This window comes from Oculina patagonica, chromosome 2, assembly GCF_052425735.1.
Source record: "Oculina patagonica isolate OP01 chromosome 2, crgOcupat, whole genome shotgun sequence".
Classification (NCBI taxonomy): Eukaryota; Metazoa; Cnidaria; class Anthozoa; order Scleractinia; family Oculinidae; genus Oculina; species Oculina patagonica.
The window spans coordinates 29,713,508-29,996,735 of record NC_135759.1 but is presented as its reverse complement, the minus strand read 5'-3'; the positions used below and the strand labels follow the sequence as shown (position 1 = coordinate 29,996,735).

Below are 283,228 nucleotides of genomic sequence, written 5' to 3'. Positions count from 1 at the left end.
ATAAGTTATTTTCTTTTGGTAAAAATTTTTCTTAAAACAAGGTCATTCATAACCAAAAACAATTATCCTGAAGCATAACTTGTAAACGTATGGCGCCCAGTGTCAAGATTTGGTCGGCGTGCACTACGTATACACGTCCACTGGCAGTTTCTGATATCAACCTGAGCTCTTCGCTGTTTCTGATCGAGAGTGTTTTAATTTTACTGATAAAAATATTACCCTTTTTCAGAATTTTAACGTGCAATTTCAGTTTATGCTTATGCGAAAACGAGAATCTTGAAAGTGAAATAAATTTTATGCAGGCCTAGATATCACAGACCGTGTTGTTGATAGTTTTTTTTTCATAAATAAACAATAGTAGCTGCCATCGATCCAATCATTTCAAAAAATATGTTCGTTAGTTTACCGCAAAATACAAAACATAAATTCTTGATGTATTTTAAACATTAAATTTTAATTTTCGCGCAGATAGTGAAAATATAATGAACAACATAACGGAAATCGCTGAAGTGATAATAATTGTGCTCGTATGGAGCCATCTTTTTGAGCGAAACCATTTCAAACGGTGAGTACTAGGAGGCTTTATTCATAAGAGGTTAATTCAACTAATGAGTGTTTGAAAAAGTTATTTTTTAAAAAAATGTAATTGGGTCAAGCATTTCGAACCCTACTGAAAACAGTATTTGAAAATTTTTTTTCAGAAAAATAATTATTGCGAATGCATCAAAGTTAATCAACAGTTGGAAAACCTTTGTAAAAATTGTAATTATAACTATGGTCAATTATTTGATTTTGTATTTGATTTTCTTTTTTCGTACCCACGAAATAGGTAAAAGCATCAATATCTTCAATTCAAACTTTTGAGTAAAACTTAAAAATTACGCTTTTCTTTTAATTGATTACACTGTATATAACAACAATGCCTTCTATGTACATAGCTGCAAACAATAATTTAGTGGAACATTGTTAAATTCAATTTAAATGCGAATGAGACGCTAATTCAGTAAAGCATAAAGGGTCTTATCAATTTAAACTGGATTATAACAAACGGTTTGCATAAAACTACCCAAATACCGGGAATAGGCTGTAAATATGTTTATTTACTAAATCCTGTGTAAGGTAATTTCTCAGTATTGCATTGCGCATCCTTACTGCGCAGAATTTTCGCGTTATAAGCGCGCTCATTGACAAAATAGTGGCTTTTTGCAATACGGCATGGCTCGTTAGATTGAGAAATCGTCGTGGTCTCGTAAACGAGTACGGTGACCTATCGGCTGTTTCTTTTTGTCTTAGATAATTGTGTCCTCCAGAACACTAGGAATGTCATTGAAAAAAAAAAAACAACAACAACAAGCTGTCCAATTTAAGAAAAATTGGACAGATTTGTCTCAGCCAATCAAATTCAAGAAAACACAGCAAGTGACAGATATTAGCCAAGTAGCACAAAGCATTGCGTCAGCTCTGAACACAGTCGACAATGGCAGAGTTTTATTGGGCAGGTTTGCCACGATTTTTCATTTCTCTTGATCATTTCAGCAATAGTAGACATAGTAACGAAAATGAGACATTTTCTACGTTGTCAGAAGAGGAGCCAGCTATACTAAGAAGCAAAAACCAAGACCAAAACATCTCCAAGAGTACAAAACGTGACTGAACGTAAGTGCAGCGAAGGGATGGAAGAAGGTTGAAAGATATCCCCTGTCATGTGCTAGATGCAATTCTTTGTCGTTTTTTTATTATTTTTTTTTTTTGCTGAAATTTGAAAAAAAAACGGCGACGAATACGAAAGAGATAATGGAAAGGATAATGTTAGATTCAAGAAGTTATAAAGCTCGTTCGGACACTTTGTTTACGACTTTTAGAAATCGATCACCCAGTAGCACGTTTTGCAAACTCAGGTGAAACTCTGCACTGTGTTGTTCAGTCTAATACTGTGGACAATACTTTTTTGCACATGCTTACCTTTACTTTAAGATTTTCCCGTTCTGGACGTAAATTAACTCTTTGCGCTAGATTGACTGACTATTAGCTATACAATTGAGTAGTAACAGGACTACATGCTTGTCCAATTTGGAAATAATATTAGATACAAAAATTGCTCTGAGAGTCAAATTGGACCAAACCTACGGTCACGTCCAATTTGGGCTGTACTCGGAATCTTTTCATCCAATAACTTTCAAATTTAACAGCATGTAGTCCATTTGATAAACATATACAAGTTCCTTCTGTTCCTTGAAACAAACAACCAATATAGGCATCGATTTAATAAAAACGGTGAGCATTTTTTTTTTATTTCAATGGAATAACCTTAATTTTTTGAATTGGTCACGTTTTTCCGTTCATAATTTCTAAAATGTGCGGGGATAAATAAAGGCTGAGATTTATTCTCTAATTAACTGTAAAATTTAATTTACCTTAATCTAAAAAGCTATAGAATCCAAATCGCTTGTAATATTTATCTAAACAAAGTATTTATATCAATTCTTCTTAAAACTAGCAATGGTATACCGGTATTGCAATTCCTGCGTTTTGATTGGTTAACAGGCAATGGTATATGAGCTCATACACCATTGACCACAAATATGGTAGCCGAAACCCGTCAACGACGACCGCTGGGGAGCTCAAATATTGCAATTCTTTGGGCGTTTTTAATAAATCAATTATTCCACTCGCACTTGTTGGATATGAAATCGTTGTAGCCAAATCGGCACTACGCGCTTCGTTGGCTATCTACTATCCCATATCCAACGCGCGCTCGTGAAATATTTGTTAAATACTTCTTTTTACGAGTGCCTCGTTTGTCTAACACTATACCAACTTGTGTATTTCTGCCGATCTCTCGCGTCTGTTCTTAGTGTGCAGGCTTTTCCCCCGAAATTAACAGCCTGCTGTGTTTACAACAAAATTTAATATATTTATTTCTTTTCTTTTCAGTTTTCAAAGAAAGAGAGAGGTTGATTACACCGTGAAATAGCTGACTCCGTTGATAATGAAGTTGCCTGTAGTGATGTTAGTTGCCATTTGCTTGGTGTCAAAGGCCTACTCTGGAAGCATTAAGAGGTAGGAATGATTTATATCAAAATGAAGGACTTCCGCACCCCAAAGTGTTAGTTTTAAGATTGAAAATATGTCCTTTGCTTAGGCACAAAAAGGACGAAAATAAAATTTAAAATTATATGGAAATAAACTTTAAAAGAACGAGTCACTCATTGAAGTTCGTTGTGTGTATAAGTAGTGTGATTTTTATTGGTGGAACTCGTCTTATGGTCCTATCGCAAACAAAGATAAGAAGATTCCACTACTGCAAATATGTGGTTTGGAAAATTGTTCAATGGTATCCCTTAATCTTCCTTAAAAAATGCTACTGTTATTGCTTTGCTGTTTTCTCCAAAAATCGGAAGTCAGTCAGTCAGTCAGTCAGTCAGTCAAACTTTATGTTATGCAGTAATTCATGTTATTTTTTTAATTCGAGTTTTTCAACTCTCAAGTGATTAATTTACAAGGTCACAAATACCCTGTGTTACGGTAAGAGTTGACAGTATTTAAACTAATTAATTCGTGGCCCTCAAAAGAAAATTTAAAATACAATAAAAATATCAGAGATAACAATGTTAAAAATTTAAAAGATAAAATAAAATTATGTACAGCGATGAAAATTAAATACATCATTTAAAGGGATAATTTAAAATGATAAACCGTGAAAATATCGCTATCGACGGAGGAAAAAGTATACTGCTTATAGGTGTAAGTCGATAGTTTCTCTTCACAATTGTAAGGCTGACCTACAGCAATAAACACACTTAAAGCAAAGTTGTTGAGGAACATGCAACAGAAAAAAACGTTTGTAGATACGGCGTGCTCTCTTCGTTTTCTGCAAACACTAATTTAATTAACTTAATATTTGTGTTTCTTTTAAAGACATTATCAGAACACAACCAAAGTACTCAATTCACTTACGGAGGAATATGACAAGCGAATAAGGCCTTATCATGAAGGTAGGTTTTCCTTTTACAGATGGTTTTCAATCATTTGCTCGGTCTGTCAATCGGACGGTCGGTCGGTCGGTCGATCGATCGATCGATCGATCGATCGGTCAGGAAATCAATTAGTCAGTCATTCTGTCTGTCTGTCTGTCGACTAGATTTTATTATTTGTACACATTTGTAGTGTATTAGTATAAACTTCTTTTTCAATACGGCTCTCATATATAGAGGTGTTGTGAACTTTTGAAATTGATATTCAGATGAAAGTGAATAAATGAATGAATAAATAAATGAATGAATGAAGGAACCAATCAATCAATCAATCAATCAATCAATCAATCAATCAATCAATCAATCAATCAATCAATCAATCAATCAATCAATCAATCAATTAATCAAACTAACTGTCGGTCTGTCTGTGTATCTGTCTCTCTGTTAGTCAGCCTTTCACTTTCTCAGTTCATTTACTATGCTTGTCTTCTTTATTACAGGTCCACCATTAAACATCTCAGTTTATATGACGGTTGTTTCCTTTGGTGCGATAAAGGAAATTAACATGGTACGTTTGCATTTAAACTCGTCTTTTGCAAATGTGACGCGCAACGAGTTAAAACGTAAAACGAGAGTTCACGAGGGACTGGACTTGAAATCATTATTTTATAGTGTGACTTCTTCTAAACAGCAGTATTGCTTTATATAGCTGTACTGACCATTTTCCTACACAGCCTTTTTGGTGTGGCGTTCAAATAAATTGATCTGTTTTTCAAATTCGAATTTCAAAATTTTTAAACGTCTGTACGTCTTAAATGTACCATATGCCAGCAACCTTATATATATATTCTACGCCTAATTTTATATGTTTCATCCTAAGGAATACACTTTGGATATATTTTTTAAGCAAGCCTGGAACGATCCAAGATTGAAACATGAACTTAACAAGCCAATCCTACTATCCGGCAGCGAAAAGGGCAATTTCTGGCTTCCTGACACGTTCTTTTTAAATGTGAAGACGGCAAAATTCCATCATGTTCCCGCAGCCAATAGCAGAGTTTTGATTGCCCCGAATGGGGATATAGAACTCAGTGAAAGGTAAATACAGTTTTTGCTCAACAGTTCCTGTCTTTACATGTCACAAACCAGAAGTGACATGTTTTGCACAGCTTGATGGAAAATGAGAATAACGTCTGTTTCCAAGGCTAAGGGTTACTCGCGTTTTTTCGAGTTCTCCAAACTTACTTAAGTGTGAGCATCAGGATATGTTAACGGCATATAGCCACAATTTTAAATTTACTTTACAGTATAAAATGAAGGCGAGAAGTAAAAACATGACGTCAAAAGGGTGTTTAAAAGCCTCGTGTGACACACCTAGTTGTTCGATCGATTTTGAAAATCATTCCTTTAATGCCATTATCCTCAAGATGATTTACTGAAATCGAGTTTCAGTCTACGTAATTTTTATCAGTTACTGTTTTACCTTTGTCTTTTCCTTTCTAAAGGTTGACAGTTTCTGCGTCCTGCAGGATGAATTTAAGAGACTATCCACTAGATACGCAAACATGTGTTCTCGAAATTTTGAGTTGTGAGTATAACACTAAACAAATTAACAAAAACAAACAAACAAACACACAAACAACGTTATTTCCTGAGGGTGACATATTACAGCAGAGCTGACGAGTGCTCCTTCTTAAAGCTGCTTATATGTTTATTGCAAAAAAGTGATTACTAAAAGTCTAAAAATACTAAGAAATACAGTGAATGAAGAGGCGACCTGATGCCGAGCTACCTCGCCTGACTGTTAAATAAGGAGAAACTTCTCCTCTGCATCATTAGCTAGCTACCTACCTACCTACCTACCTACCTACCTACCTACCTACCTACCTACCTACCTACCTACCTACCTACCTACCTACTCCCTACCTACCTACCTACCTACCTATTTGCCTGCTTGACTTCCAAAATAGGCACATTATCTTTTTATGACGGTTTTTCTCCTCACTAAAATAAATGTGAAAGCTACTAACTTTTGTATTTCATTGCTAGACTCGTATGACATTAATGACATGGATTACCACTGGGACGACGAAAAGGCGGTCATCATTTTAGATGACGAAATGTCAGAGTTCGAGCTAGCTGATGCCCAAAGTGAGAGGAAGCTAGTAAAATACGTCATAGGTATGACTTGATTGCTAAAAAAAAAGATGAAGCGCTGTCACAACATAAAATAGATAATTTTGATTGAGCATGGATAGATTGAGTTTCCTAACCCGTTTTTTGAAAAAATGAATGCAGCAATTGAAAATTAATGTATTTAACTGAACGGTTCATAACAGGCCGTAAACCCAGTTCTACAGTCTGAGAATTTTTGTTACTTCATATTTTCTCAATGCCCTGTTAATTGTACTTTTCTATGTCAATAATTAGCGCTTTCTTGAATTTTTATGACCTAAATACATTAACAACTAATAAATAGCTCGAAATATTAACTGACAGAGTATCTCAACTTCAACAACCTTCCAGACAACAAAATGAAAAATAAAATGCATTGTTATGCACTGGCTAAACGGTAACGCAAGTGGACGCAAGTAGTCGCAAGTTCAACTTGCGAACAAACTTGCGTTGGGTGGCCAAACGGACACGAAAGTTTAGTTGCAAGTGCACGCAAGTTTGCAACAAGTCATTTAAAATGCTACGAAGTGCAATTCAGTATTTGAAGTAAACTGCAAAAAATGCGTTGATTGCGATAGGGGGCCAAACGATGACAAAATTGCGTTAAGTGCAAATTTGATCTTGACCAAGGTGAACGCAAGTCAACGCAAGTGTAGGCAAGTTAACGCAAGTCCTGGCGAAACGGAGACGTAAGTGGACCCAATTTTTTTTACTTGCGTCTACTTGCGTTTCCGTTTGGTCAGGGCTTAAAGGAGAAGTTCACTCCAGAATGGCCATTTATTTTCTTTACGCCAATAAAATGTTTACACAAAAATATGTTATTCACCAAAATTTCAGCTTCCAACGGTTGCTATAACCATACGAAATCTTTCCGAAAACTCGACAACTGAACGCCGCCATCTTGGAGCTGGTAATGTATGCGTGACGTCAAAGAGCTCAGCTTGAAGTTTGGCGTGAAAAATTGTATAGTTGAAACTCCTTGTTTTTTGTATTTCTTTGAGCTCTGTTTGAGCAAAAAGGAGATGCACAAACAGGCATTTCGACAAACAAAAGCCACTACGAAGAAACAAGGAGTTTCGAGTATTTAAATTTTCCAACCAAACTTCAGGCTGAGCTCTTTGACGTCACGCATACATTACCAGCTCCAAGATGGCGGCGTTGAGTTGTCGAGTTCTGGGAAAGATTTCGTAAAGTTATAGTGCACGTTGGAGGCTAAAATTTTGGTGAATAACATATCTTTGCATAAACTTTTTATTGGTGTAAAGAAAACTAATGGCCATTCTGGAGTGAACTTCTCCTTTAACCTATATCTCTATATATAATGTTAAAGCCTCTTAGAGAGTTCTCTTGACTGTTATTAATATACATTAAAATTATTAGTATCATGTTTGAATTTTATGTTCATGGAAGACATCTCAAGTACCTTTCGCACACAACATGAAATGTGAAATTTTTGACAATTACTAATTATTATTCTTTTTTTACAGGTACTTACACCCATTTGGTCGCAAAGTTTGTTTTCCGAAGGAGACTTGCGTACTCTTTTATTCAAATCTACTCTCCAACCTTTCTTATTGTTGTTCTTTCTTGGTTGTCATTCTGGATTTCCAAGGACGCGGTTCCGGCTAGAGTTGCTCTTGGCATAACCACAGTACTGACTATCGTCACACTTATGGGTTCGCTCAGAAACTCAGTCCCTAAGGTGCAGTACTGTCGATGTTCTCAAGCTGATATTAAGTTAATTACATTGTATTGAGATTTATTGTCCTGATCTAGAGGTTTGTAGTTAAAACACGAAGTTGAAAGAACAAATAGAAATGAGAATAAGTCAATATTACGTTAAGGAAACGACAATAGCAAAAGTTGAGGTTGGATTTGAACCCGGGGGGGGGGGGGCACTAAAAAAAGTTTTATACGGGGAGGCTCCGCCCCAAGCTCTTACCCCTTACCCTTTTATATACCACTTTCACAGAAATTGTACCCCTTTCGTATACCTTTTACTGAAAAAAGGTACCCCTTTCATATACCTAAAAGACTTGGCATAGACTTAGAACAGGACGTTTTCTTGTCATTTTCATGTTGCGCTTTATAAATTAAAATAATACAGCCATAAAGTGCGTCTGTTCGAAATATTTTAATTCAAGGCCCTTAAAAAACCTAAATGACGGATTTACATACCCTTTCATATACCTAAACTTGTGAAATCCCTACCCTTTTATATACCTGAAGCCTGAAAAAGGTACCCCTTTCGGGCGGAGCCTCCCCGTATAGGCCACTATATGGAGTACCCCCCCGGGGATTTGAACGACCTCGGCACTCCCCCCTTCCTACCACCACCGAACACACAACAACGATAAGAAACTCAGAATTGGTAACATTATGCAGAAAATTCTTTAGCACGTCGAGAATATTGTCGAAAAAAAACTTTAACCTAATCTGGGTGTTTGGTACAAGTGTTGAAAACTGGTAGTTTTTTTTCAACCATTTATGACGTAACAGCTGTTTCAGAACATCGGGCTGTAATAAAATTGTCAATGAATTTTAGAAAGTAGTGCAAGTTTACCACTTTTTTTACTTTGGCGGGAACCAGCGATAAAAGTTTTCGTAATATTTCTCTATCTCTAGGTCTCTTACATAAAAGCTATCGACTCCTATCTCATTGTGTCGTTCATCTTTGTATTTGGTGTTCTCCTGGAATACGTAGCAGTTCTCATGCACAGCGAAAACAAAAGAAAGAAGGCTATAAAGCAAAGTTCACCACCAAAAGATTATTCTTTAGCAGAAATGGAGATAGAAACATTTAATGCTACAAAAACTCCAGTCGTACCCCGCTCAACATCAACGCATAGTCTACCACCGCGGCCATATTCAGCTCATACTTTACCACCGCGACCACCATCATCATACAGTTTACCGCCGAAATCTGTTCTCCGAAATTCTTATCCGAGGCAGGTAAGAAGTGAGCAGTAAAGAAAGGTTTTTTGAGTTTTTTTTTTGTCTTCATTAGTGTATTAGTTGACTAATTTTCAAACTTACTTATTAATTGTGTCATTTTATATTCCTTCAGTTGTTGCAGAAACCCATAAGGGTTGAAACGTGTAGCTCCCTATGATTCGCATTGTACAAAGCGTTTGCACATTCGTTTACACTAATTAAGTACCATATTTGAGAAAATCACGAGAAACATTTAAGGTGGCTGAGTACAGTTTTGAGAGGGAAAATCAGTCCATCTTTTATCTCTCTTTTACAATCGCCAGAAATGTTTTATCCTTTTCGTATTACTGTTTGTTACATCCTATAACCATCATATGCGACATTTGGGAAGTAAAAATGCTAATAAACAGCTAAAACGAACGGCCGAGTGCTTCAGAGGAGACTGGCACTAGTAGGTGAAATGGCGTTTTTCTCGAAATCTACCCGTATGACCCTACCTCAAAATTTCAGAAATTAGAAATTGGCTTTGATAAAACATTCATGCAAAATAATATAAAAATCTGTAAGACAGTTTTTTCGCAAAATAGGAAAATGTGATATTTTCCCGATTTTAAAAATAGCTCAAAATCTGTCTTACAGATTTTTTCAAAATTTTGGCTGTGGACGTGGTTCACCCCTTTCATTTAAATGTGAAAGTTTCATAATAGGTTGTACGGTAGGTTTTCGAGAAAATTTGGATCAAAATCTGGCTTTTACGACCTCCAAAGCGAATAAAATTGCGCGTGCGAGCGCGCGCTAATATGACGTCATGCGTCGCGAGCGATAATGAAAGACAGAATTAGAACTTCTCTGTCGGTTGTTTATCCACCTTTTTTGTCGTATTGTTTTGCGCCCCAGGTTTCAAGACCTATCTGAAAGTATTTTGAAGTTTTCTTTTGTAGACAAATTTGGTAAAGCGCGGTAAAACAAATGGAACTCTTTTTCATTTCTCATATTAGAGTTGCTAGCGCCATTTTAGCCCGCGCGAGCAATAATGACGTCAAGCAGAAAATCGTAGCGCGCGCTTGTAAGCTACGTAAAAACTGTATTCGGCCACCTTAACCAATCAAAATTACTATATTTGGATTAAATTCACAGCGCGCGCTCGATGGCGTAATCTTGTTTTTGACAAGCTTGGTTGAATTAAGTTAAACTTGGCTAAATTCTCCTGTTTCATCTTCTTGAAGTAGTCTGGATAACTTCGCTTCGATAAGCTTAATGTATTTATTTAGTTTCTGTAAGAATTTACTGCCTTTACGTCGAAATTCAAGCAAACAACTTACCGCAAAACCAAAAATTATGTTGCGTGTGTCATTACGTGTATAAAGCATTCGCGTACAAATTCTTTGTGTTTCCAAATATGGTACTTGGCAAAATGAATATTCACACGCTGTGCGCGCGCGTTACACGTTTCAGCCCTTATGGGTTTGTGATTGCTGGTCATTAATTCAGTAGACATTTTTTTACTAATGTTTACGAACGCTTGCCGCACCTCCAAAACCATCTAAACTGCAGTCATAGTAATTACCAATTACAGTACCCCCTGCCTAAAGTCCGAAACTTCAAAACGAAATTTTACGTTTTATTGTGGCTTACCTTACACTTAAATCCTTCACAACATTAATTTATTTTATTTTATTGCAGAGCGTACCTGGTCCAGCTATTCAACACAGTCCTTACACGACCAATCCCCCGAGAACAACGATCATACAGTGCATTCCCAGCTTCTGTCTTGCACTTGGGTCGAATGGTGAAGTTGATATATTTGACAGAATTGCCCGAATTCTTTTCCCGTTAAGTTTCTTCATGTTCAACATCGGGTATTACTTCCGATATAAAGACTATTAGTCCTCATGTGGCATCAGACGAATTTTTAGCAACGTACATATAAATTGTGTGTATAATAGTCGGCTGTACCAAAGAATTGAAAGGCCTTACTTTGGGACCCAAAGTCACCGTAACGGCTCTGGGCGACTTAAGGCGACTTTAGGTGATTTTAGCTTATTTTGCGCAAAATTAAAGGCGATTTTGGGCGATTTTTAAGAGTCGGCTGAACGGAAGAATTAAAAGCTATTGAACGCAGAAAATTATTATAACAGATGTCTTATTAAAGAATACTTTAGAAGCAAGTTTGGACGAAAACAATGAAACAACAACAACAATGACAAAAAAACAAGCGACATGCAACAACAACTATAAAATTGCGGCGACTTTATAAAGAGAAAATAATATAATTAACGATTTATCGCATATCGCATAAGAGTTGATGTCAAAAAGGAAGACATTTCAATGCCATAACTTTAGTCAGCTCTTCAGGATTTTATTATTATTTTAGTCCTGTTATACGTATTTTATTATAGCTGAAATATAAGAACAGCAGTGAATTTTGTTGCTGTTTTCTCAATTGTTTTTATTATAAGTTTCCATGGTGATTGATCGATGAGTGGTGTGGATGTTAATGCAAGAATTTTTATCTTTTTGTTAGGACAGATTAAATAAAGATGAAGTTAAATGACGTTACCTTCTAGGAATAAAAAACGTTATATAGTTGGAGTGACATAGCCCTTTTTCAGAAATAAAAGACGAGAGTTCGTAAAAACAATTTCAAAAATAAGATCATCATCATCATCATCAGATGATATAATTCGTTGCTGCCATTTGGCTGGGATCTTTATGTCTAGATTGTGTTGTCACTGGTCGGCACGAGTTGTTTTAGTTTTCCTTGCAGTTCATTTCTGAGCCCTTTCCCTCTTTTTTTGACAGGTCTAGAAACAAGGAATCTCAATTCATCTTCCTTGGACCCATGCACACTCTCCTGCGCAAGTTACTGTATGCCACTTGCATATCCGTGTTAGTAACCTCGGTCTTGGTCACTAATTCGGGACAACTGGGAGTGGACTCGATTTTCGCTACTCTCGGAGAGGGGGGGGGGGGGGGGGACGTTCGGAGAGTTCGCTACTTTCAACAAATGGGTTTCGAATTCAAAAACAATAGGTATTGTTTACTCACTCACTTAATCCTCTTCGTGCCCTTGGGCACATAAGGCCGAATAGGTACGTATTGTTTACCGGTTTTAATATAGCCATATATTAAAGGCCATTTCATGAGCGGCGAAAACAATGACATGCATATGCTTATACAGGAGGGAGATTTAAAGTTTCCGATTACTGCACTCGCGGGAAGTTTAAATCTTCGGCGAAAGCGAATTATATCTAATTTCCCCCGGGAACTGAGGTTAAGAGTAACATTTGACACGACGCAAACATTACGAGTCCCGCTGGAGTGGGTGGTCAGGGCATTGGCTTGGATTATTACGCAGGGATCGAAGTTCATGTTCTCAAAAAGCACGGAACAAAACTCGTAGGATATATATATTTCCCTTCGCTGAACTTTTTTTTCCCTGCAAACGGTTACAAGCATTCAAAACTCGCGCAGCATAAATAGCTTTCTAAACGGTGACCATGGAAACTGGCCGCTTGAAATATCAGTCAGTGGAACTCCGTCAGCGGAACAACACATACGAAATGAACACGCAAAGGCGAAGTTAATATAGAGCAATCGCAATCCATCCAGTTATAATAAGGAGTGCACATTGATTCAGGTCTAAATTTGATTTCAGTAATCACATTAAAGAGCTGGAGTGCTTGCCAAACTAGTTGCCAAGCTAGTTTTACTAAATGTCCAGCTAGTCTATGTCACATCAAACATAAGTACAAAGAACATTTTAGATGGGTAGACTGTAAAAACGGTTTAGTTTTTAGCAAGCTCTCCTATTGTTCCTCTCTCTAGGTAAATACTTCAAATATAATCATCTCCAAACTCTAGAGTGTACAGAACTTTGCTGCCCGCAATTGTACTGACACGAAGAAATTTATGACCACGTAAACACCAGCATTGCAGCACCTCCACTGGCTGCCACTTTGTCACATTTTGCGATCTAGGGAAGCTGTGATGACTTTTAAATGTCTAAAAGGCTAATTAAGCCCCTTACATTCGTAACACAAGACATAATAACATGTTTCCACACTTAGATCCGCCCCTGGTCAACGTTCGTTTTTACCTCATGGTATCATGAGGTATAGTGGGGGTTTGGATGTCACTCCATTCCCGTTAAACAATTAATGTTATGCATTAAATCCGCATTAAAAGTGAATTAAACATGTTTACCCCTGTCTCCCCTGCTAGGTTTTGATTTGTCCACAAAGTCGGGCCATTGTCTCTTGTTGATATATGTGGGGGAGAGGGTTGGAACAAAGGCGGCAGTACATGTTTACAACAGGAGCTGAAATGGCGTCTGTCGTGTGGAGTCCGACGCTAAAATTTTGTTCCTTTCGCTACACCTTTGTTCAAAATACACTTTTGAAGACCTCACAAACGATCAGAAAATGTGCTCAAGAATGCTCAAGTGAACAAATGGGTTTTAAAGTCTTAAAAGTGGCGATGTATTTATCACGGCCATCAAGATGTGTTTGGACGACGAGGTATCGATCAGGCGGAGCAAGAATGCACTACAGTCTGCACTACACGAACTATTCGGAATGAACGCTTCATGGTCTGGGCCAAAAAAGTAAGCCACCCACCTTCTACTATATTGGATTTTGAAGTTTGTAAAAAACTCACAGGACGTATGATTTTTAAATTAAATGCGCTTTTGATATTTCGTAATTCGCTCGGAAGCTGTTCGAAAAATGTCACAAACAGATTTGGTGTCGTGGATTTCATCGATCAGAAGAGGGCTATTTGGAGGTTTTTTAGTTTCTCAAATTTGTGAAATTAATGTCCTACACTTCAATTTTTTCCTGGATTGTCCGGCGGTTTTTTCTCGGGCAGCTATAAATAAACAAATAATTCCCAGACAGATGCGTAAATCTCTTCACTTAAAAAAGTCAATATTCCCGAACTTAAGATTGAAATATGAAAGAAACTTGAATTAAACTTTGCTTAGAATTTAATTTCATTTAAGAAGAAGCAAGAAATGCATTCCAAAGCTTCCAGATATCGAAAATTTCGAAGGCATTCAAATTTGCATGCGTAATTAAGTTAGGTCTGGGTTATAAGACAACACGAAAATGGATTTAGTGTCGTGGATTTCAATTCATCGATCAGAAGAGGGCTATTTGGAGGTTTTTTTCGTTTCTCAAATTTATAAAATTAATTTCTTACACTTCAATTTTCTCCTGGATTGTCCGGCAGTTTTTTCTCGGGCAACCGGGCCTTTAATTTTCCTAAAAACTTGTTGCCCGAATGCAACTTGCTGCGTCTCAGACGACCAAACAATTCAACATGACATTTGACACGTCACGCATTGCGCGTGATAAATTATATTCTCGGAACGGGATAAAAGCGAAAGTGATAACAAAGCATTTCTGTGTTCGTTATAATAAAAAAAAGTTCCATATTTGGCCACAAACTTGCCGGAACAGGCTTTTACCTTTAAAAACCTCAAATGTTTTGGGTGTTATGTGTCGAGAGTGGATTTAACTGCAGTGTGGCAAATCTTTGTAAAAGTTTCCTCTTTGTCTCCTTATTTATTTTCCGAGTGCTCTCATTAACAATTTTTGAAAACCTCAAATGTTTTGGGTGTTATGTGTCGAGAGTGGATTTAACTGCAGTGTGGCAAATCTTTGTAAAAGTTTCCTCTTTGTCTCCTTATTTATTTTCCGAGTGCTCTCATCAACAATTTTTAAAAACCTCAAATGTTTTGGGTGTTATGTGTCGAGAGTGGATTTAACTGCAGTGTGGCAAATCTTTGTAAAAGTTTCATCTTTGTTTCCTAATTTATTTTCCGAGTTTAGTGGCTCGTAGCCACTTTGATTTACTGTGCGATGCCGTGCCTCTCTAGCCAAAAAACTAAAAGAGGTGGTCAAACATTAACCGCACGGTTACACAACTGATTAAGTTTCTTGTTCTTACTTGGAAAAGAGGCAAAGGTTCATAGAATAATAAACAGATACCATGAGGTGGCTCGAAGGAAACTTCGACATGCAGTTATTTTATTCAGAGAAGTAAGAATATGTTCAATATGTTGCATATGTGTTACACGAGGAATTTTTAAGTAACATGTTCCTAGATCGAGATAATGTTTATAGATTAAAATTTTTTATACATATTTATACAAATATGTTTCAATTTAATTTTGTAATTAATTACCGAAACGCTCTTTTATTTATCTTGATATTATTATTTTTGTGTAGTAAATAATAAAAATGGTAAATTTCAAACTCGGTGATAAATAGTGAAGAAAAAATGTTTTTTTTTGTCCCACGCTCGTGTCATGTTGAATAATTTCTTCACTATTATTATTTTTATTATTAATATTATTGCAAAGACATTTTATTGACATTTTTACAGCTGATTTTCAATTTTATTTTTTTTATCGATGTGTGTACATTTTTTAATGATTATGTGAAATAAAGTTATTGTTGATTATTTAAAAAATTGATAAAGAATTATTATTATTATTATTATTGTTATTACTTTTATTATTATTATTATTATTATTATTATTATTATTATTATTATTACTATTTTATTATCTCGCGCTATTGGTGTCGAAACACCGTGTTGTTTAGATGATGATGATGATGATGATGATTATTATTATTATTACAACCATTCACGGCTGCTATTCTACCTCACGTGACCTATTGTAACATCACATGGTACGGACGAAATCTAGAGAGACTGCAAAAAAAAAAAAAATAAGCTCTGCGAATAAGGAAACAGGAGCTGGCGGATTTGACTGAAGGAGGCCAATGTAAAATCTGTTACCTTTGTTCTAGTCAGTGTGTCTGGTTTAGTAGTACCTATGATTTCTGCACGTGTGATAGGATTTTTTTTAATTACCCTTGTATAGCATAACTTCAGTATTTTTAAATTATTATAATAAAGATATCTTTTAATATTTTTACATTTTTTAACTTGAAATATTGTTTAGGTCATTTTCAAAAATACCATAAGCATTGTTTTCAATTTCTCTTGGGACAGCAAGAGAAATTGAAAATAATACTTATGCAAAATTTTGGAGGGACAACAAAGAGTATTATGGTATTTTTGAAAATGGCCTATTGTTTTTTGTATTTTTAAACCGTTACTACTGTATTTAGTTAATTTTATTGTTTAGTGTCACCAATTAATACTCCCTCAGCTTTCTCCCTTCCTTCCTTTTTCCTTCCTTATTAGCGGTCACAATGGTTTGACGTTGCTTTCGGAGTTTGTACAGTTCTGCATTTGCTGTCCTCTTGATTGTCTAATTGTTTGGTGTGACCAGTTCATTACACCGCAGGAGGCGGATGATTTCCGAAGGACGCCAATTCGTAGTATGTCCAGTAAATCAAATTGAATATGGCGTAACAACATGGAAAAAGGTAACGACACACTCTATCTATAGAGCTGGCTTCGTTTCTGACAAAAGCGTAGTGCATGTATTCCTTGGCGGCCTTCACTGAACGCATACGGCTTATCTTTCCTTCTTTTCTAGAAACTGGATTTTCCACTTTGACCTCTTGTAATTCTAAGTCTCCATTATTCCCATTTGCCTGTCATTGGTAAGGAAGAGAAAAGCAAACTAGTTTAAGAGCTTTACAGGTTGATCGAGACGAAATAGTTTGTACGCCACATACTGTTCACAGGAGATCAACACCAACTTGATTATAGTGCATTTGCAATTGCTCGTTGTCTTTATTGATTTTTAAAGAAGTAAAAGCTGCCACTTCTGCGTTTTGATGTCTTCGTCGTGAGTTGACTTAACTTTACTCTTTAGGTTCCGAGTGGAACAAAGGGAAATTTCACTATGCCATTTAAATATTCACAACAGAAGATCGGAATATTATCTTAAGTCGAAGTAACAAGTGCCAAAACTGGAAGAAATGACGAATATTGCCCGCTAAAGCAGTGTTTTTCAGTATAAAATAATTTAATTATGTCAATGTACATTTACCTGCTGTCCGTTGCCTACGTCATCTTTATTGCTTGACTGATGTGTATTTTTAAGTCTATGACGATTTAGTCCAGTGTTCAGCAGAACTAAAACATACTCCACGACTGCCGCAAAGATGAATGTAAACGAGACAATGAAGTAAATATCCACTGCCTTTATGTATGATACCTGAAAGATAAACAAACAACGCATAGCGTGATTACATCCGGCTTATTGTCCGATGTATTATCTGTGAAGGTTTCTTGAAGGAACGTAAGTTTGTTGCATGAAGAAGTCATAGGTTTTTATGAAACCGGGATACACAGTTACACATCAACAATACTGAGACGAAGGTCCTGTTGTCGACTTTTAATTTCTTTTTTTTTTTCTGGTTGGTTGTGCCATCTCGCGACTTCGACGCTGCGCGATCTCGTTAAAGCTCGCTTCGCTCGCTTTAGAGACTTAAGAGAGGTCTACTTGGAGCACGTTTAGTCCTGTTGATGTAGTTTGACTACACTTGTACACAGATATTAGACCTTAGATGTACAGAATGAAGAAAAAGAAAATCAATCGTACCCATGTCATTATTAAACCTGATAACAGTTAGCAGCAGGCAAATTACAATTTTAGGAAAAACGACATTTCCTTAAAATAAATCTGTATGTAATAGCTTCAATCCTGGACAAAACAGTTGAGACACATGTTTTTTTCCCTTTTTGTTCTCCTATTCCCTCTTCTCAATTGATGCTGTTTTCAAACAAGAATTACGACTGGGGTATAGACGTAACATTCTGAAAAGAAAACAAGACAACATTTGAATGTTTTAGCAGTTGCCGATTCCAGAAAGAGTATTCGAGAGTATTTTTTGCACTAAACTAGCATTTGTCTCCACTAGTTTTGTCCAGAATTGTAGCTTAAGCAAAAATACCCAATATCGCTTAAAAGGAAAATTATGCTCATTTCCAGAAAGAGTATTCGAGAGTATTTTTTGCACTAAACTAGCATTTGTCTCCACTAATTTTGTCCAGAATTGTAGCTTAAGCAAAAATACCCAATATCGCTTAAAAGGAAAATTATGCTCATTTCAGATTGCTTTTGGTCCAAAAATCAGATTTATGTAGAAATAAGTATATGTGGAAGGAAATTGACCTTTTCAATTAATTTGTAACAAACCTTTGGCATGGAGCTCCTAAAGGAGCCAGTAAATGTTACAATTGATAGCACAGTGGTGCTTCCAAGTGCCACTCGGGCTGGAACAGAGCCTTGAGGAATCCAGAATGACAGCCAAGAAAGGACGACCAGCATTATAGTGGGAATGTAGATTTGAAGGAAGGCATATCCTAGACGCCGCTTGAACCAGAAACGAGCAACAAGTTTTGCGTGAGTACCTAGAAATGTTGCAGAAACAAACGCATGACAGTACAAGACATTATCACGGCTTTGAAAGCCATCTTTTCAGGTAGGCATGGGAAATGCTTACCCGTTGACATGGTTTTATGGGAAACTAAGCACCAATGAATGTATGAAAAAATAAAACGTAACTGAACGTTTTTTAGCCCAGCTATATCCTTCGAATTTGATAAATTCAATCTTTTGCTAACTATATCTTAACTTTGCGATTTATTTAGAATTCAATTAAAAAACATTATTTGCCATCGTATTCCCATAAAAACACTGTAATTTCTGACGGTGTTACCTACCAGTCAAGATGGTTTCCAAAACCGTAATAAGGTGTATTAAAGAAACAAAGATGTCTTTAAATTATACACATAAAGAAATTAAGACATGACACCACGCGCATCTAAGCTCATCTTGGAGTCGAGATTTAGTGTTTTGTTGTTCAATTACAGGAGGCGCTCTTAGGAGGCATGATATAGAGGTAATAGAATTATGCTAGACCAATGCATTACTGTCAAAATATAAACAATTCAGTAAGCTTAAGGTTGGATTTCAATAAAGCTAAGTACTGAATATGTTTACAACCATTAGTATTGGGTGAAAAATTTAAGTCCACGCACTTTAGCCATGTCCGCTAAAGGAAAGAACGTTCGCTCTAATTAATTTAGACCTTTTCGAATGATTGAATTAATGTTTTTCTTACTTAAATCTTCGTTTTGAAGAATTTTGGTCATTACCCACCGTCGGGATAAACCTCAAAGCCTTTGATGGCATCCGTATGAGTGAGAGCGAGTTCTGCCAAATGTCTGTCCCTGACGACTATATGATCCTCTCCGCTGCTCTCCAGCCAATGGTAGTCGAGCTGGTCTTTCGCATACGCGTCTAATATTGAATGTACAAAACGTGAATGAGAAATAAAGGCACCATTCTATAATTATTTATATATTAAAAGTATTCTATAAACAGATTAAAGAGAGAACGTGGACTAATGCCGGTGGTAACCTACGAAATACACTGAAACACGGATTAAGTCGATGATTCAGGGATAAGTTAAAAGATAGTTACAATTTTGTCAATTTGTTGTCAATTGGTTTCAGGACATTAATATTCTGGGAAGCTAAAGGATAACCAAAAGTTTTCATCTACCACAAGACAGATATTCAACTCGATACATCGTGCCGAGACATTCAAAGAAGGAAATGGAAAGAAACGGTAAGCATCAGTTGGGCCCCATTGTTCTTTATACCAAAACTGGAAAAGAATATGCGGAAAGACGTCAGCAGTTAGCTGATTTGTTCCCCACCAGAATGTTTACCATGCAGTACAAAATTAGTGTACCCAGAGATTCAAATCAGCCTTTTCTATCGATGTCTAGGCTTTAAATTATGGCATTTGTAAAACATGTCCAGGAAGTTTATCTCTAAACCAATTCAAAAGCTCTCAGATTAGCATAGGAATGTATACACAACGATTAATGTCGCAGATAATTGCAAGGTACAAAAGGACAGCTTTGATCAATTAAATGGTTCGATTTAACCCTATTCAGACCGTGGGGGGCTTTTGAGGCCCGCGCTTAATCTGAACGCTTATAACTTTTTCAAGTTTCAACCAAACAATGCCAAACTTGGCGACTTTTTCTAAAATTTATCTGGTAATAATTTGGTAGGATAGGTAGTTATGTTAGGAACTTGACATCACCATGGCAACGGCATGTTGACAGGCATGTTTTCCCAAATTTGTAGTTTTCGTGTTTCTATTAATAAGAATTAACTTTAATGCAATTATTTTCACCTTTTTGCGGTTTTTAAGCACAGTTTTATTCATTTTGAGTACTTTGCAGTAATTGTGGGTGGTTTTCTGGCGTTTTGGAAAAATTTTGAAATCCAAGATGGCGGATCCAAGATGGCGGCTGTTTTGACATCATGATGTAATTATCACGTGTGTGACGTCATCATGCCACGTGACGTATACCAAAAGAAAGATGTTTGGACATACTATAAGATTCATTGTGATTGCTTAAATATTTTGGAAGTTACATAGGGGGCGGGGGGTGGAGGGGGGGGGGGGGGCGGCTTCCGAAGCCCTCCCCGAGAGAAGATCCAAAAAAGCCCGGTCTGAATAGGGTTAAGCAGTTTTTCACGTCACGTCGCAATATTCAATACTTAACAGGTTGATAACTCCAAGTCACATGTTTGTTCATCTATTGGGTAATCAGATAAGTCCATTGGACATCCAGCAGTGATGGTTATCCTAGAAATGTGAATTTCTTTTCAGAATTTGCCTTTTGCAGGAGTTACGTCACGATATATTGAGTCATTTCTTACAATTATTTGTTAAAGACTTTGTGCAAAGTCATATTTAAAGTTCTTAATTAAGGGAGAGTTGTTCGACTGCAATTAAATGTTTTGATGTTCAAGCTTTTTACTTCAAACCCTTATGTAACAGACTCATAAACAGGACAATTCCATAGTATATATTTAGCTGAAGTTTAGTCCGTTGTATTCCATCTTAAGAGTGTAACTTCAATGAGACGCGTGTAAGCAGAAAAGAGGACAAATAGAGCTGCGCTTCAACAGAGTCGCATCATAGCTGTAAGAGTAAAAAACAATCATTAGCAGCTTGATAAACACGTACCTGGCACTGTACGAAACAAGTCCGTCAGGGTCTATGGAAACTTTACCGTTTTCTGAAATTACATCGTGGATAGTAGCACTTCTGACGTTAAGAAAAAACGTATCAGGAAGCCATATGAGTTTCTTGGAGTCAGCAGGCAACGTGATTGTATAATTCAAGGAATGGTTCAACCGTGGATCCTTCCATTGCTGCCAGATGACGAGGTCCAATGAAAATTCCTATTGAGTAAACAAATCACTGACAGATTATTTTTGCGATTCATTTTTTTGTGGTATCCCGCATAAAACTTGCTACGTCGTGCTGAGGAAATGAAAGGTAGTTGCCAATTAAACGGCTTATGTTCAATATTATTGTCAATTTTTATTACTTATCTGTGATGACAAATTAGTAGCTATTCCAGCCAAGGACTGTACCTCGGCTACTAGATGATTTAAGCTCATAATCGGCTATTTCTGTTATCTGTGTTAATTATCTGGCCTCACTATTGGCTTATCAGGTCGAGCCTTAAAGGATTTAACCTGTTTCTGTAGTATTTAACGACTATATTATTTCTTGTACACCCTAGATGGGATGCTAGCCCATTGCAGAGTTATCCCTCAGCAGTAAATTCGCCGGTACCCACGGTACCCATAGGGCCTTGCCCAGGATCGCAACATAGTGAACCTGGCCAAAGCTCATCATGTTATTAATTACTTCTCACGTTTTCTTCTTTTTAGTTTTCTATCTGTTGCGTTTTTATGGTGTAGGCTGAAAGTCTTTTGAACTGCAAGACTATTAATATATTAAAAGAATCAAATAAGTGACATACCTCGTTCATCTCTCTTACTGCTACCAAGTGCACCACTGTCATCCTTACGGTCACATTAACTGACTCACCTGTAAACACAAAGTAAGTCAATGTTTACATACAAACACCCGACAACATGCCAGGAGACACTCGCTGCAAAGTTGTACCTCTGTGGTAAGGCCGCAGATACTTTTGGTACTTTTGAGGGTTTGTTATATCCTTGAGTTCGTCTGTTGTTTCTCTGTATCTGAAAAAGAGGAGGGTGTTTCTGCATGCTTATTAGACAAAAAATACAATGAAGGCTGAGACAGATACTTGAATCTTTTAAAACTTGAAACCTCTGGCTGCAAAATCACCTTTTTTCTGACCTTGCCTAAAATTCCTCCACAAGCCTCTTCAATATTGCCCACTTCAACTTTCCTCCAGTGGCTTTACATTTATATCGTTTTAGTATTTTTTTATTCAGATACTGAAACACTAGGCTATTCTAGCGATTTTATGATCTCGGAGAAGACATAAGTTAAACATTTTAGAGAAGGTTGTGGGAAAATGTTTCAAGATTCGCAAACGGTGACACAGCAAACATAGACCAAATTCGCTCAGTAAAATTACCAATATTTTGGCAGACTTCCAACCAAACAACACTTAAAAAACCGACAGGACGCATTTTTTACGTAAAGGATGTAAATTTACATTTAATTGCGTGGTAGATTCATTATGAAAGGAAATCTATCGCTAAAAGTTCAGAATAAACATTTGTAATCCGCAATTGTAAAGCTTTTAGAAAATATCATTTTGCTTGCTAGATTTTAGTTAACCAAATATTGATCGCAAAGCAGCGCCTATCCATGATGGCTCTTATAAGGTATACTGACAAACGCCTATCACTTGCCCAACGTACACTTGAAGTCAGCCACAAAATGTTTAACACGTAATCAAGCGGCAAAGCGTAGATTATATCATTTTCGCACAAGTAAGAAATTTTGCTAACTAAGCGGCAGGTGGCATTGATACGACGGTAAACAAAAACCTAGCACGCCAAATTAAAATAGAGAAATAGTTCCTGAGCGTTTAAATAAGGTTCTTTACTTGTTTTTTTTTTAATTGAGCTGTTTTCTGGCACTTTTTTAATCGTGTTACTTAGTTTTGCTCACAGCACGGGCTTGTTTCGTTTGCTATGTCTTCCATGAGAATTTTTCATTTTCATATTCAAATTCAGAGAAGTTGCAGGTGATTGTAAGAAAGGGAGTTAGTGTGCGTCAACTGTTAACAGCTTTTCAATATAAGATTAAACCATGCAAACCCAACGAGAGGGCACAGCTTCTTTTCACGACTCCAAATATAAAATAAGAAACATGTATTTGAATTGTATGCTCTTCTAAACAACTAGAAACATTTTGTAAAGTTAAATATAGAGGAAAAATTTTGAGAAATGATGTGAAATTAATAAAATAATCTTAAACACTCGCAAAATTTGGCCTCAACTGAAGCGAAGCAGAATATGACATACTGAGCGAGTATTATAGGCGGTTTCTCAATAATTAAATCTAATAAAAGCTAAGCCTACTTTATTTATTCTTGTGAAAAACTAATTGCCGGTGGGGAACATACTGCCAAAAACGACACCTACGTCGATCATGAAAAATGGTTTATTAAAAGCTATATGTTAAATTGACTGAAAAGAACTTAGGTTCAATAGCTAAAATTCACATCAAGATGCAAGCTTCTCGTACACGTTACCACCAGTCCTACGTAAATACGTTATATTTCCATTTTTGGCTTAAAAAACATTTGGAGACAGGTATGTCTTAATAAAAGGGGTTTTACTGATAGAAATTCGCAAGGAACTCATAAATTTACGGATGCAATGTAAACATCTCAGGAATCCCTACTCGTAATGCAAAAAAATGAATAATGTTGAACTCTGCTGTCCATTCACATTTGTAGCTGTAAATGAACTTACCCAGCTTCAGTTGTTTTGGGCAGGAGCGCCAAAATGATCCAAGCACAACAAAATCCAACTAGAAACATTCTGTCCAAATCCATCAAAGCACTAGTTCAAACGCAGCAATACCGACAAACAGCATTCGTATATGCAAATTAAAACATCATTTGCTCTGCGTGCAATAGAGTGTTTTGACGATTTCTATTGGTTTATTTACCACCAATGGATTGGTAACTCATTTCTGCTGGTTAATAAAACCACAATAACCGTCCGCAGATACTTATTTTTGCATATATGTGAGTTTGTGCGTTTCATTATCTGAAAAAGTAATTTGTCGACGGTTTAAATGTGACTGAAATAAAAAATCGATTATATCGTTTTTAATATAAAGTAAATGACATATATTAATACACTTTTGGAAAATTACAGTGTGCTTATGTGGTCGTGTCCATGAGCAAATAATTTATAAATTTGCGTGTTTGTCTTCGAGAAATATGCAAAATTGGAAAGCAAGTATTTTCGTTGTCGAGCACGTGCTGTAACCAGGCTGCATTGTTACAAGGGCGCCAGCAAACAGATTGAAAACGGAGAATATGCAACGGCTTTCTAGGCTTCTGATTGGCTGTGTTTTTTGAGGCATGGGATAAATATAAGTATAACGATTAAAAAACTATTAAGCAAGACTTAGTTTTATTTCGGTGTTTTTTAACCTTTTTTTAGTTCTTTTCTTCATTATAATCAGAAAATAAACACGTGCTCGTGGAGCGATGTCATCTTGCTAAATTGTAGACGAAGTTACCAAAACTACCAGCATTTCCTTCGTTGAACGCAAATAAGTATTTTTATTTTTACTCAGTTCACGGACAAAGTTTTTCATTCTGTCTTGCCCTTGTCCTTGTTAAATGTCCATTTACACATATAGACCAAGTGGTTGATAAACCAAGTATTAAGTCGTATATATAGAATACCATAGTTTTGCCTCTATCGATAAATTCAGTCTGGATCAACAGTAACGAGTTTGTTCCCTTTCTGAAGAAGTTTACACGTGTTTTTATTCGTCAGGAGGATGTCTTCCGAATGACGCCAACTCGTAATAGGTCCAGTAAATTACATTGAATATGATGTAACAACATGGAAAAAGGAAACGGCAAACTTTATCTGTAAAACTGGCTTCATTCTTGATTAAGGCGGTTCGCATCGAACTGGTTCCGCTTTTCGTTGGCTTGTTCAGGATCTCCACTGCAATCTCTTTCACATCTTCGCCTCCATTGCTCTCTTTTGCCTGACATTTAAATAATTAAAATAGTAAGCGAGAAACTGTGAAGGGGTACTTTTGTTAACCAAAGTATTTGCCTTGCATTTCATATTTGCTTTGGAATGGCCAGGCTCTTTTAAAGTCGATTAGCACCAAACAAGGATAAAACCTTGCTAATGACATCGAAGAATCAAGGAAAGAACGTCCGCGTATAGGAGGCTGTGCAATGTAACACAATTCAATGGAAATCAATACAGTGAACAAACAACCGAATAACGATTTTAAATTTAACAGCCGAGTCCAGTTAACTTTATGTTGTTTAGATCTGAAAGAACGCCATTATACTTAATGAACTTAACTTTGTCCAAAGTATCAAGTAGGTTTCTACTTTAAAGTCACTCTAGGAAAGGTAAAAATGCTAGTGGAACAAAATAAGCAGTCAGGGATACCTTTTCGTTTCTTGTATCTTCGCTGCCTCTTGTGTTCAGCAAAACCAGAACATACTCCAAGGGTGCAGCAAAGATGAAAGCAAAAGACACTATGAAATAGATATCCACCGCTTTGATATAGGAAACCTGTTAGATGAAAAGTACAAACAGAATAAGCTCTTCCTTGAACATCATCCTGAGTTTTGCTCATGACATTCGATGTGGGTGTCGAATGTACTCTAATCAAGCCTCTTCTTCTTGTGTTTGGGAGAATTCTGTATTCAGTTACAAAATAAAGTTCCTCGCATGCTTTGGTGGGGAAGAAGCTAGCTGTTACAATGGAAAAGGTCAATGCTAAATTTCTATCACATTCTGGATGCAACTAACGAGTTAGGAGAATGCTCACTCACTCACTGCCCATTGTGCCCACTGGCACGTAGGGCAGCAAAGGAGAAGGAGAATGCAGTTACTGTCAAAAGTGTTTTTCTTGACTTTCTTTCCAAGGATAGCTTTTCGCATGCAACATTTATACCTGTAAAACAGGTAAGAGAACGCTCTACTCTCAACTGAAAATCACAAATTATTGAAAACTAAAGCATGAGATAATTCATTTTCAGAGTTTTGATTGGCTTAGTGGCCATTAGATTCATACCCAACAAACATGGTGGACGCAAATCGTTCCTAGGTATTTTTTATGAAATAAAATTGGCAAGATTTGGAGATATTTAGTGGTTATTTTTATAAATATTTTTTCGCTCTCGCTTTTTAGGTTGTTATAGCTACGGGCCTTCTTAGCTATCTACCACTTCATATGCAGGCTCGTAGAATAATTGTTAAATATCTTTCACATTGCAGGATCTGGGCTTCATCAACTTCCAGATCATTTTGTTGAGAGTGACATAAATGTATGAAGAAAAGCAGTTGATAAATTACATAATTTAAGTGCACGGGTGTTAATAAAATTCTTTTATTTGCAACAAACCTTTGGCAGAGAGCCCCTGAAGGAGCCAGTAAATGTTACAATTGATAGCACAGTTGTGCTTCCAAGTGCCACTCGGGCTGGAACAGAGCCTTGAGGAATCCAGAATGACAGCCAAGAAAGGACCACCAGCATTATAGTGGGGATGTACATTTGAAGGAAGGCATATCCTAGACGACGCTTGAACCAAAAACGAGCAACAAGCTTTGCGTGTGTATCTAACATTAGACAAACACCGATAAAAGAGCTTGACGATTACAACATTTTGTTCTTGTCTATACTTATATTAGACAGAGGCGTCCTATAGTTGTATAGTCGTTTTATCGAAAGTGTGATACTTATACCTAATCGTACCTTTTTGGTACGCTTCGGCGGCATATCAGGCGAGTTTGGTCGAGCCATGGTTCGTATTTTGGCGAGACGCAGTCGAGTCAAAATACCCATGGCGAGACCAAACGAGCCTGATATGCCGCCAAAGCGTACCAAAAAGGTACGATTAGGTATTTACCGTACCCAAATTCAGCCAAACATCCGGTGATATTATTCGCTCTGTTGAAGCCATGCTTGCCAGGTACGTAGTTTTAAATGTATTGACCTGCTTTTATTGATACTTTTTTTGGTCTTCAACACTTCAAGTTCTCTTCTCACATTGTTTCACTCGTTTGTTTGGAGTTTCAGTCTCTACATTTTCAAAATCCAGATTCAGCGAAAAATTTGGGAACTCCGACTCCATTGTTTTAGTCTAAATGTTTCAGTACTCGTCGGCAAACATCGCGCAATTGGCGAGCGCGCTCAATTTTAGTTTTGGCGGGAAAGTTTTTCTCTTTTTACGACAGCTAAACACCGCTAAATTTAATTTTACGAAGTTCTGTTCTATTGGTAAAACCTCTTTTCAAATTATCGTACAGTAACACTACTTTACTTCAAAGTGACCATGATATGGTGGCATATCAGGTCAGTGACTTGATATCGTAGGATATCAGGACAGTAGATCGCGCTTCTGATTGGCCACTTGCGAATTTGGGTACGGTAAGATTTAAAACAAGTATGACTTGTATTTTTTTTTGATTGGGGGGTATAGTAGTAAATCTGGAAATCATTCATTTATTGATTGGTAGGGACCAAACTTAAGACATATCTTTTTACGGTGGTTTAAATGTAATGAGACTTTAGAACCTTCAAGCAGTTTCAACTTCCAAACCCTTCATTAATTTTATACTTTTACCCACCGTCTGCATAACTTTCAACATCTTTGAGGGTTTCCGTATGCGTGAGAGTAACTTCTGCCAAATTTTCATCCTTGATGTGTATATGCCGATGGTCTTCGAACCATTTGTAGTCAAGCTTGTCTCTTGTGTATGCATCTGAAGTTAAATATATGTTCGAGTCAGAAAACTTTAAGACAGAAAGAGATGTATGAAAAAAACCTTTTGTTTAATGCAGTACTTAACAGGTCGATAGCTCCAAGTCACATTGTTGTTCATCTAGTGGATAATCAGCCAAATCCATTGCACATCCGGCAGTAATGGTTAGTCTGCAGAAGTAAATGTCATTTATTATTATAAATTATCAAGAAGTGAATTATATATATAATTAGGTTTGGGAGAAGAGGAAAACCAAATTTTCATGTGCTTTCCATAGATACTTAATTTAAAAGCGTAACAATTATAAGCAAAATATGAGATTATGAAACAAAACTGCCTGTAAATAAGGGAATGAATTTTACTTCCCGTTAGCCCCGTTCTTGCTCAGATGACCTTCATACCAATTTGCAAGGATCAAATGAAGTTACCTCCAAACAGAAAAAAAATGGGTATATGGTAAAATGCAAGAAAAAAACAAAGATCGATTTTCAAAAAAGAGAATTCCAAGTTCTACTTTCATCAAATAGATAAATGAATGAACGAATAAACGAACACCGGAACAAATGAACGAACGAACGAACCAACCAACCAACTAACCAACCGACCGAGCGACCGACCAACCGACCGAGCGACCGACCAACCGACCGACCGAGCGACCGAACGACCGACCGACCGACCGACCTAACCCGATTGATTAATCAGTTAGTTTTTTTTCTATTAACAAGTTTACAAAAGATAAAAGTTAAAACGGTTGAACACCAAACGTTTTCGTCTTGATATAATGATGCTAACTGAATTGGAAGTGGAAAACGTTTGGTTTTGAGCTTTAATTTTTTTTATCATTTTCAACACCTCACTATAAATACAAAAACACACCTTGTGCTGTAAATGACATCTCCATTTGGATTTATGATAACTTTACTGTTTTCCGAAATGACATCATGGATAGTAGCACTTCTGACGTTAAGGAAAAACGTATCAGGAAGCCATATGAGTTTCTTCGCGTCCCCAGGCAATGTGATTGGATAACTCAAAGAATGATTCAGACGTGGATCCCTCCACAGCTGCCGGACGACAAGATCCATTGAAAACTCCTAGATGTAATAGCAAAAATAATATTTTTTTTGAAATGAAACGGCATGTAACAAGAAATGTTACAGCAAACCTTCAAACCCAAAACCAAATCAAAGATCTCTTCGAGATATAGACTTTTTTGCATGAAGTTAGTATGAGTAGAAGGTTTATCCTGGGCATTGTTGTTCGAACATATCATGGAAGAATTCAAACGTCTTTCAGTTAAATCATTTTTTTTTTATTTTCGCGGAGCAAATGCTGTATTTGTCAGTCGCGAAGGCTGGGCGCTTTGCGACTCATATACTTTGGCTTGGTTAAAAATGGTAAACTTTGACGTTTGCCTTTTATCGAAATAGTTGTTTCCTTTCGAGTTAGAAAGATTTCTACTCGGCTTAATGCAGGGTTCCCCATAAAAGTTACGCACGACAGAGTTACCTTTTGTCTCGTCACGCAATCTTAACCCCACATTTGGAAGTAAATTTTCGTTTGGATATTACCAAAAGCCGCTTCTCCTCGCGTTATTCTTTACCTTACGGCTACACATGCCATTTCTAACGACTACATTTCCAGTAAAACAGTTGCTGTTTTTTTTTCTAATGGCGATGCATTAACTTCTGAGCAGAAGCAAAAACTTTTAGACGGTTTACTGCTCCCACCAGAAGTAATTTCACAACAGGCTACAAAAACACTTGTAAATATCACTTCACACCTGTATTGAATGACGTTGCAATTCTAAATTGTGCAACTCAGCAGAAATAATCAATTGTCACGAAATGAGTTCCCTTTCGTTAACTATTAGCAAAGTTTTAGTGTGTGGAAGACTTGTACCAGTACAAATTGCGTTCTTAATAGTTTTAAACTTCGTTGCCTTGGAGCGCTGAATCCCTCACATTCTTAATTGGTTATGTCACGTAAGATTTGGGCTACTCACGTTTTTAATTGTTATATATCGTTTGTAAATTTGAAAAGTCACGTTTTTTTCTACAAGAACGGAATTGTTGAAGCCCAACCATAGAGTGACACTTTACAAGTCACGCGCTTTGATCACCCACAGCGGAAAGTATTTCCTTGAGAAATTAGAGCAGTCCCTTGAGAGTGAACAAATATGCGGTAAGAGAGGGAATTAGTTATCCACGTATCTCCTTTTTTTGCTTGATAACAAGCAAAAGAAAAAACCCACCGGCATTGCCACTAGCGGTTTCATAATCAGTGAAAGTATGATATTTGCCGTTCCGTATTACAGGCCGTGGATTCTTGGATATTTGTAAGGGGTTGTACGGTTTTCCGTTTTATCTGGGTGGCATACAGCTTTTTCGAGAAAGGTTGTCGGAAAAAAAAAAAAAACATCAAAGTGCACGCGACAAGATCGAAAGGTGGTCTGGGTATTCACCGGAATTTTGCAAATTTACAAGTTTGTATTTTTGCACGTGGAGAATTTGTAGCTTTACATTTACTGTCGCATGTCTTTGAGTGAGGAAAAATTCTTCTGAACTTCAGAGGGTCTAAACGTACCTTGTTTCTACATGTCTAAAAAAAAAGAAAACCTGAAAATTGCGCTTATTTTGTTGTTATATCTCATTAGTATTCAACACGTGCAGTAGCTCAATACGTCTACCCATACTACCTTTAGGGATTGGCTTGTGTAGTTTTGTGCTTTTTTTCCGACAACGTTTCTCGAAATAGCTGTATTCTCGTAGCCGGGTTACTTTTCAAGCTGTTTAATTAATGTGTGTGTGGCTCAGTCTCTGTTTTAACCAAATGTTAACCGCACTTGTTCCTTTACATAATTTATAAACGTTGGCTTCATCAAATACCTTCGAATGCCGGGCTAATAATTTGGGTTTTTAAACTGAATCGAAATTGCCAGGTAAGCTCAAAATGCTTTTTGTTACCCCGTTTCTTGTCCCAGCTGAAGGTGTACATTGTTTTGTAATTTGTATAGGTAATCACATGATTTCGAATGCAATTTGGGATAAATCAGCACGAGTAAATTTTTCAAAGGCTAACCAAATTGCACAAGCCCGTAGGGCGAGTGCAATTTGTAGTCTTTGAATTTTTTTTTATCCACTTGAAGTGGATGACAAACAAAACGTGTTCAGTGGCTTACCTTTCCGATTCGTTCTCAAACATAACGGAGTTGCGGGGCTTTGTAAAATCCAGATACCGCTAGGGAATTTTAAATCTCTCTGTCATGCATTATCAGGTACTTTTTTTCAGTTGTATTGGTTTGGGCTAAAATGTCCAACTTCAATTCACGCTTGTAATCTTTCTTCTTAACGCGCCGTCGCGTAAGAAAATCCACGATTGGTAGCTTTCAGTAGTTTCGTAAAGTCTCTTTTGTGCCAATTCCTAGTACTTTGGTTTATATACTTATAACTTTCGTTAAATCGGTCAAACTTTTCATGAATCGTTATGTTTTTGCTCAATTTTTGCTCTCTCAAACACTCGACATCGGCCGCCATTTTGTTTTGGCGCGCTTTCCGACTTTCCTGTCAATCAGTTTAATTTCAACTGTCTGCACTCAATTTCAACTTTTTGCACTCAATTTCAACTTTCTGCACTGTTTGGGATTAATTGACGTGCTCTCAGCCATTGAGCATGCAGAAATTTTTGTATGTACAATCAACTCTCGTTATAGCAGACGCGCTCGAGGCCTCGTTTGGTGTCCGTTAAAGCGAGAGTCCGTAATAGCGGGAATCATTTCCAGTCAAACCTCTTTCGCCGGGGATCTGTATTTTCACCGTAATAGCGAGTGTCCGCAATAGCGGGGTGTCCGCAAGGCGAGAGTTGACTGTATATTATTATCGCATTTATAGTGAAGACATATTATGGATCTGCTAATGTTTTGATTTGTTATGGTAAAAAGAGTACAAAACAAAAACAAAAAAGTTTCTTACTTCGCTCATCTCTCTTACTGCTACAAAATGAATGACTCTCATACCAACGGTAACATTAACAGGGTCACCTGTTGACATAAACAAACGCGGTGTTTAATACATCAAATTACCCAACAACGTATCCGCTGCATGCATGTACAGACCACCACCTTACCTCTGTGATATGGTCTCAGATACTTCTCGTACTTCTCAGGATTTGCTATCGCGTGGAGTGTTCTTGCAGTTTTACTGTACCTGTTGTAGACAAGAATTATATTAAATAAGAAGGTAATGTGACCTAATAGACATTAAACAAAGCCAGAAATATTAAGACGGAGCGAAAAATACCCCGAGGCATTAAAACAAAAAAGAGACATGTTATCAGTCTTTCTTTACTTGAATTTCTTAGCTGTTAAGTTTTTAAGCGCAAACGCACACTTAGTCCATAGCTCATGGAAAAAAGTAAACACTTATCTTAAAAATTTTAACTGCTGTCTTTTGTTGTTGTTTGGCCTAACATTTGGCGGTCAAAGTAATGGGGTCTAACAGTACCTACTATGCAATCAGTTTTAAAGCTTGCTTTATATTTATTATTTTCTCCAGCTTAAGCTTCATATAAGCTCTAGGTTATTCATAAGTAATTTATTTTCGTCTGTCAAATTCAGTTTTTAACGTATCAAGATTTTAGAATTCAGATGAACGTCACCGTGACATCTGATGTTTGTAACAGATAAAAAAACACACAACAGCATTTAAATGGTTATATAGATATAACTGAGAACTAAGAAACTCAAGTGGTAAATGGAATAAATATTAAAATCATTTTTCCCTACAGGTAATAATTTTTTTTGGTTTGTTTACGTCAAATATTTTAAAAATACGTCTCGACCGGTTTAATTACAAAGCCACACGAAACAACTGCATCATATTTGCATGCATCTGCGCCACTTCAAATTTATGTTCAGTAATCATTCCTCCCTAATATGTCAAGCATCAAAAAAGTTATTTGTTTAAAACTCACATCATTGATGGACAGGTTATCAGGGAATTCGGATTACGATGTGAAGAATAGAATATGTTATTTCTCAACTCTGCACTTCATAAGTTTATGTGCACTTTGTTATCGCTTATGGTTAAACAAAAAACACCGCGGGAATCCTTGTTGCTTGTTTCATAATTTATGTCGTCTTTTGGAAAGTTTTGCCAAAAAAATAAATGAAAATTTCAATGCTTACTCAATTTTAATAGACATGTCTTTATATGGGGCTCATCATTTGACTTTGACATTGACTAGCGGCCTTGTTTACAAAGAGGCAGACACGTTGCTCTGTCTTTGATAACTTTTAGTCAACACAACACATATTATAATTATACTGATTCAAATTATTCTTTAGCTATTTAAAATCTTCTTGTGGTATATCATCAAGTTCATGCTTTCCTATTATACTTTTAGTCTTCTTAGAATCATACAATACGTAGCTCAAAATAACCGAATATCGATTTGAATTCAGTAGGCTGGATGAAATATATTAAGCATTTTTATACTTCTTCAATTCTACATAAGGAATGTATTATTCGCTCAATGGTCTGCACGGAAAATAAGTAAAGTTTAAATATCTAAGAGTTATGGGTTTGTGGTTAAAAACTAAAATGAGACCTGATATGAAAGTTCCATAAATACGTAAATAATTGCTACAAATTGACTGGTTTCTTTACCAAAAAATGACTGAAAAACGCTTCATTTGACTGCATCCAATTTATGTTCCTCTATAAACAGTGTAATTTTCAAAAATAACTTAACTGTGGGGTTTTATGCCTTCGCTTCCCAGGCAAACTTAACTCATCATCATAAGTCCAGTACTGTTGTAAATTTGTAGTTATAAATGCACTTACTCATCTGCCAGTATTTCAGGCAAAAGCTCCATAAATATCCAAGCAAGAGAAAATAATATGGACATCCTGAAATGACAGATGCATCTACCAACAGTAATCATCTACGAATTGTAACTTAAACGGCGTTAAAAATGGTAAATACGTTGTGCACAATACGGGAACTCAAAAGTTTTGAAGATTTCTATTGGCTCGTTTATTTTCAATATTTGAAAAACCTCTTTGAAATGGTTCATTTATATAACAGCACGAAATATGCGGAACCAATTACTGTTAAATAAAGCTGACCTTGCGTGTTTCGCATCTTCTTAAAATTCAACAGTGGTTCTAAAGTAACAGGAGAAATTTCGAGCTCTATATTCTTTCTTTTCGCGAACACTTTTTTCTTCATAAGTATTTTTCTTTGTCGAAGTCGTGTTTTTGAAAATAAATGTTTTCAAAATTAAGATATTTGGCGAGGATAAACAACGTGTGTTAGCCATTCAGCAGCAGAAAAAAAGCAACTTAAAGCCCTTTTTTGATCCGAAGTTATTTGATATTTTGATTGATGCGTGAGTTATTAGATACCTATTAATTTATCCAAAGGTGTCATACTTTAAACTCAACCAGACCCGCTGGTAATTAAATACAGGAGAATGTCGTCCTTCCGAGGCTCGACGACATCGTCCTGTAGCGAGTCACCGTAACCCAAAATTTTGTAAGCGTTTGTTGAGCGTGCCGACGCAGGTTTCAGTGTTGTATTTGGGCAACTTTTAATGTTTTGCACAAGCCATGCTGCGAAGAAAACTGCAAATTGATCTGCGAGCTGCAAGAGCTCTTAATAGAAATACATAATCTTTTTTTTTTAGAATATGTGAAAAGAATAATTTTGTAGGATTAACAGTGTAGATTATAGAATTTTGATGACGTCAGGTTGTTTGTAGACCAAACTAAAACATTGCTATGACTTTCGTTACTACTAATTACTATAAGCCATCACAAAAAGGAAGATTACTTACGAAATTGTCAGTGATTTCTTATGAAGTACTGCGACCCACGACCGAGTCCATGCTCTTTTAAGCACGAATTCTAAAATTTATTTTAGAAAAAAACAAATATATAACAAGAAGTGGAAGAATACAATTGTAACTGAATCAAGACTTTCTTGAAATACATCAGTTACTTTTTGCTTTCTTAAGATAGTTTGAAAAAAAAGGGCCGAAGCGCTTCGTAGAATTGTTTTAAACATTGACATTTCCGCTTATATCGTCGTTCATCGCTAGAAATCGCGGACATTGGAGTCGGCGAGTTTTGATGCATCCTACATTACCCGTACGTTAAAATTGGTAATTGCCGCTGATTCGAAAGCCTGACTTTGTGCTCATATCCATCGACGATGATACACAAGAATGAAGCCTACATAGAGGAATATTTTGTGTAGTGAGAAAACCACTGGTCCAAAATATTGCACGATAATAAAACTGGAGCAAACAAGCTTTCAAATGATGGCTCTTGCAGCAAATTTGGAGCACCGACGGCTGAAATATCGTAGTTCAAAGACAGCGGAGTTTTCGATTTCAACGGGGTCGCTGCCTGGTGTTTACATTATGCGATTTTTTATGGTTTTCCAACGGCAAAAATAAAAATCAAATCTAATCGGAAGGATATGTAAATCGTTTGGTGAGTTAGATTCATGTATAGCCTGGTTATATCAAATATGCTTGCACATTTTTCCGATCACATTTAGTTTGCCGATAATCTCTGTTTATAAACTTTAAGATTTCGGTTTTCGCCATTCATTCCTCCTCTACGCCTTATAATTTTGATCTCAAAAACTGTTCGCAGAAAAAGGTACATGAATACAAATGGAATTCGAAGTCTGCACTTCAATTCCATTACAGTGTGGTTCTTAATACACAAGTCTATTGTGTTCCGCTTGCACATTTTAACATTTGTTAATTTGTCAAGAAATATTTGATTAAACATTTCCTTCTCCATACATTTTCTTTGTAATCCTTGAGTTCGCTTCTACGGTCAATGTACCGCAGGACATACTAAACGAGGACTCGGAGATCCGCGATTTCTGGAGATGATAACTCGCACATGTGCTGATACAAACGGTCATAACTTTTGAAATACTGAAAACGTACATGGGATTTTGCATATTTTAGCCGATATTAGACTACACTTTTCGGCTGTGTAGAGTAAAGGTATCAGCTAGGTCCCGAAATTGAAATATTCGCCTCTAGATCAAGGTAATTTTTCAACCTTCGTTCGATGAGATCAGTAGTGGTCATAATATCCTTTATATCGCATTTCCAGATAAATCGAGGGCAATTAAAACTTGCTACTTTCTTAGAAAACTAGAAATGTTTATGAACAAATTGATATAAAAATTGTCGGTGTTTGATGCGAATGAAATATTTGAAAGCGGCTCGAAAAATGCCTATTTTTCTAATTTTCCAGATGTTGCGGCGGGCTGGAGTGGGCAAAATATTTAATGGCTCCTAACGCGGCCAGAAAATCATCTTCAATCAAACCAAATCTGTTTTAGTTCTAGCCTTGATAAAGTCTTTTAGTTACAACAGTTTCAGGCAAAATTATTTTTTGACGCGAATTTGATGTGGGTGTTTTTCAGAAAGACAGCCTCTTAAACACAGAAACACCAACGCGCGCGCTATGATTGCAGGCCTAAAGTGCTAGCTGGACGAGAGATTGAAATAGAAAGATGTCGATGTACATGTGTCCTTAATCATATGGATGATTAAGGAAAAAAATATACCATTGCACATTGAAAATGATAACATGCGACATAAAGCAGTTACATTGTATAACTCCATTTTAGGTACATTGTAAGACCTTTAGCGACCTTTTTAATTTTTACTTTTTACTAGGGCCTCTAAGGATAACAGTTTTTATTGTAAAGCTGACGGAGTAACCCTATTTAAATAAAGGCTTCTCTCTCGAGCTCTCTTTCATAAATGAAAGAAAATAGCGTTTCGCTCACGTGTACAGGTGTATAGGATAATGGGCGACCTTCATTATTAACAATAGCTCATTATTTCTGACAGGACCTATTTACATTAAGTTAAAGAAGGTGTTTTGAGTTAAATGCAGCTGGCCATCTGCTTTTTTGGTTGAATTGCTTTTAACGGCACTGGAACGACAGTTTTTGACGAAACTTGAACTGACGTCTTAACGTTTCGAAACAAGTTTTCAGAGATGAACTTATGAGGGATCTTGAATTAAATACGATGGCTTTCATGTAGAAGTCTCATGTTTCTTCCTCGCACCTGGAAAGTAAGGTAATCCCACAGTTCTATGTGATCCCTACGATTCGTGACAAATTTTCATTAGCCGTACTCTATGAAAAATGTCGTTTCCACAATTTATTCTCCTTTACAAGAGCTTATAAAGGACTCTGCATGCTATATAATTAGATCAGTGGTGTTTGCAGTTGAAAGCGCTGTGTAGTCTTGTGCAGTCTTAGAGTGCAATTTCTACGAAGCTATTGAATTTGTTGCAATGAAATATTGCGAGCCTTACTTAGACAATTTCATCAACTTGATAGTGCACTCTGTTTTAAGGGAAAACCTCACGCAAACCAGCTCACGACAACAGATGGCGGACATAAATTATGATTTTTTTATATATTCGATCCTTAAGGAAGAAGAATTAACGACGCCATATCGCAGACCTCGCCTTATATAGGTAGCCTCGAGATACTAATGTTTTCTAGCAGTTCGTGATATAATTTGACAAGCAAGCCAATTTAAAATAAGGTGAGGAGCTTTATTGCAAAAACAATATATTAAACAATATATTACGCTGTAAAAAATGCTGAATTTGACCTATCGTCTTATATTAGAAGACGTTTTTTAGTTGAAGAAAGCCGTGCTGGGATAGTTTTACAAAATATTTTGTCTATTGGCACGGATGCCATGTTCACTTTTTTAAAAGTGAACACCTAGAAACTATTGAAGATGCCATAGTGAGCCAAAGTATCGAGGAGCCGGATCGCGTGCAAGGCATTGTATTATAAAGCTAATTCGACAAAATAAAGGTTGTCGGAAAAAAGTACAAAAGTGTACGCAGCAAGATGGAAAGGAAGTATGGGTAGAAGTGGAGAGCTACTGTACGTGCTGAATACTAATAAGATGGCGACATGAAAAACGCGAATTTGCACGTTTTCTTTCTTTACAGACATGCGGAAACAAAGTACTTTTAGTCACGCTGAATTTAAGAAGAATTTTGAACACTGAAAGACATGCGACAGAAAAAGTAAATTAAAGTTACAGAAAAAGGCCTCCTGAGGGGAAAGACAAAGTCTTCACGTGCAAAAATAAAAACTTGTAAATTTCATCTAGGCTAATATGCAAAATTCAAGTGAATACCCAGACCTCCTTTCGGTCTTGTTGCGTGCACCTCTTGAACTTTTTTTCCGACAGCCTTTTTCGAATTAGCTGTCTGTTGATTAACGTACATTGCTGTTGAGAAACGTGGTGCTCAGGTGACGTCTGGTGGCGAAGCTGAATTAAATCATTACATTATTGTATTGTTTCAGATTTTTGATTGTGGATAAACTTTATATTTTTACAACTGTTGAAGGCCAGCCAAAAAAAAAATGAAGTATTCACATGAGTACTCAAAGATACTTATGTTAACGTTTGCAGTCTTGTCACTCGCTCAGGTTCTCACCAAATATAGAGGCAGGCCGTTTGTTCCCGCGCGCCCCTCGTCGTCTCCGGGTCCGTGGGTGGTGTGGTTCGTGGGGTCCCCTTTGGGTGTGGGTCGAGGCGCCGCGTGGCGTCCGTGCGCGTCCCTCTCTGATAATTACCACGAGACCTATAATATATTACCTATAAGCCACATATTGAAATGAAGGAGATGGCCAAATAAAAGTGCATGTTTTCAGTATTTCTTGCCTTCGGGAAAAATTAGTAATCAATAGGAAAATATTTTTACTTTGCTAAGTATTTCTCTAACTACGCATACGTTAAATAAATCTGAATATTGGCAGTACTGTTAACAGCCCTTGTATTTTTTTCTCTCTATTTCCTGGAAGAATTTGAATGCGAGACTTGTTCAAAACTTCTTTGATCGCTTTACATATTGAATCGTCAGTACCTAAACTTTCTTTATTTCAATAGCGATGTACTGTAAAGAAGGCAGTTGTCAAATCAAATCCTGAACTAATGCTGACTTCATGCAGCACAAAATTCAAACATGTTCAATCAATAGCAATGATTCAGATTGCTAAGCAACTGTTTTCGCTTATCTTCAAACAAATTAATTCTTACTGTAATATCTCATGCTCATAAGACGTGCCGTATTTTATTTTAATTTTGTGTCCGTGACAAGCTTAATAACTGATTTAAGAGATGCCCAAAAGTTAAAAAAAAGTTTAATTAATACCGAACATGGTTTATTAACAGTCGACACGGCTTTAAACCGGCAAAGACATTAGTGAGTCATCAGTCGAATCCACTAAAGTATTCCTATAAAATAAAATGTATCATATTTTGAACTTGTTTAAATTTAGTCGTATTATGATTTTCCCCACAAAATCCAAACATATCCTTAGGACGGGTATGATCAATTATTAATTGAAAACAATAGGATCTACCTTGGAGGTAAAAATGCTGCGTCTCTCGATGAAATAAAAGAAGCTAACTCTGTTAATAACAGAGCTGAGAATCGGCTGCTGACTTGAGTATAGCTACTGATAAATTTATACCACAAGAACTGTTGAGCGCTTTAGTCCTCTAGTACACTCCTTGCTATCAGCTATCGGCAACTTATCAATTTGGTTTCATCTTGACTGAGAGAACTAGAGCAGGTAAGTGGTCGTATATGGTTACATTTCAAACCACCAACGAAATGTTATCAACGGATACGATGCCCACACTTTACTTTACAGTAGATTGTTCCTTGAATTACAAAAGAGACAATATGCAAATTGTTTGCATCCTTTCACTTATAGCAAAAGAATAAATTGCACTAATTTGCATGCGCGTTTGAATATATGGAAGGTGTTAATTGCGATAAAGTCAAATCTTGCAGCTGTTAGTTTTCTCGTGATGTGATATCTACAATTTCACAATTCCAACTCGTAAGTACGAAAAGGAAACTCGTTTTATTTGAACCAAATGTAAGCATTCAATTCTACAACGAAAATCTGCGAGTTCTGAGCAAGAATGTAAACTCACTGTGCTTAAAATAAATTGTCGTTAAGGGAACTTCATGTTTGTCGGGGCTTTTCAATTGAAAAATTCCCATCGCTTTGTTATTGTATTATTATTTTATTCTTGTTTTCTACTTTCAGCTTAGTGCAGCCGCGATGTACCAACCACTGTTCCTGATGATATATTTCATGACATGTTCACACAATCTCATATTCAGTAGCTTCGTCTTCAGAAAATAGGTATGAATGAACTTTTGAAGGGCATTTTACATAATTCAAAAATTGCCAATTTGTGGAGATAGAAAAGGTATCATCTCGTATTTTAAAGAAATTCGATGCTAAATTGAACAATGTATTAATTTATGTCGGATACAGCATTCTTGATGCTAAATACCAAATAGTAGAATGAATTAGATTCAATATGAACTATTTCGTTATTAAACGTTGGATGCCTTTTCTGTTTGATTCAGCAGCAAGATTATTTACATTTGTTGTCAAACTTAAACTCAAAAGGAAGAGAGCTGTAAAGCGCTGAAACAATTAAAATACTTTAGCGCTTTGTCCAGCTTTATATTTAATAATTAATACGGCGCGGTTCTATGAGCGAATAGTCAATGAGGCGAGCGAGTTGACTATGCTCATGGAAAAGAGTGCATGCTAATTGTTTAGTAGAAACTCTAAAGGATCAAAACTTAAAATCTTTTAAGTACGTTTTGTAATAAATCAAGAATAATTGTCCCATATATTTAATAGAAACTGAGGGGATTCTGAGTGATTCAGCGAAGAGTAAATCTTAACGGTTTCCTTGAACCGACTGAGTTTACTGACATTATCTCCGTGCACGAGGATACATTACATGTTCTACAAGTCCGATAGCGATTATTTATAATTCCTACTAGTCTCAGAGGTATTCTAGTAATTGAGTTTTTAACGCAGATTTAAGGGTGAACAATCTCACACTCGTAATCTTCCTTCTACTGGAAGTGATAAACATCTGGTAATCTTTTTTCGAATAAATTTACGGAGTTAATTTTTCGTCTTGGAAAAATTAATTATCTACAAATCACAGGTGACCATAATTAACAGATATAACGATTTGCTTAGGAGGAAAAACACGAAAGACGGATCCAAAATAAAACCTGGATAAGTACGACTTGGACGGATTAGAAAGTGATATAGGGGCTGCTGTGAGACTACAAACGACTAACGACTAATACCAGAAAAAAGACTAAACGTTTCGGGTCGCTGTATTCGGGATGAAATGCAATTCAATACTACGTTATGATAGCTCGTCGCTTTGAAAGCGGTTATAAAAGAAGTACCCGTCTCTCCATAGATTAAACACGTTAATTATCAAACAGGTTATGAAACACGTTAATCTACGTTTTATACAAATTGCAGAACGTGAGTAGTACGTTATGGGTCAATTCCTGACATTTAAATAGTCATGGAATTGAAGTTACCAATTATTTTCTCCCAAACAGGGAAAAATATTCATGTGGAAATCAGAATGTGATTAAAAAGTCGACCCTCTGGATTCCAGACTCATTGCCGAATGGGCCACTTTACCTACATGAAGTTTTACCTACTTACTACATCAATGTATACTCAACTTCAAAAAAAAAAATTGTAATCACATCACTTTCTTTCAAAGCTACAAGGGTGCCACAGATACAATGAAGAAATTGTTTCACGAAGATAACTACGATAAACGACTAAGGCCCTATTACAAAGGTAACGTATATCTTGCGCTACATTTATCATGATTTAGAAAATGAGCGTTGCCAAAATTTTGTCTCACAAATCGTACACTGATCAAAGATATCTTCAAGAAATTTATAAAGAACCAATCCAAGTTTCTCCAGATCTAAGAAGAGGAAATGATGTTATACTTCCTTAACCTTTTTTCCTCCATGAGCAAACTTTATTCCTCCAGAAGCTTTTAAAAGCTTCTAAAATTTCAATCAGCTTAACTTTTTTTTCAGGTCCTCCACTTAACATTACCGTGGACATGTCCGTAGTACATTTAGGAAAAGTGAGAGAGATTGACATGGTATGTTTCTAAGAAGTCATTACATCACTATCGACCAACCAGTAACAGCTGGGGTCGATTCTAATCTAACATACGCTCTCTTTTTGCTTAAAGGGGCTATATAAGCATGATTTCGAACAGTCAAAAGCTAAAAAAACATACCTAAATCAATAAAAACCTAAAATAATGACAAGTTTTTTTAAAAAAAGTATACTGTGGCACTAAAGCCATGGGCGTTATCATAAGTCTAATACGCATGCCCGAGGTTTTGACCTAAAATCATTCTCGTTCCCAGGCCTTCCGTTTCTTTTGTCACGTGGTCGCGCGGGGCTCTGGTCCTGCTCCGGATGTCGTCCACGACATCCGGTGCCCCCCTCTTGTTCGTCTCCCTGCTCGTGGGGGGGCTGGGGCTGCGGACGGGGCGTGGGATCGTCGACATTTGAGTTGGCGTTCGGGCTGCTCCCTCTCGGGGACATCCAGGAGGACAGGAGACGCGGGTCAGGGAGGGTCAGTGTCCGGGTCGGGTCTCGGCGCTTCCGACGGTGGTCGGGATTTTTGGCCTCGGGTGTGTCGGCTGCGGCTGAGCGATGAGGTATCATTCTTTGGCGGCGGTAGAATCACATTGATTTCGTCTCCTCCATGTGGTGCAAGTTGCATTTGCAGTCCCGGCCACGAGTACTGTCATTTTCGGTCTCTTCGCCACACTCCCGTGTTCGTCTCCGTCACTCCCGCTCATCTTCTGACAGTCGAATTGCGTGGCGCATCCCGCATCATTCTCCCAATCACATCGCGCACACGTCATTCATTCGCGTGGCCCTGGGAAGAGGAGCTAAAATCGAAAATGTCGGGAACTAAGACATTTTCAATTTCTGCTCTTGTGTCTGGGTACAAATTGCTAAAATCTAATTACGGTTGATTTCCCGTACACGATTTAATTAGCTTCATCTCGATGTTCTAGGTACATTGTGGGTGGGCGAAGGAACGTAGTCCGCAGCACCGTTTTGACCAAAAACAAAGTAAAATCCCCTTAATAGTGCCCCTGTTTAAGTAAGAGGTAATTCGTACCTTACCTGGGAATGTACTCCGTGGGACGTAAAGCTTAAATGTACCTTGACTGTTCACTTTGTAGGATTTTTCTGTCGATGTGTTCTTTCGGCAATACTGGCACGACCCACGCCTGAACCACACTCTAGATGAGCCAATTTTCTTGACTGGATCTTATCGAGATTTGATTTGGCTCCCAGATACGTTTTTCCTCAACATAAAGACTGCCGTGTTTCACAATGTGCCAGCCGACAACAGCAGGGTAAAAATCAAGCAAAATGGTCAGATCACTTGGAGTTCAAGGTAAAGTAAAGGGGTTTCTCACAAAATCTAAATAAATTTAGTGAAAAAAAGATTTTTATTACATAATTATTTCACACAAAAGTGAAATTTAATAAAATGATAATTAAAATAAATGGGAATTTACATAGCATCTTCCACATAGTGGCTCTTCCGATCCCACTGATACCAGATCGAATTGTAATTTAGTAGTGTTGGTTTTTGTGGAGGGAGGAAAACCGGACAACCCAGAGAAAAACTCTCGGAGCAAGGACAAGAACCAACAAACTCAACAACACATATGACGCCGGGTCCGGGAATCGATCCTGGATCACATTGGTGGAAGGCGAGCGCTCTCACCACTGCGCCACCCCTGCTACCCCCAAATGTTACGTTTGGAGTGGCAGTTTCGTCTTAAATTCAAACTCACCAGGCAAAGCAAAAGCAAAAACAAGGTCATAGTAACGAAATCAAACCTGATGGATAAATGTGTTTATTTTATAACATGTGTCTGCTTGCAGGATAACCATGACAGCAAACTGCCAGTTGGATCTGAGGGACTACCCACTTGACGAACAGTCCTGCAACCTAACTCTTCTGAGCTGTTGAGTTGACTATATATTTAAATTTGTGTTGATTATTTCAATTGAAAGTCACAATCCCTTGAAATTGATAATGTTCTTCTTTATGTACAACACTCCATTCATGTTTCCTACCCAAAATTTTTATGCTGTACGATTTTCTCTAAACTGTTGTTCGTGCTTTCCAGATGCCTATCCACTTCAGCATGTCGACTACTTTTGGAAAGCCAGAGATAAACAAGGGATCGTCATTCTTGCTGATGAAATGAACGAGTTTACCCTGACGGATATCAAGACCAGAAAAGGAAATGGTTCAGTATGGAACCCGTGGCTCGAGTGAGTAAAATTAACTTTGTAATACAGGTTGTAATTTTTACTTCGCAGACTATTGGTAAAGAAAAGTCAGTCACTCAGTCAGTCAGTTCGTTCGCCCGTTCTTCCGTCAGTCAGTCAGTCAGTCAGTCAGTCAGTCAGTCATCAGTCAGTCAGTCAGTCAGTCAGTCAGTCAGTCAGTCAGTCAGACAGACAGACAGACAGACAGACCGATAGACCGCCAGTCGTTCGGTCGGTCGGTCGGTCGGTCGGTCGAATTGCAAGCGTTTTGACAGTGAGGTTAAAATAACACGACTTTCCTTTATTTTAACAAGCTTCAGACTACACACACCTGTGGGCAGTATTCATTTTCGAGCGTCGCCTTGGATACTCGTTTATCCAAATCTACGCACCGACGGTTCTGATCGTCGTCCTTTCGTGGATGAGCTTTTGGATTTCAAAAGAGGCAGTTCCCGCTCGCGTGGCCTTGGGGGTGACAACAGTATTAACTATAGTAACGCTAATGGGTTCATTTCGGTCATCTGTGCCTAAGGTAAGACCAGTGTTGCAAAAAATATATATTGATATAGACCGGTTGATTTTATCGTAAGCATGCCCTGACTCGAAAACATCTTGGGCAGTGGATGTAGTGCTAATCTAAAAGATCAGTTAACTCATGCATCAACGAAGGTAACCGAATCAAGAGGAATATTTTATTTTTTGTGTGTTTGTTCTCTACTAGACGTATGCATAAAAGTTTTTTCGTAAGGCGTTTCAACACGCTACAATATTTTGCGCAACATTGAAGATGCGCCAAGTGAGTACCAGTGTTCACGATCACGTTACAGAAATTCAGGGTGACGAAATCGGGATAAAAAAGCCAAAAAAAATTGAACCACACCTCTTTAGTAATTTCGAAAAAATAAGCTGATCGTCGTGTTTGGGTTGGATATTTGATGAACAGAGGGCAGGAAATGGCAGATACTAGTGCCTCACCTTTGGGCGCAGTGTTGCAGATATAGTGAAGACAAGTTGACATTGTTCTGGCGCGCAATGCGACTGAAGTATTCCACTTCTGCTCCAGTGAGCACAATGTTGCACGCAACAATTCATATCAACTGGTGGACACATGATGCCATTTAGCCATTGCGCGTAGTGTTTCACCGAATAACAGATGTTTACTACTATAGTACTTAATTATTTTTTTTAGCAAATTCAAAACTGCTCCCATGCGTAAAACTTGCTCAAGGAACTGCTACCCCTTCAAATAAAATGACACCGATGTTTCTTACCGCTTACAGTTAAACTGATGTTGTTGTTGATGTTTTTCTTAGGTGTCATATATCAAGGCTCTTGATGTTTTCTTCATTATTTCGTTCTTTTTTGTGTTTGGTGCTGTCGTGGAGTACGTCATCGTCATTCTTCATGACGAGAAAAAACTCAAAGAGCAACAGAAAGAAAAAGACAAAGTTGACTTTGAAATGGTGCCTCTGAAAAGCGTGAGTTAATTTTAAATAAGCCCTGAGGCCTACAGGGTGTATGATATCCCTTTCGAATAGTTTAAAGTGGTTTTATTCTTGGGTTCTGAAGCTTTCAGTACCTTTAACTTATCCCTCCATGACATTGGTATGGTAACTGTTTGCCCAGAAAAACGTAATGTTGCCATGACAACTGTGTTCTTACCTAAAAGTTTGAATAGTGTCCCAGTTTAATTCAGTTTCATCCTTTCAAGTTGCATTCGATAGCGTTGCACAGTTTTAGTTCAATACAGTACTTGTATATTTTCTATTTGTTTTGTTTTTTCCATGAATTACGACATAGAAATCTGCCTTCAGTTGTCATTAGCCGGAGAGGAGTTTTTCCCATAACTACGACATTATGTACATCCCCGTGGTACTGTCGACAAAAGAGTTGTAAAGTTCATTATAAACACTCTAGCCAGTTTGACTTCATTTGCTTTTCATTAATATCTGGTGTGTTGATGCATTTTTGCAGGGTAACGAGACTGAAACGTTAAGAATGGACATTGAAAACCATCACGATGATTATGATAACAAAACATCTCCCAGGAGACATCTTGAACGGCCTCAAAGCAGCAGCCTTGGTGGTCTTCAAAAAACAAAGGAACTTGTGAAGTTTGCTTTCTTAGAAAATAACGCGAGTATCATCGATCGAGTCTCGCGTATACTTTTTCCCGTTGCTTATAGTGCCTTTAACATTTTCTACTGGTGTTATTACTCCGTTTTCAAGTTTAACGGAGTGTAAAGGAGCCGTACAGCACAGACATTTACTCCCCATCATTAACTAGAAGGCAACGGTTATTTGAAGAAGCAAGACGTGGTCTATGTGAATCCGTGAATTTAGCTCGTTCTACCATCGTTGGCTGTTCAGAACCGACCTAACTAGTGTACTAAACTTGTAGCAACAATCAGACCAGCTCAAGTACAAAGTTGTGTTAAACTTTTCCTCTGTAGGAAAGTCGTCGCAGATTAGCTCCAAAAAAAGTTTCATAAAGATCCATACGGTGTTTCGGCTTCGGCTTCATTTAGTTGCGTGCGAAAATTCAAAACAGAGCAACAATAAATCAGAGATACAACACGGATCGTCATAAAGATGCAAGCTGTTTACGTCATCGATATCGTATTTTATTGGGTCAAATCGTTAAGTTATCTACCAAGCGAGAAAAAACAGAGCGCGAATGTTTGCTCGGGATTGTCCAGAGTCTGTATTTATTCGTTTAAAATAATCAACATCAAGACCAGGAACTGTTGCTAGTTCTGATGTCTCTCTTTTTTTAGTTTGCTCAGAGTACTTGTTTTCTTGTCTTTTCCATTCACTTTATTTACTAAGACATTTACATTTGAGAAAATCAGGTCTGGCGAGAGCTCGCCATCTAGGTACTGATCAAAAGAATTTACGGACTCTGGGGACGAGGTTGGGGCAAGCATTATCTAAATTATTTACTATGGTAAGGCGCGTCAAAGGTTTAGCAGTATTAAATAATTTAATTCGCAAACGAATCTCATAGCCCTTAAATTATAACTTTTAAATTGAATTGAATTAAATTAAAGAAATGAATTGAATTACAAAATGATATGAGAAAATCTCATTTGCGTTTACTTTCAACACACATTAATTAACATACGCGACTACAAAAACTAGTTTCGTCAGAAGACCTCGTCAGCTGGTAGCCATTACAGCATATGATGAACAGAACTTCACAAAGTTGAATTGAATTTAATGCTATTAAACAGCTTCTTTGGATTGTGATTTTAACATTACTTTACACATTTAATCATATTTCAGAAATGAATGATTAAGTTATTTAGATGAATGACACCGAATATATGGAATGGAGGGTAATCACCCATATGGCAGGTAAAGTCTGCGTCGAGGCTAGTGGCCCATCAGGCCAGAGCTTATCCCGGTTTACGTAGCATTAAGCGACTACTCCCCCTGGCCCCAGTTGTTCAAAGAACGGATAATGTAATCGACCGGATAAATTACTATCCAGTGGATAGCGTAGTATGTATTAGTATGTATTGCCAGCACTTATCCACTGGATAGTGATTTTATCCAGTGGATAGCGTTATCCACCTTGGAACAACCAGGCCCTGGGTGGGATGCTAGTCTATCGCAGGGTTACCTACCAGCATTGAGCTCGCCGGTACCCATTTACACACCTGGGTAAAGAGAGACAACTACGAGAGTAAAGTGTCTTACCAAAGAACACAACAAAATGTTCCCCCGACAGGCTCGAACCCGGACCGCTCGGTCTGAAGTGAGGATATCGATGACATCATTGCATGGCTGCCAAACGTTACCAAACGCTGGTTGAAATTGAAGATGGCGAGTGATAGAGAAGTTTAAGACGGAATCCACAGGTAGTCGAGTAATATTAGGACAGCAGCCTGCGCCCCGGTGGTGTCACAGTCACAGCGGGACGCAGGCGGTCGGGGGGGCAGCGCAGGTGGACTGTCACTCAGTCGAGCGCACACGGCACTCACGCGCGGTGGTGGGGAGACCGGGCGCACACTCATCAGGTGGTAGTGGCACCTCGAGTCCCGGATTTCTCTAATATAATGTTCACTGGCGACATAAAATCGCGTTCACTAAGGAGAAGGATCAAAGTGGCTACCACTAAACTCGGAAAAGTAATTTCGAAACAAGAATCGAAAACAACAAAGTGGAAAATAAAGATTTGCCAAAACAAATGATGTTAAACTTTTCAGCACTTCAGCGGTTCACTTCACCTAGCTTGATTGTCGTCTAGCTGCTCATCAAGAGCAGGCCGAAAGGCCAACAGATGGAGTTCCCATCTTGTTGTTAATTGTTTTCTTTCTTTTTATTTTTACTTTTCTTGTTTTTGTTTTTTGAAGATTAGGCAAAATAATAAAATCAATAGAAGAATTAAGTTAAGGTCTATTTCAAGAAAACTGACAATAACACAATATTTCGGCTGGTAATTAGGCATGTTAATATTATGTAATTTAACTAGAAATGTAGGTACTCAGAGAACAGGTCTAATTCTCTGGAGGCCTTAAAACACTTGCGCGCATTGCGTGTCTATGTTATCAGGAATCGAGTAAAATTCACTTCGCTCACTACACCTCTTTTCTGAGTTATTAAAAAAGGAAGGAAACTTTGTATGGCATGATAGCATAAAACGAAACAAGAAGTCCCTTGCGAAGTAGACCAGAGGAGAGATATACTTAAGAAATTCCAGTCGGCGAGCTGCAAGAGTTTACATATTTAAGGTTATAAATTGTGCTTCTTGTCTATTTGATAAAAACAAAAATACACTTTGGTTCAAAAGATATAATTTTATTTTCTCACAGCAAAACAATATACACAATATTAATATTTTTTTAAAATATAAGGTGGCTCTGAACCGCTCTGACAGAATTATTTTAAACCTTGCCAAATTAAGGGGGTAAAAAAAAAAAAAAAAAAAAAAAAGGGGGGCAAAACAAAACACCAAGCTTATTTTTTCAGTTATTGGCACTGAAAGATAACATAAAGGGTGTTTTAACAGGTTATACTTTTGCTATTGTTACCACTTATGTCAAGAAAATAGTCACAACTTGTCAACCAACGATAGGGCCTTTCTTTCAGACCACTTCTCTATTAGCAATTGATAAAATGTTCCAAGAAAAAGAAAATTTATTTTAGATATACCCCCCCCCGGCGGGTATTCAATAAGATATTTATTTAAAAAAAAAAAAAAAAAAATAAAAAACCCTCATTCTTTTTTTCTCTTCTTTTCACCCCCCCCAAACCTTTTTAAAGAAAAAAAAAAGACCGGGGATATATACCACTCGAAAGCGTTGCATATTAACTAGTAATCGCTATGTAGTACTAACCCATCATAGTATATATAAGGCCTGGAAATAACTGAAAACAGTTATCATCCCCTTAGTCGGTGTTTCATGGTAGACTGCCAGCATGCCAATTTGCACCACTGATTTCCTTTTTTAACGTGTCATTCCGAGGTGAGCAAAAAAGGAGCCGATGGTATTCTGTTCAATTGGAATATTTATAAATATAGTAGAAACAAAAAATAAACAATGTGTTGCCGAAGGCAAATTTCATTATCTTTCCATTTTTGCGAGCTGTGTGTTATTGTTTAATTGTGAACTCCAGAACAAAAAGCTAATTGATGTAAAGTCAGCTCACTACATACTAAGCGTTTGTATAAACTTGTAAATTACGTTAAAAAGGGAAGGATATAATTAAAAACATCATAAATGGAATTTTAATTAATTTTGTGCCAAGATCTCTTTGTCCGTCGGTTAATAGCTGTCAAACCGCATTTGTCAAAATATCCAAAACAAGGAAAATTAATTTAATCTCAAATACGAACTAGAAGTTATCAGTTTCTGTGATCTGTTATTTAGCTGTTTGTATGAGTGGAACGTGTAGCATTTATGTAAAGGTATATATTATCAGAGAGTCCTTGCTGGTTCACTTCGACTGCGCAAAGGTGAGAATGTAACTCTAAAAGCATGCATGTAAGTGAAAGTACCTAAAAGTGAACCTACTAGAACGCGTGTTGATTGCCAATCGATTTCTTTTTGGTGATGCGGCACAAACCTTTGATACATTGTTTACCTCAGTGATGTTCTGGCAAACTCTTGGATACTTCTTTCGAAAGCTCTGTCAATGAGCAAATCGGAAAACTTCAGCTCTATCTACTACTTTCAAATGTTGCAAATTGATCGGAAGCGTTAATGCCTTTTCTGCATATTTGCTTTTATTACCATCATTAAAGTAATAGTTAAAACATTCTTAATGGAACTATACTAACGACTCACTAAAAACCACGAATACGAGGAAACTTCCTTGAACTTAAACTGTTTAGAACCAAACTTAAACTCTTCTTTTTTTTGCTCATAAGGGCATAAACAAAATCCAGATTACGTCGATGAAATGTTGAATATTGTAAATTAATTTACTTGACGCCACAATGATAACACTTCTTGTCGATTCTTCTCTTCTGTCCTTTTCAAAGGCTCTTTGCAGTTGCCTGTTTCCATAATCGAAATTTATACCTTCTTCCTAGTTGTCTTGGAATTCGATTATGGTCTTAAGAGGTATTCAAACAGTTCGTATTTGATTAACAGACACCTAAATTTGAATTACGCTTTATCTTAGTAGTGCCATGCATACAAGCATAATATGTGGCAATGTTTACTGAGTATTGTCACGTTCTGGTCTCCTCTTTGTCGATGAAAATTTCTAAAAGCACGTGCTCAGCAGTTATACTACAATGATAAGCGTGGTGGAAACTATTCAGAATAGAAGAAAGTATTTTAAGCTAACTTATGTGTATTCTTAATACAAGAACCCAATTTGTCCACTCGAGCGTGAACATATAAATTCAGCAAAACGGCGAACATGGCTATTTTGCTTGGCAAAAGCAAAGTGTGGGAAGCACAATTTGGAGACTGGAAGCTTGTTTTTATTCTTTTGCTTCCCAAACCCACATTTACTTACTTTTCCATCCGAGAACGTTTGCTCTTGTAGCTGGTATAAAGATAGTTTTAGTTGTGTGCATCTTATAGCTCCCTGGCTAAAAAATAATAAAAAAAGTAAAAAATAATCAGTGCAGCTGCATTCCATTGATTTAGTTTTCAAAGACAAAGTACTTCTCCTACACATAGTTAAAATTTGTAATTTCTGTCTTTAGAAACTAAAATACATTTGTAGACCTGTACAAACTTTTCCTGCAAACGGATTAAAAAAGGTCCAATAGACAATATATCCTGCGCTCACATTTTTTTTAGGATTTATCTTAGAAAAAATTCTTATATTATGTTTTAACTACTTCTGAGATCGCATGACCCTTGCTTTGTCTTAGAACCGTTTGAATATAATTCCAGAAAAAGAAAAAAAATTATTGGCTGCTCGCCGTTACCGTATTTCTGCGTCTCTAGCCAAGTATAATAAGATAAAGCGATATTTACATTGCTAAGTAACGACGTCTGACACTACTTAAAATAATAAGGGCTCCATAGACTAGAGGGTTAGTTGCAGTGTGGCAAACAAGGGTCATCAAGCTAACGAGTAACAAACTGTACAAAATAGTGGTCGAAAACTAAATTGGTTTCCATTAAAGAAGGAACACTTCTATAGCTATAGATAACTAATAGTTGTCGACAACTAGTTAGTCCTAGTCTGTGAGACAGTTGTCGACAACTAAGCCATCATCAGTGTTCGCTGTACTCTGAAGACGTGTGCAGAGAAAACAAGTTACCCACATAATGGTAAAAAGGTAACTCAAAAGGAATTTGTCCCCTGGGAAAAGAAATATGAGGTTGAAACTATGATAAGGGTGGATGGGAATGTGGATGAATGAAGGAGAGAATTATGTGGAGGGTTGTGACATCCCCAGTTAATTACAAGTAAATTGCCTCCTATTGTTTTATCAAATTTAAAGCTCAACGCAATTAACTTGGATCTTGCTGTTAGCATGAACGCGGTAGAACACCTCAGTTTGTGATAATTTGCACAACTCATAACGGTTTGTCAATACTCAACACCCGCTTATACGCGGTATGCCTATCCCTTGATTACGTCCAATGTTCAGTGTAAGTAGAATTATTTTTATTGTTGTGATAATAGTGTTCCTCTGTATTAATTCTGGTTGGTTTATCAAAAGTGAAGAAAATGCTCAATTTTATGGGTTATATTTGAACATTGAGTCTGAAGTGGTTAGACAAAAAAATATCCTGAACCGTTGCCAATTTCACAAATTAATTTTTTCCATAACGGTTTGTATTTATGTCAAGAAATTTAATGAAATTAAATTGTGGGAAATGCTTAAAATTACCTCGTCAAAGCCATTCTTCGCTTTCATAAATTTGGAAAATGTCTGTTATACTTTGCCTACATGTAGTTAATATATGTACTATAAAGTCTAAAAACTGCTTTTAAAAATTATGTCTAGATCATAAGAAAAACTAAGCTTTACAAAACTAATTGTTTGTAAATTAGATAAAGGTAAACATGTACGCTTTTTCAATTAGCCGTTTGCACAAAACGTTTTCATTTGCACTGGGTTAATAGTCTAGCTGTGTTACATTCTACCCTTTAATATAATTACATATTAAAGACCTTTGGCTCCTTCTCATCGACGAGCTCTTTTCACGACACTTGGTTACCGTCCACTTTAACAAGCAAATGGCGGAAACTCAAGTGGTAACAAGTGGATAACTCTAAAAAAAATCACCTAACGCGCTATTGTGCAATAATCATAAATTATCTCTTACGATTTCATGGCAACATGTCATTGGTAATGGTTGGTTTTGAGGATCGATCACAAGGGAACTAATTTATTAACCTCTGATCTTTGGTATTCTTCTCCTCTAAAACCCCCTTTATCTGTCATGTTTCTGCAGAAGTAATAAATAACAAACTTTACTTTACGCTCTGTATATTTCAATTTAATTTCTTTTAACTGTGGGATTCCAATGAGATAAGTAAATTTTTAATATGTAATGGTCGTATCAGCGTGAAATGTATTTTTATTACCCACATATTAGCCGACTACTTGCAGTGAAGGACAATTTATCTTGATTGCTGCAGTTATCCCCTGTTGTTCTTTATCGCTCAATCTCACCAAGTGAGCTTATACTGAATTTAATTTCATAGTTTAAGCTCCATCAATTGCGAACTTTAAATATGAGCAGAAAATATAAAATAAATGAATTTATTGCTTCTCATCAGATACCACCATTGTTTCAATGTAAACAAACACTCCTGACTGGGGTTGTGATATGTTGGAACGTTTATGATCTTGATCCATTTGGAAAAGAATATATTCATGGAATTTTAAAATGAACTCCTACTAAACTATTCTTTCCTTAATGCATGATTTATAAGCCAAGTGCAAACATTTGTGTAAAATGAAATTTGAATACGCAAAAGAGAGAATACAAAATGCCATTTTGTACACAAATTGTAAATTATTATAAACATAGATTGAGCAAGCGTGGGATCGAGTAAGCTTCTAAGTTCTCTTTAAGGAAATATATATAAATGTCTTGATCGCGGCTCTCAGTGGTCGCGATCATAGTTGTATTAAATGCAGCTTATTGCTTTTACCCGCAATATTTTTTTGCAGTACCCACGGATTATAAAAGGATAATAAATTTATCTTACCAACCAGAGTCTATATTTTGCAGACTATAGTGTTAAATAAAATCCGAGATAAGATCATGTATCATACAATTGGCTGAAAAATTAACTTATTTTTTCCCCAGTTTTCATATTTCGAAAAAAAATAAGGTTTGTTTCTGTACTTAATGTTAAGAGAACATTCCATGTTATGACCTCTCGCACAAATAATTTCTGGTAACAATATAATCGCATATTCATTACATTTCTTATCAAATGTATGTGGTTTTTTGACACATGTAAGTAATAAATAAAAGTACTTTTTATAAGATTTTGTTTTAGAAAGATGCATAGTCAATTTGCTTCCGTAAACGAAGTTGTATCGACGGAATTTGCATTAAATGGAGGTGTTATTTCTGAGGAATTCAAAAGTACTCCTTTCAGTTCATCAGGCTTTGTTCAACGGCTCACCTTCAGGTAAAATATTTCTTAAATGTTAATTTCGTTTAATTGCACACATTACTGTATTTTTAAGAAAACAGTTTAGCCTGTTTCCTATACAACTTTGTTGTATAAAATTTCTACATTGGCTGGATGTTTTAACTGGATTTATTTCTTTCTTTTTTTCACTTCTATCTGGATAAAATTTCCCAAGTGGCAGAATTCCTAAATTCTATATGCAAGGAAAAGAAAAATAGCAAGAAGTATCTGATGTGAACAAACTCGTCGTTTCTCAAAAGAAAATCATTAATATATGAAAATACACCGGAAAAATCAACTAAATCAAGATTCTGACTAATATGCCAAAGAAAGCATCGAAACCCGCAAATTATTAAGACAATGTAAGTTTTACTTCCCGGTAGCTTCGATTACGGCTCTCGGTTTCACGGCCATAAAATGTTGGCAATGCTTTATCCCAAACTCATTTTACAGTTTGCACATTCAACCTGAAAATGTATTTGAACGAAGATTATTAAAGGAGTCGTTATCATGTTTTTAAAATGTCCCTTTCTTAATTAATACGTCGCGTCTTCTCAATTGATCGGCCGTTCATTGTAGTGAAGGTTTCCCGTTCAGTTTTTATGGCCAATCTGTTATCGCTAAAAGTAGCGCACTGAAGCCGAGGAAACGCGAGGATTGTCTTTGTCTTTAGACAAGCTCGATTTGTTTGAATAATAAGTGTTTTATCAGAAGGTTATAGCTGTCGTGAAAAATTTCAAAAATTATCTCATGTCCATTCAAAGTGTACAGATTTATTAATGAAGGAGAGAAAAGAGAACGAATTCTAAATGGTATACACAATTGGAAAGACTTTTTTCACATATATAAAATATAGAGCGAGGCCGGGGTACTGATCTTATATGTCGTAATTCCTCATTGATGGCTGTGGTCTTCTGGTATTAAAAGCTCTAGACATGGTATTGATTCATGGTAGCTAGGAGTGGATGTTTGATTGTTAGTGAAGTTTCATGCCAGATACCGTGTGTAAATTTCGGCTTACTTGATGATTCTAAAATGTATATAATGTCTCACGCGTTCTCTTTTAAAATTTAATTAGAAATAAGAGAGTCATGACCAGGCTGTAAAGGAAAATAAACTTAGCAAGGCCGAAAAAGATAGGAAACGCTGAAATGCAAATGACGTGTTTTTATTTGTGGTGAGAATTTTTCCCATGCCTTGTTTAAGCCACATTATTTTTGCTGGAAAAAGCAGATTTTAAATGCTTCATTTTTTAAATCTTTCATTACACGTGTCATCATTCCATATAATCTTGTTTACTTCTTGATCACGTTTACCTTCCGACAAGGAAATATCTGTGGAACGATTGAGGTATTTCGGAACCTCAAAGGGTTTCAAAATTTGTGTTGCACCCAATAAAGTAAAATTATTTTTTCCCGTTAAAATAATATAAATAGCCTACAAGATTAAGCTTGTTACGTAGGCTGCTATCATACACAAACCAATAATCCCTTGTACTTTCAGTCCGTCATCGAATAAGGTTTTTTAGTCTAAACCTTGCTAACCTCTAATGGTCCTTTACATCGTGATGTTTTCTTTATTGCTATTTTTTGGCATTTTAATGCCAATACTAATCCTTGCAGTAGGGTTGTTATAGATATCCATCGAAAATTGCCGTTTTGACTATTGAAATTTGGAATTGTTACTCCTTGATTACTTTAACTACCACGCGTTATAGCTAGAAATTTTAACACAATTACACACAATTTCATATCCAATTATAAAGAAGATAGAATGTTTTTATGTCAAAAATTATTAATGGCAAAAACCAACGCGTTTTCAAAATTAATAAAACTACTAGCAAGCCTGCTATTTTTAGGTTTGAATTCTGCATAATGCAGTCTGCTATTTTTACAGCGCCAATAATAAACCTTTCCACAGGTTTACTAATTTGTAAATAGCAACCATCGCCCACACTGATTTTATTGTTTTCAAATGAAGTCTAACCACTTCTGTGAATTACGAAGCACTCGGGATGTTGATGTCAACTTTGCCGATCTCAGGGTGAAAAGTGTTTGAAAATAATTTCAACCGTTAAACTCATTGAAGAGCTTTACTAAGATAATGTTTTGCATACGTGGTGACCAATGTTTTGGTGACTTCAACACGGCTGTGATTTAAGTTACTTAAGTCATTCCCCCGAAATAGAACTAAACATTAATTTTCAGCCCAACTTTTCCTACTGGTTGATTACTTTAAGGTTTCTTTTTTGCCCCAGAGGCGCGCGGGCGCGAAAAAAAATTTTTGAAAAAAAAATTAAATTTTTTTTTTGGTGTGAAAAAAAAAAAAAAAATAAAAAAAAAAAAAAAAAGAAAAAAAAAAAAAATTCCCCCAAAAACCCCCCCTTTTTTTTTTAAAAATTTAATTTCCCTTAAAAAAAAAACAAAAAGAAATTTGGTTAAAAAATTGTGTTCAGTTCCATTTCAGGGCAATGACCTTAAGGGAACTTGAGCGGAGCTCCATATCTAAGAACATTTGGTAACTCATCGAGCTAAAACAATTTCGTTGTCACGTGATAATCCGCCCTTCTGTCCGTCCGTACGCCACTCTAGTACACGGCGCATACACGAGCTCGTGCCCATGGAACTGATCGAAAATAACAAAATGGCGCCCAAAAGGTTGATGTTAAAATTTTCAAGACAATTTTTTTTTCGTTTTAAGATCAAAAGAAACCTTTTGGAGCTCAAAATGGAAAGAAATTTTACTTAATAGATACTCGACTGTGGACGAACCAAACTTTTAAATTTAAGGCCTTTCGATCTTCGAGACAGACGCTAAAAGTGAGGCTTCCAAATTTCAACAGAGCTCTGGACTTCAAAGGGTGTTTTCTGGAATTACGAAAATGCTTAAACCCGGTAAAAAGGTATTTTTAAATGTTGCTTTAATTTATAATTTAATGTTTAACAGATCATTTGAGCCGAATTCACATAGCTTTTTCAATTTGTCATGCAGACTGTTCTGTATGAACTGTTCGCTCGATGAAGTTAAATTGAACGGAGAGTTAGAAACAAATAATTGCGTGGATTTTACGCACGAAAGGAAATTGAAAGTTTTTGCTTTTTTAAAAACAAAATCTTAAAATTTAAAGTTTATTGTTTACAAGAATAAAAGTTAAAAATTTAAAATAATAAAAGTTTTTCCTTTAAATATTTATATTTGCTTATTTTTGTATTGCTTTAGGCTTGAGTAAGTCTTTCCATTTTTATACACGACCATTTTTAATTATCTCAAAATATGATAGATGTCTTTACTTTAGTCACTCAACGATTAGTATTTCAGTGTATAAAAAGTGAGGGACCTGTTTTGACTTATGGACTTAGGAGCTGTAATAACGTGAACGTGTGTGTTTTCCAAATTCCAATTCGACCTGCATATACTCGGGACCCTTTATTTGAAGTCCAAAGTTCTATTCATGAAAACCAGCTAGAGCTGATGCGGCTTCCTCTCTAAATATAGCAATTTATTTATTTTTTGTGCTTTAACAAATACTATAGCCAAACATCAATTAGCTCCTGATCTGCTAATCGTCATTCCTTAACATAATTAAGCTATCTGCCATTATCTCATCTCTTATATTTGGACTCGCAGTCCCATACTGTTAAATGAGGGACTTTTTTAAGATATGTTCATCAAGTTGTTTGTTTACGAACACTTTTGTTGCGTTTATTAGAAAAGCACCCAATATCACCTCTAAGAATTAGTACTTTAAATGACTTGGCTTAAAGGTTTTGAAGTGATTGTATACCGCTGGGGATGTTAAATATTACAAGCAATTTGCGATAATGTCCTGTTTTTGAGTTCGCCGAGTATCTAAACACGACTATAATAAATAATTAAAACACATTGACGACGAGAAAGTTTGTGTTTAGGATTATGAAGAGGATTATAAGAAATAATTTCGCAACGAATTATTTGGTACCTATTTGTTTCTATCAGCAGAAGAGGATTATGAAAAGAGTTACTGGTATGTCTTGTTTTCTCATTTTTGAACAAAACCATTTAAAAACTAGATTTGGTACATCTGGTATCAAGGATTTAAAACTAACAGCTACAACATTTTTGTTGGAGGTTTGGATCAGGTTTACCATCACTTAGGGGCTCTCAATAATGAACAACATCAAAGTATTAAAAAACAGAGTAATCGTTTCCCCTCTGGGTCTGTTAAATGCCTATATCGCACATTAGAATCAGAATTTTCAGTATGATATATATTAAAATCTAATAAATGAGGCCACAACTCTTTTCTTCGAAGTCTGTTTGCAAAAACCGTTAACGATTTTGAAATGGAAGACCTAACGGTGCAATTTCCTGATCCAATTAATAATGTTTTGGGGTTTGCTTTTAGCCAACCAAAGATGTAAATTGCTTGCTCTCGCCTTTCCTTTTCCAATCAATTTTCTTCAGCAAAAGATGCGCTTAATTATTCATATGATTATGTTCTTGTTAGAAACACGGTGCGCAAATTTTCGTAGATTTCACTTCTTTGATAAATGTACAAATCTGATTTAATAGCCCTAACACAATAAATATTTCATAGCATGTCTAAGTTCAAAAGCACCGAAGACGTATTGTACGTAAATGCATGGATTCAAAAGCTTAAATATCACTGTTTGATCTCCCCTTTAAGTCATAACAAGGCGAGTACGAGTGATCCAGTTTATCCTGAACGCCCTGCAGCCTGACTGACTCAGCGAGAGTGAAGTTGGGATTTATAAAGAAACTTCTACCCTCAACCCTTTAAACGCTTATTGGACTCTTGTCACCAATTATCCATATTTTTCGTCGGAACGAGTCTATGTTGAACATTATTTCGTAAGCTATTTTCTGCTACAAGCGTTAATGTAAGTATTTTTGTCTATTCTGTATGTATGTTTTCTGTTTTCTTACTTGAAAAACCATAACTAACACGATTTGCCTATTGTGAGTAGAATAGAATTTTATAGTCTCGCAACATTCTCGATGACCGTTAATTCTTTATGAGATTAAGTTTTAGATGTTTTATGTAACCCCTATACACGAAGCATTGCAAAGAGCGTAGAAGAAAGAGCATCTGGTCGCGAGCAAGCGTTATCCTTTCGGTCCACAAATATATGGACGACCCTTTTCTCATGACGCAAAACATACAATAAAGTAAAATATTGCCTTATCGCCCTATATCAACACCGTCTAATAATGCAATTTGGAGTATTTTACACTTTAAACCGCAACGAAGATAATATAAAAGAGGTTGATTCCTTTTTTTCCTTCGGTAACTTAAAAAGAAAAATTATAAAAAACGAACGCACGGCGAGAAAAAGATAAATGGCAAACAATTGCTGCAGGATATAAAGTGGTATTTTATAATTAAAACACCGGCATATTTTTCTCCAGTCAATAAACAGTGTGATGCTTCCATTTGAAACCGTTTCAATTTCTTACGCAGTTTGAAGCCTTCACTTGTAATATTTACCAATAAATGTATTTGTTTTGACCCACCCAAGTAATTGGATATCGCGATGTTTGCTTAATAAAGATTAGCAGACAACGCCGGAGGAAATACTCTGCATGCTGTAATATCATGATGCCAGACTAATAAGCAATCGGTATGATGTATATTTGTATGTTGGATAGTGTAATATCTCAAATTAAGGATGATTTCATGAAGGAATTCAATCAGTTCATTTTAATCATTAGTCCATTTCACCTAGTCCGCGCCTATAAAAAGGGAAAAAAGGAATACTATAAAAAGCTGTGGAGTTAAATTTGTCAAGACGAGGGTCGTTTGCATAACAAAAAAATATTTTTTTTTACAAATGCAGACTTTTTCCGTAAGACATATGTAGTACCTTTTTAACATTCACTTGTATACAGAATGGGACAGGATATAAGCAGAACGTATTTTGCGTCCTGGTGCTATATTACAATTCTTCATTTTAATGTTTTGCACTTGCACTTGGCGAACAAAATAAACGCACAATTGTAACGATCCCCTGCTTAGATATTTATGAATATTTACCTCTTCTCCCTGGAAATTTTGCTTAATATTTTGTCAGCTGAGAATCTTCGAATTTGAGCATAATAGAGAATTAAGTATAAACATGAATTATAAAACAACGGCGTAGTTTAACAAGGACTAACTTGACATCTTAACAAGGTTTCCGTAATATTTAAAATCAGTCACTAACTCAAATCAAATTCCCATGCAGACCCAATCAGAGAGCTCGAGCTTAACGAGATGGAAAGTTTGTTTGTTAAGGATGCTTGTCTTTTAATTTAGCATAAACGAGAAAGGGTGAGACGAGTTCTAAACAGGAAATGAAGAAAATTGAATGCTCAGTAAGCAAGTGTTATGATTGATTTCTTGTTCTTGAAGAGAGTGTCTTATGCCAACCCCATAATTCTCACCTATTTCTGTATGAAGTAAATGACTTAAATTTCTGATTAACTTTAATGACTTTATTTTTTCTAGTATTACTTGGGAAATATTTAAAAAATAGAATTAAGATTAAATATCAGTAGCTTATTGGGTAGTCCAAAGTATACATGACAATGATGTGTAAACTATCAAACGTTCTTCTTTTTGTTTTTGTTATTATTTTTCCATCCTCAACTTGTTTGAAAGTGGATCATGTCTGTAATAAGTCAAAAGATATCTTAAAGAGTCTTGTTGGAAGAAAAAATATGAAGTAACACTCACTGTTAAATGCTTGCAGCAACACTGTAGTTTTTAAAAATTTCGATTGCAAAGTATGTGAGCGTGGTTTATTGTTTAAAAGTCACATATCAACATTTTTGGCAATATATTATAACCTGTAAAGAAAGTTCTTCCATTTGGTGCATTTTTAATAAAAAAAACTACTGTATTCGGTAAATAAAAGGCTGTGGGAGATCTAATATTATTACAGACTACTCTAAAAACTTAATAGTCATAATAATGTGTTGCGTATGGGTGTAAAATGGACCAAATTTGCTCTTTAATTACTAATCAAATTTTTCGTTTGCTCATGATTTTGGGCCCTTTGTTATAAGCTATCATTAAAATTTGAACAGAGAATTTTCTTTACTAATGAAACACCGAACGTTTTTGTGAGAAACTACTGAATGTACGTGGGTTTCACTGTCCAGTTTAGTTAACACCTGCCGTCAAACTTTACTCATCGCTTAATGACTGAAATTTTTATGTTTTGATTTTTGTATGTCCAACTGTTTTCAATTATTCCATAGCTTTGTCGTCAGATGACTCGTGAAGAGCGTTCCTTAATAATAAGTTTAAAGTTCAAACTTAATTGCTGAATTGTTATATTCCCCACAAGACGTAAAAAACCTTGAAACAATGTCCGTAATAAAAGCGACTACCTTAGAATCTTCGATCGTTAGTATTTAATTATTAGGTAAAACGTTGTTTACAAACCCTTTAGAGAGAACCAAATATTAATATAATCACTCTTTGAGGGTTGTGTCTTGGAACACCACATCTCGATATACATAAAAGTTACTCTCGCTGATTCCCATTACCCTGTGAATGTTTGTGAATTTGATCGATGTTAATGATGAATTCACATATCAGTCACAGACAGGATGGCACGTTATTAAAAGTGACACGCTACTAATAATTAAACATCCAATGACGAAACCCAAGTATTCAAAATAATAACTCTGTTTTACATCTATTTTAGGACTGTAATTAATAACGGAAAGCAATTTGGCTTGTTGTGCGATTCAATAACTAAAAATCCATCGGATGTGACCGAGTTAGTTAAGGCATAGGCCGTTAAACGAAGCTTTAAGCAAGCAGATAATCGTCAAAAATCCGACAAATACAAATATGCGAGTGGTATTCCCCATTGAGTCAAGAACAAGGATTAGCGGTTAGTTGTATCGAGTATATCTTCATCTCGTTTGAGGTTTTATTTTAAACCGCGTTGCAACCTTTATATTGACATGTTATGATTTTCGTCCTTAATTTTCTTAACTAATTTCAAGTGACATTTTATTCTACTTTGAACTAGTCATAGTATTGCAAACAGTTTTTACAGCAGTAGAGTACGGCTCCCACATGTTAATCTGTATATATATCTATACATTACTGGTCGAAACCAGCGCTCCGTCATCGACAAATTAGTTAGCATAGCTTTACTAACGTATTGACAGATCGAATTTACTTATTGCTTACAAATCAATTCTCGGCAATCATTTTTTAGTCCATGATATCCAAAAAACATAGCTAGGTCAAAGTCTCTCGAGATAATCATAATAGAGCTCTAAGAAAAAAGAAATGCATCAAATTATCGACAACGATTCGCAAGCAGGTGCTTCCGAATTTTGGCGCCAATAGAGGCTCGTTAAGCAGTCTGTTTGTCGCTGACTTTGGCGTTTATTTTTAAGCTGGTAAACCCCAAACAGGATTATCAGCGAACGATTTAGAATAAACAGTGACTTGGGCCGTCTACTTTGCGTTGGCTGTGACGGACGTTTTGAAATAAAAAGTCGCCAACACAGCAGTAAAGCTAAAAACTGAAACAGATTTACATAAATGTGTTTCGCTCTTGTAATTACCTTCAAGATTTCATTATGTTGATGTTACATTTTTTTGTTTATACAGGAACATCGACAGCTATAAGTCTTCACTTTAGCAGATAAATAGTAAAAAATTCACTTTTCTTAATGAATATTTTATTTTTTGTCTAAATAAAGAAGTATATATCGAGAAAAAGCTTCTAACATCAAACTTCAATCGCTCGCTTCTAGACACCTCCTGCTGGAATTACAAAATCATAGAAACAATTCTTAGTTACAAGGCGTTTTCACGCTATTACAAGAATTAGAACTACTAAATTATGGAAGGTATTGAAAAGAAGTTTCGTTAAAAATGCATATGGAAATTTAAAAGTCATATAATTCCTCGGGGCTTGGCTGGGAAATCAACGATGTTTCGTCTATCTCGAGAGGACTTGCAATTTTAAAGGCCAGAGCTGGAATGTTGAGTGTAAGAAATATTGAGTCTGATGCGTTTCATAGAGTTTTCGTAACAAGCAAACCTTGAAATAATGAATTTAATTATATCGAGCCTTCCGATAAAAAGAAGGATTGTCACATATACAACGGACATTGAATACTGTTAAAAAATTCAGATCGTGTGATTTTATACAACCGTAAAGCGCAAAGCCTGACATGACTTGGAATTGTTAGGAAATTGTATACATTGCGCAAGTTTTTAAACAGTAGTTAAAACTACTGATTTTCTAGATAGTTCTCCCTTTGAAACCTGGAAAATCGACCACGACCAAAGGAAAAAAGTGTTTACAGTGGGAAAACAACATATGTTCTATGGACACTGAACAACTTCTGCGGAAAGTTTGTAGACTGAATTGTCAGGGAAAAATTTTAAAATCAAGAATCATTGTTTGAGAATAAATGAGCCAAAAATAAAAATAATTAAACTGCTTCTTTTAATGCAAACCTTGAAAATTTACCAGGATGCGGCTGCTAGAAAAGCTCTTCAAAAGGATTACCGGTAGGCAAGTAAGATTTAATTCCGGAGTACGTTTGTAAATTGGATTGAAGTTTACCAACGCAACGTTATTCTTTTGTCACAAGAAGTAGATTATGACTATTATCAAATACTCCACCATGAAAGAAAGATTTTTTAATCTTAATACCCAAACAATTGGATACTCTCTAGGGAAGAATTAAACAAGCTTCATTTGATGCAGTCAGTTCACATTCATTGGCGTTCATGAGTCGAGTGTCCGACAAGGAATCCTTGGAACTAAATGTTACTGAATGTTATATTTAGACATGCCGATTTTTCTGCTAACGAAAAGATTTTAAAGCACATTTCTATGACGATATGAGCAGTGCGTTTTGTAGCCCAAGACAGCAAGGGTAGCTGGGCGTTCGGTTGGCAGTCAAGCTGGCCACTAGCGGCGGAAAACAAATGGATGATACTGAAATCAGTGTGGCATCATTAATATTCCAAAGTGGGTTTATTCATATTGCACTTATCTGACGGTTAACGAGCGTTTTGTTGCCATTGCATTGATTCGTAAGGTACTAATCCATTCTTTAAAGCGATCTGTAGCATCCCATGTAAAATCATAATCACCGTATACGAAACTAAATTTACGTTTTAGTTTATGGCAAACCGACTAGGTACCTTTAGGTCATGTAACGGTTGGTGTACGTTGGTAATACGTATTTCTACCGAAAACAGTTTTTAGTCATGTTATGTGAAATCCATAAACAATTTAGATCTCAGTTGTTAGTCCAACATTTATTCGAAGTGTCATTAGAATAGCGAGGATCGTTTTCACGTCATTAAACTATTATTATGGCTAGAACGTCATTAGCGCTATACAAGTAATAACTTGTTAGGGTCATGGTTGCTTTATATGGTGTACCACATTTGATAAACAGCATGTATACAACTTGTTTTTCTATTTCTTGCAGTGGCCTGAGAAGCACTGGCAGTCATGCCGCCATTGTTCTATCTGGGACTTCTTTTATTTCTTCAATTAACTCCTCTCTTAAGGTAATTAATTATAGCATTACTACAGAGATTTCAAACTGTTTTTATTCAATTCCTTTCACTCTAGATACTACCCGGCCCAGAGTTGCGCCTCTCTCATTTTTTGAAATTCGATTCTATCTTATGAACACCTTAAGAACAACTTCACATCATTGTTCATCAACTTTAGAAAGTGAAGTACTGAAATTGCTTTTTGCTTTCGAGGTGAACAGACGACGTGTCTTGTCGCTATGAGTGGAAGGATCAAGATAATAAGAAATGTCCCACTAATTGTACTGTAGGTCGATAGCATGAGCGTGTTAACTATAGGCACACCATCGTTTAATTATTTTGCTATCATAACGTTGGTCTTCTTTGAAAATGACTCTGACAACCCTTATTAAAGTCACAGCTCGGACAAGCCAAAGAGCCCAAGCGTGGTAGTATAATGACATTACTACTCTTTGAAAAACCACAGCTGAAGGATAAAAATATTTATGTGCATTAGTAATAACAGTTGAAGTTCTTTTCTTTAAAAACAACTTTACATATACATCCCATGATTTGCATACTGCTGCAAAGACATGCTTTAGGCTATTCAAAATCGATCCTTTTGTCTTTTCCTTTGAATAAACAATACCAAGAGCGTTTGGTCGATTTTTGTGAGTTATTATTATCACGACTTTAATAATGTTTTGCCTTCACGCCTTGAATTTTCTTTTAGTACACTTTACGCATAACATTTAAAGCAAACGTGGTTGCTATGGAAAGCAAACATAACATAAAAGCATGACTTTAAAACATTTACTTCAAAATTTACTTGTTTAAACCAGCAGTGTACGTACAATAATAGCGGTAGCAAATTATTTACGGTGTTGTTTCTGCAAATAACAATGGTAAATATTTTATATCCAAAGAGGAAGGGAAATTGAAACCACAACAGTTATAAAATCTTGTCATTACTCTTATTTCACTTAAGATGTAGAATCTCTTTTTCAAAAACAAATTAACCCTTCACGTGCGGTAATTTTTTTTTTTGACATTGCCGAAAAAGGCCAACTGATAGTTAACAATGCAATTAGACTACGAACCTGAGTTTTCTGTGAGCGAATAGTCAGCGAACCGTAGTGGTCTAATTGCTTTTGCCGTCCAAAACCTACAATTTTATGTATTTTTAAATTAAAAATCAAAAGTTATTTTCCCTTTTAGGGAGCAATGCGCGCGGCATCGTGTTTCTGTCGATAAAGATAACGTTACCCCACGGAAATTTAGTGTTCATTAAACAAATATTATTATTGTATTTTTTGGTGCTAAGTCATGAAGAGAGATGTAAAATATAAGTTCATCCTTTCACATCTTTACCTCGAGTTCAATTTTTGCTTCAACTGTTGTTTACTCCTGAGGAGAAGGTCTGAAGCCCAAAGAAAAAAACAAACCACCAACAATCAAAAAGAACATCATGGCATTGTACGTTAATCATGCTATTTTTTTAATTTCAGTTACGGGTTTGTCGTAAGGAATAACACTAGATTGGTAAACAACTCCACTACAACAGTCACACCACCAAAGACCGAAACAGCCAACACTCTGAAGTCTTTTCTTAGCACCACGTAAGTTTCAAGTAAACAGAAAGAGGATGGTTCCCTCATTTCGTTGCGTTTATTCTATTTTATTTTTCCCCAAAAAAAAAAACAATACTATACAAATCATTCACTTCCGAGATTTGATTTAAAAATGTAGTTTATGTAATCTAGTTGTAGTAATTCCTCTCCTTCTTTTACAACTAATTTATCAGTAAACTAAGTTCGATGCGAAAGTGCTGCTGCCTTTGTTCATTGGCAGTTGTACGGCGCCTTTATGAAGCTGTATAGTATATAGCTCCACTTTCCGTCTATATTTAAAAGCCAGCTCAGGGATATTGACTTTGTATGTGTGGCGCAGCCAGCCTTGTAATAAAAATAGGTTCTCTTGTCCTGCAGGAAACCTACAAAGGACTCGACAGCACGGGAACATAATCACAGTGAAATAGTCAAACCAGAAAATACACCGCCATGGTATGTCTAATACTTTTCATTGTCATAATTTAAGCTTTGGAAAACATAACTTAAATTTGGTTTAATGTACGACATGCAAATGCGTATCAGGTTTTATCTTAGGAATGGGATGATACCGTAATGATTCGATTTAGCGCCCTCCTTCCAATAAGCGCTTCCTTCCGAATAAGCGCCCCCTTCGAATCTGTTTTTGTCAATAAGCGCCCCCTATTCCAATAAGCGCCCCCATTCTAATAAGCGCCCCTATTCCAATAAGCGCCCCCATTCTAATAAGCGCCCCTATTCTTATAAGTTACCTATTGTGGAAAATTGCCCCTACTGAAGTCATCAACGTCGACTGGATAAACTGATCAACATTCACCATACCGTACATGTATATTTACTTCTAAAATGAACACTCCTTTTAAAAGAAACTGAACTTTCAACAATTTGTTACTGTTGCATTTTCTGTTATTGTCAGTTTTTTTAATATTTATTAAAGTTTTGTTTTAAACATTAGCTTGTTACTCCAAAAAATTAAATAAGCGCCCTGTCCCGAATAAGAGCCCTGTCTCGAATAAGCGCCCACCCTTGAGGTGCCAAAAGTAAATAAGCGCCCCGCCCCGGGCGCTAAATCGAATCGTTACGGTACGTCATAAATGACAATTTAATTATTTGGGATCTCATGGATAACATTAATTTGGAATGCCTTGAATCGTGATTGTCAAATGACTAGGATGGAATCAATATAGCAGTGGCTGATGAAATTCAGTTCTATTTATTCATTCCACGAAAGTAAACGTTTACTCAGAGTCATAGTAACTGATTGCTCTCGCAAAGAAACTTAGCACTGGTAACAAAACAGTTTTTCTTTCAACTAGACACATTTTAGTGATCTTTATGTTGTTTGCTCTTTTGGTGTAAAAGATAAACCGGTCTCTTGTAGCATAGATTTTATTAAATCTAGCGCTTGCAATCACTACTGGAGATGTTAAGCCTAGCAATATTAATATTTTAAGCCCAAAATTCAAATAAAACATGAGCACACAGATAAGTGAGAGCGCAGAAAGATAGTTGGGTGAATGAAGTAACCAACGAGCGAACGAATGAACGAGCGAGCATAGCGAACGAACGAACGAACGAACAACCGAATGAACGAACGGACAAATGAATGCAACTGACATATATTTATATATTTGATATTTGTTTCTTCAGGGAATACTATCTAAAATACGAGGAGCTAGTGATACCTGGAAGAAACGTTTCTGAAATTCTTGAAATTGTCTTTAAGAACTATGACAAAAGGATTCGACCATTTTACGGAGGTAAATGTTCTTACTAGTAAAACTAAACTTATTTAGGTACGTCTTCAACAGTATTATCATTTAAAATATCGGAATATGTGTTTTTGGATGCAACCTTATTTTAACCATGTAATCAATTTTGCACCTATTAAAGTATACCTAGTTCAGTTTCTCTCATCTAAGTTTGCATAGCAAGAGGCTCCCCCTTTTTTTGCTGCGTAACAACATCTTACATTCCAAGTCCAAGTGGAACGTCTTGTGTTGTTTTATTTCTTTTTTTCAGCGCTAAACCCTTCTTGTCGGCTTGGACATGTTAATTTTGTCATTTGGAGAAATCATCAATTTAGATCATTTTACTGATTGTTATGTTGTTTGCTCTTTTTGTGTTAAGAGATAAACCGGTCTCTTTTAGCATAGTTTATAATAAGAATCGCGCTTGCTATCATCAGAAACTGATTATGTTGTTTTATTTCTTTTTTTCAGTGCAAACCCTTCATGTCGGCTTAGACATGTTAATTTTGTCCTTTGGAGAAATCAGTGAAACAAGTATGGTAAGTGATGCCCAACTTTTGGTTCGATGTTTAAGTCATCGTGCCTGAGTTTTGAGCCAAATAGAGCACATTTGACGTTTTTACAATCCATCATTCTGTTTTGTTTTAGCAGAATAAATAAATAAACAAATAATAAATGGGAATTTGTAGTTGCACTTCCACAGGGTGGCTCTTCGTCTACTGTTTCCGATCAAATTGGAATCTAGCAGAGTTGATTTTGCGGAGGGAGGAAAACCGGAGAACCGGAAGAAAAACCCTCGGGGCGAGGACGAGAACTGAAAACAAACTTAACCCACAAATGACGCCGAGAATACTGCATTCATTGCACTTGTCACCCGCCATCTTCTTTTCGTATAGTCCTATCATATTTATATTAAGCAGTGAAAAGATTATAATTGGTTCGCCTTTATTTGCAGGATTTTGAAGTGGATTTGTATCTTGGACAGTTTTGGCAAGACCCTCGATTAGCCTTTGGCATTAACAGAACAATTATCCTTGGAGGGATGGCATGCGAAAAGTTTTGGCTACCCGATACATTTTTTGTCAATTCTATTGATACAAGAATACACAGGATGGTTTTCGCAAACAAGAAAATTTGGATCAATTTGATCAACGGTACCATGATGTTGAGTGCAAGGTGATTTTAAAGTGCAACGTTACATTTTTTTTATACTTTGGTAAAATGTGACAAAACAGGGGCGGATCTAGGTTTTTTCTTAGGAGGGGGTGCACCGCAGGTTATCTCAGGGTGTGGGTGGGGATGCACACCCTCTGCATCCTCCCCGAATACCCGCCCCTGCAAAATTCTTCATTTTTAAAGAAAGCACTTTTTACTGTTAATGCCACCATGAAAGAACTGACATACAAGCAAATGCTACAAGCACGCCAGGCAAATTGAAGTATGCTTTTTCAGATCTCCTTTCGAATTAGTATACCCAGCTTAAGAAAACGAATTATTATTCTGATGTCATTTTATAACAGGCTTGTAACAAAAAATTCATGCAAGTTGGACCTGAGAAACTTTCCTCTGGATCAGCAAACTTGTCATCTTGCTTTTGAAAGTTGTAAGTATACACCCCCAAACGTTTGCAGTGATATAATTCTAAAAATAATAGCTTCGTTACCTTTTAGAAGAAACCCTATAGAGTGTTTATACGTCATGAAAGTGCGTACGTATTTGTTTCTATAACTGACTGAGGTACATGGGATGGAGGAAATAATTTATTTCCCATTCTGGGTCCTTCCCTCATGCACTGAGCGTTTCTCAGTCATAAAATATAGTTTTTTACTAAGGAGGAATTCCTCAAAAACCTAAAAAAAAGTTGAATGCTACATTGTAGTTGAGCTAGCTGTCACCTAGACTTAAGAACTGGAAGCGAGGTTGTGTAGTAGCATATGTGGGTTATGTTTGTATGTTGTTGGTTTGTTTTACTCTGTCATGCTTGATATCAGGCTAGCCAATGAAGAGCTCCATCTCCTTCTCTTTTACTGTTATTGATCTTATTTCGGTAAGAGATAGTGGTAAATGCAACCTTCGTTCAAATAGTGGTGGCGTTGCATATATCTTGCTACGCTGGATGACCGATCCTTCCACGAGGCTGCCCCAAAGCTTTGGAATAATCAATTTCCACTTTTTTTAAAAATAAAATACCCCATCTATTGGCTGTTTTTAAAAAGCTTCTTAAGACGTTTTGTAGAGCCAAATTCTTGACTTTACATCAAAGCAATTTTTTTTTCTCAATTTAGATTTGTAGTATAATTGTAATCTCGTAGGATTTTCTTTCTTTTCGTATTGTTGTAATTTGCTTGGGAATGCCGTTGTAATTTTTATTGATAACAGTGCAATATAAATAAGAGTATTAATTTATTTTTAATTGTTATAAATTATTACAATTTTTACTTGCATATTTTAGTTTCATACGAGGAGAAGGACTTAAAGTACAACTGGCGATCAGAGGTGGAGAGTTCAATATTTATTTACGACAATGAAATGGCGCAGTTTGACATTGTGAGTGCCAAGAGATACCTAAAACATAAAGTCTATCATTCTGGTAAGGAATATTTTTTTCCTCAATGACGACGTTAGGTAGAGATTTTACTTTAACTATTATTTTTTAAAGGATTTAAATAAGGCAAAGCAAATCCCGATAGTTAATGAGGATACTTTTTAATTTTACCCCTTATTGAATGATACTTAAAAGCTTCAGTAATGCCATGTTTCGCATTTGTTGTATCACGATAAAAGAGGAGATTATTTTTTTCTGACGTCTCTGACTGAACAAGCAGGTTGTGTATAGTATTTTAGGGACAAATAATGTAAGGCAAAAGCTGCTATCGCGAATTAAATATATAAATGAAATGTTATTGTTAACACGCTTGTTGTGGTTCAATTTTACCCTTGGAACAATCTAGAATTTTTTTCTAATTTTTATATTCATTGTCACATATTACCATAGGCAAATACCAATATGTACCATGGGTAAAATGGAACCATAACCTACATACAGACCGGGCTAAAGTTTCCAACACCAGCTAATGAATAGGAAAGAGTCACAAAACGGTAGTCCGAATATCGACCTCTCGGCCACCAATCTGATCCCAAGATTCTTACTATCGATGGTATATTTTTTTCAGTGATAGCATGGTAATAAACTTGTCACTAACATCAATATTTTTTATGTTTTCGCAGAAACGTTCTCCGGTTTAACAGCTACTATGAAGTTTCGTCGACGATCCATGTACTACATCTTCCAAATGTACATACCATGTGTGTGCATTGTGGCACTTTCTTGGGTGAGCTTCTGGATTAACCACGAGGCAGTACCTGCCCGTGTTGCACTAAGCATAACCACCGTGTTGACAATCAGTTATATGCGAGGCAGCGTGAACGCAGGAATGCCACGCGTCTCTTACCTGAAGTCCATAGACTATTTCCTGCTAGGAGGGTTTGTGTTTATCTTTATGACGTTATTGGAATACGTTCTTGTCCTCAAACAGTCTCGCAAACTGCACATATTTCATGAAAAGAAAAATGACTACGAGATGACCGAAAATGGAGAGGAGCCGGTAAGTTGCCGCATGATGATTATCCCTTCCTTCTGTAACAAACCTTTTTGTCGGGCATTAGAATGCGGGCCGTCTGTCCAGTTCTGTTCCCTGGTTGTTTGATTATTTTACAAATTTACAAATATGCGAATGTGTGAACCCTTTCCCCTTTTTCCTTGTCTTTCTATATTTTCCTTTTATAAGAATTAGTTTGTATCCCTGTATACAGACAAGTACGTCTAAAACTACTTAATTTGTTCTTTATTATTACTGAAACAAGATGAACTCAGTTATATTGGCTTACAAAACCACCCCATATTTCGCGTTAAAAACGCTTTGAACACTTCAATTTTAGGAACGTCATATTTATTTCGGCACACGCAAATGAGTCTTGGAAAAGAGAGAAGAGTAAGAACTCAATTCTAACAATTAAATGTCTGAACGAGAAAAAGGTTGCTTTTAAAGCCAATAGAGAAAATGCTACCTGAACGAAATGAAAGAAAAAACAAACTTAAGGTAATTTAAGGCAATTTCTTATCTTCTTTTCCGAGAATACGTAAGAAAAAAAGGTTCCTATTCTTTTTCATGCTTGTTTTCTTTTCTTTTTTCTTATTTTAGGATCGGAAGCCTCTCCTTGTAACGGTGGCATTCGATGGCAAAAGCTACAAGTTTAAACATTCTTTGGATGACATGGAGAATGGAACCAGCTCGCCTTACCCGAAAAAGAAAACCTCAGTGCACGAACGCAAACGAAAACAAAGCCTTGCAACGCGCCTGAAACCTTTTTTCGCAAAGAGAGAGGGTAGACGAGGAGTCATGCAGCTTGTGAAACGGAAATTCAGTTCTGAGAAAGGAGTCCACTACTTAGATCAGTACTCAAGAATTCTGTTTCCTCTGGGATACGCTGCTTTCCTGACGACCTACTTCGTCATCTACATGTCGTAGAGGCAAAGTAACTACCGAGTGCAACATCCATCAACGGAAATCGGACAAAAGAACTTTATGTCGGATGGCCACTCCAAACACCACACAATACGTCAGGGCTTCAGCAATGTGTACAAAGAACTGTGACAAAGTTTCACCGAGTTAAACGTTAATTGTCACAAGGGGTAAGAGTTTTATTATATCGATGGAATGATGTTGCAACCGGCAGAGCTATAGAACGACCCGTCGCGACAATCTTATGTTTGGTCTTAATGCAGCTAGTGAAACGGAAATAATAATAACGTAGGGTGTAGCACACATTCTACAATGTGTAACTGAAGTTGAAAGATGAAAGGACACACCATCGCCTAAATATAGTATAGCATTATTAAATTATCAAATGAAGACCAATCATAACTTTTTATATCACATCTGGTCCTGCCATCACAAACTATTGTTAGAAGCACGTGATACCAAAGCGATGGCCACAAAGTAGCACTGTCAAATCATTGTGAGTTGTTTCTCCAAGTGTGCAGTTTCGTTGTGTTTCTGATCTAAGTACTTTTATTTGTTATAGAACCCCAGCAAATATAATTAGATAACACATTGCTGTATTGTGTTTAGCAGCGGTTCTCCGAGTCTAGCAAAGGTAGAGACTAGCTAAAGAAAATGGGAATCCTTGAACGATGTTTGTAATTATAGTCAATAACATAACTATCAACAAGTGTTTATTATGAAAAGGTATTTCTGTAAAGAGACATTTTACGAACAGTTACATCAAAGTTGCATAGTTTACGTAGGTAACTTACAAGAAAGATGTATATTAAATTAGATTAAAACAACAAACAAACAAACAAACAAAAAGAAATTAAGAAAAACAAGGGAACAAACAAAGAAATTAAGAGAGACGTGTAAGAGCATTCTCCAAACTAAAGTCTAGTTCATTACGAACTTTACAATTTTGATACATATATATTTGGTTGAATTATATCTTACCTAGTTTAGCTATAACTTGTAAAGTACAGAAAGTGTCCATAGTAAAACGTAAGAGGTGAAATAAACAATTACAAAGTATAGCATTTGCCTTGAATGCATCAATTTATATAGATTACTTCATAGAAAGTGCGACGTACGGATTTATATTCACGAGCTGCAAAACTTTGGAAAACGAACGAGTGAGCGTAGCGAACGAGTGAGTTTTTCAAAGTTTTGATACGAGTGAATATAAATCCGTACAAAGCACTTTCTATGCTGTAATTTGTTTATTATATATATAACGAGAATTCAACCATTAGACACTTTACGCCGATTTTTCCAGTTTATAACCTTTGCCATAACGGTTAACGGCGCGAGAAAACAAAGCAGCAAATGCACATAACTTTACAAGCGAATTCACTATTTCAATGATATAAGAAAGGAAAATTACTGGCGACAAACTCTCTTAGACAAAAGCTTTATTTAAATAAAAGCACTACGTTACATGTACCTTAAAAGCAAAACTTCGTATCGCATCGAGGTAATTTCGTCACAAGCAAATTGAAACTACTGGTCAATCAACTGGCGAATTTTGAACAAATTGTGACAACACAAGGAGTCGGTTAATTAAACAATAATTACGACGTAAATCCAGATTGAAAAATACAATTTACTTTACCAAGACGATCCCAAGAGTGCCTGAATATTCTTAGAAAGTCCGCGGATGTGTTGCAAGTTCCGATGAAAGTCTGTCTTAATTCCCTTTCACTTATCGATACTTCGCCTTCGCCTGTCTTCACTTTCACCTCGCCTTTGAAGAATGATTTCTATCACTGCTGTATTCTTTAGGTTTGTTTAGCGTGTTTCTATTGGCTTGCCTTTCCATTAAGTTCTTAAAAGGCAAAGCTTTGTAAAGGAACAAAACGTGTAGACCTGTTTTCAAAACAACTGCCGTCGAAAGCAAACTTGCCGCTCGCTTAATCGCTTTCTCAACCTCGTTGGAAACCATTTAAATTCTCGCGCTGTGATTGGTTGAGTCGTACTACTCTATAGATGATGATGGTTATATTTTTCACATGTGAAGAAAGCTATACGCGAAGCTGATTGGACGTATCGCTTTTTTCACATGTGAAATATAGCAAATATAGAATTCTATTCATAAGGTTTATTGCTTAAAATTATTGCTATATATATAATAATAAGTAATACACAGCTTATGCCAAACCATACATTTTCTATAGAACGAAACGTGATAAATCATTGATCAACGCTCGTTCTCAATCAACAGTCAAAACAACACAAAACGGACTCCATGTGGAACATTTGAGTCAAAAAATACTCAAAATGTAGAAAGCTTCAAGTTCATATAATATATCAATGCATTGTTGTGAATTCAACCAAATGAATCATGGAGGATAGGGGCATTATTATCGCGAGCCTCAGTTATTCTCAAACAAGAATGATTATCTTCTCTTCCCTGAAGGCATCTATTTGATTGACGCCTTAAGTTTTTTTTTCTTTAGACAGTGATAACTAATTGCCTCCCGTAACCATGACACGTTCTTGTCTCAACATTTTTAGTTCATTACACTGTTAGCTGTTTTGACTGATTTGCACCAATTAACATCGAATACAGTTGTTGATATTTTACCCCTTCCCCCTTGTTTGATTTTACTGTGATTGCGACGGGTTAAAATACAGAAAAGTAATTGATTTTCAAGCAAGAAAAACATCTTCAGGAACTCACGCCGCAGTTTTCATATAAAAACCCCAAGCAAACTTGACCTGAAAATTAGTTTTGCAAGCAGGGGTTTATTCACCATTGCTGTGGAAAGCTTGATTAACTGAGTCACGCGGTGCCGGGGCGTTTATAAGACTTTTTATCCCAGTAGTGTAAAGCAGCCTCTCTTTTCAACAATCGAATGCTTGTAGTAAAACTATTTTTGGAGCCTAAGTTAAAAAAAATATGTAGGAAAATGGAAAAAGGAAGGTTGTCTTTATACTAATATTGTGCGTGTACTAAAATATACAAGGTGGTCATTTCAAGTGAAACAATAAACATTTGAGACTCGGCCTTGCCTCATTAACATTCAGAATGCGACAATATAACTGCGTTTAAAAATTTATGCGCACCTGCGAGGCACAATTTAACTCGAAAAATTGTATGATTGGCAACTTTAACTTTTCAGATCTCAAAGTTTTAAACAGAATCGATGTTTTCTCAAATTAAATTTGTTCTTCACTAAAAAGTCGTCTTTGCAAATGATAAATCATCTTATTTAATGCATGAGGCAATTGGCAAAAATTCAATTGCTTACAAGAAAATGTTTTGTTATTTTTTTGTACCGTTGAAAAGATGAAATAGCGTTCCTAGTAAGAAGAGAAATGGTACCCCGCTGTGGCATCCGGGAGTTTCGTGAGATGAAACCTTATGGGAAAATTGCATACAATTTAAAACATAATTCGATCCAGTGTGCCGCTATTAAAATTTTAGTTCTCCGTTAGAAGGATGGGAAGAAGGTTAAGTAAAGTCAGGTAAAGGGTGTTGACTTGATAGAGGTTTTCAATCCTTCGCTTCAAGAAAGGTAAATGTTTTCTAAAAACTGATTTAGTTGTCATAATGATAAAATACTTTACTTCATTAACGTATTTTGAGTTCGACTGTTTAACTTTGGCTCAAAGTAGAGGTCTTCGCACGCTGAAATATTACATCCAAGAAGAGGAATAAGGACATATCGTACGATGGTTTCTGTATAATTTTAATTTTCGAAACTCTGTAAGCAGTTTTACTTTGAGTTAGTTTTAGTTTTTAGGAACTACTTCTCATATATTTATTTCGTTAACTTTCATGGCTAGAATGGATTAATTTCATCATGTTTCTCGATCCTGCTCAGAGAACTGAACTGTTAAATACAATTTAAAAAAGTTTTCACGTTTTACTGAAAGTGTTTTTGCTGATTGGTAAGAAATCAAAATAGTCACAAATAAAAGTAGCTGCAATACTTATCTCTAAAGGTTCGGTTAAAATATGAAAATTCACCCTCCAATTTGTACATTTATCCATACGTGTGTTTCACTTTTTAACACTTTTTTATTAAAAGTATCATGATAATTAACAATTAGAAATCAAACAAGCGCATTCGTGTCCTTTCGCTATCGCTGATACCCGGTGTTGGAGATCATGACCAATACTTCATGATCACTGGAGAGAAATATATTTGAAAAATTTTTTCTTGGGAAAAAAACGGATAAATTATTGTGTACCTGAAGAATACGGAAACCTAACATTGATCCGAATGGCGAATTTCTTGGAGAGAAAGTACACCCGAGTAGAAACATTCTGAAAACAACTTAACAAAATCACCAGGAGTCAAAGACATGATTTATTATCGAGCATAGTAGTTTAATTGTTTAACCGAATTTTTTGGCATTACCTGTTACGTTCTGAACGGCAGGAGTTTACAAATCCAGCGAAAGATTGATCAAAAAAGTATGTAACGTCCAACCGCAATACCGGACTAAGTAAATTTATAAATTCAAAAAAAAACTCCATATGGGTTTATTTGACTGTATAATTAATGTTTTTACTTCAATTTTTGTTTTGTTTGAATGCTAGGTCAAGGTAAGGGTATTGTCAGTTTGTTCCATTGAATTTTTTAAAATAAAAAATTTCAACGTGATCTGAATACAGTTCACGTGACAATGATCGATAGAATTGAAATCGACCTACGCCTTAAACGAAATATCAGTTATAATGTGTTTTAATATCAATGTTGATACTGAATAAAGGGAATTGGATGAAGGCGTCATTTTCATTTTTGTGATAAGTGTCGAAGGCAGTAAGAACGTGGGGAAGAATCCCATGAAGGGTGATCAGTTTTACCCAAACTTTTTATCATGTGGAACGAGTGTGTTACATACGACTACCGAGAACAAATCCAGCTAATGGCAGGCTGGAGCGCTTGAAGCCAGGACCACCAGCTACTGCAAAACCTAAACCCCACGAATGAACTGCCAAATCTTACGACGGGCTTACCAAAACCAAATTGAGGCCTAATATCTCAGTTTTTCTCCAGGTTTGTGCAGCATAATGACACCAAGGAATGCAAAGGTGGTCGCTCTGACTCTTCTATTGGCTGAATGCTTTGCTTCGAACCCATTGTGAGTATAAGACTGATCTCCAAATGCTCATTAAAATGCAACCAAAAACAAATAGGAAGTAATAAAGAGTTTGATTTCAAAAAAAGAGATTTATAAAATGTTTCCGAATTCGTATCTTTGGTCTGCAGCTTCAAGTAAACTGGCTATGCTTTATAACCCTATTTAGCCTGGGGAAGCCCAGATAGGAGGGGACGGGGTCGCTCTGATTTCAAACTTGTATTACTACAAGTGTGTTAAACCCGGGGGGGGGGGGGTACTCTCTATAATAGCCTATACGGGGAGGCTCCGCCCAAAAGGGGTTCCTTTTTCAGGCTTCGGGTATATAAAAGGGTAGGGATTTCACGAGTTTAAGTATATGAAAGGGTATGGAAATCTGTCATTTGGCTATTTAAAAGGGCCTTTAATTAAAATATTTCGGAACAGACGCAATTTATGGCTGTATTATTTTAATTTATTAAGCGCCACATAACAAATGACAAGAATAACGTCCTATTGTAAGTCCACGCCATGTCTCTTAGGTATATGAAAGGGGTACCTTTTCTCAGTTAAAGGTATACGAAAGGGGTACAATTTCTGTCAAAATGGTATATAAAAGGGTAAGGGGTTAGAACTTGGGGCGGACCCTCCCCGTATACAACTTTTTGAGTACCCCCCCCCCCCGGGGGTGTTAAATCAATTATGACCAAACACGTGATTCGATGTTTCCGCCAGTGGCAACCATTCCTCCCGAAGTATGGTGTTTCTAAGTTTAACTTACTGTTTCATTAAGATTTCGTTTTAATAAATTAAGAGTTCGGTCCAAACAGTTCTGAGCAATTTCAATATCTAATATGGCGGAGATAGCCAAGATCACGAACAAAAAACACAGGGGCCAATTAAGGTAAACCAAGGCATTTAAACTATAAGTACAAGGTGCAAAGATGGATTGTCGGAGATACTTAAACTCGTATGAGTACTGAACATTATGTCAGAGTAGCCTTACTCGGAGTTAGGCAATATGCATCATCAACTGATCAGACGAAAACAGCACTTCCGTGCATTGCTCTGAGAGCAATAACGTCTCTTAAATGTTTCTTTTTTTTTCATAAACAACAAAAAATACTTTAATGATTTTACCTTCTTTCTCAGCAAGAATTACAAGCCGAATATGTCTCTTGTACAGCCAGGGAGGAACATGTCTAAACTGCTTAGCACAATTATGACGAACTATGACAGGAACATAAGGCCGTTCTATGGAGGTAAGAGAGAATAAAACTGAGTAAACTAGTAAACTATGGTACTATCAACCAGTTTTAGATAAATGTATTGATAGCTCCGGTATATGGCTATTTTTTTATCCGTTATTGTAATCTCGCCCCTTCCTTTGGTTTGTCGTTCCAATAAGCAACATAGGGTGTTGAGGAACACAAAGACTCATTTCCTGAGTCATTAGCTGAAAACAATTGTTTTATGAGCTTTCCTATGAGTTACTTTGTTGAAAAGACATAAATATATCTTATAAACAAAAACAGCCAGATGCAATTTAGCCACCACGTACTCAGATGCTCAAAAAGTAACATGAAAATCTCTCTTAGAAATTATTATGTTTGATGCTTGGGGAACTGACCGTTAACTTGAAATGATCATTATAATCATACATTGGGGACGACTTTTCACGTACTATACGTTTGGGGTATGCGCTTTTTAACCTTGTTCTTTTGCCTTCATATCAGTGAAAGCCGTTGACGTCAACGTGGATGTACTTATCTTGTCATTTGGTGAAATACAAGAGGCAGATATGGTGAGTACGTACTTTTTTACAAATTTGTATCTAAAGCATGATGCCCATTTACAAGAGACGTGTTGTTAAAAACAAAGAAGTGAACAAACAAACAAACAAACAAACAAAACAGATTGAAAAACATAAAAATTCTGAAATTAAACTATTTCGTTAACTTTGTTTTCTTGCCTTTTAGGAGTTCAGTTTGGATCTGTATCTTGGTTTGTTCTGGGAGGATCCAAGGCTTGCTTTGGGTCTTAATCGAACTCTTACTCTTGGAGGGGACTATGCAGATAATTTCTGGCTTCCTGACACATTTTTTGTTAATTCAGTTCAAACAAGTGTCCATGAGACGATACTTCCGAACAAGAAAGTTTGGCTGAATTTAAATGGCGGACACATGATGCTTAGTGCACGGTATGATCAATTGATTTTCTTTTTCTTCTTTTCCTTCATGAGCTTGTTGTTGTTGTAGTACTATATTTACTAACAATAGCCTCCACCTTTCATTCAGTCGTAAACAGGACTGAGGCAAAATGGAGTGACAACGGAAATGTTTAATTGCTTCCGGTTTATTTTTGGCTCTTCATTGATTATTGACTATGTCGTTCTTGATGAGTCAATAAAGGTCTACCTTCAACGACAGACAAACGCTATTGGGGATGTTAAAAAAACGCTTCAGTTAACAATATATTTTGAATATATCTACGCATTAACAGATTAAGAGCCCCTTCTCTCCCCCATATCAATGTTCAAGTCTTACTTAACGTAAGGGTGAGCTATATGGTCTGAGTTTGATATACCACACATGCGATTGAATTAGGTGGGAGGGGAAAAGGAAAAGAGCAAACCTTCCCAAAACTTTTGTCTGTGGTTGAAGCTCTGTCACTGTTTTAAGTGTTGTTGTTGTTGTTTTTTTGTTATGATTATTTTCATTTTAAATGCTGATGCGGGGTTGAAAAACTCTATGAAACGAAGAGTGGTTTACTGTGTAGCACTTAAAGTAAATGTCGATAGTTGGAAGAAACGTCAAAATAGTGCCTAGATAACTAAATATAACACAGGTGTTTTGGGGATAACCCTTTCTTTAGTGTTATGGGTTGACACCGAAAATGTCTAAAAAAAGGATTGGTTACCGTATGTTTATAATGACGAGAGTTATATGCATATTTACAATACAAAACGAAAAAATATCACACGGAATATAGCAGCTTAGAACCATTTCCTAAAGTTTATACTGTCGCTAGTGGTGTAAATAATCTCTTATTATGTCTCCTTAGGATGAAATCTACTGCCTCTTGTAAAATGAACCTACGAAACTATCCAATGGATGACCAGATTTGCCACTTAGCTTTGGAAAGTTGTGAGTGGAAATTTGAGCTGATGGCAAACTGCCATCCCTTTTTGTAAAATGTTTTTATGCTTTTTCTGCCGGGTTATTTATAACCTAGTTAGTTTCATGTATTTATATTTATTTTTTGGAGGCGGGAAGTAGTTTTGGTTTTGTCTTTATACTATGGAGGAGCTGTTATCAGGAGTTAATGTTGTTTTTGGTATATATCTGCTTGCTCGGTTCATTTGGAGATGAAAAGAACAATTCTTTAGCCTTTATTAGTTGAACGTTTAAATTTTAAGATGTAAATGAATACGTTCAAACGAATTTCCTCTTTTTACTTTTGGCAAATTTGCTAACATTCAGTATGAGGTAAAATTAAAGTTCTGTATGAAGAAAGAGAAATCACACTATGAATCGTCCTGTCTCGATCGTCTCGTTATGTCTCGTATTGCTAACACCAAACTTTCTCTCCAGTCTCTTATGACAAAGATGACCTACAATACACATGGAAGAAAGACGTTGGGACAGAAATTTACATATACGATAAGGAAATGGCTCAGTTCACTGTCTTCAATGCAACGAGGAAGCTCAAGCATCCATTGTATCACTCAGGTGACAATTTACGAAACATATTCCAATTTAGAGAAATTTCTATTATTGAAAAAGGACGATAAAATAAGCATATTGCGACAGGTATACTGAAACAACAGACCTTACAAAAAACATTATTATGAACCAAAGGATCACATGAATGAAGCCTTAGTTCAGTTAGCTTCGGGTGCAGCTTGAAGAGTTCGTTTAGTTTGCTTTAACTATCCGACCGCCTGGAACAGGGTCACATGTATACAGCATACCTATTGTTTGATATGGTTTTCATAAAACTAACAATAACAAAAAATAGGGGCTAGTGTGAGAAAAGAGAGACTTGATCTGTTTAACGAAGCTTTCTTTTTTTCTGTAGAATCATTTTCCGGTCTAACAGTGACCATACATTTCCAGCGTCGTACAATGTACTATATCTTCCAGATGTACATACCCTGCGTATGCATCGTGGCTCTCTCATGGGTAAGCTTCTGGATTGATCCGGAGGCAATTCCCGCACGTGTCGGTCTTAGCATCACGACAGTCCTGACCATCAGTTACATGTTAGGTTCCGTTAACTCGAACCTGCCTCGCGTGTCCTACCTCAAGGCTATCGACTACTTTTTACTGATGTCTTTTGGTTTCATATTTTCGACTCTGGTGGAGTACGTGTTTGTCCTAAGGTATTCAAGAAGGATGAAATATGTTGGGAGCTTTGTTCCTGGAGACAGGACCCATGCTGCCTTGGCCAAACAAGATTGGGTAAGTACATTGAAGTGGGTTGTTAATTATCACTTAAAAACAACACGATTTGAGAAGGCGTGTTCTGCTAACATTATTAAGTTTTCTGCTGCGGTGTAGCATTCTAAGGGATCATAAATAGCATCAATAACTACTGACCAAGTATAATGCCAATCAGAGTGTCAAGGAAGTGTTTCAAAATACTGAGCTTTTTTTATTAAGCACCAGAAGGGCTATATGAGTATATAACGTTGTCTGTGTTTTGGGACACAGTACGAGTCACGATGATTTCGTGGATCCGATCAAGATTAGCTTGCACTCGATTGGTGTGCGAATACGCTAGGTATCGATTCTGACCAGTCATAAATCTCGTGCAACAAAATCACTTTTAAAAGCACTGTACATCACTTAACTCAAATTATAAACCCACTGGTTATTCTAATGAAACAAAACAACTTCGCTTTTATTGATGCGAGGACACCGAAACGTTATTTCATCGTCTTGTCGCCGATAATTAGCAATTTTTACAGAAATTAACTCAGATTTGCAGTTTTATAATTACTATTGACAATAAGAATAGCATTATGCGATTTTTTCTCTTTACTTTCTATTTTCAGGCAGACCATGACTGTCACAAAATGGAGATACGAATTTGCATGGGAGGTAAATCCTACATTTTCACCGACTCCATAGAGAACGCTTTGGGCACTTCGAAGGGCAATAAAAATGGCAAAATCTACAAACACAGTGGACCAAAGAGGCCTATCAAAACTTGCAACCACTCAAAGCCCATCTATAGGAAAAATAAATATGGTGATAGAAAGTCGCTGATAGAGAAAATAAAGACAGCTTTTGGTCACAATATGGATGGGAATAAAATTGACAGATACTCAAGATTTCTATTCCCCTTTTGTTATTCACTGTTCTTGACAATATACTTCGTGGGATTCACATTTGGTAGTCAGGCTGTACAGAGTCTTTCAGAAGGAGACGTCTACTAATAATACTGACAAAATATTATTATTATAACTTAATTTTTAATTGTGAAGTTTCCCCGCTTTCCAACGGAGCTGTTAACCTTGTCTCAATGACCTCGTATTTCAAATACAGTTTAGGTCAGTCTAGGAATTAGATTTCCTGTTTGAAGTATAAAATCACATCGGAATCAACTCCAGAGAGAAAGAAAAAGAAAACAATGCCGATTTATTTATGTATATATTATATTATAGACACAACTTTCAATTTTATAATCATGTGATTAATACTTTTTTGCAAGGCTGCGAGTATAAATAAAATAAAATATTTACATTTCATAAATATCGAACCACCGTCTTCCAGTAAGTTACATGTCGAAGGACATTTTATATACAATTTCCTTGGCAATCGTAAAATATTATGCCAGTAAGAGGTACTTTGTATTTCAAATCATTTAAAATAATGTTAGCAACAAATAGACGATAAAACGGCTGGGTCTGGGAAATCTGATAATCAGAAAATACCAATTAATAACATAAATTTTGAGATGGATAATAATTAAAAACATATCGTTAAATGCGTGTCTGAGAATTTGGAATTTCTATTAAAAGCATACGCAATGCGGAGAACCGATATTTATATATTAAATGACACTTGCTTCAGTTGTAAATATAAGTAAAGTAAATAGAACATTATCTTAATGCTAAAAGACTGAAAGCGTGCAGGCGTGCACGTGCAGATAATGCTTGCGCATGCGCTTGACATGTCAAATATGGCCTGCAGTTACTGTCCGACATTACCTGATGCAATTAGCAATATAAACCCTTGTATTCTGCCAGGCTGTGAAATAATCCCCTATCTACCTAATGTGCTTTGCCATACTCAATGCAACTTTTATTATTCTGCCGAATCACTCAGGCACACTTGAACATTACAATCTCCAGCAACAGGTAACACAGAAAAAAAAAACAACAACAGTTAAGTTTAGTTTCTACCACATTGGATTTGCAATCATCAATTAAAAACCGCCAGCTTTTTTACCACTATCGTATTTTCTGATGTTGTTAACATTAAGGTTTGTGGATTTCCTTTGGCCTGTGTAGACAACAATATTAACAACATGAATCTGTTTAAGGAAAATCCCGATAGGAATTTTCTTATCCAGATCGGCAAATCAACGGGTGGGTAGTAATCCACCATTCATCGTAGGACCAAGACTGCCAAGAGCGATGAATGAGATCATGGTACAGTAGCAAACGGTAGGAGGGGGTACAAAAATCACGAGAATATTGAGAATTATTTCATGAATCACGTATTTAATAAACATAATTAAAGAAAATCAGCTTTAACTTATTAAAACATGAGAAAGGATGATTTATCATCAGTCAAGGCATATTATTTTAGGGACAAGCTGACAGTGCAAGAAAAGTCCCCAAACGCATACATTCAGAGATCATTTCAGTTTTTACCTTCACGATTCGTGCTGTTTCACAAAGAGAACACGGACGAGGTGTCTTTAATAGGCATAAAAACGCGTGTCGTACCAGACGGAGCAATATTCCTTTCTACTATCGTGGACTAGAGTTGAATTGGTCTTCATCAATTTGTAAAAAAAAAAAAAAAAAAACTCAGTCCATCATTTCGACTTCTCTCGCATTTTTTTTTTTTTTTTTTTTTTTTTTTTTTTTTTTTTTTTTTTTTTTTTTTTTTTTACAAAAAAAATAAACCAATTTTTTATCCAAAAAAAAAAGGGGAAACTTCTTTTTTATCGAGCAAATGAAAGCAAACATCCAAACTCGATTCGGTTGAAAGCATGAATGATTTTATGTACCTATGGCGCCTGCTCAAACAACTCACATATCAAAAGTTTAAGAGGAGTACTTTTTCGTGCTTCCCTTTACCAAGAATATTGCCAGAAGTATCTAATAGCCAGTGCGCTGTTGTCTTTTGTAATACTATAAGCTACTATACCTTTTGCACTTTGTAACCATCTCGTCGCTTTGTAATACCTGACGCACTTTGCTAACTCAACGCACACTGAAATAACACTTGAGTTGTCTTCTGACGTACTTTGTAATAATAGTCGCACTTTGTTAGTAAAAGCACTTTGTAATAACACGTCTTCTGAGGCACTTTGTAAAATATTGGTTGCTCTTTGAAAAACCTTAAGCATTTTGTAAAACTTAAGGAACCTTGAAATTACACTTGTCTTCTCTCGGACTTTTTTAATATTGATCGTACTTTGGAATACCTAACGCAGCTTGTAATAACACTTGTCGTACTTCGTAATGGAACAGCTGTCCTAATTTTAATACATGACGCACTTTGTCCCGGTAAACACTTGTGTTCTGTAATACAGCGTAATAATTGTCCTACTTTGTAATACCTATCGCACTTTGTCATACCCGACGCAACTCTTCAAAACATACTTGCAGCACTTTGTACTGAAATAGCCGTTGCACTTTGAAAAAAGCCGCTCGCACCTTATAATGGCGGCTTAGTATTAATGATTACGACAGCTTTTATAACAAAGTGGGACAGCTATTTCAATACAAAGTGCGATGTATGTTATTACCAATTGCGGCAGGTATAAGAAAGGGCGATAATATTACTGCCTAGTGCAATTCGTATCACAAAGACGCGGGCTATTATTTCAAAAGAGGTCTCCCATTATCTTCCTCACGTTGACAATATCAAGGTGTAGTTTTAGACAAAGCTAAAAGATATTTTTTAGTGAAGAGGAAATCGCCAAAGGTTGGTAAGGTACGTGACGATAATAAGTAAATTGCTGTTGAATATTCACAAAGCCTTCCCGACAGAATCGTTAAATCGAAATCTATAGCCGTCAAGTGACAGGACCCTTTATTATTCAATAACAACACCACATTGCGACAGGACATTTTTTTCTTCAATAACACGAGTTAAAAAACAACAGGTAAGTTTGTTTTTTATCACGTTAATTTTACGACACTCAATTGAAACCCGCTCTGTTTTCTACCACTATCATTCTTCTGCTGTTCAAATTTGTGATTATGGATTTTCTTTGGCCAGAATATTTGTAGCACAAATCTGATTGAATAAAACCCCGAGGTATTTTCTTGTCGGGTCGACAAATCAATGGGTAGTAATCCACCATTCATTGTAGGATCTACAGCGTGATCGGGGTTGAAAAGGGTGTGGACTACAAGAATCACGAGCTTTTTATTTTATTCAAATCACGATTAAAGTATATAAATATATAAAGTATATTTAGACCATTTCACGAATCACGTATTTAATACACATCATTGAAGAAAATATGCTTTACTCCTAGCCTTCTCTCAGTCAAGGCATGCTCTCTCTGGCTAGCCGAAGTTTTTGAGGAAAGTCCTAAAACGCAGCCAGAAATAAATTGCGTCACACTAGAGCAATCCATGAATCAACACTTTATGACATGTAAATACTTTGTGGATTTGACAACTGTGTACAAAAAAACATAAAATTTCACTCTCTTGGCCTGGCCTTTAAGTGGCCTTTAACAATCTAAGATTATTGAACTCAAAACCACAATTACACCTTCTTACGACCAAGAGAATATATATAATTTGTCAGTGATTAAACCTTTCGGCCTTCAATTGCTATTACTAAAATTGATCACCTTTAGAGTTTTTAAATAGCTGTGTTCCTGATTCGAGGCCTCGGAAAAAGATGCTTAGCTTCTTTGGCTATTCCAAAACTGACCTTATATATTTACATTTCAAGTTTGCACCTTATCTGCTATCGACCTTTCTTTTTTATATTTTATACTCGCATTTAGAGTCACACCATAAATATAAATAAAATTTTCTGGTTAAATGGGTCTTAGTGTTAATTTGTAGCACGAGGTAGAGAGTGAGACATCTACACGCCACATTGTGCTGTTTGAACACGGATCGTTAAGTTATTGTTTCTCCTTCGGTCCACCGTGCGTCTGGAAATCATCGCCACGAACTCGCGTCTGAAGTTGTCGTTTAAGACTGCATACACACAAGGATTGCAGGCGCTGTTTGCGAACATCAGCCACTGAACAAACAGGACGAAAGAGGTGAGAGCCTGGGTGAGCTGCGCCTGGCTGAAGTCGAGGTACATGTAGACAATGTGGTATGGTAACCAACAGAAGCCGAACAGCATCACCACAATCACCAGCATACGGACGGCCTTCCTCTGAGCACGGTTGGTTGCTGAAAAAAATACTATAAAAGCTGCAATATGTGTATATTTGAACCGGTTGTGTAACACAGATTTGTCATCCAGTATAGACGCAAGCACTAGCAAAGCCAATTTCCGAGTTGGGTGTGCTACTCAATCCCTCCCCACTGACCATCTCACTCGCAGTTCTTTTTACACTCAAGGGATTTAGTCTCTGCGTTTTATTAAAATAAATGGTTCCATTGCATGCTTCTTGGAACGTTCTACTCCCAAAAACGAAAGCATCCAGAAGCCGTTATTGACCTTAACAGAAAAGGAGAACAGAGAAGGATAATGTTTTTTTTTTTACTATTATTATTTTATTTTTTATTTTTCATTTTTTGCTGTGGCGTTCTTTATATTGATTTTATTTTCGCCTTCGCCTTCTGCAACGGCATTTCATTGAAAACATAAACATATATATATGATTACACCATTTGTTTAGTTTAAGACTAAAATAATAGAAAATAACATGTATACACACCTCGTCGAATTGGTGGCAAGTTCCTCAAAAAGCGGCCAATCTGCACGTAAAGACCAGAGATAACCAGTAGAGGTAGACAATACATCAGCAAGAACAACACCGTTGTGTAAGCTTGCCTTGCTTTCCAATTTGCCCATTCCTCGATGCAGATCGCAACATCTTTGCCTCCTTGTTTCCACATTGAGATCTTATTGAACACGGCCATCGGGAGAGGGATAAAAATGGAGGACACCCAAATAACTGCAACGGCTTTGTAACCTTCACGGACTGTGAGCTTCCGTCTTGTGTACAGAACAATGTGCCAGTACCGTTCTAAAGCGATGGCTACCAATGTTCCAACTGAAGCGGAGAGTGTCAAGCCTTGCAGGAATGGAATGAGCTTGCAAAGAACAGCGCCAAACGGCCAGTACACCAGATGACTGTAAACAACAACGGTGGGCATGTTGATGAGAGAGACGGTGAAATCTGCCATTCCTAGGTTTGCTATTAGAATGTTGCTCACTGTAATCATGCCTGGCTTACGACTGGCGAGGATAACCAGAAGGTTGCCAAAGACTCCGCAAATGCAGATGACGCTATATGCTGCGACGCGGAACCATTTGAAGAAGGAACTTTCAGTTATTCCCGGTTCACTTGGAGCCGCCGTTGGCGAGATTTGTACCGAGTTGTTTGTGTTGTTTGTCACATTGCTAAAGTTGGAAAGCATCGAGTCCATGATGGAAACCTTCGAATTAGAGTTGGCAGGGGATACAAGATCTTCGAGGTCGAAAAAAAAATCGATTTTTTGGTAGTTTGCGAAACGCGCAGCCAAAGTTTTGATTAAAATAAATTGTTTGTTTTTGGAACTCTTTTATTTTGTCTTTTTGTTTGACCTGTTTCCCGTACTCAGACAATAGGTGGCAGCATTTTAATCAAGCGTTCTTCCGACTTTTAGTCTAATCAGAATCTTTCTAAAGTGGGCATCTTTATTTCCTTTTGTGTCACTCAAAAAATGACTATCGCCTGTTGATAGACCTGTTTTCTTTGCTATTTCCGAAGTTATAGGAAAACTCTAAAAAGAGCCTTCCATTTTCATAAACCAATTAATTTTCCCGTCAGATGTTGGTATGCCAAGACCCGTCGCTCCCCTACGCCATACAGTCAACTTAAAGGATAAAGAAGTGTTGTAAAAACGGCTATAAAGGTACCAACTTGTTCCTTTTAATTTAAACGATTGTTTATTCATTTTATTTATCTTACAATTTAACGTTGACATTTAATAACGGCATTTGATACTTCGTAGCTATCTTCCTATTTATTAAGCTTTATTTCATTATCAAGATATGTCGTAGGTTTAAAACAACCTTCGGAAATAAGTGACTTCAGTTAACATAATTTGTCTCCGGCACACTGAAGGAAATTAAAAGTAGTTACCTATCAATATTTTTTGACAAGTAGAGAACAAAAACAGTTTATTACTATCTGTAATTCTTGCTTTCGTATTGTTTGGTCAGTTTCCTTTAGAGGAATAGAGATGATCCTGTCTTTCCTTCTTCAGAAAATTAAAGGTTAATCAGAAGAAACAGTAAATAGAAAGCTACACTAATAAATAAGTAAACTAGATGACCAATCTATCTCGGTGTTATCTGTTTTACATCTATGGGCACATTCGGTCTCTATCCTTGAAAGAAGGTTTGAGTGGGAGCAACCGTTTCATGTGGAAACAAAGATATGCCCATTTCCTTTTATTTTACCTTATCAAATACAGAGAGCAAACAAACTTTCACTTTTCTGTTTGTAGGTTTAATATATTATAATAGAAGGGCGAAGCAGTTTAAAAGTGTTTCGGGTAAGTCGTTTTATTAAGCGGATAGTTTGTGAATTAAAAATAAGCTAGCCTTGGCAAATTTTTATCGTCGGTTTTCCTCCGGCTTTCCAATAAAAGGTAGCCCATTTAGTCAAAACATACCCATTTTAGGTGTAACGCAAAAACAAACAAAATTCTGTCTTTACGGGAAACCGTAACGAATCAAAAACAAACATGTCAAATAAATAAGAAAGTAACTGATCTCATTACGGCAAAAAGTACACAGGTTCTGCATGAATTTTATTGTACTCTTACAGTGTCTAGCCTAAATTCAATCGTTTCCAAAACTCGTTTTTGATAACGAGTCACTGAAATTCGCTTTCGCCCTGAAAAGATACACAACAGAATAAATGCATACGCGCGCGTCACTTTAATTTGATAACAAGATGACGTCATAAAGCGTGCAGAGCACGCAGAGAACTTTGCTCATCCAACGAGCAGTTCTTCCGGGATGTCCATCAACATGTCAACACTTAACTGCTCTGTGACCATCAACGGTTCTTTGCCTTCTAACTGCACTACTTCAGCGCCAATTGTGGACTTTAGCGAACCGTCAGGGCTGGCCATACTTCGTTTGATTGCTTATGCCGTTATATTTATTTTAGGCGTCGGTGGAAACCTGCTGGTGATCCTTACAATCCGCCGACCGCACATGAAAACAGTCACTAACGTCTTCATCACAAACCTAGCCGTAGCTGATTTTCTTGTTTGCCTTCTTAACGTTCCCATGGTTACAACCCTGGGACACTTGGGATATTGGCCGTTCGGTGAACTAATGTGCAAGTTCCTTTCTTCCTTTCAAGGCGTGTCGTTGTCTGCGTCGGTGGGTACCCTGATAGCAATCGCGGCAGATCGTTTCAAGATGGTTGTCCTATACCAGCGGCCCAACACAAAACTTTATCATGCATATATGTATGTTGCATTGATCTGGATTTCCTCGACGGCTTTGCCCTTCCCACTGTTGTTATTTTCCCATATAGTTCCGGACTCCAATGGTAACGACTTGTGCGTTGAAATATGGCCGGACATCTCATCAAGGAAAATATACACACTACTAGTAGCAATCTTCCTCTATTTCATACCGCTTGGTGCCATTTCTGTTCTTTATTGGCTAATAATTCGCAAACTTTGGAGTCTCACGGAATCACAGAAGGGTAAGTCATGTTTGTTTTGATTTTTGTTTCTTTTTTTTTTCTGGAGTTACCTTTTATATATTTAAAACATAAAAAAAAAACAATGTTATCTAATTTAAGAATAAATGAAATAAAACGTATTTTGACTTTTTCAGAAAACATAAGTAGATAGCTCCCATGACTTACGGCATTCAATCTTGTTTTATATATTCTTTTCTTGTTAACAAAGTTTAGAAATGTAAAAGCATTGAAGGTAAGACAAACTAGAAATGGCTTTGATCAGTTATCCATGCAAGTTATTTCTGATAAGATAACAACAGAATGGTTTCGAAATATCCTTGAACTCCGTGAGAAATTTTTGTTCAACATGTTATCTTTTTTATCTTTCTAACAATCAAAATAACACTAAGTATTTCAGTGTACACAGGCCATTCAGTGGAGGATAGAGCACGCAATCTGTAACAGTTAAAAAAATTTGAAGTTCATTCACCGAGTCTCATTTGAAGCCAGAACCTTTATTAAAGTGTCTCGAAAACCAATTCTAGTGCATTACTAGAGCAAGTTTGGCACACTAAAACAAAATGGTCAAAGTTAATTTAGATTTTCATAATTTAAAACCGTCAAATCTGAAATTTCTGAAAAACTTCATATTTGCAAGAATAAAAAAAACATTGAATGAATCGAAATCAGAAACCCGTAAGGGTTGAAACATGTAACTCCCATCCTGTGATTCGTATTGTACAAAGCGTTTGCACATTCGTTTTCATTAAGTACCATATTTCGAAAATTATGAGATAAAATTATCCAATCAAAATTGCAACATTTGGTTTAAATTCACAGCGCGCGCTAGCTCGCTCTAGATGGCGTAATATTGTTTTTGAACAAGCTTGGTTGAATAAAGTTAAATTTGGTTAAATTCCTCTGTTTCATCGTCATTCAGTAGCTTGGAGAACATTACTTGGATGCACGTAATGAATTTCTTTAGTTTCTGTAAGAAAATTACCGCGTTTAGGGCGGAATTTGAGAAACTTATCGGAAAACCGAAAATGTTGTTGTTTGTGTCATTACGTTGTATAAAGCATTCGTGTACAAACTCTTGGTTCTTCCAAATATGGTACTTGGCAACGCGCGCTACACGTTTCAACCCTTATGAGTTTCTGTCAAAATATATACAATATACTGCATACGTTTACTTAGAAGACTATTTGTTCTCTTCCTTCGTTTTTTTTAGTACCTACAGCCTCGTATCAAAAGTACCTGTAACTGAACATGCAATAACTGAGTGCCCTAACAGTGCCGAAATTTGGTATCTTTCCAAAGTATCAATTGAGAGTCAGACAAAGGCGAGAAGCTGCATTTATTTCATACTCAAATCGTTATGCTTCTTTTAGTCTCTCAACAGCGTCAAAAAAGGATTGTCCGCATGCTCGTGGTTGTTGTCGTCTTATTCGCTGTCTGCTGGTTGCCGTATCACATTATATTCCTCTACATGGACTTTGGACAGCCTCAGATGACCTATTCCATTCTTGCAGCTATAATGTCCACTCAGTGGTTCATCTATTCCAACAGCGCCTGCAATCCAATAGTGTATGCGGTATTCAATGCAAATTATCGTCGCGAATTCTCTAGAATGCTGCGATGCAAGAGACACGAGCTTCGTGCTGGCACAAACAACCAGCAAGAGACGGACAGGAGGGAAATGCAAAGGAATATTTCCATCACTGATTCGCGCGAAGATAATTCGGTAACATCCTGCATGAGTACAACAGCAATATGAATTACTATGAGAACTGCAAAGTGTACTTTGTTTGTATTTTATGTTACGTAGTTGGAGAATTTGGAGAATTTCAGCCAGTGTATAACTTTTGCGTCTTATTTTTTTTTTGGTACACGAAAATATCAATATTTGGTTAGTCGCAGTTTCATTCATTCGTTCATTAAAGCAATTGGATATGACTCAAAAACCCAGAACTGTTTATCTTCGTTTGATCAAAATAAACTAGCCTACATGTAGGTCAGCGAGAATGATTAAATATATAGTAAGTTCCTGTCCCTCACTTGAACGTGTTTTGGTGCTTCTATTATATATCATGCGGCAGAAACAGTCATATTTTAAGAACTGACTATTGTGAGTTATGATAAACTTTGCTCATCAAAACTATTTTGCAAGAGACATTTTAATTGCTGAATATTATAAGATTCTTTATTACAAAATCAACACTTAAATTGCATACAGTAATACAGCATACAATAATATTATAAAGATCTCTAAACGAGAAAAACAATCTTCAATCGAATAGTTAATATGGAGAATCGAACATGAGAAAATGGTACTAAGGACATATTGAAAACTTGACGACCGATATATGAGCAGAAGAAAGGTTACGTTTTTAACTAAAAATTTTATCTGTTTACGTCTGCGCGCTTATTGAAGGGACTCTGCAGGAGTACCATGTTAGCAGGTTACTCAATTGATGGTTGTGCGTTTGTCAACTGATAATTTTCCGTTAATAGACGTTTTTATTGATGCAATTACAAGAGAATTTAGTTGTGTTATATTGTATTGATGCACAACCGATTTTCATTTACCCTGTTAAATTTTTTTTCTGGTGACATCTCTCAGCTCTTTTCGCCCTGGTAACGTGTATGCACAACAGGGAAAATTAAGATCAGAAATATATTTCTTCAGATTCATGATCAGTGTTAGATGAGCAATTTTTCTGGTATTATAAATTATTTCAAAAAAATAGTCAACCAGTAATCTTATATTCGATAAAGCTGCCCTGAAAGAAGCTATCCAATGAATAGATAAAACACCTTGTAACATTTGTTACCCTAGTTTGCAAGCAAGCTTATAATTACTTAACCAAGGAGAGTTTTATCGTAGGCGCTTTTAGAAGGGATATTCAATTTGGTTGTTTTCCTTTGTGATTACATTTTCTGGGATAAGCAAATTCCAAGAATAACTACAATTCTTGATAATTGCACTTTTTGGCGAACATTTTTCTCCCCAAATAAATAAAACAGGAGATATGGCGGGCTTGGTGTGGGCATTTTCCGCTGTGAGGTCTTTATAGAGGTAAGCGGTGTACAATAAACGCTCAATAAGAAATACGAATTTTCATCTAGTATTTTCTTTGCGAAAAACCGCCGGATATCAGCTTGCGACACAACAGGCACTAAAGAGTAGATCATAATTGACGCCGACAGACTTTCCTGAAAGAAGAAGATAACCTTTGAATGGTAAAGGTAAAATGTCTGGTGCATTCGTTGGTGTTGTTTTCATAACAATATTATAACGATTAACGGAAAAAGGAACAAAAATCGAGCGATGATGAAATAAGGGAAATTGGAGGGAGGAAGTACGCATATTTTTTTGGCATACTTCGTCTCTTGAAAATCTGAACAACTTAAACATGACTGTACACATATTTTTTCAGAACTAACAACTAGCCTAGTGTTCGAATATATCTTTATTTTAAACATTAACTGCGTTTCTTTTCTATTTACAGTCATAAGTCGCACCTTGTCTAGAGTTTTTTCTCTCTGTGCCAGTCTATTGAATTTTATCTGTCCTACCCATTTTAACTTTGTTTGGTTTGGTTTTCATCTTATAGACCTTTATTTTATTTATTTGCCCTGAGCATTTTCATTTTTTGTTTATGACAGGTATGGTGCCTTAATTTTAATTAAGCCCTGATAACCCGACAGCTGTGACATGAAATTACACATCTTCGGCTGCCATACAAGCAAAGAGCATTGAACGGAATTAATAAACAATTCGAGGCCTTTCTTAAGGTGATGTCAATTTGCTGATTAACTGTGTTACTAATGAGACTGTACAGGAAACAAACACAAAACTACTCTTATCAACAGCAGCCATAGATCAAATAATTGATTTTGAGGGATCGAGAATTGTCTAAAGGTGCAAGAAATGCGGGGGCGACATCGCCAAAATCGTGGCTCATTTCCAAAACGTTTTTCCGGCAAGGAACCGCAATTAATAGAACATTCATAATTTGATTTTGAAATAAAGAATCGGCCGTTTTACTAAGGACAATTAAGTGGTACAATCGACTCTAAATATACTGGAGTTTTTTAAGGATTTAATGCATCTCGTTTTCAATACATTTCACTTAATTCATTAAAAGGTTCTTTAATGAAGTTGAAAAACCAGCACAAACAAGGTTTTCAGGAAAAAAAAAAACATCAGTGCATGTTTTAATTTTCCATGGCCATAAATTCTATTTTGACAATTTCACCAGGTTATCTTTCATTTAGAAAGAAAGATGTAAATAAATTACAAAAGGCTTTCGAAATTTTAAAATTTCTGTCTATCTTTCATTTGATTCACTGAAAGGTTCTGAAATGATTAGTTGACGGAACGTTCTTGCTTTTTTTGACGGAGTTAAAAATAGTATTAAAATACTAGCTTGTTTTTTATTACCTTTGAAGGAAATGTTCTTTTCTTTAATCTTGAATGCCAGCTTAACCTCTGCGGGGTTTACTTCATGACGGCCAAATAAAATGGCATGATCTTCGCGAAATGAGGGGCTTTTTTTACCTCCATGTTGTTAAGTATTTTGGTATTGACCTTGCTGCCGGAAATTTTCGGCGGAAAATCAGTTAAAGGAATTAAACTTCAGAATCCTGGCAAGTGAACCCTTTTTCAATGTAAACTAATTTGTTCTGTTTAAGACTGAATGTTTAAGAGAAAGAGTGCAGTTGTTATTCTGATTTGAATATTTAATTTAGGAATCCCCATGGCACCTTCAGTTAACATAGCACGGATCGAAGCATTAATCAAAAAAAAGAAAGAAAAAAAGGACAAGAAAATGATCAATTTTGCAATTAAAACAGCTAGAAGAGAATTTTTCAGAAACTGGTGTTATGAGTCCTATTTTTTGTTTGATATTTTATTTTCTAAAAACCTTGTCAATCGGATGCAATATTTCATGAAAAATTGTTAGCCCCAGTCGTGTTGACATTTGTGTCAAAAATAATACTTTCAAAAGTATTTAATCTGCCACATAAAATGTAAATTGAATCCTCTGAAATGTGGGAAAGCCAATAAATATAACAAATTTTTAGATTTTTACTGTTGTTGCTTCCTAATAAACACGCGAACCAGAAAATGAAACTGTCATGTTAACATGGGTGGGGCATAGTACAGTGAATAGTGGGATTTGTAAGCCATTACAGGATTTATATGCCAAGAGATCTGTAGCCATTGTACTCTCATTCGATGTTAATTTATGGGAAGGGGAAAACTGACACTCTCTAAGGTTACAATACATTGCAATAAGAAGTACTACATTTTTACGAGATCGCACTTCATAGATTAGTGTGGTCTTAATTGTGCATGGACTAGATTAGATATACTTTCATTTTGTCATGAAAAAATGCATAACTTCTTTTAAAACATTTTGCGCGAAATTTCCTCACGTCGGCTAAGAGGTTCCTTAACAATTAATTGTAAAAAGGCGGAACACATTGAAATAACAAGTAAAACTGAATATTCCGCAAGGATTGCACTTCAGATGAATAAAGAATGCTGAAGAGGCATGCATTAAATTGAAGCAGGCAAGATAATTTGTACTTTCATTCGGTTGTCACAAAAAAGGTAGATTTGTCAAAACATTTATCGCAAAATGTAGTCATGTTTATTAAGGGAGGTTCATTTCTAATTAATTGTACGAGGTGTGAAAAAGATCCGATAAATGGAGCCAAGCACTGGATCGTACTGAACAATATGATGAAGTGAAGATTAGGTAAGAAGTGATGGCGTTCTGAACAGTTAAAGCTGCGCCTATAATTACAAGGTTTGTAAAGTCAATCTTGCCTCTGAACCTTATCAATAACATTTACACCTTGAATTTATCTTTAAACAAATCATTCCTTCTTATAAATCAATTTAAACCATGTCAATTTTGTACGGCACTTGAAACTTTTATTTCTTTGAAGTGCCGTCCTTCAGCGATAAGGCCATTTCGAAGGTTTAGCAGCACTTAGCACGAATGTGTTATTGTTTTGCAGTAAAAAGGTCTAATCCTAATTTAATTTTTCTTTTTCATGTATTTTTGTTCCGTTTTACTGATACCAGCATATACCAGCTACTAAGGTAAATGACTTCAAATAGATTAAGTAAAAGTTGTTTTATTTTTATGGTGAAATATTGGCATGTGGTCAGTTACGGAAACACAGCGAACGTTAAATGTGGGAATTAACATTGATAAAGTGAACGTTTTTTTGTAGACTGTTAATGGTATATTGGCTTGTCTAACGGAACTAAGAAATCAGTTAACATCAGCAAACAGGCTAGAATATCCTGCGATGCATTCTATATATATCTTTAAATGGATTTGCCAAACAAAAAGCTTTTATAACGAAAATCGGATCCTGAAAAAATAATTATAGAAAGGGAAAAGACATGAATAACTGTTCAACTTTTCTCTAGGGCAAATATCAGTGAGTTCAAATTCAATTTTGGCTTCCATTACTGGAAATTGTGAAAGGCTAAATAAAGAATGATATGTTTTATGGGGAAAAGTTAAGATCAAGTTAAATCATAGCCAATACAATTTACAAAGGTAGTGAAACATGCAAATATATACATTATCTTACAATCTTTACTTTCTACGGCACTTAAAAAACGGATTGCGCATTACACATTGTACCTGCGGATGCAATATAAACATGTCTACAAATTAACGTTTGGCAACTACATTTGGCAGTCAAATGTTACTTAAGAAAGCCAAAACAAACGCCCATGTAAAGTCTACGTCGTTATAAATATTTGGCGTGGGTAGGTTTGGCTTGTTAGAACTATCTGAAACCGCCATTTCGTTAGGCAACCTTTATTTGCCAAAACTAACGCCAAGACCCGAGAACATCATCAGGTAGTTTTGTAGTTATTTACTTTCCTTTCTTTGGAGAATATAATTGTAATTCGTTTTCTTACTTGTTCGAACTATGAAATACAACGAAGCCTAACTATAAATAGGTAGGTAAAACCTAAATTTCTAAGCCTTCGATCAAGAAAACGAAAATAACGAGAGGAAAATTGTCTTAATTTTTAAGCCTTCCATAATGAACAGATAGGTAAAATCTAAATTTGAAAGCCTTTGATCAAGTAAAAGGAAACAAGATGAAGAATATTGTCTAAATTTCTGAGCCTTCTATAATGCAAAAAGGTACGTAAAATTTTAATTTCTAGGCTTTTGTTTTTTTGAGTAAAGGAAAACGGCGAGAAAAAAAAAACACTTAATCGGAAACACCATGCAACATTTTGAGCCTGAGGAAAAGATTCTTCGTAGCTGTCAATTTCAAGTTTCCCGAGCTGTCCGTGAAATTGACTTTTTATTTGCTCAATATCTAAACACAATCAGTAGAAGCTTTTAATTTTGCCACATTTCACACAATGTTTACTCATTCATTCGGGTGACAGCTGTGTGCTTGGAAGCACAGTGAAGCTGACACAAAGTCGAGTACGTTTGAAGATCAAAACGGAAGTGTACTAGCTAGTATTTTAAAACAAAATGCTACACGGGGGGAAGAGCTAACAAACTGCGGCTCTCCGCGTATCGATGTAATATTTATCTTCACTTACTCGAGACCAATGCTGAGAAATTTCATTACCAACACTACTGTGTATGTTTGATGAAAAGGTGCCAATCATCATTATTTCAATGTTCATGGTTCGATCCTACGGAAGAACGGTTCCTATACTCAGAGGCAGTTTCGCAACAGTCTCCGAAAAAGAAACTGCTTCTATTTATTGCCATCACTTTATTTTGACATAAATCATATCAATTGCTACACTGTTGTTTTTCAGTGATATATTTACCCGTAAAAAAGACAGAGAATAGGATTTTAACATGAAAAAGGTTTTGCGACCGAAAAATCATCAATTTTGACTAGTGACATCCGATTAGATTTTGCCTTCAAAAAGCGGATTGAAAATGAAATTTGGATGTTGGTGATGGATTTACAACGTTAAAGAGGAGAAAGAACAATATATTATTGCAAAACCGCCTAAATCGACAACGTTTATTTACCCAGGAGAAAAGGGGCTGGATTTACCAATCCCAGAGAGACAAAAAGTGACAAAAATCTTTTAATTAAACATTTCCATACTGGGATGTTGAGCTGTAAAACGAAACTTCACGCCAGTGCGACATAACAATAAAGGTAATGAGAAAAGACTTTAAACACAGCAGATTTGAATACTACCTAAACAAAAAGAGAGCAGCAGCTGCCCAACCTCACGATTAAAGCTATCTGCAATGTTTACAGGGATTAGAATATGTAATATTCAACGGGGATAGCAAAATCGATGCACTCTAAAGTAGGCCGCGTCTTATCGGCAAACGACTTTGCGTATTGATAACATTCTCCCATCTGATAACCTCGTTATATTTGGAAATTTCCCCCTCCCATCTGACAAACTTTCGGCCTGTGTAAACGAAAGGAAAAAAGCACACAAAGGCAAACTTTGGCGAAATTTGCACAAACAGACAGTCATACGCAACTCTTATAGGACACGACAAAAACGCTCTCTTGAAAAAAAAACTTTTAAGAGAAAAATATCCCGAGGGAGTTTTACTAGAAAAATCATATAGCAAGGTAAAAAAATGAGATTGAACAGTAACTCATTAATCGCCACAGGGGGGAAGCAAAAAATATTTTTAACTTGGCAAGCAAGAGCAGGTGATGATAGCTTGTCACTCTAAAGTTGTCGAGAGTATGTTTTTTTAAGAAGCCGCGCGCAAAACGTAATATTACATTGCTTCTCGAACGAAGCTGTCGACTAATAGCTAATTGTTGCTTCTTTTTTTATTTTTTGAACCCATAGGAAGCGGACGTTTATCTTTTTTACAGGATAGAAACAATCAGGTTCAGAATTTGGTAACGGAATATTTGTATAACTTCGGCGCCACGAGACCAATATCGACGTATGTACACATAGCACGAGGCAATCGGTAATAGTCGCGCGTCACGCCGACTCGGTGGGAAAATCGCCGCAAAATTTCAGAGGTTCGACGACAAATTACTGGTAGAAGAGGAAGACAGGCGAGAAGAAATTAGAGCGAGGCGGTTTAATTGAAAAGAAAATTGCCTGCCTTTATTTGATGAGTGGACTCGCACAGGTTATCCGGTTGATAATGTTTAAAGACCTTGATGGGCATGTCGGCCGGTGCATCTGCCTTAACTAAATATCCAATTGAAAATTCATCAGATTTAGTCAGTCAGCACATGGAAATTGGCTATAAAGAACAGTAAAATTGGCTTCCCTGCGTTCATCATAGCTGTGTTAGTTTCGCTTGGACCAATCGCAGGCTACGGATGACCATTGACGTCAACTGTTGCTCACAGTAGTAAAGGCGACATTTCCAGCCTCTTTTCAGAGCTCCGTTAAATTAAAAGGGATCCGAGCGACCAAAGACGGACACGTCAAGCCATCACTTTGAACGCGCTACAGTTTGCTGACAGCAAGCTCTTGTAAACCTTCGCACTTTGGCGGTTACGACAAGTACTGCTGGTAAGCTGCTAAGGAACAGTCGCCCCTGAAACTGAAAGCCAACAACGGCAATATCAGTTTGATTTATCCCCGCTACAGGATTCGCTCACAATATTGGCTTTTAAGAATCGATTGGCATTGCGCCTTAGTTTAGAGCCACTAATTTAGCGGAACCTCAGCGGCTTTCAAAAACAAAAAATAAACACAAATTAAAGAAGAGACTGCAGACCGTTCACGTTCAGCCGCTATAATGGTGGACTCGTCGCAAAGAAATTTCAGCAATGTGACCTCGTCAGCGCCGGCTCCAACACCGCAGTACGAAGATTACGACATAGATTCGGTTACTTTGAAGTGGCTCAGGATTGTATTTTACGGTGTCATTTGTATTGTTGGCACTGTAGGAAACGCTCTCGTCATATTAGCTTATCGAAATCCTCGGATGCGAAGCGTCACCAATCTTTTCATAGCGAACTTAGGCGTTGCAGACTTAACAGTGACTCTCATAAACGTTCCGATCACGGTGACTTACTCCGCACTTGATTTCTGGCCGTTTGGTGCTTTTCTCTGCAAGGCATTTCCCTACATACTCGGCATCACGGTTTTCTCTTCGGTCGGGACGTTAATAGCGATCGCAGCGGACCGCTACAGGGCGATAGTCCATCCGCTGCTTCCCAGAATTCGCACACGGCACGCAATCATGATCATTGCAGCGATTTGGATCGTGGCCTTAATCTATCCAACCCCGTTGCTGATCTACCAGAAACTTACGGAGGACGAAATGTGTTCCGAAGAATGGCCCTCCGATCAAGCTAGAAAAATCTACACGGTGATACTATTTGTGGCACTTTATTTAATACCGCTGATCGCTATATCGGTACTGTATTTTCTAATTTGCCACAATCTTAACACCTCAGAATCGTCCGCTCAGGAAGGTAAGTGGCTGCCTCATGATAAGTACGTTACTCTTATTTCGCTATGTATGCGCGCACAATTTCACTTCTTAACTTATGTGGAAAAGGAACGAAAGCTGAGGCGGAAACGAAAATTTACAAACACACATCAAATTATTTGTTGCTGGGAAAACCTTAAATATTGTTGTCTGTTTCGAAAAAATCTGTTAACTTCGGCTAAATATGTACGGATTCAGCATCTGCTAATGGCAAAACGCGTGAATTTTGAATTATTTACATTGCATGCGGTTCATTGCTAAATCCATTCTCAGAAAAAGTGACCTACAGCGATTTTGAAAGGCACATTTGTTTAATATTTTTCGGCCGTATTTGTGTCAAACGAAGTATTGCAGCCATACAAAGGGTCTTGCAATTTTTGGGCAAGGAAAAAAATAATTTTGCATTCGTAGCTAATTCATAAGGTCTGTTTGCAGTTTCTAATCTATAAACAAATACTCTAAAGCCAAATTTGCATTAATGATAGTGGTTTTTCCACTCGTGTATTACCCGACGAGATTGTGACAGCTTCGAGAACTGCAAAAACACTGACAGAGGCATTAAGGAAAGCTGGAATAAAGATGTAAAAATTTGAAAACAGCTTTCGAAACAATGGCTCGAAGAAATATAGCCATAATAGATCAACTGAAACAATAAACGATATTAGCCCGTCATGGCGACTCATAACACCACCAAACTATTTTTGGTTAAACGGGGAATTGCGCCATCTGTTGGGCAGAAAAAAATATTATATTTCGAAATCCACACTCGTGAATGTTTTTCTGTAAGTTGGTTTTAGCAAGATGGTTAAACGGTCGATTTTCTTTACAGACATAAGTAGTTTCACAAGGTCGAAATTGTTTCTTTGTTAGTACCTTACAGAAAATATCGGTAAAGATTCTAACGCAGAATTGCTCTTTAAACAATGTTTATCTCGCTCGAATCATAACCGAACACTTTGCTTTGTTTCATTGCATTTTAATGAGAGTGGAAGAGTTAAAAAGTAGGCATCGTTAAGGACCTTTTAAACAAGAACGTAAACAAAGCAATTTATGGTGGCTAAAAAATATAGATAAAGCGACAGCATGATCTTCATACAGTTGAAGTTTTTTTGCCACTGGAACAAAAACAATTCGAGGAAGTATTAATTAATTCCTTAAAAACGTTCCTATTTTATGCAACCGGAATTTAAACCGAAGGTGTCTTCAGCGCGAAGTAAATAAAAATGAATTTACCAAGATCTGCTCAGAAATATGGATATTCTTCACTATGAGCTCTTGCAATTATATCTTTCCAAATAAACACAGTTAAAACGAAAGATAAATTTGCCGAAACGCATTTCCCTAAGGGATCTTTTAGTCCTTATTTTAGAATTTTGTCGTGACAATTGAAATATAAATATATCTTTACCACAAAAGTGCTCAAAACGTGCGTGGGAGCTAAGAATCATTTAATTGAGATTAAAATCCATTAACCTTCTAGGAAGATTAGGCTTAAAGAATTGTGCTCCACTCCTATTTCGGTTTCGTTGCTTCAAGCTACCCAAGTCTTACCGGTTTATGATCGTATAAGAAAAAAATGTCTTTTTGCCAGCGGGGGTTGACCTAAGCCAGTGCTTATTTATTGGGGTTGTCTTTTAGCCTTGAGGGCTTTAACCATGCACGCGATAATTAATAAAAAAAATAAAACAAAAAATAATGAAAATTGCCCTTGATTTTGAAAATGTACTGTGACTGCGGATATATTTACTTCTATTCTAGTGTATATCACAGATATCTCCCCAAGTAAACTTCAAATGAAGCGGAAATTTGAAAGATAAATATCACACGATACCTTATTTACTATCGTAACCTTTTTGCATTGTACAGAGGACGTGCTGTGTGCAAAGGAACTCACGCTGTTCTCGCCTGAAAACGTGAAATTGTTGGAATAAATAGAATTACTAACACTGAGTCAATAACTTTAAAGACTAATATAAGTTATGCAATGAACACAGACCAATTCAATTCGTCGACCATTTTAATTTTATTTTTGAATTATTTATCTTTTTCTTTGAAAATTTTGGAAATTTCAGTGAATAAACAAACAACTCTGTAAGTTTAAAACTTTTGGTCTCGTTTCTGGTATTAATTTCCTATTTTTTTCTCTCGCATTGGGAGAAAAATAAAATTAGAAGTGACATATTTTCCAATTTGGCTTAGCCATATTGTGCTTTTCAATTATAATTTTTTTTTTTTCATTAAGATCTTAAGGTGTGTCAAAATTGAAAGAAGCTCTAAAGTTCGGCAAATTTTAGTGAGTTTTATTTCCGGAATAAAAGACTTGAAACGACGCCGTCGAGTAAATGTTCAAAGAGGACATGAATTTACAATCAAGATTTATGGATAACTTGATCTGTATGTCTCTTAACGACGGCTTTTCAATTACAATAAGATTTTAATTGATGCCGGCCATTAAAGGCGGCTCTATTGAAAACCCATTTATCTTATAATTCTAGCAGGTTAATAGCACATTAATCAAGAGGCGACGAGGCTAGTTAAGCAGTGTAATTCAGAAAATCTCACGATATTTTATTGTATTTTGTTTTTCATGCGGGATTACCGAGTTTGAGTAATTTAACCACTCGCACTTCCCTCCTTTCACCTAATTTAGTTCATGGTCTCAACAGGGGATGGCAATTTGAAAAGAAAAAAAGCTTGCTTCGGTAGATTAAAAAGAAATGCTAATATTGTGTTTCGTCTAGAATAGAACTGCAATTTTAATTTGGCGATTTTCATTGGCGAATTGTTATTGTTCCCTTCTATTAACTATTCATAAAGTCGACCAATGCAAATTTATAATAGACTTTACCCAGGAAATGAGACAACAATTGTTGGTATTACTCAAAACAAAATTACCTGTACATACGTTTCTGCCAGGTGACTATAATTTATATATTTTTTTTGGCTCACTTAATGATTAACATACTTTTTCATATTTCTACCAAGGTTAAATAAACCATCATTTCTTCCAATTAAAATTATGATTCTGTGCTTATTAATTTGTTTTGGCGTTACCAGCAACTCCACGTCAATACTGCAATATGAAAATGCATCATAAAATAAGAGAGCTAAAAATAATTTGCCCGAGGCTAGCCAGCAATTAAGACACTGTAATGAACTTTTAAAGGACCTACATTTATTCATCATATACATTTTTTTTATCTTGCCCTTAAGGGTGCAAAACCCCGAAAACTCTGTTTTACAATAGTCGCTGATTAATGTGCACTTAAATGCGAGGTTCAGTTAATACTTAAAAAAGTTATAAATAAACCGAATTGAACTTTTTTTAGATTTTTTTAGCGATCTTCTCTCACTGCTTTCAAACGCCCGTGAATGTGAGACTTGAAAGATTATTTTGTACTTCACATCGTTAGATCTACATGTGAAAGCGTTTGATTTCATATTTCACATCCCTTGGCCGACCACGATATTTTGAACATTTTGACAAGGCCTGAAGGGTCACTTTAAAATTGCTTAAAAAGTGGTTAAAAAAGTGGACTACCACGGACAATTTTAGTTTAAATAACAAAACCTCCAGAAAAGACCGCACCCCGCGGAAACCAAAATGGCCAAGAAAGAGGGGTTTGAACAAATATCGAACTAAAGGTATATACGATTTTCACAGCTTATTGGTCTGAGTATATGCCACAAATTTGTCGTCAGTGAAAACTTGTACCTTTTGAATGTATTATCCAGATTCCAAATAAAAGACATACTGGCCAAACATCATATAAATGGCATATCTAGTATGCAATGTCAAAAAGAAAAACAACAATAACAGAAAAGCTATGGTCTACGCGTTTCTTTGTAAAGTCCTAATTCCCCCAAGAGATCTGATATAGGCCTTGACAAAAGGTTTTGCTCGTATATTGAAAGAATAAGGAAAATTACTCATAATAGTAATATACATTTAATAATTGAAAACAAAATCGATCACAAAAATACCCACTCTCAGCACTGAACCGAAAACTTGTGATAGATGGAGTTTGTATTTGGAATTTAAGAAACCTAATGTTCTAAGACAGTTTACAGTTATGCGATGTGGTGAATAAATTTCTCATAGACACAACATTCATTTTTTTTGTGGTATACAACGTGGGCGAAATTGCTTTTACTTCGAAACTTACACATGCACATCTTACCGTTATTATCATTCGGATATAAACATTGAAGAATAGAAAGCTTGAGCTGAAGCCGGAAAATAAGAGTAACGTGTAATGTTTTCTCTAAAACACCCCAAAAATACATGATTGATAACTAGTTGATGACATAAAAATCCCTAAAAGCTACTTATTAAGAAAGGCCACTATATGTGACGTTAAAGCGCTATATTTGACAACTAGTCGTAAAAACGAATTACACCCGGGGTAGGTAGACAAATCATGATTTGAAAATTGTACAAAGTGAGAAACAAAGTAAATATCTGGAAACGTACAAGAAGAGGAAGTGCTAACTCCAAGGAGAGTTGATAAATCGAAGAGATGCGGTATTCAAACGATTGTGATTACACAAAACATTTGTGATCACACAACTAAACCTACTGGTCGACAGTTTTCTCCATTCTCAAAGATTCCCACTAATCTTTTTTTCACATTTTCCATTGAATTTAAAGTTTTTTGACACAGGATTTTCAGCTAATGAACTCCCGTTTACCCTTCCTATTTATTCCTAGCTCATACGCGCAGTTTTTTTTTTTTTTCATTCAATCTTTGCGCTTTCAAGACTTTAGAGGAGAAAGATACATTTGAACAAAGTTAAAAGTATATTTTTTTATGAATTTTGTGAATCTAGATATTTAAAGCATCTACACTGTTATTCTTAGCAACAAGAAGACATAAAGGCTTGATTGTCAGTTGTTTCAGCTTTGTTTGACTGCCATTTTTATGTCACAAGCAGTCTGACGGTTGCATTAAAAAGAAATGACTACATTATAGTAAGTGATAATCTCCCTACATGTCGCTTCTTCATTTTTACCTAGTGCGATACCAATCGTACAGAGTAATACAAAGTAAGGGACGTTTTTTATGTGAATCCAACACATGTCCAAACAATACTGTATTATTTGGATTATCTTTAAAATAAATCGAAGCTATCAAGGGTTTCGATCTGACACGGTTTAAATGTGAATGAAATAAGCAAATAAATCAATCTCTCATCGCATCGTGCAACAAACTACAAACATAAATCTGATAATGGTGTGTCAATTTAGTGGGAAACTAACTGTGGAAAACATGTGTTCGGATGTTTAAAAAAGAACAAATACTACTTGGTCATTCACATATATCTTTATTAAATTCAGTTTTATGTTTAGTTTTTTTCAGTTTTTTTTTTTACCGAATACGTGACACTGAACCGCCACGGAATTTTACCTATTGCTGATTGTAAAGTGATTTTCAATTGTTCGTTGACTGTGTGACTGTGTGTTCTGACATAGATACGCATGTCCTCTTCAAAAATAAAGCGTGGTTGGCGATGCTGTCTTCAAACGCTGATTTCACCAGAACTCAGTTAAAATCAAATTGTCAGCAGCACGTTCGTTATTATTTTCGAGGCTGCAAAGAAGACTTTTCATTTAAAGTTCCTAAATGAGTTAGATAATCCCTTTTTTTTTGTTGAGTGTAGTCACGTTCCCGGTCGATAGGGATGGAGATTTAAGATCATTCCATCGAAATAGAACTGCAGTGATTTTCATTGAAACTTTGTCCATTGAAACAAAAAAGAGGGGTCATCATATTCGTTTAGGAGTAGGAGGACCTTGTATACACCCCATAATTCCCTACAATATCGTGTTCCAGAAACGATATCATTTGCACCGAATTCGTTTCGTTGGAGCAGAAAAGTAAGGACAAAGCAACAATAGATGTACTGTAAAGACTTCAACATGTTCAAGGAAGAAATTACATAGCTATATATTTCATCTATTTCATTGATAAAAACACGAGGCCATTATTATATATTTTCACGAATACTGGCTAAGTTCACGTTTTTGGTGATTATGTAATATTAAAGATAATAATAATGTACATGTATTTTTCTGCAATCATGTGAAAATTTGTCTTTAGAACTGATAGATCACTCGTTTACGAGAATACGACAATGAGACTCTCTCGCGAGCCAAGCCATAAAGAAAAAGCCGGTTTCTTAATGTGTGGGTTTAATTATGCGCTGAAAGGAAGAGCAATGCAATACTAAGAAATCACCTTAAAGAACAGGTTTTGAAGATGATCTTTTGTCGGAAGACAACCCTAGATTGTTGCCAAACTACACCATTATGGTCACATGACTATAGCTTTATTTTTCATTGGTTTCGTAGCAACAAAAATTACCATAGCAACGGCAGCGAAATTCTTTTGCTTTGTCTTATTTTTAACCTGGCTAATTTTCTCCAATTCTATTCGAAATAAGTGTATCCATCCCATTTTTTTAATATTTAACGATGGTTTAGCAACATGTAGACGAAATTTAAAGAAATTAAATAGCACAAGACGCCTTTTTTGTAGCAAAACGAGAATTGTTGCGGAGGATTTTGTCGGTTTTTCACAATTGACAGTCCATATCTTTCAATAAATAAAAAGCTATAACTAACTTGATATTTCTACAATGCTTTTACAATTGTTTTTAAAAAAATGGTCAGCTATAAGAGTTATGATTGTTTTTCATATTCCAGTCAATATTGGGGAAGTAAAACATTGAAATCGTTAAAAAAAATAACACCTAATTTTATCAAAGTTTCGGCCACCAATTAAATTCTTAAAACGAGGATTTTGTTTAATTACGTTCCTTGAGTATTTTCCCTCAACGTATACATGCAACAAATATCGAAATTCAAGTCGTCCAATTATGACAAACAAATGGTGATCGATCTTTTCTAAAACTTTTCTCTTCTTTGTAACTCTTCGTTTAACATTCTGTGAAAGGATTTTATTTACACTGATAAAAGTACGTCTGGCCAAGCTCGCGGAAATTCGAAATTCAGACTCATTCAAATTCCTGATGTCAAGTAGCTTACTGCGCCACCATATTTTATTTTCTCTATTATTACTTTTCCGCCTCGTGAAATTCTTTTCGTACTTTTCCACATCACCTGTCCTTCGTTATCAGATATGTCCAGGATTGAACGCTATGAGATGCACGTTCCTCATGACAGGCATCACAAATGTCCTTATAAAAAAATCACCAAAAAAAAATTTTGTCAAATATGAAGTAATATGGAAATGTCAAATAACACAGTCAAACATGAAGTACTCATTAAAAATACCCGCGTTCATCCTGGACATAAGTGTTCGTTATAGCCAACTCTCTCTAAGACGGACACCGGCTTCAACTGTCCGGTATCCGACTTGTAGATAGTTGAGGTAACGTGACACCAGTAACTCTTAGATAACAAAACTGAACCTATGCACAATGAATATATCTCTGTTTTAAGTCTGATTAAAGTCGTTTATTTAAAGTGCTACTATGATCAAATTTTCGATTTCCATTTTTTTACATTTTCGTGTACAATAAGACTTTCTCACTCACTTTGCCAATTTTCAATCCATTACGAACATCAGAAGGCGTTTTATTTTAACGTTTATTTCCGATAATTTAAGGCTGCCATTATAAACAACCTTGTTCCAAGGCTTGGTTGCGAATAGGGAGAAAATGACGTCAAAGGCTCCAAAGTACCTCACGGGTTGAAACTATAATAACAATATGTATTGAAAATCACGCGAAAAGCAACAAAAACTATGGGCTTGTTTTTCGTGCAATTTTCTATGCTGATTGTTATTCTAATTTGAACCCGTGAGGTATTTTTGAGCCTTTGTCGTCATTTTCTCCCTATTCGCAACCAAGCCTTGGAACAAGGTTGTTTAATGGCGGCCGTAAATTATCGGAAATAAACGTTAAAATAAAACGACTTCTGATGTTCGTAATACATGTAGATTGAAATTTGACAAGGTGAGTAAAAAAGTCTAATTGTTCACGACAATAAAATAAAATCAAAAATTTGATCATAGTAGCACTTTAAGTAAAGCCTACAAACTTAGTGGATTGTTTTAGGAGAGAAAGTTTGGTTTACTCAAGGCGCTGACTTACTTTGCTTAATGTGGATTCGAAGTTTTAAAGTATTTTTTACTAAAGGAAAACACTTCTCAAGTGTCCCTTGACGGTTTCAAACTGTCCGTTGTCTGTGAGAGGTACGGTGTCCGTCTTACAGGGAGTTTAGTTACATTGAAATGACTGAAAAACGGCGGAGACCAACACCAAGTGTCAGTCTTATAAAGGTGTCTGTCTTCTAGAGGTGTCCGTTAAGAGAGAGTTGACTCTATGTGCTAAGCTGCAGTATAAGTGTGGTCACACCTATAAAGTAAGCCTGTGGCACTGGTGTTATGCTGAGCGAGGAAATTGTGTCGAGTGAAAAGTTGGAAAATCTGCACATTTCTTCGTTTCTCAACGACTCGTCGAATGCACATTCAACTTTGTTATTTATTTAAATAATTAGCTATTGCTTAAAGTAGGAATACCGATATTGTCTTTTTTAGAAGTATTAAAGTACTTATAAGTAACATATTAACATCGTTTTCTTTTTCACAACTATCTCTCCGTAGGATCTCGTCGTGCGAGGAAAAGCGTGATCCGTATGTTGGTGATAGTAGTGGTCTTGTTTTCTGTTTGCTGGCTTCCATACCACATAGTTGTCCTTTACGATAACTTTGATGACAGTCCTGAACGCTCTGAAACTTTTTTTCAGTTTTTAATGTTGAGTTTTTGGTTGAGTTTTGCAAACAGCTGCTGCAACCCCGTTGTTTACGCAGTATTGAATCGTAACTACAGGAGGGAGTTCGGTAGACTGTTGAGGTAAGTCAGGTTACAAATTGGAGTGGAGACTTTTCTCGTTCCTTATTTTCATCATTTGGCAGACATTTTGATTATTTTGGGGATTTTGGTTTATTTTACATATTTTATACGATGGGTTTCTATTATTCGTTGGCATGTAATGGTTATTCGAAAACCAGAGTCTGCTAGGTAGTTGGTTCAAGTCAAGTCAAGCCGTGGAAACCAACAGAAGATGCGGAAAATATGTAAAGATTAAAAAATTGTAGTACGTAGAAATGCAGCCATGCGCTTACCTTAAGGTCGATATCAGTTACTGCGACAGCTAAAATTTAGGTAAACCGATTTTTCTGCGATGTTAAGACTGATTTGGTGTTTTAACGTGAACTTGTAAGCGTCTTATAACAGTGAGTACTTAAACTAACGCGGATGCTTCACGCCATTGCGTATTTTCCTTATTCATGTCGCTTAAAAACACTTAGCTAACTGTAAGATTAATGAAGCAAATCTATATATCAGGTGTTGAACTACATGTATTGAATGGTTGAGACAGGGGGATGTGTTTACCAATGCAATCCAAGAAGGGATTTTATCATCCAAGCTCAAGGTGGCGTGTGTAGTTCTAGCAATACCCTCTTTTCTGAGGAGGCAGTTGCAAGATTTTTCTTCCTTGGTCGTGGCTGTAAATTTGAAATATCCGTAATTGTCAAAAATTTGTAAATGTAATTTATTTACCCACGTGACATGGAAGACTTTAGGGGCTCGTTAAGACGTGTACGTCCATCCAAGATCGAATTGGAATTTGAGGTGTTGGTTTTTGTGGAGGGAGGAAAACCGGACAACCCGGAGAAAAACCCTCGGAGCAAGGACGAGAACCAACAACAAACTCAACCCACATATGGCAACTGGCTGGAATCGAACCCCGGCCACATTGGCGGGAGGCGAACGCTCTCACCACTGCACCACCCCCTATCCGTACGCTAATATCTGAAAATATGGGAATGAACCCGATGAACCATACGTCAATAGCTATTATCAAAAAATAGATTGATGGGCGGGGTGTCTGTTAGACATTGGTTGTCCATTCTGGAGACTTGACAAAGAAATATCGAATCCATAGGACCTCACATACATTCAGATGGCTTTTAAATTTAACAACCAAACAACGTCAGAAGCCAAAGCATGTTTAATGTTTGTTTCACACAGTGCATAACTGTTTATGTTCAATCATATGTGTTTTTTTTTTTACAGGTGTCAGTCACTCAGCAGCCATAGAAACGCTGAATCTCTGCATGGTCGAGACAGGCGCTTTTCTTCGGCAGAAACAAAATCAACGTATAGAAAGACGTCTAAACAGCAGCTGAGTAGAATATTTCTCAAGAGTAAAAGTAACGCCAACGAAGATTTTACAATGACTAATGGAGCAATGGCCGAGATGTCCAATGCCTCTAGAAGCGGTCAAGGTAACAGCTCTAGTGGATCAAGTCACAACGCCAGAGATGAAAAGTTATTGGTATGTCAGATTGAGTCGGGATTGTGATCAGGATATTTCTGTTGTTGATGAGCGCTTCTATGGATAACTGAAATATATTTTTCATCGCAGAAAAAGCAACGGAACAAGTCGAAGAAGAAGAGTCCCGTTTTGGTATAGGTTCGATGCATCAAAACATACACATTAAAGTAAATGAGAGGTCTCGTCCCTTCGAGGTGGGTACTTTACACGTGTGCATCAAAGCAGAGATGTCGACCATATAGGCTGGACTTCTTTGCCTAGCTGAGTCGTCAAGTTTCAACATTATTGATAGCCATAATCTGAGAACTCACGCAAAGGTCACCACAACCTTGCCAAACATCACAACCCTGCGTCACTAACTAAACGTAATGAAGTCGTGATGACCGCTTCGGGTCGATGATACAAAACCTCGCGAAAGTGCAGAAAGAGCAAGAATGCTGTCTTTTAGCATCGCTTTTCTTCGTCTCGGGGAAAGATTGTAAAGACAACTGAGCACTTTGGTTGCAATTGTATGACATGTATCAGTTATCTTCTGCGAATTCTGGATCAGAATGGCAAAAATAGAAATTCGTTAAATGGAAGAATGTATCCACGAGTTACTTGAAGCATCAACATGGGCGCTTCAAGTCCCGTTGCAGAATATGTGGATTTCTTTTAAATATTTGCAGCAGTACATGTGCGAACAGCTAAAGAATCCGATTCCTGAGCTACCTCAGCTAGATAATACATATATTCCTTATCAGACAATTTCGAAGCTTATATTGTTAAACTATTTACCAAGATATAACTGTCTTCACAAGAGTAAAACGGGAAAAAGCCGGAAAAGAAACTAGGAAAAATATAGTAATACATGTATCATATTTAAATATAAAACCCAGCAAAACAAACAAAAAATTAATACCTATTATTATCGACCCTATTTTAGGATATGATCTCTCCCTCACACATACATATAACTATGCGTTAACAAGGCTATAGTGTTATAGGTCAATCTATCAGATATATTTATTGGCAAATCCCTGCCTATTTGACAAAGACTTTTTTAGATTTTGACTATATTTTCATTTTCTTTACGACATTAACCAATTAGCAGACAATTAATGAGTACAAAGAAAGGGTAAAACATATATCGTCTTGGCATATAATAGAATTATCAAAACTGACACAGGTACACAGGTAAACCGATAAGTTTTATTGTCGAAAGTTATTAATATATTATTTTTGCTCTGGTTCGTTATTGCGAAGCTTTGGAATGGGTTAATAAACCTCGTGCAACATATTTCAAAAGGCTCACAACAGTTTTCAGCACTTTCCAGCTCTCATACTTTGGTGAAAAAATATATACTTTGATGGGTCAGGGATACAAACATTTAACATGATCAGTTACTGCTACAAAAACGGTATCAAACAAATGCCCAATCATTGATAAACAAATTGAGTATTTTCTTGAAGTCACTGAAACCATAGAAAAAAAACCTTCATTTCCCTTTTAAGCGCTTAAAACTCAAAAATGAGACCGGTGACCCCCATTTTTTATCATTGAATAATGATAAAATTTTCGAAAATTCAAGGTGGCTCTGAAATTGCTCTGGAGAAATTTTTTAACTTTGCAAAAAGTTGTATCCTAACATGCCGATCATTATTCAATGATAAAAAATGGGGGTCACTGGACTCGTTTTTGAGTGCTTAAAGGGAAAATAAAGGGTGTTTTTAACAGGTTTTACTGATGGTATGGTAACCAGTGATGTCATGAAAATGACCCCAACTTGTTCAGCCATGATTGGACAACTGTTTGATATCATTGTAGCAGCAGTTTAAGATTCGTTGTACTGACCTAAAAAATAGGTCTCGTAATCTTATCAGGAGCTTTGGGCGTTTTCCTGTTTTCCTGTGTTACTCTTTTTGTCTTCCAGTTTCAAATGGTTCATTGTGTTCTTTTTTTTGTTGTTGTGATAGGTCATTTATCGCCGCTAGAAAAGCAATTGATCTCTAGTCTGAAAGGGTTAGATTTAAATATAATTTTAATTAATAAAATTAATTTCATTTAATTCATTTAAACTACACATAAAAAAATGCAATATTCTGGAAAGGAAAGGTAGACCATTTTGCGAGTTCTCACGATTGCAAAACAAAAAAAAAATAGGTTACAGATTTGATCAAGACTTGAAGCACTACTTACTCCAGGGTAACACCTGTTTCTAGTATAGTGACTACCCATGTCTAAAGAATTAGTAAATTCGGATTGGTGTTTGGTACTCCGGATTACAAATGTTTGAGTAAATTAGTGAATTAACACTGAAGCATTTGGGTCGAAGCGGGTGTTGTTCGTTATACGCCAAGGGAGAGTAGGAGGAGTTCATGTCTTTGTCAAATAGTATGATCTTGTAAAACCTTTCAACAAAATGACGTTGTGCTCAACTCAAAAACTGGCTCTCGGATTTTTGCAGCCAACTGAAAACAGATGCCAAACTCAAACTGATTGTCCCAATCTTGCCTTTCTTACCGCTTAGTCTCGTAATAAGAACATCCCCTTCATCCATGTACAATTTTCTAAATTTAAGTTTTAAACCGAGCAAAGTCCAGAACATGTAATTAATTTTCAATCACTTTTAACATAAAATAAGACTAGACTAGAGAGCACATACACACACACAGTAGAAACTCGTTGTCTTGCACAGTATTACAGTAAGGAGCCCACAAGTGGGATCACCGCTATTTAATTCACATTATTTCCTGTACCTTCCAGTTGACTTCTGATTGGATTAAATCTACACTAAATAATGTGAATGTGTAGTTCCATAAAATATTCATACCTCCCCAACGAAAGGGATTTTTTAAAAGAACCCCCTACCCCTCTAGAAATTCCAGTTAAATTTCATACATTTTTTTTAAAATTTTTGGTCTTTGAGACCCCCTCCCCCCCCCCCCAGGAAATTTTTAATCCCTTCTGTGGGGGGAGTATGGATATTTTATGGAACTACACAATAAATTAAATGTGCTCACACTTCTGGGCTCCTTAAGAAAAAAAAAATTGTCCTGAAAAATTGTTTGTTCTTCTTACAGTACTTTAACTAAGTCTACATCGATAGTTAGAAACTGACAAAATAAAACATTTAAACTGTAAATCAGGGAGCAAATAACCAGAAATAACCTTTCATGTAGCCATGGTAATAAATTAAAGCTCCCTCTAAAAAATGTCATATAAATGATATAATTCTAAAATAAGAAATTAATATGAGATGTAATGTATCGATGTGCCAGCTTAGAAATATAATATGGACCTATGTTATAGTACATTTTACTTCCCTGCCGATTTTACTTGTTATAATTCAAAACATCCACATAGTACCCTATAGGAACCTCCAACTACTGAACTACACATTTAAAAGAAAAAGCAGTGAACGCGATATTCGTTTGTCGACTGCTAAGAGCTTGGTGTATACCAATTTAGTTGACTATTTGCTCTTACCAAACCCTGGGATCTTTCGATATGGAAGCGCATAAAAGATCTTGCATAAAATTTCAGCTAAATTAAAATAAAAATACCTTAGCTTTGCCGACCTTTGCTTGACTTGTGGCGGCCATGTTAATTTTTGAATGCGCGCGGTCAGCTAGAGCGAGGTCTGGAGCAGAGAAAACTTCGGAAAACCGACAGAAAACCATCGGCTGTTCCGATTGGGGGCGAAAAAAATTGCGCCATTGGAACTTCCGATTCCGATTCCAAACCACTCAGATTACGCTTACATTAGCTGACCACCTGCTTAAATTGAACGTTTTCGCACAAAAACAAAGACGAACTTATTGCAAGCGAAACTTTTAGGTAGAGGTTAAAAAAATGGGAACGGAGCAAATTTATTAAGGGCCTGTTAACGTGGAGGTGGGGTGACCCGGCTAGGCGGGTCGAAAAATAGCTTGCGTTTACATGCAATATTTATCACCGCGGGGTCCCGGGAAACCTTTCTCAAGGTCATTGCGTGGTCAATAAGTAAACATATAAAATGGCTTTAAATTCGTTTTGACTAATTTCGTTCAGTTGTTTGAAAGACTTAGCCTTTTCTCTTGTATGGACTGATAACTGACACAATTTAAAAAAAAGAACAGAAGCAACGTTGTTTTTATTTGAAGCATGCGGCCCATGCGACTTGCCTAGGAAAACGCTTGATATATTATTCTCGCTTTCGACTTTCTAATATCTTCTTGATTGAATTCGCCTTTTTATATTGGGCAGATGAAACTGACGTAAAATCTCGCCGTGTTTTTAAGATTTGAAGTCATGAGCAGCCATAAATAAATGTTTTTGAGTGATTCGATAATAACGCGCTTACCCGGGTAGGCGGGTTACCCCACCATCAACCGTTTACATGACGACCCCGGCAACCCCGGCATTGGAGAACGGGCAACCCGCCTTGGCAGGTCACCCCACCTATCATGTACCGGCCCAACGTAAGGCTGAAAAAATAAGAGTTTATATGAACGGGCGGGTTGCCCGGCTAGGCGACCCCACCTCCATGTAAACAGGCCCTAACAGACATTCACGTTCAGATGGACTTTTAAAATTAGTTCCTAAAGTGATTCCATCTAGTTTCTCCTAACATTATAAATACATTGTCAAGTTGACAGGAAAATGAAAATCATCAGCTGGGAGGGGAATGTACCAACCAAAGATAGCATTCTGGTCCTCAGAGCCCGCTTTTCTTTTTACAACAAGAATTCCCAGACGAGATTAGGCTACGATTGGGAGAAGTCTCCACCACAACCCTAACAAATGCCAAAGAGACGACCAAATCTGATTGGCTGTTAAAAACTTGTTCATTTCACTCACAATCTCCAGTGCACGCGCACGATCAACAGGAATTCCTGCTTGGATCGCCCAGAGCCGTTGCGTTTCCCGAACGCTCGTCAAAGGGGATGCATGAATGAATAAAATACTTTATTATAGTGTCAGTGAGGTATTATCTCGTTCTCAGGCTCTGAGAATAGGATTGCATCGCGGAATAAACTGAGTCTGCGCACAACGACCGGACGTTCGTGAATCACGTATTTTCTCATCGGACTTGGCCAGAGTATGCGTTCTAAAGTTGACGAAAAGAAAAGGGTCACTGGGAACGAGATTGCCCGATTGCCTTGAACAGCAACACGCAACTGTACAATCCTGGAAGTTGGAGTATTTATTCGTGACATCTTCCTCTTAAGACGTACGTACATATATATCAAATAAATTGGAATATTGCATTCCTGTTACTATCTGGCAGTCCCACATGCAGTTAACAACACATCATATTTGTATTTTAACCAGGAACGGGCATGAAATCGAGGCTTATTTAGAGACTATCAATGTCTTCTCGTAGGATTCTCCTTTCAAGCATAAATTGCAAGCTCGTTTCAGTTTCACCGCGAAAATACAAGCATGAACTATTTTACATCGCAGCAACGAAAGAAAACATCTTAGACTGCAAATAAATAGACTTCCAGTACATGGTACAGCTTTCAAGGAAACAGAAGCACTAAAATAAATTACAGTTAGGGTTTAGTATAAACAACCTGCTTAATGAACTACTTGAAGGAAATAGTTTCATTGCAGGAAAATCATTTCCTTAAATTAAATTAATCTAATCAAGATATCCCCTATGTTTATTCTCCCTCATTATATATTAGTTTTAAAATCAACGTATCTAACGTTTATCATGAAATGCAATATGCTCAAAACGAACTCTTTCCTGAAAACATGATTCATAATAACAAGATAAACAACTCCTTTAACGGTTGACATCACATGAAACGTTGACTCATTCACGTCAGGCAACTAGTTTCCATCGTTAATCAACAATTAGACTTCAAGCCCAATTTTTCTAAGCGAATAGTTGTGGAGCAACCGAGTTGCAATCTGATTTGTGAGTAGACAGAAACCAAATATTTTAGGTGACTTGTCTTGGATTGCTTGCTTCTCGTGCACAGAATTTCACCAATCAGATACACTACAAGGATCCCTGTAGCACTACGTAATTTGCATGAAATCTTTTCCATCGAATTTCGTGTTTCGCTAGTAAGAAAAGAACTGAGAGCGTTGAGACAGGCCTGCTGTCGGAAAGTTGGTATTAAAGCACTTTAGCTCGGTTGTCATCGGCAAAATAGATACAAAGTATTTCAATTTATCGATAATTGTATGGTTCACCGTTGACAGGTACATTTATTTACCGATAACATACTCGCATGGGTGCTTTATATTCTAGTTCATAGGATGTAGGCTTTGTTTTGGAGAGTTCATTTTGTCACGATTTACGATTACAAATTATGATTTTATATTTAATATCTTAAGTTTAATTATGAGAAGTTTTAAAGGGTAATAAAAGATACACTAACCTTTACAGCGACGCTAGTAATTGTAAATGATATATAAACCTAGCATCGCCTTTTATTTACACGAAAAATACAAAAATATATACCACTGAGAAATACCTAAAAATGCCCGCGCAGTAGTTTAGAGGGCTGACGGTTAAACTTAACATGTTCTTTTTGACAGCCTTAGCAATATAATATCGATCTTGATGAACTATATTACATTTTTTGCTAAGAAATGGAATGAATTCTTTTCATAAATACATTATTCTATAAATACGAAGTATACCCCAAGAGGCGGGGATATAGCCAATTGATTAGATAGCCAGTTTCGACAGCGTTTTAGAAGAGACAGGACGCGTAGTGTTCTCCTTACTCGCTTGTTGGCATCCCTGGAGTGTGTAAGTATCAATCACGGTTCACAAGTTCTTGGAAGGTATCTACAGAAATTCGTCAAGTTTTTGGTTCACTTAATTGCAGCATGTTTAAGTTAATCAGTTTCCAAATACGTTGATTTTTACTTGCTTCTACTTTGCGAAATGTGCACAATCCGATAGCTCTTTCACAAACGGCGCAAATAGCCACGGCCAACTCACGTTGTGTTGCTTAGCAATGCTGCTGACCCTGTGATGAGAACTACAGGCTCAAGAGGTGCCTTGATTGTGAACTGGAGGAACCATATCGAGATATTTCTGACTTGCATTACGATATAGGTTCGATTTCCGCCACTTCCCCGAGTCAGCTCTATGGATGACTACGGTCTTCACAGTAAGTTGTGACGTTTTAAAATCCCAAAACTTGGAAACAAAGACCTCGACATCTGCCGGAAATAATACGATTTAAGACTTATGATTTGCAATGTTGGCTTATACTGACTTAATCACAGAAAAAAATGCAGTAAAAGCTCATTTAGCGATTCACTCGATGCTAAACGAGCATTGGGCACGCTCCCGAAGAAACCTTTTCTGAAGCTTTTCGCTTCTTATTCATTTACAAAGTTAGAAATGCTTCTATGGAATAATTATTTCTGTACAAAATATATTACGATCAAGGATCTACATCTTCGTAACAAATGGAACAATTAAATACTGGTAATGACTATCAAATTGTCCTTGACATATATATATACCTTTGGTTAAATGCTACCTAATAGAAGTTGTTACTAATTTATTTTTTCGCTGAGAAGGCTGATTTGAAGGCCCGGGACCTGAAATAATGACAAGAAATACACAAAGATTAGAATGGCTGAACAAAATCTTTACTCTTAATTTTTTTATATACGTTTTATTTATTTATTTGTTTTATTTATTTATTTATCTATTTATTTATTTATTTATTTTTTTATTTATTTTTTTATTTATTATTCTCGTGGAAAAAGAATATAAATAAATATCAATAATAAATTTAACGCAAAAAAAAATATGTACAAACTGTAATTTTCAGGTTAACCACAACAAAAATGGAAAAGTAGAAAAAATATTCATAATAACAAATTGTTGTATAGCTGGAATTTTTTCCCCAAAAGCACGCACTCTCATTGGCTAATTCGGGCTCACATGACCTCTTATAACAAAAATATATCCCGCCAAAAAGTCTCTATGCAAAATCTATGACGTCAGAGGGTAGCAGTGCACTGTTAGCTGCAAATGTTGACCGACAACCACCTTTCTTCTAAAGTCCGTTGTGCTATGTAACAAATCACTTAATGACAGGTCCCTCGGGAAAGCAGTACATTTTGTTTAACTGTTTTCCGAGGGACCAGTCATTAAGTGTTAAATATAGCATCTATTAAAAGACAGAGTTGTGTATAACATTATACAGATCTGAAAAAAGGCAACTTACTATTGAAGCCATCATATTCCTCGTCGCTAACAGGCGATATTCCACGTCCATCAAACTGGTGACTGTACGAGGAGGCATTAGCCTCAGTGGCAGGGTGACTGCTTATCGACATACTTACACCAGTGATTCCCGTCAGAGGACTCTGCCCATGCGAGTGTCTGGTTTGACCTCGAGGGTACATCCCTAATGACGCTGTATAGGTCCCCATGGGGGTGGACATGCGTCGACCTGTTATGTCAGTCTGCAGCAAGGTTAAAAAATTACAACCCAAAGCGTTAGTTTAAGTTGTTCCAGTATCGTTTTAGAAAAGACTGCTGTTGGTGACTCGAATGTCGATAAGCTGAATGGCAGTCGTCTTCGGACTAAACTATATGACCGTCACTAGCAACAGTCTCTCACAAGAACAATCATACTGTACTCAACAACAGCTTAGTCACGCTTGTTTGTTTGTTTATATTTTTGTTTGCCTACCTGCCTACCTTCCTGTCTACCTACAGTGTACATGTATCGTCTGTTTGTCTGCCTGCCTGCCTGCATTCTGCGTGTCTGCCCGCCCGCCCGCCCGCCCGCCCGCCCGCCCGCCCGCCCGCCCGCCTGACTGACTGACTGACTGACTGACTGAGAACTAATGGGTAAATTTCCAAGCCAGAAGCAGACGTTACTTTCGTTGGCTCTTTTGGGCTTGCTCCACCTCTAGCTATATATTATGTGTTGAAATGTGTTGAGGTGTGTCATTGCTGATTCCAAATATTTCAGTTCCCTGTTGTTTTAAAGACGACCACATGTACATGTAATATGAAAACAGTCCTTGTATTATATCAATTAAAATAGCGAACGCTGACAGACTTACTCTCAGTGAATGCGTTGCAGCGGTCGTACTTGGTCTTGGCTCCACAAAATTTCTTGATCTATCTTTATAGGATTGCCTGGAAAATTACAGATGTAGAAAGGAATGGTCAGATAAATCAAGTTCATTAGGACGCGTCTAAAATAGCAACTGCAAGTCATAGGTAACAAGAGATTAACCAAGACAATACAAGTCAAATATAAGAAGCGCATGATAAATAGATAAGAAGCAAACGCGAAACGACTATGCCGGCTCTGCTCGCTGCCCATGTTTTACAATGTACTTACCTAGAATCGTCCGTTGCTGCACTTGATGCGCGTGATGGGCGGAATGAAACTTGTTTCTGTAAATGAACACCCAAGGAATTAGGAATAAAAACATACGATGTACAAACCATTTCAACTGTTATCAAAAATGATCATGAAATTGAGCTTTTACCGCACTGTGTCTTCCTCCATTTTGGTGAACTGGTGTCTCTCTGAATGACGACCCGTCTATTGGAGGAAGGACAATTCTTCCCCTAGCAAAACAACAAACAGGCAACAGACTTAGGCATAAAATAACGGTTTTCACAATTGTAGGAACGGCTATAATTTTATTACATCTCAGAACCAGCAAGTTCGCTTTTTAACTATAAATTTAAGGATTACGAATTAGGAAACAGAATTGACAACAATCCAAGTGCTCATTCCACTAAAAAAGTAGCACCGACGCACTTCCTCCATTTTCTGACTTCTAGTATTAGATTCTTTTCTTTCACTAAATCAGTCGCTTTGTTAAGCTTACCTCATTCAGTACACATTCCCTATATTTACTGTACTGAACATGCAATAACACCAACGACACAATTCATCATGTGTTGAAGCACTTGGTACACTTACATGTTAGGTGCTGGTGAGTTAGCATGCGCTTGTGGCGGAGATGAAAGTCTTTCTTTCTCGGTAAATCTAGAAAAGGAAATTAGATATTGTTTATTAACATTTAAAGCAGTACTCTCCAAGGCCTTTTAGAGTACAACGTTTTTTCTTCTACGCATTAATTTTAAGCTCTTACTTATCATGCTTCTTTTTAAGACGTTTCAATAGTATAGAGCATTTTAAGAATGCATGCCAACTTCGCGTACATTCGTACAAGAGAACGTACATACAAACCGCCGTTAATTAAATTTCCAAAAGTATCATACTGAAATACAAATCAACTTACAATTTCCTCCCTTGGACAATACCCCTCATGACGTCATCCTAACGGCAAAAGAGACACCTTAGTATATACCGTAGATACATGTAGTTTTTAAAAACAACTTATACACAGAAAAGACAATCAGGAAAAAAAAAGAGAATACGGTAGTGCGAATTTATGCAAAATAAGAGATGCATGTACCAAACAGAAGCAAGGTTTGTTAGCTTTCACAACCTTTAGGAGCCATCACCGTGCCTTCTCGAGCACTTGGTACTAGGCCATTTCCGATACCCTTTCCTCTTTTCAACGAGTCTACGTGCAAAACCATTCTATGAAAATGAGTTTGATTTGCATGTAAATGGACCTGTAGGTGAAACCCATTTTCATTTGAATAGTTTCGCACGTGACTCGTTTTAAAGGGCAAAGGACTCGGAATGGCCTATTGACAAAGAGTAGATTAAGTACAAGATTGGGCTGTCATGTACATGCTCTATAGAGAGGTTTGGTTTATAAAGTGCAACAAATGCCTATGAGCACTGGACACTTCCCCGTCTTGATGACACTTGAAATTCCTCCATTTGCATTAACAAAGCAGAGAATCGTTCACCAGTAGTATGATCGAAAAGATCAACGCAGATCGAACCGTATACATGTTTTCGTTGCTAACAGACAACGCCAGCTACAGAAAACTGGGCTTACCTGCGTGCTGGGGGTTTTGGGTTTACTGCTTTCCAAATGATTTGAGCGCGGCAAACTCGGTAAATTCCTGAAAAGAGACGCATTTAAACAATTTGAGTGGAAGTGAAACTGTATAGACTACGTAGCACTGTTCAACCAATACACTTCCTGTAAATGAACGCGCATACGCTTCTTCGAGCATTGCCGCATGAATGCCATGCATACCTATTTTTCCTAAATGGAGTATTTTTGAAAATGAATGATTCTGAACTGTGTCCACCAATCCCTCGTGTAAATTGGGAATTGACTGATCTGCTTGATGCTGGGCGACCCTGAAGGATGAAAACAGAAGCCAAACGTGAGTTAAAAGATCCGCTCGAATCACTCACAGCTTTAGACAACCTCGTCTTCTTTGGTTTCCCTATAATAACGTTTAAAAGTGTTGGTCATCCACGTGAAACACCTAAATACGGCTTCCTCGGGTAGATACAACATATTCACCGCAAATTGATATTATTTTGCCTGTACAAGTAAATTGCTGCAAGAGGTATCCTTTTGCCACCTAATGGAGTCACTGTCAACATGATGCTAACAAATTAACTTAAATTTTAGTGCATTTGTAAAAGTTACGTAACACAAACCTGTGTATAGGGTGTCTCTGTGTCTCTACTATCAAGTGCACTAGAAAGAAAAATACAAAAGATAAAAAAAATGATTCTTTTACACAATGATGATACCTCCAGTACAGTGAAACAACAATACGCAAAACTAGCATTGGGCAAAGAAGCGTCTCCTTTTTACAGAAGTATCTCCCAGAGGAGATATAAGGAAGCAGATAATGACACACTTTGATAAGAGCAAATAGATAAGTAAAAATGCAATACCAAATGCATAGAGCAGTTTTCAATTGAGTGTCGTAAAACCAAAACCAAACTCCGCCAATCACAGACACAACATCCAGTACCAATCACTCGAGCAATCATGTGCTGCAGAAGCGGAACGCCGGGCGGGTGGTCCCGGCTGGGTGGGGGGCAATCACTAGTGTAGTTGCACCAAAGTCACAATTACTGACACTCAGTGACCTCTCTATTGTGTGACTTGCTACAGTATTCGACACTAATCCTACATTATGGTGGCATCAGGACTAGCCAGTACAACACGTCTGTCCTGATGACAGCATATAATACATGTACACGTACGAACATGTAATCTTGTAAAACTGTACCTAATGTGATTATACTTACTGAGAGGTAGAAGCAGAAGGAGCCCTTGGGTTTAACCGTACTGTCTGAACCTTCATCGCACTTATTAAACTATTTGGATCCAGTGGAGGGTTGAAACTTGGGAACGGTTTTAATCTCGTCTGCAGCAAAACAAAATGTTACAGATATTTGTATGGTGAAGTATTACTGAGTAGAAGATATTATTGTGTATGTTATCAACGTGTAATTACTTTCAAAAGCTAAAAAAATTTACTCAAATTTACCTGGGATGAAAAAATATTTCTGGACATTACACTTTGAGAGAATGGTCGAAGAGGGCTCTCGATAACTCTGTCAGAAGATACCACAACATCAGCAAGGAACTGGGGCTTATCTGCGAGATAAGGATGGGTACTTGGTAAATTAACATAACTGATTGTATTTTTTTTTTTTTTTTTTATTTTTTTTTTATTTTCATTATTTATAATTTTTTTTATAACCCCTATAATAATAAAATTATTTATTATTGTTATTTAAATAATATGATATTTATAACAAAAATTACTTAAATATTAACAATAAATCTCAAAAAAAAAAAAAAATAAAAAAAATAAAAAAAAAAAAAAAAAAATTTAAATATATTAATATTCTTACATAAAGATTTGAAATATAAAAAAAAGATAAATATATGTATATTGAGCATAATTGATTGTCACTTTACAGACACTTTGCTCATTGCTGAATGTTTCCTCCTTGAGATGTCACAAGACATGATATGCGGAATAGTTATTTGTAGACAATCAGAACAGAGACTTACATGTACAGTGAAAAGAAGTGCAAGAAATAATTTATGACAGAAAAACACTCTTTATGACAACCATGACTACATGTATGTTGAGTAAAAATGTACCTCTTAATACTTTTTGTGAGTAGAGGCTTAACAAGTCTCTTAGCCATAACACCACCTGAAATAATAACAACAAAGCAATAATAGTGTGAACAAAACAGTATTCTAATGTCCACTACTACTATGCTCGGAGTCCCAAGAGGCTTGCAAACTGTTCAACAAAGTGATTTGAAAAAAAAAAGAATCTAAATTGTATTAATATTTAATACATGTACATGTATGTGCAATACAAAGGCTTGTGTGTATACCGAAGAAATACAAATGACTCGTAGGATATTCCACATTATTAAAAACTAGCAATGATATATTGCAATTCCTGAGTTTTGATTGGTTAACAGGCAATGGTATATGAGCGCATATATACCATTGACCACAAATATAGTAGCCGAACCGTAGCCGACAACTGGGAAACTCAAATGTTGGAATTCTTTGGGCGTTTTTAATAAAACAATTATTTCACTCATGCTTGTTGGATACGAGATATAGCCAACTCGGCGCTACGCGTCTCATTGGCCATTTACCATCTCATATATAATGAACGCTCGTGGAATAATTGTTAAGTATTCCACTCAAAAGTGTTGCATATCTAGTACGGTATGTATTACATGTAAATATTATTTATTATTTAAAGACTGACAAACAGACAATTCCCAATACGCTGTGCATGTTAAAATATATATTTTGTTTTTTGCTTTAAAACTTTTATCAAACAGTTTGACTATAATATCCTTTTGTTCCAGACAAGGACAATGACTATAATAAAAAAGAATCTTCAATAAAAATGAAATTAAAAAAAAAATAAACTTAACAGGAATCTACATTGATCACAACTCCACTGTATGTAAAATTAAATGCTAACATGTACATGTACACCACTCTGTAGTAAGGGGATGAAAGGACTGCAACAACTGTTCTTTTCGTGCACTGCAAGATGAGAAAATGCATTTACCTCTCCCCAGGCCTGGTCAAACAACTGACTGACCACAGCATCCTTAGCACAAGCATTTGGTGTCACAGGTGGGTAACCCCGTCTCTGCTGACGACGATACTTGAAACCTGTGCTGGAGTCTGTTCCCTCTTCCTCTCTGTAAAGTAATAAGTACAACTAAGAATATACATTGTACAGTATGCTCAACAGAAGAACAGAAGCTGTGTGGATAGTAATTTTTTAAAAAATATATATATAAAAAAAACATGTGGGTAATCAAATAATTACAGATGGCTTCACTGAGATGCACATGTACATTCATTTTGCAATAACCTTGTAATGGTCAACACACACTGCACAAGTTCGTTTAGTCAATCAGACAACACATACGATACAAAGTCAACTTTAAGATTTTATTATCCAACCGCACTAAGTAGAGTACAAACAACAAAAAATGCTCAGAAAACTAAACTGCTAATACAGACTTCCTCGAGGTTGAGTTCAAATTACATGCAACTGTAGGGCTGTACTTTAAAACCAAAATTTTAATAATGCATAGAGTACCAAATAATTCAGTAATGATAGTAACAAGACTTTAGTTTTCTCCATAACTTACAGAGCAGGTTGGTCATAACCAAAATACTCCACTACTTCTCCATCTTCTGCCAGGACCTCCTCTTCAAACTCTGTATAGTAGCCATTCATTTCATCTACCCCAAAGATAACACCAAACACTGTCAGTTATTTATTACTGTAATAGTAACATGTTAAATGAATGTGATTTTTGGATTTACATTGTACAATCATACAGTGTCACTTTGAATTCATGTATTTAAAATATTTACTAGTAAATAAGTTGTATTGAAGTTCATAACATGAATTTTTATCTCACTGTTGAATTTACATCCAATAGTACATTGTACTGTACATTGCCCACCCACCCACATGCAAACAGCAAAAAAATTACTGTGTTCTTAATGTTCCACCCAGGACATTTATTAGGGATGAGTGCCATTGCAACATCCTCATAACAAAAACATTTTTTTTGTCCCCAGTAGAATATTGATAAACCTGGTTTACTGAAGATTTTGATAAGTCTTGGAAACATGTGCATGAATGAAGAAAAACTGTGTGCACATTCCAAAGGGCTTTCTAATAGGTACAGTACAGGTCTGTGTAGCCAACAGGACTATGAGTTGCCAAAAATAATATCCATTGACTTATGCTAATTAATGATAACAATTGATGTGATGGAGATACTGTAGTAACTGTACTTTTAACAGAAAATGGTAAGCTGTTCAACAACTACACAGCAATTAAACCAGTAATCAAACAGCAATATGAACCACAGTTCTCACCATTCATATATGATTCTGGAGGCTCTTGTAGAGGATCGAGATGGAATCCTTTAATGCATAAACTAAAAATAGAAAATAACATACTTTTATTTTAAATTGAAACAACTTTATAAAATACTACTAACATAAATTTTTTATCTAATAGTATTATCTCAGTGATGTGTACATGGTTTTGTTTATGTTTTTTTATTAGTACATTTACATGAAGGTTATCATAAGAAAATTATGGGGCTGAGTAAATTAAAAATTAAAAAATTGAATGCCAGTCAAAAAATTGAATGCCATCTGAATGTGGAATTTCTAGAGGACACAACCCACGCGATCCGATGCGCCTCTTATGTACGGAATGACTGCAAGCCCCAGTGGTCTTTCTTGCGTGCGCCTTTCTCTGGTTCTGTCCCTTACGCATTTCTTAAACAGGACGTCAGGATACCCGTTTGCTCTAAGATCCTCCATGACTCAATCTTGTTCACTGCTTTTGAGGTCAGGGTTTGATGGTAGCAAGTTGGAATGTTTAGTACTTAGTGTTTTCACCACGGCTTCCTTGTGCTGCATGGGGTTGTGCGACGCGAAGTCGAGGTATTTGTTGGTGTGAGTTTCTTTCCTGAAGAAGCCAATCTCTATAGAGTCATCACTCAACACAGTGATTTGAGAATCCAAGAAGGAGATTCTCTGCCCCTTGTCCATTTGACTTGTCCTATACCGATCGCAATACTGGTTCCATTATTTTCAGTTATAGTATACATTGTATTGGTGTTTTCTTAATACTACATGTCACAGGACAAAATCATAGACTAATCAAATTACACCATATTTCTGTATACAGAGTTTAGGCTAGCAAACCTCAGGGCTTAAAAGCTGAAATCCATTAATTATTAAAAATGTTGTCTATTATCAACAACAATTACACACTACGTCGTACATGAACTGATATTCATTAGATTTAGTTACCCTTGTGAATCAAAAGCTCCAAATTCCTCAACATCTTCAAGCACAGAGGTTTGTGGCCGCTGACTGAATACCCCTGGGTCACCAGCTGGAAATGGTATAAGCTGCGTACCGTCATCTTTGGAATTAAGCATTTGAAAACCACAAATTCTACACAGGAAAAAAAAATACAGAAAAGGTTACAAGATTGATAAACTACAGTCTTAAGAAAAAAATACCTGTAAACTGCAACCATAGTTTACACAATTGTACAGGCTGTAACGATGAGTTACAATAAAAAAAAAATAGAGAGGAAACAATGTACATTTACACTAAATAAATTCTATAAATGTACATACATGTACAGTATATCATTTTGCCCCTCTAACTTACACTTATAAAATACTGTATTGCAAAATACTTAACATGAATTTACCATGTATGTGTGCACATGAATGTAAATGCGCACTTTATCTTATCTTTAAAGTGACCAGATTGATTTCAAAGCCACTAATAAAATTACAGAACAGCTGTACTTGCATGGACACCACATCACAACAGACACATCTACATGTACAACTACACGTCATAATATTCTCATTAGTTTTTGTGTAGAAAGTTTAAATCCACCTCATACATGACGTGCAATAGATGTGCTTACCGCAAATGTGGAAATCGTTTAAACCACTCTTCGCATTCAGACAGCAGCTGAGAGCTACCTAATGGACGAGTCAAGAGAAAGAATTTAAACCATCAATTTGAATCATAAACAGATTTTACTGTAGTCAAAAACATGCGACCCTCAACTCTGATACAACTGCTTTATACTTACAATCACATACATGTACATGTATCAAAAGAATATTATAAAATTACTTTTGGAGGATAGTCTTTTTGTTTTTAAATTGTAATTACCTGTAAATATAAACCTGCATGAATGAACAATTTTAAAATGTCTATGTACGACATACATGTACATTTGTATGCCATTTCAAATGTTGATGCTCACATTCATAAAAAATGAAAAGCTGCAGCTTTGATTTAAAAAAAAATAATGTACTCTACATTTGCAATTCACAGACAGAAAACAATTACACAGGACTGTTTTGCATGATTAAAAAATTAAAAGGAGTGATAAAACTTTGATTACATTTTGTAATTTATTATTTAAATAATTTTGATCTGTGCATAAGCAGGATCATAGGACTTAGTGAAGTACTGTATCTGCAGCAAAGTGAAAGCCTGCTACACATACTAACCATTAAAATGTTTTCCTTCAAACAGCATTCCATCGATCTCATCAAACATGTGTTTCACTGTTGCTGAAGCCTGCCTATCAAATTCCTATGGAAATAGTTCAAACAATAGTCATGTCCAAGTTGGCATATTGTTTTTTGACAAGCACCAAATTAATACAGATACTGATTCTTTTTTTTTTCCAAATAAATATAATTATGTAATGCATAGGCTTTCACAAGATAATAAAAACAAGAAACAAAGTTGCTTTCAATTTCACTTCTAGTAAAAGGCAATTTGTTTCATCAGGGAATCAAAATTGGACAAGAATCAGCAATTCACACAACTGTGTCATTAATAGCCTGGGGTGGGGGAGGGAGGTACTCCCATATACATGAGCTATATACATATGTGCCGCTGGGGTGGGGGAGGGAGGTACTCCCATATACATGAGCTATATACATAGACTGTATGTGCCGCTGTGAAGGGTATGGTTTTTAAGCAGTTTAGTTTAGGACAGGATAAAGAAATCAGAGAGTTTTTGGTCTAGAATAGGGTATCATTGGCAGGGCTCGACACTAACTTTTTACGCCACTTTCCATGTTGGAAAGTAGACTTCAAATTTTACTTTCCATCTCAAAATTTTACTTTCCAAAATGGATGACAGTTCCATAACTGCTTACCATGTTTAATTAATAATAAAAAAATCTTACTGTGTCTCGGCATTGTTTTAGTCGTTAAAAGTTGGACGTCTCATCCTCGTTCCACTAGCCCACCAAAACTGCACTCCAGGTTGAGGGTTAAACTCAGCAACACTAGGCCCTTCAATACGAATCCTCATGAGACAGTCCAATACTTCAACTGACAAGCATGATCTCCAGTCTGACTTTATTTTGCCCATTACTGAAAAACCTCCCTCACAACATGCTGTTGACAGCGGTAGAATCAGTGTAATTTCAACCAACATAAGGACATTGGGAAATCTGTTTCTATGGTGAGTAAAGACTCTCTTCCACAAAGCTTGGGGATTTAGATCCAGATAGTTGTTACAAATGCATGTTTTGAGACCACTCCATTCCTCTAGCACAGCATCAAATTTAAAATCATTCTCGTCAAGTAGGGGCCTGAAATGTTCTACTAGATGACGGATTTTGTCTTCCCCATAAGTTGCTAGTGCCACCCTATCATCTGGCCAGAGGGTAATATCAAATACTGACATGGCAAGCAAAGTTTGATCTGAACCTTTGATATTCTCGAATCGCTGTTCCAAATAAGCGTTAATACAATTAATTACACGTGGCTTGGTTGTATTGTTGAACTGAATCAAGTCTTGCTCACCCCTTTTTAGAGTAACACCTTCAGTTGATAGTCGTTTCCATCCCCAATACTTTGAACAGCCTCTTGAAGGCAAGGACCTGGTCTTGCTATCATTGCTGTGAGTTGAAGTATGGTGTTGTCAAGACCATCTTTTGCAGCCGTTAAGGTAATGGCATCTTTTTGAAATAAAGAACTAAGCTTGGAGAGACAATCCAAGACATCCACCATAAAGTTTGCAAAGAGGACGGTTTTAAATTTCTCTTGCTGTTTCAGAATCTTCTTTGCTCTTCCCTGCATTTCAATGCTGCTAGTTGCAGCTCCAACAGTATTATTAAAATGTCCATAGATAACTTTGTAGTCCTTGAGAAAAACCTTGAGGGCACGATGCAAGTGTGGTACCCATCTTGTTCCCTTTAAGTTTCCAGGTTTTAGGATTTTTTCTTCCATGGCTTCTGCTAACTCTTTGAGTTCACGAAGTGCCTTAGGGGAGTAGTGGTAATGCTTATAAATAGATTGAAGCATTTCTTTTATAGAAGAAAGAAGATGATCCTCTTTGAGTCCATCAAGGATGGCCAACTCCAAGTTGTGAGCAATACAATGAATTCCAAGCAACCATGGAATGGATTGTCTAAGCTTTGCAACTACACCATTGCGAACTCCAGTATACACTGAAGCACCATCTGAACCCAGGGACACTAAGGCATTTTTCCAATCATTTACTCCAACTTGACCCATAGCCCTTTCAAAGCTTTCTATCACCCCATCAGCTGTGCCATTGGGCAGTTCAATAATTTTCAGAAACTTATTTATGGGTTCACCATTAGATAGCATCCTGACATAAATTACTTCCAACTCTTTGTTACTAGTGTCAGTTCCACTATCTGCCATTAAGGTGAAAAAGCGTGGCTGAGCATTGTTCATTGCCTTCTTTTGATTTTGTTTCATCACCTCAGCTATCGCTTCTATGAATTCGCGGCATCGTTTATCATTTAAATAAGTCTCGCCTAGTGTTACACCATTCTTAACTTGAAGAATGCACAACTGACTGAAGTCTGAAACGGTCTTCCATTCTCGGCTAAATAATAGGCAGTATTAAACAACTTCTCGAGTTTTTCAAGAGTCTGTTCATTAAGATTTCTTATCCCTATATGTATTGGCGTAGCCTGTGGTTCTTCTCTTGCTTTCTTCGCCTCTACACACCTCGCGTGTTTCCGGCTTTGGTCGTGGCCTTTGACATTGCTCACGTGAAAACTGTTATTGCCGGTAAAGAAAGAGCTATTCTTGTCTGCTATGTTTGGAAAGTCTTTGCAGACTCTGCAGTACATCTTACCTTCGTCTTCATTATACTCTAGCCATGTATATTCTTCCTTCCACTCTTTACGAAATCCACGGCCAAGCATTTTTCTTTTTTCCTCATACTTTTCTTTAGACCCTGCAATGCGTACGTCTGAAGTGCTTTCGCTCGTTTGTGCTTCGTCAACTTTTTCTTTTTCGCCTTCCTTTTCTCCAACATCACCACTTCGTCGAGAAAAACCAAACTTAAACAGACTCATTTTCCTCGAAAGATTTCGTTACATACCTTCGCGACAGAAGAGGAATCCAAAATGGCGTACTTCCAATATTGCACCATACCACGTGTGTTTATAGTACCCAGACCTCCTCAGGAGTTCTCTTGATCCAATATGGCGGAGAATGCGAGGAAAGCGTAAATTTGTCTTTTAAAGACGAGTTGTCATTGTCATTTGGCGATTTTTTTATCCTTATCATAATTTTTACACACTTTTTTTTTCATTTAAGCCTTTTAAGCATAAAATTCACTTTCCAGTGAAGCCCAAAATTTACTTTCCAGATCGGGTAAGTATTTTGGTTCATTTTCGTTTTTTTACTTTCCAAGAAGAAAATTTACTTTCCAGTGGAAATCGGGAGAGTGTTAGTGTCGAGCCCTGATTGGTAGGGAAACTGATCAGTGGTATGAAGAATTAAGTTAGAAATAGGAATAGAAATTCGGGAGAGAAAGAAGCTTTCCTAAACGTAAATAAAATCATCCCAGCAAGTTTTAGACAGGGATAAATTACAACAGCAAAGACATGTGTGCATTTGTATTTTCCCAAAATACTTTCTTTCATTTTGATAACCAACATTTTCCTTGCAGTGTCTAATCACCAGATGAACATAAAAAAATATTAATAACAAAAAAGCTGAAAGCCCTGTTTAACACGTCTTTAACAATGCCATAATGCAAATTTAGCCAAAGACACTGTATAATTATGAAAAGTGCAACTTGTAAAAAATAATAATTAACAACACCCTATAAAATATAAAATTTTTTTTTCAAACTCACATCTTCATTCCCCCAGGAGTAGACACTGCTACGTCCAGTAAGGATTCCAGTGTTGGTGGACCATGTGTTTGATTCAAAAAGGCCATTAGCTAAACTAAGGGTGTTGTCAGTGGTAGGTGATGATCGTCCACTGGTATCAGGCGTGAAGTTCGTGAAGTTCCCATTGCGAACTGTCTCAATGTAGGACAGGGGCAGTGATTCCTCTGGTCTCTCAGGGAGAGGGTGGAGAGCATCCACACTACTGTGAGCAAATCCACGACTAAACATAAAGCAAAATTTCACAGTATAAATAATAAGCCATATCAGAGGAATGTATGGCTAGTGGCTTACCATACAAGTATATGTACATGTACTGCCACATTAACATCTACATTGAGTGAGTTGGAGTACCTAAGGACATCGCACCAACTGTTACTGTATTCCAGTCAGAGCCTTAAAATTCATTCTTATTGTTACAACAAGGTCCTAGCACTACAGTATTATTTTTAATTTACACCAGTCACGTTACACTGTAATTTAATCGCAAACAGAAACAGGTTAAGAATCCAACTGCCTTAGGCTGACCAGTCTTGTCTGTTTGCAGGTGTATATGTACATTTATACCATGCCATAGAAAATACAGCCAATCAGAATACAGGAAAGCCATTGTATATTCGACGGTATTCAACCCAACCTTCCCATAGTTCGCTGCGACTGTATTCTCGACGAAATTTAGTAAGCGTATTTTCTATGGCATGGTATAAAATAGTTACACAACACTTTCTCGTGGTATACTATGGAATATTCCACTTGTCACTTGTATTTTCTTGGTATACACACTCGCCTAAAGACTCGTGTGTATACCGAGAAAATACAAGTGACTCGTGGGATATTCCATAGTATACCACTCGAAAGCGTTGCATAACTAGTATGTATGCATTATCATCACAAGATTAATACATATAACATGTAACAGTGGTTTCAACTCCAGATGAAGCAGATAAGAATAATATATAAGATCCTGCACAAATTTAATTTCAAGAACATGCCTCCTGATTATTGCCTAAAGTAAGTACCAATTTGCATATCAATAAACCAAGATTTCATTTCGGTAGAAAGACTGTATTATCTCACATTGTTTTTAATGGGGTCTATTGATAGCTACATGTAGATTACTAAACTGTTAAATGTTGCATTTATGTGATTTTAACCTTTCCCTTTTTACAAAATTTTTCCCTGTATTAAATTAACTAAGCATTTAATTTGCTGTATTGCTCAAAGATGCGGCTAAAATGTAGTTGATTAAGGCGATTCTTACTTTGTTTGCTTATGCATACTTGTACGTTTATATTGGTGTCAGCGGCGAGTCTTTGTGTGTCAATTTTCATATTTAAACCACATTTTCTCCACCATTTTTTTGATTTCTATTTAAAATATATTCTGAAATGATTATTAACCGCAACCTCGGTAAATCATAACGGATATCCACTTCAACCTTGGCGAATATAAATAATAATTTGTGACTAGAGTATTGGACATAAGAGTTGCAAACGGCGTTCAGTTCAAAGATTAGCAACTTCTCGTACACATACAAGTTACCAGTTTTAAGGTTACTAAAATTAAAAAAGGAAACTCACATTTCAAGAGGATAGACTCTATTCGTCATCTCTGCACTGTATGTGAGATGCAAAATTCCACTCCGTGCGGAGTTGAAGAACACAGGACGTCCATGACAACACAACTTTCAACGAAACCGCCGCTCTCATCCTCACCAAAGCCGTTACTACATTGTTATTTTTACCATAATCTATTCCCACGTAAGTGCTGATAGCTTCCTGCTCCAAGTCAATGGCCTAGATAACGCTTAACACTGAAAAACTACACTCAATTTCCGATATTGACTCACGACACAAGTTCCCAAAACAACAAAATTTAGATGAGGTACAATTTTCCCTGCAGGCTATGCGCGCGGGAAGGTAATGAGAGGCTGCTAAGCTAGCCGAGCTGGCCTCTGTCCCGGTCTCCCCCGGTCCGTGCTCCGCTTCTGAACAAGTAGGGATTTAAAAAAAAAAAAAAAAAAAAAAAAAAGGAAGGTTAGAAAATATTAAAAATATAAATTTCTATTTATTGCTTTCGTTTTCTCTCGCAAATAACTATAACATATTCTAATTTTCTCGCAAATTCTGCGTGACACCTCAGTTTGATTCAGTTGCAAACATGTTTGCAATCATTTTGAAGTGAGTAGGAAATTGGCGAAGACGGCCAGGAGTTGGGCTTTTGCATAGCTTGAGCGTTTGCGCGCGGTGGAACCAGTGCAAGACCTTGAAACAAAGCTGTTAAAAATGAGACAAAGGCTAATGCTTTTGACTCAAATGTTATGTTCTAAGCGCTAGCTCAAAACTTCCAATGAAATGTTTAACTCATTCAAATCCTAAATGTTCATATGCTTTGTCTATGATAACTTTCAAATGGGGTAAAAAACAGTGTAAATTGGCTCCCCCAAAATGCTCAAATGCTTGCTGAACTAGAGTGGAAAAACAATATATTTCCGAAGACAAACGATAAAATGATATAGTGCATTAACATTTTCGGGCAACACCACGAAATTAATGAAAGAACTATCATTTCCTTTAAAGCAAGCAAGGTCTGCACGTAAATATTTTAATGTACGTTTTGTTGTCTATTATTTTAATATGCCTCTTTATTCGGCTGTTGGCGCATGCCGCGAAATAAGATGCCCCCCCCCCCCCCCTCCCTGCCCATCCAGGTCCGAAGGTACCCGTACGCCTATGATTTGCAGCGGCGACCGCAGCTGCAATGCGCAAACCGGCCACTGAACCCGGCGTTACCGATGAAACACCTTACAACCACCTGTCTATCAACGCAGTCACGTTGTCCTTGGTCAATTGAAATCTCAGACAGTTATTTTCTAATTTACATCGTAAACAGACCTACATCGTGATCTGCACAAAGTCCGGGACACTGCCAAAAAAACATACTGCAGTACGCATTTGGGTACAATTGCAAATGCAATGTAATAATGAAACTGGAACGCTTTCTGGTATTCGCTTACGAGCGCGCTTGCAAGCTAACGTTCCCTTGAAAGCCTCAACGAATGAAAGAGGAATCCAGAACCTTCCCGTTATTAAAATCGAAGGACAAGGAAATTGGACGACTAGTCCAATTTTCCTTGTCCAAATCCAGTTGGGATTTTTAACAAGTTTCTGTTTGATTTACAATATTTGTTTCCTTAGATTTACAGTGCCAGTGGACGAAGAGCCAATTTGTGGAAAAATGCCACTGCAAATGCAAATTCCCATTTTTACTTCACCCCGATTATCGAACTGGGCTTACCGATACACTTTCTATAATCCGCCATTGGAATACAATGTAGTTGTAATTTGTAATCCGAGGGCCGCTTGTTTGTCAGTAGTTTTTACTGTTTGCCGTTACCCTCTTTTAATAAAGTTGATTGATTGATTGATTGAATGTTTACTATGGGATGATCACGAACAGTTTTCGAGTAAGGACAACTTTTCGATGCGTTCCGGCCGAGAGTTAATACTATGCATCAATGATTAGAAAATGTTTTCAACGCTTTCATGCAATATTCATGCCAACAGCAATGAAAACTTTAGATCAGAACTGACGCAATTTCACTGACTTCAATTCAAAAATTGTTGCTATTCTTTTTTGTATCTTAATGTATCAATGAAGGGCTCCCTACAGGTGTGTTTCTCGACGGGATTGATTTCTGAATTTAAGTGTGATTTCACGTGCTCCGATCCGTGCCGGCGTTTGATCGGTCGCTGCACAGATCGACCCTTCATCTTCCGGCTGCAGCCGACTTTTCAGCTTGCCAAAATTTAATTATGATCGACTTAAACGATTAGATTCTATCCTTGATTGTAACTGCTCATGTAGGGCTTACCTAGTACGCGGCGAAACCTCAAAAGCGAGTCGAAGAGAATACCGCGAGACGCGACTTTAAATGTTGGTCTTTTTTGGAATTTAATTCAGCTTAGCCCATCTAAACCGTTGTCATACTGATCGACATAAAGGCGAAACCGCTATGATAAACAATAGATCAGAAACCCTGGACTGAGGAGGTTTGTGCAAGAAACTACCTATACAGTGCATTGGAAACTTTTGACGAATTTTAGTTTCAACGTAAGATTCAAAGTGGAACCGACAATTAGACACAATGTTCTGCGTTATCTGTGCGGTAGATGTAAATGAATTAAGCCATATTAGTTATAAAAAGTCTGGAAAAATAGACTGAACTACTTTCAATGCAACACATATTATATCGACATAGATTTTTGGACCTTCCAATTCCTTATTAGCATAATTCGCACAGCGACCTGAAAAACTGCGGTTTCACTACCGTTATCTTACTTGCTTTTTCATTTCCGAACGGGTCTCTATGCGATAGCCATCAGTTTTAATATAAATGTCCTCAGGCTTTCAAAGACTCCTTCAAGAAACTAGAATTCATGATCAAAAAATCGAAGAGAACACGATAAGGATTTTTGTTTAAGGATTTTCTTTGCACGATGCCGTAATTCTTTTGCAGGGACATGCATATATATAACTTCAGTGCTGATCGAGTCATGTCAGATCAAAACTATACCCAACTCCATTTCGAAAATTAATTAGCTAAACGAGGTGTTGCTAGAGACCTTAATAGAAGCCGGTATACAAACCAGCGTAACCATGGAAATTATGTTACAGTTAACATGCGAGTTGGACCCTGTTATAGCAACGATCGCAATAAACTTGTTTGAATGTCCTTAATTATTTATCACAGACAAAGAGACAAAGAAAGCCCCATTTCAAAATTGGCGCAGTGTGGAATTTCTAAAGCTCAAAAGAATCGGACGAGTCGAGGAAAAAGACATAAAATATTAGCTTTTTATACGTGAAATCGCACGCAAGATTACTCTTTATTGGATAGCATCCGCATCTCTGTGAAACATTATATTAAATATCCATCCTTGTGGACAATTCATGTTTGAAATTCAAATTTCCAACTGAGTTCTTTAATTAACGTTGTGCACGGTGTGCACTTACAACATATTTTGGGTAATTCTTTCACATAATTGGTGGAAAGAGCGGATCGCAAGTCAAATAATTACTCCGCAACTTTTTATGTTCGTTTTCAAGAACTGAATATATATTTTTTTGGCTGTTCGGAAATAATCTTATTGAATAACAAATACGAAATGCTGATTGCTATTCAAACTGACTTGGCAAATTTATGTATTTAATTCTGATAAATTCACGATCTTTTGAAGCTCTTTATGCAATCTTCACACGCTTTTTTCTTATACATTTGGAGATATAATCGCAGCTCAGCAAAAGAACTCTTGCGTTTTTGGCCCAACGGTTAATTCTCTTTCAGCCAAAAACTGATATTTCTAATCACGCCTGCTGTAAAAATATAATACCAGAAAATATGGCAAAGCCATTAAAGGGGAAGTTAAATACTAATATATGCATCCATTGAATAGAATTTAATTGCAAAAAACCGAGTTCGAAAGCAAGTCCATAAATTTGATGTCATTAAGCTTAGTTTAGAGACATGGCCCACCGCATACAATTCCCTTCGCGTTAGTTTTGACTTTACGTCAGTAGCTGAAAAGGCATATGCCAACTGAAAGTTTCACTCTATCAACACATTATCCTTTGTAAGGAGTTAACAACATGCGGACGTTAACACTCGTAACATTGAGGTCGAATCAGCTTTCGCGTATTTTTGGTATCCATCACTAAAAGCTCTAGACCGCAAAACCTAACTGAAATTTTGCCAAGAAATTCGGTTGCGATCCGAGCAAAGACGCACAAAGCATACATTGGCAACTAGAAAATAAACACGAGAAGACAGAACATGCGAGAAAACAAATACAGCTATCCTAACTTATACAATGTGATCATCGGAGCAAAAAGAATAAAAAACAAAATAGCGCGAGTATTATTCCGGGCTCCTTATGCCTTGCTGTTAGTCTAAAAACAGAATCGTACAAAAGAGGTCCGAATGTCATAAATCACATGAAATCATATCAATTCAAGAAAATGTCTTGTTCTCACTTTTCAACGTGTCAAGATAAAATAATACACAGTAGATCGTCTAATGATTTAACGCTTGTCGGTTTTGGTGTGTATTTCGTGATTATAGATTCGTATTCTTTGAGACATTACTACAATGATATTGCGTTCATGGACTTTACGAACTATAAAAAAATTAGCGACTGAAAGAAATTGTCTTTGCTCGCGGTTCGAAGTTTCTAAGGAAACGCTCTAGAACTTTCGATAGCGTCTCCTTGATTAAAAACACTATTTCCGTTGAGCGCAATATTAGAAATTTCAAGTACAATATTCTAGTCAGCCCGCGAGAGTCATCTGAACCACATGCAATTTCCCTCTCTCTCAGAATACTCCTCGATATTTAAAAACCTGTACAATAACGAACAGTTTGGCGAAGTTAAAATTGTAAATGAGTTGATCTGCTACCTACCCCCTTAAGATGAATGAAAGTTCTTTAGGTTCTCCCCGTCTTCTTGTGCGTATCTCCGCCGGGAGATACATCAAATCTCCCAAGAGAGTCATGAATGTTGAAATCCATTCGGTGCGATTTAAATTGTAACTGGAATTCTCTGGCTGACTTTGTTTAGACTGGCCGTACTACCGCGTGGCTGTGTTTCCTAGCGCCACTCGTCGCACAGGCCGTGCGACGCTAATATTTTCGATATTCTTTATAAAATGCACATTTTCAATTGTGCTTCCCGCCACGGGGCCAAAACATATGGTCGCATCCGGGAGACAAAGCGTGAAATGAACGTTCCCGGATGTCACGTGCGAAAGAACGAGACTCCAAAAGGAAAAAACACGGTGCTCTATATAGCCGTGAAATCCGTCTTTCTTTCTGCGCCAATTAACAAGCCGCAACTCTATTTTGTTGCTTGGATCGGAAAAGCACGCGATGTAAACACACTTAGTGCTTACGTATAACTTCAGGCCATTTTGTCATGGTCTACTTGATAAGATGTCGTCTCAAATGCAATGACCTTACTTTATAACTGACAATGATGGAGGGTTGGAGAGAGAACAAGAGCATGTTAAGTAAAGGAAAACAAATTTGCTTCGGAGAAGTCAAGAAAGAATAACAAATGTCGCCATAGCTAGCGGCTATTATTAAAATATGACATATTAGCACGCGAAAATACTTGAATGAATGACGTCATGAATAGTTCACTTAACAGGCACGAAGAAATATCATTAAAAATCTTCACCTGTGTTTTTCATTTCACCTTTTTCTTGGAACAACATTGAAACCTCTATGTTTTTTTTTCTGCTGATTTAAATTAACGTAACTCGCCGCAACACAATTCAGTGGCTTTGTATTATTCTATAAATAATACACCCCTGTCATGCTTGAACTATCGCACAGCATTCTGTGCTTTTAAAAACAACGAACATTCGTCGTCATTAATATCGGTAATTGTCACATCCATTGTGTTGCTTTTGACAAACACAGCGTATTTGCATTTTATTTCTGAGCCGTTCATTACTATTCTTGCCTGGCGAAGAACAACTTAAGACAACCTCACTGACTGACAGCAATAAAAATTCCGTCCATAGAATATTTTACTTAACCCGCAGCCAACTGTTTTCCAGCGCGGCAAAACAGGAGGAAGGCTAAGTTGAATGTCTCTGAAATAAAGGCCGTTTCTAGGCACCAGTGAGCACAACTTCCCTTTCACATCTGTGCGCCTCGTAAAAGTCAGAGTAGAGTTGTTCAGTCTAGGAAAAAAATGAGAGAAAAGTTTTTATCTGGTTGTTTTGTGGGAGGGACATGGTCAATTCGATTCTTCTAAATAATGTTTGGTTTTATTAGTTTGGACAACCTAAAGCTCTATGAAAGAGCCGGGTTATTCAGTGTATCAGAACATACTCTGTATCAGGGTTACATAGTTTTATCAGCGAACTGATTAAGTTCTGACGATCAAGCTAGAATTCCCGGCAACTTTCCTTTGAAGAAATTGTGTTTCATGACCATTTCCTAGTCTTCCTAGGTATTCTAATGTTTGGGCCGTGTTTGTGTAACAGCTGTGTAATATTCGCACTTTGAATTACTGTTTTTCGTTTGATTAATTTTTCACTCTAAAATTTCCTATGTACACAGAGTTACCGCCACTTCTACTGACTAAAACCTTCATTTACCTAAATATAACTTATAGTTTCTTGATCAGCTATAGAAAACAAGAACCGCGTATTTACATGTTTGTTTTTTATAACATGTGGCAACAGTAATTGCCAAGAAGATGGTTGACGTCACACGGACAAATAATCACTGTTATTTTGAGCGTTGTTTATTGCATCTAAACAATGGAGCACAAGCCGTAGAACAGGCCCTCTGGCTGGTCCAATTGCGGATCAAATGCTTAGAAGGAGAACATCACTCAGCAAAGGAAAAGCGCCCTAGGGACGAGGTTGTCAGCAAAGGATCAATTTTTCAATCGATTATAAAGTTGCCCTACTTTTTTTTTCAAACAATCTTAGGCACGGAATTCTAAAGTTATACGGTTGCCTTAAAAAAAGCGAAATTGATGTGACAGCAATCATGACGTGATATTCTTGAATTGTAACTTAAAGATGATTTCCAGTCCGTACTGCGCAGACTCGGGGTTTGTTAACGTTTTTGTTTTGAATTCGTTGAAACGTTACACTTCGGTGACAGCATACATGACGTTTTTTAGTCCGCCATTACAGTTCGTTTCGTTCAAGAAGTTCCGATGAGCTAAAACGTCGGTTTGAAATAGCGTCAAGGTTCTTCTACTCGTTATTATTTGTTCTGCAAGGATATCTGGCGTTAATAATGAAGAAAAAGGTAAGTTTGTCGCGGAATTTTTAGTTTTGCTTGTAAACATTCCCTTCGTGTGGGCTCACATAAACATTGCAGCCGAGATTGCGCAGTACGGACTGGAATTCATCTTTAAGTGTATTTTGGTCTGACGTGGTCGCAATTTGTTGAGTATCTCTTTGTGCGCAATTAAAGAAAAGCACCGTTGCGTTGGATCCTGCGCGGGAAAAAAGGTAGGGCGCCGGCAGTCAATGAGCTAGTCGGCTAGTGAGCCCATACAACAGAATGTTTAACTTGTAAGCGGCGGCAGAAACTCTCGCCAGTCCGCCTCTTCAATCAGAGCATTCACTGCATGAATTGTTGTTTAGGGTCTCAATCTTACTGACAAACCTGGGGTTTTCCCTCTTGTTTTTTTTTTCTTTTTTTTAAAGCCTTAGATTACCACTATTACGTTTTCTACCTAAAGCAGACTATTGGTTTTTGTTTCCATTGAAAGATAATTTTGTACAAGGCAGAAAAAAGGTAGCATGAATTAGTTAATTACTAACATGTCTAATAGCTCTCGATTATTTGTTCTCGCGCAAACTGTTGTGTTCCCAACTGGCAGAAAGATGCAGCCAATCAAACATTTTAAAACGATGTCAAAATTTTGCACATGCACAGTTAGGAACATCTGGGGAAATATAAGCCAACATAAATTAAGAAAAAGAGAAAATATTAAGTTTCTCTATTATTATTTTCAACCTTTTCTCTTTTCGCAGAATAATTCTCGTGACATTCGCCCATTCGGCTATTTAGATGCAGATTTCGAACGCTGTCATTTTAGTTTCATCCCATGCCATGTTCTTAGTTTTCTCGGTTCTAAACATCGCACCAGCTGACAGTATATTTAAAATTTAAAATGGCCGCCATAAAACAAAGGACGCGTTGATAGCAGGTAAGACCATGAGCTGGATAGGATAGTGGAGTTCGTCTAAATATAAATCCGAAAACTATAACCATTAAAGTGTCCTCTTACTTTCGTTGTTTGAATTAATTCAAAACATTGTCAGAACCAAGCTTTTATTGAACTAAAATGTCCTGATGCTAAACTAATTTCACCGCGCCCCTCCCCAGAAAAAACACCATTTTTTTCGGGGGAGGTATAGCCTTCTTTTTCGGTAACATCAATGCAATTAGTTTAGCCCTAGACTTCTCCCGCATTGGTACCTTTGAACTTATCGAACAAGGTAGGTGGTCGTAATGGCTTATATTAGATGAATCGCTATCCTATAGCTCGTAGTAAGACGTTTTATTTGACCCTCTAATTTGATGTGAGGGCTCTTTTTGTGGTCCATTGTCAGATTATGCACTCCATCCCAACCTCGTCCCCAGGATTCGACCGGGGGGGGGGGGTACCACGCGGATAGCCCTGGGGACGAGGTTGACTCCATCCATCCTGTGCAAGGAGAAATGGTAACTACTGAAAATATCTTAGTCCCAGTCCACACAATGCCAGGAAAACTGATATATATGGAAGACTGGAACTGCAAGTTATCTGTGAGAACTGACACTGTGTGTTAGCAGCATAAAGTATAAAGCTGTCGAGGTTTGATCGCTCAATGAACGGGTGATTTGGTTTCCACTGAAAAGTTGTGTTCAACTTCCTTGTTAGCTTTCCATACGTGCGCGTAAGTCTCGCAGCTGTGAGCCATGGATGAAGAAAAGCAAACAACGAATAGAACAGCAAAACACTGAAGTGGTAAAAGACTGTCCACGAATCCGGTTTCTTAGCTGGCAATAAAAAAATTACTAAGACATAGACGATAAGCCAGAAATAGCAAGCTGAATTCAGCAAAAACCATACATGGAACATCTTGATTGTGTGCATTCCAATTTTACAAAATCGCTGGTGAATTTCAATGGCGTCGTTGACCGTACCGCCTTCCATTTCAATTATCTGGTCGTTGCCTTTGTGGGCCTTGGCAATAGCGCCGTTTACAACCGTTGCATAGACTAGACAGCAGACCACGGTGAGCCACAACATGATCGATAACAAAGAATAGAAGATCACTCCAAACGGGTCACACTTGTCACACTTTCCATTCAAGGAGCAGCAAAAGTTAAGTAGGTTTGACGTCAGAATAAGGATCAGAAAACCAAGTAGCTGCACGTTCACCATGACCCACTCTGCCGGTTTAACGAGTTTGTAAGCCTGGTCTAACGACATGGCTTGCGACTTGAAAAGACTCTTCCGCACAGAGATGCTCATGGCTACGAAACAAAATACTTGAGCAGCCACTGAGAGAAAACGAAGAAGCTGCAAAACTTTATCTTGGTCGTCGTCCGAATCGGTTGAGAGGTCAATATATCCTCTGGTTTTACTACAAAATGTATCATTGAAGTGATCCCTCTGTTTCTGCAAAAGAATACGATCTCTGACTCCCCGATTAAAACAAAAAGGACTAGAGGAATAGTAATCAAAATTGATACGACAGACCAACAGTTTGAGCTCTGCCAAATACCTGCCACGGAAGCGACGCTCTTGAGAAAAGATCCCGACGATATAATCCCATACAAGAATCTTCGCGGAGTAGTTGCGTTACTGCCATCTCGCTGGATGTGACCTCCCAGCCCCAATTCAAAGTTTATGTCTTTGCTTTCAGTTTCTATTTGTTCATCTTCCTCGTTTTCAAGACCTGTAAAGTCGAAAGAATCCATTTGGCCATTCATCTCTTAAAAATCGACCGTAGTGCTGGCTAGTGCTGTTGTTTCATTCCAGTTATCCAAACGGTCTATCCATGGACAGCATATTTGTCGTCTCCTATATATCTTTTCTCACACTGCACTCTGTAAGTTATACCGCTGCAATTTTGTGGCAAATGCGAATGCTAGATTTGTTAATCACCGCTGTAGAACAAAACAGGTTGGCGTTCACACACGAATCGGTTTGCCGTTCACGGAAAAACAAGATCAAACGCTCTAAGAGATAAAGTATTGATTTGAGACTGTGTGATGGGTAGAACGTAAAGTGAGATCATGTGATCAACATAATCTTAGCGAAACCAGATACTTGCTTATTCTGGCAAAGGGTCAGCAAATATCCAGTGCTGTAAACTGACTGCAGACATTACTTTTTACTAAACGGTGCGATAGTCTACAAACCTGCATTAAAATACAAAGCGTTTTCCTTTTATTCTTTCGAAAAAAACAACACTAATTTTTGTTGAGATAAGAATATTAAAAGAAAAATCAACTTCAAATTTTGGCCATGCTTGCGCCTGTGAGGCAAACTAAAGGGGAAACTATTTTCGCGCTTTATTCAACACCTATACATAGGAGACCGCTGAGATGGCAGCTGAGCCTGGCAACTTAAAATAGGGCTCTCTTTTTCTCACAGGAAGGGAAAAAGAAACAAACAAATTACCTCGTTCCTACTATATCTCTTCTTTCCGTTTCTGAGCGAGAGATTAACATTTCAATAAGCTGTTTAGCTTCATGCCGGCAGGTACTAGGTGGGGTAGGTTAGATGGGAGAGGGGAAAACTTTCTAACCGTGAGGTAATTGTTTTCACTGGAAAAATGGGATCTGGGTCAGTGGGACTGGAAATCACGAACAAAAAAGGGAATGGACGGAATTTGGGTAAAAAATATATTGGGAAATGGGATTTTGGATTATTTTATACCCCCACTGTCAGGACCCTCACCTCGTGGCCTCAAAGTTTGTAGCCTGACCATGCGCTGCTATTGGCTTCGTTTCTTACGTTGCTACCGAAGTACATCCCCAATGACAAATAAAGCGGATCCGAATAGATGGGCGTCGATATGTAAAAGCCAATATAATTGTCAGTTTGGTTGGCAAGATGGATGGTCAAGTATATGATGTTGGATAAGTTTATGTTAGATGTAGCCTGTGTAGCAGGCGTTAAAGGGGAAGGAGGTAGCTAGGAGGACTGAAGGAATTCGAGGAGGGAAAACAGAGTGGCCTTTTCCCCCCTCCCCCCTTTCCCCTTCCCCTTTTTGCGCCTGCTACCCAGGCTATGTTAGTCCAGTCCCTGAACTCTCTCTTCCGCGCGCCCTTTATAGGGGTTGAACCCAGGCGTGCGAAGAGAGAGTCCAGGATAACTTGCATGCGCATGCTCAGAACGAACTAATCAGAAGCGAGGAGTGTGGCGTCACTTGCTTGGGACGCGCGCGCTCGGTAAAAAATGCTCGCTCAAATGACGAATTCAACTACGCGACCAAGCGCGCGAATAAATGCAAGAAAAAAAAATTGTGCTCAATTGCATCCAAATACTATTATCTCAAATCGTAAACAGCTACAAAACTAGGAGTAGTTCAAAACGGGTAGCGATTTGAAGTGTTTTAGCCGTTACTTATAGTAGACAGTGACTGGAAAGCTAGGACTTTCTTGGAGAAATTATGCTCCGGTGATCCAGCTTTAGTATACGGTCGCATAGTTGAAATCGTCAATTTGTGCGCGCGTGTTTACAAAAGTGCTACAAAACAACTATGGTTTTTCCCCCAATTTTGTTTTTTGGGGGGGGGGGGGGAAACTGGCGCATGCGCATAAAAGTTATCCCGGAATCTCTCTTCGCGCGCCTGGGTTCAGCCCCTATAAAGTGGCGGAAGAGAGAGTTCAGGAACTGGACTAAGGCTATGTTGGATGATAAGATACAAACGCGATTTCGTCGTCTTCTAAGGAAAGTTAATTAAATTTTGTATTACTTGGGGTGTTGAGGGCGGACCGTTAACATTTCTAAGCCGCCAAGGTCTCTTATACGATTTTACGTGAGGAAATAGAAATATCGTAATAGACATTTTTCACTGTTTCATTGAAATTTAACAATATAAAAAGAGACTCTTAAGCAAAGAAAAATAACAACAAAAAGATGACGTATGTTTGCTACGATTGGTTAGAATACATTAACCCGTTCTATTTTAGCAGCCAAATTAAATACACTCGTCCAGAAAACACGCAAATAAATAAAAATCAACTTTGTTTTACGAGGTTGCACGTAACGTCTTCGACGAAAACCTGTGCCCTCGAATTCTCGTTCGAATTGGATTTTTTGGAGGGAGGAAACCGGAGAACCCGGAGAAAACCCTCGGAGCCGAGAACAACAAACTCACATGTAAAAGTATAATGTAAATAGAATTCAAAACGGGTAGCCGTTTGAAGCGCATTTACTGCAATTTTAGGAGACTCCGCAAAAATAAAAATTTTCTGGAGAGGAATATGCCCCCGGACCCCCCTAATATTACAAACACTTAATTAATTTTGCTTGTTTGCTTACAAAGTCTACAAACACAACTAGGGCTTTCCACAAGTTCCGCGATCCTGAAGAACTTTTCCACAAGTTGCCGAGCAACTTGTGGAAAGCCCTAAACACAACTACGTTATTCACCTACAACCAGGCTCAGGTGCAAAAATGGCTTGGTATTTATTTTATGAATTTGTAAAATAACACGCCAAGGAACACTGGTTCAGTTTCAGGGCTGTTTTCAGTCTTCAAACATTTTCCCAAGTGTTTCCGCAGGAATAACACGCAGACATGTGGAGAACGTACACTATCGACCCCAACAAGAGGGGTGCAACCTCGTTTCCAGGGCTTTTCGTTTGGAAATTTTGAAAAGGGCGAGAAAATCCCCAAGGGAAAAGCCCTGGGAACGAGGTTGAGAAGGGGTATATATGGAATCATCGTGTCCTTTTTTTGGTGGGGGGGAAGGGGGGGGGGGGTCATAAAAACATAGCAGGTGCTTGAGGGGGGATCAGGTAAAACCAGTTTATTTTCATATCAAAATTCCTCCTACCCACCCCAGGTGATAAATAATGACAGGTTCCTAAAGGGGATTTCAGAAAAGCAACGTATACCAGAACATTCATGGACTTGAAAATTGAACGATTGGAATAGGCAATCTGTTTGGGTTAACTCTTTAAAACCGTTAGCTTACCTGCACCAAGCGAGGTCATTCTCTTATGCCAGCTTTAAGTCGTTAAAATGTCGAATGTTCTCGCTCTCTTGCTCAGAGTGACTTTCCAAATAATGAGGTGAACAGTGACTGTATGCTGATAATGAAATGATATACAGTCCCCGGAGCCCCCCGCTCCTTTAGCTAACGATGAAAACAAATCTGCAAACGCGATTTGGAATAAACGTAAAACTGAAATCGCTTGCTGTCACCACGATGTGATATCCGCTATGTTATATGGTCTCATAGGTTTCAAAATCAAGACAGCTTGCCCATTCTTTAGTTTCGTGTCACGGTAAACTCAGGAGAAGATTTTTTTTTATTTGCTCACATAATGAAAGCGTCAAACACGTTATTCGAATAAAATTACTGTTCTCGATAAAATGGGAATACATCCGTATTTCTTCTTCTTCCCCTCAAACGTTTTCCTCATTTCTACGTCGTCTGCTTAATCAGAAAGAAAACCATAACAGTGAAGCTTTATCAGAAAATTTTTGTTTAATTCTTCCATTTGCAGTGCATATGAGAAAATAAAGAATCCTAGGAGGAAAAAGTTGCTATCTCGGCCGTTAATTTTCCAAAATATAAACCAAGCAGGTCTTTAACAATATGGGTTCGGGGTGTCTTTTTTCAAGACATATCGAAACAAGAAATCAAGTTTTCATTCCTACTGGTCAATCCTATTTTTCACTGCAAAGACTTTATTCCCAGTTTTTGTCGACAGTTTTTGTTGTAGCCAACAAAATTCAGTGAACTTGCTAAACGTTATTTTCAGGGCTCCTAACTGACCAAATTGTGATTTACAGATGCACTGAACATTATCAGTTAAATTTTACTGAACCGGTGGTAAACACACGAAAAAATCGTTGGGAACAAAAAACTGCAAAATTTTCATTATTTTTCAAAGTAAGCGTTATCTCTGGGCGTGGTTGATTCGAGTCGACTACAGCATAACAATCATGTCTTTAGGAAGTTTCGCTGCATGATTATGAATTCCATTTTCCTTTCACAACTTGTCAAAGCGAGGCCGAAAACTTCTCTTACAGCTCACTAAGTGAGCCTCTTTAGTGAGTCCTTCCCCCGCAGACTTTACTGTCAAATTCCCTTTTATCATCAGCAAGGTTATTTCAACAAAGTGTCAAGGTTAACTAGAGATTTTTTTAATTGTTTCAAGTACTCAGTGTTCCGTTAAAGGTATGGGCGTTCTTCCTGAGTGTCTTGTCAGTATATTTTTTCCGCTGCACGCGCCCCATGACGTATCCAGCGTAACTCAAAAGGTTTGCTAAACGTTAGCTGCAGACGCAATTCATTCAATTCAAAACACACGTAAATTTAATTCAGCAAATCAAACATTTTTTAATTTTTCGTTTTCTTTTTGGTAGGTGGAGTGGGTGGATAGTTAAACATCGTCAGAGCGATCATTGAGGACAGCAAATCAGTGTCTCCTGTTTTCAATGCGTTAACTGATGTCTTTTCTTTTCGAAACAATCCAGGCTTGAAAGTCATAGAATAGGACTAGAGAGGTAGCTACAAAGCGATGGCTAAAAGTAAAAACACGTGTATACACTAGTTCTTTTAGCCAGCAGAAAGAGAGAATCAATATACAACAAATTGAACGTAAAGCTGTCGAATTGTTCTACACCGGATTAAACAGGAGTTCAATTTTCTAGCAAACAAGAAAAACACGTCATTCTCTATTCAAAAGGGCTGGTAAAAAGTTGACACTAAACAAACTCTGTAATAAAAGCAAACTTACCATTTTTTTAAAAAAAATATTCCCACTTTCACCGACATTAAATAGATTCAGTTGTGCTTATGTGGTAATCATACATCTTTGTACGTTTGAACTGTTTTTTCTTTCTTTTTCTTTACATTTCTGGAAATTCATTTCTTGTCAAAGAGTCTGTCGTTCAAGAGATGCCTATTTCAATAATTTACGTTACTTCGCCATTCAAGGGGTGGGTTTGTTTATCGGTTTTGACTGGTCTGCTAAGACACAGCGAATATTTACTAAGTTGTTCTTTCAAGTGGGTTTCACTTATTGTTTTCCGATGTCACCGTGTTCTACTTCTGTGTAAACATTAATTACTTTCTTAGAAATGAATTTGTTCCTTCTATTTTAACCGAGCAAATAACTCAAACTCTCAAAGCTTTCAATTCTGATAACAACATTGTGTTTCCTGCACTAAGACGGAAACCAGAAGGAAAACTAGGTTATCTTCCCTACTGTGCTTAAATGAAGCACTCAAACTTTCATTAACAATGTTATACGCCGGACTTGATGCCCTTGTTTCCCTTTCCGCTTCAAAATTATCCATCAAAAACTAAATGAACGGACTGATTTGCTAAGATAAATCTCTGTCACCAAGTGACGGTTTTTAATTTTGTTTTTCATTCGGTTCAATTACTCTTCAGGGAGGCTTTGATAGAAACCTGCTTGAATCAATAAAGTTGCGTGCTGTTTGGATGGTAACTAGTAAATTTAGGCATTTCTTTTAGTGTTGTTACTTCACCTGGCCATGAACAAACGAAACAAAAAAATAAAAAAGAAAGAAGGGACTTTTTAATTTGCAATTAAAATTTTCATTTTATTTTGACTTTGCCGACTGTGAACGAGTCGGAATACTTCGAGAGTTTATCACAGAAGCTGCAAAACTCCATGAAAACAATTAGCGACAATGCGCTGAGATCCAGACATGTCGTAGTATTCTACAATGATTTACTATTTCCGATTTCTTCACTCGTGTTCCTGTTGTTGTCTTTGGCAGCGATTCAACGTGAAAACATAGCGTTTATTAGATAGATCGCTGTACACAACGATGGAAAATGAACTCTTGCCACAATACACACACGCACAAATGATAGAAAATTAAAACTGATAATTGCAGTAAATTCTATTTACTTTTTGTTCATCTCGCACTAAAAATCTCCTCATTCGGAGAATTAAATTTGGGCACCAACAAGCTCATGTTCATACATGCAGTTTGAGTATTCAGTTCATCAATCATTAAAGTTTTTAGCTGTAAAAAATTTCTAGTTCAGACCAGATCTCTTTTACGTATACGATAAACTGCATATGCAAGCACTACAGTTTGATATGCAAGTTGTGCCAAGACTCGTTTCTTTACGCTAATTAAATTTTGCACTGACCTACACGCTTCCACTAAAAAGCCAGTGCATGTATGCCTCAGTGTAGTTGGTAGATCAACTTCATATTATTCTCTCTTACACCTACACGTTTCCACTAAAAAGCAAGGACTTGTTTATAGCCGGTTTGCGTGCCATACCGCCGAATGTGGGTGGAAATCGATGATTCAAATTATCCTGACAAGAATACAGTGGATGATAAATATGTTTTTCAAATCTTCTCGAGATTGCGCAATGTAAGGAAAACGCTTAAAAAAATTGATGCTACGTTATCAGCAAAACTGATTCTATACTAAATAGTTTTTATTTTGTGATTGTTACCGTGACATTTGCTTTCCAACTAAAAATTAAACCGGCTTTAAATATGCTCACACTAGTTCTATTTTCCTCGAGCGCTATGTAAAGCTCCCTGATTTCAAATCAGCTCTGACTCTATCGCAAAGATTTCTGTCTGTTACATCTCGTTCACCTCCGAACCAAATAAATATGCAAGAAGCTCAATTACCATTGAATTTAAGCTGGGTAATTATAAAAATTCAGTGGAAACGTGAGCTCTACACTCTAAAGAGACGCAATCAAAGACTTCTACAACTGAAGAAAGTCCTCAAATTAAAAACCATTTAAGTTGAGCGCCCGTTGAGCGTCATGTTACGTTATGTCCTTCTACTATTCTGTTCCAGTTAGCTCTTCTTGTGAGATTCTCAACTTTGGACCTCCTCCGTTCTTAACGTAGTCATCAGTTTTGTTTCTCTGTTTCGTTGCAGTGTTTCCAATGAAAGGGTATTTCAGATTCAGAGACTGAACAGTATAGCTCCCTTTCAGTAGTTTTATGCCCACACAGTTCAACTGTTTCTTTTTCACGGCATTTGCTCAACGGCAATTCTTCACTTACCAAACACCTAGCGGTCATTCATACAAAAGTAGCAACAGTTGGCTGCTGAAACGACGAACTTCCAGATCGTGTTCGCACGCGTTCTCGCCCGTGTCGACGACCATGATCTGAGTTGTGGACAGAGCTCTCTTCGCTAGCATCTGAGAACAGCGAAGAAACGATGCGACGAGGCAAAGCAGCGAGGCGTTGAAATAGCACGGACAGTTTACTGCAGCCCTTGTTTGCGCATTCGCTGAACACCTCTCGGAAATCCGTGCAAAGTCCGGCGTACAAAAACGGATTGATCGCCGAGCTTGCGTAGTAGAACAGAAGGAATAAAAGGTGTAACTCCCTTGGAATCGAGACTGGTGCTTTTGATATTGTAAGGATGGCCTCGATAACATAAGGATAACAGCAAATGAGATACACCGCCACTATCTTCCCCAAGGTTTTAGCGCCTTTGAAAAGGGGACTGCGAATGCGTTCGTACTCTCCCAGCACTTGGTGTTTAGCTATCTTGATAGCATGGACTCTGGCAATGCGGAAGATCAACCCGTACAGGATGAGAACAAGCACGGCCGGACACAGCCAGTTGACGCTGAGGATAAAGAGAGCGTATTCTGGTTCCGCGGCAAACAAGCAGAGCTTGAGTTTAAGTGAAGTAGGAAAGCTTCGCCAGCCCATCAATGGTAGCAGCCCTGTAATCACCGAGTACATCCACAGTCCTGCTATTGCCAACATAACTCGAACTGGCTGCACGAGCTTCATGGAAAACGGAAACGCGATCGTCAGATAGCGGTAAACGCTAACCGCAAGCAAGTTGAGCGATGAACACGACAAACCGACGAAGTGAACGGTGTACATAAGTTCGCAAATGACGACGCCATGGATGAATTCCGTTCGAATAAAATACTCCAGTTCCAGGGGTATAGATATCCCTGTCAGGAGGAGATCCGAAAACGCCAGGCTGACCAGGAAACAGTTGATTTTTGTTCTCAGTCGACGGTGGGTGAAGAAGGCGATGAGAACGGAGAGGTTTCCGAGCAAACCAATAACGCATATCAGAACGCCGAACACGGGAAACAGCTCCGCAAGGATAGGTTTAATGGTACCGGTCGAAGACGCATTTAAACTGCCGTTTACCCTGTCTGTATTCGATGTGTTTTGATTAGCTGTAGACAATGTATCCATAACTGCCAGCTACCGAGAGCTAATCCAAACTTACCCTCGTGAAGTGACACTTTTCTCGCTTTTCGCTTGACTTTGACTGACTGCCTTCACGAAGAATCAAAGCTTCTTAATATTTTATACTCTCGCCACGCGCCAACAGCAACAACGATGATTCTGTAATGAAGGTGGGGTTTTAAAATCGCGGTTTTTAAACGTAAACGCTCTCCAACCGCGATGTTTACTTAGCCGTCCACCTGGCGTCAAATATCAGAACAATTGGGAATCGGATAGCTTCCCTCAGGTCCGAATTATCGCCAGTAATATCTTTCCCCTGGAAAGCACAACTGTCTTTTTACAATTGACAAGCACTTAAAGCAAAAACCAATGAGATTTTACGGCTCCATTTTCTCTTGACATCAGCCAATCTATGCGCTTGATTCGACTTTCTCCAACGTCATCTCTTTGGGCCATTTCCCTCGCGTTTCCGTGTTGAATATCTGGCGAACGGCTCAATAAAAGATTAATTCTTGTATTTAAACGCTTGAAGCACAAACCCTTAATAAACAGATTCGGGTTTTCGAATGCTTTGAAATTGTGAAAGAAGTGTTGAAAAAAGCTCTACAGGAAATAAGGGATCTTGCTGTAATTCCACAGTTCGCGCGCCGGGAAAATTAAGTGAATAGAATTGATGTTTGGGAGAGTATAGACGCATTGAATTATGCATGAGAAATTTATGACTGTGGTGTAATCAAATCAGTTCAATTTAAAATTGAATTTCATCTCGTTGAAGGCTTATCTTTATTTTGCTAAATGTCTTATTGCATGCCACTTGAACTAATCTTTAGATTTTTTCCTGAATCTTTCTTCTTGTCCATCTATTTTTTTTTTCTGAAAGCCCCGTTCGCGTAGCTTGAAGAGTTTTGATTATTTCGTTTTGGTAATTGTTTGAATATAATTACATCCCTTTGGAAGACTACTCAGATCAGCCTCTAGTAAATAAATTTAAATTCCCTGTCTTCGCAAGAGGTCTCTCTGTTGTGGTTAATAAAAGATCGGTTCAATTGGCATTATACAGAAATATTCATACAGAGATAAAGCACGCCGGAGTAAACGAAATGACATTTCCTGGGTTGTCGATCGCATAACACTAGGGGAGGCCTACTTATCAGTTTTTTAAAAGTAAGCTATTGAGGAATCTCCCTGCGACGAGCGACAAAATAAAATTAGGAAAAAAAAAGCAAGAGGATTTCTTCGTTATGATCAGTGGAGATTTTCCGCTCAGCGTACGTGTATATCTCCATGATCTATAATTTATTCACTGACATCACTGACAGCACCTGCTAATTGAACACGTCCATGCCCAGCCTGGCCCTCAACAAACACGTATCTGTTTACTTCATGTCCCAAAAGAGATACTGCTTCACAGCTGAACAAATTTCTTGTATATACGAACTACAAGTCCAATATTCGACAGACGTCGCTGAGCTGCCGACCCCGAGGCGCAATTACAACGATACACCCTCGCTTTCATTGCTGATCAAAATGCACCCTACAGAATTATTGACCCGAGTTTCCTTTTTATTTTACTTTTCTAGTTTTAGCTAATTTTATCGCAGCATCGCCCGGTGCGTTCTATCTTAGTAAAATATCTTTATTACTTAACGTTATCTTTTATTAAAATGAAACGAGTCGAAAGAAGCACTATCGTTAGTCTCCCCGTAGCCGCGGGCTAACAACTGGCGTACGATTTTATTTTCCCAGTTTTATCTTTGTTATTGGTGACTTCGTCTTTGCTGTGCCATCCTGTTAGATGTTGATTCAGAGGCATAGCTTGAGGTTTTCATTAAATCGATGAGGTCTTCACTATACTACTTACGTTGCTCTAAAGCGTTTCCCCGCAGGTCCCCGCGTGTTTTCGTTCGATTAAATAATAATAATCAATGAATATTTGTGTTACTTTTGGCTAAGATGTTATTGCCATGTGGCTGGCCAGTATGTCGATTTCTCGGGAAGAAACTAATCTATAAACCCATCATGTACATCAAAATATTAAGGAAAATGGTAATGTTTAGATTTCTATGTTACCTGCATGCAGGGATACTAGAAGACGAGAAGCAGAAAGATTGTTCAACCATTCGTATTTGCCAATTTAACTGGTTCGGAGGATTTGTCTCGAGTACAAATAACCTTTTCACTGGAAGTTATCATATTTCGAACCAATTTTCTTCAAGAAAAAATAAAATCATGCTAAGATTAAAAGGACTTGTCACAATGAAGGGGATTTCTCCCATGACAAAATCCTAAGGAAAAAGTAATTAGAAAATATGCTGGAAGGCACCACATATTTCGATATCTAGGCTACGAAAACTTTTACATTTCCGCGGAAGCCATCTAATTAAAAAAAACTCTTAGCCCCGTCAAACTGAAAAAATGGAAAGTAAACACAAAGGGCTAACAATATGGAACAATTTGCTTGACAGCATGAATGTATTTATCCATAAGTTACAGTTTCAAAGAGATTTGTTCCAAGGGTAGAAAAGGTTTGGTTGTTAACCTCACTGAGCGGTTGTTTTCATTTAATACTCCCTCTATCTAAAAGATTAGTCAGCCTTTTTTGCACCCTGGAGAGATTATTCAGTTAAATTTCGTCTGATGCCTTTCAAAGTTCCATTTATAACTCAGGAATTATTCCAATTTCCATCGTTAAACTAGCCTTTTGACAGCTTCATTTGCATACGTTATTAGCGAGAGATTTACTTGATGGTTTTTGAATTCGGTGTAGCCCGGATAATGTAAAAAGAGCTAGCTGTCTTCTTAAGCATTAGCAATATAATTCCCAGGGACTAGCTCATCTTTTCCTGGTAACATTGAAATACACAATTTCTTCCCTGAGTGAGTAAAAAGCTTCAATCAAAATGCATCAGTGAAGAAAAAGAAAACGTAAAAAGCGCTTGTCTAGACTAAATGAAACTTTATGCACTCTGGCCTAGCCTGGCAAGAACTTGGAGTAAACCTAGAAATCGAGTCAAAAATGAGGCAGACTGAAAACTGACTGTTAAATTAAATTACAAAGAAAGAAAGTCAAACACAGAGAATTGGGCGCGCGTGCAGTGTTGCCATAACACGCGTGAGACCATTCATGATTTGATTGTTTTTTTTTTGTTGTTGTGTTTCCTAATGTCAGTGCTCATTCATGATAAGTTACTTTTAAGGAAATTTAACGTTTTAAGTCATATCTTCGTGTGAAATTTCACGTCAAGGTGAATACAGCCTCTTAACGGCCTTTTTCGTAAAGGCAAATGTTATGCTAAGCTGATAACATAGCGTCCCGTTTAAGCCAATCAGAAATCTAGAAATGGCACAACTGGTATCAGTAACAAGGATTACCCAATATGACAATTTATTTTCTTCACAAAGAAAGAAACATTTACGCTCGTACAGTATACGTATTCAGTTTTCTTTTGACGAAGCATTGACAAAGTCCCAGTCCGTTGACCTGGGTTTTTTTTATCATAATAGCGAAGAGAAAATTTTAAGAGCAGTTTGTAAAATAATCGAGAACCTTTTGGGTTTCGCAGAAACTTTTTGATCCACGGTCCGTTAGAAATGCATGAACTTCGAATGGTGATTCTTCAGTACCTTTTTAGTTTTTCTATAACATTAGCAGAAAGTTAATTTGAAATAAACTTTTTGTCACTAAATGATAAAGACAGTTTCTTATGTCACTAAATACGAAATATACGAATAGATTATTTCTTAATTTATACTCTTTGAACAGCCGTCAGTATAACAACACACGGGTGCATGCAATGTGTGGGCTGCTTTCGAGTTTATGGCAATCGTTGCATTGTAGACTATGAAATCTGTGTGGCAGTTCTCTTGCTATATTGTCAGAGGGTGCAATTACCGTTAATGGTCTAAAAACCTCCAAACAATAAAGCTTTTCAGAAATTTCCCAAGACGCCAAAAGTGAAAAAGTTTGATCAATGTGTGTACTTCGGCCATTGTTATCAGCTGTAGGAAGCACGTACTTACTCAATGTATTTCCATTTGTTAGTAACTTTAAATTAAAAGTTACTTAAAGCGTGTACGCTTCCGACGGCCTCAAATCCGGCATAGGTTTAATCCTATACAGCGCATTGTTGAATATAAACGAAACAATGTTGCTTTTAGATTACAAAATTAAGAGAAACAAGTTCTATCGAAAAAGATAGTCAAAAGCTCTTTCCGAAATTGATGGAAATGCATGGAAATGCAGTAAACAAAGGTTTTTAAAGTATGCGGACACTTATAGCTGTGGATAATAGAAACATCTTTAGCTGATAAATTTTCATTGAACTTGTGAAATTACAGTTGATTACAGAGAACAAAAAGGGGTTTCCGCGAGATACTTTCAATTTCCGCGAGTTCGGCACTCAAAATGAAACGATAAGCATGCGAAGTAGTAGGTTGTAGCAAAGTGCCTTGCCGCTAAACAATAAAGACAACATTCAGAAATACCTATTTGAATTATACGTTGTAGGCAAATTTTGCCTTGTTTATAACTCACATCATACACTAGTGACTAAGAGGGGAGTGTCAACGCGGACTCTAAAGGTTTCTTTGCAACTTTCAGAAAAGTGCAAGGAAATATCACCAAAAACCAAGGGTATTTCAAAAAAAGTCATGAAACATTTTGATCATGTGTAAGATTTTTTCCTGGAACCGTTGGCGTTTCCATGGGAATCACGTTTTCAGTGACAGACATTTCAAATTTCCTAAATTTTGAAAAGAAAAACATGGAAGTTAATCTGTTGTGCGTTTGATATAAGGCTCAATTATCATCAGTTGACTCTGGGCATTATTTGGGGTCAATGGCAACAATCATTGCCTTTTGCGCCCAGGGGCACGAAGAGGATTGCGTTAGTGATGGCAACATTCAACTATCCGCGCTAACAGTCTACTTTTGACACGTGGTACATTAGTATTTGAAAGAATGTAAATTAACTTCTCAATACTCTGTAAAATAATTCCCTTTTCTGCATTATTTGTGCAAAATGAACCCACAAAAAATGAAACACACTAAAACTACGAAACATATTTAAGGTTTACCGTCAGTTTATATTTTCTTACTTTCCTGCCATTTTGTTTCTACACGAATTCGTCTCTACAATCGCATACTTATTCATCCGCTTTCCTCAACAAGCCTCTCTTGTCCTCAAACGTCAGTTTTTACAATAATTTCAGAGCATTAATCTGAAGAATAACTAAACAGCTAACCGAAATAGTTACCTTTAGCTTTTTAGAAGCTTAACAGTTCCCTTCTCCCTCCTTCTTCCCGCAAAATCTCCGTTTTATCTTTGTGGTGTGTTACGAGACACTGTGTCTTTTTAACTGCGTCATTATACTCTATGTTTATAAGTCTGATTCTTTTTTACTTAGTATCATGGTTTTAAGTTCGTTAATAATGAATGCTTGGATTAGATCCTCGCATATCTTCAAGTAGTCTTATCTTTGTGGTGTGTTACGGCGAGACACTGCGCCTTTTAAATTGCCTCATTATACGTTTTGTTTATAAGCCTGATGATATCTTCAAGAAGTCTTATCTTTCTGGTGTGTTACGGCGAGTCACTGTGTCTATTAAACTGCCCCATTATACGTTATGTTTTTAAGCCTGGTGATATGTTCAAGTAGTTTTATCTTTGTGGTGTGCTGAAGAAACTGAGTCTTTTTAAAATGCGCCATTATACGTTTTAGTCTGATTCTGATTACTCAGTAGCATGGTTTAAGTTCGTTAATAATAAATGACTAGACTTCTTTTAAGGCTTGAAGAACACGCAAACCTTCGGGTGCATATGTTTCAATTCGCTCTTCTTTGTTGAACTGAAACTGACAGTACACTCGCAAAAATATAACGTTTTGATTGACCTTAGTACCGGTATCAAATTCGTTTACTTCACTTTGTGAACTGAATTACTGAAAAACGCGTGTAATGTAAATAGCATGTTTCAAACCGGAATGAAAAGAAGTTAAATAAGAGGGCGATTTAGATAAATAAAAATGTGTAAAAAATGTAAATGTAAAAAATGTAAATGTTGTTTATAGTGGTCATGCACTTAGCTTCATATCTCTTCGAGATAGCTAGTTTACAGGCATGCCACTGAAACAGAGGAAACAAATATTTTAAATGAACATAACAAATTTAAAAATCCCAACTGGCAAGCCGTATTAGACGGGAAAAAATGGCTTGACAGGATAGATGCCAGGTTGATTAATAAAGTTACATGTAATTTTTGGCAAGGAGACAAGGAATTTCGCCTCGACTTCCGTAGTTGCTGCGCAGACAACCGATTCCCTTTGCACATTCAACATTCCTGTGCTTTGATTGAATAAACTCATGCATTTGGTACTCTTCAACCGACTACACCTTGAAATGGTTTACCTAAAATTTCTTCATCTCTGTTTTGAAATCCTTTTCAGTGAATGCACACAGGAAAAAAAAGAAAGAATAAAATGACAGGCTTTTTTTGCTACGAAAATTTGACTGAGTTAAGGCGTATCGAAGCTTCATTTACTAAAACGGTGGTTTGTATTTAAGGAAACCTACGAATTCGACACGCAACTGAAACATGAAACTGCAGAGAAAGACCTGATGGCTTCTTCAAGTTTTTATGTCATCATTTGTTCGTGTTTTGTGAACCTGTTAGCCTGAAGCAGGCTAGAAAAGAAACTGAACCTTGGCTCCAATATCAGTACGCAGCACTGCCCGCAAACTCCGCGTCTTCTAAACAATACAAAACATTTGACTAAGCTTCTGAAAAGTACTTCATTTTTATAGAACTTCACACGAAGGTTGAAGAAATCTGCAACTAGATTGTCAACTACATGTTTCAGCAGCTGTTGTTTCTTGCTGGTTGGGTTTCAGAATTTTTCACTTCCTGTATTATACAGGATGCAAATTAACAAAGCAGACTAGTTTGAATAATGTTCGCCACTGGGTAATACGGTCAGATACTTCATCGTACATATCACTGATGTTGAAATCTTTAAAATGCTGGAACTACAAGGCAATTTATTAAAATAGAACATTTTCAAAACAAACATGTAAAGAACGGAAATTAAAAATATACCGTAGAGATATATATAAAATTTGATCGAGCGATGGTCAATCAATTTGATAGTGGTTTTATTTTACCTCACGCGTGCATCATTTATACAACGACCACTCAGTTGATACCTATGTTTATTTTTAGCAAAATGCCTTTCGAAAGTTCATTTGATCTATAGCTACGCCTACTCGCACATTTATCTGGGTTCAAAATTACCTAGATGGGTCACACAGCATGGGTCATAGAACAAATGAATGGATAAAAAAAGCCACGGCCAACTTAATTTGTCTTTCATGATATTTGGCCCACGCGTGCCGCTTTACTCGAGTCCTTAATGACCAGCTACTCATGATAAGTTTTTGAATCCGGCCGATTTCTCGAACCTTTCGATAACTCAAGCCAAAAGTCGCTTCCCTTGTATTTGCTTCGTCGAACACTGTAATTTGCTCTCTATATCTCTCGAACCAGTCATTTTTCGTTTTACCTTGGAGGTTAAAGAAAGCGGGATTTAACTGTACATGCTTTATTTGAAAACAAAGGTCTATAAAGATGGCAGCCTAGTGTATATACACCTTACTAACAGCTATTTCAGTTATTCGACTGATCTTTAATTTTATTCATAAAGTCCATAATCACGTCTGGCCTTTAGTGGTAATCTGTCACAGGACGGACAGAATCGCATGGTATGTCAAATATATTTCTTGACTCTTTCCTTTACATTCCTTCGATCTAGCTTTTGCAAGTACATTCCATGCAAACTGCGACGGCACTATTGGTTTACGTATAGGGTGGTATACAGTCCATGACAACAGATTGAAAAATAAGGGACTACTCGTATTGTGGTACTTTAAAAGTTTAGGGACAAATGTTTTCAGGTGGAACAGGGCCGTAACCAGACCTTTGGCATAGACGAGGTAAAATCTTTAGCTTGCTAAGAGGTACGGGGGGGGGGGGGGGGGGAGGGATCCCAGAAAATGAAATTTTTTTTCTTATCCAGAAAATTTGGATAACTAGAAGCTCTGAAACTCTTTCTTAAACATTTTTCATAAGGTATTTCTAGAAAAAAATCAATCTTGTTCATCTGGGAATTATTTTCCCAACTCACATATTTTGTTTTTTATTTCGGGTTAAAATCTAGACGAGTTAAGTACCTCGTCTTGCCTCTTGCTAGTTACGGCCCTGTGGAGCCACGGGCCGCTATCTTGAGGTCCACGTAGTTAGCATAGATTTCTCATCTGTCGTATACATTACCAATTGCACGGAACAGAAAATTTAGAATTCAGCACAAAAATTAAATAGAGAGATTATTCACAGTCCAAAAACACTTTAGCTACAGTTGTTAAGATTCACAACGTCAGATTTTATTGTCAATGAAGGCAGTTTATTTGCGGTGAATCAAAAATCGTGTTTTTTTTACTATGGGTATTGCGTAAAAACAGCTAGTTTGGTTTTTGTTTGTTTGTTTGTTTATTGTCATATGGATATCATGGAACTATATGTATAAACAGCTTCTCGTTTTGTCAGTATGGGTATTGCGCATGCGGACCATTGTATAAACAGCTTCTTTTTGGTTTTCTTTTTTTATTATTGTTGTCAGTATGGATATCGTGGAATTATGTATAAACAGCTTAACGTTCTGTCCGTATGGGTATTGCGCACCATTTTGTAAAAACAGCTTCTTGTTTTGTCAGTATGGTTATTGCGGACCTTTGTATAGATTTGCACCAAGTCGCCCTCTATTGGCGAGCGAAGCGAGCCCAAAAGCGAAGCGCAGCAGCGAGTCGCGAAGCAACGACCGCGAGTGACGAAGTCGAGAGACATACCTAAACCGCGCGTCGAAGGACTTTGAAGAGTCTAAGTCTAACCTTTCTATAAACAACTTTTTTTGTCATTATAAATATTGCGGACCTATGCATAAACAGCTTAACGTTTTGTCAGTGTGTATATTGCGGACCACTTAGTATAAACAGCTTCTGTTTGTTTTCTTTTTTGTTTTTTTGCTTCTTCGCCTTTTTTAAGGTTATTGCAAACCTACGTATAAACAGCTTCTCGCCTTTGTCAGTATGGGTATTGCGGACCAATGTATAAACAGCAGTACTTGTTTTGTCAGTATAGGTATTGCGGGCCACTTGGTATAAACAGCTTCTATTTGTTTTCGTTTGTTTGTTTGTGTTTTTTTTTTGTTTCTTCGCCTTTTTCACGGTTATTGGAAACCTACGTATAAACAACTTCTCGCCTTTGTCAGTATGGGTATTGCGGACCAATGTGTAAACAGCAGTACTTGTTTTGTCAGTACCGGTATTTACTCGAATAAGCGCCGCCCACGAATAAGCCCCCCTCATAGCCCGCATTGGGACGTTTGCGCGCCCCCATTGCGCCAGTCCGGATGCAGCGCTTATTCGGGCCCGTTTGGCTAAAAACAGCACTCAACTCTAAAAATTTGGATTTCTTTCCATCAAAAAGATGTTTTGTAGTTTAAATTTATTGTATCACGCGCTCGCCCATTAGTTTTTCTATCCAACATTCTTACAAACCTAGTGTATTGTGGCGCCTTTCAGGACAGCTGCGCTACTTCTCTTTCTGCAGCGAGACGAAGACTGAAATCATTTGCTTTTTCATTCTGTGATTGATTCTTTGTGCGTCCAAATTTTTTGCGCCGCCCTCATGCGCCACTGATGCGCGAAAAATTTAAAAAGCGCCGCGGCGCTTTTTCGAGTAACGGTTTGGGTATTGCGGACCACTTTGTATAAACAGCTTCTTCCTGCTGTCAGTACAGATATTGTGAATCATTATGTATAAACAGCATTTTTTGTTGTTAGTATGGACTATGGGATATATATTGCGGAACATTGCATAAACAGCTTCTTGTTTTGTCAGTATGGGATTTGCGGACCTATGTATACGTATAAACAGATACGACTTGTCAGTTTACTTTTTATCGGTTTTGTTAACCACGCCCTGCTTGTTCTTGCAAGAAAATGCTTTAACCATGTTTACGTTATTCAGTGACAATAAATCATTTAAAGGAATATACATACCACGATGGAAAATTTCGATCTCCGAGACCTGACCGAGCCTGCCATATAAGCGTAACAAATACTTTCGGGTGTACGCTTGTTTTGGGTCCTCGTGGAGTTCTCGTGCTATTCTTTGATTGAATCGATAAATATCGGAAACATTACGAGGGCCACGAAGATTTGTCAAAAATAGTCTGTGAACGGGCTCTCTGGTCGAGGATAGGTCGAAGAGCAACGCTCGGCTCGCTTCGCTCACCGATGTCTTTTGGCCCTAACTGGGGAGTCTGTTCGCAGGTATTCAATCAAACTGGGTATAAGCGACTAAACTTGGAAAATTTGATTAACAAGAATCAGAAAACAACAAACTGACAAAAAAAGATTTCCCAAAACAAATGATGTTATACTTTCCACACTTCGAGTTCACTTCACTTAGTTTGATTGTCATCTAGCTGCTCATCGAGAGGAGGCCGAAAGGCTAATGCAAGAGGCTGAAAGTTCGCATCCATTGCAAATTGTTTTCTTTCTTTTTATTTTGCCTGTTTTGTTTTTTGAAGGTTACGCAAAATAATAACCAATTTGGAAAAATTACGTTTTGGTCTATTTTAAGAAAACTGACATTTATACAATATTTCAGCTGGTAATTTAGCATGTTAATTTTATGTAATTTTAAAACTAGAAATGTAGGTAATCAGAGAACAGGTCTAATTTCTCTTGAGGCCTCAAAACACTTGCACGCATTGCGTGCCTATGTTTAACAGTCCCAAGGAAGGAGGGAAGAAGTGAAATTCACTTCGCTTGCTACAACTCATTTTCCGAGTTAAAAACGAAACTTGTCTCCCCCTCCGACTGAAAAGGGCCAGACTCACAGAAAAATCCTTACTGATCAAAAATTAGATTTTCCCACAATTTCTCATATTTCTGTGCCTTGTCAAGTCGTTCTTCTCTTTACCATTTTTTCAAAAGGACATTTCGTGCGCCCGCGATAGTTCAGCGTAATCTCTTTTCCTTCCTTTCCTTCTCTTTACGAACGAATCGGCCGAGATGAGGTGTGTAGTTGTGCAATCCTTTCGAACAGGGACGTTTTTCTCTCCATCGAGATGTTTTATTTACGAATAATAAGATGGAAGATGATTTTTCTTGTGATAAATCTTGTATTTCGCGATAGTTTCCGTTTCTACTGGAAAATAGGTCGTTTATCGTTCAACGAAATATTGACCTTCCTGAGTGATTAAAAATTTCCGCAGAGGTTTATTTGAGGCTATTTCAAACTTTTCAAAAAAGAAAAAAATTATTTCGTCAATTTTACTAATGTAACGTGCAAACTGCTCAAGTGATAAACACTTGATTTAGGAATAGCGAGTTCATCGATATCGTATCGGTATGTAATCGAACAAGATCGAACCAAAATTCAATCGAACACCATCGTTGGATTGGGTTCGGTAATCGAACAAAATCGAGCACCTAATTTGCTGTAAGTTCGATTATCAAACTAATCGAACCAAAATAAACCAAACAAACTTGATGAATAATCTGACTCAATTTTGTTTGGAATGCTTCTCTTGACACCTGAAAATCAGTAAATCACGCAGAAGTAATCATAACCAACAGACAGGAGTTCGGTAACCGAACGTTCGATTGAGTACGATTGTTGACGGTTCGATAAGGGTTCGATTGACCAAATTTTTATTGTGAGGTGGATTACCTTCGACTACCAAACCCAAACAAACTGTTGGTGTTCGATTGTTGATTGGTCAATTCAAGTTACCCCGGATTAAGGCATGATTAACTGTATAAAGTTGCAATCTTGTTTCAATTATATCCTGGTATGGGTCTATTATTTGTAGTTGGTTTCCGTATGCATTGACTTCATACACCTTATGTATTTAAAGCTGGCTTCTCTTATATTCCAAGAAAGTTTCTGCCAATGGTTAAGCTGGTTTTATTTAGCTGAACAGACAACATCAAAATGGCATTTAGCGAACATAATTTATTGTCGGAGATGCCAACATAGAAAATCAAAATCAGGATTGTCCTTTTTTGGCCTCATCATAGCTGGACTAAAAAAAAGAGCTTTGCCTGTTCAACAACAAAGAACTGAACATCAAACATACAAAAATTCCCCCCTCCAAAAAAATGCCTAGAAAATTGAGCCATATGGAAGATTGGAAAATTTGGTCTGTATCAAAGGGACTCGGAGATAATCCAGGAGAACTTGCACATTGTTTGATATTGCCGTCAAGTTTGCTTGGGTACTTTAAAAAACAAAGATTGATAGACAAAAATTAACATTTTTCTGTCTCAGTAATGCCATTTTCAGTATCCCCTCTCCCCTACAGGTGCTGAGTTTTCAAATTTTTCACCATAAGAAATACTGCCTGAAAGAAATCAAGGGGCACGACTATGGCAAACAACCTACTTCAGAAGTAATTGTCATTTACGAAATGTTTGGTATTATTCCCTCTCTAGTAAGCTCCACCGTGATACACTTTTTGAGTGCTGTGGTGCTGTCCTGCAAGGAGCCAAGGACAAGAAAAGAAAGTTTGTGGAAACCATCGAGCTCCAAATCAGCTTAAAGAACTATGATCCTCAGAAGGACAAGCGTTTCAGTGGAACTGTGAAGCTGAAGAACATTCCACGACCCAAGCTCAAGGTCTGTATTCTTGGTGATGCCTCACATTGTGATGAGGCCAAGGCAAATGACATTCCTTGCATGGACGTTGAAGCTTTGAAAAAGCTCAACAAGAACAAGAAACTTGTGAAAAAACTTGGTGAGTCTTTTACCTCGATGTTTGTTTATCCATGCTTATAAGGCAGGTTTTTGTTGTTGCTGTTGTTTTCTATTTGCTTTAAAAATTTCAAATCAGTCCCCTTTCTGTTTTCCTTTGTCTCCTACATAATTATTATGATAATCTTGATTTGTTGGGAAGTAAAAGATTAAGGGAAATCTCTAAACATACACATTGAAGTAGGTGCTTGACATACCGTAAATTCCGGTTCCCCCCCTCCCCCCCCCCCCCCCCCCCCCCCCCCCCCCCCCCCCCCCTCCCTCCCCCCCCCCCCCCCCCCCCCCCCCCCCCCCCCCCCCCCACCCCCCCCCCCCCCCTGCAGACTACAGACCTACAGACTACTGCTCTAGTTAGCCTGATAACACTGTCAGGGCTGCAAATAACAGTCGGCCATTGGACATTGGTGGACCAAAATTTGCTCATTTTGCTCATGTCCGACGAAATCCCAAGTGTGGTCGCCGGAAAATGATGTCCGAACAATTTTTTGATCTTAAATCATTTTATGGCAACGATAAAAAAAAAATCTGTCTGACCACAATTTTGTTTTGTGCCATATCATCAAGATGGTGTCTTAGTAGGACATACTGTATGCCCTTTCAAGGGAAAAAAATTACTTGCAGCCCTGCACTTTGGTTAGCCTTTTTGCAGTTACATGTGGCTCTTAATACATGTAGTGGTAATGCATGGCAAGTTGCAACCATACTCCAGAAGAGAAAAATGGGCATTCCTCTCCTTTTGCATTATCTTCCACTACTATGGTACAAACTATGTTGCGGAAATGTCACTCTTATCATATCGCCTGGTTTATATGTTACATTTCAGCCAAGAAATATGATGCTTTCCTGGCCTCAGAGAGTCTCATCAGGCAGATTCCTCGTATCCTGGGTCCTGGTCTAAACAAGGCTGGCAAGTTTCCCACAGCGCTGACACACAATGACAACATGGTTCAGAAAGTTGAGGAAGTGCGCTCCACAATCAAGTTTCAAATGAAGAAGGTAGGATGTTCACCAGAAATAAGGCACAGTGCTCATGACAACCAAATCAAAAACATGGAATTGGTGCAAAGTTTGTTTTCTCAAGGAAACAGCTTGCTTTCCCTCGATCCTTGCATTGAAAATCTAACTTTCAAGGGCTGGCACTAACAAATAGGACGCTTTCTGTTGTTATCAAGACAAACTGTACATGTTCAATGGGAATTTTTTTTCCTTTTTTGGAAATTTTTGGGAAATTTTCTTCCTTTTTTCCTGTGTTGGATATTTAAAAAAATGAAACATTCACTGTCAATTTTGTGATTTATTTTTGGCACAATATATCCAAACCTGGGTACCACAGTATTTATAGCAGAGATTCAAAACTCTAGGAAGTGGGTCAATTTTTTTATTATTTGTTTATTTTATTTTGTTAATATTTTTATTTATATATTTTTTTTAATTTTTTTGTTGACATTTAAACAAAAAAAAAAAATAAAGGAAAAAAAGTTGGTCAATTTAGTGAAGTTGTCATTTGAGCACTGGTAAGGCCTTATGTTCTGGAAGACCAGATCAGGAAACATCCTTCTGGTCGGACCTGCACCCAGGGTCTTTAATCTATGGGGAGACCGCAATGGTCGACAAACATCACAATGCATTAAGTGCCTTAAAGTCTTAAAAGGAGTGCTAACTTTGAGTATGGAAAACAAATAAATAAATAAATGAAAAAATAATTTCAAAGCAATAGCAAAATAATTTCAGTGGTGGGTGGATGTCATAATTCAGTGCAACTATGTACAAAGTAAAATGATACCACATGGCATTTAGTTCTTAATACAAAAATATGAGGTCTGAAACAAAGACTAAATTCACGTGAAAAAATTAAATGAAGTTCTTTGTTGTGGACTGAGATGAATTTGAGAATATCATTGAGGATATAATAGGTTACTAAAAATGGCCTGTGCCAGCAAGCAGTCCTGAGGAAAACATTTTACAGTCTGGATTTAACCGATCATATTGTACAGTTCAGCTTATTTGACTGGGTGCAGAGGAGAAAAAAATAATGATAATACAGGTCAATAATATTGCAATGTTGTCGTAACAATTGAGTGGTTCCAGAAAATATCCATACCCTCCCCGTGGACGGTTGCTGAAAATTTTGATGGGGAAGTGGGTCTTACAGACCAACAATTTTAAAGGAGTGAGTGTGAACCTAAACTGGAATTTCCAGAGGGGAAGATGGGTTCGAACCAAAAACTCCTCTCTGGTGGGAGTATGGATATGTTCTGGAACAACACATTACACTTATCTCAAAACCTGTCACAGTCAGCAATAAGTAGCTTCTATGTAATATCCATTTCTGGTGCCCGTTGTATTTATAATAACTGTTTCATGTTCTGATTGTTGAATTTTAGGTACTTTGTCTTGCTGTCGCCATCGGCCATGTTGAAATGAGCGAGGATGAACTTGTGGCAAATGTCTATCTTGCCGTCAATTTCTTGGTGTCCCTTTTGAAGAAGAACTGGCAGAATGTGCGATCGCTCTATATCAAGAGCACCATGGGAAAGCCTCAGCGTCTGTATTAGGTTTGCTTGCAGTAAACCTTACACCTCAATTAAGTTCGAGCAATAAAAGACCTTTAAAATGAGAATTGTTTGGTCTGTTATTTATTGACTGCTTCGCAGGCATGTAGTTATCATAGAGGTGCATCTATATGTACAGCTGGGCGGGGAAAAAGTTTAACACCATACAACACATCAGCCAGTGTTTTAAATGTTGGTTAATGCTAATAGGTATGGCGTTAATAACCTATTAACCCCATAGTCATGTAGAACTAGACTCCATGTCTCTTTCACCTTTCTTTTCAAACTCACTGAGTGCCTAGAACTGGTTTAAACATATGGATGACACAAGGATACAAAGCCTCAACTTCTGGTGTTTGTACATGTTTACTCTGGCAAAAATTACCTGGTAAATTTGCCCCTTAAAATTCCCTGAGATGTAACTTTAATTGCCTCCCGTTTTCCTTGGATGGTGTAATCACGGCTTTTGTCTTTTAAAACACAGAAAAGCGTAAAATCGCAGCAAATGTAGCCTGCGAATATGACAGGGGGCTGTATTCGCAAATGGTGTAGTTAATCCAAGTATGAATAAATAAGCACGAATGATGGATTACAAAGCAAATCGCATTTTGAAAATCAGCTGAACGATAAACGTAAACATGCGTAAAAGCATGTTACTAAAACCCGAAACAAAACAAGCAAAACGAAACCTTTATTTTCAGCTAGCCCTAAACAGGTTAACCGGATCCTTTTCAGTTATGCAAGGAGGCTGCAGACCTACAGACTTGTACTAAATCACGCTCAGGTTAGCCTGTTTATCGCTGAGCACAATAATGCTACTGGTTTTCCCTGTTTCTGTGATTTTGTTTTGTTTTTTTCGTTTTGCCCGTTTTGGTGGCTTTGCTCGTTTCGTTTCGTGGTTTTGGGTCTTAGTATATACCAAACGCATTAAAAACATACACTCTTGCACCGCGCGGCCAAGGGCGCAGCGAGGGGGCGGGGTCCTGGGGTGTTCGTGGCCCCCCTCCCTCTATTGTGAGATAATTTGTGTATATTGTTAAGTCAACAAAAAAAAAAAAAAAAAAAAAAACCACAACCCTTTACTTTTACTTACCAACAACGTTTATTAATAGCTTATACAAACGTTAAAATTCAGGTGGCAAAAACGCACGAATTCGAAGAATAGACTTTACCTGTGTTAGAAACTCCATTTCACTTTTAGGAAAACACAATGTGGATGTCGACTTGCCTAGTTTCTAGGCCTCTATTTTTGTCGCGGTCAACTCGTTTCCGTCCGATAATACCGCGAAGGCCTGGGAAAAAAGCCGTACAGAAGGCCTTTCTTCCCCCGGGTTTCTTCCCTCCGGGCGGGGTGGAAAAAAAAGGGAGGGGGGCAAAGGGAACGAAGACCCTGGGTACGAGGATGGAACTAGGCAAGATGTCGATATAACCGTGATCTGGTAAGTGTCCTGGGTGTGCCCCCCCCCCCCCCCCCCCCCTCACACACACACACACACTTTGAAAAATCCTATCTACGCCCCTGGCGGCCCAGTGTTAACTAAGGCCCTGCTTGAAGGGCGGATATACAGGCTTGAAAAAGGACAGGAAAAAAAGTTTCTGTTTTGTTCCGGGTTTGGTCTGGTTTGGGAAACTTTGTATGCGATGCAGTTGGCAATATTCTCCCGGGAGGGGAGGGGGGTGGGGGGCTAGACAAGGGTGTGCGGGAGACGATGCAGAGGGGAAGGGAAAGAGTTTGGAAAGGACATATATTAAGAGAATTTTTCTCGGGATGTTTGGAATGGAGCTACGGGAGCTACGAGATTTTCGTATCGTTTCGACCACCATTCTCGTCTCCAGAGCCACTCCTTTATTTTTCACCTGCCACGTGACCAAACGAAACAAGAGCTCTGGGAATCAGTGGGGAACCTTAGAGTAAATTGGATTTTTAATAATTCTTATCATACCGAGAGTACCGGTATGTAATTCATGAGAGGCCTTATCCGAACTTTCTCAGCAAGAGTTTAAATCTCGTAAGTTTTGTGAGACTGAAACCATGGAATGTTCCCTTTAATAGGGCAGTTTCCATTTAATAGTCGAACGACCAGCTGGTCTAGTGGTTTTGGTTGTGAAATGGGCCTTTTTTTACGTGATTTTCCAACAAATCTACCACAACAGCACAATTTTTCTGCAGACTGATTTGACAGGGCAAATCTGCCTAACAACAGAATTCTGTTCTTGCAAAAAAAGACCTGTCTGGCCGGCCAGTTCTGACTAATGGTAAGCACTTACTTAAATACTTAACTTCTCTGTGCCCCGGAGGACAACTTGAAATCCTGCAGCTGAGGATCAGTGTTTTGACAAAATATCACAGGCTGGGGCAGACAAATTCTGTTTAAGTATGTCACAGGGGAAATGCAATAATGGAGGCACAAATTGTTTCTTATTTTAATAGGAATCTTGGTCACTACCAGATTAAAATGGCTACTGGTAATTTTAAATAATAAATTATTGATCGATTTATTTTGTGGCACGGCAGGTTTCATTTTTCAATTTTGTTGAGAGATATACAATTTGTTCTCAAGTGTGATTATTTCTGACTCCTGATTGAATTAGACCTTCACTGTTTTAGGCATCTTGCTGTCTAGCCGTAAAAGGCCCAGTTTTCCCATTTTGGCTTTGCAGCTATTTTTTTGGTTTTCAAACAAGCTTGTCTGTTCAAAACAATAACATACAGCAGGAAAGACAAGTGGGTAAGACTGGGTGTGGGGTACAGGGTGATATAAAATTGTGCAGTACCCTACTAAGAGCCTTTTTACAGCCTAAAAGTAATGCGGTTCATGTAGACTACATCACAAGACAATATACCACAGGATGGTTTATAATTCTGCATTTCAATGCTCATTTATTGACTGTACGAGGCAAAACCAGAAGTACTGAGGTGTGTCTAATACAGACGCTGAGGCTTTCCCATGGTGCTCTTGATATAGAGAGATCGCACATTCTGCCAGTTCTTCTTCAGAAGGGACACCAAGAAATTGACGGCAAGATAGACATTTGCCACGAGTTCATCCTCGCTCATTTCGACATGGCCGATGGCGACAGCAAGACATAGTACCTAAAATTTAACAATCAGAACATAAAAAAAGTTAATATGAATACAACAGCCATCAAAAAATGGTTATTTAGCTATTCTTTAGCTGGTGAAGCAGGTGGTTTTGTTACGCAATGGTAGAGGCCGAGGAACAAAAGCACAAGAATGGGGTGAAAAGGAGTAAGAAACCACTGCCTGGAATCTAGTTTTCTTTCTAAATTACCTCTGACTGGCTTGTATAGCATTCTAAGCCAATACTAATTTTCCAACTACTAGTAGATTTTTTGCTATCCAGCACCAACAAAAACTGCCAGCTATGCAAAGCTACATATTGTTGCAGGGCAATTGTGACCCAAACATCACATGTATGGGCAAATAGGACATTAAAAATACAGGCTTTTACACAAAAGCATGCAATGAATTATTGCAACCTTGATTTTTATTTATTTTCATATTGATTTCTAAAATATATTTAGATATTTTTTCACTTAAGGTTGAAACAATGATTATCCTTTTAACTGTTTGCTTTGGTTTACACTGTACATTAGATACAAATCACACTCATCATAGGACCGTGCTTAATCGCTAGTTAGTGTAGAAAATAGATGCAATTGACTCAGAACTCTGTGTGTCTCTGCTGTACACATACTTGAGAATTTTCCATTTACCCCATAATGTCCATTTTAATAACATTCAGCTGAATTGCAATCCCATCAGACCTGCACTACATTTGCACATGTAGTGACTGTATTGCACTGTTTGTCGACCATTGCAGTCTCCCCATAGATTAAAGACCCTGGGTGCAGGTCCGACCAGAAGGATGTTTCCTGATCTGGTCTTCCAGAATATAAGGCCTTGCCAGTGCTCAATTGTCATGAGCACTGTGCCTTATTTCTGGTGAACATCCTACCTTCTTCATTTGAAACTTGATTGTGGAGCGCACTTCCTCAACTTTTTGCACCATGTTGTCATTGTGTGTCAGCGCTGTGGGAAACTTGCCAGCCTTGTTTAGACCAGGACCCAGGATACGAGGAATCTGCCTGATGAGACTCTCTGAGGCCAGGAAAGCATCATATTTCTTGGCTGATATGTAACATATTAATAATGATTAACTACATGATATGGGTTTATATTTAGCTAATACAGTAGTACTACAATGCAGCTACATGTAAGGTGGAAGATAATGTAAAAGGAAAAGGGAAGTCCTTTTCTTTCTTCAGGGTTATGGTTGAACTTGCCCTCAAGAATTTCGCAGTAAATTAGCATATCTTTTTGCCAAAGGCCTAACCAGCCTTATCAACCCCAGGGTTTGCCTTGATTTTCCACTTCCTAGAACTGATAAATGCTCCTACACCTTGTAAGTGAAAATTCACTTTCGGTTTAAAATTGTAAGAGCTTCACGGCATAATTTGACTGCTTGTTGTTTTACTTTTTTTTCAGATTATGATAATACAAAGGAAGACAAAAGGTAATCTGATCTAAATTTTAAAAACAAAAGAAGGCTTCATGATAAGCACAAATCATTTAGGTATAAGACTCACCAAGCTTTTTCACAAGTTTTTTGTTCTTGTTGAGCTTTTTCAAAGCTTCAACGTCCATACAAGGAATGTCATTTGCCTTGGCCTCGTCACAGTGTGAGGCATCACCAAGAATACAGACCTTGAGCTTAGGTCGTGGAATGTTCTTCAGCTTCACAGTTCCACTAAAACGTTTGTCCTTCTGAGGATCATAGTTCTTTAAGCTGATTTGGAGCTCGATGGTTTCCACAAACTTTCTTTTCTTGTCCTTAGCTCCTTGCAGGACAGCACCACAGCACTCAAAAAGTGTATCACGGTGGAGCTTACTGAGGAGGAAGCAGAAAATAAATAAGAAAAGATACTTATGATCAGAGTACAAACACTCATTTCGAACAAATTCATTTTCATGTGCTGGAGTAACTGCAGAATACCCTGCCACTTCGGGGGGGGCCGGAAAAACCCCCCCCCCCCCCACCGGGGAAACATAACAAAAGAAATACCTCAGAAATAGTGGCTACATGGCTTTGCAGCTCATGGATTTAAGAACGAGGTACTATTCATGCTCCGTGGCTACGCGGCTACATAGCCAAATTGCCACTGATTAAGGTATAGCTTTGGGGCCCGTGCTATTTTACTAGTTCACATAATGTCACATTACATACCTTGTAGCGGGCGTGTTTAAAATACGAAATGGCGAAATGGCGAAACGGCGAAATGACGAAATTTGCAAAATGATAAGATAAATACACGTAAATAATATACTTTGGTTTCCCTTTGAACTTCAAGGCAGTTCTGTTTACATGTCTAGACTGAATTATTTCAAGGGAACATTTCAATCTTCTTGCCCAGGAATATAATGAATACTTGTCACTTATCACAACGCCAAATTGAACGTATTGCTGAAAGGTCGCAGCAAACCAGGATATTTTTTTCATTTAGTACTTGCCAAGTTGCCTATCAGTATCTGCACTGCACTACAGAGCTCACATTGTACCGAAGGACTGATATAGACATCAAACGTTGCTCCGTTTCTGTACAAAGAACGTTTGCCACTGATATCGTGTATAAACTTTATCGCGAAGTAGGTTCGGTTTTGTTAATCCATTTCTTGTGAATGTTGGAGCTCAAAGCACTACTTCTTAGCCGAGACTCGGTGGCAAATACGAGATAAACAAATCATTTTCTTCCGATGTCTAAACGAAACGCCGACATCTCGATCAAGAATGTCCTAGGCATATCAAACAGCGCCCTGTTAACAGGGAGAGACTGGAATCCAAATTACCCATATGTTCGTGACGGGTCTTCGTGACAGAGAATTTGTTATTGCAGTTTCTTTTATTTTTCGGGACTTATCTACAAGGATAAATTCGGCAACATATGAAAATTCCAGTAGAACGGTAATATCGTATAACTTTGGCTTTTATCTTCAGTATCATTTCGTTATTTCGCCATTTCGCCATTTCGTGTTTTAAACACGCCCCCTTGTAGCATGGGATCAACATTACATGTTAACTTCAACTGCCTGCAGTTTGGTGAACTCAAATAATTTAGATATCCTCTACTTATCTACTGGAACAGTACGCAGAAATGAATGCAACTTCGTGAATGATTTAATTGAAATTGTAATGGCTTATTTTTTCAGCCCCTTGGTTAATAAGATTTATGAATATGTTCATGTATAGCTATGACTATATACTGTATATATATGTAAGCTTGAAATTTATAGTTCAGGCCATACAGTAATGAGAGAAAGCATAAAAGGAACAACAGAAGAGGATCATCCACTCTTTGGATCATAAACACTCCCAGCCAGCTCGAAAGCATACTTGATTCTCGTGCTAGAAGGTTGGACTTATTGAACGCGAATCGTGTGACAAAAATTGTGATTTATTTAAGTTATAAGAGGGAGCAGGGACTACATGTTTCATATTTCGTAAGCATTATCATCTGATTATTTAATTTTATTATGATTTGTCTACGGATGGCGAAGAAACAGGTTCCTAAACAAAGGATTGCAAAGCACAAACCTCATTTTGCTTCACTTCGCGAGCAGAGAGAAAGAGAGAGGAAAAATTTGCGGCAAAGTCCGCTGTTACGTTGCGGGCGCGTTTATTTTCCCATTGTTCCATGCGATGCCACCGTTTTGCCCGTTGGTGTGGTTTACGTAATGACCCGTAATGGTTTACGTTACGTACGGTACACGCAAACTCGTCGAAATCATTGGCATCTTTTGTTTTCAAGATTTGTATTCTTGTCGTCTTTGCTGCTTTGTTTACTGCGCCGCACGAAGACACAAAACAATAATATTGATCTCGTTCCCAGATCCCTCCAGGGCCGTCCACAAGAGATTTCGCGGCGGAGAAATGTCAAGAGGGGCTAAATTTGCAGACTGTAGACTCCGCCCTGTTTAGCGTGAATAAACACTCTGGTTTGCCTGTTTACAGTTGGCTCTGATAATGGTAATGATAACACGATATTCAAGCTCGGCGGCTCGATCGGCTGATAGTTCGCGCCGGGTGTTGCCGAGGGGCACCGAGACATCTATCAAGGCCGATAGCTCAGAGACCGTTCTATTCCACAAAAAAAAGCTCAGTGAAAGTGGTTTATTTATAGTTTTCATTTGTGATTTTGGCAATTTAACTTGCGCTCGCTCCCAGGGTAGTCTATCGAACTGATCCGACAGCTAAAAAGGCTAAAAAATATTGCCCAATTCTTTGGCTAGACAAAACCCGAACCTTTCTCAGCCTTGCATTTGGTTTAATGTTTTATTAACATTGCTTATCCTGATCTACGTCCATTCTAGACCCCAGAGCTATTGTCTTTTGCACGTGTCTTCTCGCCGTCAGTCGTGCGCAAAAGAGAAGAGCTCTGGGGGTCGAGAATGGATCTACGCCGAGACCCGGCTTCAATTTGGTGCTGCCATTTGTACACTGAGTGGTCCTAACCTTGCATTATTCCAGAGGTATCAATAAAAGACCGCGGTTGCGTAGTTAATCAGCTCAGATTACGAGTTTGCCTAATAGCAGTCACGGGGCTTCGTTAAATAGAGGGGCTAAGCCTAGTCTGTAGTCTGCAAATGTCAGACACGTGGAGAGGCTTTTGAGAAAAGAGAGGTAGTGGCTCCGGGTTCTGGGGAATGAATGCTAGGAAACAACACATCAGATCACAATATTTGCTGACACTTTTATTATTCAATGCATCCACGGTGTTTCAGTTAATGCAAAAAGCATTTTGTGTGCCAGATTGATATTAGCTTAAAACGCTAGTATGACATCTCAGCCGACCTAAAATCGTCAATTATACAAAAATAAATACATTCAAACTATTCACGACAGTGTATTAAACTTTACGCCCAAACATGGCGCCAAGCGCTCTGGACATCTTTTCATCGTGCTTTCGTTCCTTCTCCTTCAGAATTCTAAGTTGATCATGCACTGCCCTGTTTAACGGTTCCAGCATTAAAGCCTGAAATAAAACCAAGAACATGTTAAGATAATAGTAAATTAATGGGTACATTCACCCCCCCCCCCCCCCCTGCGGAAAAGAAAAAAATCGATAACCGTAAAAGTTTGCATGCATGTTCTCATTGGCTAACTTTTCCCATAAGAAGGAATGGCGCCGTGTAAAAACTTACTCGCACGCTATCTCGTTGGCAAAACCAGCTTTATTGATGAGAGGCTCAGGCCAAGTCCGAGTTTGAAGCATGCACAGAGTGCTCATTATCGATTGTTAGCCAATCAACATTGAGCAGCACAAACTCTGAGACTGTGCACAACGACAGGAAGCTTGTAATACGCGGACTTTCAAATCAGAGTCCGCGTTCTTGGTGCTGACCAAAAGAAAAGTGGGCTCTGGGGAAAAGATTGGTTCCCACACGGCATTAACTATGATAATAATGAGGGAAAGGAGCTCGAGCTTTTAACCTTAGACCACCTTACTCATAAAGGCAACTTGTGCAAAGTTGAGCACACATACAAACCGTGGTGGTAAACACGAATGCTGCATTCTTCATAAACAGGGATAACTGTCCTTTTGTTCGCTTTAATTTTAAAACTGCAGTAATTTTTTCCCCACTCCCAATTTGATTTCCCTTCCCAAGCTGGTTTTCAAATGCAGTCAACTCTCTCTTAACGGACACCTCTATAAGACGGACACCTCAATAAGACGGACACCTGGTGACGGTCCCTGCCTTTTTTCAGTCATTTTACTGTAACCAAACCCCTATAAGACGGAAACCTCTCTAAGACGGACAACGGACACCTTGAAATCATTAACGGGCACTTGAGAAGCGTTTTTTATCATGTTTTATTAGTGAAAATACTTCCAAACTTCGTATTGACCTAAAGCAAATGTAGTCAGCGACCTAAGGATACGTGTATACCAAGCTTACTTACCAAACACATTACTTTTCTGCTTTCGTGTATGGGCACTAAAGAGGTCGTTTTCTACTTACAGTTTTACAGTTTGCATAGAAGCTCTCAATTTTTGCTTTAACAAGCAAATACGGTCCTTTTATTATTTAAGTCTTGTTGCAGTTAGCAAAGGTTTGTTACATTGTGCAAAGGTTTAGGTTTATTATCTCACAATTACTGGTGTCATGTTACCTCGACTCTCGACAGAGCGGACATAGCCAGCGTAGCTTGGCGTTCTAGTCAGTCAGGGAGAGCGAGAAATCGCGCGCGCGAGCAAAGCTTTGCTCGCGCGCGCGATTTCTCGCTCTCCCTGACTGACTAGAACGCCAAGCTACGCTGGCTAGAGCGGACACCTCTCTAAGACGGACAGCTACGGCCGGTCCCGAAGGTGTCCGTCTTAGAGAGAGTTGACTGTAATGCCAATGTGATCATCGTGGAAGTACATTACAAAGTGACTTAAAACAGGCCGTTAGCCTCTGTACAGTGTAACAGACACAGGTCTTGTATCACAGAAGCCATTAAATGACAAACATCACTCTACAACTTCTTTAGATTAAACTATAACCCCCGGCTACCATGTAATCAAGGTCTCTAAGGGGTGCAGATGAAGGGGATGAGATATCTCTTTCCCTCCATCCACAACCTCTAAGAGAGCTTGCTCACAGGCTATAAAGTCGAATTACCTTTTCTAAATCCGCCTTTGCCTTCTCAAATTCATTCAAGACAACAAAGGCCTGTAAAAAGTGATGACACAATTAAACAATGTTACAACTTTTTTATACTAGACTAACATGTTAGAAGAAATAAACAGGCGGATGATAGTACATTCTTGTGTTTGCAGACAGTTAACAGCTTTAAGGCTATTGGCTTAGTGTCTTACCTGTCCTCTTCTATAGAGAGCTTTAATATTTGTTGGCAACATAGCAAGAACCTGCAGGTTAAAACAACAACTTTTATAAAATAATTCTTTAATTCAGGGCCCAGTTGTTCAAAAAGTGGATAACGCTATCCACCGGATAAATCGCTATCCAGTGGATAAGTCTTAACAAAACGTACTAGGCTATCTACTGGATAGTGATTTATCCGGTGTATAACGCTATCCGCCCTTTGAACAACTAGGGCCAGGTTACTAGTTGCTTTTAGAAGTTGCTATTAATACTAGTAGTTATAACCCACAAATTAATTTCTGTTTTGTCTCATTGGATAAAACACATCACATTAGTACAAATGCGACGGAAGGTTTCAGACAATATACCCCATCCTATTTGACACCAGTTGCCCAATTTTATGGAGGAGTGCAAAACAAATGAACAAAATCACATTTTTTAGTTACCAGTTGATCAATTTGCATTTATTTCAACCACAATTATGCCGCAAATATCACGATAGTTCTTTTCCTTTTTAACATGATATTGTGAAGACCCCTTTCCAAAACTTTTTGATTTCACAGTTACCCTCAAAGCTTTGCTTCACGGCCAACTGTTCAATTTTTTGACAACCTTTAGTCTTGGACATTATCTTCCAATATACCAGCCACCTAAAGGGGTAGGTAAGGTAAGGTAAACTTTATTTATGCAGGGTGGCCCATTCAGCACAGTCGCTGGTATCCAGAGGGGGCCCGCTAAATACAATTTTAAAACTGATATAAAATATCTAAATATTTCTAAATAGTTATAAAAATAGAAATAGTTCTATAAAAAGAGTTTAAAAACTGGAACGAATTACAAGCATGAACTGCTATAAAAAGGAGTAGGTTACTATAATTAATAATGGATTGATGTGTGGAGAGAAAGAACTCAGAAAAAATTCTGAGTTCACAGATGGCACTCGAACCCACGACCTTCTGTACACTAGTCGGACGCTCTAACCACTGAGCTACTGAGAACTCTAATGGTGAGCAGTGGTCATTTGTGGGTGACACAACGACTGCATCGTGCAAATCACATTATGTCAATGAACACACACATTTAACTGCATCACGCAGTCACGTAGTACTCTCAGAGTAAATAAATAATAATAATGGATTGATGTGTGTAGAGAAAGAACTCATAAAAAAATTCTGAATTCACAGATGGGTCTCGAACCCACGACCACCTTTCGTACACTAGTCGGACGCTCTAACCACTGAGCTACTGAGAACTCTAATGGTGAGCAGTGGTCATTTGTGGGTGACACAACAACTGCATCGCGCAAATCACATTATGTAGGTTACTATATTGCCATGAAATACATAAATGCAGGTTTTCAAGAAAGCAAATCACACACATAAGTAAAAAATTAATGCACAAACATGTAACTATGTAAATATTTGTGATTATGGTGCTTTAGTTTTAATTGTACTCGTAGTTTCTTCTGTCTCTAAGGTACCTTAGTACAGTTTGTTGCAACAAATTCATACTGTCCAAGCTTCCCTTGACATGCAGATAAATTAAGTAGACAAGAAATCCTCAGCTGATCTTGGTCTTCACTGTGCTCTTCTGATTCTTTTTCACCAATTAAGATCAGTTGTTTGAGAGCTCGGCTATAACGTCTTGCTGCACAGACCCATTTGCCAGACTACAAACATCAGCGAGAAACAACAAGTACTACATTAGGAAGTAACACTTGGCTACAACCATTAACTCTACTTTATCTTAGATAAAAGAAACCCTACTGTATTCAATTGTAGTCCTGATTGATAGAAAAGAAAAAGGTTGAGAGGATCCACTGGATTGACTTAGTAATTAATACTTATAACTTCTCAAGTTGTTAAACTTAAAGACTTTGACCTGGAAATGAGCAAGTTCTTGTGGTTTACACAGACTTCCTCATGCAGGCAGACTTCTTAACTGATTAGAAGCCTCTGGATTCTTCGCTAAACTCACTGACTAAGAGTAACCAATTTTGCTCAAGAACTCCTACACCAAACTCAAACATACAGTCCTTTGTTAGGAACTTAAATGAGTTTTAAGCACGGCTTACATCATGTGCGTGCTTTATCGACTGAGTAATAATGCACATGGCTTACATCACGAGTTTGAGTGTGCATAATTTCTTAACATTTTATAAAAGAAATAAACAACTTTCTTCTTGGGAATTTTTTTATAAGAACGCAGGAATTTTTAAGAACACTTGATAACTGCGGCTGCACCTTGTGCTTCTCTATGCACTTCTTTTGTGTTCTTAAAAATTCCTGCATTCTTATATAACTCAACAGTGTATTCGGGTGAGTTTTTCTTTCTTGATGTAACGATGAAGATCAGCATATATATGCAAACACAGGCATATGGTTTACACTGTTAAACACAAGTCAAGTATACAGTTGAACCATGCTACATCAAACTCTCAAAGGAAGAAAGAGGAGGGTTTGGGAAAGCCGACATGAATTTGAGTTGAAAAATGTAAGGCAATCGAGATAACTGAGTTTGATTAGCGAGGTTCATACTGCATGCATGTTAATAAATAATAATAATAATAATAATAATAATAATAATAATAATAATAATAATAATAATAATAAAGTTTTTTGGGCGCATTTAAAAAACTCAATGCGCTTACATTTCTATATTTAAAAAAGAGGATAGTTAAAACTGATATAATGAAATAATTTCCTAAGACACTAATGAATAAAATAAGACAGTGAAACAACTAATCAAATTTAAGTTAAATGAGGCTTTTACCTTAAAACAGTCTGTTCCTTTGGCTTTATGGTGCAAGGCTAAGGATACCTTTTCCTCTGAGGTAGTCTCCCAAGGCTCTTTTGCCTGTGAATAACAGTTTAATAACAGTTTTTAGAAGTGGAACAATTATACATTGTGTTGTGGTTTCAATGCAATTATCCTGAAAGGGAGGTTGTTTACCATTTACACAGGAAAACCCATTGATTCACAGTTTGGCAGATGGTTAACAAAGAACCCCAAAGAGAAATTTCAAAAGGGGATTTTTGATGTATTCCATTTACCAAAATTTACTTGCAGGGAGTGTCTGGAACTGAGCTGAGTAGCCACATTATACAGGATAATGAGCATGGTGACCTCCTCTTTTTTTTTTTTTTTTTGATGCACAAAACTTCTCAAAATTTCAGAAAAATTTGATTATACCATAACTTCTTTTTCGATAGAATCACCTTAATTAAACTTGAGCTTTGCATACCTTAAAGAAGGAGAGGAGCTCAATCTCACATTTAAGATCTCTTTCAGAGGCCACGCCAAACTCTTGGTCCGAGCCTTCACTGTTATATGGTACGACACAGATTTCTTCAGCATGCATGCATTCTAAGCACTTGTCCAAGGACTCTGCTGCTTCACTGTCCCCTGAAAAATACATGTACGTATAATATAAACATCTCTTTAGAGACAGAGTATGTATAGGAGGTGTGGTGGCTTAATGGTTAGCATGCTCGACTCTGGATTTAGCAGCCAAATGAGTCACGGTTTGAGCTCTGGCCAGGGTAACTGTATTGTGTTCTTAGGCCTCTAATTGATATACTGCCTCTCTGAACCCTGCAGGTGTACAAATGATTACTGGCAATTAATTGCTGCGGGAGGGAGGGGGTGGGGGGAAGGACTATGTGATGGACTAGCATCCCAGCCAGGAGGGAATAGGAATACTCCTAGTTGCTTCATGTTATGGAAACTGGGATTAGCTTGATCAGCCTGATGGGCTTCTAGGCCCAGCGCGCAAAGATAATACTATCTGATAGCCCTGGACTAGTGGTCTTTTTTTGATGGGCTAGTGAATTTTATCCAACAATTGCTGATGGGGTAAGTGACATCTTTTGGACTTTCTTGTTGTCAGATCAATGAGGTAACATATAGGCCGCTGAAAAAAACCTTTCAGTGGGCTATCATACAAACAATGTCATTATGGACGGCATGTACTAAAACCCGAAACAACGAAACGAAACCACCGAAACGAAACGATCGAAACGAGCGAAACCACCAAAACGAAACCGCCGAAACAACCGAAACGGCCGAAACGAGCGAATCGAAACGAAATCATCGAAACAAGCAAAACCCATTACAATTATTGAGAACTAACCATAGACAGGCTAACCGGAGTGTATAGTAGGCTAACCAGAGCGAATAGTAGGCTATATAACCGGAGTGTATAACAGGCTTAACTGAGTGTATAGTACGGTAAGTGGCGAAAATATTGAAGTTTTGCTTGTTTCGGTAATTTTGTTTTGTTTCGCTCGTTTCGGTTGTTTCGGTTGTTTTGGCGGTTTCATTTCAGTCGTTTCGGCGGTTTCGGTGGTTTTGTTTCGGTCGTTTCGTTTCATTGTTTCGGGTTTTAGTACATGCCATTATGGACTCAAACTTGCAATTGCCCGAAGGGTAACCTGGAAAATCCATTTTCTTTGCACTAAGGGTTGAATGCAGACTTACCCTTGAGGCAGAGTACAGTAGAAGGAGGGATCAGGGGGAACGGGTATACTGTGGTGTGGAGGGGGGGGGAGTTGAAAGGGAATTAGAAATATTTATATTATGAGGGGCCGTAAGGGGGTTTCTCGTGAAACGTGATTGTACGTTTTTATTTTCCGTGATCCGTGATTATAAAATAATATTGTCCGTGAACTGTGAATGACATACTTGTTGTGACACGTGAAAGCAAAAAATAAGGTTGTGTAATCATAATATTTGACTAGAATTCAGCACTTTCTCCGTAAAAACCAACCTGCTGTGCAAGGAAGATTACTTTTGGACACAATTTGCGTGATGGCTAAATATTTAAGAACAGGTAGTCAGTCATTTTTGCAAAATCGTCCTTGCAAGACTAAAAACACTTCGATATGGAGGCTTAAATGCACAAGACTTCCTCGTCTATGTTATTTTCCGTGAAACGTGATTTACCATTTTTAATAGTCGTGAACTGTGCGCATGACCCCCCCTTACCGCGTACATGATTTTCTTTTCTTCTGGCAGCAAAATCAACACAGTGAAGAAGTACTTTATTGTACATATTACCAACATGTTTTTTTTAACTATAGCATGCTTACCTTCGCCTATAACAACTTCCTTCTCCCAATTCTTCAGGGCAGTGCCATCTTCACAAAATATTTTCAACTTCACTGCAACAACACGAGAGAACTGTTGGTTAAATTCAATTCAAGGCGGTAGAAAATAGCTCTTCGATTTTTAGATAAGGAAGGAAATGCTACCTCTACACGAAGAGCCATAATTAGGTGTTTCTAGCCCGCTTCCTTTCCGTGTAACTGTTCTCGAAAAGGCTCCAACGTGACAATCAACCATTTTGATCCGCCATGTTGGACTGAAAGAAGCGTTGCGCTGATTGGCTAATTGAGATGAGCTGTCCAATCGTAAGTCTTCTTATATTTCGCATCGTGACAGGGAGAAAGGAAGCGTGTTTGGAAGGTGCTGCTTCTGAAAGCACACGAAATTCTGCACGAAATATATTTCCTCGCAGTTTCATGGCTGAAGCCATCACGAAATGGTCCGTTTTGTGGAAATTAACTATATTTTTAAACATCCCTTTGAGACAGTTAGTCGTGCATATTTTCAAAAGGTGAGTTTTCTTGAATTGAATTTCAGCGAGAACATGGTGATATTTCATGGAAATTAACTCACTCAGGAAATTAACGTTAGTAATGAAGTATTTTCTTTCGCACCTTGCTTTCAATTATAATATATGATGGTTGCTTTATATATCGTCCTTTTCTCGTGTCTCAAGCAAATCTAAATCTAACTTTATACTTAAAAAATACACGCAACTGACCATTTAATTAGCTAGCATATGTACAAGCTTCAATAATTTATATGGATGCTGGCACAGTGTATATTGCTCTTTTCTGACGGAACAGTCACTGTACATGTAGTTAAATTTTTTTGGTCGGGCATTTGTGCATGAAGTACCTGTAAATTAATCACATTACCAAAAATGCTTTGAAAAGCAACCCCCCCCCCCCCCTCGATCCATAAGCACCATGTTATAAGGATTTCAAGATTTTTTTAATACCTATCCCCCTTCCCTCTTTTATTTAGCCCTTTATTCTATGAACAGAAAACCCAACAACTGTTTTGAGGTAACCTACTGTATATGTTTTCATGAGTGTCCACTGCATTTATTTTTTCATTGTTATTTTATGTATTGATTGAAAACAAACATTAAACAGTCCATTACAGAACTGTGCCCATTGAAACACGTTGCACCGGAAAATGCAAATAAGCTAAAAATTAAACACAGAGGATGCGTAACTTACTGTCAATCAAGTAATCCCCGTGTAGGTCGATTTCTCAAGCATTGTTGTTGCTCAGACTGCCAAAACATTCCTCTATTCATCGAAAAATAATAGACGGTAATTTGTGGTTAGTCGCGGGAGGTAAATATATTTGTCTGTCGCCACTACTAGATGATTTAACCATTTGAAATTAGTTCTTTATACATTTTGCTCGGTGAAAAATGTAAATCTTTCAAATGCCCTTTCTCTTAGTAGTTGTTATATCTTTCTAGTTAGAATGATTTCCAATCAGTTTAAATAAAGTTCTTGATTAAATGAAAGTAATTAACACATGCGGCAAATTAAAGCGGCAACTTGTTCACAACACATGCCGAAGCATCCAGTGCCACAAAATATTTGCACCTCGGTTGCCTTCTTTCCAAAGTATTTCGCTTTGGACTCAACAACAAATCTCGTTGAAATTCTAACAACAGCAAAGATATTTTCATGGCTTTTGGTGAACAAACCTTGAACAAGACTTGGAATGTGCGTTCACGATATTCACGTGTAATCGGCCGCCAAAATATAAGCAACAACAGATGACTGGATTTCCAAAATTCGGCACTATCATTCTTTGGACACTCACGAGGTTGTGCATATAAACACTTCGATAAAAAGAGCATGCCAACACTTCCAAACAATGCAAAATTGCTCCATTTCCATCAGCACTGTCTCTAAGGACCTGTTTGTATGGAGGAGAGTTGTCCTTGGTAAGAGGACAACTCTCCATACCGAGCCAACCCGGACGAGAGAGCTTTTCATATGTTTCTTTATACATAGCTTCGAACTTTTTATATGAGAAATTGCAAAGTTGGCTTGGGGAGCAGGATGCAAGTTTTGGTTCGATCAACAGGGACAGTTTTTTCATATAAACGCTTGTTAAAATCTGGTTCAGGCGAGAGGGTAACCCTCTTACCAGGGACAACTCTCTTCCGTATAAACAGGCTCTTTAGGACTCTGCAGGGGCATAACATTCAACTCCCTTTTGGGAATTTGTCACTTCAGGATCTAAAGAAACCGAAACTGGCGGCAGCTTTTGCAATCTCGGTTCCAAGGCGCTATGCCCACTAAGCATCATGGGGACCACACTTTTCCCGGGCAATGACTTTCAATGGGTGCAAGTCTGTAATGCTTCTATTGATGCGTTTTTTTTTTTAATGTGCTGGCTGATAAGAAACTGCTGAATAACCCCCCCCCCCCCCTTCCATTTTCCCAACCATGGCTCTTTACCATTTCATCGCCATATCAGTGTTTCCTTTGGACTGTGCCATCAAAAGTCATCTTCTCCATGTTGTTATGAAACATTACCTCATATTTGGTTCATCATGCTTAGAAAAAATGAGGCTTTTCTACAAACAGCTTGACATGTGACTCACGCATAGCACTTATGGTACATGTAATGTTTTCTTTTTCATACTTAATGTTTTTTTATCTCATTATTATACTTGTACAATGGAACTAACAGTACACCTGTGGTAAAGATACCAATGTGACCTCCATAACAGTACTGGAACACAGAACAGGTACAGTGTGTTCTGCTAATCTGTCTACAGAATGAATATTATAACCCAGTTATTATTCCTCAAATTTGTATAATTGGGATGCATCATGAGTTTCAGTGTAACAGATTAGTAATATTCAAATTCAAGTTTAATTGGCGACCTTACTAACCATTGATAATATGATCCCATGGCTACCACCTTTATCTCCCAAGCTGAACAAACAGCTCTTTTCTTCAGTATTTCAACCTAGTGGCCCAACAGGCCAGTGCTTGTATCCAATCGCCATAGCATAAATTGACCAGGAGTAATTCTACTCCTGCTGGGTGGGCATTGCCTTCTGTTGCTTGGCTGATTAAGTTTCTAAAGATGCTGATGTTGACAACTAAAAATAGATAGAATAATGTCCTACTCTGAGAGATTTCAGCATTTTTGGTTTAAAGGAGCCGTGCAAATTTGTGATATATTTAAATTTTAAGAGATTGGCAGTATAAAAAAAGCCACCCCGAATTTATTTTTGGTTTTGATAAATATATGTCCCTGAAACTTCCCATAAGATACGAATATATCTTTAAAACATCACACACTGATTTACTTTGACTTCATTTTTAAGGTAAAGTAATTTAGTTGTGTTAGCAAATGTTTCTTTTGGGGGCCAAGAATTAATGGTGGCCATATTTGCATTGGGTCTATGGTACCTATTAATACCGTATTTTCTCGATTAAACGCCCCCAGCGTTTATTTCAAACTTGGCCTGATAGAGCCAGCGTTTATTTGATTCCAGCAGTTTATTCAAGCCCTATGTTTCTAAGAAATGATTTTTATTCATTATTTTTGACAGCCACACATGTAGACATTATTTCCAAAGCATATTAAACCTTGAATAAATGTCTAAGGGGTTTATTTTCAAATACAGCTTGGAGACCCGGCGTTTATTCGGGGCCCGGCGTTTAATCGAGAAAATACGGTATACCTGAGTGGAGAGAGGCAGTATTAGAGTTAAGTGTCTAGGTTAGAACACGACACATTGACCCCAGCTGGGTCTTGAACATGGAACTGCTTAATCTAGAGTGTGATACTAACCGTTAAGCTACTGCACCTCCCTAAATTTATAGCGTCTAATAATTTATAAACTCTATCCATTTACCATCAAACTACTGCCAATCTGTGGGGCACTTATAGAGGTTGACCTACTACATAACTATATCACTGGATTGCAAACTAAGGACTTAGCCTTTGGGTTTTACTCAGACCATTCTCCCTTTTTTGTAAGACCCAGAAACTGGAGAGGAGTATCTCTTGAGAAGAGGAGAATGTGTGAATGTTTTACCAGGTTTGTTTAAAAAGGTAAGCAAATAAATTTGTACTGGCATTAAGGCTTAATGCCAACTGTGTTGCATTTAATGTAAGAATCAGTTGGTTATTGTTAATGACTTGCTTAATTAATCAGCCACCTGATTTAAGATATCAGCTGAAGAAAAACTTATGACACTCACAGTCAGCTAAAGAGCAGTTTGTACATACTACAAAGTAGTTTTACATTAAGCTACATTATAAACATTTTGAATTACTATGAATAAAGTTGAGTATATGACATCATTACTTTGCTAATTTGCATATTTTAAAAACTTGAATATCTCTGGAAAGAAAAGAGATATTCAGTAGAGAACAGTAATCTGCATGGCATTTTTTTCTTATATAGTGTACTTGTTAATATTCTAGTATGGCTACGAAAGAGAAGATACAAATTTCATCATAAAAGCACTTTATTTAAGAGAAAGGGAGTGGGTAAAAGTGATTTAAGGATCATATGAACAAAAGTACATATACCATATATTTTTCTTAGGTTTAAATTCTATGACTGGAGTGTTGTTGTTCTTGTGCAAAGTTTTTTGTCAAATTTCAAAATGGAATGATCTTCTTCTAACGTAAGTTTTGTTTTTAGCTGTGCCCATTCCCAGCAATTGTGGTGGAAGAGGAAGCATGGCTTAACAGGAAAGAGAGATGTCTTCGTCTTCATTGTTACAACCTGACATGGTCCAAGTACGCTTCCCTGGAAGAGTTCAGCACTTACAGAGCGTGTGATAACAATCCAAACTGGTGTGTTAACAGTCATAATCCAAAAATGATCAACTAAAACATTACTAAAACCCTTTCTGCGTACAGGGCCATCATTGATTATTCCATACTGATTATTACACTGATTGATTTAAATTTGCTCATGAATCAAATAAAACATTTTCAAAATTCTCACTCTTGTTTTCTTCAAGAAGCAGTCAACTTGGTTGCACCCAATTGTTGACTAAGATACTGGCTGATACAAACTTCAAGTTCCTACAAGTTTGTAGAATATTATTGTCAAGTTAGCCGTATTATTGAGTCTAAGTTTTAAAGGTCAAATGAACAAAAAATTTCAAAATGCCATTTTAACCAACCAAACGCTAAAACTATCCATTATTGAGTAAAATTAAGAAAATTTTTTGCTTTGCGAGCCTTAAAGCGTGAATAACAGCAAAAAATACGAAGATTTCCGTAGGCTTCACGACAACGTTTTTGAATGACTGCGCACTGAAATGGAAGGAATGGAACGAGTTTTTTTGACGTCATAATTAGTGTTTTTGAAGACGACCGCAGACCGATTTCACAGATACGAGCTCAACGTCAACGACAATAGTCCATCAGCTGAGATCCGAAAATTTGGGTTCATGGCTCACTTTCGGGGAACAAACGAAACATGTCTTATCTTAATCCTTGCCTATTGAGCATCACAAAAATGTATGATAGCAAGGTTGGAACAGTAGCTTTCACTTATAAATCGAATTTTAAATTGGCTCCCCTATACGCTTCTTAATTTGGCCGCCATCTTGGATTTTTGGGGTGAAAAAGCTACAAAGCTGCCTGCATTCTTTTAACGTAAGCAAATCGCTTTCAAACGCAAATTTAAACTTATTGGAACTAACAACATGATTTCGTTCATTCTAGTGTTTCAAAAACAACAACTTCATGTAGATAAAATACCATTGCCATTCAAGTGTCTTAAATAAATCCCCCTAAAAAGCAATCGTCATTTTCCAGCCCAGCCCTTTATTTCAAACATATCGTCCCACGGACATGCAAAGTACTTTAAAAAAGAGGGAAGAGGTGCGAAGACCAGAAAAGTGGAGCTTTGCCAACGTACGAAACGTACGTCCGAGCTATGGCGATTAGCGGGGAGGAGTTGCAGTATCCGAGGTGATCATTAAAGATACGAAAGCATAAGTGTATCAGCTGTACGAGAAGACGTGTCAGAGTGTGGATGTGCTGTGCTATGAGATTCACGGCGCCAGGGAAAGTGAAGCCAGAGAAAAGTGAACGGCGCCCGGGAAAGTAAAGCCAGAGGTTCTCCCACCACGCGAGGCATCTCCACTAACCGAACTCAATGTTACAAGAGGAAATTTTCAAGCCACAATCTAGAGAAGAGCTACTGATTCCCTTCCGGTAATTCCTTCACCGCTCCAGAAGAGTTGACAGAAGCATAGCAGCAGTGAAGGAGGACTTTATACGAGTGTGGCGATTCTGTCTGTTCTGTACTCAACAATCTCTTAACTGAGCCCTATTCTAACCTTATGCGTGGACGTAGCTATGTAATCTGATTTGGGGTATACTGATTAATGGTGTAGTATACTTGAAAAAACGTAGCATTACGATGGCACGCCTTTATGGTAATTTTGTTATTTTAGATGATTGAGGAGCAAAAGGAAAACGAGCTGAAAAACAAAATGGCGGACATTGCGACCTCATTTATTGCGTACTTTGCTTTTATTACCGTAAACAATGCTAAAATAATGTTCCGAATATGAAGTACTTCTCAAATATATATCTAAGCAAAAATCAGTAAGTATTTAAGAACGAATAAAAAAAATTAAGGATTTTTGTTTAAAAATCCAAGATGGCGGCCAAAAGAAGGATATGAGAGTAAATTTCAAATTCGATTTACACAGTGAAAGCTACCGTTTTATCCTTGCTATCACACATTTTTATGATGCTTAATAGTCAAAGAGTAATATTAGACAAGTTTCGTTTGTTCCCCTTAAGTGAGCCATACAACCCCACTAGCTGATGGACTACAACGTGGAAAATGAATTTATATTTTACTTGAGAATCTCGCAACTTTCCGGACGTCTTCTGCTTATTTATTGCTTTAAGAACTAGCTGCCGCTGAATATTCAAAGAGAGCGTTTAACCCCAAATAGAAAAAAACAAATATTAGCCGTCGTGCCTGACGTTGTCCAGAATTCCCAGAATTTCGTCATTTCACACTGTTGTTCGACAGAGAACGGCTTTGAAGTGTACCAAGATTCAAAACGCACGTGCAGATAATTCTGCTCATTAACGTAAAATGCTAATGTGAAGAACAATAAAGATTCCTGATTTATTTTCAAACCAGCGTGCATTCTACCTATGTCTCACATGATATGCAAAACGACAGCAAACAAAACTTTAAGCTATTTTTGAGCTTTAGCTTTTTTATTTAAAAAAATGCGCGTCTCTAAACAACAACCAACAATCAACCGAATGAAAAACGGCCGAACAGAACGAAATAACTGCTTAAAATGTTACTAAACACATTTATTTAAATTCTAACGTGCGGTCCGCGGAATCGGTCTGCGGTCGTCTTCAAAAACACCAATTATGACGTCACAAGTTTTTATTTCCGACAATTTTCCGACAATTTTTCCGAGCGCTCTACGATTATGAAGGCCTAAAAAAGCATTTTTAAACTTGCAATATCTCTGCGATGCAATGTCCAATTACTTTGAAACTTCGGGATATGTTTATTTGGCTCTGAATAAACACATGGGCAAAAAATAAAAAAAATCGAAATTTCTGTTCATTTGACCTTTAATGTAGTGTTTTGTCAACTCTAGGACGTCGTTTGAGCAGCGCGGTAGTATCAGTGTAAATGGTGTTGGTTCTTTAATTGGTGGAATGATGGAAGCTTTTGGACAGACATTTCTTCAACGTGGAGCTAACAAGGTAACATTGCCTTACTACCCCACATCCCCTTCCCCCCCCCCCCCCACTCCATTCGATATAGTAGAGAAAAGAAATGACAAAAATCATCGCACTTTCATGCACCCAATCACTTGCCCACAAAACCACCCAAGCTGAGCTATCCAAGACTTACACAGCTTAAATTGAGTACTTAAAAAAAAATGTTGAGTATCATACAACTGTTATTATTCATATGGCATCAATAACAAAATTATATACTTTTCCCTTTATGTTATTTTTGTTAATTTTTCTTTTCTGATTATTGTAGTTGATAAAACACCAACAGGTGTTGGTCATCTCAGTTGTTTTTATAATTATGTTCTAAATATTTAGTACTCCAACTCACAAAGCCATACATAGAATGATGGTAAAACTGTTAGTTTTTCTCTTGAAATGAACGAGACTCAAAGCGTACATGTAACTTTTCTATACCTTGAATTGTTTAACTTGGCAAAATGCTGCTTAGGTACATAATGTTGTAATAAAACATCTTTTCTGTATGTTTTTTGTTGTTGTTATTTGCTTTTTAATGATTTTTCTTCATGTTGTCTTGCAGGGATTCTGCATAATGGAGGATCTCATAATGACAATGAGCGGAAGATACACTGAAGCATAAAAGAGTTTGCCTCAACCACAGTCATCATTGTGCACTCAAGCGCTGCTTGTCTGCCATCTATGCGTTTTCTGAAAATAATACTGTTGTTATTCGCGTTCACAAAAACCATCTATGCCCTTCCCTTACTGAAATTGAAAGATTACTTTTTAGTGGATTCGAGAATGCAATTTTTGTGTCCGAGCGAATATCGGCATACCCAGATAATAGGCAAAGCTAGATGAGCGGAAAGCAGAGGGATCTTGGGGGAGATTCTTTTAACAAGTAACACTATAGCAGAAGGAATAAAATTTCTGATGCCTAACAACTACTACCATACTGAAAAGTATGGAGTACATTTTTTTTTCTAACTTAAAAAAAAACTTATTTAAAGATTGCGTGAAAAAATGTCTCGATTAAGTAGTATAACGAACATGATAAAAAGAAATATTTTGCATTTTGCAAGTCAATGCAAGCAATATGGTTATGAGTTAAAAGGCTCCTACGTACTGTGCTGTGTGGTTTGTTATTTCGTTTAACTGACCTGCAAAGTTTACCTCACTGTCAGCGACTAAAAAATAACAAGCAATAACGTCATTGCTGGTGAAAATTATTTAGAAAGGCAGGGTCATAAAATTCACCACGAAATTAAGGGTGAAAATGATGTGAAAACACCACCAAGGGATAGAATACACTAAGGAGCTAATCCAGATCGTGAACATGTATTACAACGTGATGTTTAGCGACTAGGCAAAATAAATTGTTCAATTTGTGTGGTAATGTGACTTGTTTGTTAATTGAGTGCCTGCATGCAACAAAAGAACGCTCCCAAGAATAAGGAACAGTAGGCTAAAGAACGTGGTGATTGCAAAAGCTAACTAATAGTTGTTGTGAAATGGCAGTGAATAAAAGTTCCCATGAAAGGCACGAGTCTTATTGTAGTTCAGTGGTTGTTTCACTGAACGTTCACGGTATGGACAAATGGTACTCGTAAGCCCCAAACGGAAACTCCATATAAGACTTGGGGTGGAGGCTGGTGGTATATAAAAGGGTAGGAATTTCACGAGTTTGAGTATAAAAAAGGATAGGGGAAAGTGTCATTTAGGTATTTAGAAAGGCCTTTCAAAATATCTCGAAAAGACGCACCTAATGATTGATGAAAGTAAACATTTAAAGAGGGGGTTCAAGTGCAAACTTTAGAAAAGTGTTGCAGTATTTCTACTGTAAGTAAGTGAAAGGGGTACTATTTTATTTGGAAGTTGTACGAAAGGTTACTTTTCTGTCCAAAATGGTATATAAAAGGTAAGTGCTTAGAGCTCGGGGCGGAGCCTCTGTTGAATTCCCCTTCCCCTTTCCCCTCCCAGGAGGAGAACGGAGTCGTATAACCAGCTACAAACGGAAGATAAACTCGCCTGTTTTTATTGTTTTTCTTTTCTTCTTATTATTATTAAAAGAAAAAGATGGAAAACACTTTTTATTTGATTTGACGAATCTTACAATCTCAGAAAACTTAGGTTAATCCTTCAATGAAAAATATTCATTTAGTACACTCATCTAGCCCATCCTCTTATTTTTAGTTAGTTAATCTATAAAAGTTACTTTTAAGAAGTACTTTTTAGTGCGACTTATGTTTACTGTTTAGTAGCTAGATATACAGACCACTGCCTTTTTCTCTAGGCAGCACAACCTGTTGCGCGCTTCACATCTTTAATAAACTTCTGCACAGTTCCTTTCCCAGCTGCAGTGTTGTAGTAAGTCTTCCAGTACCGAGCTTGCGAAGGAAGATCGCGATCGGACGGTATAGGAGCACGAATCCTGACAAGATACAGACGGGCAGCCAGTCCAGAGTACAGCGGTTTCTCCAAGTCTTGCCATCTAGTCTTGGTCCAGTCGATGCCGAGTCTCTCCTTGATTCTGTTCCAGAACCTTCTCAGGCGTTGCTGAATAACAGTCTCGCGATAACCAACGTAGTCAACCTATAAACATTTAAAGGGACCGTGTCAAGGATTTGAGCCAAACTTAAGCATAGGAAATGACCATCAAATTCTTTTAAATATATAAAATAACCCGCTTAAAGCAGTGAAGGAATATTTAAATAACACACCAAATGGCAAAAGAAGTTACGGATGACCAAAAGTGTCGAAGATTGAGACGGATTATGATATGGGTTTTTGAAATATGGTGCGGCGGAACAGTTTCCAAAGTTTATCTTGTCTGCCGGTTACATTAAATTATACTCCCGGGAGACAAATTTGGCTGAAATAAAGCTATGGTTTTGTCATTTAGAATCACATAATTAATTTCTTTGCAAACATTTAGCCACGACATATTCCCTTTAAAATACGCAGTAAAACGTGCCAGTCCCGCCCAGACAAGACAAGACAAAGAAAAGCAACAATCCTAGAACACGGAATAAGACTTAAACTGTGATATCTTTACCTGCCAAATTCCACCATGGTAACCACGCCTGTAGGTATTACGATGCTCTCCGTATCTCGACTCGACCCAGGCCACACGGCAGAGGAACTTGCGATCGTTTGGAAATATTCCCAAACTGTTAATCCTTTTCACGACCTCGGTAACTACGGCGTTCCCTTTGCCTCTTGGTGTGTATGGATCAGTACAAGCCATACTTAATCCTAGAAAAAGGTGAGTGAAAAGGCCAACGAACACCACTGTTTTTTGAAACATGGTCTGAAAGAGAGAAAGACAAAAAGATCCCGTCAGTTTATTGTAGTTTTAGTTGTTGTTGTTGTTGTTTTTGTTGTTGTTTTTGTTGTTGATGTCGCTGCCGGTGGACAACCCGCTACTTCGTTTAATAATTTCCCACTCTGTATAGAGATTATTCACGAGAGCAAACATTTTCCATTACTGATTCGAAAGATCAATTATCGAATCAGCGTTTAGAATAGGTTCACTTTTAAGTAAGTTAAAAGAAAAGAATAGGGCGCTTTTAGATAATTTCACATTTAAGTGGGTAGGAGCTAGTGTACATTAGTATATACAAAACAGTGGATAGCGTTTTTGGCGCGCGCCGATTGGCTACTCAAACTCCGAATATCCTTTAGTTTGCTATTCACCTCCGAGCAACGCGCACAAGAAAATTGTATATCGTTGCAGAAATAAATTGGTAAAAAAAATCATTCTTTTGGGCTATATTATCTCACTGTTTTAGTATATACTAAAACAACTATTCACCTCAGTGTCGGTGGCTAGTGGTGGATATTCACCTCGCCGCGAACCACTAACCACCTCTACTTTGGTGAATAGTTGTTGATTGTTTTTCTTTCTTTTAGTTTCCGATGGCTGAGAACGATCCCTTAAAGAATTGAAGAATTGATAATCGAAAAGGAGGCCTGATACGAAATGTGAAAGACGTGCATTTTTTTTCTGCACCAAGAAAAAAGCGACATGCCATGCTACAACCAATATTATCATCACATGAAAGTCATGTACTTTCTCAAACAAGGAAGTAAAAGAGTAACTTTGCAATTATCCGTGAAAATCAACTTGAACCTTTAGATGAATCGTTCTGAAAGCTGAAAGACTCAAACCTGCCATCTGAGTAAAGTTGTTCAATGATTTGTTGAAATTAAAATGAAAGTTAGTAGGTAGTGGTGGCCCTAGTTTCGCATGCACTGTTTAGTGTTCGGGAGGCTTATTTGGTTCTTTACTGGTCACTTTAGTTTACAACAGATTTCTACAGCCTGACATTTTTTCTTGTGCACTAGCTGAGATGTGCATATCTTGGTAAGAATAAAAGACAGTAATTGATGCGAAAATGCACCTCAAACGTTCCTACTAATAGAAATCGTTTCCACAGTACAAGATTCCACATCTTGATTCAATTTGGAAACGGTGGATGCAGAACCACTCTGTGGATAACTGCAAATTCCTATTTATTTTTTTAATATAACTTAATTTAGTCTGCAAAGGAAAATAAAATAAAATAAAATAATTCAGTTACAATTCCTTGTTATAAGCCTCAATCAATTTCCTCGAAAACGAACCACCAAGTGTGGTATTAAAAACATGTCATTAAGTATTGCTGCTTGAACTGCACGCTCGATAATTAAACTGAATTAACTTTAATTTCGATTTCAAGCGACTTTTAAATGTATGCTTCTTACCTCTAATTCCTCTGCTATCAAGTTTCTTCAATAACAGCTCATAAAGGGAATGAACTCGTTTCTTTCGGTAGAACTGGTTTTAAAACAACAACCTTACCATATTTAGATTAATTGAGATCTCAAAGTGATTGGTTAGTCTGGAGTGGCGATCAGTGATATTTTTCAGTGCCGGGGTGATGCGTTGCTGAAACGGGTCAGATAGGTTTCGTTTCAATATCAACATTTAGGATTTTTTTTATTTGTTTTGTTGTGTTATGTTTTGTTTCTATAGCATGTCTCGAGATACTTTCAGAACAAATCGGGATGATTTGTCTTGGAGCCGAAAAGTCATCTCGGTTACCGTTTGAGACCAAACACAATTTAAGAAAACAGCATTGACGTTCACTATCACTAGTAATATGCATGTTATTAAGGACATAATTTAATTAAATTAATGCAATAAATACCAAAACCTTACAGGTTGACCGATTATCACGAATGAATTAGTACAATATCGAGTATATCAGAACGGACGGCGGCTTACGTCTGTATTCGAGGTGGCAGCGTACCGCAGAGCAAATAATATAAGACATCCCAACATTTGCGTCTTTTAATTGCCGCATAAAATCCAGGCTTATACAAACAAAGAAATGACCTTAACGCAGTACCTAAATTAGACTTACAAGTGTCCTTCAAATGCAAACCTGACAAGTGTAAATAATATAAGACATCCCAACATTTGCGTCTTTTAATTGCCGCATAAAATCCAGGCTTATACAAACAAAGAAATGACCTTAACGCAGTACCTAAATTAGACTTACAAGTGTCCTTCAAATGCAAACCTGACAAGTGTTTTTTTTTTTGCAACTATATGGTTTCGCTAAGTTTAAATTTCTTTCGGCTTTTAATACACTTCTACCGTAAGATGATAGATATTGACAGCGTTGTAAACATATTTGGCAATAAGATTGTGGCCACTATTTATATGCTGAAGTTAATTAATAGTTTTCAGGCGACTGGCCGCACAACCTGTTGCGCTCGTCACATCATCAACAAACTTCTGCACAATCCCGTTCACAGCTGAAGTGTTGTAGTGAGTTTTCCAATACTGAGATTGAGAAGGAAGATCTAAGGTAACAGGAGCAGAAATTCTGGCAAGAAACAGTCGAGCAGCAAGTCCAGAGTACCGCGGTTTCTCCAAGTCTTCCCATTCAGTCGCGGTACAGTTCATGATGCCCGGGAGTTGATGCCGAGTTTAGCTTGAATTTGGTCGCGGTATTTCTTCAAACATTGTTGAATGACATTTTCACGATAATTCGACCTGCTGATAGTTTCAGTACATAGAGAATGAAAAATACTCTTCGTATGTTCATTGTGTACTTTTTCAGAATATATAGACGACAAATTAATGTGTTTTGAAGAAGAACTAGTGTTTTCCAGTATTGGGTAAATACGCGTATACGGTAAGCACATTCATTTTCCGTTCAGATATACCGGCTGGGTATTTGGTATTTAAGATTCCGCTTATATTGGACATTTTTCTTTCGGGCAAACCAAAAAAATCTTAGCATTTTCATTCCATAACCCAGATTCATATCAAAACGTACGCCGTCATGACATTTACAATATGCTGTACACTTAAAGGGGGTGTTCATTATTTATGTCTTGGGGTGGGGGCTTCTCTTTCCTTGGTGGTTCAAGCAAGCGTTAGTCGAGTAATTTGGAAGTAACTGTCTATCAAACACGGAGCAGTGTTTCATCAATCCAAACACCGAGAAAGAGTTGAAAATGCGACGCGCAGCGGAGTATTTTTGACGTCTAGGTGTTTGGATGGCCTGTCTCGAGTGTTTGATATATCTTTTCAATCGAAACAAAAACTACGGAGTAAACGGAGAAATAAAATCTTTAAAATCTATTCTAATTAAGGCCGGGTTTCCAAACTTCCTTCACGGTTATGATTTCCTTTGTTTTAATTTGATGAAGTGAACTAGCAAACAAACTAACTAGCCTGATACAAATGTATACATGTGTGACTAAGGGAACAAGTTAAATAAATAAATAAACCAGTCGATGTCTACCAGTACTGAATGGGCCAAGCATTTTTTTTAAGATCAGTGACAAACCAAGTGTGTTGCCAGAGTTAATTTTTTCACAGTTCCAATTTTTTATCATTAAGTTGATAATAAGGGTACATAATCTGTTTATGTCACTTGGTGAGAAAGTCAAACTCTTAACGAGGTCTTTTCTATATCTAACTAGCCAGGTTATGTCGCAATCCCTGAGTTTGTATTGGTTTACAGGTCATGGTATATGAGCTCACATACCATTGGCCACACATATGGTAGGTGTATGCGTCAGTGAGAACAACCGGGGAGCACAAATATTGCAAATCATTGGGTGTCTTCGATAAAACAACTTTTCCACTTGCGCTTGTTGGATATGAGAAAGTTATTGCCAACTTGGCGCTTGGCGCCTCATTGGCTATCTGGCATCTCATATCAAACGCATGCTCAATGATTGTTAAATTTGTTTTCTTCTAAATGTTAATACCTCCGTTAATACTGCATTGTTTATAAAATATTTGAGGGGGGGGGGTGGAAGTTGTAAGGTCCCCCTTGAGGAGGGGGGTCAAGTCTGTTCGTCAAGTCTGTGTTGTCCGAGGGATAAAGATAAAGATATCGAAGGCGGAGCCATAAAAATTCCCCCCCCCCCCAACAATAAATAATGAACACTCCCTAAATGGAGAATATTCGCACATGCGGAGGGGGAGGGGGGTTAAAGGACTTTAGGAGGTCCCCGAGAGAGGGGTGGGAGTCCCTAACCCTACCGTATGGAAGATTCTGACTGAAACGGGTTTCTTTTTCAGGCAGGAAGTATATAAAAGGGTAGGGATTTCACGAGCTGGGGTTTATATAGGGACAATGAAAAGTGTCATTTCGGTATTTGGAAAGGCCTTTTAAAATATTCGAATAGACGCACCTTATCGCTGATCGATAGTCTATTAAGGCGTTCTTCAAGTGCAAACTTTCAAAAAGTGTTGCATTCTTTCTACTGTACAAAAGTGAAAGGGTAACTCGGAGCGTAGCCTCCCTTTATAAAACTTTTTTGAGTCCCATTAAAAGAGGAGAACTGAGTAACATGATTGAAACAGTGCCTTTGAATGAAGTCTTATTAACTACTGACAGAACATAAACTACCATATTTTTTCTTTTTTATTATTTATTAAAGGGTAAAAAAGTAGGAAAATAAATTTTAGTTTGATTTGTCGAATGAACAATCTTGATTGAATAATCAAGGAAACAAAACAACATAGGTTAATCTAAATGAAAAAATACTCATTAGCATACTCATCTAGCCGATCCACTTGGTTACAGTTAGCGAATTAATTAATATGAAAGTTACCTATTAATAAAAAAAAAAAAAAAAAAACACCCAAAAAATTTACCTATTAATGGATAAAAACATCGACCAATATTTACTGGTTAGTAGCTAGGTGTACCTAGCTATATAAGCCTTCTCTTCTAGGCAGCGCAGCCTGTTGCCTGTTCCACATCTTCAATAAACTTCTGCACAGTTCCTTTTCCAGCTGCAGTGTTGTAGTAGGTCTTCCAGTACCAAGCTTGTGAAGGAAGATCTGATGGAATGGGAGCAGAAAGCCTGGCAAGAAACAGCCGGGCAGCCAGTCCAGAGTACAGCGGTTTCTCCAAGTCTTCCCATTCAGTTTGGGTCCAGTCAATGCCAAGTATCTCCTTGATTCTTAACCAGTATTTTCTCAGACCTTGCTGGATGACTGTCTCGCGATAGCCAATGTAGTCAACCTATAAGTGTTTAAAGATAGTGTAAACTAACAGCACTAACCCGTAACCAAAAAAATTATCGGGCCCCCCCAATTTTTTTTCCTCCCCCACTTTTACTTAATTTCAATTGTAATTGTAATTCTGAAGTGGCAAATAAATAAAATGATGGTGATATACGTAGTTAGATTACAAAAACATAGTATAACATGACATGACATGACATGACATGAAATGAAATGACATGACGTGACGTGACGTGACGTGACATAACATGACATGACATTACACGACATGACAAGGCATGACATGATATGAAAAGATAAGATAAGATAAGATAAGATAAGATAAGATAAGATAAGATAAGATAAGATAAGATAAGATAAGATAAAATAAGATAAGACATGGCAGTCTCGAAAAAACATGTGAGTTTTCCCAAAATAAGCACCTTCTTTCGACAAAGCATCTTCATTAACCCCCTTTTTACCCAACAAATGAAACAGGAATCATGAATATAATAATTCAATCTAAGAATCTTCACCTGCCAAATTCCACCATGATAACCCGGCCTGTAGGTACCTGATGCCTGTCCGTATTTTGACTCAACCCAGGCCACACGGCAGAGGAACTTGTGATCATTTGGAAATATTCCCAAGCCATTGATAATGTTCACGGCCTCCGTAACTACCGCGTTTCCTTTATCTCCTGGTGTGTATGGACTAGCACGAGCCATACTTAATCCAAGAAAAAACGGAGCGGCCAGACCGACAAACACCGCTGCCAGAAACATTGTCTGAAAGGGAAAGACAAAAAAATACTGTCACTGTTCTGTTTATTTAGTCGGTTGTTGTTGTTATTGCTGTCGCTGCTGCAGCCGTTGTTGTCTTTAATGTGCTTCTGCGGGAAAAACTGTGCACTTTAGGAAGTCTAGTTCAGACCAACTTTATGTTTGATTTTTATTTACGTTCACTGCCTCAGTTTAATTATAACTTATAACTTAACTGGCAGTGTTCTGAAAGTGAATTAGATGCGGAAAATTGTTATTATTGAACAACGATAACAAAGATACCTCCTCATCACTTTTTTCTCGAATGTCACAAAAACCTACCTTTTAAAACACAATTACAAAAATCTTTTACACAGGATTAAAATTAAAGGGACAGTTTATTTCTCTGCACCTGCTCATCCGTTTAATAACTTCTCATTCCGAGAGCAAAAATTTTGTCATATTTCGATCGATTCGAAGGAACAATTATCGGATGGGCGTTTAAGCGTCTTTAGAAAAAAATAGAGCGCTGTTAGATAATTTCACAGTCGAGTAGAACAACCGGTAGGAGCTACTGTGCATTTCGTGGATTTCTTTATTTTCAGTTTCCGATGGTTGGAATCGATCCCCTAAGGAATTCTACTTGAGTAAACGTTTTGACTTTATGATTGTTAGTTGCAAAAGAGGATTACGAAATGAGAAAGTCGTGTATTTTTCTGGACCAAGAAAAAAGTGACGTACCATGCTAAAATAGATATTATCACCATATGAAAGCCACGCGCTTTCTCAAACACGGAAGTAAAGGTCATGTATCTTGCCCGGTTTCAATTGTGCGAACTAATTTAATCTATGCATTTTGGAAGATGTTTTGAAATAGGGACAAATCAGTGACCTTACTATTATCTGTGAAAATCAACTTGGGTGAAACGTACGGAAAACCGAAAGACTCAAACCTACCATCTAAGTAAAGTTTTAAATTTGAAGTGGTGGCCCTACTTTGGCATGTCATGTATAGTGTTCGGGACTAATTGTGTGGGCTCGCTCTTTGCTGGTCATTCGCATACGTATACAATAAAGATTTATATAGTCTGACTCTTTTCGATGTGCACTGAAATATTCATATCTCGGTAAAAAGTAGAAGACAGTATGCGAACAAGCGGAAGGTATATAAATGTTTTAGATACAGAAATCGTTTCCAAAATACTGAGCAACTAGCCGCCGGGACGGCTGTAGGCAAAAAGTACAAAATAGGAAAGGTTAACCTTCTAGTTTCCACATGATTCGATCTTAATTGATTTTAAATGCATGCTTCTTACCTCTGGTTCCTCTGCTCGCAAGTTTCTTCAAATAGGAATGAACTTGTTTCTTTCGGTAGAACTGGTTTTACGATAACATCGATATCTTTACCATATTTAGATTTAATTCAGAACTCAAAGTGATTGGTTTGTTTGGAGTAGTCGGACCAGTGATATCTTTCAGTTTCGGAATGACGTGTTGCTAAAATAGGTCCGATCATGCAGACAGGTCTCCGGTTTAGATATTTGCATTCAACCAAATCAACCAATCAAAAGAGTTCTCTGATTTTTTATTTGTTTTGTTTTGTTGTGTCTTTGTTTCTATAGCATGACCCGAGATACTTTCAGTTTCCACGGGATGATGTGTTTTGAAACCGAAAAGTCGTCTCAGTTACCGTACGTATGAGACCAAACACTATTTAGGAAAACAGCATTGCGTGACATGCATGTGTATTAAAAACATAAAATTTCAGTTGGATTTATTAATTGACTTACCGACTAAATGATTTTCTCGTTTGAATTAGTTTAATAATATTCGAATATATCAGACCGCACTGCGGTTTTCGTCAGTATTCAAGGTAAGCAGCTTACCACACATTAAGTAATATAATAAGACATCCCCTGAACTTTTGTGTATTTCAATTTCCGCATATAATTCACGCTTTATAACGAACAGAATTTAACCTTAACTCAACTGAATTAGAGTGGTGCCCAACGATAACAAACGGCCATACATGCGCAAGATGGCTGCAAGAACTAGCATCTTATTGTCTTTCGATTCTGGACATTTTGTCAGATTATTTTTATTGCTTCAACGAAGCTTTTAAAAATGTCTTTCGGTTTTATATCATACGTTCCATAGTAAGATTCTAGATATTGATAGCGTTGTAAGCATATTTGGCAATAAGCTGTTTCTGGTAAGGATGTATGCTGAAGTTTATTTGATACTTGAAGAAGGCCATAGCAATATCAGACTGTTGATTAGATATAGCATTATTAAGGTCGACAGCTTTCTAAAATATGGCGTGACCGGAAACTAATGAAACGTCAAAGCATTTCCTTCAAGCGTATACAAAGTTTATTTCATTTTGTGTTTCATTTTACAATTATTCTTTAAACAAATACCTTAGACTACGTTAAGGCTAGACCTCTTAGGAAAAGAATAATTCTGGTAATTTAACCTTGAATTGCATTTCATGACAACTGACTAAACCTTTTGAATTGCGAGCTGTGTTATTTATAGTTTTAAGACGTTACAGTACGGATCCTGTCTAGTCTAGGCAGCACAACCTGTTGCCTTCTTCACATCCTCAATAAACTTCTGCACAGTTCCTTTACCAGCTGAAGTGTTGTAGTGAGTTTTCCAGTACTGAGCTTGAGAAGGAAGATCTGATGGAATAGGAGCGGAAATTCTTGCAAGAAACAGCCGAGCAGCTAGTCCAGAGTACAGCGGTTTCTCCAAGTCTTCCCATTCAGTCTCGGTCCAGTCGATGCCGAGTTTAGCTTGAATTTGGTCGCGGTACTTCTTCAGACCTTGCTGTATAACAGTCTCACGGTAACCAATCTTGTCAACCTAAGCGTTAATAAAGAAATGTCGTATAAACTGACAGCCCGGAGAGGACCCGGGTAGATATATCCTATGGTAAAGTAATTTTCTGGCATATAAATTAAATATCTTCGCTTTCGATTACTTCATAGAATGCGCAACGTACGGGATTTTATTAACCAGTGACAGACTGATTGTGCAAAACCAACTTTCGCCGACCCTCATTTCTTTATTTTCCACTCGGCATATCTAATCACGGCATGTAAACAACGAGTAAGGTTGGAAAGGCTGCAAAGAAATAAATAATGCAAAATTCCACATACACATAGACTTGGTGTCCTGCGAAAAATTCTTTTGCCTTCCAGGTCTCGTTTTATGTTAGAAATAAGAATAAAGTTTTACGTCAAGGAAGTATCGGCTTAAATAAAGCTTACTACCTACGAACTATTACGTACGAAGGGACAACTTGAGAAAAGAGGCGTTTACCTGCCAAATACCTCCATGGTAACCGCTTCTGTATGTACCAGGCGCCTCTCCATATTTTGACTCGACCCATGCAACACGGCAAAGAAATTTGTGATCGTCTGCAAATATTCCTAACCCGTTTATCGTGTCTACGACTTCCTTAACGACGGAAGCTCCTTTTCCCTTTGGTGAAGTAGCCATGTTTTCCGGGAAATTCAAAACCTGAGAAGATACCAGGAAGAAAACTCTGTTAAAGCATGTTTTGAAGAGACAGCTACAATTATGGTCACGACAATTTTGTTGTCATTTCGACCATAGCAGCGGAGCACTAGCTTTGCTGCTGTTTGTGCATGTCATTCCTCTCGAGTGCATGCATTAAGGTCGCGGGGGACACCTTGGGCTCATCATTATGCATTTATTTAAAGCGTATGCACGGCACAACGACTGACATCGACAACTTTACGAGATATTTATGACTGGACAAATATGGGCGCGTGCGCGTGATTTGTAAATCCCCGTTTCTTTGATATTTTAACCAATTTAAAACAACACTTGGCGATTACGTTCATATGATTGCGGAAGTCTTTGGCTTATTTTCATTTAATTTGAATATTTCTGCAACTCAGAGTATCACAAAAAATTCGGCATAACAATCGTGTCCTATTTAAAAACGCATTTTCTCATCATAGCGTGGATATATTACCATATTACATCTCTCCTTTGCAAATGATCGTTTAGCTCGGGACACCTTCGGAAACCTCAATTGGACTTTCCGACATTTGTGGCAGAGAATCAGCGCAGATCAGAACTTCATGACTTGCCACTGCAGATAGTAAACTATGTCTGAAGTGTGTCATACAGAAGCGGAATTTTAAAAAACGCTTGAGAGGTAGAAGACATAAAATTGAATTTGCGCACTAAACCGCCATAACTTGCTGGCAAACTTTAAATTAAAATCCGCTTCTGTTATGACACTCTAGAGGTATTGACTGATTAGTTTGACAGATCACAGTGTGCTGTCTCCTCTCTTCCGCAAACTCTCCACAAAATCTTTTTTCCCAATTTGGCACTAACAGCTGAGAAATAAGCGTTTTAAAAGATGAGGTCAAGCATTCCCTCATGATTTATTCATGCTGTTGGTATCCCCGCGACCTTAACCATTATTTGCTGACTCACAAAATTTCTAAAATATTTCCATAGATTTATCAATAACAATTAAGTTTGCATGATAAGCAAACTAATTAAGTTTGCATGATAAGAATTGCTTATTTCTATTCACAACATTTTGCAAGAAATATAAAAGAATACATGAAATGATGACGGAAACTACAATATAATTCAAGCATGAAGACCTTATTTGGCCTTATGTGACACTGTTTCTCGGGAAAGAGATAGGAAACTGTATTTCATATTATAAACCCGGAAGGACGATGTACTAGGCTTTACGGTCCTTCCATTGCATGTGTTTACCCAAGCTTACCCTTCTATTTTGATTTCAAATTGACCTGTTTTTGGTCGTGTGCGACATTGAGCTTGGCATGTTTTAATTCCACGGTCGAAAGTGAAAGTAGCGCGACTAATCTCCCTCAAACTATATTCCTGAAACTTGTACGTTCTGGAATCGAAATTTCGTTCCTAACCACTATTTAGCATAACAATGTGTTATATGTTTTCAACATTAATCAACATTTTATCCTTTAATGAAGTCTCTGAAAGTGCTGATTAAGTTTAAAATGACTCAGTAGAAATAACTGATGATAAAAGCGGAAGTCACTCTTATGTCGTGCATTCCCCGAAAACACGCAGTGCACACATAAAATCTAGCTGATAGCTTTACGGAGAAATAGACAACAGTCAGTTTTTTGTTTCATACAGCTGTAGCACAATAATGCAGGAGGGTTGTAGCTTTCGCTCTGTGTACGCGGTACGGTATAACACAACATTTGAATTTGAAACTTCCGATTTACTGGGTATCGCAAAGTAGGTGACGATCTATTATTCACAATATTCCTGAATTGAAATTGAATTGGAACCACTGCTCCGTGTAGCATGTACAATAACCAACAATTCTGTACATGACATTACATGTTTGCCTTTTCTTGCACCCGATTGAACCAAAAATGGTGAGACTAGTGTATTGCTTACCTTGTTTGCTCGTTCGAAGATTTGCCCAACAACAGCTCAAAGAAATGATCTCCTTCCAGTAGAGGTCAGGATAATATTACTATTACCATATTTAGATTTAATTGAAAACTCTGGATGCAAAGCGATTGGTTACCGGTTAGGTTGAGATCGCATGATCGGTCTACCTTTTGTTTGAAATGACGTTTCTTTGAACGGAGAAGTCACCTCCGACCTCATAAAAAAATACACATATAAATAGGTATTCTAAGAAATGTTTATCATAAGGAGAAACATTACTCATTCTAGAAAAAATTCTCTAGCTGGTGTGTTAAGTTTTTGCAAGTACTTGTCTTGTGTGCGTTTTGGTTAAGAAACTAAGAAGAGCAAAGGCAGAATATATGGCCATTAAACTTTGGAGACCTAACAAAGTAGAGCAATGATCTTGTAGGAATTATTGGAGTGAACTGTAAGAAGTGAAACCGCAGTTCCAATAAACACAGCATCTACAGTCATTTTCAAGCAAAATATTTCTGTTTGCAATGGAAAGGTGACTCATTCGCCTAATTTAAAGTTCGGAGATTATCTTAGTCCAAAGCACGTTTCGCTTTAAGCCTGTTAACACCCTTCAATGGGCCTAAAATTACATTTAAAACTGAAAGTACTTAGTCTCTTTGAGGCTGTTTCATCGGATAAAAACCTCCGGCACTGAAGAATCGAAACATCAATAACTACCCGAGCAATTTCGTTGACAATGACTTTATTTGAACAGTTTGGAAGTCTGTAGTACTTTAACATTTCTCCAAAAATTGTTCTGTAGACATTTCCATACAAAATCTCTTTTAAAAACTTTGATCTTTACATGGCACTTTCAGTTTCCAGTCATAGATTGGTTGAGAAAATTTTGTCAGAACGGTCCAGTTGAGATGCGGTACGTGGCCATTCTTTTGCCAGTGACACATGATGTAAAAAAACATTTGCAGATTCCAAAAGGAAATGATTGAAGAGATCTTATCATTCCCCAAAATCACTAAAATAGAAAACGACATAAGAGAAGAGGAGGCGTCTAACAAATATATAACGAATTACAGAGCAGTTCAAAGGTAGCTAAACAGCAAACTCAATGCTCTCATGACAATTATTCACCTGCCCATTAGTTAAGACGCAACAGATTATCAACAGGTGAAGACTCGAGCCAAACAAATGGTGTTCATCAGCAGAGATTAGGTTAATAGGTCGCAAATGGATTCCCAGTGAATATTTAATGAGCATATAAATACACCATTCATTGTCTCGTGAGCTCAAGGTTCAAGGCATAGGGATACGTGTACACGGAATAACATCCATTGTTGCGAAATTAACCCTCTCCGTGCCTAGCTCGAACTAGAAATTCTCCACAGCATTCATCACATTCCTTTGACGTTAGTTAAAATAATTTGGCGATCAATCAAAACAGTATTTCCTTGTTGGTGGCTTACTTTTATTTGTTACTATCGTCGTAAGCATGTAAACTCATAAGCGCCATTGCGTTGGCGTTGATGTTTGAGGCGCTAATGAAAACCACAATAATTTTACGAAAAGAGAATTAAGACGTTGTCAGATCATTCTTGCGAGTTATCAGGTAAAACGCTTCTTTGCTGTCAGCCAATAGCTGGTTACAGACGCCATTTACCTGCAAGGCTTTTAGTCTCCCATTCCTTGTGGTTTCAGTTCATTGGCTAACGTCACCCAGTGAAGTATACATCGTCTGGAAGTTACTCAAGGCAAGTTAGTCTTTACAGATTTCAATCTTTAGACATAAGCTTAAAATTTAGTTTTTGTATCAAAGTAGAAGTTGGTAGCCGCCCATTCTAATTCCTATTCCATTTTTGTCACCGGATTCATGGTTATCGTTAACGTGGGAGCTATAATTAAGGAATGGAAAAGCTATAGACAAAAGAACTGAGTCATCTTCGATCAATAATTTAAAGTGCGACTGTTAGCCCGTGTTTTAAGAAAAGTTGCCAAATTGTGAAATATACTTTGTGTAAGTAAACAGCTGTTTTGTAGTACACTTGCATGTGATTTCAAACACTGTTGTTTCACGGTTCAGCTTTTTTCAATATTTTAATATTCTGTTTGGTAAAGATTTAGGGCCACAGAGTTGTGTATTTAATACACCGCATACTCTCAACTGTCTGGTTTCACTCTGATATAATTGCTCTGATAAAAGTATTTTTAATTAGCCCACGACAGTCTTCCTCTACCGGGGATGGAAAATAATCTGTTTGAAAAACTGAAGTTTCAAAGAGTCCTTGTCACATTTCGTTCTTCTATCTAATAGTGCTTTGTGAGGACACGTTCTTTGCATTGAAGAAGCGATGAAAGCTATCGTACCTGCGTTGTTACTGTGCTGTTTTATCATCAAGGGTAACAATAAACACTATTTTTAAGACATTCTATTAAGAATTACTAATATTATCGTTCTACGAATCTTTCTAATTATATAACTTGAAGAAATATTGCCTTCAAATTCTAACCGTAAAATATTCTATTTGCAAGTTTGACGTGATGAATGAAGAAAACAGGTAGTTAATTTCGTTGGCCCAGTTTAAGCTCTTTTTAGTGTTGCGTTCTTGGGTAAGGCACTTTATATTAATATACGGTGCTTCCATACACATAAATAAAATCCTACTAATAATAACCTTTAAACATGCAATACAATAGGTTTCTTGTCCAAAGTGTGTGTGTGATGCTACGTACAGCAACTCCAAATGTAGACGTTGTTTCTTTGTAACGTGGCGTCGTTGCTTAGACAATTTTAAACCTTTATCTTGATCTTGTTTGTCATTATCTGTACTTATTCCATTCATGTGCATTGTCTTATTCAAGCTTGTGGATCAACGTTTGAAGGACTTGACGAAGAAACGAATTTCGTAAATATTCCCGAGGGGGGCTCAGCAGAGACAGGTAAATAATAATGCTACAAAAAACGAAGATACCTAATCTGCTCTTCAAATAAAAAATTATTTTTTTATTGGTTTTGGACATTTTTGATTCATATAATGTCCTATGGACTCTCAAACATATAACTCAAGTCGTAGCCCCACGACCGTACAACGGTCTAAGGGGTAGTAGGTGAGGAAAGAGTTTATGGCACTCCCCGTTCCCCCCCCCCCCCACCCCCCTTGAGCTTTATGCCTTTAGCAAATTCTCAAGAGCTTTCTGTCTGCACTCGACAGGCCGGTGTTTAATTTTGGTTTCCACGTTACGTCATGCATTATATTCGCCATCCGGGACTTCAATATTTTCTTTTGACATAAAAAAAAAATAACATAAATCGGCGAGAAATTATTCCAAAACAATTTAAAGATGTAACACAACACAAACACTGCAAAGTTACTGAAGAAAAGTTACCATTCAAACAAAGAATTATCCCTGAAAAATCAAAATTTGGTAAACCCTATATGCCAGAACACGGATGCCATGTTATTTTATAAAATAACTCAGATACTACGCGCGCTCTGATTGGTAAAAAACCTATGTACTATTGTACCGGTAAAGTCCCGCTTCTGTCCCGACATGGCCGCACTACGCTCGATTACGCATAACGACGAAGAATTAACTTTAGTTTGATGTATTCTTTTGGTCTATCTTATGGTTAAAACGGAGGATATATAATTATCGTAAATGATCATTATGAAAATTTACTGAGGGTGGATCACAAAATTGAATTTTCCCGCCCACAACAGTTGAGCAAAGGCACTAGAGAAAAAAAAAACCAAAACGCAGAGACAAACACTGACAGAGTGCGAAGTAACAGAATAAACAGGTCCCCTTTCACTGGACTGGAAAAATATGGATATGGTTACATTCAACATTAACTCGGAAATGTTATTTAAAAGGAATAAAACTGATCGAATTTGTCGCGATGAACTTGAATTATTTTGATGGCAGAACCTCATACTAAGTTCTTGTACGCGCTTAAATTATATCTTCAGTTTTACGTGCTTTCAGTGCTTTATCCCAAGTCCGTTATTCGGCGAAAACAAAAGAATACGGAATAAATAAATTCGGAACAAATTTCTAAAGTAGTGTTTGTGGAACTAACCTTTATTCTCAATACCTTCGTCAGTCTGTGAAGTTTGTAAACTTGCAAAGTTTTCGTGCAGTCTTTTACTTGCTTTTACTTTCACGGTGAATGACTCTGGCCACAATTTGCTAGATTTCCACGTCAAAGAACTTTAAAATCGTTGAATACATTTTATACCGTGACAGTTTGTCTTTTTCCTTTCTTTTCTTATGACCTTCATAGCTCTAAAGGAACTTTTAAACGTTTTTGTCGCGTCGATTTGTGGATTTTGTGTGTGGAGCTGAACCTGTGTTTTATTCTTTCGGCCGCTGTGATTGGTTTACCGCGTCATTCGATGAACTTGTTGAGAATAAGACATTTGATCACGAAAATAAAATAGATTCTTATTTCTTTGAAGGACATTTCCTATAGTTCATTCATAAAAGCATGCAATAGACCACACTTTCTAGGGCTTTACTGGGGTAATAAAGCCACTTGGGATGTTGGGAGAACACTCGAAAAGCTTGCAAATCACTCGCCTGCGGCTCGCGATTTACAAGCTTTTCTCGTGTTCTCCCAACATCCCTCGTGGCTTTGTTACCCCAGTAAAGCCCTAGAAAGTGTGGTCTATTGCTTAAGAAAAACGGTTGTCATATCAATATGTTTCTTCGGGATAAACAAGCAGTTACTGAAAATTTCTGTATCCAAAAGTTACGCCTAAAAAGTACAAATCTGTAGAATTTCCATGAAGTTTTTTAAATTACTTTCTTTAAATGTAGTTCCACCTGTCAACCCCAGTAACAGTGGATCTGGTGACGCAAACGTGTATCGAGATACCCCAGACGATGAAGGAGAGAGTGGAAACGAATCAGAAACGTCCGTTGAACTACATCCATCAGCAGATGGTGACAATGATGATGATGATATCACCGACCATGATGAAGATCACGAGGACGACGATAAACATGGCAAAGATGATGAAAACTAATTTAACATCATTGTGTTCCTTTGTTGCTTTTTAGGAGATAAAAAATGGGTATTGAGAATAGAAAAACAACAGTTCAGTTTACAAAAACGCTGTTGTGAGCACATATCGTATTTCGTAGACTCAAGTACCTTCTGAGGTTGACTAACGGCATGAAAGTGAAGCGAAGAATAAAATTAACAATGAAAAAGAAAAGAATTAAAAATGCCATGAAATAAACTAATCCCACATGAACACAGTACAGTTTGTTTTCATAGTAGTCTATTAACTATTTATCTAAAATTATACCTTAAATGTTCTTTCCTTTCATTTATTTCCACCAGTCTGCTATCCCTTTCTTCTCATTGCCACCAAATATGAAATTACCGTTACCCATAAATAGATGACAAGCGCCGTCAGAATAGCCCATAATCCCATAATACCAGCAGCATCGCCCTAAACTATTTTGACCGTGATATTACAACCTGAGGCAAAGCGTTGTTTACTTTTTCTTAGCAGTCTTTTTGAACTTGTAGGATGTACCAAAGGTGACAATTAGCAGAATCTAGTACGTTAGGTTTTCCCTTTAAAAAGGAATTTTGTTTGACAAAATAATACACTAAACTGAGAAACAATTGTAATCCTTATATCCAATTTATTTGCGTCCAAATGCATCTCAATCAAATAATTTCACTCATAGGTACATAAAGGGAAAACGTTTCCGAACATACGAAAAAATTGCAAATTATACTTGTAGTTAGTCTAGAATACAGCTTTAAACCGAGCTGGACTTTACATTCATATCTCGTACAATCTGCAACACCTCGTTCAGAGAATTACTAATGCCATCAATCTTTTTCTCCTGTTCTCCGATATTTCATTTTATTCTGCTTTTCTTCTCAACTTCCGCAATTCTTTGGTGTAAATTCTGGAACTCAACGTCACTGGCTTCTTTCAGCTTCCCAATTGAATCTGCTGCCTTTGATAGAACATCACTGGAAGTTCCTCCGTCACTTTTTCCAGTGCACACCTGTAACAGTAGAAATAAGTAGAATTGTCGGTTCTTTTCCCCCCCCCCCCCCCCCCCCCCCCCCCGCAATAAAAAACTACCTTCCCTTGTCACCATTCACGTACTGCTCTAGCACACAAAGCAAACACATCTCTTTATTTAAAACAACCCCTTCCCCAAGTCTATGTACATCAGTCCTTTTCAAAACGTAAGAAAGAACAGCCCCCATGCAACCCTCTTCAACATTGAAGAGGTAGCTTACACGGTGATAAAACTGATCACGTAAACTATGTATTTTTTTTGAAAGACTTTAAGACAAACTACAAACTAAACAAGTCGGTAGGTTCTCTTACCTTGGCTAGAACTCGAATGCCTTTATGACCCATTCCAATGAAAGGATAAAGCTCTCGCTTTCCTTTTTCGTACTTCATCGAGGCCTGGTATATAATTTCTCCATTCAAGGTGAAAACAACTGGAACTCTGCCATTTTCGAATTTGCTATACTCGACAATACAAGCAATCGAATCATCTTGCAAGGCCACCCTACCTACAAAGTGAGGACAAAAAACCATCAAGTCAAGTTTTTATTTTCACAAACATAACGCTCTTTGTTGGGTCAGTAGGTAACTGTAACTGTATGAAATCGGCCCAAACTTAATCTCAGTCTTGTGATGCGGATAAAAGCACATTCTTGTGATCCGGGAAAAACACACATTAACTTTCAGTCTTGATAGTTATATATAAATAATGTGGGGGCTTTAAGGAACTGGTTTAACAAAGAAGCCGAAGCTGAAAATCCTCAGTCTTGCTTTAAACAACACCAATAATTTGGGTGTCAAAGGAGGCTTTTTCCTAAAGGAAAAAAATCGATCATTTTTAACTGGAATGCTCACAGCAGTTCTATGTCCCCGTCTTGCAATTGGTTTAACATTTCCACTTGGTAAAACAGCACCAACGGTTGTGGTCTTTAACAGATTCCACTATGGGGTTTCACTGAGCTGTTTAGGCGCCAACACTTCACACACAATACAAGAATCTTGTTTTTACTTCTGGAAGGTTAGAGCTAATTGAATCGATCCAAATTTAAAAGCTACTTTATAGTGGGCTGTGGTTTTACTGTAGTTTTTGAGTTGTTTTTATCATTCAGTGGCTCAAAAATCGACACATTACCTTCCACCAACTGAACAACTCCGGTGTACTTCTTTTCACAAGAATTTCGTATGCGTCCATCACTGACATGGTAGCCGACAGTATCAACTGATTCACCTGCTGATTCACGCAAGTTGTGTTTAACTCGTACAACGCCAACAACCAATTCTCGCCTCTTGCCACCTTCCTTAATCAGAACCTGACAAAAAGAACAATAAGGTAATAAAGTATTAAGAAGGGGTCTTTAGGTTGGTTAATTAGGAAGTTAGCGACTTGTGCCTAGAGTGGGTGACCTGGTAGAAGAAGAAGGGTAACCTTGTGGGACGAGCCAATTAATCAATTAATTATTAGGGACCATACGAAACCACGACGGCGACACCAAGGAGAGATTTAGTGATAACAACAATAGCTCTACAAGTGCGTATTCATCTTCGATACATTTCTTAGTCGTCCTCTGTTAATAACAACGTGAAACGACCAAATTCTGAGTAGTCTGAAGAACGTGAACCACGACGGCAAATGTTTTATGTTTCTAGTTTGAATTCAATACTGCGCTTATAATTTAGCGAGAGACTAGTTCTGATACCAATACACGCACTTAATAAATTAGGATAGTTTATTTTAATGTTCTCATTAAAACTCAAACGTGTAGGATTGTAGAAAACTAATTCACCAACGCCACTCTAATAAAAGAGCTTAGCTTACATCTTGGAACACTGTGCGTAACAAGCCTTAATTGTCTTCGCCACTCCAAAAACCTACTATTGACGCGGTCACGAAAGTTTCAAGTATGATGTCTTTCTCACCTCAAGTTTTGGTAGGCTTTCAGAGAAGGGCTGTTTATATCTGGCTCCATGGAAATCCTTTGGCTCATACGTGCAGGTTTTGCAAAGGTCGCTACCAATATAGGAAAGCAAACAGCCGTCAATCTGTATCCCAGAACTAAACCAAGCCTGAAAGGTTTCCAAATAAAAAAAGACCATGATTCGAATAAACACATTTTTGTAATTTGCATTGGTTAAAATAACGTAAGCAGTTGTTTTTATCTAGTTTGTTGATAGAAAAAAATACTAGACTTAGATCACATAATACGGATGGCATATGGGTCTGGCAATCCACAACATCAAATATACGTGCCCTTGAGCCTCGTCTGGCTTCTAGCATTACCAGTAGCTTTTTCTCGTTTCTTGTCATCCCTCATCCCTTTTAGGGTTATTTCTCTGTATAAAAACTCTAAAGATGAACAAATAGCTTTGATTGTAGAAAATAACAATCAAATGCTGCAACTGTTTGTTTGATAGCGATAAGGACTGACAAAAACCCTTGTAACAGCTGAGTTTTCGAGCCTTGTGACGAAATGGTCATGCTAATGTTCTTGGCGCATTTTTATCAATGGCAATTGCGATTATACATGTACTGTAGAGCCAAAATTGGAACCCCATCACAGACATGGAAGGTTAAAAATGGGACCTCGTCCAGCGGCACATATCCATATTAATAGCGTATATAAGGAAGCACCCGCCCCGACTCCCTCAGGTACTTACATTTGGACCAGTGGTAGCGACTCCTTCGGCACTGGTTTGATTAGAAAATACAATGATTTCACAAACGTCGGCAATTCTTTGCTGTAACTCCTGGAATTGAACGTCGGTAGATTTTTTCAGCTTCTCAATTGCCAAGGCACTGTCTTCCGTGTCATTCGTAGCAGAGCAAACCTAATAAAATAACATAAGGATCAGTTGACATTTAAACAGATCCAGGAGCTGATGTCACGGCTTGTTATATTTAAGGATCGTAGCATATGTAGGTCAAATAATTTTGAGCTGCGAGTCGCCCTAGTTTAAAGAAATTCGAGTTGCCTTTTTATCAGCAGCGATCACAACAGTAAACCATGTACCTACTGAACTTTGCTGCATGCGATCAGGCCTAAACATTTTCGCCTTATTAATCGGGCGTGGCCGATTTATAGTTTACCCTTTGGTCGTCCTAGAGCGTAGTCTCCTGGCGCGGCCAAAAAGACGGGGATAGCTTGGGGTTGCTACAAAACCGCTACGGGTGACGCATACCGCAATGGTTTTCATTTTAGTTTTGACAGGAAATCGTTGCAGGCACACTTGGTCGACTTTTGGGTTAATGTGTAATCAGGTTGTGTTTTTTTGCTTCGGCGGAAGGACAGAGAAAAAAGCTTACGGGGCAAAGTACAGTATGGGGCTCAGTTCTCGGCCACTTTTGACGTAAACTTGTATTTCTTACCTCAGAAGAACCGCAGGAACTTGAAATTTCTCCCAGAGCTAGCTACATTATTCAGCTTTTTGGTGTAAAGCTATCGACCGGTCAAAAATTAATTTGCCCGAGCAATAATAAAAATAAAAGCTCCATTTGTGGGCCCAGTTCTCGGCCACCTTGGCCCAGTTCTCGGCCCCTTTTGACGTAAACTTGTATTTCTTACCTCAGAAGAACCGCAGGAACTTGAAATTTCTCCCAGAGCTAGCTACATTATTCAGCTTTTTGGTGTAAAGCTATCGACCGGTCAAAAATTAATTTGCCCGAGCAATAATAAAAATAAAAGCTCCATTTGTGGGCCCAGTTCTCGGCCACCTTGGCCCAGTTCTCGGCCACTTTTGACGTAAACTTGTATTTCTTACCTCAGAAGAACCGCAGGAACTTGAAATTTCTCCCAGAGCTAGCTACATTATTCAGCTTTTTGTGTAAAGCTATCGACCGGTCAAAAATTAATTTGCCCGAGCAATAATAAAAATAAAAGCTCCATTTGTGGGCCCAGTTCTCGGCCACCTTGGCCCAGTTCTCGGCCACTAAAAAGCTTGTGCGTAATTATCTGTAAAAAAATGCTCAATTAATTTTCACAGTCATAAAATCACTCTGTAAACCTATTTATACTATATCGATCCCAAATTATTTTTATGATGCTTTGTTTTACTTTAGAAAAGAAGGATTTTAACGCGCCTAGTTGCCTATGTGCAGGTTCTGGCAAAACCGCATTGTGTGACCCGTGCATTTAGATGGTTTATTTTGCAGTGAAAAGGTCTTGAAAGATTTAGGTGTTGTAGAAATAATAGACAAGACAAGAGTCAGCTCAAAACTTAGAGATAAGATTGAACTTTATTTTTAAAACATTTATTTCTTTCATTCTGGCAGCAGCAGATGAAATTATATTAAAAACCAAGCGCTAAGCTGTGATAGCGAGCAGGGTGGCCGAGAACTGGCAAATACGCAAACGTCGCAAGAAAAAATTTCGAAGTAAGTTAAGACCAAAAAATACAACGGTTCAACGAAAAGTTAACTAAAGCAGAAAGCTGAATTATTCTACGTTTCACATGCCAAAAATTAGCTCGTATGGTGGGGGCTTTTGGATAAAATACGAATTTAACTACATCCATGAATTTGGAGCCGTAAACAAACAACTTTTTCGGGAATGCAAATTCACCTACCTCCGCGTAAACTCGACGTGTGAGCTTTCTATATCGAATTGAACGATCAAACTCAAGATACTTAAAGCACATGAATCAGTCTATCGTTTGAAGGAAATACCTTTTTCTTTTTATTCAACTGGAGTGTGAAAAAACGCGTTAAACACAAAGTGGCCGAGAACTGGACCCGGCCGAGAACTGGGCCCCATACTGTACTGATATTCACCATTGTGAAATTGCACTTACTTTGACAAGTTAAAGTTATTTTTGTAAATGAAAAAGGTAACGTCATTGATGTCACGCAGTGTTTTTTTAGCAAACTAGATGGTTTGCTGGTTTCTGACTATGAATGGGGGTGTGATCTTGCGGTATATTTTTTGAGCCTGACTCCGCCGTAAAACTTTTTTTTATTTAGCAAGAACTGTGTCGATTTTCATTTCTGAACAATTGGTCGTCAAGTCGTTTGTCACAAAGAGTAGAATGTTTGTACAGCATGTTTTGGAATTATTTTAGATTTGGTTAGTAAGACGCTTCTGAAGACCTGAGCAAAACATTGGGAATGTACAGTATTAATAGGAACTTGAATGGAATTTTTCACAAGTTGGATAAAGGTATCAACTGAAAAAAATGGAATTCAAAATGAGAACTTGGATTTTGTTGTAATTAAATTTTATCGCGGATTGGATGCATAATATCACGGCTTTGAAAGTCTTCAAATAATTAGAAAGGTTCCTTTCTTCCTTTTGATCTTATTGTTATTTTCATGTATTGGTTATTCGAAAGTGGTTTTCGTTGATACGAAAAAAAAAACGGGTTTTCACTGAATTGCTTGAAGTATTTTTAGACGTGATAATATTGGCTTAATCAAATTACATTGTGCACGAAATATTTGTTATTCTTTTGTCTTGAAACTTTGAGGAAATTGAAATTTTTGTTTGACAGTAGTGTGTGAAAGGCATTTTATAGAACTGAATAAAAAATAAGAAACATTGATAAAGGTTATTTCAAAGATTTATTTTGCCTGATTTTGAAGGGTTTCAGGAGTTTTAAAGAGTGCTGGTAAACGGCTGTATGTTGTTTGTGATTACGGATCTCATTTAGTTTCGAACGCTCTAATTTTTGAAAGGTTAAAACAGGTTAAAACCGGGCGGTTTCATGAGTTTTTTGGGTAGAAAGGTACGGTGGTGGTCAAAAAAAAAATGTTTAGAAAGGAATGACTGTAGTAGCACGTAAGTCGGAGGTTTGCGTGAGTCACGGGGTATAGTATGCGTGAGCTGGATTTCCGGCGTCATAACGGCATGTTTTGTTTACTGAAAGATACACTCGACGTTTAGTTAGCTTAGTCGGCTTGGGAAACTATTTTAAAAATGAATGTTGTAATAGTTAATTAATAGTAATCTAGAATTAACCCACTCTCGATTGGAGTCTGTTCTGGATTCGCGCTACCTTTTCGCCGCGAAAGAATTTTGTAACATTTCGCTAGTGGAAAGAGGTACTGTAAGAACAGTATCAATAACTCAAAAGGAGTAACTTCTTTGTAGCTCTGAATTAAGACGTATGATAAAATTTTAGAATAAGAAACTTTCGATATATGGTTTTCATATTGTTTTTGTCAATTTCCTTTTGTGGCAGATTTTTTGAGAATCAGCTTTTCTTTCGTGTGATGACAGACACAGGACAGAACGAGAGGTGGATGAGAAAGATGCCGAAGATGAATAGGCACCGAAAAACGACAAGAACCGTCAAGGACTTATCTTTAGAGGGCGGGGAGTTTTGGCATACTGTATTTCGAGGACTGGACTGGACTAGTAAAACGCGGACTAGTAAAACGCGGACTTGTAAAACGCGGACTAGTATAATGGTGGATTTCCACTGACGCGTAATTTTTTACGTGGGGGAAAAATTTTAAGACAACGTATGAACGACTTGCGTGAACGTTTACGCAAGCCATTCATACATTGTCTCTAAATTTCTTCACGCACGTAAAAAATTACGCGTCAGTGGAAATCCACCATAACGCGGACTAGTAAAACGCGGACTTGTAAAACGCGGACTAGTAAAACGCGGACTCAGGTAAAACGCGGACTTGTAAAAGGCGGACTAGTAAAACGCGGACTAGTAAAACGCGGACTTGTAAAACGAGGACTAGTAAAACGCGGACTTGTAAAACGCGGACTTGTAAAACGAGGGCTTGTTAAGCACGGACTTGTAGAACGCGGACTTGTAAAACAAGCGCTTGTAAATCGGATAAAACTAAACGGTTTAGCGAGCGAAACAATTTGTGTTTGAAGCTCTTGTGTGTTTCTTCGACGGCATATTTCTAGCTTTTTTGAGCACTCTATGGTCTGTTTTAGCGTGGAGATGTTTTTGCAGTATAGCACATGTTCGTTCTGCAAACCCCTACTAAAACAACGGGATTGATGCTATGAGTTGTGTGCATATGTTTCTTTCTTTCCACTACTTGACGTCTGTTGAGTGCAGTCGTTTGTATTGCTCGCACGAGGTAGAACGGGGCCCGTCCAGAAATCAACAGTCAATCGTAAATAAAGGTGACGGGCCTACATGACTCCTACGTTCGTGACATTAGAATATTTGCCGTTAAATGTTTAAATTCGGTCTTTCGACCTTATTTGCTTCTGACTTCTTTCTGAGGGTACTGTTTTAATTTGGGGGCAGTATGTGGTAAATAAAGGTGACGGGCCTACACGACTCCTACGTTCGTGACATTAGAACATTTGCCGTTATATGTTCAAATTCGGTCTTTCGACCTTATTTGCTTCTGACTTCTTTCTAAGGTTACTGTTTTTTTTGACACATTATGTATTGAAGAGAGCCGTAAGATGATTGTGGCCAAGGAATTCGAAGTGTCTAGAGGCGTTTTACAAGTCCGCGTTTTACTAGTCCGCGTTTTACTAGTCCAGTCCAGTCTACAAGTTAAAGATACATCAAGACCACCCCACTGTGAATTGCCATAGCACAGACAAAATTATAGTCAATATCTTTTGTGTTTTTAAGTGAATTACATAAGAACCAAGGCATGTCTTGTCTTGCCTTACATTGACATGCAATAATTTGGAAATACTAAGCTCGTAACAGTTTAAGACAGAATCCATCAGGAATTTGAGTAACATTAATTTTAGTTACGCAAAAATTGAGCACCAGAATAATTTAAATCCTTGTGTTCTTTCATACCTTGTTAAAGGCTTGACATGTGATAACACCAACATAACACCAACAACAGTTCTTTATCAGTGGGGATTGAAGAAAAAAATGGAAACATCATCACACAGTTGACCCCCATGCAAAAACACTCCAGGATGTCACGGGACTGTTTGGTGTCCGTCTGCCAATTTCTAACTTCAAATTCCAATGTTAAATTCACATTAAATTTTCAATATTTCTTAGTTGTCTAAATTTTACTAATTCTTTTAAAAAAACTATCACCTGCCAAACATCCCCAAAAATCACTCAAAAAATTACAAAATACCGCAATACATAGATACATGGGATGAGTGAAGTTTCCTTGGATTCCTTGAAACACCAACAAGATATTTCCGTTTAAGGTGGCTGATAATGGGTTTCAGTATTTCCCAGTCCTTATACTTTGGTTCAGGACTAAAAGCCTTTATCAATTGCTATTACAGTAATGGTATGAAACAAATGTTCAATCATTCATCAACAAGTTGTGATCATTTTCTTGACAATAGTAGTTCCCCGGTAAACAGTTGTAGTACTGTCCCATCAAAGTGCAATGCCTGGAAAATACCGAAAAGCACACGACCTTCAGGCGAAACCGCACCTTACAGTATTACCAATACACTGCACTTTGCTAAGTCTTAAAACTTTACATTGTCTAGTCGTCTACTTCAATCGTTTATTTGTATTGTGTGAGATACATTTATAAATTGAAACCATCATGTCATTAAGTAATAATGCAATCTCGACAACGTTCTAGATATTATATTATGCACACTAATACAGCTCATGCAAGCCCTGTGACTTACACAAACACAGTCGGACTGAGTGCTACTTAAGTAACTGCTTCGTGGTTTCTGCTGTACTGAACCCTGCCTTTCAAGGCAAAGCGCCCGATTTTAAGCTTTTCAAGCTTCTCAATGTTCTTGTTTGTTTATATAAAGGGCCCCTTGCCGAGCTTAACACGCCGGGCCAGGAGAGCGCCCGAAGCTGCACCCTCGGAATAACTTTTTGCTGTTTTATCCGATAGAGCTCAAACTTTGCACAATGATAGAACTTTTTATTCCAAACAATCGTATGATTTTTGTTTTTTGAATTTAACGGTTTTTGGCGGGAAAATGACGTCACAGTGCCTAAGTCAAATTTTTTTTTCTGTTATGGCACAAAAAGTACATGATTCTGAAAGAACTCATTGAGACAAAGTGAAATGCGAAAAAATTATTGAAAAAGCTCAATCCGTCTTGAAGATATAAAGATCTGAATTTTGTAAATGTTCTAAAAATAGTAACAAAATGGCGGAAAATTCAAATTTCCAAACCTTATATCTTCAAGGCGGATTGAGCTTTTTCAATAATTTTTTCGCATTTCACTTTATCTCAATGAGTTCTTTCAGAATCATGTACTTTTTGTGCCATAACAGAAAAAAAAATTTGACTTAGGCACTGTGACGTCATTTTCCCGCCAAAAACCGTTAAATTCAAAAAACAAAAATCATATGATTGTTTGAAATAAAAAGTTCTATCATTGTGCAAAGTTTGAGCTCTATCGGATAAAACAGCAAAAAGTTATTCCGTGGATGCAGCTTCGAGCGCTCTCCTGGCCCGGCGTGTGAAGATGTTTTGAAAAATTTCCATTAACATTTTATTTTGTATCCTTAGGTTTTGTAGTCAATTATTGTATTATTATTATTGTATTGAATTATTGTAGATTATGGTTTAAGGTCGGGACCACAAGGCGACAAGTCGCAGCGACAGGTCTCTGCGACAAGTCGCTCCGTGTTTACTGATTCAACCCAACGGCGCTTGACACGCAGCCGATTTGAAATAGTGGGAATGTGAACTAGTTTTCCAACTAAATATGGCGAAAATACATGACGCCCTGTCATTGGTTAATTTATATTTTGTCGCAGCAAGCTGTCGCAGAAAGGTGCACACGCTACGACAACGCTCCTTTCGCTCTGTCATTTTGTTGCTGCGATCAGTCGCACGAATTCAAACTGGTTTGAATTCGTGCGACTGATCGCAGCGACAATATTCTGTCGCAGGAATGCACCATGTCACACGAGGCAACATGTTGCAGCGAATTGTCGCCTAGTGTGTCCCGACCTTTTTGGTGACAATTCTTCTTACCTTGGCGAGAACACGAATGCCTTTGTGACACATTCCTATGAAGGGATAAAGCTCTCTCTTTCCTTTTTCGTATTTCATCAAGGCCTCGTATATCAGTGCTCCGTTTAAGGTAAAATTAATTGGGACTCGGCTTTCTTCATCGAGTTTGTCAAAGTCGACAAGACAAACAATCAGGTCACCTCGATAGGCCATTTTATCTGTAATGAGATTTCAAAATCAGCTAGCCAAGCAAGTAAAGAAAATCTAAAAAAAAAAAAAAAAAAAAAATAAAAGCTAAAAGCTAAATTTGGACTTAATTCTTGTTTAGCCTATTTTAACAAGTACATAGATGTTCCCTGAGTAAAGGTGCATCTGACATCACGCAAGAAATGTTATCCAAGACCCTGTGTAGAGCAATTGATGTCACTGGTAAGATTAACTAGGTGGGATGGAGGTCTACTTTGCCTCTTTCTTGCAATCTACGAGATTAATTTTGATGGTATGTTTCTGTCAAGAATAACTTAGCTTTGAAGATTATTTATGTTTTTCTAAGGTATTAACCTGAACTGGACACCAGTGAGAAATACTCCCTTACTCCAAATACTTAATATACTAGTTCTGTTCTGAAGAGATGATTTAATGGCTGATACCTTCAACTGGTTGGCCACTTTTGGACCCTTTCTTTTCACAAGCGTCAAGAAGATGACCATCAGAAGTATAATAGCCTATGGTGTCATTAGACTCGCCAGCTGACTTGTGTAGTTTGTGGTTGACCCTTGCCACTCCAACAACCAACTGTCGTTTCTTTCCATCTTCCTGTATCAAGACCTAACAAAAAAGGCATTATTATATAGAGAATAATACATGGTTGCGCGGACATATTGAAATTTATCTTCGAGTGTTCAAATCGATATGTCACGAGTAAGCGCAATTCTGTTTATTATACAAACCTACTAAATTACGATGTTTATGACGATTTTCCGAAGATTTCCGACCATTTACCGAAGATTTCCGAAGATTTCCAAAATGTGGTCCGAAGGCTGTACGAATGTTGCCGAACATTTTCCGAACTTTTTCGAAAATTTCAGAAGTTTGCCGAGGAAGATCCGAAGATGTTTCGACTTAATATCGATGAACTTTGGTTCATTGAACATTATAACATGGTAACCACTGCGATCTGATTGGTCAAAAATGATATCACACATGTGTGGATACCATTTTTATCCACACATGTGTGATACCATTTTTATCGATCTGCTACCACTCGCTATACCACTGCATATTATGTAATAATTATTATTCATTATTTTAAAATAATGTTCAATGTGAAGATATGCAATCTGTGAGTAACGACAACAATGAATGTCTTTCGCGTTTCGTCAAATGTCGATAAAAGCCAGTAAAGTTGTATTCAGGGATCATCATTATCATCAGTTTATACAGGTGATTTCGTCTTTCATGGGCAGTTCTTGTTTTTTGTTTGTGTTATATTATTTTGTTATCTATAACTACGGACTATGCTTTTTAAATATGAAATCAGGTTAAGGATAAATTTCTTTCACTTTAGTTTTTAATTTGCGCTCGGTTCTACTCTTAAAATAATTGCTTTCTTCAAAATGACTCTAAACTGAGTAGCTTGACACACATTTTGAAATAATGATACACAGTGCAATATTTTTACTTTCTTACCTCAAGTTTAGGAAAGTTTTCAGAGAATGGTAGTTTATATCTAGCTCCATGGAAATTTTGTGCTTCCAACTTGCAGGTTTTGCAAAGGTCGCGACCAACATAGTAAATAAACAGCCTTCAATCTGTATTCCAGGACTGATCCATGCCTAACAGTATTAACATTAGCTTAATAAATATTATTTTCATGGTTTTAAATGAATTAATTAATTAATTAACTATTTTTAAATAGTTAATAAATCAGTTAAATGCTTAAAAGCATTTATTAAATATACTTATCGTTCTATTATCCAGTATTATTATAAGTGCACTTTTTACATCATGTCGTGCGATAATTCGTTCTGAACACTTAGTCAGAGACAACGTCTGCCTCATAATATATTCACTTAGTGGCAGATAGGAGTCCATTACAACCAACATCTTTTCTCTCCTGATAATTTATATTTTGGGTACCGAGCAGAGGGATTTCATCACCAACGTCCATTAAAAGCTGTTATCTAAGGCCAGTGCAATGATATTCTTTAGACATAGGCTTAAACTATAGATTCATAGTTGTGGTATGAACTGGAGCGCGTCATACTTACATCAGGACCAACAGGAGCTACCTTGGTGGTGTGAGATTGGTTGAAGAAAACTTTCCGGGCAATTTGATTGCACATTTCACGATTCCTGCGTGTCTCGATTAGCATGTTACTGATCTTGCTTTCATCTTTTAAAGAAAAGTAACGAATACAACATGAGTCCCTTGTCTGACTTTGAACATAATTATAAAAATTATAATTATAAGTTGAACCACCAAATTAAAAAAAACTGTGCTGGAACTCAACCATAGGCCCTTAAAGACATTACAAACATAGTTATACTGTCGTCAGTAATGCTTTTGAAATCACTTGAAATCTGCCACAGCCTTGGAGGGCGCCTTGTGTGTGATTATGTATACTAGTGTCAGGCCTGCAGATTGCGTCACCGACGGATTACAATGTGGACGGACAAAACAGAAAAAAAAAAACTATAAGCTGCAGGTTAAAGGAATGTTTAATAAACAAGCAGAAGTGGTTTATCAAGTTTAAAACACGAGGCGCAGCCGAGTGTTTTAGACGCGATATAGCACGAACTGCGAGTTTATTGAACGGCTTCAAAAACATCTGATGTAGATATTTTCAATCTAATTTGCACTAATATTTAGATTTTGGTTTATTTTGGCCAAGAAAATTGGACAAAATTTAGCTGTATCTTTATCAGATATAGAGACACTCATTAAACATTAATTTCATTTGTATTTTCTTAATGATATCCCCCCCCCCCCCCCCCCCCCCAACCAACATTAATGAGTTTTTGAAAATAGTAATAATAATCCCCCCCAATAACGATCATCATCATCATCAAAAATGTATTTGTTACCTGTTAAAGGGAACGAGGATCCATGCGTTGAAAAGTACACGGCTTTCAGCTTATCGAGAATACTCTCCAAATTTCTGTCCTAAGAGCAATGAATATAAGGTCATAATCAAGAATTTCTTCATGGAGCCTCTAATCATGACAATTGTCTGGAAAAATCATCCTAAATCACAGAAAAGAATTTACCCATAGACGCTAATGTAGTCAGGCCGGATTTGAGCATTTACGTCGCTTACCCATGCAGTAATGACTACATGTATTTTTTTAAAAGAGAAATCTTTAATATGGATTGTTAACCGCATTTCTCTTATTTTTTCTAATAATGAATATTTAACAACTATACACCGAAGTGGAGGATTTACCGAGCCGCGAAGCGGCGATGTAAATATCCACCGCTAGCCACCGACACTCTCGAGGTGAATAGTACTGTTGTTTTAGTATATACTAAAACGGTGAGATAATATAGCCCAAAAAAAAAAGGACGGTTTTCGACTAGTTTATTCTTGTCAAAGGTCACAATTTTCTCGCGCGCGATGCTCGGAGGTGAATAGCAAAGTATAATTAGAGTTTGAGTAGCTAATCAGTGCGCGCCAAAAACGCTATCCACTGTTTTAGTATACAGTCAACCCTCTCTAAGCGGACATCTCTATAAGACGGACACCTGCTGTTGGTCCTGCCACTGCCGTTTTTCAGTCATTTCGCTGTAACTAAACTCCCTATAAGACGAACACCTCTCTAATACGGACAGTTGGAGTCGGTCCCAACTGTGTCCGTCTTAGAGTGAGTTGACTGTGTTATTTACTCACTAAACCAGAAAATATTTGTTAAACAGCCTTTTTACCTTCTCTACACTAGCTGCATCGTCTTCGGATGTGATTCCGGAGTCAGATATTTGACTGTAACACTTGCGAGAGCCATATCTACGTCGACAGGCTTTGAAGCATTTCAGTAATAACATTACAAACTGGGATATCAAATTCAATGGTACTGGAATAGGATGATAGTTGCTGAATGTTCGGATAATGATGGCCTTTCTCAAAGACCATTCTCTAAGCGAGTTGCTCTACAAGGCAAAAAACATTAGTTCGGGTTAACTGTATATTTGATCATCGCCGGAGAAAAAGTAATATCCCAGTAGAAACTAAAACAAAAGAATCAAAGCTTCCTTTAAGGTTTCCATAAGCAATGAGCACCATATCTACCCTTTAAAACGGAGGAGCGAAATATGACCACAAAAAATACTACATACTGCATTTTTTCAATAAAAGTTTTTGAGCCAGGCAAAAAGATTACAATTCTAACTGTTTGCAGAGCATCGGGGACATGAATTTCCTTTATTCATTTCCCGTTTGTTATTACCCTTACGCCCACACAACGTAAAAAAAAAACTAAAAAAAAATTGAAAATGTGCTTAAGAATAAATAACAGAAATAAAATGCCCCCCCCCAATCAGCTAAGAGTGACCTTGGCACTTGCCGACGCTATAATGTAGATGGTACACGTTTCACTGTGACGTAACGAAGAAATAAAAAAGAGAGAAAATTTTAAAGTGGTGTCAGGCCTTTCCCTTACCTCTACTCGCTCGTAAGTACTGGATAGAACAGCGATCATCATATTGACCAGAAGAATGAGCGCTGCTATGATAAAGCCAGCGTACAGTGCTTGCGCAATGTTGTTAGATAACGAGTCACTCGAGGTGAAGGGCTCCACGTCTGCAATGCCGAGAAGTGTCCAACCGAGGTGCTTAACAATTTCCCACCAACTGAATCGGAAGAAAAATTAATAGTCAATCATAAGGAAAGATAATTGTTAGTACGAGATAATAATTATCTGCAGAAACTTCGTTACTAAATACTAAACTTATGAATAAGCCAAGCACCGCAAGTGACGCGATTGTTTTATGGTTATAAGATTTAGCTTAAAAGGGACTAACAAAAAAGAGAAGGACAGCGTGGTTTGTTTGTTCGATTGTTTATTGCATTTACTCGTATTGTTTGTTCGTTGTTCAATAATTTCTTTGTTGGTCGGTCGGTCGGTCAGCTGGTCGGTCGGTCGTGGGCTGCAATCATAGTGGCCCACCAAATAAGGAAAATTCTCTGTGAGAAATAAATACTATTGGTATAACCTACAAACAGAACGGAATAATAGCTCCTAAGTATGCTTCGCTCGATCGCTTATGAATTATATATTTTTTAAAATACATCAAATTACCAAGAGATTCCAGTGCCACTGCATAGCCTTGAGATAAAAAAAAAACAAAGAAATTAAATTATTATCACTTATTAAAGTATTAACAAATTAAGTTATGATTGCAGTAATTAAATTGTAATTGTCTTATTTGCCAAAGCGTAATGTTTTATTTTTCTCAGTTTCTTTTCTGTTGAGAGAAGAAAGATATTGCAATCGGTTCATAGTTCAGGCCAGTGATGACGAAAATTGTTAGTATTAAACCTTTATTTACTAAGACTTATCTCAGTCATGATGAAGCAGGAAAGGTTCTGTTCATCGAATCAAGAATCACCGCATTGCGGAGATATCTTTAAAAAAGCAGTTTTATTCACTTTACGAGCTAAGCTTGGGCAGCAGAAAACCGTTATGTAGCTTGTCAAAATTTAATATTCGTTGAAAATCTAAAACCGTTAGACCAAGGAATATGGAAAAGGCACTGAAGGCGGATAGGTTTTCGTAAAAAAAAAAATTTTCTTACCCTGCAACTTCCTCGTCAACACCCGTATAAGAGTGCTCGGCAATTAGTACTTTGGTCATCGCCAACGAGCATGCTAATATCCCCACAAAAAACTGGATAAATATGATCGCCACGTCTTCGACAATGCTGACGAGAGCAATGTGGGTAATCCCTGTCCCTTTGTTAGCTTCCAAAAGACTCCCGAACACCCGTAAAGTCAAGATGGTAGCGTTGAGGCCATACAAGTATTGCGCAATAACCAGCAGCCGGTTTCCAGCCACATGTGTGGAAATTCCCCACGTGATCACACGCAATATAAATGTGATGAAGTAGACAACAAGAGTGATCAAGTCCAGCACATTCCAACGATCACTAGGAGATAAATTATTACATTATACGTAATTCTTCACTTATTGAACTTTCCTATCATGATAACGTTACGGCTATAAAACTTTACTAAGCCGGGATTTTCATTGGATCTTAAGTAGGTGCCTGTTTGGATCGTGAGCCAAACAGTATCATAGTCGACCACTTGGTTCTGCTAAATAGTGTTAAATGTAATAGTTGACTCAGGCTTTTGAACAAAAACCCGGCTGAATAGGGTTAATAAGACATCGTGAGCTTCTGTTATCCATAATTTAAAATATGGCTGACCTGAAGACGAACTTTCAAAAGACTGAGAGGTTTCGTCATTTAAAAAATTATAATTAACGTAGCGAGTCTGCTCTAAACCTAGCAGCTTTCTACGATTACATCATTTGATTTGAAAAGAAAGCGTTTTGGAATCAAGGTTAAGACGGAAAACATATTTTCCAAGTTGATGCATTCTCCAATCATTAAGTTTAAGAAAACTTTTCTTTCCTAATTAATTCATTTTTGAGCTATGTTCCGCATTCTTCTGTTACCATACGTACCTTAGATATGAGTTAAGCATTCGTGATGCCATTGACTTGACTTTCAGATGTGTTGGTCTTGCTGCCTGTTGTTGCATGGAGGCTGATAACTCCTTAGGTGCACTCTTAAAGCACTGATCGAGCTCCACAACGAAACGGCCCACAAAGAACACCAGAATGGCCCATTCCACCATAGTGAAGGTATTGACCGATGGGGAAAGACATATGGCAACATGAAGACCAAGCAGGGAAAAGTAGCTCAGTGTGTCTCTTGCAAATATGAAGTACGGCGTAACGTAGTAATCAAGGTACAGCTCTGAAATTAACAGTAGTGATATTGCTGTTATTTTTATCGATTATTACACGGGTTAATAAGGCAAATCATGCAAGGGTAAAACCTTTTTAAGGAAAGGAGAAGATTTTATAGCAATGAACGGATACTTCTTCAATGTGAAGTGTTAACCCTATTCAGACCGGGCTTTTTTTGGACCTTCTCAGACCGGGGGGAGGGGGGGCTTCGGAAGCCCCCCTATGTAACTTCCAGAATACTTAAGGAATCACCATGAAACTTATAGGATGTATTGTACGTCCAAAACTCTTTCTTTTGGTATACGTCACGTGGGATGGTGACGTCACATCACGTGACAATTACATCATGATGTCAAAACAGCCGCCATCTTGGATCCGCCATCTTGGATTTAAAAATTTTTCCAAAATGCCAGAAAACCACCCAAAATCATTGCTTAGTACTCAAAATGAATAAAAATGTGCTTTAAACCCGTAAAAATGTAAAAATAATGCCATTTAAGTTGATTTTTATTAACAGAAACACGCAAAATTACAAATTTGGGAAAACATGCCTGTCAAAATGCCGTTGCCATGGTGATGTCAAGTTCCTGACACATCATCCATCCCTAACAATTTGTTGCCAGATAAATTTTAGGAAAACTCAGAAAGTTTGGCAGCGTTTGGTTAAATCTTAAAAAAGTTATAAAAGTTCAAAGAGAGCGCGGGCCTCAAAAGCCCCCCCCCCCCCCGGTCTGAATAGGGTTAAAACGTTTTAGTCAAAAATGAATTAATTTATGATACACGCGATGACATTTCATCGATATTGTTATGTACGTTACATACAGAAAGTGTTGACTGGGAATCACGCAATTATTTAAATTATAATTAAATAGGAGGAAATAGCACTGAAAACAGAAAATTCATGTTTCTGTAATTAAAAAATTCTATAAATTGTTTGAGTGAATTTTATCTATACAGGGATAAAAGATAAAAAAAAATAATTCTTACCACGAAAACTGGCTCCATAAACCACTATTAAAAGAAAACAGCAACAGCAATTGAGTGTAAATTTTAAACTATTTTTTTACAAGGTTACATTGACATCTGCAAATAATGAGATCTTGATTGTAAGTTGAGGGGCCGATCCAGGATTTTTCTTAGGAGGGGTTCACCAATAAACCACATTTTTTTCTGAATAATACCAGTATTAGAAAGTCTTAGAAAGCCACAGGTCATCTCAGGAGGGAGGGGGGAGGGTGCCATCCCCTGCACCTTTCCCCCTAGATCCGCCCTAAGATGTTTTATTATTTCTGAAGTAATAGTAACATGCCTTGTGTAACAACGGCGACAATGCTCTTCTTAAAAAAAGTAAAAAAGTAAAACTATAAACATAATGCACTTTTAAAAATTTAAAAAAAACATCATAGGATTGCAGTTCCTGCCAGATAAATATTTCATTTCATTTTTCAGTTTAATATTTTCCCCAAAATAAAAATACATGATACAAAGTGCTTTATACTAAATTTCTTTTGGAGGAAGACTTAAAGTGTCTATCCAGCCTACAGGTTTTTTTGCGGTTTTCGTATCTCTTTAATGTATAAACAAGTATTCTAAATTTAAGTGCAACATTTTAATTTTTAACGAGGACTAAAAGCACGAACCAACCTCTTAAAAGTTTACGTCCCAAATGTGAAGGATCCTCGCTCACTCTGCCTGAGATAGCACGGTCGGGTATTGAAGCAATGTCCCTTAGGTCGTCCACAGAAGCACTATCTCCTATGGCGATGGGCACAATTTTAACTTCCAGTTCTTTTCTAAGTTTCTTGGCATCAAATTCTAATTTTCCGTGTCTTAACCGAGCCTGGCCGTGCAAACTTGACGTATCATTAGTAAACAAGAAAAGAATCTGTCGACAAGAAAAAAAACCCCGCATTATTAGACCGTGTAATAAGACATTGTCATTCCTTCAGTTTAAAAGTCCATCATTTATTTGTTAATCTCTGATTATTATTGTTGTTGTTGTTGTCAATGTGTTTGACGTTTACTTTCATAAGAACAAACCTTCTTTCTTGCAGTCTGACCCTCAAAGACGATTAATGCTTCTTGAACGTCATCGTCAATTGTCGCACGCGTTCGTTTAGTGTCCCTTTCCATCGCTAGAATTTTCTTTACCAGTGAACATTCGTTATCAAATTGCCTCTGGAATGCCACATGCTGGTATGCTTCTCCTTGCATACTGCTGATCACGCAATAATTAACAGATCTGACTCCGCACTGATGAATGACTCGCGACATGCATTGCTTCATAAGATTAAAGCTCTCGTCTCCAGTTTTTCCCTCGGTATGAAGGATGAAGCAGATGCTGTAATCTATAAAAAAAATTATTAAAAAAACGGTTCTCAAAAGAAATATCAATGCTGACACTGGTTTGTATGCAAAACGAAGAATAAAGTATGACTATGAATTAAATTGCCTTACGAACAGTACTTATTTTGATCCAAAACAACCTGTAAGACGGCACAGGCGGACCAACCATGGAGAATTAACACTTCGCTTTCAACACAAAATTCATTTTTTCAAAGGTTTCGAGCGGGCAATGCATTCAAGATCTTTATTTTTCTCATACTCAATGATTCATCGTGGATAAAATAGATAAAGAATGTCCATTGGCACTTTATTTTAGGTCATGAGCATTAATTTTTCCACGAGGCTAAACGAAAGTTTTACACGAGCTCCTCCTTGCGATGTTGTTCATTGCTCGAAATGATCGTGCCTGTTAGACACAACTATAAATTGCGGCGGTAACTTAAAGTTACATGTACAGATTTTGCTGGTATCGAGAAATAGTTATATCTGAAGCAAAAGAGTGTTTCAAACCTTGATATTTCCTTATCCATATTCTTGCCTTGTCCCTGACGTAGAAAATGGCGAATATGAACGGAAACAGAATCACCTCCAAGAAACACCAAAACCACATGAATGCCCAACTCCAGTAGTGAGACTTCCAAGCATAGAACTGTCCTATCCAACGCTTGTCTAGCAAGTTGTATACAACAGGATGAGAAATAAACTGAAATGCAAAAGAAAAGGTTTAGTAAGTCTGCCTACGGGCATAATTGCCCATCAGGCCGGAGCTCATTTAGATTTCCGTAGCATGAAGCGACTAGTAGTATTTCTTCGCCTCCCTGGATGGGGTGCTAGTCCATCACAGGGTTACCTTCAAGCATTAAATTCACCGGCACACGATACACCTGGGGGAGAATGGCACTATGAGAGTAAAGTGTCCTCCTCAATTATACAACGCAGTGACCCCCGGCTTGAGCTTGAACCAGACTCCTCGATCTGGAGCCCAGCGCACTAACAATCCGCAATTCGGTCACCGCGCCCCCAGAAATGGAAGGTGAGTTATTGATTTATACAGTAGTACGTCTTTTATCCCCATTCGTTGGCCTTCCACGCAATCATGTTGGGTGAATGTTTTTTTTTTTAAATAATATCTAAAAGTAACGATCCAAAAGTTCCGAATTTACAGTTAAAGGAAACCTTCATGGTTAAAACAAGTTGCTGCCATCCTTATGAAAACGTAGCATTATTTGCAATTCAGGGTAATAATGCGTTATTTTTAAATATATATGTCGGTATATTTACCTTCATCTGCTTATATTCAATGGCCTTGTCTATAATAGAGTCAAGAGAATCACCAAAGGCTTCCCGTGATGGTTTGTCCGACTTCAGTGGATCTATCAAGCTTGTTGTAAACTCGTCCACAGAACTTGCTAACTTCTTTAGCTCCTCTACATCTGGTCGTTCTTGCCGAGCTTTGTCCTGAAGGAACCCACTCACCTGAAAATAAGTATTATGAGAGAAAATGCCAGTCCTCAGGATTTTTCTGGATATAGTGAGGGGAAGTTCAACTTACACAGAAACCACCAACAATAGCCCGGTATCAGTGTTACATTATCTGCTAATGATCCTTTGGAATTTGGCAATACTTTGGGTTCAAGATCGTAACGAAAGCTTAAAGCTTCTACATTACTTATAGAAGAGCCAATTAGTCTACGGCGCGAATGAATCTTTGCTTTAATGAGTATGTAGTGTTAACAACATAACTTTTAACCATGCTGATTCAAACGGCTTGTACATCTGTACTCTCATGAGTGGAGCTACAATTATTTTATTGTTTGCATGTTCGAACTCAGACCTTAAATGCTGTAAATAAAACATTCGTTTTGCATCTTCCAAGGGACTGGGGAGTGATTGCGTCATTAATGTCATCGAAGTCGTCAGATTCTAATTTGCTCATCAGATCTGTCAATTGAAATCAATTACACAAATTAATTATATTATCCAATTGTAGGCTGGATATTACAAAAATATAATTTAAATTGTTATTATCTAAGATGGAGGATCCAATACGGTGGATTTGTTAGAATTTATGACGTCTTAGGTAGAATGAGATATTCCAAAAAGAAAACCTTAGTGTGTTTTTTTAATCGTTAGAACTTTGACAACAACAACAACAACAACAACAACAACAACTTTATTCACCCCTTAATATTTTACAAAAAGAAAAAAAATTGCTGACAAGTATAAATAAATAATTAGGGGTCTGGTTGCCTGAAATAACTATAGAGCTAAAAAGGGCAGGCACGAGTGTTACAATTATGTTAATACAAGTTTAGGTTAGTTAGCTAGTTTAAAATGTCCATGTACTGTTTACATACCATCATTCTCTTCCACTCCTTTTTCTGGTGAGTACATCATATCTGAAGAAACAAGTCAATAGTGTTAATATCGTTTTAATGTCAGCAACTATAACTCAGTGCAACGACCACGGGGGTGATATAAACGTTACCACCGTCCGTGAAATGTGGTGCATACGTTTTTTTCAACAGTTGTCTGTCGTTTTTTAAACAAAACGACTTTTTTTAAATATAACCAAAAGTTCTTGGCTTAGCGCAACCACCAATGCCTTTAAGTTAACTTGCCGTTGAAATATATTCGAAAATACCGAATTAACGTAAAGCAACTAGTCATTCGTGTCCTGTTGTTCTTTTCGGTTGTTGGGTTATTGATTCGTAAAACATCCTCTCGTTAAAACCATGAGTTTAGTATACATAGCCATCAAGGGCGTACATGCAACTAGACAAGATTGTTTTTCCTTTTTAAAATACGAATAAATTTAGTTAATACAAGCTACAATACATTCTCAAAATCTTCTTAGCTAGACAAGCGTGGTGATGCAGGCTTAACCCTTTCGACCGTAAATCAATATTTCAGAACGGAACTTTGCACGCAAGCAGCAGGCTCAAACAACTGAGAAACATACCTGCTGGCTGTTCAAATAATCTCTAACAGCCAAGAACTTTTTTGTGGCACAATTTAGATACAGAACTGATAGTACTGAATCAATTTGTGGATACTGGGAGGACGTAGCATCAATGAATACATTGATGTTTCAACGGGATAGACGCTCGTATAACTTCCATGAAGAGAGAACACGAGGACGATGTGAGTAGCAAACGACGAGAAAATCAGACTTATGACGGTAACTATTGTTAATACATGTGATGAGCGTTCGTATTTTTAATAACATGCGCCAATGTACATTCCTGTGGGGCATGATAAAGGTAACGACGGCCACAATTAACGACCCCATTCAGCAATTTACATACCGCTGCATTTTTTGACAGCCGGTTTCTGACATCGATCTTTTGGCTTGTCTCAGGAGAACAGTCCCCATGTATCTTGACAAAAAAAAAACATAAAAGAGTTGAATTTGAAAGAAACGATTCTTCTTAAAACCCCGTTGTACCCACCGAGCGCCTTCCCTTTTTCGCCTAGCCTGTAAACATGCTCTCTAGGGTATATGCGAAGCTGTACAAAACATATTGAAATAAAAGGAGTTTCAGGCGAATAGTTAATTAAGGTAGAGAAGTACTTAAAATGTATTGCTTGCTGTTAACAAAACGGAACAAAGATGTTTTAAAATAGGGAAAATTAAGACAAATCGCAAACTTGATGAGCGTAAAACTTAAGGTTGTTTCAAAGATACGTAGTCCGTGACGCAGTTCCTGTGTTGCATTGTACACCCATTTATTTCTTGGTTTTGTTTTGCTTTGTATTGCTATTGTTGTTTCAGTAATAGGTACAATTGGCATCAAACTTTACGCATGATTTGATTTTCCCGTTAGTACGCATCGAACAACAAGAATAGTGAAGAGAAGCATGGTGTTCGCGTCGAAACTACTCGGTCGAAAGTAATCCAAGGTAAGCTTATTAACTGTGGACACCTCTCTAAACACGATTAATCAATCTTACAATTTATGATCAAGCTGACCCGAATGCGTTTGTTTTCCTTTTTTCAGTGAATAGCGGAAACATTATGAGCTTACCGTTACGACATCCGCTCTCGCTTTGAACAACTTGTGTGAGAACAAGCACTGGGCATTTTGTTTCGTCCACCGATGCCAGCTACATCGAATAAAAACGCAGTTCATCAAATTGTACCACAATGAGCGAGCTTTCGATCCCAAACGATGAGTACGAGGAGGAAAATGTGATTTCTCGAGCGCGTGACTTCTTCAGGAGTGGAGTGACGAGGCTTCAAGAAGGTAACAGCGCTAGCTTGATAAGTTTATTCAGATGTCTTTTAATCAGTCAAAATGAGATGTTGTTATTTCGTTTTCATTAGGGGAAATTTAATGTACCCAAACTACACTGTTTAGTTTCAGTAATTTTAGTTACCGACTCAAGTCATTTAATAGCTGGTCACGCTATGTGTGTATTGTTTGCCCGGCCAGCGGAAATACAATTGAGCCAATATTAACCTCCAAGTGCTATTTGTTTTAAAGATTTTTTTTTAATGGCGATGTTGGCTAGGGCCACGATGGGTGGTTAATAACAATAATGCTCTAACCAGAGCAGGGAACAGAGTCGGGGGACGGGGCATTAAAAAGGGATTTTTTTAAAAAACACACTATGAGAAGAACATTAAATATTGCGTGCTTTATGGGAAAATGAACTTTGAGCCAAAATGGTCTTAAAATTATGGTTATCTTCGCCAATACACAAAATGCATAATTAGCTTTTAGCGATATGTCTCAATCTAAGATCAGAGCCTCGTGCATGTGTAGTAGTTTAGTAATTCTTTACAAAAGTATAGACCGTTTTTTAGGCTTCATCGATTTAAATATTCCTGATTTGATAAGAAAACTCTTGTTGATTGTTTGGCTCATGATGTTCAGTGATAGCGTCCCATTAAGACAATGCTCAATACAGGTTCCATTTTGGTTACTCTTTAAAAATGTGCCCAAAGAAAACGTTATTTTCTTTTGAACTAAAAAAACAAAAAACAAAATCGCGAGCAAGTCAACAGTATATTTTCGTCAACCCTTGATTTTTGTTTCATCAAGGGTAATATTTTAGTTAATCATTTCGTAGTTTGCGTTTCCTGTGGGTCATTATCTTGTGTTTAGCCTATAAAGGTCTGTTCCAGCTCAGAAAGTCAACGTAGTCAACTCGACTGTATATTAATTGTCATGTTAATCTTAGGTGCTGAAGACGTTGTATTGGACTTTCGTAATTTTTGGCGCAGTCATTTTCATTCAAAAGACGAACATCCGGATGGAGGTTAGTGCCATGTGATGGCATATACGCATAGATTATATTCAGAAAAACAGGGAGGTAGACTAATAAAAATGGCTTGGCTTTGGTTGCCAGTAATTATTATGATCAGCTTGAATGCAAATCACTCTTGATTACAGTTTTTAACCCATTGGCTCCCGTACCAGACAAAACTTGCCGTGACAAACGTTGCTATTTGTTCCACTTGTGACGTCATTTGATCGAAAAATAAAACATTACTTATATTCAATCTCTACAAGAGAAAAAGGCCTTCCCAAAAATGCCCAAATTAGAGTGATTGGGTCAGTTATGCTTGAAATACCCACAAAAATGCTTAGAAATTTAAGTGAAAAACTCGTACGAGAATATATTTGCCTTAACCACCCTTGGTTCTTCAGTGGCAAGTATTGCCTGTTTGGATGGCATTTTCTCGGAAATTCCTAAACTGCAAGCAAGCCCAGTTGAAGGCAAACAACTGCAGCAAAAAGATAAGAAAAGGAGAAAAGGGAAAAGTAAGCAAAAAATGTTCAAAAAATACGCTTTTGTCAAAAATCATCGTGAGTCAATGGGTTAATCGAGATATCGGTGTGTAACGCGCGAAGGTCGACAAGCGTGCGCCTAAAATAACCTCATTTTACATTTTGCCCAAAGAATTCACCATTAAATATGATTCTTAGTACTCTAGTAAATACCAGTAACCGAGGCATTTTTTTTTTTTCTCAGAACAAATATCTACTGACCCAGATGACAATGGGACTGATGGAGGAATTGAGATAAGTGAAGGTACTTTGATTATGTTTCAGCCAATCAGTTGATTTTGGAAGAATATTTTTTTGTGAAACTGAAGCACTTTGTACAGTTAGATTCCATATTTTATGACAAAAACCCCATAAATGTTTCTTCTTCTTTTACCATGCCATAATTTTCTAAAGGCCGCTCTGAACAGAAATTAAATACGTCGTGCTTTATTTCTCTATGTTATTGTCAGAGTCTAAGCATCGTATCTCATTTGATTTACTTACAGCCGAGACGAAAATCAAATACATCGTTGAAAACATTTCCACAGTATATGTTGATGAGATCGAAGATGCTGTCACAGCGGAGAATCTTTGCCTCTGTCAAAATCCCGTTACAACAGCTTTTGAGGTGAGCCCATGCATTATTTTTTTAAACGCTTGTGTTTTGGATCAAACAAGTTTCCTTAAAACTTTAATAAGCGCTCGATGTTATTTGTCAAGCAGTTGAGAGAAATGCAACGTCGTCTAAGACGATTTTGACTTTACTTTTTCAGCAAGTGGTCCAAAACCGACTGTTATTTACATTTTCTAACGTTGTACTGCCAGTTGTTGTGATATACCTCATCCGGCCAATTTAGTGAGAGAATCACATCATACGTATGTTTACAAACAAGTTAACGAGGTGAAGCGTGTAAGGCATGGGCCAGTCGTCCACGTCCCAAATACCTGCTCTACGTTTAGCCGTTATTTTGCACGATAGATTATTGTTTGTGTTTTAATCCTATCCAGTATCAAATCGGACAAGTGAATTAAGATGAAGCAGCAATGTTATCAACATGAGTTGTCACAGAGTTTGATTTTGCTTGATAATAGGTTTCTACGAGACTAAGGGAGCTTGCCTTGAGCCGGGATGAGAGTGCGGTCTTTCTTAACACACTTGCAGAACAGGTGGAAGACTTTTCTGTTACGCTGATGGACCAAGTCAACAGCAAGGAAGAAATATCCATTGAGCACGAGAAGCAAAATATGGATACGTACGCATCTTTACTTGATGGTATAACAGAGTCAGCCATTCGCTTCTCACAGAAGAAGGTTAGAAAACACTTTTTTTCATGAGAAGTAATAGTAAAGCCCACTTATTTCTTTGAGTTTATAGACCCATGGTTTACATCGCTACTGTCACTGCGGAATAGGCAACCATGACGCAGATGACGCCATTTAGTTTTGTACCCGCTAGAGTTGATGCTTTGTGTTCGCAGCAAAAATTTTGGTTAGCATCGGCGTTTTCACAGTCGGCGCTTAGCGCCGACCGTGTCTGTCTGTCATGTGGTAACCAGTATCTTCCGAGTCGCATTAACCAGCACATTGACGACTTTTACCAGAAAGAACATTTACTACAGGATTTGATACATGGCTCGGTGTACTGCCAGGTACGACAGTTACTTTGTTTCTTCCCGTCTTACAGTATGGAGCCGATTAATCAATTCGCATTCTTTTCTGCTGTCACTATCTAATCAGAAGCCGAAGACAGCTCTCATTAAGCTGCACTACTGAGAAAATGGAATAAATTAAAAGTAATCAAACTTTTGCCGTTGCTAGAGTTTATCCTCGCTGAGATCTCTCATAACAGCAAAACATGGCAAAATGATGTCAGGCTGTTGTTGTCGCGTTTTTATAATTAAATTTGCGTTTATCTTTAATCTTTCAGATTTTGTTTTGCATAATTTCGCTTTGTTTTGTTTATTCACTTGGCTTTAACAGTTCATTTTAAAAATCGTATGTCCTCGTTCCATCTTCAAGAAGAGAAGGCCAGAAACCATTGGAAAACACGAGCCGCCAGGGAGACTTTTCTTCATAAACATCCCAAACCGAAAATTGATTTCCAAACAATTTTGTAGATAAAAGAGCCAAGACATCAAGCGAAAGAATTGACTGTTGTAACGGATGTGCAAAAAAGAAAAACTGATTAACAGCAGGGGCAGCCGTAGTGTCAACTATTTCTGGTGATTGAGACTTTCAACTACACAGATTTAGTCAAGTTCACTGCATTTGTGAGCGTCGGGACTTGAAATCACGTCTGCTACAATTTTTAATATAAATCTACGTCGGGTTACTAGAGAAACCGGACAATGTTTGAGTTAAGATACCTGCAAACTATGTCGACCTTGAAATTAATGGGGTGAGATGTAACGAGATGTTTCATTCATTGTATTGCTTGGTAATATATCTGTAACGATACGTTTTTGGTTCAATCGAATTAAATAATTACATGACAGAACCATTGTATTTTTAATTCGTCTGCAGTTCGTGTCCCATCCATTGGCATACAGACTGTTGAATCAAAGGTGGAACTATGGTTTGCCATCTCAATGCCTGCCAGGAAAGAAACTTAGATTGATGCTCTATATATTTACCATACTCGACACGATTTTGACGCCTGTTTTGTTTCCAGTCATCACATATGCGTTTTACAAGGACCAGACAGTTTGCCCTACATCGAGGGGAAAAAGAGAAGACAGGTCATTAAGAGGTATGCATCCATTTGTTTTTATCTGAAAAGCAGCAAATACATCCAGACGGGGAAAAGGAAGCTCAATTCTTCCAGTTTCGTTTGCTTTAGTTTCGTTATGACACAAATGCTGCTGATGAACAGTGGTTGCAATATCTTTTTTATCTCACTTAGCTTTTTTCAAAGAACGGAGAGCCTTATATAGCTTTCATGCCATCCCTAGGGCCAGCAATGGGACGTTATTTTTTATTACTAAGTTACTATAACGGATGTCGTTGTCTCTTGCAGATATGTACTTGGACTACTTAACAACGCCTTTCGTCATCTTTTTAAAGGACAAACTAAGTCAAGTGGTCTTCATTGCACTGCATTTTAGGATGTGTATCTTGCCGTCTTCTGTTGCACCGAGGACCGAAGAATTCCTAATTCTGATATTTTACGTTGGTTTACTACTCTCGGAATTCCAGCAGTATCACACATCTCAATCCAGAGTTTATCTAAGGTAGGTTAGCGTGAATCTATGACAAAACTATTGATCAGTTGATCAAATGTTGGATAACGCTATCCACCGGATAAAGTCACTACAATATTGAAAAAAAAAAACTAGTTGAAACAAACGCATATCACGCATTTTTCACAAATGCCGTGACTTGCAAGCAAGTAAAAATATTTTATCCCCCTCTCCCGCTACTCGATATTGTTTCCTTGAGGTTTGCAGTTCGCCAGGTTTTGTTTCCACAACACGACAGCATTAATAACATAATAAACGGGAGCGGGGAATGAAAAGCTGAACTGTGGTACCTAAGTTAGATGAAATTTGCCAAGAGTTTCAACAGTTTTGTCCAAGATTTAGTTTGACTCTTCTTTGACTTTGTAGAAACATGTGGAACTATGTTGATGTAGCGACACTTACACTCCACGCCCTCATATTCTTTCTTCGAATCGCTTCGATCACTCGCGGTGGAGATCCATACCATAACCGATTACTAGAGGTGGTGAACTACTTGTACGGCATCAACACGTTGCTCCTCGTGCTGAGATTCTCCAGCATTCTGGAAGTTAACAAAACTGTTGGTCCTCTTCAGTTGGCTTTGTTCCGAATGTGCATCGACTTAGTAATCATTTTGGTTCAGTTCGTTTTTGTTATTGTGGCTTTCTCCGTGGCTATCACAATGGCCTACACAGCTGAGATGTCCTATCTGACGCCAACACGCCAACAAGAAAACAACGGGACTCAATTAATAAAGTTTGTGCTTACGTTTTGCTGTTAGAGCAGTGTCGTAAAACCAAAACCAAAGCAATCACTCCGGCCAATCACATGGGGCGCAAACAATCCAGTGAACCAATCAAATCTCGAAGCAAATACATGTAACCGGCGTGAAGCACGGGAAAACGTGCGCGAGCGAGTCACGATTGGTTTTGGTTTTACTTCTGATTGGTTGAGAAAATGGCGCGAGATTTTTAAACCAATCACTAAGCGTAGCAATGCAAAACAAATGCAGACGCACATTACTCTATCAAATACTGTTACTTTGTTTGGTGCAGAGGAATCATGTTTATTTGTTTTCTTGATTTTTTTTTATCCTCGAGCAGTTTTTTAAACCCAGTAAGTTGTTTTGTCGAAATTTTAGATCAGCAAGTCATTGTCACAGTTACAAAGAAAATTTATGCACTAGAAGCGTTTTCAAAGTTTGATCAGTTTTAATTTGTTTACATTAGAAAACTATAAATTAAAGATAAATTAATGATTTTAAGAGTCGGTGATCATGAATTTAGCACTGCTGTACTTATTGGGGACAAAATAAACAAAAACAAAATACATTAATTCACATTTTGTTTTAATTTTTCCCACTATTGCAGCTTTTGCGCAAAAGGGACATCGGCCTGGTAAGTTATTCTCTTGGGTGCGATACATAGCAAATTGGTCTGGTGTTATGATTGTTTTGAAAGCCGGCATGCTCGTCTTTTCGAGCGTTTGGTGTTATAATCCTATACAATCATAGATCACCCAGTGACCAATCGCCCATAGTTTAATGACTCAAATAAAGGTTGTATTTAACTCCATACCAAGAAGAAAATAATGTACTTAACGGTGGGAGTTAATAAGCAAAAAATAGCTAAGTATGGGCCCTAGGGATAAAGTTTCCAAGCTCGGAACAACCACAACCACTACATTCTACATGAAAGTATTGAAGAAGGCGACATAAAGGGGCACGCATAAGAAAAAAATATTTTTCGCGAAGGAAAATTCCAGTGTCTATATGAGTATATGGGCTGATTGAAGCACCACAATTAATGCACTTTAAAGTAAGTTAAAAAGGCTCTTTTATACAGCTGCTGTTTTTCTTTATGCGCAAACGAACGCTGTGATGTTTTTTTCTTTAATTCGTTTTCCAGCTTATTCAAAGCATCCACACATCTCATCTGGTCTGTGTTTGGTCTGACCGAACTAGAGACAATGGAGTCTCATGACCAGTTGACCGCAGTTGTCGTCGGTGTCTTGTACGTCATGTTCTTGATTCTCTCGGTGATTATGCTGGTCAACATGCTCGTTGCTCTTCTCACAAACACATACAACAAAGTGGAGGTAAGAAAACTCATTCTAAGAGTGATAAACACTTTCTCTAGTGAGAATGAAGTAAATTATCAAATTATTAAGGGCCGGCTCCAGTTTGGATGCACCATCTAACTACTTGTCAAAACTTAGTGGACGATGATTTTATTGCAGTTTGTTAAGACAATTTCATTTTAAGCTTAGGCTGATAATTTGTAGAAAGAATTGGAGTTGTAGAAGGGTATAATTTTTTCTCTAATGGTAAAATGTTTTGTCGACCGTTTGTATTAACTGGATTTTTGTTACAAATCAGTCTTCTTAAATTTGTGGAAAAAAGGAGTTTCTCATTTGTTGAATCTCATTTCTTAATCTGAGCTTTGTAGAACCGAGTGGTATTTTGTCTTATGTTAAATTGTTCTACTTTTAGACTAACGCAGATGTAGAATGGAAGTTTTCCCGGGCTGTGGTAGCAGATGAATACAGACGATATCATCCCATAGTTGTGCCCTTCAACATCATTTCCGTTCCTCTCTCCCACTGTTACATCAAGATTTATGGAGATAACCGAGCAAAGGTTTGTCCAAAAATCTCTGTACAGTTTCGAGTACATTATCCCGCACAATGATTTTTAGTTGTAGCAAGTGCAAGTGTGAGACACAATCGTTTAAAATATTCCTGTTCAAGGCATGCGCTGGTTTCGGGTCTCTTCCCAGTCTCACTCCACATATCTACCGTCTCTCCAATCTCAATCACTTTTTGATGTCGCGGTCGTGTCATGAATGCCTGTTCCCCACCCTCCGAATGGCTGGTTCAAAATGTTTTGATTTAATCTTAAATTCCATCCTCTATGCATAAATTGCAATCTACTCTACTAAGGGGTGGAAGCGCAGAGACCTCAGTGGTTGGCGCGCTTGACTCTGGATCGAGCGGTTTAGGTTTGAGCCATGGACGAGGTCATTATGTTGCGTCCTTTTTGGCAAGACACTTTACTCTCGCATTGCGGCCTCTCTCCGCCCAGGGTATTTTCCTGTGAATCATTCAGCTTCCTGTGTAACGCAATTATTGTGGTTTTCTTTAACCTCAGAAAGCTCAAAACCGGCGAAAAATTTATGAGAAGTTCTACAATGTAGTGCTCTTCCCAACAATTACGAAGCGCTATCTGGAAAAGCACGGCGATTCATTTCCGATGTCAAGTAAGTCAGGGGTAAAATATACAGTTGGCTCCTGATAACCCCTCGAATTTTATTCACCTATTAGACTGTCATGAGCCCGAGTTTTTGGGGACGTTATTTAACGAAGCCTTGAGTGTCTACTAAAATGCTTCATACTGGATCAATACTGCAATTGCAAGTAGAGTGTTTCTCTGTAGAGAAATGGCATGGCATAAATGCCTGTTTTAATTTGATCTTAATGTCAACGGAGTAAACATCATCACATCACAAGCTTGTGTCTCATTCAAACTGAACTGCTGGGGGTTCTGGAACCCTTCCTATCAACTATTTCAAATTGTTGTGTCTTTTTTGATAACTGTTTTTGTGTGTCATGGTCATGGAGATCACTTTCACAACTGGTCATTCTCTTTTCGAACTCAAATTTATCTATTTTAGTCATACATTGGTTGTGGTTGAGGTTAGCTTTTGGATTGAAATATTAGCTAATGCTTCAATCTCCAAATCATGAACTTCCAACAGGTCGTTGCATTGTTATAAAATAACAGCAAAAGTATTCCCCACGACAACTAAATATGCCCCAAAACCAAAAAAATATTACACTTAACGGCAAATCCATTTCATTTCTAGTTGATGCGAAAGTTGACCTTCTTCATAAAGATATGAAGAAAATAATGGAGAAGCTGGACGTCGTTTTGAGTAGACCACACGGAAACCAGGTAAGGCCTAAATACATCATCGCCATGTCTTGATGTCTTTTCTGATAATTAGCTTTGTGTTCTCTGCACAAGGAAGCCTACAAAAGTCTATAAAAATTATAACTAATCAGGGAAATTACATTGTTCAAAATCGTAAATCTGAGAACATACAATTAACAAGTTTGGCAGTCATGGGCGAAATCATATAAACAATCTAGTTACGTATGCTTGCGCATGGAGAAAACTTCAGAGACAGACTTAGAGGAAAAAAATAACTTAACGACACCTTGTCAAACGTATTTCATTTGATCTTTGTTTAAGGCCCAGGAACAATTCGAGAATAGAAGACAACACCTAGAGGAGCCCGTATACTACCATTCAACAGTTTAAGCTATTTGATGGAGGAATAATTAGCAAATGAGGTCACGAACGCGGTCGTAATGATAATAACGCGCAGGTATGACGGTGATAATGATGGCAATGATGATGGCGTGGCTGATGACACTGATGATAGCCGTATTGATGATGGTGATGAAAGTGATGATAATAACAGGATAATGACGACGACGATCATAATGATGGCGATCATGATGACGATGATGACGATGACAACGACGACGATGATGATGAGATGATGATGATGGTGATGATGATGACGATAAATACGAACTATGATGACTTTCATTTTTTTCGCAATTTATTTATTTTATAGTTTTCTGAATGCATGCATTTAATGTACCAGTTAAGAAGAAAGGAAAACTCGATGACGTAATTACATAACACTTGAGACCTTATTACACAGAAAAATACAACGTTCGGTGCACTTAGGCTAATAAATGAACAAAGTAAGAACATGTTAAAATATACGGTTAAATAATAATAATGATAAATTAAGTAAGTAAATCAGTGTAAAAAGTCTTCCATCTAACTTGTATATATAGCAATGCCTGCAATTACCACCAAAACGGCCGAATCTTTCCGCTTCAGCAAAAAAATCAAACCAAAACAAACAAACAAACAAAAAAACCGATGTTAGCAGAGAAGGTATCCCGCAATCACCCACGTCTCTCTTTAGGCAAGCGCGATGGTGAAACGGAAAAAAGCACGAAGTTACCTCGGCGGCTATCTTGCAGGCCGGTCGAAACCATATGAGGACCAGTCGTTACAGTAAATCAACGTAACAGTGAGAAATAAAAAAAAAGGAAAAAAACGATCGTCCTAATGATAAATGACCATCTGAACCTCAACTTTCCATTTTAATCGGTTAAATTGGAAAAAGGAGACATTTGAAAACGCTGTATAAAATATTTTCCGTTCACACTTGTCCGCATAAATTTGAAAACGCATCTATTTTGGTCAAAAACGGATAGAATACGTTTAGAAATACCCATTTTGAAAGGCGTTTTCCAAAAGTTCCATTTTCAAATTGTTTTCCGTCCACACTAAAACGCAAAGCCGGCATTTTCAAATCATTCTACTTCCCGAGTTCCGTTTTCTGTGACAATTTATCTGAATCAGTGTAGACGGTTGGCTAAACCGGAGGGGAAAAACAATGCGTTTCCAAATTTATCCGGATTATATAATTAGTGTGGACAGGGCCTAAAAAGTAGTGATCCCCCATTTTGCGCCATTTCTTCAAAAATTTCAATGAAACAGTGTTTCAGTGGTTTCTACCTGCTCAAACTTTATATCAACACTGGGCAGCGATGAACATTTTGCTAAAATTCAAATTCAGGAATTCCTGTACAATAATCAGTAAGAATATTCTTAACGACAATGGCCGCCTAGAACATCAATTGCTAAAAAAGCCCAACTGCGTTTTATTCGATTAAAAGTTTAACAATCCAACAGACAATACCCCTCCCCCCCCCCCCCTTTTTTTTGCCCATTTACATGTTAATTTAGATGGAATCATTAATGACGGAACTGTTAAATTATGGCTTAGCTCAATTAGGAGGACGAAGAAATTTTAGGTCTATAATACAGACTGATTTAGATGTCAAACTCGTCAACAGCTTTTGATGTCAAGTGCCGTTTCCTTTAACCTATCGTACAAGAAATATACGTTTCGAAAAAATAAACCATTACGGTGTTCTAATTAAAGTATTTCTACATCAATATGAACTACAGCTTACAACAAGCCAAAAAGATGCCGATCTAGAGCAATTCAAAAGAAACAAACGAACATTTTGTTAAAAAAAAATACAAATTAGAAAGGAAAAAGAATATACTTGCTCTATGCAACAGACAACAGTAATAGAAAAAGACAATGTGAAAACAGAACGTGTCATTTACATGACACATAAATTACAATCTTTAACGTCAAACCAACATTAATGTGAATTTTTCTAAACAGATGTTTAATCACTCGCGGGTAGGTGGTAAATTCAAGGTAAATTTGTGTTCCTGTACGGCTAGCCAGTTAACACTGGGTATAAAATGTTGAATTTCATTGAACATCAGTAATTCATGCTTCCGGCGCTTAAAGAGACAAGAACAAAAGACTGCTTTCCACTGAGCTAAGGTATGAAAGACCTTTTATATAATTTAGTCGTGTGATACCTTTTATTGTCGTTGGCATGTTACTACTGTCGCTAGCATTCCGGCAATACCAAGCTCCTTTCTCACATACAACTTTGTGAAAATTGTATATTCCGCTTTGGAGTCTTTCTTGAAAAAGCGCCTGTTCGACGCCGAGCAAATTGAAAAGGAGATATATACGAATGAAAAATTTAAACATGTAAAAGCTAAGTTATTATTTTACAGTGCTTGCAACTTTTTGCGACAAACACATTTCGTATGTTGCGCTATCGTTCTGTCGATCAGAAACAAGTTCTTTATTTTGTTTTAATAGTTTTCACGCAAGAGCGAAATCCTCTAACAAAACATCATGCCGGCTGTGTCAAATAGAAGTACGCTGAAATCTCGATTTTTCGAACGTCTCAGGGAAACGAAAATTGACTCGAGAAATCGGGGGGGGGGGGGGAGGTGTAAAATTTGTGTTCGACTGAGGGAAGGGAAATGACGTTGGTTCGAGTTCAAGGTTCGGAGGTTCAAATATCGGTGGTTTAAGAAATTGGAATTCAAATGGCGGCTAACCAACTGACACGTGCTTATTTCAAACCACAAAAGTTTGAAAGGAATTACTCAAAAATGGAGTTAACCTAAACACAACAACTTTCTGTTTCGAGATGAAAACAACGAAATAAAACAATTAGAATAGTTTGTAGTCATGAATTTTTTTCATTTCTCATAAATGAGAGAGCATTTGATCCATTTCCATCTTGTTCGATTCTTTTATTATTTTCTCGTAACATTTTATTAAAATTTTAAATTAGCATAATAGATCAACATTATGTTGAGGTATTCTTCTCCCATGGATTCGAAAGCATATTAAATGTTTATGATGACAGAGGCGAATTAAGTTGAAATGCGAGTAAGGAATTGTTAATGACTATGATGGAATTGGCACAACTGAATAAAAATGTTCACAATACAAACTAAAAGAAGCTAGAACACCGTGGTACTTTAAGGTACTGCATAAAACGAATATCTTCGTTTGGGAAAAAACATAAAAGCGCTCAGTTAAATAAATTGGAAGTGTTTTTCCAAAAAAACGTGTCTGGATCATGCCTAACTTTGTTGGAACTACGGTGTATATATAACAAACCAATGTAGCAATGAACGGCATTTTGAAGGAATACAGTTTAAGAGGTTATTACAATAGACAGTATTGAAAACAGACATAGAGCATAAAATGGGAAACACTCATTAAAACAGTGATGCTACACTGAATAACAGTCTTCAACGCCAAAACGCAACCCTGATGTGAATTTGAAGCAGGTGTTGAGAAGGGGTCAAATTATATGCAAATTTGAGTTTTATCAAGGCTTTAAAAGGAAAACGTCTATCAGAAAATTCGATGTAAAGTGTGTTGGTTACTTTTGTTAATAATCTTATTACGTTCCTATTCGTAGCCATAAATTGGTGGATCTCTTAGAGATCCCCAGAAACGTTGGTGGTTCTGCAAGCTGCAGAACTACTTATCAAGAATCGTTTCCTTTCTACGAAATACACCAGGTTGTTTCTAAGAACTCATTTAGGATGCATAAAGTGCTGAACAGTGCCGGCAGAAGAACATCCCTGGATTTCCGGATATACAAGAAGAGAAGATCTGTTTTGAACAAAACAGGTAATTTTACAGCTGATGAATGATAAGAGTATCATGAGATAGACTACATATTATGTATATATACGAGTAAAGTATGCGTTCAAACCCTGGGAGCCGCATTAGGCTGGTGCTTATCTCTCGTGGCGTGAAGCGACTAGGCGTATTACGAGCTGCCCCTGGATGGGATGCTAGTCCTGCCGCCGGTGCCCATTTATAAACCTGCTCAAGAACACAACACAATGACCTGGCAAGGGCTCAAACAAGACCGCTAGATCCGCAGTCCATTAGGTCACTGTGCTTATTACTAATATATAAAAATTTACTCGATCTTTCCATGTTCACAATATTAAAACAAAAACAAAAACTACTATCGAAACATTCAGACTCTTTTGTTTTATCATGCATGCATACATCAGCCAACAGACATATCTAGTAGATATGTCCGAAATGATGGCAGAGAAGCTCGACGAAATATTGGCCAAGCTGAATAAGCTTGACAGCATCGAAACAACTCTAAATAATCTTTGTTCAAAGATGGCCACAGTGGAAAGTGACGTATCGAAGCTGAAAGACGGCGCACGTGTTACTGATGGTAAACTGGAGAAGATGGATAACGGTTTACAATGGATGAATACAGAAGTCGAAGACTTGAAATTGAAGATAACGCTTCTTGAAACAGCTAAAAAAGATCTACACACGCAGCAACTTTATGCAGAAGCTTATAGCCGAAGGGAAAATTTGAAATTCTTTGGACTAGCTGAGAGAGAAACAAAGAGCAGCTCAAATAGCAGCGAGGTGATCAACACGCGTAATATCCTATTTGAGTTCCTGGAAAAAAGGCTTGGCCTTGAAAACCCAGAAAAAGAAATAGAGTTACAAAGAGTTCATCGCATTGGAAAACCAACTGCTGGAAAAACGCGACCAATTATCGCAAGATTTCTTCGCTTTCAAGATCGTGAGATGGTATTAAAAGCTTCCTTTCGTCTTCAAGATCCGGAGATCAAAGTGCTGGAAGATTATCCGCAAGAGATTATCGAACGCCGACGAAAACAGATGAAAAAGTTAAAGGATGCCAAAAAGAACGGTATGAAAGTCTCATTTAGTAAAGCCGAACCAGATAAACTCTATATAAATGGTAAATTCATTCCAATGTAAAGCTCTGTTTACGTTCGGACGCGTCTTTTAGGTCGCAATTCAAATGGTTTATGAATTATTATTGTTAGCCGCGGGCCAAAGAGCAAAAATTGTAAACATGGGCTAACAAGTATCGAACGGAGTTCTGAATGCTTGATGGAGTTATCTTTATTTCATCTTGCATTCTTCGAGGGGAGCTATGTGTATGTTTATTTATATGTGATTTTTTGTTGCATTTTAGTTAGTTTCAGTTTAGTGAGATGTTTTTTCGCTGAGATCACACAATTGGGCACTATACGAAGAAATTTTCCCTATGTATTGTACTCAAAACAGTCATTAATCTATCTATTATGGATGTTCTTGTTTCTTCAGCCTTCTGTCGTTTATTCAAAATTTAGCTTTCAGATTTGGATCTTATTATTTATGCATGTTTAAAATATGTCAGCTTGTTTAAAAATAATTTCTTTGAATGTAAGGGGAATTAGCAACTTCAAAAAAAGGCGCACTATCTACACGTGGTGTCGCAGAAAGAACGCAGACGTAATTTTTCTACAAGAAACGCACTCAAGTAAAACAACAGAAACACAATGGAAAAATGAATGCGGCGGAACAATGCTTTATCTTGACACGGCAGTCCGCATTCATGTGGGACCGCAATACTTATAAACAACAAGGCCAATTGTACAGTGCTTTCCACAACTCCGGATCGCTCGGGGCGCTTTATTATTTCTAAAATACAAGTCGATGACAAAGTTTGTGTTCTTGTTAATATTTATGCACCAAACAAAGATAAAGATTCGGTCCAATTCTTTAACAAATTGCACACCTTGCTTCAAACTGAAAATTTAGATTCTGAGGAGAATATTATTTTAGGCGGTGATTTCAATTGTCCTTTAAACCCAACTCTAGATAAACGAGGGGGCATTATGATACCAAGAAAATCGGTCGTGAGTAGCATAGAATGTTTGCAAAATGAACTCGATCTGATTGATATCTGGAGAGTGCAAAATCCTCAGACAAAAAGCTTCACTTGGAGTCAAAACTCACCGACAGTACTGTGTCGTCTAGATTTCTGGCTCATCTCTAACAATCTTTGTGATTTTGTCAATTCCACTGACATTATACCTGCGACACGAACTGACCATGCGGCAATAAGTTTAATTCTCGGTAAAGTTGGAGAGGTAAAAGGACCTGGAATGTGGAAAATGAATGTCACACTTTTAGATGACGAAGAATATCTGAATTACCTAAGTGTTAATATTCCAAAATGGAAATCAGAGAGCGAAAAAGAATTATCAAACAAACGCTCGGTTTGGGATTGGATCAAATACAACATCAGAAAACACAATATTAAGTACTCTAAAGACAAAGCTAAACAGAGAATCGACAAGGAAAGAATAATTCAACAGGAATACAAAGAAGCAACTAGGCAGTTTGAAAATGATCCAAGTGATTCGAACAGATGTTGTCTGAATGAGATTAAAGAAAAACTGGAATTATTGTATGAAGAGAAAACAAAAGGAATAATTGTACGAGCAAGAGCTCGCTGGCATTAGCACGGAGAAAGAAGTACTAAATACTTTTTAAATTTAGAGAAAAGAAATCACGTCAAAAAACATATTAGAAAGCTGCTAATTAGCGGCGCGATTACAACGGATCCTTACTGTATACTTACCGAACAGACAAATTTTTATCACAACTTATACAAAACAAGTTCGACAGACACCGATTCTATCAAGTCGTTTTTAGATAATTTAAACATACCTCAATTGTCTGAAGATCAAAAGCAATCATGTGAAGGCCAAATTACAATTGACGAATGCAAACGGATGTTAGAAACTTTTCAAAACAACAAGTCCCCTGGAAATGATGGAATACCAATCGAATTCTATAAAAGCTGTTGGAATCTTATTTGTGAACCGTTCATTAATTGCGTAAATGAGTCCTTTGAAAATGAAGAAATGTCCAACTCCCAAAAGCAAGCTGTTATTACTTTAATAGAAAAACAAGGAAAAGATCGCACGTTAATGGAAAATTGGAGACCCATCTCGCTTGTCAATGTCAATGCCAAAATAATATCGAAAGTAATTGCTTCTAGACTTAAAGAGGTCCTACCTCACATTATTCACTGCAATCAAACCGGTTACGTTAAAGATCGTTATATTGGTGAGACGGTAAGATCGATTCTTGACATCATGGATTTCACGGAAAGAGAAAATATACCTGGTCTGTTGATATTCATAGATTTTCGAAAAGCTTTTGATACTTTAGAATGGAACTTTTTGTTTAAATGCCTGGATGCTTTTAATTTTGGCCCTGAATTCAAGCGTTGGATTAGTACTTTTTATAAAAATATTCAAAGTTGTGTGATAAATAATGGAATGTCATCAGAATACTTTAATCTTACACGTGGAGTCAGGCAAGGTGATCCTTTGTCTCCATATCTCTTCCTTCTAGCTGTCGAGAGTTTAGCGATTGCCGTTAGGGAAAACGAAGAAATAAAAGGAATTGCAATTGAACGACAAGAAACTAAACTTTTACAATATGCCGACGATACAACTGCTGTTCTTTCTGACATAGAGTCAGCCCACAAACTTTTTCAGTTATTGGACAAATTTAGAAAACTCTCAGGTTTAAGGTCAATAGTTCAAAGACAGAGGGACTGTGGTTAGGCTCTTTGAAAGGAAATGAAATGAAACCGCTTGGAATCAAATGGCCGCAAGATCCTATAAAAGCACTCGGGATCTTCTTCACATACGATAAAAAACTGCTCTTTTTAAAGAACTTCTCAGAAAAACTCGACAAGATAAAAAAATTGATCAATATCTGGTCTTCTAGAGGTTTATCTCTCTATGGGAAGGTTACTATCATCAAAACTTTGCTCCTACCGAAGGTTGTTTACATATCCTCTTTGTTACCTACCCCTGAAAATGTAATTAAGGAACTAAACCAATTGATATACAAATTTTTATGGAAGGGTAAAGACAAAGTAACCAGGGTATCTGCGATAAATAACTATGAGGAAGGAGGAATCAAAATGGTTGATATTGAAAGCACGATCAAATCTCTCCGCCTCTCCTGGATGAAAAGAATCTTTAATGATAATTCCGGCACATGGAAGAAATATTTAGAATATCTTCTAACGAAGGAAGGTGGCTTCTATCTTTTCAATTGCAACTATAACATTAAAGATTTAACTATAAATTCTCAATTCTATAGAGAACTATTGAAGTGGTGGTCTGAATTTCGCACAGAAAATGCAGCTGACACCAATTGGAAAAACTTAATTTGGAATAACCATTAAATAAGAATAAACAACAAACCAGTTTTCTATAAAAGGTACTTTAATTATGGAATTCGGACCGTGGAAGATCTGCGCTTTGATCTTGACAATATTGATTCCTATGAATTACTTGCGAAACATATAGAGAAGACGAACTTTCTGGAATGGACTGGTCTACGCCATTCTGTACCGCCCAATTTAAGAAATACCAATTTTGTTCCAGATTACGCAGAACTGAATCCATCTTTTAAGATTGACGGCTGCCTTTTCGATGTTACTAAAAAGAAATCAAAGGATTACTACTCTCTTTTTGTCCGTAAAAAGGCACGCTTTCCTAATATTGCACAAAAACTTAAGTGTGAATTTAATTTATCCGATAAAGCATTGAAAAAAGCATTTTTTCTTCCTCATTCAGTTGCTTTTGAGCCATATGTCAAGGCCTTTCAGTTTAAGGTATTAAACTCGATACTTTATACAAATTCAAAATTACATAAAATCGGTTACATTGAAGATGATCTGTGTTCTTTCTGCAAACGGGAATCAGAGACAATACAACATTTCTTTTTTGACTGTTCCTACTCAATTTCCTTTTGGAAGGATTTTGAATCATATTACTTAACTTTGACAAAGCAACAAATACATCTCAATTTGAAAGATGTTGTAGTCGGTGTTCTAACTCCGGAACGTCCCTTACTAAATTATCTATTACTTGTAGGAAAAATTTACTTATGGGGTTGCAGAAGAAACAATGAACTTCCGAATATAAGAGGTTATAAATTAAAAGTAGCATTAAAGTATGAAACAGAGAAATACATTTGTACTAAAAATAATACATTAGATTTATTGAAGAAGAAATGGGAAATGTAATTGCTAAGTTGTTAACTTAGATATACATTGTATAAGGCTCAAACAGGTGTAACTTTGCTATGTAATTCTTGTATGTAATTGTGTGATTGTGCGATGAGTGAGCGAGCGAGTGGGTAAGTAGGTTTAAGGTTTTAATGTAAAAACTCGTAATGTTGTTAAGTATTGTTAGTGGTATAAGTAGTAGCTTGTATTGTAAATAGTGTATGTAACTATGTGTTATGCAAATAAAAATTATTAAAAAAAAAAAAAAAAATACATCAGCCAACAAAGTCGCCTGACATGTTGGAAGCGAAACTGAACCAAACCCAACTGTGCTTATTACTAATATATAAAAATTTACTCGATCTTTCCATGTTCACAATATTAAAACAAAAACAAAAACTACTATTGAAACATTCAGATTCGTTTGTTTTATCATGCATGCATACATCAGCCAACAAAGTCGCCTGACATGTTGGAAGCGAAACTGAACCAAACCCAACTACTTGTCAATTAGGAAACTCAATGGCTTGAGTGCTTCCGATATGACCGAGTAATGTAGAAATTATTTTAACTCACGTTTTATACACTCTTTTTTATAATAAGAACCTTTTTTATCGAGGTTGAAAAGAGGCTGAAATTTAAAAGCATCCTAAGAACGTACCCAAGGCTGAAATTTGGTTAAGAACGAATTTTAATTTTTCCTATTTGTTGTTAGTGACAAATATATGCACGACATGAATACATCTTTATTCAATCCTGATCTGAAACCAACATTGTCATCACTCATTGGTGACGTAAACATGTACATTTTGGTTAGGAATGAATTTAATGCAATACCACCCAGGTTTTTTAAAAAACTAAAAACTAAGAACATTTTAAGAACATCCAGCCTCGGCCGAAAATTAGACGTTCATATATATAAAAAAAGGGAATTTGTAGCCAACCACAAACAGTTAATATTGAATTTGTCCAATAATTACGTCTTTTTTATCAAAGCTTTACTGCATGGCTATATATATGTAAATACGCTCGGAAGCAGTTTTCTGATGGGTCTGCAATGGTGTTTTAACAACGACGTTGTTTTGATGAGGAAGACCGTTTCTATTTATACAAACCACGACGTGTCTTATTCTCGCGCGCCTTTGCCCTCAGAAAATTATTGCACACTTAAATTCCGCAAACTTGTTCCAAATTCTGAGTCGATTAAAACCACGAGGGTGTAGTATGTTTTCAGCATGATTGGTGTATTAAACATAAAACATTGATTTGAAGTCATAAATTGGCATTTTAATTTGTAACTTTCGGCAAAAATGCAAGAATTGATCGTTACATTGCGCCTGCGTACACACTTTGTTTTGGAAATCATTACCGCGTCACGTGCTCAATTTTATGCAGTCATAGTAAAGTCACTTTTGTCCAGAAATCACGCAATTACGGTTTTTACAAATTGTACGATTTTTCGTTACTGCGCTTTGCGGATTTTACAAAAAGTTTCGCCCTTTGTTATGTTCACAACAACACATCAGCAAAGCGGCGCTGCGGATTTTACAAAATTTGCGAAAATTGCGGATTTAACAAATTTAACGATTTTCACGATTTTTCGTTACTGCGCTTTGCGGTTTTTACAAAACGTTTCGCCCTTTGTTATGTTCACAACAACACATCAGCAAAGCGGCGCTGCGGATTTTACAAAATTTGCGAAAATTGCGGATTTTACAAATTTAACGATTTTAACGATTTTTCGTTACTGCGCTTTGCGGTTTTTACAAAAAGTTTCGCCCTTTGTTATATTCATAACAACAGATCAGCAAAGCGGCGCTGCGGATTTTACAAAATTTGCGAAACTGCGGGTTTTACTTATTCGCGTAGATGGAAAGCGCTTGTTATGAAAGGAAACGCAACGTAACTTTACACCGTCCCGTGTGGCCAACCAATACATCCATGTATACCTCGTTCTATAAACGCTTGTGGGAAATTACACGCTCTATTTCTTGTTGTATTCCATGTATACCTCGTTCTATAAACGCTTGTGGGAAATTGCACGCTCTTCGTTGCCGCGCTTTACAAATATGCGATCGCGTAGATGGAAAGCGTTTATTATGAAAGGAAGTGTAACGAAACTTTACAAGTCCCGTGTGGACCTGCTACGCAGGCTATTACCGCGACTCAATCCATGCAAGACTCAAGACATGCAGTATAAAAACTTTGCCGCGAAGGTCAACTGCATGATCGCGCCGCGATCGCCCTGTTGCGTCTAGTTTGAGCATCATATCACGTTAAAGACTGTACCATCGCAAACCTTTTAGTCTATCTGGAAAAAGTCTAAATTTAAACATAATGAAAGCATTTTTTTGTCTCAGGTGATGATGATGTTGGTGAGGCCGAGCAAGAAATCAAGGAAGGTTTGTTGAACCTGTTAGTAGTCCGAATTTGTTTTTAAATCAAGGGTGATTTTATTCTGATTTGATCGTGAAGACCTTCAGCGAAGGAGGAAAACAATCCTTGTTTCTTCGATTCCAGTTTCCAATATTTCTACAGGGTTGTTGTGCTGTTACACCTTGCGTATAATGAAACATTTTCAAACTTCTAATAAATTAGTGTTAAGAGTTAACGAATTAAAAAAAACTATCTTAGGATTGACTTTCTTGTACCACCCTAAGCTTTTCTTCATCGAGTAACATTGCATTGTTTCCTATTTTCAGAGGAAAAGGCGCTAAAGAACCTTATAAAAAGCGACGAGAGTCCCACAGGCGTGCACTCGAATGTCGATAACATCAAAAATATTGTGACTGCCAAAAATCTGTGTTCTTGTAGAGATCCTATAACAATGGCTTTCAAGGTAAGAACACTTTCAATTCCGAAGTGGTTAAAATAGTTAATCGCGTCAATGGCTACCAAGCACTATAGGGTCCTAAAGGGTTTAGGGATAGAGAACTCCGGCCTAAAATATACAGGGTTATGGTGATCCAAGACGAAGTAACTAACACTCCAGATTAAGAATATTGCATTATGACAGGGCTTAAGAACCGAACACCACCGCTTAAAAAAAAAAACTCCAAGGCTCAATGGGCTCCAGAGATCCTTGTTTGGACCACAAAGCACCAACATGGCTTAGTTGAATTTTAAGACAAGATGAGGTCCCATAGAAAACTGAGTAAAATCTGCCTTTTTAATGTTAAACTAATTCTGATTTTGTATCAACTAATCTAAGGTTAACTGTACGCTGCGGAGGTTAGCTGATACTTACACAGAGAACACCGAGTTTCTAAACAAGCTTGCAGACAAGACTGAAGACTTTGCTGTACAGCTCATTGATCAAGTTACCGCTAGCGAGCAGTTGGTTATAAAAGACATACCTGAGAATGTTGATCGCTGCGCTTCAATGCTAAGTGGAATCACTGATAAGGCAATTATTCATTCACAAAAGAAAGTAGGTATCTCCTTGAAAGACGTCGATTTCATATAGATAGAGCCCGCTAAAACACTGTTATCTGTTACCTGTCCACTCAAAAGGACTCCACACTCTATCTCCATGCTGCTCTGTCGATCTGTCGACGGCTGTGGCCCGTACCGTATCCCACACGTTCTCCAACCGCCAGCCTGTTTCTTCTTCTCGAAGTTTCGTCTCCATACAGTCTCCATGTGGTCTGCGGCCTTGCGCGTTTCTTATCCCCTCAGGGGCCCAGGTCATGGCTGTCATTTGTTTGATGATTCAGATTTATTATTTCCCACTATTTACAAATATTTTTCACTATCACACACTATTTTCAGAAAATTCATTAATTAAAATAAGGAAAATATAACAATAATAAAGCCAAAATAAAATCTGCTCAGTGACCAAAGAAGCATATTCTATCGTGCTGGTCACTGACACGTTCAAAAAAAAAACAGACAAGACACATCAATTAATAGAAACAATAGAAAAAAGGAAGTAAAATGTGAATAACAAAAGTATGCAAAATAAACAAGTTAAGGGATGAATAAATCATCATTAAGCTATATACAGAATACAAAGATGACACTATCTGTTTTTCTAACGACTTAAACATTCGGTCGAGGGTCGATAATGGGAAATGTTTCAATGTACACTAGTGTCTCAAGCAAGCTAAGAACAACTTTATTGGGTTAATCTGTTTTTATTAGCATATGCAATCTGGACGCGACTTTGTTTCTTAACAGCCATTCCTTTATATTTTCCTTATAGTCAGATTCAGAAATGATGCTTATGTTTTTTCTTTCCTTGCAGTTTGTTGCACATCCATTATTGTACAAGAGGCTCAAAATGAGATGGAATCTTGGATTGCCTGACGCTTTGAAGCCTCGTGGAAAGTTTCGTGGCCTTCTGTATTTGATGATTCTGATAGATACGATCTTGACTCCATTTCTACTTCCAATCATTGGATATGCTTTCCACAAGGACCAAAACAAGGTACAGGGTGTATACTGTCTTTTATCGTGAATTTCAACAGTGTTTCAACTATATTTCGTTTTGAAATAAATTTGTCTTTTCTCTTAAACATTACAGGCACGTCTGCGCTCGGTCGCTAATATTCAAGAGCAAACGCAAGCAAGTGGGAAACAATCACGGCTGGACATCTTAGGTACAAAACAGAAACAAACTAACCAAAATTTTCAGGAACGACCGCCTGGCTGCACATTACAGCTGGTTAGCTGGCTGGCTGGCTGGCTGGTTGGCTGACCGACCGACCGACCGACCGACCGACCGACCGACCGACCGACCGACCGACCGACCGACCGACCGACCGACCGACCGACCGACCGACCGACCGACAGACAGACAGGCCGGCCCACCAACCGATCGCCTGACTGACTGACTGACTGACTGACTGACTGACTGAATGACTGACTGACTTAATGAATGACCGACCAAACGACCCACCGACTAGCCTGCGTAGCAGGCGCCTGTGAAGTTTTTTTAGCTTTTCCCATACGCCCGCTCGAAAGTACGACAGCTGCTACGCAGGCTACCCACCGACCCACCGATGGAACGATCGACCGATTGGCTAGTTGACTGACTGACTGACTGACTGACTTGCTTGCTTGTAATCATTTTTAACTTATTAGAATTTTAAAAACATAATTGTGTCATTTTAACTATCTATCTATATATCTATTTTTATAATATTAGTATTTTATATTTTATATCTATTTATCTATTTATATAATATTAGTGTTTTTATATTTTATATTTTATATCTATTTATATAATATTAGTATTTTTATATTTTATATTTGTATATTTATTTTAGAGTCCCCAATTAGCTCTTAAGGAGGCTCGATGTAGTTTTTTTAGCCGAAGGGTGGTTGTTTTAAAAATTAAAATTATCTAGGAAGCCAATGTTCGATTTTTGCCAAAATACACCATAATGATCAAATAGGAGCAAATTTTAATTTTTTACCCGTCACTTAGTCACAAAGGTTACCATAGCAACGATTGACGTTTTTTTTTGTTCTCAAACAAGCTTGATTTTCTCGAAAACTAGATTGACTCTTGGTGTTTATTTTTTGATATGTTAAAGTTTAGTACATTGACTAACTGTTGACGAAATTTTAGAAAAATCTGTAAGAGCGTTTTCAAGTAAATCAAGAATGAAATTTTCAGAAAAACACCGTTTTAATTTCAAATAGGCGCTTTTAAAATTGTTTCGTATTATTTGAGCACAGTTACTCTCACTGAAATATAAATACTTACACCATCAAATTAAAATATATCGACTGCCGATTGTAGGAAATTATAAGAAAATACAAAAAACTTCATTCTTGATTTACTCTAAAACGCTCTTACAGATTTTCCTAAAATTTTGTGTACAGGTAGTCAATCTACTATACTTGAACATATAAAAAAAATGAATACCAAGAGTCAATCTAGATTTCGAGAAATTCAAGCTTGTTTGAGAACAAAAGAAAACGTCAATGGTTGCTATGGTAACCTTTGTGATAAAGTGACGGGTAAAAAATTAAAATTTGGTCATATTTGATCATTATGGTGTATTTTGGCAAAAATCGAACATTGGCTTCCTAGATAATTTTAATTTTCAAAACAACCATCCTTCGGCTAAAAAAAACTACATCGAGCCTCCTTAAGCTAAATATCATTGACACATACATAAAGTTTATGTATGTATGTATTTATGTATGTTGCTTGCTTGCTTGCTTGCTTGATTGATTGATTGATTGCTTTTGTATTCAACAGAATGTTACCTGGATTACCTGACTACTCCTTTTGTCTTATTTATGAAAGACAAACTCAGTCAAGTGGTCTTCATTGCACTTCACTGCCGTGTTTGCATCTTGGCTTCTTCTGTTGAACCAGTGATCGAAGAATACTTGATATTCATTTTCTTCTGTGGCTTGGTCCTTAGCGAGTACCAGCAATACAAACGTTCGCCAAATAAATACTTCAAGTAAGATGCCGTTTTTATGCTCAATATTGATTTGGATATACCTTAATTGTTATTATATTTTGTTACAATTTGTCATCGTAAATAAGGGCTACTGTTTAAACATTATCCTCGAAATCACTCAAAAATTAAAGCCACCATAAGTGTATTCCAAACAGGCCCACTGAAAATGATCCACTTGAGTGCGCGTATCGTCATGTGTGCTTTTTATACTTTTGTAAAGACATAGCTTTCTCAGTGTAAAACAACGTTTTCAAGCAAAACACAGTAATCTACTTTCAGAATGCATCATTTGTACAAAGAGAATTGTTATCTTAACATCTTACTTTTTTAAACTAAAACGAGCTCACTTTAGTACTCATCTTTCTTTTCTTGACTAATAATTCTGACATGATTTACTTTTAATTGTGACTTGATGCTTCTTTAAAGGGACATGTGGAATTACATAGATGTCCTAACCCTTGTCATTTACATCGTGATCGTCTTCCTGCGAGTAGTGACCATCGCCCGTGGTGGTGAACCTTACCACAATGGTTTGCTGCAAGTCACCAACCACCTTTACGGTATCAACACAATGCTACTGGCCCTGCGCTTCTCCAGTTTCTTATCACTTAACGCAGTTGTCGGTCCATTGCAACTGGCATTGTTTCGGATGTTTATTGACTTGCTCATCATTCTCATACAGTTTGGTTTCGTCATCGGTGCATTCTCATTGGCCATTACAAAGATTTACATAGCAGAGATGTCATACTTGATTCCAACTCACAACCATACAGGAGACGGGGCAGAATATCATTCGTGAGTTTTTGATTGTTTTTCTATTTTGCCTTAGCGTAAGCCTTTGTTAGGCTTCTGAAACGTACGGACAAACAGACGCAGATATGTTTATCTGGTCTTTGTACGCACTGGAATTATAATAGCGACCTTTAGATCGGAGCGCAATTATATATATATATATATATATATATGCAAGTACGATATTGAGTAAAAGTAATACTTTCAAAACCTGGTGTTTATGATTTCCATTATCACGTTTCGTGCACACTTCTCTCTTACCAACTGGTCAGCAACTTGGAAGAGTAAGGATTTTAGTAACGTAATTGGATTGAAATTTGAAAGCTGTACTCGTACTAGTATTGCTATCTAATGACCCTTTTTGGAGAAATTTTGTCGAAACTATCAGTTTTAAAGCAGAACTTTGGTACGCTTCAGGTTTATGCAAAAGTATGCCAACTGGATATTATAGCCACTTATAGGACGTTTCAGGGGCTTAATCGACATCATTCATCGCTGTTATATTTACCTCGTCACTGCTACAAACTGGTAATATTTCCCGATTGTGCTATCGCGCCCGGTCAATAAGGAGTCTTTTGTGTTATACAGTGGAATCCCCCCGGGGGGTACTCCCATACATTTCGGATAGGGGTTTGCCACCAAGGTTCTTTAACCCTGACCCTATTTAAGGATAAAGAAAGCGAAAATTGATACCCTTTTTAAGGCCCAAAACCGAAAAATGACACCCTATTCATGGGGGAGGAGAAGCGTTCCGTGACGACCCAAATAACGGCTAACCGCGCACGGCAAGACACAAATCTTTACAAAATCGCTTTACTAACACCTGAACAGAAAATTCAGTTTTAAGAAACCTTTTTTTTCGTTTACCTGGGCGTTTATTTTAGCTAATAGAATTTAGGTACCCTATCTAAGGATCACACCGGGAACACATTGCCAAAAGGAGCAAAAATGATACCCTATTTAAGGACCGAGAACCTCAAAAACCATACCCTATCGGGCGGCACATACCTATATGGGCCACATATGGGAGTACCCCCCCGGGGGAATCCCGCTCTCCTAGTCCCTCGATTTCTCGAGCGTAGCTCCCGATACCTCAAACCAAATTTGTTTTCTTGGATTCAGTTGAACACCCACAATTTCTTGAGCTCCCGATCTCTCGGACCAATATCCGTTTATTTTGGAGGCTCGAAAAGGATTTCACTGTATTATGCAAAAATGCTACCCGGCATGGTCTACCATTGTCAAGCACTTTTCGCCTTACTATATATAAGTTTTGTTTCCGATAATAACACATTTGCTGTCATTTTGTTTTCAATAAGGTATTGCGAACATGGGGCATTCAAGTGGTAAGTACCAAAAAATACCAGGACACACATGCCGTTTTATATTCAGTAAGCGGGAGAACAAGTGCTAGTTGAAGATGACAACCCATTCCCGGGAATTCACTGAGATCGCGGGGGTGCCAGGGCTCCAGTCTACGACGCGACGTGACATATTGTCACTGGACGTCAATGTTTTAGTAAAAGGATCGTTACAAATAGAAAAATTTAAAATAAAATACTAAACAATGATTGGCTCTAAGAACTAATTAACAAGTGTCAATGACGTGTTTCGTCACGTCTGTTTATACCAAGAGGATGTAAAGTTTTTTCTTTGGTAGTTGAATGGGCTTCACGAGCCTTCCTAACTGAGTCACGTTTGATATTCATTTCTGAAATGATAATTTAGCAGCTGATACAAATGAGGGAATTTAACTTCTTCCTTTTTTGCGGGACACTTACTTAGCTTTTCCAAGACGTCCATGCACCTCATCTGGTCTGTGTTTGGTCTAACGAGCTTGGATGAGATGCACTCTCGTACCAGTTCTGCCTCCAATGTTGCTTTGGTTTTGTACTTGGCATTTCTCATTTTGTCTGTTATCATGCTGATCAACATGCTCGTAGCTTTACTGACAAACACGTATGACAACGTCAAGGTGATATATAATAGGCCCTTGCAGCCAGCGATCACATGGCACAAAGTAACACCTTGCTGGAGGGCAAGCTACGCGCTAGGACTTCCAAAACAAAACGACTTCAATCGTTCATGCCTGACTTTTTTCTGTTTTGAATGTCCCAGAAACGGGTTAGAAAGTAAACATTTAGTCATTTTTTGACACTTTTAAAGAAATGGGCATGATTTTTGACCGATTTCATGCCATTTCTTTGCCCAAGTCGTGAACTTAGTGACCAAAAGCTCTTTTGAGGCGTACGTGGCATGATTACATGCCACGTGAAGAGTAATTCCCGTTTATTTTGAAAAAACTGAAGCAAGTTTTTACGACCTCTTGGCATTCCACTGGAAATACACTACTTATAACCGATGATTCCTTCTACTTGGGCATGGAGCGTCTTATTTCATGCCAGTTGTTCAAGAAAACGTTCCAAGATAGTTTTTTTATCCGGGTTACTGGTAAAAACGTCTCTTACAGCATGCGTGTAAAATTCTCATGCCATTCTTGCACGATTTTTGCGCGGCCCCCTTTATCTAGTGACCGAGGAAAGTCTGGGTACGATTTTCAGGCGCTTAGAAAATCTGTCATGCCCAGCATGAAAACGGCTCATTTCCGGTTTATGCCCAGCATGAACCGGAAATGAATCGTTGTCCGAATCCAAGACAGGAAAAATAAAGCCCCAGGGCATGACGCAAAATTTTTCATGCCCTAACAATGAGTTTTTCTTTTACTGAATATTTGCCATCAAAAAACATGCCCAGAGCACGCAAAATGACTGTGTACACAAAAAATGTCCAGCAAACTCCTTATTTTGACGAGCAGGGCATGGAGAAGAAATTTTCATGCCGACAATACCAATTTCCCAATTTTTTTATGAATGTTTACTTTCCAACCCGTTCAGAGCGGAGCTTGCCTCCAGCGAGGTGTAACTCTGTACCATGCGATCGTTAGCTGCATAAGGCCCACTCAATAGCATAATGATAATTTACTATGAGTAAAGTACCCCTTTTCTGATGCCTCTTGTACAACTAAAACGCGGAAAACCCTTACGATCGTGTTAAGATGATTACCAATATTAGCAACTGCAGATAAAAAGCGTAACCCGATGACAAGTGCAGGACAAAAGTCAAAAAGGTATTTTCATACCTTGGAAAAACCAAATGTCTTTCGGTTTCAGTGCAGACAAGGTTGTGATAGCTCCTTTACATTATTGAATACTAAATAAAGGGGGTCACCGAAATTTCTATTGAGAGTTAACTGCTGTGGTAACCAAAGAATGGGAATTAGCTTGATTTCGTACTTTTATCACGAATTGATATAGGATGGTAGTATCAGTCCATCAAAGCACAAGATAGTGCTAAAGAAAGCTGTTTTATCCTTGCAGGAAGTAATTAAATTTTAACTTTGTTCCTGTTCACTATAGTGTGATACTTCAAATCAGATTATTCTGTATTTAGTCTTAGTTTAAAGACTTTTAACGATTCGAGCAAATAACTTTATAGCCAGTGCTGCAATATTGAACTTCCGCATAAACTACTCAACAATACAAAGTAAATAAATCTTTTCACTTACTTTTTTAGCACAATTCAGAAGTCGAGTGGAAATTTTCACGTGCTGTGATTGAAAATCAGTACCGGAATCTACATTCCATCGTTGTACCGTTCAACCTGCTGTCTGTTCCAGTGGCATTGTGTTACTTCAAAGTTAAAGGCAATCCTCGTGTAGAGGTAAACTACATTTTTCTAACAGACAAAGCTACATTTACAAAGACTTTTACTTTTATCTTCTTGAGCAGCAATTATGCGTGTATGTTGAATTATCCGAATTTTAACGTAAATTATCAGGGCTGGCCTAAAGGAAAATCTTATCGAGGAAATATCAGTAAAAGAAACACTTCTGTCATATTTTCTTACTGGTACTGCAATCTCTTACAGGACCATGAAAAAATAAATATATAAATTTAAGATTTTTGACGAGGCAAGTGCTTCGGTTCGCCTACATGTTACAAGCTACGGCCCTGATTACAGTCAAAAACCCGCGAGTAAGAACCCATTGTTTTTTAGATTAGCCTAAACAGGTTCTTACATAAAGGGTTATTAACACAAATGTAGGCTAATTAGGTTCTTAATAGGTTCTTAATTTCTGAAGAAAAAATTTCAATGTTGTTAAGTAGAGATTTTAGTGCTATTCGGACTTTTACTTGTATAAAATTTGCATTTCGATGCATTACATTGTCTGTTACCTGTTACCTATCTTCTTCGTGCCATGTGGCACATAATTATAAGGCCTCAACACAATTCCGCATTACATTGCATCTGGAATATTTTATCAAAAGTAAACATATTTAATCAATTTTAGAAAATAAGAACCTGTTGTCAAATTTAAGGCTTAATAGGTTCTTATTTTTCAATTTTTCAATAGTCGTTTAATGTGTCATACACTTAGCAATAAGGTGTGACAGCTAGTTTACAGGTATTGCGCCTAAATTAGTTAAGAAAAAAATAAAAATAATGATAATAAGTGAATAAATAAATAAAACTATATAAGTCAGGATGATGAGATAAAATCTAAAGAAATTATTATATATCTGTCCTGATTTAAGAAAACAAGGCCCCCGGAACTGCCTGGGGCCAGCCACTCTCTTAGCCGTCCCCTCCCTTCCCCCTGTGGATTTCAGAGAGCCCAGGGGCACTGCTAGGAAGCCTTCCCATGCCCGGTCACAGCTGAGCTCTCAGTGATCTCAAGGCTTCTGAGCCAGCCCCCCAAAAACCAAAAGCCAGGAGCAGTCCTGACCACATTTCAAAGCAAAGTCTTTGCAGAAAACAAGCCAAAAACCTGACTTTAGCCACCCCCGCAGCCGGATTGCAATTCAACAGCTGACCCAGGGCTCCCTAGGGTTGTTAGGTCAGGGCCCCAGCTTGCTGCCCACGGGGTCGGTGACGTTGCCCCCCCCCCCCCTCAAATTTCTCGGGCCGCAATGGCTTGAAGGCCGACCGAGTCGGCCTTCAAGCACGGATCCCGGAGTCCACGTTTTGTCAAATCCAGACAGATATACAATATGCTGTACAATAAATGAGTCGATACTACTAAAATTAGGTTAAAAGGCGGTGGTGTTGACCCTTGGCTGTTTCAGGATGTCGGTTCCTCTCAGATCGTATCTGACGTCTCAAAAATCCAATAACTTTTTAATGCTTTTTAATGCTCTTGGGAGCGTGGTCATTAAAATGGTATCTAATTTGCAAATTTTAGCCTAACAGGTTCTTAAATGTTAGGTTCTTACTCGCGGATTTTTACTGTATTATACGTTATTTATTTTCGCACATTTCAAAACGACCTAATTTCGGTAAGCAAAAAGATGTAAATTTGACATAACTTTTCCCCACTGAGCGACTCAGACCTAAAAGGCCAAAATTGGAACACCACAACAAACCTGCAGCTGGAAGGTCACAAATAGGACCCTATCCAGCGCCACATACCCGTATAGGGGGGTTTGAAACCATAGCAAGATTGCGAGACTCTACTTAGTTCAATTACAAGATAAGGTGTGACTTGGTAAGCACGATAGAAATCTTTCCTAGAAATGGAAAGAAGTTATAAATGTCAAGTACAAAACTTCCTAATTTATTATTGTTAAATTTTTACAATGACAGGACGCAAAAGTCCGTCGGAAACAATACAAGAATTTTTACCGGGAATGCTTGTTTCCACTACTCACGGAACGCTATCTCAAGAAATACGGTGGATCACTTCATCATTTGTCAGGTGGGTCTTCTTCTTCTTGAAAGCTTTGACAAATCTGTAACACATCAGTATTGTCCATGTCGAAAGACGGACTAACTGGGCTGTTTTCCCACTCTACAATGAAAAACAACATGCTTAGTTAATTGGCTAGACTCCGCAGCCGTTGGAATGGCTTCACAGGAGACTATAAATTGGCCTTTTCTCGAAAAAGTACGGATTCGGGGGCAATTGAATTCGATGTTATTTCAGTTTGCGATTGACTCAGATTGCACTATGATATGATTAATATCGACTTTTATCCAAGGTAGCAGTGGATATATGGAGCTTTGTGCTTTACTGAATGAAAAAACCTAAACCCCCCCCAAAATAGTCTACAAACCTTGAGTGAAACCTGTGAAACTTGCAAAGACAACCGTTCATATTTTTTTGCACAAATTTTAAAATTTTGGACTTTCTCAATAATTTTACAAATTTAACGTTGTTTCATTTTTATGCATTTATTGATTACATACGCTTTGTTTCAGTTGAGGATAAGATCGACCTAATAATTGACAAGATGAATATCCTGCAATATGTTGGGAGGGATGTAGCTTTACAGGTCAGGTCTCAATATTATATACTTCTTTCCAACGCACAGTACTATATTAAGCTACAAGAAACAATGATTCAAATAGTAATTTTGTTTTTGTTAATATGGCGGGTAATAGACTTTCCTGTAAAGAGTGAGCAGGATTTCTTAAAATAGAACAACGCAGACAATAAACATTTAAATATACTATATTGATTTGCTGTATCAGTAAAGTAAGAGTAGTAAAATACCTTTATTTATACACGGCTGTGTTCTATATATGAAACAAAATATCTTCACTCGATAATAGTAAATTTAGTTATACATGAAATTAAGGAGATTAGTCAGGAAGACTCACAAGTACTTGAAATGTTCTGAAGTATTTGTGAGAATCAACAATATTGAATTTTAAAAGCTCGCGATTAACACCATCTATTTTTTCTTGTTTTGTTTTGTTTTCTCTTCTGTTTTGTTTGTCTTGTCCAATACAGGATGAATACAAGTTGAAAGCCTCTGAAGACCTGACCAACGATAGCCCTTCGGTCCTTGTAGAGTTTGCGTCTGCTGTCTAGTTCCATGGCTACGTGGTGTACATGGCAGATTATATCTAATTAATAACCACAACATTTGTTAGTTGTCGAAATTAGCTCAGTGTGCCACTATGTTTCATGTTTCGTCTCTCATTTTCTTAGGTTCTTATATTGTATATATTGTTTTTCAGGCCTCTTTATTCCAATTGCTTAAATTGGAAATTCACTGCGATGATCATTTATCACTTTCATATCCATCCGCAGTTCATATATGAATCATTTCATATACATTACATCATTGTATTTACCACCGACTGAGCTTATTGCCTCAGCCAATCACGAAGAAAGCGCATATTTGCCTTAAAACCTGAAGCACTGCAAAACAATGCCATTGGTGTCCCCTTTGAAAAAAATACATGTTGTTCCTATGTTGGCAACAAGACTTTAAACGAAAACAAAGTTGGTTTGTTACCAATGTTATATGCCAGTGAATTCGGACAAACTGGTGGTGTATAATCATTGCGTAGAAAAGCAGTTTAATTGTGCCGAATCATCTACTTGCAGGATATAGCGCAATGCGCTTAGGGTGATTGGTTTCTATTTCTATTCCAAGGTATGAACAAGTGGTTTATACGAATTTGAAAGTGTTACTTAATGTTTATTATTAATGGAAATTCGGTCTGTAATCTTTGACAAAATTTGCCCAATCATGCGTACAGAATTGGACGACACGAAGTTCTCTTACCAATTTATCATATCTGCAGTAAAATTCGAGAAAACATATTCAGACAAAGAATCTCCTTTTAACGACCACATGTACACAAACCAATTTTCTCTCTGAATTTTACTTTTCGGCAAATGATTTGTCATTGTGAATAGGTCAACAAATTTTCTTTTGTGAAATTATCTTTGACTTGTATTTTTCAGTGGAGCGGCCAATTAATACTGAGTTCAGAGCATTAATGGTCATGACCGCATGAAAATACACACAAAGCAAGAGTCTTCGAACAAATTTTAAACAAATCGTTGGCAAAGTTTCCTTTGCTGACCAGTCTACACGAGCTAATTTCAGTACTAGTCTTGACAATTTTTCTTTGACAGTACGTATAGAAACTGAAAGATCAAAATGTTGGCAAAGACCAGTAAACTTTATCAACTGTTAGAGCAGTTTTCAGTTGAGTGTCGTAAGACCAAAACCAAACTAATTACTCCGACCAATCACATAGGACACTAACAATTCAGTAAACCAATCAAAACTCGAAGTAATGGCATGTAGTCGTCACTAAAGGCACGTTTACACGACAGAGGAAATTAGGTACGGACCAGTCAAAAAATTAGTCCGGACCTGCCCGCTTTTGTAGATTACCGTACCCAAATTCGCAAGTAGCCAATCAGAAGCGCGATCTACTGTTCTGATATCCTACGATATCAAGTCACTGACCTGATATGCCACCATATCACGGCCACTTTTAAGTAAAGAAGTGTTACTGTACGATGAATTGAAAAGAGGTTTACCAATAAAACAGAACTTCGTAATTTAAATTTAGCGGTGTTTAGCGGTCATAAAAAGAGAAAAACTTTCCCGCCAAAACTAAACTTGAGCGCGCTAGCCAACGACGCGATGTTTGTCGACGAGTACTGAGACATTCAGACTGAAAAAATGGAGTCGGAATTTCCAAATTTTTCGCTTAATTTTGATTTAAAAAAATTAGAGAATGAAACTTTAAACAAACGAGTGGAAAAAAGGCAGAAGAAGAACTTGGTAAAAGTGTTAAAGACCAAGTCAACAAAATTTGCAGTTCGTACCTTGCAAGCATGGCTTCAACAGAGCGATAAATATAACCGGATTTTTGGCTGAATTTGGGTACGGTAAATACCTAATCGTACCTTTTTGGAACGAACCATGGCTCGACCAAACTCGCCTGATATGCTACCGAAGCGTACCAAAAAGGTACGATTAGGTATAAGAAACAGTCAAATCAAAACGGGGCCATAGGCGGCTGTGGCCCCGTTTTGATTTGACTGTTTCTCTACAAAAGCGGTTAGGTCCGAACCGCTCTATGCGTATGTAAGAGGCATGGGATAAAATAGTCATGCCATGTTTTCTCGTGGCAAACTGTGAATTTCCTACTCGAAACTAGATTTTTCTTTGTGTACACACTCGCCTGTGTATACTGAAAATCAAGTCACTCGTGGGATATTTCACGGTATTCCCCTTGCCTAGTTGCGTAACTAGTACATATACGCTTTTTAAAAACGTGTTAACTACAACACGACAATGGCACTGATTCTACTTAATCTAAGGTTTGTAGAGATTATTGTACTGAATATCATGTAGTTAAGTAAGAAAGTTAAACAGTGTGTGTATTCGACTGCAAGCAGTGTCTTTTCCTAGCGTGCGACGCAAAAACACGAATGCGAATCGAGATCGAGCAGTGAGCCACGAGAAGGGGCCTCGATTCCCTCGTCGTACTTTTCCCATCACATTGCTTTATTTAAAAGTTTTCTGGTCGGGCGTAATATTTCAGGAGCAAAAAAATGCTGCTCGCAGTCTAGATGTCTGATGTTAGTTCAAATGCCTAGGATTTGTTAATCGGGCGTGGCCGATTTATAGTTTACCCTTTGGTCGTCCTAGACGATAGTCTCCTGTCGGCTAAAAATGACGGGGATAGCCTGGGCCAATCGGTTTCATTTCAGTTTTAACAGTAAATCGTTGTAGGAACACTGGGTCGCCTTTTGGGCTAATCACCAATCTGGTTCTCTTCTTTGCTTCGGCGGGAGGACAGAGAAAAAGGCTTAAAGGGTAAAGTACTAATAATCGCCATTGTGAAACTGTAGTTGCTTTGACAAGTTGAAGCTATTTTTGTAAATAAAAGGGGTAACGTCATTCATGTCACGCAATGTTTTTGTGGGAAACTTTGAAACTAGACGCTTTGCTGGTTTCTACAAATAGCAGTGTGATCTGGCGGTACATTTTTTTGAGGCGGACTCCACTTTAAAACTATTTTTTATATATTTAGCAAGAAGTATGCGATTTTCATTTCCGCACAGTTGGGCGTCAAAGTCACCTGTCACAAAGAGTAGAATGTTTGCACAACTTGGTTTGGATATATTTTAGATTTGACTAGTGACGTTAGTAAGACACTTCTCAAGACGTCAGCAAAACATTGGCAATGTACAGTATTGGTGTGAACTTGAATGGAATTTTTTGCGAGATCAGTAAAGCTATCGAATGAAAAGATGACTTGAAAATGAAAACTTCGAATAATTATAATTAAATACCAATTGAATTTTAGATGAGAAATTCCGGAAGTGACATCTGTTTTCAAAATAGGAATTTTTGTACAACTTAAAGTTCCGAAAAAAAAGACCACATGTTTTGTAAAAATCACAGACAAACATGATCAGGAAAACAAAACAGGCCAATGGGTTTTATTCACGAAAATACAACTTTCTTAAGAAAGAGTTTGTAAACAAGAAAATGGAATCGAATTACATTTCACACGAAATTTGCATACATTTGAACTTGCAAAAAAGAAGTATCTCTGCCCAGACATAATAGCGAGACCTTACATTAATAATTATTGTATTCTGATCTGATTGTTATTTTTTATGCATTAACTATTTGAAAGTGGTTCTCATCGATGAAAACAAAACGGTTTTTCATTCACTGCTTGACGTGAAAACATTCGCTTAATCAAATTACATTCTGCACGAAATATTTTGTATCCATTTGTCTCGAAACTTTGAGGAAATTGAAATCTTTGTGGACAGTACTGCATAAAAGTAGTTCATAGAATTGAATAAAAAGATAAGAACCATATTGATAAAGGATATTTTAAAACTTTATTTTGGCTCATTTTGACGAAATTCAGGATTTTCAAAGACTGCCAGTAAACGGCTGTATCTTGTCTGTCTCTAACGATTTTGCTACGGTTTCGAACGAACTATAAATTATTTATCATGGTAGCGGGCAGAAGTCGGTTCGTTCTGAATTTTTCAATACGGTATACAAGTTACAGGTCAATATACAGACCCTCTGTACAGTAAAAACCGTTTTGGGAACAAACCATTGTGACATGATTGTGAACTTATTTTCTATGTCGATCAGTAAAAATCCTTAGTACGACATGGGGTTTGTTATCAAGTTCGTTAGTACGTTAATACTGCAAGGTGTATAACCTCAGAGAATTATTATAAAGTGTGTTTTGTTTTATTAGCGGTTTATACTCTAAGGTCTTGGTATGGGAGATCAAAATTAAGGCAAATTTCTGTTATTATCTGATTGCTTGGCACAGATTAGTACGATACTGAATTGGTTAGGAAATGTAAACAAACATTAAATTGAATGAGAGTAGAAAGGGAGGGACAGGTGGGGGTGAAAGGCTTAGGAGATGGAAAGGGAGGGAGAATAAAAATCCATGCTTGGTTATATCACGCAACCTTTGACTTCTGTTGGTTTCTCACAAGAACAAAACTTAAGGTGGGGTTCTACCTGAATTTGAATGGAACTTTAAGAGATTTTAAGAAGGGATTGAAGAAAAGAATGGAAACACCTCCAAACAGTTGACCCCCTCGCAAGAGCACTCCGGGTTGTCAGGAGACTGTTTGGTGTCCGTCCACCAATTTTTAACTTCAAATTCAAATTTTAAAATCACATTAAATCTCCAATATTTCTTATTTGTCTAAATTTTACTAATCCTTTGAGAAAAACTATCGCCTCCCAGACATCCCCCAAAATCGTCCAAAAGTTAACAAAATACTGCAAAACAAATATATATGGGATAAGTAAGTATGGTTTTCAGTGTTTTCCAGCCCTTATACTTTGGGTCAGAACTACTATTCTTCACCAGTTGCTATTACAGTAATGGTATGAAACAAATACCTAATCATTAGTCAATAAGTTGTGATCATTTTCTTGACAATAGTAGTTACCTGATTAGGAGTTGTATACTATTCCATTAAAGTGTAAGGGCTGGAAAATACTGAAATGCGTCAGCCACCTAAAGCGTTGGAAAAATTGGTCTTCAGGTAAAAACCCCGCCTTTATTAAGTATTGAGAAAAGGCTGCACTTTGCTAAGTGTTACAAGTTTATATTTTCTAGACGTCTAGTTCAATCTTTTATTTGTATTGTGCGAAATATATTTTTATAAATTGAGACCATTATATCATTAGGTAATAATGCAATCTTGAAAACATTCCAGATTTTCATTATTAAATTGAAACACGAAAAATTCAAATTTGGGAAAACAAGCCTGTCAAAATGACGTTGCCATGGTGATTTCAAGTTATTGGCACAATAACTAATCCTACCAAATTATTGCGAGATAAATTTTAGATAAACGCGCAAAATTTGGCAGCGTTTGGTTGAATCTTGAAAAAGTTATAAGCGTCCAAAGTCAGCGCGGGCCTCAAAAGCCCCCCCCCCCCCCCCCGGCCTGAATAGGTTTAATTGACTATTTTTCCAGTGATTTTTGCTGTACTGTACCCTGCCTTCAACTCAAAACAGATAGCTAATTATTAAGCGCCCGATTTTAAGCTTCTCAAGCTTCTCAAGCTTCTTGTTACTCTTGGATAGACCTGCGTCTTTTTATTCCAATGATTGTGAAAGTGTTATAGAAACTTAAACTGGTCTTATACTCAGCAAATATTGGACCTGCAATAAAATATTTTGATTGGCTGATTTTATTTATAAGTCTTCTCAGCTGTTTAGTCATGTTTAAATATTTGAAAAATAATTATACCAAGGAAGATACAAAGCGAGATGGAAAGAAAATCGAACCGACAAATTTTCACGCTTGTTGCTCGACTTCCTCTCCACCTGGCGTTTAATTGAACCTCACGTCATTTCCGGTATTAACAATATAAGATGTTGTTTGTTCCATATTTCGATGATTATTTTCCTGTTACAAATGCTCAATTAATAAAATGACATGACATTCACAAACCGTTGTTCAAAGGCAAAGAGTTCGCTGGTGGACGATAACATAAGAGCACGTCAGTATAAGGTAACTACATAAGTTTTTATCCGTCTCTTGCTAAAGATGAAATTCATCGTTTATACACGTTATCAGCCTGGATTGTTGATAACATCAAAATGAATAATTTAGAATTTTGTCGTCTGATCTATTTTGTAAGAACATTTTTGGTCATTTTCATGAGTATGCGATGCTCATATAACGGCCATTGATTTAATCAGTTTCAATTTTTCTCATTCGTTACCTCCACGTGTAGTCGTTTATATGTAGGTCGGAACTTACTTAGAGTGATAATCGCTTTAAGTTTTTTGTTTATATTTACACCTAATTTTGTTCTTGTTTTGCATCACCCCAAGCTCTGTCCAATGTTTGATATTGAGAGCTCGAGTGCAATGAACTAACTTTCACGCATTCGCAGATGACAACTTTGTTATGATCAGGCCGATCTCCTATATGAATTTTAATTGTTTTTGTACAACAATCATGGACTTATAATCACGTCAAATTACATCCTAGGTTTTTTTTTTTTCATGCCTTCTTTTTTGTTTCATTTTGGATCATTTGCATGTATCAAATAACGATTTTCATTAAAGGCGTTTTTCTTATTCAATATCTTGAATTCACGACGTAGATTTTAGCATGACCGTAGATTTTAGCATATTTAGGACAAAACTGAATTTTCCATACAAAGTCTACAAGAGAATATTCATATTCTCTTGAAGTCTATAAATAATTGCGCAACATTGTATCAACAGTAACATACTGACCTTGGGCCACCTGTGATACAGAATATTCATGTAAACAAAAAGCTCACTTTCGGTTTGCTTGCTCAAGGGCATGAAATTTGCATAACCCATCATGAACGAAATCTCTCTGAATTGCTAAGATCACAATCGTTTTCTAAACTACATGCCTGCTTTTTGTCTGAAAGAGAACTATACTTACTTGTATAGAAGAGCAAGTAAAGCTTAAGCCCAGATAAGACGCCAACTTTACTTCCGCAACGACAGAGCCGAATCGTCAACCTTGAGTCAACAAAATGCTCGAACTGCGCCGCAAAGTCACGCTTCAGCTTGATGATGAAAGTTTTCCAAAAAAAAAAAAAAAACAGACAAAATAACAGCACCAAACAAAGATTGTTCAGATTTTGTTCAGATCGATTTCAGTTTCCCTGACTATCCAAACTGGTATTTACTTCAGGCTCCCAATGGGACGTGACGAAAAAAATGTCAACTGTTAACAGGAAACAAGGCATGAACATCTGCACGAACTCCACTCAAGTGGGTACGCATAATTACACACTTTGTCCGTGTTGAAGATCATTTCCACCTGGCGTAGGAATCGAAGTCCACGTAATTTTCAGGAATTAACAGCATAAGTTATTTTTTGATGATCATTTTCTATGCTCATTTTCATTTTTTATACTCAATAATATAATGGACAAACATTAACAAACAGTTGTTCAAAGGCGAAGACTTCTCCGGTGGACCACGTCCTAAAAGTGCGTCAGCATTAGGTAACTACATCAGTTTTTGATCATATTCATTTCGTGATATAATAATATATAATAAATTTGGGCAAGCCTAAAAGCGGAGCACCACAGTTTTAACACATTTCATTTTTTCTAGCTAGAGTTTCCACTGAAGTTAATAAGCGTCCAAGGCCCAAAGGTGCAAGGTAAATTGCCCACGGTTAAATGAATATCTTAACAGCACTACTCGCCATTAAACGGCAAAAGTTTGTTTAACTTAATTAGGTCAAACTGCTCTGTTTTATCGAATGAATTACCTTCGGATTTTGTAAGCATGTGCGCTAGAAAATATCTAAACTCAAAACCTCACAACGAAACCAAAAATGTTTTGGCGTAAATATTTGTGTACGGACGCTCAATTCAGCGCATGAGGTTTCTATACTCATTTCCCGCCAAGGAAAATGACATTCTCCTTCTCTCGTCGGTTTGGGCTCTCCTCTCCTTCCCAAGAATCTGTTCTGGCAGGCGGGAGCGCGAGCGTACGCTGACGTCAGAACCAAAATTTGTTGCATCGATATGTTACCAGAATTTCGTAGCCATTCTTAGCTGCTGGCGCGCTTCGCATGCCGAAACTCCGCTATTAACTCACGGCAAGAAAAAAATTAACTCACGGTAAGAGAAAATCAACTCACGCCTTTACTAAACTCTAATTAAAATTGCCTATACATGTACAGCAAAAGCGGCTGAATGAAGGCGAAAAGCAGCAAAAAAAATTCACGGAAAGATCCGGGAACCGGCCGATACAATTTTGTTCAGAGAGTGAAGCTTAGTAATTAAATGGACTTTGTTATCTTACAGTTGGGTCAGTTGATAGATTCTGCGCTTTGCTTCATTTCAAGACAATCATTTTGTAGTCTTGATGATGACAGCCGCGGAGCCGTAAGCAAGTGAACCCTTGACAAGGAATATAACTTTCAACAGCGTAATTATTTTGGTTTTCCCGCAAAGTTTTTCACAGAATAAAGACGAATTCAGAAAAGATTATTCCAGGAATTCGAACATTTCGGAAGAAGCTGCGCGCGCTGCTCCAATTTGGTGAAAATAACTAATCAGATTCTAGTATTTTGCGAATTTTGTGACGCGCTGTAATATAAGCAAATCAGAGGATAAGAAAAACAAGTAAAGTAAAATGCACTCCTTCGACTGATCAAGATAGTCCAGGAGCAAATGTCGCTGAAAAAAGTTCCGTGGGAATTTCGTGAAGATTTTTGCCGACCAGTGTAAAAGTGTTGTGGAGGGCCTAAGGAACCCGATAAATGTTGTTGGCACTTTTGTAACCCGTGCAGACGGTTTCTATGGGGTGTTGAAATGTGCCCTGTGTGGCTCAGCATGAAAACGAGGCTGAAGTTCTAAATTGCTTCGCGCAAGTTCTAAATTGGTTGAAATATTACCGTTTTTTTGTATTTAAGGACGAAATTTTCCTAGTCCTTAAAGTTATGAGATAAAAATACTATAGCTTGCACTGATTACACTTGTCACAGGTCTTATCCCTATTGAGACCCGGGGGAGGGGGCTTTTCACGCCCGCGCTGATTTGAACGCTTATAACTTTTTCAGGGTTCAACAAAACGCTGCCAAACTTTGCGAGTTAATCTAAAATTTATCCGAGAATAATTTCTTAGGACAGATTGTTGTGTCAAGAACTTTACATCACCATGGCAACGGTATTTTGACAGGCATGTTTTTCCAAATTTGTAATTTTGGAGTTTCTATTGATGAAAATTAACTTTAATGCAATTATTTTCACCTTTTTACGGTTGGTAAGCACAGTTTTATTGAATTTAAGTACTTTGCAGTACTTCTGGTTGGTTTTCTTGCGTTTTGGAAAAAAATTGAAATCCAAGATGGCGGATCCAATATGGCGGCTGTTTTTACATCGTGATGTAATTGCCATAAAAGTGAGAGAGATAGGGCACTTTGTAAGATCTTTGCTGAAGACAGAATTCGCTCGAACATAGTGAACTGCAGGTCCCAGAACAAATAAACGCAAACTTCTTCCTTGAAAAGACAGCGGAAAGATATCAAAGTATCTTGCAATGATAAAGTGGTCGAGTTTCAAGACTACTGATAGTATGCAATAGCCAGACCTGAGGTTGATGTCAAGGCAGCGATAGGGCAATCTTCTGTGGTACCGAAATCAATGCTTGTACCCGACGCTATGATGCTCCATTGTTTCGCAAAGAGCTTGTTAATGAGAATTCTTTACAAACATGGAGGTGAATCGCAGTAGAGAACGAATACGGCTTCTCAGAATAACGAAGATGGCATAATAAATGCGGACGCGGGGCCTTAACTGCAACTACGTGTCCCTGCTGTTGACGCTATTGCAGAACTGCGCGCAGTAACTTGATAGGTCAGACGGTATCAAAGACTGTTCATAGTCACTGGCACTGGCCAGAACCACCGTGTAATTGAACTTGGGTCGATTGCTAGGTCTCTTGGCAGTGCTAAAATTGCAGCACTATGTATAGCCTGCGAATACAGCAACCTTTCATTCGCTCCCGCTACTACGTAGTAGCGGGAGCGAATGAGAGACGGCTGTATTCGCAGGCTAATATAATTGGAAGTTTTTTTCCTGAAAGTCTTGCGTGCTGAAAAGCCTTCAGAGACACAGACGAGGACGTTATTAATGCTTTGGGATGTCTTGGAACGACGCTGTATCCAGAATAGAAGACAGTGGCTCTGATAGAGCAGTATGTTTGCCAGACTTTTTAGCTCAGAACAAGCATCTCGAATCATGATGATAAAGACCTCATGTGGTAGATGTGCAAAAAGAACAGGCTACCACCTACGCAAAATGCACTTTATGAAGCAATTCTCTGTGCCCAATACCAGATCATCGCTTTTAACAAGGACAGAGTATGTAGTCCTCGGTTGCCACAGCTAGATGGCTACGGATGGAAAAATAGGAAGGAGGGATGGACGACTGTAGCGATGCGTAGAAAGTTCACCCACAAAACTTGCTACAATCTGAGAAGGGGGAATGGAAGGGTCTGTAGACTTATTACATATATTAAATAGACGGGTTCTACTAGCGTCACTAGACTATGCAAAGCCTTTTAATTTCGTTAAATTGTCCAACGCCGGGATATTCATTGATTCCTACTGAGATAACTTGGAAACTGTTTGGCGAGGGGATGGGAGGCACTATGGTCCCAGGTCCGCTCCAGGTTCAATGAACCACAACAAAATGCAGCCTCGATTTCATGGTCACGTGATCGAGACTATCCATATCAGTTAAGATATTCTTTTGGACATCTCAGACTATCGAAACTGCTAATAGTTATTCTAAAATACCAATAAATACCACATTTTTGTGAAGTTCATCATTCAGCCTCGTTTTCATGCTAAGCCAAATAGGCGATGTTTTTCAATTCCCCTCTAAAGGCCTTTGCACGGGTTACAAGATTGCCAACAACATTTATCGTGTTCCTTGAGTCCCCCTTAACACTTCTAAACTAGTCGGCAAAAATCTTCACGAAATTCCCACGGGAATACCATTGCTCCCAGACTAAGACTTCTAAAACACAATATGGGGCTCTGCCTCACGTGAATAAACGTGTTTGAAACAATCTATTTTTCAGGACTTATAGACTCCTTTCATAAAAATGGATAAACACAAAGCAAAATCCAAACATTTCCCTGTAAAGCGTCCTAGCCTGTTCAAGAAGGACAAAGAGAACCGCGGTAAAAAAGGTAATTATGGTGTGGGTAGTTTAAACGTCTCGAAGGACCCTTTAATTTGTTAGTATGTTGTTATGCACAAAATGATTGCATACGACAGGTACCTACCATAACTGACAATGTTATGATGTATTTTGGCCTCAAGTGAAAAACGACGTACATGTAGTAGGAAGATTGTTGCCTATACCATAACACTAATTGCAATTTTAGACGGATTACTGTATGGTTTTATATTACAAGGCCCTTCCTCGCCAACTTTATTTTTCATTTGTCTACTGTAAGCTTGCATTGTTTTTCAGGTAAAACCCACCCGATTTTTGAAACACAAATTGACTTACGCTATTTTTCCCCTAACGATCCTTATTTAAAATAAGCAAACCTGCCGGATATACGCCGAACAAATTGCCTTTTGAACATCAAAACATCATTTTAGAGAATTTTTCACGCTATGTGCCTTTTCGCCTCAGGTGCTCGTGCAGTAAAGAGGCCCAGATCCACGACTGAATATTTGGATTATTCACTGTTCAAGCAGGACAACTGTAAGCTTGCTTTGTTTTTATGTTGTAATCCTAATACCAGGCAGTATTGCTGTATACAATTAAACAGTATTGTGTTTCCGCGTTTAATCCAACCCGATTTTTGAAACTAAAACGTTTTTACTTTATTCCTTTCGATCCTCATTTGAAATAAGCCCACCCCGACATGGTTGAGGCTAAATGGCGTGGGTGGGTGAGTCGTGCGTCGTGCGTCGTGCGTCGTGATTTGTCCCTCGACATAAGTCTGACAAAAAGTCTTTTTTAACAAAAGAAATAGTATTTTATGGTAAGTGGGTGGTTTGCTTCTCGTTTTAGGTGATCGTGTAGACGGAAAGGAGATTAATCTTAATATCAAGGAAGGTTTGTAAAATGTAAAATCGTCATATATGTCTGATACTGTTAGGGATATATATAAGATAAGATGACTGTTTAAAGAAATCGAGTACGTTATATAGCTCTAAGTATTTTAAATTCTCTTTTAACATATTGTTTAATACCTATACCTATCTATCTACATAGAAGTGAAAATTTTAATGCTGCTTTCGGTTTCATAAGCAGCTATCCAATCACAGGCATTGCTTACCTTACCTGTAATTAATGAACGACTACTGTAATTACAAATAATGAAGTAAATTGAAGAAATGATCCACGCAGTGAATGCATTGCAATTTCTTTGCAATCCTTTAATTGCAATTCCCCTCGAGGATCATTTCTTCACTTTACATCGCATCCGCAGTTCACATATGGTGAATTATTTCAAATACTTAACGTCAATGAAGTAAATTGTGCGGAAGAAATATACCTTTTGCTTCAAATCGACCAGATATTCTCAGCCAGTTTCCTTTTAACTATACCTTCTCTATAAATGATAGAAATAATGCCTTACCTTCGAAGTTGGTCCGGGTATTTATATTTTATAAGTAACAGTGATTGTCACAAATACGGTCACGATTACACGTGCAGTAAAGGAAACCTGTCTGTCCATTATTTATAGAAGATTATCAAATTACTATTTTTGGTAGTCTTTATGGAAATGTATTTTGCTATTCTTTAGCTAACAATAACGTATCACCCATACAATAACTGGATTAAACATAAAACCTGTCTTACATCGTCCAAAGTCATTTTGGTCGCGCTCGATATTCATAAATTGAATTTAATGTTGTTTGTTATCCCCAGGAGAAAAGGCGTTGCAAAATTTAATAAAAAGCGACAATGGTCCCACAGGCGAACTCTGGAATGTCCATGACATCGAAAATATCGTCACTGCCAAAAATTTGTGCGCTTGCAAAGATCCCATAACGGTGGCTTTCGAGGTAACAAAAATAATAAAAACTCACTTCTAAAGTGTTATCCAAGTAGCTATGCACAGTAATGGCGCTATGTCCCCGGCCCTTATATACAAGTCAGGTGAATGTTTTTTGAACTTGTTGCTCTTGAAAAAATTATGAAATTTCGTCTCTCATCATAAACCTATTAACCCTTTCATTTGCAAATTTTTCCCCCAAAACGCGTTTTTTTAACCGTTAGAGTGAATTTTTGGTGCTACGATGTTGAATTTACCTAAACTTTGCTAGAAAAGCACTTGTTCACACTGCAGCAACATTTTGATAAAGATTCCATGTAAAAATGTACAATATTTCACTTTGGTGCATGCGCATAAGCCAAAATTTGGCCTTTTTTTATTGCTGAACCGTTCCAATTTTTTTTCTTGCTCCTTTTCCTACCTTTTTTCGGGTTTCTTATTCACGTTCCTTTCTACTCTTCATATCCTTTCTTCTGGTCTAAAAAGTTTTGACGTAATCATTGGAAAACCCTGAAAAGGGGACCTAAATCAATTACAGGTGTATTGGCCTGTTAAAGCACCGATTTTGCACCCAAAACGCATCGTGTTTTTCTTTGATTAGCTCTGTCAGAATGCAACCGATGTTCAAAATGAACAGTCCTGTAGAAAGGTCATTCCTCGTTCTATCAGCTGCTTATCTCAAAAATCTGCTGACGTGCTTATTGATGACGTCGCAAGTGGTTCTATGACCGCGCCTCCAAATAGCGCCCAAATGTGTGTTTGCATATGAAAGGGTTAATTGTGTACGTTACACCTGTTTTAAGGTTAACCGCAAGCTACGGACGCTAGCTGATACATGCACAGAGAACACTGAGTTCTTAAACCAGCTTGCAGACCAGACTGAAGATTTTGCTGTTCGGCTCATTGATCAAGTTAATGCCAAAGAGGAGATAGTCATACGAGACCGTTCTGAACATGTCGATCGCTATGCTTCGATGCTCAGCGACATGACTGATGCCGCAATTATCCACTCGCAGAAAAAAGTAAGTACAGCCAAGAACCTCAAAGTTACTTTGCTTCGTCTTCTGACGAACTAAACAAAGCTTTCTTTTAGCTAGAAGAACGCATTCAGTGTGCAATCCAATCACACATACGTTTGCCTGTATTTCAGATGAGAGTAACATACATACGTATCACCTTACAATGAGCTATAAATTTAAGACTTAGATTTTGTAACCCGACCATTATTTTACCTCTTTATAAGCGTTTGGTGTTGAGAAATCTGTTACGTAATGTTATGTCCTAGTTGCCTTCAGTGCTCTAGACAGAAAACGAGTCGTTGACTATGTTTTTTTTTTTGTTGCTTGTTCGATTAAGCTGTTTTGTTGTTGTGTTAATCTGCTTGTTTAGTGGCCCAATAATCTTACGTTGTGCATCGACCGTGCTTTTGATTCATGATTCAACTTAAAACTTTAAAGTAACTGTAACACTGCAAACCTGGAACCAGGGGTTAATTCAATAAAACATTTACAAGTGTAATTTACAAGTGTTGCTTTTGTTTTTAACCTCTAAAACAATAGCTACACTTGTAAATGTTTTATTTAATTGACTCCAGAAAGATTGTTGGATCTTATGCAAATTTCACTATTTGGTTGAGAGTTAACATATATTTAGAGTTGGAAGATGTATTTTTTTTAATTGTATTATAGCGCGTTTCTGCCTTAGCTGAAGGCTCCCTAAGGTTACACACTCTCGTCTGCTTGAGCTGTTTCTTTGTTTCATTTCGGCCCCGAAAATCTCAAATTCCATTTTGGCAGTTACGTTACAAACACTCTCCGAAAAAGTTCCGATTTTCACCTTTTTACTGTTTCAACGACAAATTTTCTGGCTTTGGATGCATTCTATATACTATACACATATCCTATGATCAGTCTGAGAGATTGCCATTTCGTTGGCCGGTTGCTTTAAAACAAATGCAAGGTATAACGCCATATGTAAATTGTGAATTACATGTAAACAGCTGAAGAAAGACACGAAATTTTAAATCCGTTACGGAAAGGAAGACTTCAATTAATCCTTTTTTTGTATTTTTATTTGTTATTTCCCCTGCAGTTTGTTGCACACCCATTATTGTACAAAAGGCTCAAAATGAGGTGGAACCTTGGTTTGCCTGACTCTTTGAAGCCTCATGGAAAGTTTCGAGCCCTTTTGTATTTGCTGATTGTAATAGACATGGTCTTAACTCCAATTCTTCTTCCAATCGTTGGATATGCATTCTACAGAGACCAGAGAAAGGTACAGTTTTAGTTATTACCTGAATATAGGGACCTCAATCTACAAATTATGTTGTTTTTGCTTAATGTTTAATACTATATGTTGTTCATTTTTTCAGAGACGCGAGATAATGGAAAATACAAAGGGGGAAAGTGAAAGTAGACGCTTAACTGACGAAAGATCGCCGCAGGATAACTTAGGTATACGATACATTTCAGAACATAAAACAAATTAAACATTTTAGAAACGTCTGGTCGGAGATAAGCTTTTCGTAAAAGAATTAATTTACTGTACGACCGACTGACTGACCAATCGACCGACTGACTGACTGACTGACTGACTGACTGACTGACTGACTGACTGACTGACTGACTGACTGACTGACTGACTGACTGACTGACTGACTGACTGACTGACTGAGTGACTGGCTGGCTGGCTGGCTGACTGACTGACTGACTGACTGACTGACTGACTGACTGACTGACTGACTGACTGACTAAACGACCAAAAGTGAGCACTTTTTTCCCTCCTTAATTGTCTTTATTTGGCACTTTGAGATAGCTAACAGGTAACCTTGTTTTCCTTCAATAGGCAAATACCTCAGTTACTACACCACGCCTATGGTCATATTTGTAAAGGACAAACTTAGTCAATTGGCGTTCATTGCCTTTCACGTCCGTGTTTGCGTCTTGGCTTCCACTGTTTATCCAAGGCTCGAGGAATACTTGATATTTGTTTTCTTCACTGGCTTG

The 283,228-nt window shown here is 37.4% G+C and overlaps 23 protein-coding genes and 2 pseudogenes across 30 annotated transcripts in view; 12 read left to right on the top strand and 13 right to left on the bottom strand.

The window, feature by feature from the left end:
* Positions 1-495: 495 nt before the first annotated feature.
* LOC144644035 (glycine receptor subunit alphaZ1-like) lies at positions 496-11,702 on the top strand. Its single transcript, XM_078503443.1, has 10 exons — positions 496-565; positions 2,935-3,060; positions 3,919-3,995; positions 4,475-4,542; positions 4,855-5,072; positions 5,480-5,562; positions 6,024-6,155; positions 7,637-7,851; positions 8,775-9,101; positions 10,767-11,702. The coding sequence occupies exons 2-10, from the start codon at positions 2,990-2,992 to the stop codon at positions 10,968-10,970; spliced, it is 1,395 nt and encodes a 464-aa protein (XP_078359569.1). The 5' UTR covers positions 496-565; positions 2,935-2,989; the 3' UTR covers positions 10,971-11,702.
* Positions 11,703-15,608: 3,906 nt separating this feature from the next.
* LOC144644036 (gamma-aminobutyric acid receptor subunit delta-like) lies at positions 15,609-24,028 on the bottom strand. Its single transcript, XM_078503444.1, has 9 exons — positions 23,823-24,028; positions 22,027-22,106; positions 21,881-21,948; positions 21,073-21,290; positions 20,606-20,688; positions 19,180-19,320; positions 18,214-18,428; positions 17,062-17,229; positions 15,609-16,660 (listed from the first exon to the last, which is right to left on the bottom strand). Exons 1-9 carry the CDS (start codon positions 23,903-23,905, stop codon positions 16,397-16,399), a joined length of 1,320 nt encoding a protein of 439 aa, XP_078359570.1. The 5' UTR covers positions 23,906-24,028; the 3' UTR covers positions 15,609-16,396.
* A 464-nt stretch (positions 24,029-24,492) lies between these two features.
* On the bottom strand, positions 24,493-34,317 carry LOC144644037 (glycine receptor subunit alpha-2-like). 2 transcript variants are annotated; one of them, XM_078503446.1, is made up of 10 exons: positions 34,238-34,317; positions 33,674-33,739; positions 31,956-32,035; positions 31,802-31,869; positions 28,707-28,924; positions 27,918-28,000; positions 27,696-27,830; positions 26,470-26,684; positions 25,509-25,634; positions 24,493-25,086 (listed from the first exon to the last, which is right to left on the bottom strand). In XM_078503446.1, the coding sequence occupies exons 2-10, from the start codon at positions 33,736-33,738 to the stop codon at positions 24,856-24,858; spliced, it is 1,221 nt and encodes a 406-aa protein (XP_078359572.1). In that variant the 5' UTR covers position 33,739; positions 34,238-34,317; the 3' UTR covers positions 24,493-24,855. The 2 variants fall into 2 exon arrangements, with proteins under 2 accessions (XP_078359572.1, XP_078359571.1); XM_078503445.1 differs by lacking the exon at positions 34,238-34,317 and having other exon boundaries at positions 24,494-25,086; positions 33,674-34,140.
* A 6,963-nt stretch (positions 34,318-41,280) lies between these two features.
* Positions 41,281-47,218, top strand: LOC144642280 (glycine receptor subunit alphaZ1-like; annotated as a pseudogene). The gene is made up of 9 exons (XR_013568716.1): positions 41,281-41,345; positions 41,488-41,567; positions 41,819-41,886; positions 42,995-43,212; positions 43,710-43,792; positions 43,958-44,105; positions 44,417-44,634; positions 45,416-45,580; positions 46,077-47,218. The product of XR_013568716.1 is annotated as a glycine receptor subunit alphaZ1-like (transcript).
* A 2,725-nt stretch (positions 47,219-49,943) lies between these two features.
* LOC144644033 (gamma-aminobutyric acid receptor subunit beta-3-like) lies at positions 49,944-73,637 on the top strand. 4 transcript variants are annotated; one of them, XM_078503439.1, is made up of 11 exons: positions 49,944-50,064; positions 64,647-64,728; positions 66,204-66,314; positions 66,684-66,758; positions 67,953-68,062; positions 68,525-68,592; positions 69,009-69,229; positions 69,574-69,656; positions 70,506-70,643; positions 71,282-71,658; positions 72,256-73,637. In XM_078503439.1, the coding sequence occupies exons 2-11, from the start codon at positions 64,670-64,672 to the stop codon at positions 72,580-72,582; spliced, it is 1,569 nt and encodes a 522-aa protein (XP_078359565.1). In that variant the 5' UTR covers positions 49,944-50,064; positions 64,647-64,669; the 3' UTR covers positions 72,583-73,637. The 4 variants fall into 4 exon arrangements, with proteins under 4 accessions (XP_078359565.1, XP_078359566.1, XP_078359562.1 ...); XM_078503440.1 differs by lacking the exon at positions 49,944-50,064 and adding an exon at positions 54,111-54,176; XM_078503436.1 differs by lacking the exon at positions 49,944-50,064 and adding an exon at positions 58,875-59,059.
* Positions 73,638-76,006: 2,369 nt separating this feature from the next.
* LOC144644034 (gamma-aminobutyric acid receptor subunit beta-like) lies at positions 76,007-84,348 on the top strand. 2 transcript variants are annotated; one of them, XM_078503441.1, is made up of 9 exons: positions 76,007-76,121; positions 77,613-77,697; positions 78,826-78,935; positions 79,410-79,477; positions 79,653-79,873; positions 80,737-80,819; positions 81,267-81,404; positions 81,754-82,136; positions 82,733-84,348. In XM_078503441.1, the coding sequence occupies exons 2-9, from the start codon at positions 77,627-77,629 to the stop codon at positions 83,114-83,116; spliced, it is 1,458 nt and encodes a 485-aa protein (XP_078359567.1). In that variant the 5' UTR covers positions 76,007-76,121; positions 77,613-77,626; the 3' UTR covers positions 83,117-84,348. The 2 variants fall into 2 exon arrangements, with proteins under 2 accessions (XP_078359567.1, XP_078359568.1); XM_078503442.1 differs by having other exon boundaries at positions 76,014-77,697.
* A 2,161-nt stretch (positions 84,349-86,509) lies between these two features.
* On the bottom strand, positions 86,510-88,897 carry LOC144644041 (neuropeptide FF receptor 1-like). Its single transcript, XM_078503449.1, has 2 exons — positions 87,781-88,897; positions 86,510-87,289 (listed from the first exon to the last, which is right to left on the bottom strand). The coding sequence occupies exons 1-2, from the start codon at positions 88,493-88,495 to the stop codon at positions 86,970-86,972; spliced, it is 1,035 nt and encodes a 344-aa protein (XP_078359575.1). The 5' UTR covers positions 88,496-88,897; the 3' UTR covers positions 86,510-86,969.
* Positions 88,898-89,860: 963 nt separating this feature from the next.
* Positions 89,861-92,814, top strand: LOC144644039 (neuropeptide FF receptor 1-like). Its single transcript, XM_078503447.1, has 2 exons — positions 89,861-90,780; positions 92,151-92,814. The coding sequence occupies exons 1-2, from the start codon at positions 90,078-90,080 to the stop codon at positions 92,534-92,536; spliced, it is 1,089 nt and encodes a 362-aa protein (XP_078359573.1). The 5' UTR covers positions 89,861-90,077; the 3' UTR covers positions 92,537-92,814.
* A 4,264-nt stretch (positions 92,815-97,078) lies between these two features.
* On the top strand, positions 97,079-112,458 carry LOC144644023 (galanin receptor type 1-like). The gene is made up of 5 exons (XM_078503425.1): positions 97,079-97,658; positions 99,614-101,211; positions 109,859-110,108; positions 111,336-111,597; positions 111,688-112,458. Exons 2-5 carry the CDS (start codon positions 100,530-100,532, stop codon positions 111,733-111,735), a joined length of 1,242 nt encoding a protein of 413 aa, XP_078359551.1. The 5' UTR covers positions 97,079-97,658; positions 99,614-100,529; the 3' UTR covers positions 111,736-112,458.
* Positions 112,459-116,747: 4,289 nt separating this feature from the next.
* On the bottom strand, positions 116,748-139,580 carry LOC144644021 (protein FAM149A-like). Of its 2 annotated transcripts, none has more exons than XM_078503423.1 (21): positions 139,192-139,580; positions 132,696-132,954; positions 129,061-129,145; positions 128,463-128,520; positions 127,826-127,972; positions 126,875-126,936; positions 126,133-126,226; positions 125,538-125,673; positions 124,592-124,646; positions 123,966-124,075; positions 123,724-123,842; positions 123,121-123,160; positions 122,705-122,811; positions 122,501-122,567; positions 121,826-121,863; positions 121,504-121,569; positions 121,061-121,142; positions 120,910-120,965; positions 120,626-120,701; positions 119,776-120,016; positions 116,748-119,140 (listed from the first exon to the last, which is right to left on the bottom strand). In XM_078503423.1, exons 1-21 carry the CDS (start codon positions 139,281-139,283, stop codon positions 119,076-119,078), a joined length of 2,055 nt encoding a protein of 684 aa, XP_078359549.1. In that variant the 5' UTR covers positions 139,284-139,580; the 3' UTR covers positions 116,748-119,075. The 2 variants fall into 2 exon arrangements, with proteins under 2 accessions (XP_078359549.1, XP_078359550.1); XM_078503424.1 differs by lacking the exon at positions 139,192-139,580 and adding an exon at positions 134,312-134,711.
* LOC144641955 (zinc finger protein 862-like) lies at positions 129,720-132,055 on the bottom strand. The gene is given in 3 exon segments (XM_078500969.1): positions 129,720-130,397; positions 130,400-131,409; positions 131,412-132,055. Coding segments are annotated over 3 exon segments (2,136 nt in total). The 5' UTR covers positions 131,908-132,055; the 3' UTR covers positions 129,720-129,767.
* A 3,349-nt stretch (positions 139,581-142,929) lies between the features above and the next one.
* On the bottom strand, positions 142,930-144,528 carry LOC144641954 (uncharacterized; annotated as a pseudogene).
* A 5,403-nt stretch (positions 144,529-149,931) lies between these two features.
* LOC144644020 (histamine H2 receptor-like) lies at positions 149,932-153,937 on the bottom strand. The gene has a single exon (XM_078503422.1). It carries the CDS (start codon positions 152,695-152,697, stop codon positions 151,546-151,548), a length of 1,152 nt encoding a protein of 383 aa, XP_078359548.1. The 5' UTR covers positions 152,698-153,937; the 3' UTR covers positions 149,932-151,545.
* Positions 153,938-163,787: 9,850 nt separating this feature from the next.
* Positions 163,788-168,186, top strand: LOC144644019 (large ribosomal subunit protein uL1-like). The gene is made up of 4 exons (XM_078503421.1): positions 163,788-163,827; positions 165,248-165,549; positions 166,390-166,562; positions 167,951-168,186. Exons 1-4 carry the CDS (start codon positions 163,823-163,825, stop codon positions 168,119-168,121), a joined length of 651 nt encoding a protein of 216 aa, XP_078359547.1. The 5' UTR covers positions 163,788-163,822; the 3' UTR covers positions 168,122-168,186.
* Positions 168,187-170,969: 2,783 nt separating this feature from the next.
* Positions 170,970-174,843, bottom strand: LOC144644018 (large ribosomal subunit protein uL1-like). The gene is made up of 4 exons (XM_078503420.1): positions 174,733-174,843; positions 172,730-173,031; positions 172,099-172,271; positions 170,970-171,212 (listed from the first exon to the last, which is right to left on the bottom strand). The coding sequence occupies exons 1-4, from the start codon at positions 174,735-174,737 to the stop codon at positions 171,042-171,044; spliced, it is 651 nt and encodes a 216-aa protein (XP_078359546.1). The 5' UTR covers positions 174,738-174,843; the 3' UTR covers positions 170,970-171,041.
* Positions 174,844-175,876: 1,033 nt separating this feature from the next.
* Positions 175,877-183,365, bottom strand: LOC144644016 (peptidyl-prolyl cis-trans isomerase FKBP5-like). Its single transcript, XM_078503418.1, has 8 exons — positions 183,257-183,365; positions 183,095-183,166; positions 181,249-181,409; positions 180,777-180,860; positions 179,485-179,673; positions 177,998-178,048; positions 177,801-177,851; positions 175,877-176,170 (listed from the first exon to the last, which is right to left on the bottom strand). The coding sequence occupies exons 1-8, from the start codon at positions 183,345-183,347 to the stop codon at positions 176,045-176,047; spliced, it is 825 nt and encodes a 274-aa protein (XP_078359544.1). The 5' UTR covers positions 183,348-183,365; the 3' UTR covers positions 175,877-176,044.
* A 92-nt stretch (positions 183,366-183,457) lies between these two features.
* Positions 183,458-192,385, top strand: LOC144644017 (PRELI domain-containing protein 2-like). Its single transcript, XM_078503419.1, has 6 exons — positions 183,458-183,621; positions 185,799-185,856; positions 187,106-187,179; positions 187,778-187,932; positions 190,740-190,848; positions 191,423-192,385. Exons 1-6 carry the CDS (start codon positions 183,547-183,549, stop codon positions 191,480-191,482), a joined length of 531 nt encoding a protein of 176 aa, XP_078359545.1. The 5' UTR covers positions 183,458-183,546; the 3' UTR covers positions 191,483-192,385.
* Positions 192,386-192,862: 477 nt separating this feature from the next.
* LOC144644015 (uncharacterized) lies at positions 192,863-196,270 on the bottom strand. Its single transcript, XM_078503417.1, has 3 exons — positions 195,589-196,270; positions 193,898-194,152; positions 192,863-193,434 (listed from the first exon to the last, which is right to left on the bottom strand). The coding sequence occupies exons 2-3, from the start codon at positions 194,147-194,149 to the stop codon at positions 193,132-193,134; spliced, it is 555 nt and encodes a 184-aa protein (XP_078359543.1). The 5' UTR covers positions 194,150-194,152; positions 195,589-196,270; the 3' UTR covers positions 192,863-193,131.
* A 2,486-nt stretch (positions 196,271-198,756) lies between these two features.
* LOC144644012 (uncharacterized) lies at positions 198,757-201,607 on the bottom strand. Its single transcript, XM_078503413.1, has 4 exons — positions 201,444-201,607; positions 199,903-200,154; positions 199,013-199,385; positions 198,757-198,969 (listed from the first exon to the last, which is right to left on the bottom strand). Exons 2-3 carry the CDS (start codon positions 200,149-200,151, stop codon positions 199,089-199,091), a joined length of 546 nt encoding a protein of 181 aa, XP_078359539.1. The 5' UTR covers positions 200,152-200,154; positions 201,444-201,607; the 3' UTR covers positions 198,757-198,969; positions 199,013-199,088.
* Positions 201,608-201,896: 289 nt separating this feature from the next.
* Positions 201,897-210,829, top strand: LOC144644014 (uncharacterized). The gene is made up of 4 exons (XM_078503415.1): positions 201,897-202,000; positions 207,878-207,963; positions 208,426-208,503; positions 210,385-210,829. The coding sequence occupies exons 2-4, from the start codon at positions 207,915-207,917 to the stop codon at positions 210,591-210,593; spliced, it is 336 nt and encodes a 111-aa protein (XP_078359541.1). The 5' UTR covers positions 201,897-202,000; positions 207,878-207,914; the 3' UTR covers positions 210,594-210,829.
* On the bottom strand, positions 201,929-205,717 carry LOC144644013 (uncharacterized). The gene is made up of 3 exons (XM_078503414.1): positions 205,579-205,717; positions 203,455-203,655; positions 201,929-202,995 (listed from the first exon to the last, which is right to left on the bottom strand). Exons 2-3 carry the CDS (start codon positions 203,632-203,634, stop codon positions 202,699-202,701), a joined length of 477 nt encoding a protein of 158 aa, XP_078359540.1. The 5' UTR covers positions 203,635-203,655; positions 205,579-205,717; the 3' UTR covers positions 201,929-202,698.
* Positions 210,830-211,307: 478 nt separating the features above from the next.
* On the bottom strand, positions 211,308-256,736 carry LOC144642279 (uncharacterized). Its single transcript, XM_078501256.1, has 23 exons — positions 256,638-256,736; positions 234,085-234,156; positions 233,134-233,175; positions 232,611-232,717; positions 232,058-232,252; positions 231,287-231,479; positions 230,471-230,778; positions 230,075-230,315; positions 229,418-229,441; positions 228,143-228,437; positions 227,250-227,600; positions 226,754-226,780; positions 226,115-226,304; positions 225,384-225,605; positions 224,546-224,624; positions 223,729-223,853; positions 222,109-222,286; positions 221,480-221,676; positions 214,272-214,442; positions 213,534-213,680; positions 212,749-212,926; positions 211,932-212,125; positions 211,308-211,599 (listed from the first exon to the last, which is right to left on the bottom strand). The coding sequence occupies exons 3-23, from the start codon at positions 233,171-233,173 to the stop codon at positions 211,447-211,449; spliced, it is 3,615 nt and encodes a 1,204-aa protein (XP_078357382.1). The 5' UTR covers positions 233,174-233,175; positions 234,085-234,156; positions 256,638-256,736; the 3' UTR covers positions 211,308-211,446.
* LOC144644009 (short transient receptor potential channel 5-like) lies at positions 234,505-244,992 on the top strand. Its single transcript, XM_078503411.1, has 15 exons — positions 234,505-234,679; positions 234,778-235,023; positions 235,964-236,041; positions 236,759-236,818; positions 237,060-237,181; positions 237,646-237,864; positions 239,077-239,302; positions 239,570-239,783; positions 240,159-240,527; positions 241,142-241,168; positions 241,679-241,868; positions 242,263-242,409; positions 242,920-243,028; positions 243,635-243,723; positions 244,024-244,992. The coding sequence occupies exons 2-15, from the start codon at positions 234,924-234,926 to the stop codon at positions 244,090-244,092; spliced, it is 2,019 nt and encodes a 672-aa protein (XP_078359537.1). The 5' UTR covers positions 234,505-234,679; positions 234,778-234,923; the 3' UTR covers positions 244,093-244,992.
* LOC144644010 (short transient receptor potential channel 5-like) lies at positions 245,883-269,075 on the top strand. Its single transcript, XM_078503412.1, has 15 exons — positions 245,883-246,226; positions 247,783-247,894; positions 255,500-255,541; positions 255,842-255,978; positions 256,351-256,569; positions 257,386-257,568; positions 257,665-257,740; positions 259,354-259,564; positions 259,991-260,359; positions 261,676-261,702; positions 262,142-262,331; positions 263,930-264,076; positions 266,000-266,111; positions 266,615-266,688; positions 267,150-269,075. Exons 2-15 carry the CDS (start codon positions 247,807-247,809, stop codon positions 267,228-267,230), a joined length of 1,956 nt encoding a protein of 651 aa, XP_078359538.1. The 5' UTR covers positions 245,883-246,226; positions 247,783-247,806; the 3' UTR covers positions 267,231-269,075.
* A 5,323-nt stretch (positions 269,076-274,398) lies between these two features.
* LOC144644007 (short transient receptor potential channel 5-like) overlaps positions 274,399-283,228 on the top strand; it is a 15,363-nt gene continuing 6,533 nt past the window's right edge. The window contains exons 1-11 of the mRNA XM_078503409.1: positions 274,399-274,451; positions 274,626-274,683; positions 274,796-274,844; positions 278,282-278,393; positions 278,849-278,920; positions 279,233-279,277; positions 280,097-280,233; positions 281,027-281,245; positions 282,315-282,497; positions 282,595-282,676; positions 283,068-283,228. The exon at positions 283,068-283,228 is cut by the window's right edge and continues 50 nt beyond it. Coding sequence (XP_078359535.1) covers positions 278,306-278,393; positions 278,849-278,920; positions 279,233-279,277; positions 280,097-280,233; positions 281,027-281,245; positions 282,315-282,497; positions 282,595-282,676; positions 283,068-283,228 — 987 coding nt within the window. The 5' untranslated portion in view covers positions 274,399-274,451; positions 274,626-274,683; positions 274,796-274,844; positions 278,282-278,305. The remainder of the gene's footprint in view (positions 274,452-274,625; positions 274,684-274,795; positions 274,845-278,281; positions 278,394-278,848; positions 278,921-279,232; positions 279,278-280,096; positions 280,234-281,026; positions 281,246-282,314; positions 282,498-282,594; positions 282,677-283,067) is intronic.

Excerpts from the sequence above, each read along its gene's own strand:
- LOC144644035 (XM_078503443.1), top strand. The coding sequence starts at position 2,990 with ATGAAGTTGCCTGTAGTGATGTTAGTTGCCATTTGCTTGGTGTCAAAG. Across the intron at positions 6,156-7,636 it reads GCTAGTAAAATACGTCATAG|GTACTTACACCCATTTGGTC; the intron begins GTATGACTTGAT and ends CTTTTTTTACAG. Across the intron at positions 9,102-10,766 it reads GAAATTCTTATCCGAGGCAG|AGCGTACCTGGTCCAGCTAT; the intron begins GTAAGAAGTGAG and ends ATTTTATTGCAG.
- LOC144644036 (XM_078503444.1), bottom strand. The coding sequence starts at position 23,905 with ATGGATTTGGACAGAATGTTTCTAGTTGGATTTTGTTGTGCTTGGATC. Across the intron at positions 20,689-21,072 it reads CTTGTTTCGTACAGTGCCAG|GATAACCATCACTGCTGGAT; the intron begins GTACGTGTTTAT and ends TCACATTTCTAG. Across the intron at positions 19,321-20,605 it reads TGACTTGGAGTTATCAACCT|ACGCGTATGCGAAAGACCAG; the intron begins GTTAAGTATTGA and ends ATTCAATATTAG.
- LOC144644037 (XM_078503445.1), bottom strand. The coding sequence starts at position 33,774 with ATGATTACTGTTGGTAGATGCATCTGTCATTTCAGGATGTCCATATTA. Across the intron at positions 28,925-31,801 it reads CAGTAAGAGAGATGAGCGAA|GAGTTTTCAATGGATCTTGT; the intron begins GTAAGAAACTTT and ends TATTACATCTAG. Across the intron at positions 26,685-27,695 it reads TGTTGAAAGTTATGCAGACG|ATACACACGCAAAGCTTGTT; the intron begins GTGGGTAAAAGT and ends GTCTAATGTTAG.
- LOC144644033 (XM_078503439.1), top strand. The coding sequence starts at position 64,670 with ATGCCGCCATTGTTCTATCTGGGACTTCTTTTATTTCTTCAATTAACT. Across the intron at positions 66,759-67,952 it reads CCAGAAAATACACCGCCATG|GGAATACTATCTAAAATACG; the intron begins GTATGTCTAATA and ends TTGTTTCTTCAG. Across the intron at positions 71,659-72,255 it reads CCGAAAATGGAGAGGAGCCG|GATCGGAAGCCTCTCCTTGT; the intron begins GTAAGTTGCCGC and ends TTCTTATTTTAG.
- LOC144644034 (XM_078503441.1), top strand. The coding sequence starts at position 77,627 with ATGACACCAAGGAATGCAAAGGTGGTCGCTCTGACTCTTCTATTGGCT. Across the intron at positions 77,698-78,825 it reads TGCTTTGCTTCGAACCCATT|CAAGAATTACAAGCCGAATA; the intron begins GTGAGTATAAGA and ends CTTCTTTCTCAG. Across the intron at positions 78,936-79,409 it reads CATAAGGCCGTTCTATGGAG|TGAAAGCCGTTGACGTCAAC; the intron begins GTAAGAGAGAAT and ends CCTTCATATCAG.
- LOC144644041 (XM_078503449.1), bottom strand. The coding sequence starts at position 88,495 with ATGGACTCGATGCTTTCCAACTTTAGCAATGTGACAAACAACACAAAC. Across the intron at positions 87,290-87,780 it reads CTTGCCACCAATTCGACGAG|CAACCAACCGTGCTCAGAGG; the intron begins GTGTGTATACAT and ends TATTTTTTTCAG.
- LOC144644039 (XM_078503447.1), top strand. The coding sequence starts at position 90,078 with ATGTCCATCAACATGTCAACACTTAACTGCTCTGTGACCATCAACGGT. Across the intron at positions 90,781-92,150 it reads TCTCACGGAATCACAGAAGG|TCTCTCAACAGCGTCAAAAA; the intron begins GTAAGTCATGTT and ends TGCTTCTTTTAG.
- LOC144644023 (XM_078503425.1), top strand. The coding sequence starts at position 100,530 with ATGGTGGACTCGTCGCAAAGAAATTTCAGCAATGTGACCTCGTCAGCG. Across the intron at positions 101,212-109,858 it reads AGAATCGTCCGCTCAGGAAG|GATCTCGTCGTGCGAGGAAA; the intron begins GTAAGTGGCTGC and ends ATCTCTCCGTAG. Across the intron at positions 110,109-111,335 it reads GAGTTCGGTAGACTGTTGAG|GTGTCAGTCACTCAGCAGCC; the intron begins GTAAGTCAGGTT and ends TTTTTTTTACAG.
- LOC144644021 (XM_078503423.1), bottom strand. The coding sequence starts at position 139,283 with ATGACTCTCTTGGGAGATTTGATGTATCTCCCGGCGGAGATACGCACA. Across the intron at positions 124,647-125,537 it reads TTGACCAGGCCTGGGGAGAG|GTGGTGTTATGGCTAAGAGA; the intron begins GTAAATGCATTT and ends TTATTATTTCAG. Across the intron at positions 124,076-124,591 it reads CTCACAAAAAGTATTAAGAG|ATAAGCCCCAGTTCCTTGCT; the intron begins GTACATTTTTAC and ends CTTATCTCGCAG.
- LOC144644020 (XM_078503422.1), bottom strand. The coding sequence starts at position 152,697 with ATGGATACATTGTCTACAGCTAATCAAAACACATCGAATACAGACAGG.
- LOC144644019 (XM_078503421.1), top strand. Across the intron at positions 165,550-166,389 it reads GAAACTTGTGAAAAAACTTG|CCAAGAAATATGATGCTTTC; the intron begins GTGAGTCTTTTA and ends GTTACATTTCAG. Across the intron at positions 166,563-167,950 it reads TCAAGTTTCAAATGAAGAAG|GTACTTTGTCTTGCTGTCGC; the intron begins GTAGGATGTTCA and ends GTTGAATTTTAG.
- LOC144644018 (XM_078503420.1), bottom strand. Across the intron at positions 172,272-172,729 it reads AAAACTTGTGAAAAAGCTTG|CCAAGAAATATGATGCTTTC; the intron begins GTGAGTCTTATA and ends GTTACATATCAG. Across the intron at positions 171,213-172,098 it reads TCAAGTTTCAAATGAAGAAG|GTACTATGTCTTGCTGTCGC; the intron begins GTAGGATGTTCA and ends GTTAAATTTTAG.
- LOC144644016 (XM_078503418.1), bottom strand. The coding sequence starts at position 183,347 with ATGGTTGATTGTCACGTTGGAGCCTTTTCGAGAACAGTTACACGGAAA. Across the intron at positions 181,410-183,094 it reads GGAAGTTGTTATAGGCGAAG|GGGACAGTGAAGCAGCAGAG; the intron begins GTAAGCATGCTA and ends TGTATTTTTCAG. Across the intron at positions 176,171-177,800 it reads CAAAGGCGGATTTAGAAAAG|GCTTTAATGCTGGAACCGTT; the intron begins GTAATTCGACTT and ends GTTTTATTTCAG.
- LOC144644017 (XM_078503419.1), top strand. The coding sequence starts at position 183,547 with ATGGTCCGTTTTGTGGAAATTAACTATATTTTTAAACATCCCTTTGAG. Across the intron at positions 187,180-187,777 it reads TACCAGGTTTGTTTAAAAAG|CTGTGCCCATTCCCAGCAAT; the intron begins GTAAGCAAATAA and ends TTTTGTTTTTAG. Across the intron at positions 190,849-191,422 it reads TTCAACGTGGAGCTAACAAG|GGATTCTGCATAATGGAGGA; the intron begins GTAACATTGCCT and ends GTTGTCTTGCAG.
- LOC144644015 (XM_078503417.1), bottom strand. The coding sequence starts at position 194,149 with ATGTTTCAAAAAACAGTGGTGTTCGTTGGCCTTTTCACTCACCTTTTT. Across the intron at positions 193,435-193,897 it reads ACCATGGTGGAATTTGGCAG|GTTGACTACGTTGGTTATCG; the intron begins GTAAAGATATCA and ends AAATGTTTATAG.
- LOC144644012 (XM_078503413.1), bottom strand. The coding sequence starts at position 200,151 with ATGTTTCTGGCAGCGGTGTTTGTCGGTCTGGCCGCTCCGTTTTTTCTT. Across the intron at positions 199,386-199,902 it reads ATCATGGTGGAATTTGGCAG|GTTGACTACATTGGCTATCG; the intron begins GTGAAGATTCTT and ends AAACACTTATAG.
- LOC144644013 (XM_078503414.1), bottom strand. The coding sequence starts at position 203,634 with ATGGCTACTTCACCAAAGGGAAAAGGAGCTTCCGTCGTTAAGGAAGTC. Across the intron at positions 202,996-203,454 it reads ACCATGGAGGTATTTGGCAG|GTTGACAAGATTGGTTACCG; the intron begins GTAAACGCCTCT and ends ATTAACGCTTAG.
- LOC144644014 (XM_078503415.1), top strand. The coding sequence starts at position 207,915 with ATGAAAGCTATCGTACCTGCGTTGTTACTGTGCTGTTTTATCATCAAG. Across the intron at positions 207,964-208,425 it reads GTGCTGTTTTATCATCAAGG|CTTGTGGATCAACGTTTGAA; the intron begins GTAACAATAAAC and ends GTCTTATTCAAG. Across the intron at positions 208,504-210,384 it reads GGGGGGCTCAGCAGAGACAG|TTCCACCTGTCAACCCCAGT; the intron begins GTAAATAATAAT and ends CTTTAAATGTAG.
- LOC144642279 (XM_078501256.1), bottom strand. The coding sequence starts at position 233,173 with ATGATGTACTCACCAGAAAAAGGAGTGGAAGAGAATGATG. Across the intron at positions 221,677-222,108 it reads AAGTGGCCAACCAGTTGAAG|ATAAAATGGCCTATCGAGGT; the intron begins GTATCAGCCATT and ends ATCTCATTACAG. Across the intron at positions 214,443-221,479 it reads GCATTCGTGTTCTCGCCAAG|GTTTGCTCTGCTACGAATGA; the intron begins GTAAGAAGAATT and ends TTATTTTATTAG.
- LOC144644009 (XM_078503411.1), top strand. The coding sequence starts at position 234,924 with ATGAGCGAGCTTTCGATCCCAAACGATGAGTACGAGGAGGAAAATGTG. Across the intron at positions 239,784-240,158 it reads CAATCCAGAGTTTATCTAAG|AAACATGTGGAACTATGTTG; the intron begins GTAGGTTAGCGT and ends TTGACTTTGTAG. Across the intron at positions 241,869-242,262 it reads ACACATACAACAAAGTGGAG|ACTAACGCAGATGTAGAATG; the intron begins GTAAGAAAACTC and ends TTCTACTTTTAG.
- LOC144644010 (XM_078503412.1), top strand. The coding sequence starts at position 247,807 with ATGCATAAAGTGCTGAACAGTGCCGGCAGAAGAACATCCCTGGATTTC. Across the intron at positions 259,565-259,990 it reads TCGCCAAATAAATACTTCAA|GGACATGTGGAATTACATAG; the intron begins GTAAGATGCCGT and ends GCTTCTTTAAAG. Across the intron at positions 266,689-267,149 it reads GGAGGGATGTAGCTTTACAG|GATGAATACAAGTTGAAAGC; the intron begins GTCAGGTCTCAA and ends TGTCCAATACAG.